The sequence below is a fragment of the Ochotona princeps genome, chromosome 6, assembly GCF_030435755.1.
Source record: "Ochotona princeps isolate mOchPri1 chromosome 6, mOchPri1.hap1, whole genome shotgun sequence".
Taxonomy (NCBI): domain Eukaryota; kingdom Metazoa; phylum Chordata; class Mammalia; order Lagomorpha; family Ochotonidae; genus Ochotona; species Ochotona princeps.
Window position 1 is genome coordinate 73859929 of NC_080837.1, and position 273225 is coordinate 74133153.

Below are 273225 nucleotides of genomic sequence, written 5' to 3' on the forward strand. Positions count from 1 at the left end.
GGTGGCTGCGGCGGTGCGGCTGCCCTCCCCTCCCACACCCCGTCCCGGCCGCCTCCCCTCCTCCTCCCACTCTCCTCCTCCTCTCCCCGCGCCCCCGGCCCGCCGCCCCCCGCGCGCAGGTCTCCCCGCCGGCGCCCGCGGCTCCCGGGCTCAAGGCCGCGGCCCCTGCCCCTGCCCCTCGCGCTGGACCAGGGCTTCTCCCTGCTGACATGGTGCAGAGCGAAGGGAGGAGAGCAATGGCGCCGTGACACTCGGCGGCCGCCACCGCGGGCCCGGGGCGGGCGGAGGGGAGGCGGGGCGCGGGCCGGACTCGGGGTGTCCCAGGGGCGGTCGGGCCGACCGAGGCTCGCTGGCCCTGCGCTGCGGGGTGACGGGGCGGGAGGGCAGCCCGGGCGGCGCCCTGCCCTTTTCCCCCTCCCCCGAGCGCTCCGTCCTGGGCTCCGAGTTGAGCATTCCGGTCCAAGTGGCCAGCGGCGGGCGGGGGCGCGGTGGGCCTCGGGCGGGCTCCGGGGCGTAGCGGGTGTGGGGTGCCAGCTGCACCCCGGCTGTCCTGCCCGGGTCCGAGCTCGGCCTGCCGCTTGCCCCTCCCCGCTGCCGTTTGTTTACTTTGCTCCGACTGTGGACTGATCCGGTGCCCATCTCTCCTCTCTTTCTCTCTCTTCCCTCCGTCTTTGGCTGTAGCGACCGCGGGAGAGCTCGCTGAGCTGGAACCCCACAGATCACCCGTTAAAATGAAGGTGAGTGGGGACGCTGCGGGCCCGGGGCCGGTCACGGCTTTCTCTCGGCCCCGAGCCGCACTTTGCAGAGCTAGGGACGTGTTGAATGGGCGAACTGCCGTGCGTGCGCCCCGCTGCATGCCTGCCGCCTGTCCACACAGCCTGTCCGTGGTGGTTCAGCACTTTGCAAAAGCGGCTGCAGCCTTCTGATCGCTGCCCATTCAGCTTCGTATTTTTAAACACTTCCTGTGTTGGCAGCCTCCTCTAGATAAGTCAAGCTTTTATCCTGTTTTGGTTCTTTTTTTATTTTGATTGTCTGCTTCCCTAAGGTCAGTGTGAATTTTCAGAAAGAGAATGCGTGGGGTGTTTCTGGGGATTAAGCAGACTTCTGAGGCCAAAGTATTTGAAGTTTATAATAAATGTTTATAAGTGTACACTCATCCTGGTCTGTGTATACGCAGGCCCCCCAACACACAGACAGATATTCCTTCTGAAGCCCATTAATCTTGCACACATGAGTGTGTGAATGCTTCAAGAGAAAGAGGATCTTCCAGCGTTCTGGAGTATTCCAGTCTTGACTGGTGGTCAGGGGCCGGAAGTATTCCTCTTTGGAGTGTGCAGTTACATGTGTGTGCAGCCACTTTTGTGTGTGCCTGCTTCCAGCATAGCAAGTGCTTCCCCAAACTTTTTCTGCTGCGTTCGGATTTTCTCAAAGTGACACATGTATCTCAAATATGCCTGGGAAGAACTTAGTGGAAAAGGGAAGGCAAGTGCTCTAACTTAATAACACGTCTCTAAAGCACACACTGTGACCTCAGCGCTTAGCAAGGTGGCATTGAACTTGTATGGCAAAAGCAGGTGAGAGGACAGATTGAGATAGCCACCGTGCTTAGTGTCAGGGTTAAAATGAATGGCAGAAGGAAACTGCTGTGGTGTCTCCATGCGTCATTCTGATTGTGGCCATTGCTACAAGGCGACGTTTCTCAGTAAAGCTGTATATGGTAGATACCAGGAAGATCAGTGTGGTAAGCCAGGGTTGGCTGCAAGTTTCGGGCTGTCAGTTCCTATTTGCACTTGTCAAGTGAGCTCAGACCTGAAGCCCATAAATGCAGCTTTTAGCAATGAGTTTCCAAGAAGACTTGCCTTCTGCAGTGGGTTGGTTGCATTTCTTATCTGTGCAGCAAGATTGTGTCCAAAAGATGTTGCCTTTGTAGCTGTTGCCAGTGAACATTAATTATGTATTGTTAGCAATTTGCTTTTAATTGAAGAGTAATTATGAAGAGGTTATAAATAACTTAGAAGTTTAGGGGATGTTTAAGGTGAATATGCCTTCTCTGCCTTTTCTTCATTTTTTTTCATTTCTTATGTGAATTGTGCATTTTTTGGAGTGTTTTGTACCTGGAAAAAGAAAAAAAATCCATTTTTAGTCACAACTTTAAAAACACTTAATAGTGTCAGGGCCTTGGTATATAAAGTGAAAGGTTGCTGACAAAGTATTTGCTCCGGGAGTGTTTTTCATCATTTCATGCTTAATTGATCAGTTACATAATTGTAACGCTGTTCCTGAGCATAAGACAGAGAACCAGGGAGTGAAAGTGGAGGCCAGGGCGGGAGCCGTGTGATGCCTTTCACAGCGCCTTCCTCTCCGCAGGCGGCGGACGAGCCGGCCTACCTGACCGTGGGCACGGACGTCAGTGCCAAGTACCGCGGTGCCTTCTGTGAGGCCAAGATCAAAGCCGTGAAGAGGCTGGTCAAAGTCAAGGTAACTGATGGAGGTGGAAGACAGGTTGGGAAGGGGGAGAATGCAAGTCAGTCTTCATCTGTGGGATCCTCACTACGGAAAACACCGTTCTAGAAACTCAGAACAGCTTTTTGGGCTTCCGCCCCGAATGGACTGAATCAGAAACTCCGGCAGTAAGTCTGGTCCTGCGTGTGTTAGGGAGCCCCCAACCCATGGGAAGGAGAACCGTGGAGCCACGAGTGTGGTTTATCTGTGGTGATTGTGCCCTTCCTGTGTGTCGATTGGCTGATGAAACTTGCAGGTATTAGTGGCTGTCTGACATTAATCGCCGCTGCTGCTTCACACAGCTTGTTTTTTTTTGTTTTTTTTAATTCATTAATTACGTTGTATTATGTGACACAGTTTCATAGGCACTTGGATTCTCCCCACTCCTCCCCAAACCCTCCCACCATGGTGGATTCCTCCACCTTGTTGCATAACCACAGTTCAAGTTCAGTTGAGATTCCCCCATTGCAAGCATATACCAAACATGGAGTCCAGCATCTTATTGTCCAGTCAAGTTCAACGGCTTCTTAGGTATACCCTCTCTGGTCTGAAGACAGAGCCAGCAGAGTATCACCCCGATCAATTAAAAAAGCTCCAACATACCATCAGCAAAATTTACATCATTATGGAATTAATTGACATAGTAATGAGTAACCAATATGTTAAAAATAAATGCGAGTTCTTAACCACATTCTCACACAGCTTGTTCTTGAGTCAGCTGTCCGGAAGTTCATCTGTGCATCTATTTGGAGTCCTTTGCCAGTTTTAATATTTTTTAGTATTTTGGCTGTTTCATTGATGCCAGTACAGTGAGTGTTTTTATGGGGTCTTGGACGCCAGAGGATAATTCAAAAAGTTTGTGGAAAATGGATTTGCAAAGCAAGTCACGACCCCTGGCTTTGGCTCAGCTCTTCGTCCTGCGGTGCCTATGTCTGCGCCGGTTCTGCCTTCCTGTGGACAGGGCAGGGAAGGCCCAAATGGGCACTGCAGGCATCTGGGGAGTGTATCAGCCAAGGAGGGCGCACTCTCTATTTCTCAAGTCAGAGATGTATTTTGGGGCAATGCTTTGAGGCACTTTTTCATAAGGCTCATTTCCGTTTTTTGGTTAAATGAAGGGTTTTTTTTTTAATTTATTTGACAGGTAAAATGGCAGAGAGGGAGAGACAGGAAGAGGTGTGCCGTCTGCTGATGTGTTTCCCTGCTGGCCGCGGCAGCCAGGGCTGACCAGGCTGAGACCAGGAGTTGCATCTCGTTCTCCTGTGTGGGCAGCTGGGGCCCGGCTCTTGGCCAGCTGCCCCTTCCCGGACACATTAGCAGGAAAGTGGATCAGAAGAAGGCCAGGGGCTGACCACTCCGTTCAGGAGGCCATGTCATAGGCTGCAGTTTAACATGTTGTGCCACAGTGCCAACCTCCATGTATATAATCTCCAGAAAGGAGAGGACCCCTTACATATTATCTGGAATTTAAACTTACTTGAGTAATTGCTCCATTAAAGATGGTTACCTTGTATATGTATAAAGAAGTACTTACTGAGTTACTTATGGATAGCTGTTAAGATTTGATGCAAGACTAGAATCCTGACTTAAATTTGTTTACACTTCGTATAAGCAGTAGCATTTAACACCATTTTTTTAGTTTGCCTGAGGCAATCAACTTTTTATGACATGTTGGTAAAATGTGATAAAAGGCAGTTTGAGATTTTTTTACAGTAACCATTACAGATTGTAAGTCGGCTATATCCAGTGACTAGTTCCTTTACCTATGGCTGTGATACATAAAGACACTTGCTGGCTGCTGTGGAAATGGTAACAGAAGGGCTCTAGCCCTTAAGGAGTTCATGGTTAATGAGAAACAATACACATAAATGCGAGACAATGTAATAACTTGTATACCATAGGTAGCCACAGGGCGGTAAGGAAACATAAGTTAAAGATGTTGTTATCATGTTATGATAAATGCATTGTTAATGAAAGTAACACGCTAATGGCTGTGCAAAAATGTTTTCCAGGTACTCCTGAAACAGGACAACACTACACAGCTGGTGCAAGATGACCAAGTAAAAGGCCCTTTAAGAGTACGTATACAGTACAGTTTAAAATCTAGAACAATGGGGGCATAGATTCATATAATTCATACATAGTTATATATCACTTAAAAGGCTATTATGTTAATCAGACAACAAAAACCAAAAATATATTTGTATAGGTTATGTACATTACGGTATTGCAATAACTGCCTTAGGCTACTAAACATCTTACAAAAGGGTAATTCTGCATGGACAGGCTTTCACCCCCTCTGTGCGGAGTTGACTGGATTTCTGCCTTGTTGCCACATCTGCAACATGTTATACCCTTGTCAAGGGTCTTGCCTCTTCCGTTCTGATTTCCCAAGTAAACCTTGTTTGTTTCACAATTTAGTGAATACCTACTTTATATTTGAGTTTAAGATTTATTTCTCAACTTGAAAGGCAGAGTGAGAGTGGAGGGTGATCTTCATCCACTGGTTTACTCTCCAGCTGGTCTTCATGGCCGGTGCTGGCCAGACTGAAGACAAGCCTTCGCTCACTCCAGCTGTGTCTGGTCCTGCGTGGTAGGGACCGACGCCCTGGGGCTAGCTTCTGCTTTCCCCTGTGCAGTGTCGGGGAGCTGGATCAGAAGCTGAGAAGCCAGCGCGCAGTCCAGCACGCCCGGGTGGGATGCCAGTGTGGCATGCAGCAGCCTAACCCACGGGGCTCCAGCACTGCCTCCTTCCCCACAGCTTCACCTTGTGCATTCATTTCTGGACATGGGTTTATGTAATCGATCTTTCTAATGTCAGAGTACCACTTTGCTTAGTACTTGCTATACAAATGTCTAGAAGCTCAGTGAGCCACCGGGGCAGCCCTTTCCAGGGCAGCCCTTATCGAACAGATTGCTGAAAATACAAATGCTGAATTCACAATTCAGTGTTTATGTGGAAGAAAACCGAGGCTATTCTTATTGTCTTGATGGTTTGATGATTCTTGCAGATTTTTTTAGAAAAAGCTTTTTGAAGAAAAATTTACAAACTTGGATTCTTCTCTTGGAGTCTGCAAATTACTTCTTTCTGAGTCACAGTTTCTAATGTGTAAAACAGTAAATAAGAGTTCCTATCCTCACATATTTGGTGGATCGAATTGTATAATGTATGTCTATATGAACACTGTAAATCAATACCTAAGGCAGTAGAAGTGTAGAATATCCTAAGTGTTATTTTCCAAACCCAGATCAGAGAGTTGGTGGGCGTGATTTCTTTGTCCAAATTCGGTAAGGAAATCTGTATTTCATGTTGAAGGTTGGAGCTATTGTTGAAACAAGGACAGCCGATGGATCCTTTCAGGAAGCTATTATCAGCAAGTTGACAGATGCTAGTTGGTATACTGTGGGTAAGTAGTGGAGTCATTTAATACAGAGAGTTGATTTGGAATTTGCGTATGCTTCAGTTTCGTGGAAATACTCTGTGGTGTTGGCCGAGAAATTTGTGTTCTTTCTTGTTCAATACTGCATATAGCTAGCTAAAATCTTAATGATACCTAGCTAGTAACAAAAGTAATTATTTTCTTTCAGTAACATATGCCTCCATTCTAGCTTGCTTTGCCATTTCTCTTCAAGGAAGTTGGATTCTGTGCTTATTACATGAGGAAAGTCAGAGAAACTGTGTCACTAAATATCAAGCCTTTTCACTTTTTCTGTGGTCATAATCAACATTCTTTGTATTTGTACTCATCTTATACATAGGTTCCCACAGAATTTGCAGACTAAAAAAAAAATTCTGACTAGAATAAATTCAAGCCAAAGTGCCTATTAGCTTCATTTTTGGTGGAGTATGGGCTGTCTTACTAGCAGCTTCCTAGAAAGATAAATATCCTTTCACTATGAATGTGTCCTTAACATTTGGTGTACGAGTTGAGACTGACTTTTAAAACTTCACTGCAGTGAGAAGCAGCAAGTGGCAAAACACCTGTAGATGCAAACCTGTGAACGGTGCTTAAGGCAGTGTTGCCACTGTGTTGACAGGAGAAGCGGCAGTTAGCGTTTCCAAACCTCTCAGGACTTGGAGACTGCGCAGTCCCGCGGGTTACACCTGCTCCCTATTTCTGTGCTGGATTCCCATAGCCGTGGTGGTTTTTACAAGTTTAGTTTGGCATGGGTGATAAAATGACATGCTGTGGTTTGTTCTTCCGAGAAGAAATGTCCTCTTGGGTTTACTGTTAGTTTACATATTTGTTTGCTTTGACAAAAAATCTTTCATATCCAGTTGATACAGGTCTAGTGAAAATGCTTTGGATAAAATTTTATCTGTCTAATTCTGGCTTTTAGTGGTATTAGCAATTTACTGTGTGTAACTCCTTTTTTCTATTCTTTCTTTTTCTTTTGGACCTCCTATAACGTAGTTTGCCGTGACTGCTGTTTTGTGTACATAGGGAGCTTGGTGATGGTTGTGACAGTCATTAGAAATGCAAAAACTAAGCTTAATGTTAACTCTTGCAGATTAGAGAGTTTTTGCTGTGTTACACAGAGCATTTGTGAGGATTTTAGCAGTTGGTTGTACAGAATTATGGGAAATTACACGCTTTTTCAAATCCTGATCATTCATCCTGTCTGCCCTTGCTGTCATGATTGCGCTCTTGTACCGGGTACTGTGCTGCACTGATGGGATGCCGCCCTCTGCCGGACCAGTACCTTGAGGATTTCACAGTCTGGTCTGTGCATCCCAGAGTAATCATTCTGTCATGAATAGCAATCATGGTGACCCCATCATTGGAGTTTTAGCATTTCTAAGGCTGGTTGCTACTGAGCGTTCTTGGTGATTTTCTATGTTGGGTAATTATGGGAGAGGTTGTAGAATTCTCATTCCTAAAAGAGCTTAGAGTCCTAATTAAGCGTGGTTGAGGTATGAAGCAGTAGTGTACATAGGAGTCACTTGGTGCTTGCTTTAAAAAAAGTGAAGATTCGAGGACCGTGAACCTCTCGTATTGGCCGGCCTGGGGATGGCAGTGCAGCAGCCTTGCGTCTTAGACTCCCGTGATTGTGAGTCTGATTCAGATAGACTCCAGCCGTAGGTTAGAAACACCGGTCATAGATGCAGAAATACTGACTGAGTTGGGAGAAAAATATGAGCTTTTGTACTTAACACAGGTGAAACTATGAAACGTTGAGATTTGCAGCACTCTGCTATAAAAGAATGCTTAGACCTCTAAGAATATGGGTCATATAAAGAATGATCACAGAATTACCTTAATTACCAGCTGGTTTAAGAAGATAAAGTGTGCACTGGCTCACGTGGTATGAATTTTTCTTTTATTGAACACCTGCTATCAGTTGAACTTTTCCTTCATTTCTAATTCTTAGCACAGTGAGTAGCATCAGAGACTGGCCGGCTTGAACTTTGGCTGACTCGGTGATACATTAACGCTGTATCATCTGGTTTTTGAAATGTATTTATTTACATTTGAAAGCGTGAGAGAGGAAACATAGGAAGAGATTTTCTGTCTGCTGCTTCACTCTCCAGATGTCCTCAGCAGGAAGGGCCAGGCCGGGCTGGGATAAAACCAGGAGCCAGAAATTCCATCTGGGTCTCCCAAGTAGGTGGCAGGAGACCCAGTGGCTGAGCGGTTGTTTGCAGCTTCTGCAAGGCACCTCATCAGGAGCTGGATCCAAAGTGAACTCAAGCACTGCCGTGTAGGATGTAGGTACTCCGGCGGGAAGCTTAACCCACTGCACCGCAACTACTATGAATGTAACAAAAGCGGCTGTCATGTTGCTGGGATTCTTCAGAATATCTACCAGTTCCTTACTGTAATGTTCAACAATTAATAGCCCCAGCTCATAGTTTTGTGTTTGTGTTTTGAGAATTAGAAGCATTTTTTTTCTTCCTGTCATATAACAGTGATTCTAGCCTCTTATTACAGACAAGGAATCTGTAATGTATGGAACTATGTTATCTGTCTAGTCATTTAAAAGGCGTCAAAACAGACTACAGTATCTCCACTTGAATATTACCATTAACTTGCAGTAAATACAACTGTCAAGACATTTTGAAAATGTTCTTGTGCCTTTTTATATTTCTTCCTTTTTTTGTTTCTAAGATTTATTTATTTTGCTTGGAAAGTCAGAACTACAGAGAGAGGGAGGGAGAGAGGAAGCTAACGCAAAAGAGAGAGATCTTGCATGTGCTGCTTCACTGCCCAAATGACCACAACAGCCAGAGCTGGGCTGGGCTGGAGCCAGGAGCCAGGAGCTTCTTCTAGGTCTCCCACATGGGTAAAAGGGTCCTGGAACTTGAGCCATCCTCCTCTGCTTTCTCAGGCCGTAAGCCGAAAGCTGGAAGGGAAGTACAGCAGTGGGCGCACAATCTGAAGCCCAGATTGGATGCCAGTCTCTTCTCAGACCCCTTTTATGACATCCGTCATAAAACACCTGCCAAAGCTGAGAGGCTGTTACACCAACTAGAAAGATCACTAGGAAAAAAGTACGAAGCTATACAGAAATCTGTTCACTCTAATGATAGATAGTTAGCCTGCTTGGTTTCTTGCAAGATAGAGCCTTCTATGTTTTGTTTATGCAGTATAATTGAATGCTAATTTCCGAATTTTCTCAATTCCGGGAGTTTCTAACTTGTTTATTTTTTTTAACTGAAAGGCAACAAGATAGAGACAGAATCAGAGGTCTCATCTGCTGATTGATTTTCCAGTTGCTTTCAAGGGCCAGTGGACTGAGTTGGGAACTCAGCCTAGGTCTCCTTCGGAGTGACAGGCCCCAGTTGGCTGAGCTGTGACTGCCTCCTCCCAGGGTTCGCAGTCCCAGGAAGCTGGGATGTTCTGAAGTGAGGTGTCAGTGTCCTAACTGGCATAATCACTGCTAGCTCGAATGTTCCCTGCTGTGGAGTGTTTTGTTTTTTTTCTAACTCTAGCTGCCAACAGACCTGTGGTTATCGTAGCTGGTTATGTGAATAATGTGAGGGACCATGAAGTTCATGCAAAAATGGAATTGACAAGTTTTTTTGTACAAGACACAATTTTGGAGTTCTTGCAGTTTGCACATATATGCGTTTTTCATGAACTTTTTAAAAGACCTGCTGTATATATGAACTTCTGACCTATTTCGTGCTAAAATAAACTTACAGAACGAAGAAACAGGCAGTGGAGGAAAAATGTTTGCAGACAGTACATCTGACAAGTGGTTAATACCTAAAATACATAACGAACTAAATGACAAACAACTTGATTCAAAATGACTGAAGATGAGTTTGACATGTCACAGCATTCCACATTAGGTGAACTTGTTGTCCTCTTAGATCACTACTGTGTAGTAGAAATAAAATTGTTTACTATTTCCTTAATGGACAAAGACACTGAAGATTATCCATTTTTCAGAAGACGTGTGTCAATGGCCATTACATTGTTTCCGTGACAGGCCATGTTTAGTACAGCAGTCCTCTAAGGTGATCGTTGATGTAAACATTTCTGTCGCCTGGGCAGTGTCATAACCATTGGAATGCTGTGGCACAGTGTATTACTCACACGCTTGGGGTGATGCTGGCGTCAACGTGCCCGGGCTGCCAGGAGCGTAAGAGTAAAGCATGTGACAGTTGAGTCAGGTGCGGGAGAGCAGGCTATTCACCTGCGGTGCTTTGTCCTCCTTACCAGCATTAGTGAGCTGTCAAGCAGCGTCAGGTGGGTCCTGCAGGGAGTGGGGGGAGGAGGGCGCTGCCAGCACAGCCAGTGACCACTTCCTGAGTGTGAGTGTCCCTGACGGCTTGGAAGCCGCTGGTGCTGACGACCTGAGCCTGCGTGGCCTGGGCTCTGAAGCAGGAAAGCCAAAGTCAAAAGCCGTCTGATGAAGGCTATCGAGAAAAATACTCGTGTATAACTGTACTGTAGACTTAGGTTTTATGCTAGGGGTCAGTGTTAAAAATATTAAACGCTTTACAAACAAAAATGTTACAGTACGTTAAGATTGTTATGATTGAGATAATAAAAACTTGTTGGTACAGATGTAGGGTAGCCTGAGGGTACAGTGTTTACGAAGTTTATGGTAATAGAGATGTGCGAAGCCTGTGCACTCAATCAGTTACTGCTTAGTCACCCACTCATCCGTGAGCAGCTGCTACTTCTGCAAGCTGTGGTCATGGTCAGGGCCCTATCCAGTCGCTTTTGTTGAAGGGTGGAGTATGTCTATGTCTCAAGTTTTAGCTGTTTAAGTAGTTAAGAGACTGAGAACGGAAGGCAGGTAGAACTGCCACCTGTCTGTGGACTCCCCAGATGCTCAACCAACTTGGAGGACAGTCTGTATCCTTCTCCGGGGGACTGGGCACCCAATTCTTGCAGCTTCCTTTAGCAGGAAGCTAGAATTTACAGAGGAGAAAGAGTTGTAGCCCAGGCCCTGTGCAGGTGGCTGGTGTTCCAACCAGCTCTCAACCCCTAGACCAAATACTCTCCTCCATTTGTTAAATATAATTTGTATCATTTTTACTGTGCCTTTTCTACGTTTAGGTAGGTTTATATACACAGGTATAATTGTGTCACAGTTGCCTACAATATGCAGATAAGGAACATGCTGTGTGGGTGTAGTCCAGGTGCAGTAAGCTGTGCCATCTAGTCCAGGTGTGTCACAGGCCCTGAAATCAGCATTTATGTGTACTCCATGATGTGTGCACAGTGATGTAATTGATGGTGCCATTTTAAAATACTCAGTCTCACCAATCATCAGGTAAAGGCAAATTAAAGCAACATTATGACATCATCTCACATTTGATAGTGACTGTGATCAAAAAGGTAAAGGATGAACACCCTCAGTGTCCATTGGCAGATGAATGCATAAAGAAAGTATGTTACACTCACAATGCCACACCCTTCTGCCCCTTTAAAATTAAAGAAGAAAATCCTGTTGTTGGCATCAGCATGAATGAGCTAGAGGACCTTACACGAAATGAGACGAAATGAGACGAGCCAGGGACTGACAGACAAGTACGGAATGGTCCTACTTGCATGTATAATCTGGAAGACTCAACAGGCACTAGTGGAGTGGTGGGTTCCTGAACTCGAGAAGGCTGGAGGAGATGTTAAGCAAATGACGCAGAATGTTGGCAAGAAACTCTCCAATAAATGTTTGTTCCGTAGTAGTGCCTATAGTTAGTAACACATTTTAGACATCTAATCATCCACACACACACACAAAATGGCATGTTAAGTAATGTATTGTTTTTTTTTTTTTTTAAAGATTTATTCATTTCATTACAGCCAGATGTACAGAGAGGAGGAGAGACAGAGAGGAAGATCTTCCGTCCGATGATTCACTCCCCAAGTGAGCCACAACGGGCCGATGCGCGCCGATCTGAAGCCGGGAACCTGGAACCTCCTCCAGGTCTCCCACGCGGGTGCAGTGTCCCAATGCATTGGGCCGTCCTCGACTGCTTTCCCAGGCCACAATCAGGGAGCTGGATGGGAAGTGGAGCTGCCGGGATTAGAACTTTCGCCCATATGGGATCCTGGGGCTTCCAAGGCGAGGACTTTAGCCGCTAGGCCACGCCACCGGGCCCGAAGTAATATATTGTTAATTAACTTGACTAAGCTATTCTACAGTGCTTCAAAATATCTTGTACACTGTAATTATGAGTATATACTCTTTCTATCAGTTAAATATTTTTTAAGAGATTTAGTTGCAAGGCAGAGTTATAGAGAGAAGTTGAGACAAGAGCTCTTCCATGCTCTGGTTCACTCCCCAGATGGTCAGAGTAGCCAAGGTCTGGGCTGAGCCACAGCCGAGAACTTCATCCACTTGTGCCACATGCTTGGATGCTGCAAGCGCCTAAGTTCTTAGTCTGCCCTCTGCTTTCTCAGACATGTTAGCAAGCCGCCGAGTTGGAAGTAAAGCAGCCAGAGCTTGAGCCAGCACCCACACGGGATGTGGTCATCTTAAATGGTGGCTTACAGAGTCCACAATCATTTCTTTAAACTTGGTCCTACCTAGGGTTTACGTAGTTTTAGCTGTACCCCGCAGTGTGAAACATGCTGTTAATCCGAAGTACTGTACCTAGATAGGAAACACTTGCTTTTCAGAACTCTTTATCTTGTATGCTTGTTTTGCATTTCATATCTGTTGGTTCCATCTTTTGGTTCCCTCCCCTTAGGTAATGTAGCTCACTGGTTAATCTCAATGTCCTTATCTACAAAAGGAGCTAATGATACTTCCTCTACAGAGGAGGCTCTTGGAATGACTAGGCCATGGAGGGAACCTAGTAAGTAGTAAGGAATTCTATCTTTGGCTAGATTAAGTAATTCACTCATTATTTTGCTCTCCTCCACTTTCTAGTAGAGCTATGCTGACAGAACTTTTGTGCTCAGTAAATCACCAGATAGATCCCTATTGTTTCTGGTTTTGGATTCTAGCAGATTGGGGTTTGCATTCGCATTGTGTGAGGCTCAGCTTTGCCATTTCCCTCAATACGATTGAGTTTTTATATCTGATTATATTGGAGATACTACGTTTGGCTGCACACGTATTCTGATTCTCAATGAATAATCCATTCAAGTGCTGTTTTTGGCAAGTATAAGAGATTTCGTAGAATTACTAAATCCTTGTAGTCCTTTTGGCATGCTATGGTGTAAGTCTGAACTTTTGTTTTGTTCTTTCTTTAATTTTTGAACTTATTGAACAATCTAAAATTACTATAGGCAGTTAGTCATTTCACTCATTAAGAGTATAGTTCCTTCAATACCTACAGACTGCGTTCTTTTAGATGATATGTCTAATGTGGAAATTATAGAGGAAGCTTCTTGCAGATGGTGCCTCTGTGGTTTTGGCCATCAGGATGCCACGGTTAGTGAATCTAGGGAGTGAACAGGTAACCCAGTGATTGAGAAGCCTGGCTTCCAGCTCGGAGTGCCTGGAATCCATCAGCTCTCAGCTCCTGCTCCTTTAAATTCCCACTGTGGCAGTCTCTGGGTGGCAGCAGGGGTGACCAGGTCTCTGCCCCTGCTGTGGGAGTCAATCGAGTTTCCTAGTTCCTGGCTCAGGTCCCAGCCTCGGCTGGGCCTTTGCTGCTGTTTTGGAAGCTCTTTTTCTCTCCCTGTCTTTTTTTTTTTTCTCTCTCTCTCTCTCCCTCTCTCTCCCTCTCTCCCCCTCTCTATTGCCATCTCTGATTCTCTTTCTCAAAGAAAAAGAAAATGCATGTATGTTGTTGGGCTTTCAACTTAAAAAATAAAACTTTGGGCCTGGCGCAGTAACCTAACAGCTGAAGTCCTTGCCTTGCACATGTCAGTATCGCATATGGGCGATGGTTTGTGTCCCAGAGGCCCCACTTCCTATCCAGCTTGTGGCCTGGGAAAGCCTTGGGACCCTGCACTTGCGTGGGAGACCTAGAAGAGGCTCCAGGCTCCTGGGTTTAAATAGGCGCAGCTCTGGCCATTGCAGTCACTTGGGGAGTGGGGATCTTCCTCTCTGTCTTTCCTCCTCTCTGAATAAAGATAAATAGGGCCCGGCGGCTTGGCCTAGCAGCTAAAGTCCTCGCCTTGAACGCGCCGGGATCCCATATGGGCGCCGGTTCTAATCCCGGCAGCTACACTTCCGATCCAGATCCCTGCTTGTGGCCTGGGAAAACAGTTGAGGATGGCCCAAAGCTTTGGGACCCTGCACCCGCGTGGGAGACCCGGAAGAGGTTCCTGGTTCCCGGCTTTGGATCGGCGCAGCACCGGCCCATTGCGGCTCACTTGGGGAGTGAATCATCGGACGGAAGATCTTCCTCTCTGTCTCTCCTCTCTGTATATCTGGCTTTCCAATAATAATAAAATCTTTAAAAAAAAATAAAGATAAATAAATCTTTAAAAAAATAAAAATAAAACTTTAGGAATCACATGACTTACTTGTATTAAGTATTCGCGTTTATACATTCGTGTAGTTTATTCTAAACTGTTTGTCTTTGTTCACAAAATATTGGAAAAATTCCTCTGTGAGATTGTTCCTTATCCACAGTCCCTTTGGAGAAGTCCTTTGGGATTTTATATGCTTAGTAAAATGAAATTTTCTCTTCAAAAACCTGATATTACTTTACCAATATTTATTTAAGAAATAAGAGCTAAGGAAAATAAGTTGAAACTACTCATCAGAAAATTTTTACTTAGCGCTACCATTGATCTATAGGAAAGATTTTGTTACATAAATTTGATAATGCAACTTTGTCTTATATTTTTATCATCCATCGTGTGTGAGCGTGAGAGAGAGAGTCTGTGAGAGGAGAGACATGCCGTTTTCTTCAATTTTACAGGCATGTAACAGACTTGGAAATGTTCAGTTTTTATTTACAAAATGTTGTACTTCTGGGTGTCAATACACAAATGTTTATGTTAGTTAGTTAATGATCTTGAAGTTTTAAAAGCAGAACATTACACGTGGTGGCACTGCACACCTCCTGATTCTGATGTAAATCTGGACGCTGTCACCCGAGTGCCAGTCAGAGAGTTGTGCTTGCTGAGGGGCTCTGGCACTCCTGCCGGGTCTCCAGTGTATCGTCGGTTTCTGCATAAATTTGATAGCGCAGAGTGTATGGCCTGGTTGCTTCTGTGGACTTTAGATTCTTTGAATATGTGATTCAGATGTGTTTAATTTTCTCTATGCTTTTCTGCTGTAAGAGTCCAAATAATCATCCTCAGTGTTTGCCAATAGAAATTTCAATATTCTAGCTATGTGAATAATCACATAAAGGGCTGGAAGCTATTGTTACATCAAGGTGATATGCAATATGCCTTTATTAATACTAGCCACTTCTATTCGAATAGAAAGACATCAAGATTTATGAAAGAAAGGATTCTGTCTTAACTCACGCAATACTTTGTTATGAATATTCTTTTTGTAATATATACAAACATTGTTGAGTTAACATGTTTGAGTATCAAAGATAAGAATTCTGTCTTTTTATTTTATTAATAATCCTGGAGAATCAGGTGTCTTCTGAGAGCATTTTCTTTTTAATAATCTTTATAATGTTGAATGTGAAAATCAGTGCATTTTAGAAACTTAACCTATACAGGTGAATTTCCAAAATTATATAGCTACTTGTACAGATACGAAGACTTTTCATGCTAGATTGTTTAATTCCCTCGCCTCGCTCCTGGCAGTATTGGAGCACAGCCAGCTGGGTTGATTGGTTTGGGCATGCCATGAAGTCAAGGCTAGCGAGAAAATATTTCTGTTCCTTGACATTTCTCTTTAAAAATACTTGATGCCTTTCCGATCTCTTGTTGTTAAACCTTTATTCTTAAGCCACTTAGATCTGTTCCTTGAATCCATAATTTTGGAATGTGGCAGCCAGTACTCCTGTTTAGAAGGGGACCAGACGAGTGAGTAGAGGGAATAGAATCACTGCACACTGCAGTCAGATAGTTTGGGAGGCTGGCTTGGTGGCACAGTAGCCTGATCCAGTACCTGTTGCACTGGCGTCTCTTATGGGTGCTGGTTCCCATCCTGGCTGCTCCACTTCCCATCCAGCTCCCTGCTTGTAGCCTGGGAAAGCAGTGGAGGACGGCTGCTGTACTTGGGCCTCTGCACTCATGAGGGAGACCCAGAGGAAATTCCCGGCTTCAGATGCGCGCAGCCCCGGCCATGGCGGCTGTTTTGGGATTGAACCAGTTGATGGCAAAATCTCTCTCCTTTCTGTAAATCTGCCTTCCAAATAAGTCAATCCTAAAATAATAATAATTTGGTGAAGTTAGGGGATACTGCATAGGTTATAACTGCTTTTTTTAAAGCTAAGTATTTGCCTTTACTTCTAAAACTAACAACAACTTAATCTGTTGCTTTGATTCGACTCCTGGTACTTTAAGAAGTCGGTTCTGTAGCGATATGAAGAAAGATCAGGCGCAGTTGCTTCAGCAGTTTGCGCAGCCATTTAAGGTTTTGAAAAATAGCTTAAAAATATCATTTCTCACTGATATTAACTTTTCAATGAATGGCAGTGATCATGACTGTGCAGTCCCAGTTTTGCTCAGTGGGTGTGCATCAATCCTCCGTGTGTTGCTCTTGCAGTGTTTGATGACGGAGACGAGAGGACACTGAGACGAACTTCGCTGTGTCTGAAGGGGGAGAGGCATTTTGCAGAGAGTGAGGTGAGCTGGCGGAGCGGGACGTCCTGGCTTGTGCCTCAGACCAGTAAGGAAGGTGTGACTGCCGACTCATCTTTTCCCTTTGCAGACACTGGACCAGCTTCCATTAACAAATCCAGAGCATTTTGGAACTCCAGTAATTGCGAAAAAGACGAACAGAGGAAGGAGGTCTTCTCTCCCTGTGTAAGCTCTCTCACGTGTCCAGTCATCGCCTTTACAGATAGCACAGCGAGCACTCAAGTGAGGGCGGGCCTGAGCTGGGCGCGGTATCCTGAATCCTCACTTTGGATGCTTCACCCTGGTAGAGAGGCCTAGCTTTTTATTACTTCCACTATTTCTTCCTTTTTCCCTCTCTCTCTCTTTTTCAGATGTACTTATTTATATTTTGAATAAAGCGAAGTTACAGAGAGACAGAGTGAGAGAGATCTTTCATGAGCTAGTTCACTCCTCTAATGGCCACAGTGGCCGGAGCTGGACCAATCCAAAGCCTGGAATCAGCAGCTTCTTCCGGCCTCCCGTGTGGATGCAGGGGCCAAGCCTTGGACCATCCTCTGCTGTTTCCCAGTTGCATTGTCAGGGACCTGAATAGGAAGTACAGTAGCCACAATTTGCAGCTGTGTCCATCTGGGATGGTGGCACCAGAGACAGAGGCTCCACAGCTCACTGTGCGGCCCCCATCCCTCCACGTTCTGTAAGGCTTCTACACTGTCTTAGCCAAAGGGCCAGAAGCGATTCTATAAAGGGTTCTTTGGTTTTAAGTTACTGTGCCACAGCTTTCCTGTTTTAAGTGTGTATGTGTACCTTTGAAACTTCTTTATTTTAAAAACATTACAACAAAAACTACAAAAATAATGCCACGAGCTTCCATACATTGTTCATTTAGATTCACTAACTGGTGACATTTTTTGATACAGTACTTTATCATTCATATCTATATCTACTGTGTGTCTATCTATATATCCACACACATCCAATTATTTTAAACTTTATTATAGTTTCAGTTTTCTGAACCATTTGAGAGGAATTGGCAAGTTTTATGACCCTTTATCAAGGTGTAGATTTCAAATCCACAGAGGGTGATGTTGATAAAATACTTCCATCTGATAGTGTGTTTGTAATTCAGATTTTGTCAGTTACTGTGTTGCCAGAGCCAGTCCAAGATCGTGCACTCTAGTTCATTTTTCTTGGGTTTTTAAGTTTCCTTTCATCTGTTGAAGTTCTGCAGTCTACTCATGTTTCCATTCATTGACACTTTTGAAGAACCTTGAGTTATTTGTAGACTGTCCCTTGATAAGAAGTTTATAAACTGTCCCCTGACGTAGGTGTGTCTGACTGGTTTCTCATTATTAGAGTCAGATTATGCATTTTTTATGGTAATGTTATTCATGTGATGCTGTGTGCTTGTAAAGCAGATCAGTAAGTCCACATGTGATTGGTTTGTCCTGTATTACTGATGTCAATTTTCATCAATTGAATAGGTAGTATCTGCAAAATTTCTCATATTCAACATCAACTTGATATTTTCCTTTTGGTAATTTATCAATTATCTGTGCAGATAATATGAGGCCATTTAAATATCTTATTCTTTGACAAACTTTGTTCAGTGGCTTTTAATGTATCATTTGCCGTTATCATTTGGTATTATGATAGCAACATGGACTCCTTGTTTTCATTCCTGCTACATTTATTATTTGCCATTTAATTACAATGGAAATTTGCCTTGTTATCACTGTGGACTCATAGGTTCTAGTTTTATTTAATGCATAGAAGTTCATTGTTGAAATACTTATTTATGGTACTCGAATTCCCACAGATTTAGTCAGTGGGAGCTTCTCCAGGCTGGCTCCTTTGCCATCTGGGTATGTCTGAATCCTTTCTTGTTTTATTTTCTTCATTTCAAAGAAAGGAGACAGATCTTCTATCTGCTGATTCACTCCCCAAATGCCCTTAACAGCTAATGCTGCGCTAGGCTGAGGCCTGTGACTCAAATCTCAATCTAGGCCTCGCGTCATCTCCTGCTGCCTTCACAGGAAACCGATGTGAAGCTGACCCAGTACGCGTACCCGGGCACTGTGATACAGTTGGCAGGTTCCCCAGACAATGTCTTTTTCCTTTTTAAAAAGGTTTGTTTACTCTTACTGGAAAGACAGATTTATAGAGAGTAGAGACAGAAAAATCTTCCATCTGCTGGTTCACTCCCCAAATGGTGGCAATGGCTGGAGCTGAGCCAATCCAAAGCCAGGAGTCAGGAGCCTCTTCCAGATCTCCCATGTGGGTACAGGGTCCCAAAGCGTAATTAGAAAAGAAACTAAATGATTTTGAGCCAAGTAGTAGAGTTAACACTTCTAAATACTTGAGAGCATACCAGTGGTTTCAATATGTTGCAGGGTGTCTTTGAAGATATCAAGTGATTCGATGTATATTTATTAAGAAGCCAAATGGAGTGCATACAGTCTTCATTTTAAAAATTGCATGCTTAGGGGATGGCAAGGTATTGTAGCAGGCTTATCATTTGCAGTGATATCCCATATGGAGACCAGGTCATGTCCCAGCCACTGTACTTTCTGAGCCAGCTTCCTGCTTGTAACCTTGGAAATGAGTGATGGATGACCCAAGGTCTTGGGACCCTGCGCTTGTGTGAGTGACAAAGACGAACCTCCTGGCTCCTGGCCCCCGGCTTCAGGAGTGAACCCACAAATTGAATAAATCTTTACAGAAAATGTATGCTGGGAAAGCAGTAGAGGACAGGCCAAAGCCCTGGGACCCTGCACCCACATGGGAGACCCCAGGAGCCTCCTGGCTTCGGATCGGCTCTGGCTGTGTGATCACTTGGGGAGTGAACCACTGGACAGAAGAATTTTGTCTCTCCTCTCTGTAAATCTACCTTTCCAATTTAAAAATATATAAATCTTAAGAAAAAATTGTATGCTTAAAATTAATACATATTGTTATATTTGAGGGTAAATTATTTACAAGTAAGCTTCCTACATAAACTCTCATACACATATTTATGATCTATTTTTATAACCTCTTAGAAAATTTATTTCTTTAGCTAGCATCTGGCTAATAGGATTTTTTTTTAAGAAAAAAAAAAAAAGTTGGGGAGAGAAGTAGAGCAGTCATCATATGAACCAGCACCCATATGGGATCTCAGCATACGCAAGATGACAACTTTAGCCACTAGGCTACCACACTAGACCCTAATGGGAATTCTTAAAAATATATATATTTTTTGGCAGGGCCAGAATTGTGCCATCGCATAGCATCCCATGTCAGAGTGCTGGTTTGATACAGCTGCTCCTCTTGCAATCGAGGTTCTTCTAATGCACCTGGGAAGGCAGCAGTCAATGGCCCAGGTGCTCCCACCCGTGTGGGAGGGCAGGCTGCCGTTCTAGGCTCTGGGCCTCAGGCTGCTCCAACCCCAGCTGCTGCGACAATAGAGGAGTGGGAGCCATCTGCTGGAAGACCTTCCTCCCTGTGTGTATGTCGGCCTTTCTTTTGCCACTTAGTATCTCAAAGTAAATAAATCTTTTTTGAAAAATTCCATTTGGCACAGTTACTACTTTGGGGCTGTATAATTTGGCTCTCCTGCCCTGGCTGATTGTAGGCCAAAGTGACTAAGTTCAAGAACTCATTGATGAGTGACACAAACTGAGAGTTAGCATGGACACCTTGGGCCTCTAGCTGTGGGCTTGTGAGAGAGTGTCCAGGGATAAGGAAGCTGCTCCTGCAGGGAACGCATCAGGAACCGAAGGGCACATGTTACAATGATTCCTTCTGATTGTACCAAGTAATGATTTGTGTTAAGATGCTAATCAAGTTATCCTGACTTGTAGTACTGAGGATGAAAAGGAAGAAGAGAGTAGTGAGGAGGAAGATGAGGACAAGCGTCGTCTCAACGATGAATTACTGGGGAAAGTTGTGAGTGTGGTGTCCACGGCTGAGAAGACTGAATGGTATCCTGCTTTGGTAAGCAAGGCAGAGAATTGCTTCAAGTGGGGTTTTTAAAAGCCCTGGAGATATTTTGGAAGTTTTAATGCTAATTTGAACTTACTGAAAATTCAAAGTTTGGGTAGTCACACTGAAATCCAGAACACTTCCCTGTCGTCTTTTTTTATTCCCTCTCTAATTCTTGATATCCTTGTATCAAGATCCCCCCAAGCCTTGATTTAATCATAAGAGCCCGGCTTTCAGGGCTAAGGCATCGCTGAACCTGCGTAATCAATCTTAACTTTCATTAAATTCATTAAGTGGGTATTCGGGTGCATCCCTTGCGCTTAGTTTCTTTCCTGTTTTTACTGTAAACTCAAGTACATTCTTAACTGCCTCCTCTCTTCCTTTCTCTAAACTTTTTCACAAACCTCAAATAAATTGGTGTTTACTGAAGATCATCAGTGAGTTCAGTCTTGTCCTAAATTACTTAGAACGGAGAGAAGGGTGAGACTGACAGCACATCAACCTTAGTAAGGATTATGTAGAAATTTTAAATAATTTGGATCAGAGAATATTGGAAAGGAAGGATTCACACAGGTATTTCTGACAGCTTTAAAAATTGTGAGCCCAAGGTAGCTTGGTGAAGAAAACTAATTAATTAAACAAAGGAAATGAAAAGGTAGACAAGAGGATTGTGTCAGAAAGGAATGCAACAAACTCGGTAATGCCTGTCTCCACTGGCAATCCATTCTGGCTGAGTGTTAGGTATGAGTAGGGCAATAACATGTACTGTGCCTGGGCACATGTAGGCAGAAAAGTCTGTGAAGGAAGATCTGAAGAGTTTGGACGTAATTCCACAGGGAGCTGGGCGGCGGAATGAAATTGGAGCTGTGTGTAGGAATGTCACTGAGGCAGTGATCTGAGCTGTGTTGATGGGGAGGCTCTAGGTGGTGGCAGTCAACCCGGAGGCCAGTGGAGTAAGTCATAGGTGAGATCATTGGACCTCGAGTTGTGCCCACACATCCTGGAAGGCTCCCCATGAGACTTGGGTGCCACGCCTTTCTGATGCTTATGTGGGTTGAATCTTCTGCCTTGTGCCTGTTGGCACCACGGTATTTCTCCCTCATTGTGGCTTGTTTAGTGTATCTTTTTATAATTGCCCTTCCATTACCCTGCCCACTTTTCAGGATATGCAAAACGATAATATTAATCTAATGGTTATCAGCATCAAGTAAGCAAACAAGATGGTAACTTTCATCTGGTATGAACATAGCTGGTGTGAAGATATGAACATACATGTTCAGGACCATAGCCATGAGCCATCTGAAGTTATTTATATGTAAATGTAACTTACTTAAAGTAGAATAAAGCTTCGGTCTTTGGGTTATACCAGTCACTTTTTAGTTTAGCCCCACGTGGCTGCCTGCTGTGTGGAACCTATGGATAGGTCTGTGCGTGGTGATAGACTGAAGTAGGGAAACAGGGACACTTCAGGAATTCATTAGGGAACTTTAATTATATATAAAAAAGTAATACGTGTAAACTGTTTACTAGTGTCATTGTTAACACATTTGTTATTTTTAAAATTCAAGAAATTATAAAAAGTCCTTTATTCATATTTTCTTTGACTTGCTGTGATTACTACAAATTGTGTATGTCCTGCTAAGAAAAACTGCTTATGAATATTTTTAGTGAAGAAGCATATTTAAAAATAAGTGATGATTCAACTGTGGTTTAAAAAATTGTAAAATGTCAAGTTTTCACCACACATCATGCATTTTATTTTTTGGAAGGTAAATTTTTACCCAGTTTAGAATCAAAAGTGCTGATCACATTTTAATTTCTATTTCATTCATGATTTTATGATCCAATGACAACAAGTACTAGAAAACCAATGAATAAAGAATTTGGGGAGGTCTCATTAATAACGAGAGCTGCTTCTAATGGAAACATACCTTATAAAATATAATGTTTTTGAGAAATTCGGATGTCTAGAATTTTTCTTTTTAGCAAAAGATGCTTTTTGCTAAACAAAGGGAATTTCCTGTTTCCTGTTTCAGGTAGTGTCTCCCAGCTGTAATGATGACGTCACAGTAAAGAAGGATCAGTGTTTAGTCCGGTCATTTGTTGATTCTAAATTGTGAGTAAATGAATGCAATTACAGTGGGTAGTGCTTTCCCACCTTGTCGTTTTCTTCCCCTGAAGATGTGTGTGTGCTGGAAGGGGAGGCTGCAGTGAGGGAGGAGAGAAAGATCCCCTCCCTCTGCTGGTTCATTCTGCCCATGGCCAAGGTGAGCCACGCCAGTGCCAGGAGCACACAGTGCCTTCACAGTCTCCCACGTGGGTGCAGGGACCCAAGGGCACTGCCTTCCCAGGCACATCAACAGGGCCTGGAGCCGGCATTCTGGGTGCCAGTGCTGCAGTGCCACAGGACCAGCCACAGGTTTTTAAAAAATTTTTTATTTGATTTTATGGTTTTTCTTTTTAAAGATTTATTTTATTTTTATTGCAAAGCCAGATAAACAGAGAGGAGAGACAGAGAAGAAGATCCTCCATTTGTTGATTTGCTCCCCAAGCAGCCATAACGGCTGGAGCTGCGCCAATCCGAATCCAGGAGCCAGGAACTCTTCCGGGTGAGTCTCCCATGTGGGTGCAGGGTCCCAAGTCTTTGGGCCATCCCTGACTGCCCTCTCTGGCAACAAGCAAGGAGCTGGATGGGAAGCGGGGCCGCTGGGATTAGAACCGATGCCCCTTTGGGATCCCGGTGCATGCAAGACAAGGACTTTAACCGCTAGATTATAATGCTGGGCCCTGATTACTGTGTTCTTATTGCAAAAGCATGTTCTACTGACATATTCTGTTAATTATAATTTTACTTTATGAGCCCGGCGCAGTAGCCTTATGGCTAAAGTCCTTGCCTTGCATGCACCGGGATCCCATATGAGTTACAGTTCTAATCCCGGCAGCTCCACTTCCCATCAGCTCCCTGCTTGTGGCCTAGGAAAGCAGTTGAGGACGGCCCACAGCCTTAGAACCCTGTACCCACTTGGGAGACCTGGAGGAAGCTCCTGGCTCCTGGCTTTGGATCAGCTCAGCTCTGGCTATTGCGGTCACTCGGGAAGTGAATCAGCAGACAGAAGATCTTCCTCTCTGTTTCTCCTTCTCTCTGTAGATCTGACTTTGCAATAAAAATTTTTTTTAAAAAAAGTTTATTCACGAGTTTCTTTGACGTCTTTTATAATATGGTGTTTTCTTTAATGGTGAACTTTAGAGAGAAGCTTTATATAATATGTGAAAGCAATATTACCAGTAGGTGTTCTTTTTTTCTTTAATGGCAAATGTTGATTTTTCCTTACTTGTAAAAATCATCAAGTTTGTTATTTTTTATCATGTATATTATTTGGTATTATGAGCTTTGAATTTTTTAGTTTTACGATGTATTTATTTGAAACACATAGTTACAGAAACACAAATGGAAAGAGACTGTCAGACTGTCATGTGTCGGTTTCTTCCTCCATGGCCACAGGCTCAGTGGCTGGGGTGACGGGGACTGACAGCATGAGCCGGGCCTTCTCCCGAGCCTCCTGTGTGGGTGCTGGGGCCTGCTTTACCAAGCTGTTAGTCGGGTCTGGATCGGGAGTGGAGCAACCAGGACTCGAACCTGCACGTGGCATTTTTTTATTGCTGTGCTAAAATACCAGCCTCGAAACTTGGTTTGTAATAGGACTGACGGTACTGGAAAATTATTTTCTTTTTTGTTTTTTTCTAATTAAAAAGTAGATTTTTGGCCATTTCGCCCAAAATTTTAACTTCATCTCTGGTGTTGTTTCCTCAAAAGAAATAAGATTATCATGGGATATATGTATTTATTGAGTTTGAAATCTCTGTGAAAGACTTAAGGCCTAATGTATTTTACCGGGACCAACAATGTGGTGTAGTGGACTTTGAGACTGCCTATGGCGCTGTTTACCCTCGGGTCTCTAGGAGCCAGCTCTTCTACTTTTGATACAGCTGTCTACTTGCAGCCTGTGAGGATGGCGGAAGATGGCTTGGGTTTTGGGGCCCCTGTACACACAGGGCAGACCCAAAGGATGCTCCTGGCTTCTGTCTTCAGATCAGTTCAGCTCCAGCCATTGCAGCTATTTGTGGAAGTGAATTATCAAATGGAAGATTCTCTCTCTCTCTTACCTTTTCTCCTTGTAACTCTGTCTTTCAATTAAAAAAATTTTTATATCATCTTCCAGTGAGATTTTCATTACTGAAATCATAATAAATTTAAGAAATCATAAATAGATATTTATTGTTACCAACAAGTGCTGAAAATGTCACACTGGTACATATTACCCCTGATTTTGTTTACATATGAATTTGAGCACATTTTGTGTAAGTGGAATTTTTTAAGATACTACTAGCTTTGCAAATCTTTTTTTTTTTTTTTTTTAAATAACAATGTGTTTACTTGAAAGGCAGAGTTACCACAGAAAGAGAGAGAACGAGAGAGAGCTTCCGTCTGCTGATTCACTCCCCGGATCGCCACAAAGGCTGGGGCTTGGGTGATATGGAGCCAGAAGATTCTTCTGGCTCTCCCGTGCGGTGGCAGCCACCCAAAGCTATTGGGGTTACTTCCTGCTGCTTTCCCAGGCTTATTAGCAGGGAGCTAGTGTAGAAGTGGACCATCCACAACTTGAACCAGCACCAGGCATTGTCATACCACAGCACTGCCCCGACCCCTTCTGATTTAGTAAGGGTTAGGATATACATGGTCTTGGACTTGCACAGTATTTTATAGGCAAAGTAGTTTTGATTCTGAGGTTTGTATGTTTCCAGGTCTTTTTTATTATTATTATTTTATCTTAACTTCTTTTAAAATTATTAGCATATTTCCATGTCTTAATATGAACTATTTAAAGCATGCTTTGTATTTAATAAATTGTTTTCCTCTTCTGAATTTTTCTGTAGTTACTCAATAGCAAGAAAGGATATTAAGGAAGTAGACATTCTCAGTCTTGCAGAATCTGAGCTCTCCAGCAAACCAGGTAAAATGAATGAATCAGCTCATTATTTGATGATGTAACAGTCTGTGTGGTAGATTGAATACAGCCAGAATGTGCCCTGGTGCTGTGTATCTGCCTGAGAGCTGTTCCCCACCGCCCCCCGTTTTTTTAAAGATTTATTTGAGAGAGAGAGATAAAGAAAGAAACCCGTCTGCTGGTTCCTTCCCCAGGGCCTGCAGTAGCCAGGGCTTGGCCAGGTTAATGCCAACAGCTGGAAATTCAGTGCTTATCTGCCTTAGTGGTGGCCAGACCCCAGGGCCTCCGCTGTCAGGCAGAGCGTGTTTTAGCAGGAAAGTGGGTTTGGGAGTTGATGCACGACCTGAGCGGGCCTGGGCACTGCAGTACGAGATACAGGCATCCAAAGAACTGCTTCACCTCTGGCCCAAACGCCTGCCCTGCTGTTAGGGTTTCTACAGAATCCTGTGTAGAGGAAGAACAAGCGTTCATGTAACAGTTGATGACGCATGTGTAGGCTCACTGAGTCATTTCGTGAGTTAAGGCTGAATCTGAATCCAGGTCTTGGGGCTCTTCTCTGTCATTTTATGCTGTTGATGCCATAGCAACTGCTGAAGGACATTTTCACTCTTAGGGCTGCAGAAAGCAAGCATCTTCCTCAAAACCAGAGTGGTTCCTGATAATTGGAAAATGGATATAAGTGAGATCCTTGAGTCATCAAGTAGTGATGATGAAGATGGCCCAAGGGAAGAAAATGAAGAAGAGAAGGAAAAGGAAGCCAAAAAGGAAGAGGAAGAGGTGGTATGTGTAATTTCATATTTACAGCAAATAAAAACATTTGAATGCCCTGTAGTAAAAATGCCACCTTCCTGCATTAGTCCTGTTTAAATTCCTTGGCCTTTGTTTCTGTCTTTGTCTAGTTTTAATTCATTGCTGGGGCGGGTTGGGGGGATTGTGAAAGCATTCCGTCTTGTAGCTCAGTTTGTGTAAATCAGAGATAATTTTTAGTAAGAAGTTACAAATGCTTTTGGGTTACACAACACTTATACATTGATTTTCTTTGTATCTTTTCCACATAACCCAAGAGGACAGAGGTAGCTTTTAGGTGTTTTATCTTTTAATCCATTTAAACTGTCACTAACCTTAAGGACAAGAGATGTGAGGTTCAGAGAGGTCAGGTAACTCCCCCAAGGAGGCGGAAGTCAAATGTGGAAAGCTGGGATTGGATCCCACGTCTGGTGTGTCAGATTGAAAGCCCTCACTGCTGTGGGACATTTCACAGTCCCTCAAGGGTAACTGGGGTGAAAACTGCTGTCCAAACCCAAAGAAGACTTTATTTGTCAATTTTTGATAAATCATTTGTATCAGCGCTGATGGTTTTCTTCAACACTGGCATGTCATTTCAAGTGTCCGTGTAACTGAGGCAGGGTGACCATAGAGTTCTGTGTAATTGCTTTCGTGTGTGTTGTCTGTTTGCTTGGCAGTGTTTAGTTACGTGCAATAAATTGTCTAGGGTATCCGTGTTTTTGGTTATTATGGGATGAAGGGGCTTAGGGGACAAGACAACGAGAATGAATTTATTGGAGGACCTATTTGAGCTGAAAAATATTTCGCTGGGAAAAATGAACGTTCTTTGTTCCTGCCTTAGGAACGCCAGTGTGATGAGTTTGTGAAATGCTGCGTGTGTCCCAGTACTTGATGAAGGGGATGCGCCGTTTCTTTTCTTTTGACTTCCCCTGCAGTATGTGGTGTTTCACACTCTGAAATCAGAATGGCGGTTCAGACTTGGAGGCTGCCTACAGAGTTGCCATGGTAACCTGCTGTTGGTTTTAAGTGAGCATGCTCGGAAAGACAGGAAGGTTTAGCAGAGGCTTGGCAGGTTGCCAATGGAGGTTTGCCAGCTGCTTTGAAATGGGCTGTCTTTCTTTTCCTTTCATGTAATGTCTGATTTTTGTGTGGAAGAGAATATAAGTAGTGCTGTATAACCCTGCGGATGTTATGCCCTAAGAGGGAGAGCAAATATTTGCAAGTCAGACTGAGAAATGACCAGACCCTGTACTGATTAAGTAGAAGGGGAACCTAACCATTTTGCATTTGAAAGAAAATGCAGCACCTAGGTAAGATACATTCTCTCTCTCTCTCTCTCTCTCTCCTTTTTTTTTTTTTTTGTATGTTTAGTTACCATGTTGGTTGCCAAAATGGGAATAACTAAGAATTTTAGATATTAGTGGTGTGCTAGGACTCACAATCAGGCGAGACTTGCCTGTGAAAGGCAGGGGGAGTCTATTTTTAGAAAATCAGAGGATGAAGCCTATTTTTCAGAAGCAGAAGATGGATTTTGGAATGAAAAGGCTAATGGCACAGTTTGGCAAAATTCAGGGCTGGAAGTCTGAGTATTAAACGTGAATTTTGTGTTTTATCTGTCTTTATTTGTAGATTCTGTGTTTTCAGGGAAAATAGGCCACATTTTCAGGGTGTGAACTGTTGCAGGCTGTGGCTTTTTGATTGTTTGTTTAACATTAGTTAGAATCTCCCATTGGCAAATAGTAAAAGAAAATTCTTGTCTTTATTTTTGCTAATACTTTTAATTGGTGTCCCTTCTTGAATGCATTTTCTCTATCCCCACACCCTCTTCAGGAAAAAAAACAACTGACCTTTTAAACAAAGAGGGTAACGAGCTTTGTGGAGAGTGGCTGAGGGTGTTTGTAACATAGTAAATCTCACTGTATTGCAATGATTAATTTCATCAACACTGTAACGCTTTATTCGAGGTGTGAGTAAATGTGGAAACAAGGAGCTGAGGCCAGGCTCTGTTACCTATTGTTTGCAGGTCAGAGGAAAGAAGTGTTGAAAGGTAAGGTAGGGGCTCTTAGAAGGATAGTGTCTTCTGTAATTGTGTTCTCTTAAATTGCGAACTTGTTAAATTTAAGGGAACCAGAATGCTTTTCATCTGAAAACGAATAGCAGAAATTGCAAAATGTAGACATTGGTGTATGTGATGATTATTTTTACATTATTTTTTAGATGATCAGTAATCCAGCATATGCTTAATTGAATGACTTAATGTAAACTAATTCATCCTTGGTAATATAAGTAGATTTCTTGGAGTGAGATTTTTGTTTGTTTATTTATTAATGCTGTAGAAGAAAATAAGCTGAACATTCTTGCTCCTGGATTTAAGACTGAGTTGCTGAATCATCCTGACTTGTCTTCAGCAGTAATTTTTAAAAAGTCAACATATTAATGAACCAAAACACCTTAATCTACACAATGCAAAGAAGGGGGGGGGGGGAAGGAAGTATGGTATAAAATGAGTAAAAATCTGGGAAGCCAGGGCCTGCCTGGCTTAGTCATCAGGGGCCTTTACCACGGCCGTGAACCGAAGCTGCTGTATTACTCACACATTACAAGTCGCAGTCTCTCCATACTGTAGTGATGGTGCACTTTTCCTCAAGACTGAATGTCAGTTTTCAGTGATCAAAAAGGAAAAAATCTTTTATCATATTCTGTAAAATGTTACAATAATATTACAGTCTGTCATCTCATGTTTGTGGTGCAGCAAACAGATTTTATGCAGTAGGATCACACACGTGGTAGGGACTTGTGCTGTGATAATGGCCTGTGGACGTTCTGTCTGATGCTTTGAGTGCTCGGCCCTAGCCTTGCAGGGGGATGTAAGAATCTGTGACTTTAACTGCAGAGAAGTACGCTTTCCATTTGATGTTGCTTTGGAACCCCTAAGCATGGCTAGGACAGGACTCGTGTCTAGGTGGTCTGTCTCTGCTGCTGCCAGGGATGAAGGATTGGAAATCTGGGGTGAGGTAGGCCCTAGCTACTGATGACTTCAAATTTCAGCTCATGAATGATTATATTGAATAATCCTAGAAAATATTTTTTGTTAATCTGACTGAGATATCTTTTGTTAAGAAAATGATATATTAAAAAAAAGATTCTTGAATTTTCTTTTTTTTTTTTTAAAGATTTATTTTTATTTTTATTACAAAGTCAGATATACTGAGAGGAGGAGAGACAGGAAGTGGAGCTGCCGGGATTAGAACCAGCAGCCATATGGGATCAAGGCAAGGACCTTAGCCACTAGGCCACGCTGCCGAGCCCTCTTGAATTTTCTTTTGAGCTTTGAGATTGAGAAGTTCATGGAAACTTCTCAATGTAATGATATCCATTGTTCCTTTAGTCCTGACTTGTATTTAATTTGGATAAACTTTCTAAAGGAGAACATAAACAGATTGTTGCTTATACACCTAAATATCAAGGGGAATTTAGTCCTAGTTTTTATTAATTTTAAGATTCATTTGAAAGGCAGAATGACAATACATGTGAGAGAGTGTTTCTGTGTGTCTTCCACCCAATTGGTCACTCTCCAAATGGCCATAGTGACTGGGGCTGAGCCATGCCAAAGCCAAGGGTCTGGAACTCCATCCAGGCTTCCCATGTGTGTAACAGGGGACCACACGGGGCACACACGGAACATCTTATGCTCTTGTCCAAGAACGTTAGCAAAATGCTTGATCAAGAGCAAAGCAGCCAGGACGGGCCATGTGAGGTGCCACTGTTGCTACCAGGACTTTTAGCTGCTGTGCCACAATGTGAGGTTCTTCGTGTTAGCTATGTCATTCGTAGCAGCATGAATATTGTTGATTGCTGTTTAAATCAAGGATTGTTGTTATCTATTAATCTGTGCTTTTTGTAGATTGAATCAAAAGCCATTTGTGGATCATTCAAGATTACCCTGGATATAAATGCTATAGAATAAATGCTTAGAAACTCAGGAAAAACGCACATTTAAAGACTTCAATCTAATGTAACTTTTAGGTATATCAGCTACTATTAACTCGAACTGCCAATCAGGTGTTTCTAAACAAATCCTAAAACGCAAACCTTCAACGAGCAGTTGACATTAGCTTGTACTCAGAAAGGACAGGTTACTTGCTGAAATCTTTAAGCTTAACCTGTAAAGCAAGCTAACAAAAATGCTCTAATGTCTTCAGCAAAATCCTTCTTCACAAAGCTAACATAAGGGTTCTAGCCAAACCAGGATCACGTACCTAATCAAATGAACGAAGACTGCGTGTTTTTACACACAGATGCGGCTACATCCTTAAGTGTTATAACAGCTTTTCTGATGTGTGTTTTCGAGTTATGCTTGGGGCGGGGTGGCGGGGGGCGGAGCTTTACTAAAAGCAAGATCTGAGCACTTGATCTCATCTAAACCTCATCTTGTTGTTTCCAACATGTGGACGTTTTCCATCAAAGAAAATAATTCCTAGGCTAAGTTAACAATAGTGAGATAATCATTATTTTAGGCTGGCTGTTGTTAGATCATAAAAATATTATCATACCATGAATATGCAAGTTTCTGTTCTCTGTAAATATATAACAGGAAAGAGAGGTACCACTCTAGCTGTAGGATTTCATGAGGTCTTCAGCAGCACTGGTTGGTTCTCAACTTTTTAAACAAATACTGCAGTTTATTATGTTGACCTTATTCCTTTTTTTTTAAAGATTTATTTCTTTTGATTGGAAGATAGATTGACAGAGAAAAGGAGACAGAAAGATTTTTCATCCCTAAGTGGCTAGGCTACAGTGGCTGGAATTGAGCCGATCCAAAGCCAAGAGCTAGGAGCTTCCTCCACATTTCCCACACAGGTGCAGGGTCCCAAGGCTTTGGGCTGTCCTCAACTGCTTTCCCAGGCCACAAGCAGGAAGCTGGATGGGAAGTGGAGCTGCCAGGACTAGAACCAGTGTCCATACGGGATCCCGGTGCATGTAAGGCGAGGAATTTGCCACTAGGCTATTGCACTGGGCCTGATTCTCGGTTTCTATTATCAAACCATTATTTCCTCCCTTAGATCAACAGCCCTACTCTACTCCAAAGTCAGCAGGAAACCAGGAGTTTGCAGTGGGAGCTGACTCAACACCACCTGGCTGCTCTCCCTCCTGCTGGGTACAGCTGGCACTGTTTGTCCTAGGAGAGTCCTCAGTGTTTGCCTCTGTCCTGCATGTGCTAGCGCTTCCTGGCCCAGGCCCTGGCGCCGGGGCGCTCAGAGGTGAGGCTTTTCCTGACCTCCCAGCCATACATTTGCTGTTGCATGTCTTGTCCTCCCAGCACAACCAGAGCCGCTTCACTTCCGCTACCTCCAACAAACTTCCATGTGAAACCAGGCACATTTTCCTCTTATTTCCCTGTCCTGGCTCAGACCCACCCATTGTGGTCATTTTGGGAGTGAACAGCAGAAGAAAGATCCTCTCTATTTCTCCCTTAATATATGGTAACTCTGCCTTCCAAATAAATAAATCTTGAAAAAAAAATTTGGAGTTATTTAGGTTAGGAAGCTAAAAAATAGGCAAAGCTTAGCCCGCTATACCCATGGGGTCGGCCTTACCCTCATACTTACTTTACATTAAAAAGCTCATGAGGCTAGCACCAGAGTTGTATTAAAGCGAGTAAAGCTTCTACCAGCAACCTGCAGATGTGCCTGGGAAGGCAGCAGAAGCTGGCCCAAGTACACCCTGACACCCGCAAGGGAGACCTGGGTGGAGTTCCTGGCTGCCCGCCTGACCAATCCTGGCCACTGTGGCCATCTACTGGGTGAACCACTAGATATTACATGTCTCTCTGTCTCTTCCTCTCTGTAAAATTTTGACTCGCAAACAAATGGCTTTTATAAAAAATTAGACTGTACAATATGTTTCAAATATAAAACTCTATACAAGAAAATGTAAGCAGCTACTGGTAACACTGCTTCCTTGGGGTTAGTGCCTAGGCCCAGGGCGGCTGCCAGCTCCATCATATTTTCTGAGATCTGCCTTTATACATGCCCTTCCCTTGTGGGGTCTGCCCACTGCAGAGGGCTCCTTTAGGTGGGGGAAAGGGATGGGAGATCTGTGAATCCTAAGAGTAGACAGGGGTGAGGAAGATTTGTGATGGGGTTTTTGGCACAGAGTGAGAATGGAAGCCAATGGAGAAACCAGAAAGAGGATTCAGGCAACCTCATGAAAGAGCGACGAAGCTGTGTGTGTCCAGACTAACGTGTCACAAAGAAATCACTCTTTCGGTGTTGGTAAATAAGCACGAAATGCTGGAGTGAAAAGGTTTTGAAAGTTGAGATGCCCATTAGCAAATGATGTGTACCATCACGTACAGTCTACACAGGACAAGCTCAGTTACATCTTCCTGCACTCTCGAAAGTGTAGCCTTTGCAGCTCTAACCTCTCAGGTCCTAAGAAGCTACCCCACTGATTCATTAGAAACATGTGCAAGTTACATGGGTTTGAAGGGCTTTGTAAACACTGATGCATGTTTGAAAAATTTGAATGACTCTGTTTATAGTCTGGAAAGTAGAGTTGCCAATTCAGAGAACAGTAGCTCAGCACAGGGAACATATTATCTTGTTTTGTAAAAATTGCATTCATCTCCCTAGTCTAATAAAATGGTAGAAAGGTCATTCTGTTATAGAGTCTGCCATTTCTGAGTAATTATCCGTTTTCACGTTAATGTGTTTGGGGGGCAGACGGGTGGATACCAGCCGAGTGATTGTGACAACCACCTGTATCTTCATCATGGTCCTTTCTCTTACCCTCCGACTCCTGTTGTATGGATTTTTGCTAACATTCACCCACAAACTCAATGAATGTGAAACAATGAAGACAATTGTAACCCCAGTTGCTTTTCACAGATGTTACATAACAAGAGTGTCTCAGTAAAAACTAATCCAGGTTGGCATGTGCCTGGTGCCCTCATGGACCTTACCAAGCGTCTATGTGTGATGTGTGGGGAGATTCTGAGAACTACAAATGTGCATAAGAATTAAGCTATAGGGGGCCCGGCGGCGTGGCCTAGCAGCTAAAGTCCTTGCCCCGGGATCCCATATGGGTGCCGGTTCTAATCCCGGCAGCTCCACTTCCCATCCAGCTCCCTGCTTGTGGCCTGGGAAAGCAGTTGAGGATGGCCCAAAGCCTTGGGTTCCTGCACCCTTGTGGGAGACCTGGAAGAGGTTCCAGGTTCCTGGCTTCGGATCGGTGCAGCACTGGCCTTTGCTGGGGAGTGAATCATCGGATGGAAGATCTTCCTCTCTGTCTCTCCTCCTCTATATATATCCACCTTTCCAATAAATATAATAAATCGTAAAAAAAAAAAAGAATTAAGCTATAGCACAATCCTCCCCCCACCTCGCCTCTCTGTCCTCTTGAGGGAGGGAGGGCAATCTTTGTTACCAGGTGGGAAGACTTATTATTAACCTCTTCCCAAGGACCTGTTCAGAGCAGAGACAGGCTTTCATTCTGTTTGCAGATCGTCGTGGTAGAGCCCTGTCTTCATGCCAACCCGCCTTCCCTGGTTTCTGCCATTGCTGCTTGTGCCCCTCTAGGACCGTCTGTCATTTAGATCCGAGGCATTCCCTGATGCTGTCGCCTGCGCTCCCTGTCTCACAGGACCATGTTGGTTCCCTCCCTCGCTCCAGTACTACACATATCACAGTGTTGTGTTGGCTTGCGTTACCTTTTTACACAGCACCCCCCGCCCGCCCGCCAGACTTAGAGCAGCAAAAAATAGGAGCTGCCATGCGTTCTTCGTTCTTATTTAATCCACAATTCCTGACTCATGGTAGCCATTAGTAAATGTTTGAACTTCATTTGAAGACATCATAACATGACTGAAAAGATTCACGACCTAATATTGGAGCCTGTAATACTAGGTAGTAAAAGTGAACATTTCTTGACATGGCCATCCTGTGTGTGCCTCTCCTGTCTCTCACCCCGTCCTGGCTGGCGCCTCCCCGATGCCTACTCCGTCTTCATGTGCTTAGCTGAGGGGAAGAAAGAAGACTTGGCAGCAAGTTCCACTGACCCCTGAGCCCAGTTCCTGCACACCTTTTCTAGTCCTAAGCCTTCCGTTTGCAATTGACATGTCTAAAAATGGAATTCTTTAGTCTGAGAAATACACCTAAACCTAAAATTTGATGACCACAATGCCTCAGGGAGTCTAAAACAGTCTTGGTTTTACGCCAATTTTAATCTGAACTATGCCATTTTTTAAACATTAGAAAAGAATTTTTATGTGAAAGGTACAGACAGATGGAAATAAATCTTCCATTTACTGATTCATTCCGAAGATGCTGAAAACAGTGGGGATAGAACTGGCTGGGTCTCAGTCTAGGTGTCCCCCCTGGGTGACTGACACCCAGTACTCGAGGCCCTTAATGCCTCCTTCGGGGACACACACCAGCAGAAGTGAGCTGGAAGCATACTAGCCTGCACCCAGCTGGGCACTTTGACGTGGATGCAGCTGTCCAAGTGGCCCAAACTGTAGAAAGGCCGACCCCGAAAATGATATCATTTATGAGTTTTAAAACTTTCCTCGAAAGGCAGAGAAAGAGAAGAGATGGATCTCCCATCCACTTGTTCTGTGCCCTTTATGATGCCAGTGTCGGTGTAGCTGAGCCTGGATGCTAGGATCAGCTAACTCCACCTGCGAGATCTGTGTGGGTAACAGGGACCCAGTACTTGAGCCATCGCCTACTACCCTCAGTGATCACATCAGCAAGAAGCTAGAATCTGAACATTGGTTTGGACTCAAACCCAGGCAGTTGGGTACAGAATGTGGGCATCATGAGAATTTAAAAAAAAAAACTATTTTTATTGCAAAGTCAGATATACAGAGAAAAGGCAGGAAGATCTTCCGTCCACTGATTTATTCTACAAGTGACCACAATGACTGGAGCTGAGCTGAGCCGAAGCCAGGAGCTTCTTCTGGGTCTCCCACATGGGTGCAGGGTCCCAAGGCTTTGGGCTGTCTTCTACTGCCTCTCGAGGCCACAAGCAGAGAGCTGGATGGGAAGTGGAGCAGCCAGGACTAGAACCAGCACCCATAGGCGATCCAGGCACATTCAAAGCGAGGACTTCAGCCACTTGGTCACCACATTGGTCTCCTCATGAGATGTTTTAATTGCTGTACCAAATGCCCATGATGTATATTGGCAGTGTGTGCGTATGCATTTATTTATTTGACTTGAAAGGCAGAGTTAGCTTCCATCCTTGACTCACTCTCCAAATAACTACAATAGCCAAAGCTGCTTCCTAATCTCCAGTGTGGGTACAGGGGTCCCAAGACCTTGGGTCCTCCTCCATGGTTTTCCCAGTTACACTGGCAGGGAGCTGGATGAGAAGTGGAGCAGCTAGGACTCGACTGGCTTTAGCTGCTACGCCACAGCCCTGGGCTCATATAAATATATAAATATATATATTTAATATATATATGAGTAATATATATATTTAATTTGGAAAGACTGATTTACAGAGAAAGCTCTTCCGTGGTTCACTCCGCAGATAAGCGCAATGGCTCGAGTTGAGCCAATCAGGAGCCAGGAGTTTCTTCCGCGTCTCCCATGTGGGTGCAGGGTGCCAAGGCTTTGGACCGTCCTCTACTGCTTTCTGAATGTGCAATCAGCTGGATGGGAAGTGGAACAGCCCGGGAATGTGCCGCCGTCAAGGCAAGGACTTCAGCCACTAGGCTACCATGTCGGACCCAAAAACATGTTCTTAATAACTGATTTTTTCAGGGTTCAGTGTGGTGGTTTGGTGGATTAGGCTGCCACTTGCCATTTCAGCCTTCCTTATCCGAGCACCGGTTCTGGCCCCAGCTGCTTGGCTTCCCATATAGCTTCTGCTTTTGTGCCTGGGAAGCCATGGAGGATGGCCCAAGTATTCAGACTTATTTTGCGCTGCTCCCCGCAGCTGCCCACGGGTCAGGTTGAGTGCTGGTGATGGAACATTTCCCGAGCCGCCTCTCTGCAGCCTTGCACTTCCCCGCATACCATTGTCAAGCCAGAGAAGGAATATCTAGGGCATGCCTACCCTGTGGAGCCCCAGGACAGCTGGACTCCACAGTCCGCCCAGCTCTGGAATCATCACTTGGGCACATCCGGGGCTGCTTGTGCGTTCTCTTAGGCAAGGTGTTCAGAACACTTGGATGCTGCGGTCCCCACGTCCCCCAAAATTCGGTAAGAGAAGCTGAGGATAAGGAGAACCTTCCAGAGATCTGCAAAGCAGAGACCCTGGGGCAGGCAGAAAGAAAACAGTGGAAGACGCTCTTCGGGGAACAGGTTCCTGCAGAGGAATGCATGAGCCGTGTGGGCCTGCAACAGGAGGGCACTGGCGCCCGCCAGTGAGGGAGTGTAGAGGCACCACGTCTTCCTCGTCGGCTTGACCTGCACCTTCTTCCTCTGGCACCAAAGCCCCGTTCCCACACCCAGGATGCCGCCGTCCTCTCTGCTTCACTGTGCCCCCTCAGTCCCTTTCAGGCAACTCTAACCTGGGTGTCCGGCCCCACTCTGCTCCCCCATGCGTTCAGAAGTGCCTGGCATTCTCAGGAATGGGGAACAGGTTGGGGAGACCCAAGGGAAGGAAAGAGGCTGGGATTGGATTCTTCCTTCAGTAGGAACAGTGTTGAAAACAGGCTGTGTGGGCTGAGGAGTTTCGGGAGAACTGGTAGAAGCGATGGTGACGCTCAATTGGCGCTCTTGGCTATAATCTGAGATACGGTGGGAAAATAAATCCTGCTGAACGAAAGTATTACTAGAAAGACTCATATGTAAGGAACTTACTCTCTTGCCTTCACTGCCTCTTTGCTTTATTTCCTCCCTCCCTCCCTCCCTTCCTTCTCTTTCTTTTCTTTCTTTTCCTAAACCCAAGAGCACATGAGGTGGAGGGGGGCGGGCGTTTCGGAGGAGAAAGCTTCCATTGGCTGGTTTAATCCCAGCTGCTCTCAACACCTGGGGGTGTTGCCACAGCCAGAAGCCTGGGATCCCTTGCAGGTCTCCCGTTTGGGAAGCGGGGCCGTAGTCTTGAGCCTTCATCTGGCTGTGGCTTTCCCAAGATGCATCAGCAGCAAGCAGGGTGCTGCTACTCCAGCCAGCACTCCACGGTGGGTGGGGAGTGCCCTGGGCAGAGGTTCAGCTGGTGGAGCCACCACGCTCCCCTTCTTGATTATTTTATTATATATCTTGATTGCTTGTTTATTGATCCTGCCTATGCTGTTAGCTATTGTTAAAGCTATCGTAATTTTTAAATGCCTGAGAGTTGCCTTTGTTTGGAATTTGGCTTTGAAAAGACAATCAGAATTCTTCTAGAACTTAGAAAAATAGGAAAATTAAGTTGCGGTTACTTATATGCAAGAAACCTCTCAGCATTTTGTTTGTTTCCTCCTAGTATTGCTAAACGTTAAGAAAGAATTTTCCCAGGTAAGGACTTAGAAATAGCCTCTGAAGAAAGACATGTATCATTAAAAGCCTTAACTAGTTTTTTTAACCAGATAATGACAGGATTAGTAAGTTTCAATAATTAGTAAAAAGTAACACTTAAAAGGTATAATTTTAGAAGCACTTGCTTTTATAGGAATGTTTCCATTATCTTTTTTTTGTAAGAAACTACATTTGTAGTTGTGTGACAAATGTGCTTCCCTAACAAATGATTCTCACTTAGGCTTTTTTTGTTTGTTTGTTTGTTTTTATTACATTGCATTATGTGACACAGTTTTATAGGCACTGGGATTCTCCCCACCCCTCCCCAAACCCTCCCCCCATGGTGGATCCCTCCACCTTGTTGCATTACCACAGTTCAAGTTCAGTTGAGATTCTTTCATTGCAAGCATATACCAAGCATAGAGTCCTCGCTGACTTAGTTTTACGGGCTGAAAAGTCAACTGTAGAGGCCATAAAGAATGGCAGATGAACAAACAGGTTAGCTTGAGTGCAGATGAGGTAATGGAGTTTAGGCGGAAAATTGAATTCATAGAACTCACTCAATATATTTAAATTTCTTCGAAACATTGTTCATACTAAACAGAAAAGCTTTATCTCCTGTTTGTAACCCCTGGTTTATATCCAAAGCAAAAAACCCTCTGTTTATATGTAACTGATAGACATGTGTGTTATGATTCTGCAGGTAAGGGACTTGTTGTATTTTGATGGTTTTTCTTTACTGAACCCTTAGGACATTCTGTTCCCGACTCTGAGTCCTCCGAGGGCCTCTCAGAGGCAGGCTCTGTCAAAGTGATCAATGGGTGAGGGTTAGAGGTTGTGCAGACTCACAGTTGCATCCAATTGGCCGCAACAAAATAGGAGTTAGGATCTGACACCGTAAGATTTTGAGAAAATTTACATTTTCTAGTTTCGTGAAAATTTATATCCCCTTGCCTTAGGGCTCACAAAACCAAAATAAAAGAAAGACAACATTGTCTCTCTTGCTATGCCCTGTGCTAAACACTGACTTATTCTGTCTTGACAGCCCGAGGAAGAACTTGACCCTGAAGAGAGGGACAGCTTCCTCCAACAGCTTTATAAGTTTATGGAAGACAGAGGTATTGTCATGCTCATTATTGACACATCATTTTCTGATACAATTTTATATTTTAGTTGTATGCATTGCTTTTGTGAATATTGTGGGTGATGGGATTAGGTTTCCAGTAAAGTCAGTTTAGTTGCACCTGTTACAGTAAAATATTAGCATAAAACAAACTTTTTATCCTATTTGAGTAGGAAAAAATAGGAATATAGTTTTGATATAATTGAACTTAATGGACCTCTAACTTCTAAACCCAAAAATAATCATAGTGTTTCAAGAGTAGAAAGTGGCCAGAGATACTGTTAATCTACTCCACCATTAATTACAGTTTTTAAAAAAAATTTGTTTTTCTTTGAAAGGAAGCATTACAAAGAGAGGAAGAGATGTTCTCTCCACTGGGTCACTCCCCAAATGGCCACAGCAGCTAGGACTGGACCAACCAAAGCCAGGAGCTTTTTCCATGTCTCCTACGTTGGTGCAGGGGTCCAAGCACGTGAGCTGTCTTATGCATCATGCCACTGATGTTGGCTAGTTCATAAGGAGGTTGGCTTTAGACATTCTCCTTCAGGCTATTGCTAGCAATCTGAATGTTTACAGAAAAGCAATGGAAATGCAAGCACAGCCTATACCTCCCCTTTCCCCCTGCGTATGTGTGTGAGCTTCTTGGACCATTGGACCTTGTGAAGTTTCGAGGTTTAATTTAGTTTTAAAGTTCTTTAAATATGTGCCTCCAGCTAATGAAATTTGGGGTAATAGAACTTGAAAGCTTTGTTTTCAAATTGGTATTTTTCATTCAATAAAAATTTATTTTACTCTCTGGTATTCAAAAGGTACTCCAATCAACAAACCACCTGTTTTGGGCTATAAAGATCTCAATCTGTTCAAACTCTTCAGACTGGTTTATCATCAGGGTGGATGTGACAATGTAAGCATAACATTGTTCCTTCAAGTAGATACTGATTTGCTAAAGCCTTAACTCTTCTAATGTTGCCTTGTTAAATGTACCTTAGGTAATTAACATATTTTCTTAGTGTACATAGATTATCAGTTTATGTATAGATCATTTCCCTTTGCAAATATTAATAAACCAAAACTTAATTTTCCAGATTGATAGTGGTGCTGTATGGAAGCAAATTTATATGGACCTTGGCATTCCTATTTTGAATTCAGCTGCTTCCTACAATGTAAAAACTGCTTATAGAAAGTAAGTAGTATAGTTCATTCATCACAGAAAACACTTACAGAAAATATTTTCCATGTAAACATCATTGCATCAATCAGGGGAACATCAAAGTTAGAGAAAGTATCTATAAAGATTACTAGATTATTAATATTAATTATTAGTATCAGTAATTCTTGATTCAGGGCATCAAGTCTGCTTTAGTACATTTCTTACATTGTCCTAATTTCCTTTTCCAAGTCATGAATACAGGTAGGTAGTGGTTGTAGTCTGAACTCAGGTTGTGGGCTGTAGACAAGTCTTGGGGTGACAGCGGTGTTAAGCTATGACAGGGTCAGATGTGTTAGTAGAGCCTTTTAGAAACAGTGTTTCTGGTTCCAGTCCTATCTAAAACACCAGAAAATTAGTAGCATAGAAAAAGTACTTAATAAAAAATGGACTTGAGTGGTAGTTTTGTGAAAGTGGTGCGTGTCTAACAATGTTCGCGTGAAATGGAAAGGCATATGTCTGAAAGTAAAATACTATTTGTTCAGGTATCTCTATGGTTTTGAGGAATACTGCCGTTCTGCAAATATTCAGTTTAGAACTATTCACCACCATGAACCGAAAGTAAAGCAAGAAAAAAAAGACTTGGAAGAATCGATGGAAGAGGCTCTAAAGGTAGACCGAGAGATGCCTTCGGTGGCGGTGAAGAGTGAACCCGAGGAAAACGTTGATCCAAACAGCGAGAGTGAAAGGGAAGAGGTAGAATTAAAATCTCCAAGGGTAAGCACTGAATTGTCGCTTTATCTGGTCAGTTTAAAAACATTTTTAATGGATATATTCAGACATACAAGAGAATACTACAGCCCTTGTTTGTTGTTTTGATTGTTTTGAAGACTTACTTATTCCATTTATTGGAAAGTCAGATTTACAGAGAGAAGGAGAGAGACAGAAAGATCTCCCATCTGCTGGCTCACCCCCCAGTTGGCCACTGCAGCTGGAGCTGAGCTGATCTGAAGCCAGGAGCTTCTTCCAGGTCTCCTGCACAGGGCAGGGTCCCAGGGCTTTGAACTATCTTCGAGTGCTTTTTCATGTCACAAACAGCAAGTTGGATGGGAAATGGAGTAGCCGGGATTATAAACCGGCAGCCATGTGGGATCCTGGCACATGTAAGGGGAGGATTTATCCACTAGGCTACTGTGCCAGACCTACAGTCTTTGTTTTATTTGCGACATGGTGATGCTGTTTTGTAGACGAGCCTTGCCACTTTTTTTCATCTTCCTGAAGATTGCTCCCTCCTGTAATTTTCTGTTTATTTCTGCTGAAGTCCTTCTCATCTGGAATTGGTCTCAAACAAGCCCTTCCTTGTTGTCTTTAACTGAATCGTCACCTCACCAGGGCCCATCCTTATCAGCTTATGTCAAATTGTAACTTCTCTGGCATTCTCTAATGTTGCTCTTATCTATAATTTACTTATTTATTCTGTTGTTTTCTTTTCTTTCTGACCCTGTTCTGCACTTGTATCAGTGCCCAAGTGTGCAGATCAGTGTTCGGTTTGTGGGTTGACAAGTCTTGGGCATCTAGACTACCTGGCATATGGCAAGCATTACTAACTAGTTGTTAGTAATACCTGCACTCCTAACCAGACATTAGCGTGCCTTTCACCGACACTATCAGCAGTAATGTCCAACTCTGGTCGTGGGTATCCCTGGTTTTTGTCTTCTCTACTGTCGCCATTGTCCAATAATGTTTGTGTGGTATGATTTGTCAAATGTGGGTAGTGGGGACAGTGAGTGCTTGATACAGCAGTGAGGTTGCTGTTCAGAAGACCTGGCCCTCTTCTTCCAATTCAGCTTCCTGCTGGGCCACATCCTGGCAAGCAGCAAAGGTTGACTCAAGTCCTTGGGTCCCTGCCACCTGCAAGGGAGACCTAGGTAGAACTCGCTGTAGGCTCTGACGGAGCCTAGTCCTAGCTGTTGCAGTCACTGGGTGAGCAAACCTGCATATAGAAGATCTCTATGTCTCTGCCCTTCAAAGAAAGTAAAAACGCTTTAAATTTTTTTAAATATTAGGAGAAAGAAATTAACACCTGTGACAGAAGTTCAGTTGCTGGATTATTATCTTATTTTTCAATAAATTCATAGTTTTTGAAAGATAAGATAAAATTGCCTCATTTTAGTTTGCTCTCTATTTTCTAGTAAATATAATCTAGTGAATTGAGTTTTTCTGTTTTTAAATTTTAAAACAATTATAAAATTCACATAAAGTACAATTTGCCCTCTTAACCATTTTTATGTACAATATGGACTGACATTTAGTCTTCGCATTGTCACATAAACATCACCAGCAACCTGTCCAAGAATTATTCTACAAAACTTAACTTTCTGTTCCTATTAAGTACTAAAGTCCCATTCATCCCTTTCCCAACCCCTACTGTGATTTTTTTCTTTCTATATATTTGAATTAATATTCTGCCCTTCTTATTATGGGATTGCATAGTTTTGATACTATGTGACTGGCTTATTTTACTCAGTGTAAGATCTGCACAGTTCATCCATGTTGTAGCATGTGAGTATATTTCACTGTATGTGTCTGGGACGTACTTTCCTAGTACCTGTAGTGTTCTGTATAGTATGGGTGAACCGTAAATTTATCATCACCAAGATTTTTCCCCCAGATTTTTTTTTTTTTGCTATTACAAAAAGTGCTGTAATACATATATATTTGTAAAGGAATCCTTATTTAACTAAATGTGAGTGTGTGTGTGTACATGTATGCACTAGACTTACACTACGTGAGATCTCTGAGACAAAGGCATGCAGACCTAAGCTCTCATGGGTCACATTTATGCATAGATTGTGTAGATATTTGCAGAGCTCCTGCTAGGTTCTGGGCCATGACTAGACCTGAGGCTACAGAATTAAATACTGTCAGGCTCCTCTCATCATGAAGGCACATCACAGTGCTAAGTAATAGAAGTTTTTCTTCTTCTGCTTTTGAAGTATAAATACCACTTAAAAGCTGGGAGAACACTGATTGGCTTAGAGGTGTGAAAAGTGCAGCATGCAGAGTGCCCAGTTGCTGGCTTTGTTTCCATCCCGCAGGTAGAGGAGCAGTCTCAGCATTTCACGGTTGACATGTGCAGGAATTGAGAAGAAGGGAAGGCAGCTGTCCAGCTTCACACTTGGTCTCCGGCAGCATCTCCCTCAGGGGAGTCCGCTTGCCTGTACTTCCTCTGTTGTGACTCTTGATGTGACTCAGTCTTTTTTTTTTTTAAAGTTGGATTTGCAGAGAGGAGAGACAAAGAGAAAGATCATCGGTCCTCTGGCTCACTCCCCAAGTGGCTGCAACAGCTAGAGCTTAGCCGATCCAAAGCCAGGAGCCAGGAGCTGCTTCTGGTCTTCCACGCACGTGCAGGTTCCTAAGGCCTTGAGCCATCCTAAACTGCTTTCCCAGGGAGGAGGGAGCTGGCTGGGAAGCGGGGCCACTGGGACACGAATCTATGCCCATATGGGATCCCAGAGCATATAAGGCGAAGGCTTTAGCCACCAGGCTTCCGTGCAGGACGTGTGCTTCAGTCTTTTCAAGGTGTATTCACACACAAATATGGCAATCATGTAAATTTCTTCTGGATAGTACGCAAAGTCAGTTTTTAAAGCAGCCATAATGGACTGAGTTGATTTTTTTTCTTACTAATTTTCATCATTAACATTTAGAATTCATGTAAAAGCCTTTTTAAAGACTTACTTTTATTGGAAAGTCAGATTTACAGATAGAAGGAGAGGCAGAATGAACTTTGGTCCATTGGTTCTCTCCCCACTTCCCAACGGCCAGAGCTGAACTGATCTTAAGCCAGGAGCTTCCTCCAGGTCTCCTACGCAGGTACAGAGTTCCAAGGCTTTGGGCCATCCCCTGCTACTTTCCCAAGCCACAAACAGGGAGCTGGAAAGGAAGTGGAGCAGCCACAACAGGAACCAACACGTGCAAGGCGAGGATTTTAGCCACTAGGCTATCACGCTGGGCCCAAAAACCTTTTTAATAGTCAAGAAATATGTAAGAGATAGATAATAGTCAATGAAGAAGAAATATTTTGTGTCTAATACAATATGTAGCCAAGGATTATACTTAAGTACTGTCATACAGGGACCCAAACTGAGAAATGCATCCCAGAGAATGCTTAATGCAGTCTAGGTGGTGTAGCCTAACATGCTCCAGGCTTGGTGGTATAGCCTGCTGTTCCCAGGCCCCAAATCTGAGCAGCATGCTCCAGTACTGAATACTGTAGGCAGCTGGAACACCATAGTTAGAATCTATGTTTCTAAACATAGAATAAAAAGGGACAATGAAAAGACTTGGTGGTAGGGATATTTCGATTCCATTGTAGTCTTACAGGAATGCCATTGATACTGTACATTTCATTAACCACATTGTTGCTATGTGGCACTTGGCTGTGGTTTATATTGGCTCTTCACTCTCAAGGAGAAAGTGGAAGGATGTGACTCAAGGCAGAGAAAGGACTGTGATGCCTATGCAAGGAGAAGGCAAAGCCGTCTTTCCCTGCCCCCCTTCGGAGTGGCAGTTATCTTTTTTTTTTTTAGGATTTTTTTTTTTATTATTGATTACATTGCATTATGTGACACAGTTTTATAGGCACTGGGATCCCCTCTCACCCCACCCCACCTCCCCATGGTGGATTCCTCCACCTTGTTGCATTACCACAGTTCAGTTGAGATTCTTTCATTGCAAGCATCTACCAAGCATAAAGTCCAGCATCTTATTGTCCAGATAAGTTCAATGGTTTCTTGGGGAGACCATCTCTGGTCTGAAGGTAGAGCTGGCAGAGTATCATCCCGATCAATTAAAAGCCCCAACATAACATCAGTAACCATTTATAACATCACGGAATTAGTTGACATGGTATGGAGTAACCAATATATTAAAAGAGAAAAAAAAAGAATGCAAGTTCTGAACCACATCCTGTGACTTCTACGTTGACATTTCAATTATTAGTTTATATACAACCGGCTGCTATACAACTTAAAATGGCTATAAATTAGTATTCAGCTGTCTCATGTCTATTTTAATTTTAGTATTTAGCAGTTCATAGTGCTGAAGCATGATTTTGCTGAACCTGGTTGTGTTTCGGGTAGTTTAACTCTATAACTCTAACAAGACATATGTCAACAGTTTAGGTGAACAGTTTTAGGAGGGATGTGCAGAGAAATCTTCAATACCCCAGTGAGGAGTAACTAATCTTTGTGTCCCACCCAGTGAGTTATAAGTGCATCCCCGCTGACCGTTTCCTGTCTGTTTCTAAGCTTTCCTTGTTGTTCTCTATCTATTCTGGTTTTTTGTTTGTTTGTTTGTTTGTTTGCTTGTTTGTTTTGAGGGGTTTCTGGAGCGCTCCTGATGGTCATTACGAGAGAGAGTGGGGACCCAAAGTCGGAACCAGGCAAGGACCAGAGAAAGCTCCTCTCCCTAGTCCCGAAGGAAGTTTACTGTTCTGTTTCTGCGGACCGCTCAGTGCTCCTGGTTGTCGTTCCGATGACCTCGGATCCTGCAAGGCAGGATTTGGGCTTCTTCCATCCCATGTGGTAGATCCAAATGGGGGTGGGTGACCTCAGAGTTCTTGGCCTCCGAAGGCACTCCATTTCCCTGTGGTCTCCTTGGCAGTTGGGATGTAGTCCTTGGTGCTCGTACTGAAAGTCCTTGGTGAGGAACTGGGAGTCTTCAGGGTTGGGATACAAGCCTCTTCTTGTCTGCCTGCTCCACTCTGGGGTCCCCCCCTGGAGTGGCAGTTATCTTAAGGCTTTTGTCTCCTCTACTAGGGCCGAAGGAGAATCACTCGAGATGTAAATTCAATTAAAAAGGAAATTGAGGAAGAGAAAGCAGAAGACAAATCAAAAGACAATGATACAGAAAGTAAGGATGTAGACGCTGACTCTGACACCATGGAGAAAAAAGAAGCTGAGCTGTTCCTGGGGAGAAAAACCACACCAAAGCCAAAGGAGAAGAAAATTAAAAAGCAAGAAGATTCCGACAAGGATTCGGAAGAAGAGGAAGAGAAAAACCCAGAGAGGTACATTGTCTTGTGTTTGTTCCGCAGAAGCTTCTGTCTGGGGTCCAGCAGTGCCTTGCTCCTGCCTAGAGATTCAGGTTCAAGGGAATGTTTTCTTATTTGGACTTCCATTCCTCTTGTCTAAGGAAGGGGAGACACATTGTGAAGATGATGTGTGTCGCCTTTCGGAAATGGAGAATGCACTGGTCGCACCATTTTAATAGCACTTGTGCCCTAAACAGTGGCCTCAAAGAGGGCTGCACCACCCAGTCCAAAGCAAGGTCCTGCAGTTGACAGCAGGGAAGGGAGCTGGAGAAAAATGGAGGAAGTGGACAAGAGGAAACAGCGACAGCAAAAAGTCCATTTTAAAAAAGGTACAATGTGGGAAGCTACCAGACACATGGGTGCACAGTGCTGGCAGATGTTTCTCTGTGTTAGCCTTAAAACTTTTTTTTCCAAGTTCTTGTATTAGAATAAGTGGCATGCACCCCTGATTCTAGTTTGGAAAATATGTTCTTGCCCCACATCATACCAATCAATTTCAGCTTTTTAATATCCATTCTGTTTGCTGTTGAATGAAAATTGTATTTTCATCTAGGCACTGGATGTACTATAGGGCCTGCACTGACCTAAAAATAGCCAGAGATTGAGTAGTCCAGCTAGACCAAGGTAATATCTGACCGTGTGATTTAGTTGGCCATTGCTTTAAATGTTGGGAAATGGGTTTACTGTTTTATTTTATTTATTTTTTAAAAGGTTTATTTATTTACTTGAAAGACTTATACAGAGTGTGAGGGAGACACAGAGAGAGATTTTCCATTATCTGGTTCACTCCCCAGGTGGCTGCAGCCAAGAGCCAGGAACTTCTTCCAGATTTCCCTCGTGGGGGCATGGTCCCAAACACTTGAGCCATCTTCCACTGCTTTCCCAGGCACATTAACAGGGAGCTGGATCGGAAGTGGAGCAGCCAGGACTCGACCTGCTTCCCATATGGGATGCCGGCGCTCCAGATGGCAGCTTAACCTGTTCCACAGTGCTGGCAGCCGGATTTACTAATTTTAGGTATTTCTAAAAGGAGTTTTAAATGAATGATAGCCTAACACAATTGCAGTATAAGCTGTCGTCCAAAGTTATTTTAAAATCGTGTTATGTGATGGTACATGTTATGAAAATCTTTGTTAAGACAAATGTAAGGAAATGTAGCCTGCTGTAGTCAGCTTGTGGCTAACCCCTATTAAAAAATTAATGTTTGTTATAATAAATATCTGATAAAAATAGGAATGCTTGAAGATAATTTGATTCAACATAAACATATAGAGGAACCATATGATATTGTATGAGCTTGGTTAGAGAATTTTGAAAAAATTTCCATAGTTGAATATAATTGGGATCAGGAGAAGTGGGAAGAAACAATAGCAATTGAGTAAAATGATATGTTATAATATTTTAAATATTTAGGAAAATAATTAAGCAGGGATGAACTGTTTTAAATGTAGGCCTGAATATCAGTTGAAATTTTGTGAAAAATAAACACCAGAAATATCTATTATATAAAGTATATAAACCATGGATGCATCTGTGTGTATAAAGTGGCTTAAAGGAACTTCCGATTAGGTGTACAGCTGGCCAACAGTCTGTGTTCTCGTCTGCCGGCTGTGGCCGTGGCCGTGGCCTGAGGGCTCTCATCAGTGAGCATTTGTGCTTTCAGTGTTTTTTCTCAGTGTTTGGCATTCGCCTCCTTGGGCTCTTACTGGAAGGTGTCCTAGAAGAGCATTCCTACGGCAAGTGGGTCCTCAGAGCTCCTTGTCACTCCGTCCCCTACGGGCCGTGAAACTGACACCCTGTTGCTGAACACAGGACTTCCTTGTTAGCTTTTGAAACCCCTCAAACACTGGAACCATCTTTGATGGTGTTCCGTTCCTGTTCCTTGCAGAGTTAGTACAGAATGGTTTAGCGTAATAATATTAAACATATTGTTGGAGCTCCTCGTGTGAACCTCCTTTCTACCCCAGCATCAAACATCGCCTGCTAGAGGAGGCGCAAGCAAGGGGCAGCCAACCCATATTAAGCTGAGCTTTAGTCCCCGTTTACTATCTTACAGCTTTAGGCTGAGAACCAAGCATCTAGCGTGGCTTTGGTAGGGTCAGGAAACCTTTAAAACACAACCAGTGAGAAAAGAAATGATCAGCATTTTGCCACTAAAAATTGCCAAGCCTACTAGGACCTACTCTGAATGGAGCAGAAATTAGTAATAAAGATTTAGGATAATTTAGTTGCAGAAAGATAGGAAATCCCTTTAGATCATTGTCACTTATGAATATGAATTGTCACACTTGAATGTCAATCCTAAAGACTTCTTTCAGAGTGCAGTGTTCTTGCTTTTATTTTGTCAAAAGTGATTTATTTGACCCCACGTCATTAACTGATTATTGATTGACCTTCAACAAGTCCAGGTTTCCCTCTATTCAGTGCACCATTCTATAGCAGATCCCATAAAGTCCTCCTCCTCCTCCTCCTCCACTGACATGGTATTCAGGTAACACTTAGGCTGTGAACATTCTACAGCTTGAATTTTTTTTTTGTAAATATTCTTTTGTTTTCCATTAAGATACTTGAGTTACTTGAAATGTTGTTATCAATATTATCACTTACTACAGGGAAGACACTGAAAGCAAATGCGACTCCGAACTGGAGGAAGATGAGGAAGACATGGAGCCCTGCTTAACAGGAACCAAAGTGAAAGTAAAATACGGACGCGGCAAAACTCAGAAGATCTATGAAGCCAGCATTAAAAGCACGGAAATCGATGATGGAGAAGTTTTATACTTGGTGCATTACTATGGATGGAATGTCAGGTAAGCAAGGGATTCCTATGGTGGAAGTTGTTTTCAGTGGTTCAGAAAGATACGTTTAGTGACTTACAGAACTAAAACAGTTGTGTGTGTGTTGATGTTCCGAACACATTTTGGTTTTTCATTTTCCCAGACTTTGACATTGTCTTACTAGCTGTGTCAATACTTCAGTCAAAGACCAGCTGGCTCCCATGGGTGCTGGAACACTTGGATGTATTATGCAGTTACACACTGCTTTTACACACTCACACATAGTGGGGGCCAGCCAGGAGGCTCCTCACTGACAAGACACTGGTTGAATCCCAGTATACTCAGGGCTTCCACTTTGAGGAATTTGGTGGCGTAGCATCCTGTGGATACCTGTTGCAGGCAACATGGACAGGCAACCAGGTCAGCACTTTGTTTCATTTAGGAATCAAGGCTGTGACATTCTAAGTAACTGATTTATTTTCATGATAGAAGAAACAGACGTGAGCTTCTGTTAAGTGATTTGAGGGAGGATTTAAGGAAGAAGACTGCCAAATTGGATACTGTCAGGATGCCAGGTTAGATTAGATTGTGGTTAGATCAGAATGCCAACCTAAGGTTGGTGCCAAAGTTGGAAGCAGCAAGAGTTACCTCTATTTGGAGATAAAGGGTATTTGGTCATTGCTGTGGCTTGATCCATGTTCCTGTTGTTTATGTGTTTAGATGTGCCCAGGCAGAGGTTTTGGTTTTGTTCAGTCCATTTGGTCACAGCAGCGGTGTCTGATGGTGCTCTGTGAAGCTGTTGGTGTTCCTAGGGGGGACGGACGGCTCCGCCCGTGGCCACATGGCCTTCCAGCTGATGTCAGCAGGCCCGTTCCATGATGCTGAGGCTGCTCATCTTTTCCCTTACAGGATCTTATAAGTTTGAAGTGTCCAGCTGTCCTGTACTTAATGGGAGCCAGACTACTCCAAAGAGTCCCTGTATCCTAGAAGTTCTCTGTTCCGATTCGGTTTCCTTACTTCTGAATTGGGGACGTGAAGTACTACTTTATAATGATACTATAAAACAGCAGTGATGCCCAAGTTAACATGCCAGAATTCTTGGAACAAGGCCTAGCATTTAGTGAGAAGTAACGGTATTCTTTTGTGTGAAGAGTTTGGCTTCTTTCATCTCAAATCATTTCAGAGTGTGGATTTGATAAATACCATATTAAAACCTTACATTTCTTTTCTTTCTATGATATACTGTTGAATTCTGGAGGGAAAAAAGAACTATGCTTACCAATTTTAAGTCACTATAAGAGTACATCAAAATGCTCATGGAAAATGGGATTAAAATATGTTTGCCTTGGTACAGAAAGGGTTTTTTTATTTTTGTTTTGTTTTAAATACTTTATTTAATGGAAATACAGATGGGAAGAGAGAGAGAAAGGTCGTCCATCCACTGGTTCACTCCCCAAGTGACCGCAATGGCCAGAACTGAGCCAACTCAAAACCAGGAGCTTCCTCCAGGTCTCCCATGCAAGGGTCTCCCACACAGGTCTCAAGGCTTTGGGTCATTCTCTACTGCATTCCCAGGCCACAAGCAGGGGGCTGGTGGGCAGTGGACATGAGCCGCCACCCATTTGGGATCCTGGAGGATGAAAAGCCAGAATTTAACCATTAGGCTGTCGCGCCAGTCCGAGTACACAGTTCTGAATTGCATGTATATGGGAGATGCTCATGGAAAAGGCAATATATGTAAAAAGTATACATGGGTTCAAAAAATTTTATAGCAAATAATGTTAAAATTTTTTTTTAAGGATTTATTTTATTTATCTGAAACGCAGAGTTAGACTTGGATATCCCTGCTGGGTCAATCAGCAACTTTTTGATGTATCATCGTATTTGTACATGCAGCAACCTTAAAAGCTTCTTTTCTGCTCAGATTCTCTTCATAACACTCATCTGCTGTATGTTTTCCTGCTCTTTAGAATTTTCCCTTCCTTTTTGCTGTTTTGTTTTATTTACTTGAAAGGCAGGCAGAACGAGTCAGAGTGAGCCATTCTTTGGGGTTGAGAGATCCTGGTGTCTAGTTGGGAATCTGGGGCTGCCATGGGTTGAGGCATTAGTGCTGGAAGTACCTGTGTGTGGAACTGCTCTGTGAGGCGAGGGCCCAGTGCACTACTTCCAGTGTCTCTCTGATGGCTCCTTTGGAATTTGGGGCTTTGCAGGTTACCTATTGCTTTGTTTGCCCCGGATAAGCTCGATCACCCTCTTACTGTCCTCAAAAGCTATGCTGATTTTGACTGTATTCTGTGTTTCTTGCCAGTCTGTCTGTCATATGAGAGTAGCAGCCTGTCTTCCTATATTATCCTCTCTGTACTTCCTGGCATACTGGTAGGCGCTCAGTAAATGTGCAAATAAGTGAATATTTCTAAGTAAAATAATGAAGCACAGATACCTAAAGCCTGATACATTGTCTATTGCCAGTCTTATCTGTAAAGTTTACAAAGTCGGTTGATCCAGCAGGAGATAGTGTTCGGACCACAATGTGGGAAATATTGGTACTGTGTCAACTGAAATTCAGCCTCTTTACTCTGCACATCTCTGTGCAGGCTGATTCCCATAGCAAGGTCATGTCTTCCGTGGAGTTTCCATTAACAAGGAATACTCTGATACAACAACTACCTATAGTGTTGTGGGGTTTTTTTTGTGGGGGGATGGTTAGGTTTTGATTGGTGATAGATATTATTTAATTCTAAGAAGGTTTGTTTCTTTTCTACTTCTGCTTGGTAATTTGCACTGACTTTTGAAATCCAAAGGTACAAGGGAAATGAAAGCGCTTTCAACTTAAGCTACCAAAAATAAACTTAGGTAAAGGATATCAAATATAAGTGTTTCTAAAAAGAATTAAATTCCTAAAGGTGACATAGTGCAAACTGAAGTGTTATTAGTGATAGTAAAAGCTAGAGAGGGTTCTGGGAAGAAGAAAATTGAAATGAATTTAATAAAATAACCTGCAACTGAGCATATGGCACAGTTGCTGAGTCATCCTTGTAGGACTCATTCAGGAGAATGAAGTGCCGTGCAGAATGTGCTGGGCAGCCCAGATCTGGGGGAGTTCGCATAGCCTTGGATCTGTCTAGAGTGTGCTTACCCAGAGCTCCCTCGGAACCTGCTAACTCTAAAAATTTCTCTGAGCCTTTCCCGGTTGGTGGCAGGTATACACACAGTTGCTGGCACTTGTTAGCGGGAAAACACCACCTGTGCCCTTCATACTTTTGCCAACACTGGAAGCAAATTCTTGTGTCTGTCTTACTGTTGTTTCTACATTGCAGATAGAGCGTCATGCTGACATTTTTAATATGTTCTTCTATCCAAAGGTATGATGAATGGGTGAAGGCTGACAGGATAATCTGGCCTTTGGACAAAGGTGGACCAAAGAAAAAACAGAAGAAGAAAGCAAAAGTAGGTTCACGGGTTCCTGTACTGTATAACAAGGAAGATTCTAATGGCATTAGGGGACTAAAGCAACTGTTAGTTTAATTTTGGAGGTTTAAAATCTTTTTTTTTTTTTTTTAAACTTCCAAAAGTTACAAAGAGAATGAGACAGTGAGAGGGGTTTCCCTAAATGTCACAATGGCCGGAACATGGCTGATTGGATGATGGGAGCCTCGAACTTCTTCCAGGTCTCACATGGGTGCAGGGACCCAAGGATTTGAGCCATCATCCACTGCTTTCCAGGGCCATCAACAGTATCGGCAGGGAGCCGAGGCAGAGGTGGAGCAGCTGGTACTCAAACCGGCAGCCAGATGGGACGGCAGCGCCCTCTCACCGTATCCACCCTGTGGTTTTTAAGACTTTTTGTCACAACAGTTTTAGACTCAGCAAAGCTGAAGGAAACGTGTAAGATTTTGCTTGTACTGTGCCCCATACCAGGATATTACAATTACGGAACCTGAATTGACACCATTATCATGCAGAGTTCACAGCTGACATTAGAGTTTACTGTGGTTGTTGTACAGGACCATGGGTTTGGACAAATGTTTAATGTCATCTACTTACCCGTACCGAATCAAACAGCAGCTCCGCTGTCCTCAAAATCCTCATAGCAGGGTGGGATGTGGTGGTCTAGTGGCTAAATCCTCTCCTCGCAAGCACCAGGATCCCATATGGCTGCTGGTTCATGTCCGAGCTGCTCCACTTCACATCTAGCTCCCTGCTTGTGGCCTGGAGAAACAGTGGAGGATGACCCAAAGCTCCTGGCTTCTGATAAGCTCATGTCAGGCTATTGCAGCCACTTGCGGAGTAAACAGGCAAATGGAAGAGCCTTCTGACTCTCCTTCTGTCTGTAAAGTAGCCTTTCCAATAAAAATAAAAGAAATCTTAAGAAAATTCCTCATAGCACTGCCCATTGTACTTCCCGACCCTCGTCAGCCCTCGGCATTACAGTATTAGTCGTCTCATTAGTTTTCCTTTTTCCAAAGTATCACTTAGTTGGATTCATATGGTACATAATCTTTGGAAATTGGCTTGTTTGACTGAGTAATCCGCATTTAAGGCATTTTGGTTTTCTATAAATCTTTCTCACTACAGTAATTATCTTGAGTCTTTAAAGGTACTTGTGAATTTTTCTGTTTTAAATCAGGAGCTAAAAATGTGGAAATTTAAAGCATCATCACATTGTTTCAGGACAAATAACAACCAAGCCCCTAGAGCATGGGATTTAACTTAGATGCTCTGTGGGCTCCAGGGGAAAGGGAAAATATGGGTAAATGGTTACAAGCAAGAGGACATACTTATTTTCTGGAGTCTGCTCTGGGGATGGAGGCCCAGGGTTGCTACATTTTAGGATTTTTAAAGATTGCTATAATGGTTTATTAGGATAAAATCTGATTTTTAAAAAAACATTCTTCCGGGCCCGGCGGCGTGGCCTAGCGGCTAAAGTCCTCACCTTGAACGCCCCGGGATCCCATATGGGCGCCGGTTCTAATCCCGGCAGCTCCACTTCCCATCCAGCTCCCTGCCTGTGGCCTGGGAAAACAGTTGAGGACAGCCCAATGCCTTGGAACCCTGCACCCGCGTGGGAGACCCGGAAGAGGTTCCTGGTTCCCGGCTTCGGATCGGCGCAGCACCGGCCCGTTGCGGCTCACTTGGGGAGTGAATCATGGGATGGAAGATCTTCCTCTCTGTCTCTCCTCCTCTGTGTATATCTGGCTGTAATAAAATGAATAAATCTTTAAAAAAAAAAAATCTTCCAAATTTTTTTTTTTAAGTTTTATTTCAGTTGGGCCCAATGCGGAAGCCTAGCTAGCCTTGCACATGCCGGGATCCCATATGGGCAGCAGTTCATATCGCAGCCACTCGACTTCCTTTTCAGCTCCCTGCTTGTGGCCTGAGAGAGCAGTCAAGCATGGCCCAAAGTCTTGGCACCCTGCACCCATGTGGGAGACCTGGAGGAGTCTCTTGGCTCCTGGCTTTGGATCAGTTCACTCTGGCTACTTGGAGAGTGAACCAGCAGATGAAAGATCTTTCTGTCTCTCCATCACTCTGTAAATCTGACTTGCCAATAAAAATAAATAAATCTTTAAAAATATATAAATCTTATTTTTTTTTTTTTTTTAATTTGAAAGCTGAGTTACAGAGAGAAAGGGAAAGAGATCTTTGGTCTGCTGGCTCACTCCACACATGGCTGTAGCAGCCAGGGCTGGTGCAGGCCAAAGCCGGGACCCAGCATCTTCATCCATGTCTCCCAAGGGGTTGGACATCTTCAGCTGCTTTCCCAGGCTCATCAGGGAGCTGGAGCAGATGTGGAGCAGCTGGGACTTGAACCAGTGCCAACATAGGATGCTCGCGTTGTAGGTGACAGCTTGACCCATTAGGTCATAGCACTGGCCCCCTGATTTGATTTTGAAGAGTTATTTATTTGTTTGGAAGAGTTTTCAGAGAGAAAAGATCTTCCATGCACTGGTTCACTCCTCAGATGGCCACAACCACCTGTCTTCTGGGCCAGGCTAACGCTGAAGCCTCTTCCAGATTTCCCACAGTAGGTGGCAGCAGCCCAACACCTGGACCATTTTCCACCTGTCTTCCTAAGCCTGTACCAAGGCCTCGGTGGGAAGTGAAGCCACTGGAACACGAATCAGCGTTCATGCAGGATAGCAACATGGCAGGCCGCAGCTTTCCCTGTGATACTGCACCGTCAGCCTGCTGGCTGAAATCTGATTTTTTTATTCCTAGAAGCCAGTACTAAAACTGTTAAAACACTCACCTGCTGGCCAGTTGTGGGATGCTGCCCACATCCACACCCTCATGTTTCAACCTTTGCAGGAGAGCTTGGCCTCAGGTTTTTAGTTCAGTTCCTTGATTTGTTTGTTTTGCTTTGGTCTTGAAGCCAAGGAGAGTGCTGGAGGGCTGTGCCCCTGCCTGCTGTGCAGCCGTTTCGTTCCCAGAGTCAACACGGTGAATGTAGAGCATCAGACTCACGTGGATGCAGCATAGGTTACATGTCTCACCTTTCTGATTCATCATTTTCCTAGGATCGACGACTGTTGTTTCTCGTGAGGCAGTCCCCCTTCTCATGCATTTTGTAATTCTATACACAGAATAAAGAAGACGGTGAGAAGGACGAGAAGAGGGATGAGGACAGACAGAAATCAAAACGGGGGCGTCCGCCATTAAAATCAACACTGTCACCCAACCTGCCGTTTGGATTATCCAAGACGCCCAACAGTGATGGAAAGTCAGGTACCAGAGATGCTCAGAGCAGCGTGCCGGACAGCTTAGCTCTGTCCAGTGGGGTGGGAGGGCCTCTGTTTTCAGGGGTACTGATCCGTGATGGAAACACGATGTGCGTCACTTAGTACCAGCGATACCTTCTGAGAAACACATCACTAGGTCGGGCTGTGGCAGTGTGGACACCAGGTGACATTGCCTGCTGGGATCACTGTAGCAGATGGTCTGTCACCAACTGAAACATTGTCAGGCGGTACATGACTGTAGCACAACTACCATTGCAGCAGACATTCATGCAGAGTCGTCGGGTTTTAACCTCTTGTGACGGTAACTGCCAACTTTGGAGAGAATGTCTTTTTTTTTTTTTTGCTATATACTTTTATATGCTTTTTGAATTAAGGGACAATTGGCGAATCGTGCATTCTGCTGTTTGCTGCACTTTCATTCAAAGCAAGCATCAGTATCTCCGGTAAATGCAGTGTTTCTCACTGAAGCCGAGATGCTGCTGTGTAAGGAGAGCACAGCTAATGTTTTGTGACAAGCGTGGATGAGCACGTTTTCTTCTGCTTTTACTCCTTCCACTTTTCCTCCTATCAAGAAGAAAGCTGCCCTGTGTGGACCACAGACCTGCCTTAGGCCCCATGGCAATTGCGTGCAAGTCTGAAAAGGACTTCTCTGCTTTTGGCTGGGAGGTTGCCAATGTCCCAGACATGCCCTTGGCCCAGTATCGAACCTGCAAAACTATCCAGCCTTGTTAAACCACCATGTAAAAGATTTCCTAAAACATGAAAAAAATGAATTCCACATTTTGCTTATATTAAAGCCACAAGATAAAACTTCCTATGCCTTGTTACTTAGAAAAATGCATCCGTTCATCACTTGGCCTGTGAACTTTACGATACGAGCACCATCTGGGCAGATTGTACGTTTCAGTTTTACTGTTTAAAATACTCTCTGATTGTGGACCTGGCGGCGCGGCCTAGCGGCTAAAGTTCTCGCCTTGAACGCCCCGGGATCCCATATGGGTGCTGGTTCTAATCCTGGCAGCTCCACTTCCCATCCAGCTCCCTGCTTGTGGCCTAAGAAAGCAGCTGAGGATGGCCCAATGCCTTGGAACCCTGCACCCTTGTGGGAGACCTGGAAGAGGTTCCTGGTTCCCGGCTTCGGATAGGCACAGCACTGGCCGTTGCACTCATTTGGGGAGTGAATCATTAGATGAAAGATCTTCCTCTCTGTCTCTCCTCCTCTCTGTATATCTGACTTTGTAATAAAATAAATAAAATACTCTCTGATTGAAAGGGGATAATATCTGTCTCAAGAAGGTGACTTGCCTATACTTTCTTGCCTATTAATGCAAAGAATATTTAAAGTTTTGAAAATTCACTTTGCTCATTTTAACCATCTCTGCAGATTTCTCTTAAGGTGGGATGTCATGTTTCTTTCCTAGCACATAAAATGGCCAACACGTGATTTCATCACTGTCTGCCAGATCTTGGCTCAAAGTGCTTCACATATCAACTAAATATCTTAAAACCAGTCCTTTGACTTTTCTTAAAGGTTGTCGTAATCTGAATGTAATACTAGCAGAAATTACAAAATCACTTTTTCAGCATTGAGATGTCATGTATTTTTACATGGAGTTTAATTTGAACCCCTCCAAATTTTTCACAAAAATGTTATGCTTTATGGCTAAAGGAAGGCACACCGCTGTGAATGATTAAGGGTTCTGGTTATGTATTTTATAGGATTTTTTAATTATAAAGTTATATTTGTATAAAATCTGTATAATAATGTTCCTTTTTCAGACTCTTGTTCATCAGATAGTGAAGCCGAAGATTCTTTAGATAAGAGTTTGATAAATGAAGAACTTTCTCTTGATATTAAAGAAGAATTAGAGAAACAGGAACACCTGAATGATGATAAGCTCGATGAAGAAGCTCCAAAGATTGCCGCCCATATGTTGAAAGAGACTGACAGGACTCAATTGCGGCCTGTAGAATCCCTGAAGTTAGAAGTTGGAGAGAATGAACAAATTGTGCAGATTTTTGGAAACAAAGCAGAAGAAATTAAAAGAGAATCAGAAGAAATTAAGAAAGAAGCAGAAAAATCTCCCAAAGGAAAGGGAAGACGTAGCAAAACAAAAGATCTGTCTTTGGAAATTATAAAGATCTCCTCGTTCGGCCAGGATGATGCTGGAGGTGAGCCTCCTGTTGAAGCTCTTAGTCTGGAATTGTCCGCATTAGACAGTAAAAACTTGTCTTCCGCTGCAGAAGATGAAATTGATCAAAGTGGCAAAGACAAAAAGTTGAAACGAAAAACACTAGGACAGTCATCACCAGACAAGAAGATCAGGATGGAGAATGGAGTGGAAACCACGAACAGTGCGTCTCAGGACAGGACCTCAGATTGTATCGGTTCCGAGGGAGCAAGAAGCTTGAAATTTGAACAGCACTTTGAAACAGAAAATGAAGGAATGCCATCGCTAACAGCAGAGTCGAACCAGTGCCGGCAGGAACTGACGAGTGAGAAACCCCACAGCCCAGCCCCAGCAGCTCTTCCCACTCCCCTGAAGGAAGAAGAGGACACAATGCCCCTGATTGGGCCGGAAACCTTGGTGTGCCACGAGGTCGACCTGGACGATTTGGACGATAAGGATAAGACCAGTGGTGAGGACGTGGTTGTTGAGACCTCTGACTTGAACTCTCTTGTGTCTGTGCTACCTGCCCTACCTGCGGTCGCGCAGCATGCCTTCTCCGTGGCTTCCCCACTGACCCTCAGCCAAGATGAGTCCCGTAGCGTGAAAAGTGAGAGCGACATGACGATCGAGGTGGACAGCATCGCAGAAGAATCCCAAGAAGGTCTCTGTGATAGGGAGGCAGCCAATGGGTTTGAAGCCAGCAGTGCCTCTGGTCCTTGTAGTGTCATGGTTCAGGAGAGAGAGAACAGAGAGAAGGGTAAGAGTTTTCTCAAGGGGGGGAAATGTGAAACCAAAGATTAATGTTAAGCGTTTCAGGTACTGTTGATCATTCTTTCTTTTAAATGTATATATGGAAAAAATGTAGGCAAATCAATTCATTTTTACTTAGTGCTCTTTTTGGTTTCTGTTTTCAAATTCTCTCTTTCCTCTTGTTTCAGGCCAGAAAAGACCAAGCGATGGAAACAGTGGATTATTGGCAAAAAAGCAAAAGCGGACCCCAAAGCGAACCAATGCTGTAGCCAAAAGTGAGAAGAATGGGCCAGGTCAGTGCTTTGGCGGTGCTAGCTCCATACAGGCTTTGTGTTGTTGGCTGTGTGTCGGCCTGAGCATTTGTGCCAGTTTAAAAGTCAGTTCATTAATTATGTTCTGGAAAAGCCAGAGTCACATTAACTTTTAATCTGAAAGTGCTTGTCAGTGTTATTTAAAACTGGCATGATTGTGATTTGTTGATACTTTGTGTTTATTATGTAAAGCAGTTATGAGAACATATCTGGAACTCTTGAAAGACAAATGCTGTGTTGCTATTTAGAGGCAGATAACAGTTTATGCTTCTAAAGGGCCTATCTCCTTTATTCAGGAAGAGCTGACTCATAAATTGGCTAAGAAACTGGGAAACTCGGAGAAGGTGGCCCTCGGCCTGGCCATTACAGCACCTGTATCCGGCGTCAGTAGCTGGCTTCAGGAGCTGCTTCTGGCTCCTGCCCCCAGCTTCCGCCTAACACACACCCTGGGAGTTCAGCTGGGACAGTGCATGTAGTTCTTGCCCTCCAAGTGGACGACCTGCATTGCCCTGGGTTGGGGCCACGGCAGCGCATGAGGAGTAAATGAGCAGATGAGAACCTGTTTGTCTGCTCCTCAACAACAACAACAACACAAGCTGTTCTTCCAAGAAATGTGGGGAAGTAAAGGCAGTTTTTACCGAAACAAAGAAGAAACTAGTGAATGGAATAGATGACGTGAGAGAATATCTTCTGTACAATGAAGAATGAAATGAAGTAGTAGACTGTAGTGCAAAGGACTCTGGGTGATCTTAACAAAGGGAAGCTCTGGGTTGCATTAAACACAGATTCCAAGGAAAGGGGCATGTGATTTATAGTAAAATATGTTTCAAAGGAAAAGTTGGAGCCACAGGTCAGGTTTTGCATAGTCCAGGTGAGTAGCAGCCGAACAGTGGAAGCCTGCAGACCTGGAGGGCCAATGATAGGAGATGAAGCTAGAGAGGTAGCTGTAATTAGAGGGATCCTGAGTAGCCATCATCCAGTCAAGTGATCAAAGTGAACCCCACCAGTTAGGGCACAAATTGAAATTATGTCCCATGGGCCAGGAGCGCAACCACAACTATGACATCCCTGTCAACAATGCGGAACACAAATCCAATTACTAGGAATTTTAAGCTATGGTATATTCTGAAAAATAACCAGACTGTGCTTTTCATAACTCCCAAGGTTATGATCATTGAGTAAAAAAGAAATGTTCCAGATTGAAGGAGACTTACAACACACAACAACTAGATCCAGCACTTGAGTCTCACCTAGATCCTGTTGCTATATAGAATGTTATTGGATCACGTGAAGAAACCTATGTTAGATGATAGTAATATATCTGTGTTAATTTCCTGATGTTGATGATACAGTAGGAGTGTGATGGTTGTAAAAACATAATACACAGATCCATTGATTTCCCTCCCCCTGGGCGTGGGCTGAACCTAGCAATTCACCTGTACAGAGAACAGATCCTAGGAGGCCCTGCAAACACCTCCATGCCTTCCATTGAGTCACTTGCTCTGGGCAAGTTGGCTGCCATGCTGTAAGGACATCCAAGCCCTCCGCTGAGTGACACTTGTGGTAGGAGACAGGCATCTTGCCAACAGCCAGCCAGGAACTGAAGCGTCTGCCAGTAGCCCCTGGGCGAGCCACTGGAAAGCTGACCCCAGCTCTGTCATCTTCTCAGACCAGTGGCCCAGCCGAGAGTTTGAGGGCAACCTCACAAGATCCCCGAGCCAAGCTTTACAGTCAAGCTGCCCTCAAGATTCTGGCCCTCAGACGTCCTGTTAGATCATACAACATCTGTACTTTTGTTGTTTTTGTTTGTTTTTTTTGTTTGTTTGTTTGTTTAATTGATTAGTCAGATATACAAAGAGGAGGAGAGACATAGAGGAAGATCTTCCATCCAGTGATTTGCTCCCTAAGTGACTACAATAGCCGGAGCCAAGCTGATCCGAAGCCAGGAGCCAGGAGCCTCTTCCAGGACTCATGTATTGGGTCCCAAGGCTTTGGGCTGCCCTCGACTGCTTTCTCAGGCCACAAGCAGAGAGCTGGTTGGGAAGTGGGGCTGTCGGGATTAGAACTGGAGCCCATATGGGATCCCAGTGTGCACAAGGGGAGGACTTTAGCCACTAGGCTACCATGCCAGGGGAACATCTGTAGTTCTAAACGGTTGAGTATGAACTAACACCCATGGAGAAAGTTGCTCATAAGAAATTCACATGATAGCCCCTCCTCCCTCAATTATAGCAAATTAGCTTAACCTCAAATTAGAAAAAAAAATTATTTGAATTGTTCGTTGAAGGTTTTTTTTGGAAAATTTGCAGATTTTTTAAATTTTGTGGAATGTTTCAAAATAAAAAGATTTAAAGATTGAAAATGGGGCTCAGCAGTGTGGCCTAGTGGCTAAGGTCCTTGCCTTGATCCCATATGGCCGCTGGTTCTAATCCCGGCAGCTCCACTTCCTCTCTATCTCTCCTCCTCTCAGTATATCTGACTTTGTAATAAAAATAAAATAAATCTTTAAAAAAAAAAAAAGATTGAAAATGGAAGGAAACGAAGAATGTCACTTAATGAAGGCAATAAAAAAGAATGAGTTAGACATTTGGAAAGTAAACTGACTTGAATTCAGTTATGATTAGTGGCCTATGAGGAGTTAGATAACTGAAATGTGCAATATAGAAGCAATGACAGGTTGAAGGAAGCGCAACTTGAGAAATCAGAGTTTGGGGACTAGAAGAGACTAGAAGAATGGGGGTCTAGAGTTCAGAAGAAAGGTTTTTTTTTGTGTTTGTTTTTGTTTACAAAATAGTTTTCAGAAGACTAAACCAGATTGAGATTGCTATAACTTATAAAAAGAGAACCAAAAATAGAATTTGGTGGGGAAATTTCTCATATAGGTTTGAATAAGAAAGAATGTTTCAAGTTATATGGAATATTTGGGTAGATTTTGTTGTTTTTCTAATGATTGCATTTAACCAACAGTAAGTTTTGAAGACCCTACCGAGAGCTCAGAGGGGTGGTCAGAAGCTTCAGCATGCTGGATAACAGATTTTTTCTCTTCAGAGTTTGCCCCTGAAGACAAGGAAAGCGGTCTCAACTCAAGGAAGAGACCAAATTTGGTCTTTGAACTTCTCCAGCTCACTGTTTTTAATAGCGTTAGCAAAGAATTCAGTGGTATTTAATTTTTGACCTTTTCCCTATTGGCCTACCTTTGGGTTGTTTACTTAGTTTCTTTGTTTACTGAGTGTCTTTGTTTCTATTGCTATTATAAGCTTCATCCATTTGTGCAGCTGTTTCTGTAGGTTACCAAGAAGGATCATTTCTGGGTCTGTTGTATTCTGAATAATTGAAATTTTTATTGTTAATAGCCTGAATCAATTCTTTTTGTTACAGGACAAAGTAGTGACAGTGAAGATCTCCCCGTCCTAGACAGCTCCAGCAAATGTTCCCCAGTCAAGCACCTTCCTGGATCTAAGCCACAGAAGCCTGCTCGATCTCCTGCGAGAATATCCCCTCACATCAAAGACGGAGAGAAGGATAAACACAGAGAAAAACATGCCAACTCATCCCCGCGGACATATAAGTGGAGCTTTCAACTCAGTAAGCTCATAGAAAGCCAAACATACATTGCAAAGTGGAACATATCTTAAAACATCTAGACGAATTAATATTAACAGAATAAGGAGTGGTGATTAATTTTTTTAGGTATTCCAATAACTCTGTCTTTTCATAGCTCTAACTGGACAGATACGGCCTTGAGGAAGAGATCCAGCTAAGTTCAGATGTGTGTTTGTATGTTCCCGATTAGACTGAAGTGGCCATAGGATGGATCAGTTAGAGTAACTGGTCCCTACAATTATGAATCAAGTTGGATTTTTGTGGCAGTTTTCTTGTATTTTTCTGAATGATTAAGCAACAACCAGTTTAGAAAACAGATTGTACAAAAATTCTGGGATATTATAAGAACTTATAGTCATCGATTTAATTCACGTTATCATTTTAGAGAGCCTTACATAATTGATATAGTTGATTTTTAATAAACTAACACTTTTGTTGCTTTAGGAGTTACACTTTTGATAGAATATCACCTTTTTTTCTCAAAGGATCATTTAAAAATTCAGATTAACTGTATTTTTTTTCTCCTTTTAGATGAATTAGATAATATGAACAGTACAGAGAGGATCTCTTTTCTCCAAGAGAAACTACAGGAAATCAAAAAATATTATATGTCCTTGAAGTCAGAAGTTGCCACCATAGACAGGAGAAGAAAAAGGTTAAAAAAGAAAGACAGAGAAGGTAACTTTAATTTTTCTTCCACTATTTTTGCAGTATATGTTCTGTTACTTTAGGGTGCTTGAGTTAGCCGCTCTTTGAACGTAGTACACAGTCCTTAATTCCTGCCTTTAGATTTCCTGTGCTTTTTTCTGTGGTTAAGTGAATTAGCTGAATTGAGACCCTTGAAGAGCATATGACCTGTTTACCACAATGTGTGATTGAACTGAATGTGCTAAATTCTCAAGAAGAATTTATTCTCTCTTGAACTTGATTCTTTGCTCCACAAGCGCTAGCTGGCTGTCAGCAGGCCTTGTCTTTGTTGCTATGGGATCCACCCAAAGGAGTAAGCATAAGGCTTATGCTCAAGGAGGTTATCCTGCTAGAGTCTTAAGTCTTCCTGGGCAACTACAGTCTTAAGTTAGTGCAGCAGCAGTGTGAATGAGCACCTAACATTCAGTGAGGTAGTGTGTGCCCGCAGTGTGAGGTTAACCGGCATAGAAGTTAACAGCAGAAGAGAGTGTTGCTGTTATTCTGGAAACATGGAGCAGAGTACAAGCTAGACCTTTAAGAGATACAGAGTTCACTTGTAGGTAAACATGGACATGGTCATATCTGTCCTTTCCCTAATTCCTACAAAGACAATAGTAAATTAAAAGCATTATTACAACACAGATGTACAGAAACAGTACAAGAAAACAAGAAGGCCTTCAACAGTAGATGAGCCATGTCAGTGGAGTACCTGGGCTGGTGACTGCCAGCGGACAGGATAATGCTAATATCTAAGCTTGCCTGTCCCTACAGTTTGACAAAACGAGAAGCAAAACCAACTCCTGCCACTGAATTCCATTAAGCCTCTGAAGTGAGGGATATGCCAGGAGTCTGAAATCTAGAGAGACTGTGAAGCAAAGCAATCTTCCAGTTCTAGCAGAAAATAGGAGATGAGTTTAAAGAAGGATCAGGGGTTCCATAGGCTTGTACACTGCTACCGTCCGTAGCTGAGGTTGAAGCTGAGTGGCAGTTTGCATACTGAATGCTAGGACTCCTGTGGCTCTTCCAGTCCCGCTGCCATGCACCTAGCAGCCAAGCTTATCTGTTCATTCCTAGAAAAACATTACAAGGTATTTGAAGGAGTTGACTGCTCCATGGAAAATATTTCCCATAAATGATAACATCTGTGCACTCCTGTAGCACAGAACACGGTCCTCACGCATCACTGCAGGTGCTTTGTCCATATTGGAAAGCCCTGATGCGCATATACAAACTCTCCATCAGCTTTTGAAGGAGTTTCTTGAATGTAATGATAAATAACAGGCAGTGGGCTTGGCAGTGTGGCCTAGTGGCTAAGGTCCTTGCCTTGATCCCATATGGCTGCTGGTTCTAATCCCGGCAGCTCCACTTCCTCTCTGTCTCTCCTCCTCTCAGTATATCTGACTTTGTAATAAAAATAAAATAAATATTTAAAAAAAAAATAACAGGCAGTAAAGCTTGACTAGAACATAGCAGAAGGTCAAAAACAAAGAAAAAAGCAATAGGATAAAAGAAAGGAATAGTCTAGATCAACAAGGAAGTGCAACTTTGAATCGTATGAGTTTCTAGAAGGAGAGCACTGAGTTAACATAGGAGGAAGTTGTCAGCAAAGGCATACAAAAATTTTAAACAACTGAAAGACGTGAGTTGTAAGACTAGAAGGACTCACTGCCCTTCAGGGAGAATGATCGGGTCCAGGGGAGTCTGTGTGATGGGGAATGAAAACTGTAGGATGGCTCTGGCGTGGCAGGCATAGAACACAACTCCCTGTAAGATGTCTGGGTTTCACTCCTAGCACTAACTCTTGCTTCTGGTTTCCTGCTGATACGGGCCCCGGGAGGCAGCCAGCATCAGTCACTCAAGGGGTTCAGTTCCTGCCAGCCACATAGCTGACTTGCATTGAGCGCCCAGATCGCTGCTTGGGCTCCCCAGCCCTGACCATTGAGGGCATGTGGAGAGTGAGCCAGCAGATGGGAGCCTGACCACCCTGTCACTCAAACAAATAGAAGGTGCATTACTTGGTAAGCTTAACCATGTTGAGAAGTGTTCTGCTCCGGGCAAATGCAGGGCGAGTTATGATAGAAGCACTTGTGTTAAATATAGTCTTGAGTCCTGTAAGTCTTTAACGCCTGGAAATTGCATGGAGCAAATGTAAAATGGTCAGATTTTTTTTCTTTTCATGCTTGTTCTTAAAAAGGGTGGGGTGGGGCAAACAAACCTGTACACAGCTAGAAATCTCTCTAGGATTTTTTAACATAAAAAGGTAAAAAGAACAAATTGAAGTTTCTTCAGCGACCCCTACACTGTTTTGGAATTTATTTCTTAAAAGTGATCAAAGTTTTAGGTGACAAAAAAAAAAAAAACTTCTTTTTTTTCCCCCCAATTTATTTTAATTGGAATAGCAGATTGACAGAGAGAAAGATCTGGTTCGTTCCCCAAGTGACCACAATAGCCAGAGCTGAGCAAATCTGAAGCCAGGAGCCAGGATCTTAGTCCAGATCTCACACAGTGCAGGATGCCAGGGCCTTGGGCTTTCCTTGACTGCTTTCCCATGCCCAGCAGGGAGCGGGATGGGAAGTGGAGCAGCCAGGATACAAACTGGTGTCCATATGGGATCACTGAGCGAGGATTTAGCCACTGAACCATCAAACCGGGGCCAGAACGTTCTTTTTCTATAATGGTCTTCTTCTTCTATTTGTTTCCTTTTTCTGTAATGAATTATAAAGTTGAAACATTTCTAGCATACATGTAAGAATGCACATAGACATAGTTAAGAAACAAAAATGAAAACTTTAGGGGCCAACATTGTGACATAGTCGGTCAAGCTGCCGCCTACCATTCCTCTCCTAAGTGAGTGCTCACTTGTGTCCTGGCTGTCCCATGTCTGAGCTGCTGGCCTGCCCATGACCTGGTAAAAACACTGGAAGGAAGCTGGCCCAAACGTTTGGGCCTTTGCCACCCATGTGGAAAATCCAGCTGAGCTCCTGGCTTCACCTTTAGGACCACCTGGGGAAGAAGCCAGTGGCTGGAAGATCCCACATCTTCCCGGCTCGGGAGCTCTGACTTTCACATGGATGTTAACCTTAAAAGTAAAACTTTAGATACAGTGGAAGTGATTGTATAAAGACTGGCAAGGTTTTTGAGGAAAACCAAGGTGAAGGCGCAGCCTCCCAGTGGCAAGATACCTTAGACATAGCCAGTCTTGGGGCCTTTCTTTTTAGGCACACACACTGCTGTCCTGTTCCCCAAGGCTCCTGACAGAGAAGAAAGTGAACACTCCAGGTCTGACCTCAGGCTAACCTTGCTTCTGATTTGGGGCAAGCAAAGTTCCTTTGTGGGATTTGTCTACGTTTGGGGATGCCAAAGCTTAATTTCCCTTTCATCTTTACATTTTACAGTATTTGAGTTACCTAGTTACCTAAAAATTAATTCTACTCTATTGAGCCTGTCAACATTTTCCGTGAAAATTTCTTGATTCCTGGCTCAGCGTGATAGCCTAGTGGCTAAATCCTCACCTTGCAACCGCCAGGATCCCAGTGGGCACCAGCTCATCTCCCAGCTGCTCCACTTGCTTTCTAGCTCCCTGTCTGTGGCCTGGGAACCAAAGCCTTGGGACCCCTGCACATGCTGGGAGACCCAGCTGAGGCTCTTGGCTTCAGATCGGTTCAGTTCCAGCTGTTTTGGTTACTTGGGGAGTTAGCCAACAGACGGAGAATCTTTCTCTCTGTCTCTCCTTCTCTCTATAAATCTGACTTCCTAATAAAAATTAATAAATCTTTAAAAAAGAAAAAGAAAATTTCTGGATTCCTCATGCAGCATTAAGAGGCCCTTGGTTAAAGCGAGTGTTCAGAGTCTTCCTGCTTCCTTGCTGTCCGTGGGGCATCCTAGCATGAACGTTCTGGAATGTAACAGTGGTTTTGCTCCTGCAGTGTCTCATGCTGGCGCCTCCATGTCATCGGCTTCGTCAGACACTGGGATGAGTCCCTCAGCGTCGTCTCCCCCGCAAAACGTGCTTGCAGTGGAGTGCAGGTGATGACCGTCTGCACGCCCTGCCAGCGGTTTGCTGCCATGGACACGGTCCCCCAGATGCTGAAATCCAACCCCGAAAGCACTCAACTGCTCTCACACCGCTAAGTATACCGGCCACGCTTCTCCAGGCTGAATCCGACCTCTTCCCTTCTTGTTTTCTTTTTATCCTTTTTGCAAAGCCAATAAGCAGATTCATAATCGACCGTTAAGCAGCCTGTCTTACTTCTCCTGTGTGTGTGTGTGAGAGAGAGAGAGAGAGAAAGAGAGAGAGAGAGACAGAGAGAGAGAGCAAAGGGCACTTCGCAGATCTGAATTTGTACAGTACAGCTTTCAGACGTTAGAGAAATCACAGGCGAGCAAGTGCACATATAAACATCGAAAGCTTGTCGGATAAGTAGTTACTGCCGCACTTTCACTGAGGTGTGTCTGAACACTTGGTGAGTTAGGGGGTTTATGTTGTATTTTTGTTGTTGTTGTTGTTGTTGTTGTTTTTATTTTTTGTGGAAGCACTTGCTACTTAGAACTGCCAAAGTATTTGTTCTGCAGTGTGCCCAGATCTAAAGGTGTAAATGGGACAAAATAAATTGTGAAAGGAATGTAGTTGACTGAAAACTACAGTTGTAATAAGTCTTCCACTTTTTATAGGATTTTTGAGCACACAATTATGCAAATATTTTAATGTTTATTAATGTTTACAGTGGAATTGTGAATAAGTTTTCAGTGGACTATCTTATCCCTTGACAAAAATATTTTGTCTTTTTTCTATGTAATTTCAGAGTTTTTATTTTGTTACAAAAAGACAAAAATGAAATATATAACAACAATGAAGTTATTTAACAAGATTTCTAAAGCTGAAATTTTTGTGTAAAATAAGGTATTATCTTGCAACTTGTTAAATATATTTATTCAGACATTGGATGTTGTATTTTTATGTATTTTTTAAAATATGAATAAAATTAAAAAAAAGAACCTACTAGGTTAATTCACTCTTTGGGTGGCAATAGCTCTCAGCTGTCGCTCTCCCGGGAGCCTGTCGCAGTCCTTCGCCCAGGCCAGAGCTCCAAGTGGCACCTGGATCCGTGCAGTCCGTCCCTGTGTGGAAGCTTTGGCAGTCCAGGTATTTCAGCCGTTTCAAGATTCAGCTTTTCCGTTGCCCTTCAGATACTTTGTCACAGTCTTTGTGTTTGCTCCACTGCCCAGTGAATTGATCCTGTATCTCCCCAGGTTGAGATGCAACAACTGAGTAAAGCAACTATGTCTGCTTTGTCTGTGAATGGTTCCACAGACTGATACATTTTTGTAAATAATTCTTCCAAAATCATGTATTTAAGCAGTTTTGCAAATATATTATGTAAAAAAAAAAGTGATTTTTTAAAAGGCAATTTTTAAATTCATGTTTGTATATTGAAGGGACTTTTTTGGGAGCCTCCTTTTCTGTGTTTCATATGATGTAGAGTAACGGTCTAGCCGCTCTTGACTGTATATCAGGATCTGGCGAGAACCAAGCCAGAGCTGAACACTAGTGAAGACACGCCATGACGCTCACTGTTTCTGAATTTCATTTTACCGCCTTGTGAATTTGTGACTCAGAATCCTTCCATTTTCTCAGAGAATTAAATACAAAAAGTACTCTTGCCAAATGCACTTTGCTGTCTTTTCTTTGCCAAGCAGAAGTATTTCAGTGTAAAGTAAAACATGGAGCAGTATCAATAAAGGCCATGTTTTAAAGATAGGCTTTATATTTTAGTTTTCATTGAAACAATTGTTCTTGTTCCTAAGTGCCACTGACTTAAAACTGGAAAACCAAATTTCAGAAAATAAAACATTTTAGTATATTCTTCAGAGTTACAATAAAGCATTTCTAGTACTTAATTCTAAAAACACAATATGTATGTTATTCAAATCCAGTTGGAACCAGCAAACGTATTTATATGTCAGATACTTTAATGATTTCCTTCAGTAGTGGTTCAGTTAATCTGAGGTTGCCGAGTTACCGGCTTCAGGGTTGTCCCTTCGAGTTTCCATAAATGTGATGATGAAGTATTGGAGTGTTGATGCAGTGAAAAATATGTGTGCATTGAGTAGGTACACAGACACAGTGAAAATTGTTGTTTTGGGAGGCTGGAGAGGATTATGAAATTAGATGAATATTGACTTCATTGAAATTAACAGTTCAAATATTGGGCTTCTTTTAAAGTTAACTTTGAAAAGATAGCTCTCTTGCTTGTGACTGAATCAAAAAAGTATAAAAGGGGCCCGGTGCAATAGCATAGTGGTTAAAGTCCTTGCCTTGCAAGCTCCTGGATCCCATAGGGGCACCGGTTCTATTCCTGGTGGCTCCACTTCCCATCCAGCTCCCTGCCTGTGGCCTGGGAATGCAGTCGAGGACGGCCCAAAGCCTTGGGACCCTGCACCCGCGTGGAAGACCCAGAAAAGGCTCCTGGCTTCAGACTGGCTCAGCTCTAGCCATTGCAGTCACTTGGGGAGTGAACCATCGTACGGAAGATCTTCCTCTCTATCTCTCCTCTCTGTATATCTGCCTTTCCAATAAAAATAGATAAATCTTTAAAAAAAGGTATAAAAGATACTCCAATATCTAAAATAGAAAGTGTTTTTATACAATGTAGTTCCTTAAATATTCTCCTTTTTATTTTAGTATTCCAGGCCTATCTAATTTGTATTTGTTGTTTTTTTGTTTGTTTTTAAGATTTATTTTTATTGCAAAGTCAGATATACAGAGAGGAGGAGACAGAGAGGAAGATCTTCCGTCTGATGATTCACTCCCCAAGTGACCGCAACGGCTAGTGCTGCGCCGATCATATCCAGGAGCCAGATCCTCTTCCAGGTCTCCCACGTGGGTGCAGGATCCCAAGGCATTGGGCCGTCCTCGACTGCTTTCCAGGTCACAAGTATGGAGTTGGATGGGAAGTGGAGCTGCTGGGATTAGAACTGGCGTCCATATGGGATCCCGGGGCGTTCAAGGCGAGGACTTTAGCTGCTAGGCCACCATGCTGGCCCCAGCCTTTCTAATTTGTTTTACAGATTCATTTATTTGAAAGGCAGAGTTACAGATAGAGAGATCTTCCATCTGCCAGTTTACTCCCCAAATAGCCAAGGCTGGGCTCGTCCAAAGCCAGGATTCCAGCAGTTTCTTCTGGGTCTCCCATGTGGTTGCAGGCATCCAAGCTGTTGGGCTATCCTCGGCTGCTTAGGCAAGGAGCTGGATTAGAAAAGGAGCGGGGCCCAGCACAATAGTGTAGTGACTAAAGTCCTCTCTGAATGAGCTGGGATCCCACATGGGTGCCGGTTCTAATACCAGCATCCCCGCTTCCCATCCAGCTCCCTGCTTATGGTCTGGGAATGCAGTCGAGAACGGCCCAAAGCCTTGGGACCCTGCACCCACGTGGGAGACCCGGAGGAGCTCCTGGCTCCTGGTTTCAGATTGACGCAACCAGCCATTGCAGTCAATTGGGGAGTGAATCATAGGACAGAAGATCTTCCTCTCTGTATATCTGACTTTTCAATAAAAATAAATAATTCTTTAAAAAAAAAAAAAAGGCAGAAGAAAGAAAGAAATAGAGCATCCAGGACTCGTACCAGCCCCCTCTAAGGGATGCAGGGTGAGCAAGTATGAATATCGGTAGAACTAAGTGACTGACTATCAGTGAATCAGTGTCTGTTTGTTTTATCTCAACCCACTGAGAGAGGCATTCCTGTTGCTCCTTTGTTTTCACGTAGAGAAGACAGATTGCCAGTGGCCAGACTCGTTAAGATATGGCCCATCCTTCCAGTTCTCAAGCCTGGTGCTCACTCCAGGATGCATCTCAGTAGGTCCCAAGAGGCTTCAGCCCCACAGGCACTGTCTGCATCCTCCCCTGGGCTGAGTTTGCATCTGCAGCCCTTTTTGCATCAGAGCGTTGGCACCTGCCAGGCTTGAGGAGCAGGGAAAACCTGTTCCACCTTCTAGTTGTTTGTGCCCTCCCATTTCTGAGTTGCCATTTCAGAATCTGTCACAAAGTTTGTGGATGCCAAACTGCTCATCTGGAGACTGGCTGTGGTACAGTGAGTTAAGCTGCTGCTCAGGACACCTCCAGCTCATCCTGGAATACTGAGCCCTGACTGCTCTGGTTCTGATCCAGCTTCCCACTAATGATTCCTGGCAGGGCAACAGATGACGGCTCAAGAGCTCAGGCAATGGCAGCCGTCGGGACTGGACGCAGTCCCTGGCCCCCTGCTCCGGCCTCGCCCAGTCCCACCTATCTGACAAGTGAAACCGCATATGGAAGATCTTTCTCTGTGTACCTGCTTTCTGAGTAGTTAACAAATCAAACATTTTTTAAAAATGTTGTATAAGGGTCTCTTGATTTTTAAAATAGTATTCCAGGTAACACAGAGAACTAGTTCCCGTCTAGCCAAGACCCTTATTTTTTAAAAGTATCACATTTGTTTTCTTAAGTTTCTTAGTTGTTTTACCTGCTGTTTCATTCCCCACATGCCTGTGAGCTGGTGTGTCAGTCTGAGTCTCCCCCATGGGTGGTAGGGACCCAACCACTTGGGTGACCAACGACTGAATTTTGCTGGGTACACACCATCATTCAGCTGGAGTTGAGAACAGAGTCAAGGCGCTCATATTGGGGCATGGCGGTCCTGGCGACATCCTCACTACTAGGCCAAACACACACTTGCAAAATCTAATTTGAAATTACAGAGTATCTGGCATTTTAAATGACTTTTGTAGCTTTTAAGTATTATGTTTGAATTCTAGAAAACTAGGAATTATAAAAGTTAAAATCACGAATACTCGGAAGTAACGACTGTTGACATTTTGCTTTGTGTGCTTTGTCTTTTCCTATGTAGATTAAAATATCAGATTTCTGGGGCATCCGCTCAGTGTGGTGATTGTATGTTTCACATTGCCTGACTTGGATTCCCAGCTCCCATTCCTAACTGTAGCTTTCTTTGAATGGAAGCTTGGGAAGCAGTACAGTGGTCAATAGCTCTAATAGATGGGTCCATGCCCATGACGTGAGAAACCTGGATGGAGTTCCCAGTTCCTGGCTCCAGCCCTGGGCCCACACTTTCATGTCTCTGGACATTTGAGGAGTGAACCCAGCAGACGATAGCCATCTGTATCTGCCTTTTGTTGGTTGGTTGGTTGGTTGGTTGGTTGGTTGGTTTTTGGTGTCAAACAAGTGTTATGCACTGAGTATATATTATCAACATTAAACTCTGAAAGTGGAACTCATTTACAGTTTCCCACTCACAACAAAGGGAGATCACAAATTGCATCTTAATTGTAGCAACATTTAGCCTGTGTTCTGAAATACAGTGACACTCGTCATAGCTATGATTTCATTCTTGCTGAGACTTTCAAAGTGTTTTTTCCATATCCATTGTACTTTTACAGTGTTTTCTATTTGTAATCTTGCTAATACTCATTTCGTTTACTTCATAAGGTCTGATAGACCATAAAAACAGGTCTAAACTAGCTGCATTTTTTCATGATTTTGCATTTCTGAGCTCCACCCACGGCTCTGCGGAAGATTGACTTCAGAAAAATGATTTTTCAGTCAATGCAGTGATGTTTTATTCATTGCTGTGGATGTGCTAATTATTGAAGTGTTTATGCTTTCTACTGCACTCTGTATTTACCTTTTGAAATAAACTTACATGGATACATTATATGGGAGACCTGGAAGAAGCTCCTGGCTCCTGGCTTTGGATTGGTTCAGCCCTGGGCGTTGTGGTCACTTGGGGAGTGAGTCATCGGATAGAAGATCTTCCTCTCTGTCTCCTCTCTGTATATCTGACTTTCCAATAAAAAAATAAAATAAATCTTTAATAAATAAATAAATATATCTTTTAAAATAAATGAAAAAATAATAATGCATTGATGCTTCAATGCAGTAATTCTACTTCTAGGAATTTATCTGATATGTAGTCTCACCCATGTGTAGAAGAATATATGAACAAGGATACTAGTTTCAGCACTTTTTTTTTAAGATTTATTTTATCTTTATTGGAAAGTGAGATTCACAGACACAGAAGGAAAGACAGAAAGATCCTCCATCCGCTGGTTCACTCCCCAGGCAGCTGCAATGCCAGAAGCTGAGCCAGTTAGGAGCCAGGAGCCTCCTCTGGGTCTGCCACACAGGTGCAGGGTCCTAAGGCTTTGGGCCATCCTCGATTGCCTACCCAGGCCACAAGCAGGGAGCTGGATGGAAAGCAGACCGGGACACAAACCAGCACCCACATGGGATCCTGGTGTATGCAAGGCGAGGATTTAGGCACTAGACACTGGGCCTTTCAGCACCATTTTCAGTAAAAAAAATTACAGTTATTATGGAACTAGCTAAATAAAATGGTGGTACGCAGAACCCGAGGAAGCCTTGAAAAGAATAAGGAAGAAAATAATATCTGTGGAAGGGCACCTGCTCCCATTGGCTGCTTCGGGAAGGGGGAGTTCCACTCTGAGAGCTGCCGCGGTGTTCTCATTGCCGTCCTTTGCTGTGCTGGACACCATATTGAGTGTCCTGCCCACTCCAACACTGGATTCAAATTCTGTAAGTCTCTGATACTAAACCAGTCACTAAAATAACGTTATGATCCACACCTTTTACTTAAAGAAACTGACACAGGGATCACATGTTTTGCCCATGTTCCACTCATTAAGATTTTAAGTGATTTTTGTTGCAAATCGTATTAAAGAGAATGTCCGATCCTGTAAACTCTCCTTGACACACCAAGTGTTGAGAACAGTGTGGAAGACCTACTGGAACTCTATCTTGTTAGTGAGAATGCAAAATAAGGGATTCACTCTGGAAAATTAAACAGTTTCTCAAGAAGTTAAATGTAGGGCCGTTCCACCACTATGTAGTGCTTGCAGAGAAATGAAAGCCTACACCAACAGCTTAGATCATCATAGCCACAAGTGGAACTAACCCAAAGGTCCGACAGCAGGTGAATGGATAAACTGTCACATGTTCAAGTTCGTGGAAGGGAACACAAAGGAATCCAGCTTCACCATGAAAAAGAACAAGCTGAGGACATTTGGAGCAGAATAGATGAAGCTATAACAGATTAGAAAATACGCATTGTACAGCTGGAAGGCAAACCAGTGGTCCCCTGGGAGTGTTGTGAGGCGTGTGTGCAGAGGCAGATATTAGAGGGACCCAAGACAACAGGAGTGGTAGACGCATCTGTTCCTTATGGTGGTGGTAGTGATGGTTTTCTGGGTGTATACATGTGTGAAAATGAATAAGCATTTACATTCAGTGCCTACAGTTTGAACATGTTAAAAACCTTCCAAAACAAAACAACCATAGGAACGCAAAGCTAAGATTACTGTGGTTAGCTACCATTTTGTTAGTCTCTGAAAGTAGGTTGTCTAGAACTTGAGTTAATAAGGTTGGCAATTTTTCTTTTTACCTAGTGGACACAATGAGAAATGTCGCCTTTTTGTCTGCTAGATGTGTCAGGAACTTTTTTGTACTTCAGTCACCTGAGAAGAAATCTTCCTGCTAACATATTACATAGTATATTAATTGGGGGGATCACATATAAATAGAAATTCTAGTTTCCATAATTCACCAAACCTAACTTGTGTGTTCCTTCTCCTTTATAATCAGAATGTATCAAATACCTACTTTAAAAAAATCAAGTACCTTGTTGAAACATTAATGAAACTGAGTAGACAATGTTGCCTTGGGGACTACCATTGTGCAGTGTGTTAAGCATTGGCCTCCTCTGTGGGTGCTGGTTTGAGTGGTGCTCCAGTACCGTCCAGCTCCCTGCTGAAGCAATGCAGCACAGTACTTTATGTCTGTCCAGTAGGGGTTAAGAATGCGTTTAGCTGGGACAGTCATAGATGTGAAGAACTGTGGTGGGTGTTTGCTTCAGGGACGAAGGGCCCACAACCCAGGGCAGTGTTCCTCGGTTGACTGCTGACGCCAGCTTCCTGCCGCTGCCCGTGCAAGGGAGCAGTGATGGTTCAAGTTGCTGGGCTCCTGCATTGTGTTCCTGGCTTCAGCCCCAGCCTCGCTTGGCTGCTGGGGGCATTTCGGGAGTGAGCCAGCAGATGGCAACTCTCTTCCTGCCCCCTAAAAAACTATTTTAAAGGAATAAACTATGTGAAAAATCAAAACATTAACAAAAAGAAAAACAAAACTTTTTTAAGGGAATACAGAGCTAAACAGCACTTTTTTTAAAGACTTATTTTTATTGCAAAGTCAGAAATACAGAGAGGAGGAGAGCCAGAGAGGAAGATCTTTTGTCTGATGATTCATTCCCCAAGTGAGCACAATGGCCAGTGCTGCGCTGATCTGAAGCCAGGAGCCAGGAGCGCTTCCGGCTGGGTCTCCCACGCGGGTGCAGGGTCCCAGGCTTTGGGCCGTCCTCGACTGAAAGATTGTAGAGGAAAGAAAGCTTCTGACTGATTTTCCAAAGCCAGCGGTACTGCCCAAACCAAAAAAAGGCGCTGTAACAAAATTAAAAAACAACCAAACAAAAAAAGAAAACCAATATCCTTTAGGAACATATCTGCACTAATTCTAAACAAAATTTGAACTAACATAATCCAGCACATCAAAAAGACAGTACAGTGCCCGGCACTATAGCCTAGCGGCTAAAGTCCTTGCCTTGTACGTGCCACCGGGATTCCATATGGGCACCCGGTTCTAATCCCAGCAGTTCCACTTCCCATCCAGCTCCCTGCTTGTGGCCTGGGAAAGCAGTCGAGGATGACCCAAAGCCTTGGGACCCTGCACCTGTGAGAGACCCAGAAGAAGCTCCTGGATCCTGGCTTCAGATCAGCTCAGCTCCAGTCACTGCGGCCACTTGGGGAGTGAATCATTGGATGAAAGATCTTCCTCTTTGTCTCTCCTCTCTGTATATCTGCCTTTCCAATAAAAATAAAATTCTAAAAAAAAAGATAGTACTACATGAGCCAAGTGGAATTTTCTCCTGAAACAATAGAATTGGCTTATTATTTTCAAAAAGAACATCAAGGGCTGGTTCTGTGACGTAGCTGGAAAGCCATCAGTTCAAGTCCCAGCTCTGCATTCCCCATGTAGCTCCTTTCTAATGCACCTGGAAAAGTAGTAGAGTATGTCCCAGGTCCTGAGGCTTCTGCACTGATGTGGGAGACCTGGAGGAAGCTCCTGGCTCCTGGCTTCAGATTGGCTCAGCTCTGGTGCTCATGGCCATTTGAAGAGCAAATGGATGAGGATTTCTCTGTTTTTCATTTTCGTTGTAAATCTGCCTTTCAAATAAACATAAATGCACCTTTAAAAAGCCACGTAAGAAAGCTGTTGGTAATGGGAAAGAAGCATGAAGAACCGTCTGTGCTTCCCTTCCCATCTTGTTGTGAATCCAAAGCCGCTGTAAACAATAGTGTGTCAAAGTCCCTGGGCATAACCAGGCATTAGACAAATGCAAAGTAAGTGTGCTCCACATACCTGTTAGAACACAAGGAAAAAGTGGATTACCCCCTGCACGGACCTGGTACACAGGGACTGGAAGGCTCGTACACCTTCGGTGGCAGTGCAACATGGCATTGTCATTTTAGGGGGGAAAATGGCCTTTTTTGTTGTGAAGGTTTACTTATCTGAAAGTGAAAGTAAGCAAGGTCGTTTATATTGCCCTGGTTGGCTTCCCAGTGCCTGCAACCGTCAGTTCTGGGCCAGGACAAAACCAAGAACCCCAAGCTGGTTTACTCCATGGGTGGCAGGGAGCCAAGATCTGGGGCCAAACATCAGCAGAAAGCTGGTTCAGATGTGGAGTTGTAGGGACTCGAACCCGTAGTTAGACATGAGATGCCAGTGTGGCAAGCAACAGCTTAACTCATTGCACTTGCTTGTTAAAAACATGCTAGGGCAGGTGCTGTGGCTCAAGATGCTAATCCTCTACCACCAAGAGCCAGCATCCTATATGGGCACCACTTCATGTCCCGGCTGCGCTACCTCCTATCTGACTCACTTCTTGTGGCCTGGGAAAGCAGTCGACCCTGTGCCCATGTGGGGGACCCTGAAGAGGCTCCTGACTCCTGGCTTCCTATCAGCTCAGCTCTGGCCGTTGCAGCCATTTGGAAAGTGAACCAGCGGATAGGACATCTTTGTCTCTCCTTCTCTCTGTAAATCTGCCTTTCCAATAAAAACAAATGAATCTTAAAAACAAAACAAAAAAACCACTCATGCCCACTGGGCAAACCTGTGTCTTCGCAGACCTCGCGGCCGCCACCTACCCTACTGCTAGCCCGCGCCCAACGCTCGGCTCGCGGGACGCTGGAGGCCTGATGTCCTGCGTCCGCTCCCGGCTGGGCCTCCTGGCTGCCCTGGCGGCCTTGGGCGCCGTGGCCTTCCTGGGCTACTGTGTTTACTTCGACAGGAAGCGGCGCGGCGACCCCGGGTTCAAGCGTCGCCTGCGGGACAGTGAGTGCGACGGCCTGCGGGCCGCCGGGCGGGATGGGCGACCGGGGACGTGCGCCCGGGGCCCTGGGCGGCCTGGGCTGCAGCCCTCCTGCCGGTGCGTTGTGTTTGCAGAGAGAAGAGCCGAACAGCAGAGGGCGGAGGCGCGGGGCGCACAGGTGAAGAGCTTTAGACACGCCCGGGTGGCTTCCCAGCGGTGCGGGCGCAGGCCGGTCTCCGGACGGACATGCCTGTCCTCGGCCAGCGTGCCAGTTCTCACTCTAGCTTTTACAGTTAGCTCATAGGAGCAGACGCCCTGCGAACACCTAGCGCCGCACGGTGGCGGTGACACCCACACTGCCCAGAAATGGGTGCACCTGCATTTTCTGCCAGAATGGTATTTGAGTCGTCGTTTTAGAACAGTTGTAACGCATCCTGGCACCCGACCCCGGTTTAACTGAGGCAACATCTACTGCAGAGCAATTCCTGGTTTCTAACCTGAAAGTTGAGGAGGAATTCAGTCCTAATTCGGGTAGGCAGTGCCAACCTGGAAGCGTCCTAGGCGAGTAGGAGTAAGGCCATCAGGGCGGCTCCGAAGACCAGCAAATGTAACAAGAATTGAAGACAAAAAGCCAGGTCATGTTTGCAGGTTTGAACTGTTAAGGTGGGTGCTCAGTTTATCTGTTGTCATTACCCGCTGCGTGGCTCAGAATCCGCAGTCCAATTTGTGCAGAACTAGGCGGACAAAAAGCTGCAGGCAAGGTTTGGAATCCCTTCACGTTAGGGAGTGAGTGAGCCGGGGCCCTCGTGCTAGCCACCATTTCTTGTTACATATGTTGGAATTCACAGTTGAGCACCACTTCTGCTCTGGCTATTGTACTAGTGTCCTAATTTATCTCCCTGTCCCAGTTCTTACTCTATATCCAATTCCTTCCCAACTGCAGCTCTGAATAGGAGAGGGCTTTTAAATAAACTTAATGGAAGATGCATGTTAGAAAAAATTATGCATGAAATACCTATATATAGGCTTACATATATTTGCACTAAAAAACACCTTTCTATTCCATTGTCCACTCTGTGGCTTAAGGACCAGCCTTTGACAATAAAGCCTTCCATGGATGCCTTCTACATTAGCTCCCTCATTTTGCTAAGGATTGGGAATGATGTGTATATATGAACCTCCTACTCCATAACTGGCCTTGGATAACTGCTCATTGTTGCTGTTGCCACAGTCCACCTTACTGTGGTCCAGATAAATGATTTACATCACGTGGAATGCGCCCTACGTTTGGGCTTTGCCGGTCCTTTGTTTGTGGAACGTTCACCGTGCCTCTCCACATCTCACATGCTGCTTGTCCCAGGAGCTGTCCTTCCAGCTTCTGCCAGATGTGTTTGTGTTCTGAGGACCTGCTGACGTACTGTGGCTGAGCCTTGGGGCCAAGCACAGCGGTCACCGTCTGCGCCTCGGTCCAGCTCTTCTGTCCCTAGCTAATGCCGAGACCGAAGTGACCCTGTGCTGGCTCTGAATTCTCCGCTCATCTGTTGACAGGCGTTTGAAAGATAGAACTGTTAGCCACTCGCCTGTCCCCAAGCTCATCCCATTTTGAAAAGAAAATTCTTGGCAGAAAAGCAACACAAAGACTCTCCCTAAAAGACCGGAACTGAAGTGACTACTAGTGGAGTTGTTAGTTTGGCTAGTTTGGGCTTCTCCCAGGCCTAGGCGCACTACCGGTAAAGAGCCCATCTTGTGGCCATGGTCATCTTCATGAACTGGGCAAAGCTTCCTCCCTGCATTTACCAGCTGCCCTCCTACGTCCTCGTGCGTGCGGGGGACAGAAGCCAACATTGCTTCTTTGCAGGCACAGGATAGTAACCGGATGACCAGGCAGGCAGAGAAACCGCTGCAACCACATGACAGGCACTGCTAATATCCCAGGCAGGAGAAGAGCCTGGCTGGCTTTGTTACACTAAACATAGCAGGACTTCTCCTTTGCATCCTTAGTGAGCCCGGCCAAGTGCCTATGAATGAGAGCTACTACAAACATCTCAACCTACTTTGAGTGGACCATACATTTTTTTAAAAAAGATTTTTCTTATTTTTATTAGAAAGTCAGCTATACAGAGAAGAGGAGAGACAGGAAGATCTTCAGTCCAATAATTCACTCCCCAAGTGGCTGCAACAGCTGCAGCTGAGCTAGTCCGAAACCAGGAACCAGGAGCTTCTTCCTGGTCTTCCACGTGGGTGCAGGGTCCCAAGACTTTGGGCTGTCCTCGACTGCTTTCCCAGGCCACAGCAAGGAACTAGATAGGAAGTAGGGCTGCAGAGATTAGAACCGGCACCCATATGGGATCCTGGTGCACGCAAGGTGAGGAGTTTAGCCTCTAGCCTACAGTGCCGGGCCCAACCATACATTTTTTTAAAGTCATTCGTTCATTCTAAAACTGTAACTCCATTTTAGAAAATTATCTTAAATATTGATAAAGAACAATGATATCTGTCATATTTTGGATTTAGAGACCAGGTTCAAGATGTGCTTTTTAAATGAAAATAATTTTACTCAGTAATCATATACAAACGTTCATTACTCATTGTTAAATATTTTATGAATCTTTAGTTATGGGATCCAGCAAGGAATGCAAAATTGCAGGAAGTTTTCTTGCGTGAGATCCAGATGGGAGAACTTTGGCTATCTAGAGGTAAGTTTCTAGATGTTCTTTAGTAAGTTACTGTCATGTATGTTCATGAAATATTTGTTGATAAGAATTCATGGCTGCAGGTGTCAACCAGCGTGCTTCAGTTAAAGAGAAACTTTTCTAGCATTTTCCCTCATCACTGTCTCCCTCTAGTGTCTGAGAGATAGCGTGCATGTCTGTGTGGTGTGTGGTGTTAGAAGAAGGCAGATGGGGCGACTAAGGGGAAAACCTCACTACTGCCAAGTAGAATTGCAATACATGTTCCAAATGAGTGTTGAGAATCAAAACCTTGAAAGTCTTAACTGCTTTTAAAATGTCTTCCTGCTTTCTTAGGATTGTTATTTTTTTTTTTAATCTTCTTAGGATATTTTTAAAAGCCTTAAAAGAAAAAAAAATTCCTTATTTGAAAGAGTTATGGAGAGAGGGGGAAGAGGGTGGCCCATTGGCTGGCTCGCTGCCCAGATGTCCGAAGGCGGTGTTGGCTTAGGACAAGCCTGAAGCTTCATTCGGATCTCCATCTAGGTGGTAGAGCTATTTTTCACTGCTTTTCCTATGCTGTTAGCAGACAACTGGATTGGGAAGTGGAGCAATTGGGAACATTCCAGCTCAATGTGGGATGCCAGCAGCACAGGAGGCAGCTTTATGCTATGCCACAATGCCAGCTCTCCTGTGGATATTCTTAATTACTTTTGATCACATAATCATTATGAATGTCCATTATGTCCTACATTTAATATGAGGCCTGGAGGGGGCTATTTTAGTACAATGGCCATGAAGTGGACTTGGATTTGTTATTTCGGATGGATTTGATAATTTTCCACAATGTTGTGAATTAAAATGATGGTAATTAATTACAGTATTGTATGAATACTGTATACAGCAACCATATAACCATAATGTCCTTATTCTGGTACTAACACCCTGAAAAGGAATTTAGAGGCTGTATGTGTGGGATAACTCATTTTAACGGGTAAATACACATTACACCCGTAAGCACACATAATGTTGCCGATTTCCCCGCCTATCACACACAGTGCTGTTTCGCCCTCCTTCTGATGCACGTTTTCAGGATACGTTTCGATCCGTAAGTGGCTGGTATCCTCCCAGATTTCAAAAAACAAAGAGGAAGCCAATATCGCAGACAACTGCTAGCAGAGCCACGACTTTGCGCTTACTCGGCAGCTTACAATCATGAGAGTCTTAAGAAGTGAAAAACAGTTGCATTCATTTAAGGTCTTTGTACTTTCAATCACAACTGGAAGTTTGGGTACTTCGTTGCATTCTGATTTTTGTTTTTAGGTGAAGTATTTTTTGAATGGACTAAAAATACTTAGTAAATATTAACGAGAAGACTATTAGAATGTGATACAAGCAGGAACAAGTTGTCACAACCCAGTGAAACTTGAAATTGACTTCATCTGCACAGTTCACTTCTGAGGTCCTCTAGCAATTTTGTATTTATAATTTTATATTCTTTTATGAAACCTTCAAATCATATTATGTGAGGGGTCTCATAAAATATGAATTTATATTTAGATAAGAACGTTTCCTGGATAAAGAGATAGATTAAGACAAGCAAAACTTTTTTAACGTAAAATTTTATTGAATTGGACTAGGATGAATATGAGGAAGTAAATTTTAAATTGTAAATCAGGGCCTGGTGCGGTAGCCTAGTGCCTAAATCCTCACCTTGCACGCGCTGGCATCCCTGTGTGGGAGACCGGGAAGAAGCTCTTAGCTGTGGATTGGCTCGCTTTGGCTGTTGAGGCTGCTGGAGGAGTTAACCAGCAAGGAGGATCTTTCTCTCTGCATCTCCTTCTCTCTGTGATCTGACTTTCCAATAAAAATTAAAAATCTTAAAAAATTTTTTTCTGATTTATAAATCAAGTTATTCCTACTTAACATTAGGAACAATCATGTACCGTTATATTTAGAAGAGGATAAATTACAAACATTAAGATTAGAACAAAAATTATAAAGTTTGGACCCTTTATTTTCTAAAAGGGATAATATTTTTCTATGAACCCTTTAGTAGGTTTTAAGATTTATTATTCCGGGCCCAGTGTGGTAGCCTAGCAGCTAAGGTCCTCACCTTGCACATGCCAGGATCCCATACGGGCACTGGTTCTAATATCAGCAGTCCTGTTTCCCATGCAGCTCCCTGCTTGTGGCCTGGGACAGCAGTGGAGGACAGTCCAAGGCCTTGGGACCCTGCACCCGTGTGGGAGACCTGGAAGAGGCTCCTGGCTCCTGGCTTCAGATTGGGTTCACTCCAGCCATTGCGGCTGCTTGGGGAGTGAATCATCAGACAGAATATCTGTCTCTCCTCCTCTCTGTACATGACTTTTCAATAAGAATAAGTAAATTTTAAAACAAAAAAGAAAACAGTTTTAAAAAGATTTATTCCTATTCAAAAGGCAGACTTTACAGAGGACAAAGAGAAGGTCCTCTGTCCACTGACTCAGTCCCCAAACAGCCACGACGACCAGACCTGAACTGATCTGAAGCCAGGAACCTCATCTGGGCCTCCCGCCTGGGTGCAAGGGCCCAAGGACTTGAGCCATCTTCTGCTGCTTTCCCAGGCCACAAGCAGAGGATTAGCCTGGTGAGCCACTTCACAAGCCCTCCCAAGCTGATTGACTTTCTAAGGGCTATATATACTTCCAGACTTTATGATGCAGTCCTCAATGCTGGCTGCTTTTTTCTTTTCTGAAAGATTTATTTGAAGTCTTGATTTACAGAGAAGGGGAGACAGATATTCCATACTGGTTCACTCCCTAGATGGCCACAGTGCCTTGGGCTGCGCCAGGAGCCTCATCTGGATCTCCCACATGGGTGACAGGGACTAAGCACTTGGGCCTTACTCAGGCCAGTAGCAGGCAGCTGAATGGGAAATGGAACAGCTTGTGCATGAATGAACTGGTATCCACATTGGAAGCCAGCGGTGCAGGCGGTGGCTGCCTGTATTGAAATCTCCAGCGGTAGGACTCAGTAAGATTTTTAAAGTCTCCCTAGGTTTCTGAGATACAAATCCAACCCTTGAGATCTGTGTTGTACTTTTCTGTCATCTCAACCCGCCCCACTCTCCTCCACCATGACTTCTGTTAGTACTTTGCTGTAGGTAGAATGTAGTTCTGTACCCACCTCAACTATGGTCCTGTAGTTATAGGTTCATAGGGCCAATTTTGACTGAAATTTGAGAAGTTGGTGTGAATGTGTCGACTGACTTAACTGACCAAATTGAATGTATCTGATTGTTGGCACTGCCAGTCCTGGCAGCTGGCATTTTTTTCTCCCTTTAAAAAGTTCAGTCTAATCAAAAGTATTTTGACTTACTGTATTACCTAAGTCTGTCAAGATTGCTACAGTAAGTAGGTCAGAATTCACCTCCCGTGTTAATGCATGACGCAAGACACTCAAGCTTAAAGATCCCACAGTGTAGCATTCCAGATCCTGTTCCTGAAGCTTATCTTCCATTTCACTGATCTTGATGACTCCCAAAAGTGAAAGGAAGGAAGTGAAACCAAGTCATTGCATTTTATAACTTAAGACAGTAATTTCCATTGTTACTGTATAGTCAGCCATCCTAAAACTTATATAAAAGCTCTACTTAGAAATCAAAGTTCATTATGATCATTTTCCTGTGGGCACGTAATTCATGCTACACTAAATTTGTTCAAACTCTTTGATAAAGGAACTTATTTTCAGGAAAGATTTATTTTTATTTGATAGGCAGATTTATAGAGACAATGAAAGATCTTCCGTGTGCTGGCTCACTTACTACACGGTCTCAGCGGCCAGAGCTGAGCCGATCTGAAGACAGGAGCTTCGTCTAGTCTGTTATGCAGGTGTAAGATGTAGGCCCGAGGCTTTTGAGCCACCTTCTACTGCTTTCTCAGGCCACTGGCAGACAGCTGGGTGGGAAGCAGAGCAGCAGGGACATGATCTGGTGCACATTTGTAATGTCAGCATTTGCAAGAGGAGGACTAGCCAACTGAGCTATTGTGCCAGGCCTAGGGGATTTTTAAAAAGTTTAATGCAGCTGGAACATCAAACATTTAATCCATATTTCACAAAGCATACAAACGACTTCAAAAATACTAAAATCACACTAATCATACTGAAATAAAAAGTACAAAGGAACCCCCAGGACCCGTCCCCTGCCAGACTCGGTGCAGAGGAATGTGGCAAGGCGCAGCAGTGCTGAGCAGCACTAACATGCACAGCACTTCCCCAGACACGAGTGATCTTGTTCCTGACGCCACCAGATTCATCCAAACAGTGCTTCTTTAGTGTTATCTTTTTAATGCTTATTGTTTCTTGGTAATTTGCAGTGTGTATTTTAAAGAACTCTAAAATTTTGGTTTAAACCCACCTGTCTGTTTCAGGACAGCACGGAATGGGGGTTGAACATCTCACTAATGCCCTTTTACTGTGTGGCCAACCACGCGAACTCCTCAGGGTTTACAGATACACACTCCCTTCCAAGGTATTTGAGATGTTGCTGCAGAGAATTCCCCTTATTTTCCAGGTAAGTACAGATTTAATTTCCATTGTGAAATTCCCAGTAAATGGAATAGCAATGTGTTTGAACTGCCCAAAATTTTAAGTAAAATCTTTGAAACTTTTGGAGCTCTTCTTGCCTCATAATGAAACAACTATCTTTTCACTTTTCTTTTAATATAATGAGTTGTATATTTGTTAAATACTGCATATACATGCTGCAACATTTCAGCATTAGGGAGACTGATAATTTTACTCCCACTAACATGACCAAGCAAAGCAGTTTGATATCAGATGAAATCCATGTATTAGTCAATTCAGTACGTTTATTATATTTGCATTTATTGATACGCTTAATGTATCAACTAGAATTTCCTACAAATGTTTGAATTCTTCTCAAAATTCATTAGCCACAGATAGTGCCTTCCCTTTGGCTCACTGGTCACGTGTTCTGGCCGAGGCTGAACTGCATGTGTATCACTGGTCAATCCTGCAGTCATTCATGTTGGACCTTGGCCTTCTGAACCACCCTCAACGCCACAGATGCCATCAGAGCACAAACGGCCAGTTCTTAAACCCCTGCCAGCTAGCACAGGGCAGGGTGTGTGCTGAAGACGTGAAACGCAGCTAGACGAGAATGTGTGATGTCTACTCTGACCCAAGAAGTGTACATTGGAATGATCCACAAACGTTTTGTGTATTTACCAGCAATTTGAGGCAGACATGAATGCTCAGGAGTAATTGGAGGATGGTCGTGCGTGAGAAACGTTCAGCGTACCCACGGTCCAGTCAGAATGCTATGGTATTCTAGAGTATAAACAACTGCTCAGTGATATTTCCATTTATTTTACTTTTGTAATAAACTTTTTCATATCTTTTACATGATTGAACACATATTTTGCTTGAAAATTAACAGTCACAATCGAATAAATGATGGTTTATTTTTCTAATCAAGTGACCAAACTGCTGCATTATAAGGCCTCAACAAAATGTGGCATCCTATCATTTTTATTCAAGAGTAAAACCTTCTATTTCAGTTACTTCTGATGAACAGCAATTTTTGTTTCTCCAGTGGTCTCCTTTGTTGGTCAGCCATGACAGATGGTTTCTCATGGTACCTACTGCTTTCAGGGGCTCTTGGCAGAGGAATCCTCATTTTCAGGGCAACCCCTGGTTGGCAATCTCTCACCCAAAGTCCACCCGTCAGGACTTGTCTATCGGGGCTGGCTGAGCAGGCCTGCTTTGGCTGCCAGTGCTTCATTCTGCTGGATATGATATTCCTGAAATCTCATGGATATTCTCTGTGTCATTTTTAAATATTTCTGTAAACAATGTTCTGAACAGGTAGTCTAAAAATGAGAAGGAAAAATTCAAGAGACAATAGAAAAATGTAAGTTTTTACAAATTCATGTACTCTAAAAGAACAGCCAGGGGTGTTTTGCTTTTCTTTGTATATATCTGAGAGTTAAGTAGTATTAACTGGTTGCAACTGACTGTCACTTTCATTTGTTGACATCTTTACTGACAGAAAAGAATTAATATATACTAAATGCACTAGTTTCCCAGGCATTAAGGACAATGGGAAGTTCCTGCCTTCAAAAACCTTCTGGACTAGACTCTCAAGCCTGTGTCAATACAAACTGAAATCTGACCCTCCTATCCCTTTATTTACAGTTAAAATAGAATCATATGTATATATATATAAAATCACAGTAGTGAGTTCCTGTTAATAAAAAACTCCATTCTCAACATTTTTAACTTCTCAACCTTCTACTTTTTAGCAGTTTTACACTTATTATCTCTCCTAAACTTTGTTAGTTATTTACCAGTACTTACTAATTATTGGTTATGTTAGGTTTTTGGCATGAATGTTTATCAACATCTCTCTACGGAGGAATTTTAAATAATTTTGATTAAATCATGACCGTTCAGGTAGGAACACTGAAAGCTAAGATTTGCAATTTTCCAAAGTGAACCCAGGTTTTCTGGGCTTTCTCAATTTTCTCTCACTAGGGCAGCATGACCCAAGGTGACTTATTTAGAATGTTTGCTAGCGAGCAGTAACCCGGCAGCCCCAGGCATCTTCCCCAGAAATGTTACCTTGGTACAAAGTGACTGTCAAGTGTGGCCTGGTTAAAGCCCAAGCCCGTGGGAGCTTGGTTCTTTGGGCTCTACCAAGCAGCCACATTTCTGTAACTAGTGGGATACACGAACTAGTTAAGGGACTGTTGTTCAGGCCAGTCAGAGTTTGCAGTGAGCAGCACTTCCGTACCTCTTCAGGCTTTACGTCTCTAGTTGTGAAATCTTTAACGCAGTCCATAAAACAGGTTTCTGTAAGTTTATTGTAGGTTCCAAGAAATTCCTTAAACTACAAGCAGATCAGAAAAGTCTTTTTGATATTTGGCTTTTAAAACAAAAAATTTTTGAAACTTTAAATATTGATAAAATATCTGATGACATTCTTTTGCTAACTTGAAAAGGTATATATCATCCACAGATACAGCTTTTAACTGAATATTTATTTTCCCGATTACTAGTCAGATGAATAACATATATGCTTCATATCACTTAACGTCCACTAGAGTACAAAAGTTTACTTTGCAAGCTCACCAACCGACATGGTTAGCAGTGAAAGCCTTTCCCTGTATTAGAATACCTTACCTGCTTTATTTGATCAGATTCTGGTATTTGTCCAGCCATACTCTTTTCGTATGTGTATCAGTCACCTGATTAAAAAAAAAGTTTGTCGACTTGTAAATGTTTATAGCTAAAGAGTGAGATAATCATTATTCATATTTATACATTATACTTTATGGAATTAGAGGGCATCCAAATTTTTTTTTAAAGATTTATTTATTTTTATTGGAAAAGCAGATATATAGAGAGGAGGAGAAACAGAGAGGAAGATCTTCCGTCCGATGGTTCACTCCCCAAGTGAGCCGCAACGGCCGGAGCTGAGCCAATCCGAAGCTAGGAGCCAGGAGCTCTTCCAGGTCTCCCACGTGGGTGCAGTGTCCCAAGGCTTTGGGCCGTCCTCATCTGCTGTCCCAGGCCACAAGCAGGGAGCTGGATGGGAAGTGGAGCTGCCGGGATTAGAACCGGCACCCATATGGGATCCCGGCGTGTTAAAGGCAAGGACTTTAACCACTGCGCTATTGTGCCGGGCCCGAGGGCATCCAAATCTTACAGATCATTAATGATAACAGAACCTTATCCTTTAGAATTAATTTCCTAATTCTTTTTTTTTTTTTTTTTTATAAACATTTTTTTTTTTTTTTTTTTTTTTTTTATTACAAAGTCAGATATACTGAGAGGAGGAGAGATAGAGAGGAAGTGGAGCTGCCGGGATTAGAACCAGCGGCCATATGGGATCAAGGCAAGGACCTTAGCCACTAGGCCACGCTGCCAAGCCCAATTTCCTAATTCTAAGGAGGAGATTTAAAGGCCTTGTACCTAAACTTCTAGTTTCAAGAAATTTTACTCTACCATCTTGCAACGACATTTGTTAAAGCTCCAGGCCTTGTAAAGTTATAAAAGAAAGCAAACAATTTCTAGTATCTCCTAAACTCACTTCAGTTAATTTGATTGTTACTAATGATCTTTTTTCATTTTTTTTTTTTTTTTTTTTAAAAGATTTATTCATTTTATTACAGCCAGATATACACAGAGGAGGAGAGACAGAGAGGAAGATCTTCCGTCCGATGATTCACTCCCCAAGTGAGCCGCAACGGCCGGTGCTGCGCCGATCCGATGCCGGGAACCTGGAACCTCTGCCGGGTCTCCCACACGGGTGCAGTGTCCCAAAGCATTGGGCCGTCCTCAACTGCTTTCCCATGCCACAAGCAGGGAGCTGGATGGGAAGTGGAGCTGCCGGGATTAGAACCGGCGCCCATATGGGATCCCGGGGCTTTCAAGGCAAGGACTTTAGGCGCTAGACCACGCCACCGGGCCCATCTTTTTTCATTTTAATGACCTAAGAAGTGCAAAGGTTCTACTGTTAACACCATCAATTACCAATGAACAACCCATATGGAAGATAGCTACAGATCCCAAAAAACTCTAAAGTTATGGCAGTTATATATAGCGTACAATTCCAGTAGGACAATCAGAAATTCCTCAGATACTTATGATCTATCGAACCTGGGTTGACAGAAGAGGGAAGACAAGAAAAAATATCTTTGTGGATTACTGAAGTTTGCACATATGCTAAACGTAAGACAGGTGTACATGTGTGCCAGCCCATCACTGTTTACACTATCCTAGATAGAATATCTTATGAGAAATAATGTTATTTTTAAAAAAGCTGCTTCACATGGAAATTAAACAGAAAGTAAAAGGAAACAGAAATGAAGGGCAGGGTAGGCTAACGTGTTATGGTGTTTCATATTTAGCTTTGAGTTCCCTGATAACACACATGAAAATAAACTGAGTGTGACTTTTTAGTGTCTTTAGATGCTGTGAAAAGCAGGAAATTTCTATGAAGCTTCCAAGGAGCTGAAAATAAGTAGGAAGCTCAATTTTAGCATACAACTGTATGGCACCATCATGGAGTAAGTAGCATCCTTTCTCGAAGAACAAGCATGCAATCCATGGTGATTCCATCCTGTCACTCCCATCAGGCGGACACCCCGCCTGTGTGCATATATCCTGCCCTCCTTTCTGTTTCTTTACATGATTTTATGGTAATTAGATAGTTTTAAAAGGCACTTCCTCTGTTTCGCACAGGAGAGTACCAGCTCTTCCCTCCATGAAGGCTAGTTCTCACTCCGATGGCACAGCCGTAGTGTTGAGTGATGATGAATACAAATGTCATTACCTGTACGTTAGCCAATACTTTGGTTAGTACTCACAGGGTTTCAACTGCCTTTTGTACCACAACTCCCTTATGTACGCCACTGGACTGTAACACGGAACAAACGACCCAGCAAAGATCCCAGTGCACTCCAACATTCACACTAGTGTTCTCCGGACAACGAAGTGACTAAGAATGCTCTTACAACCATTTAGCTTCAGAGCTTTATAAACGGCGTCTTGTTTTGTTTTAGTATGTAAGCTCCCTGTAACCCACTCAATTAACTCACAGTCCCAGTGTTTCAGCTATTGCTGTGACAAGCAGCACTCGCACGTTCCAGTAAGAGACTATCCACTGCAGACCCCTCAGCTCATCCAAGTCAGGGAATACTCACCTCAACCGCTTCACTTCACATTAGAATCTGGAACCTTAGCAGTTACAATTGAAATTAATTAGCAGGTGTTAATTCTATTCATAAGCATTTAAATGCCCAGGGGGCTGTGTGCTGCTTTAGGACCATGGGGACACCAGGCACTGTGTGTCCACAAGGTGGGGCAGACCTGTTTTTCTTTTCCTGGGATGGTCTATGAAACACACGTAAGAAAACAAGGTGGAGAGAAGGGGCTACATGGACACAGGGTCCCAGGACTTGAGAAGCACGTTTTCTAGTGTTTTCTGTCTGCTACAGAACCTGGAGCTGAAGTACCTGGCAAGCTGCCAATGCCAGCGGGGAGCTGGGGAGTCAGAAACTGTCCCCCAAAGCCTGGCAGTGCCAGTCAGAGAACCAGGACAAAAGCAGCCTGCAAGGCACAACATTTTTGACAGGGAAACACACACACAGTGGGCTTCATCCCTGTCCATCAGCTGTTCCACCGTCCATAAATGGTGTGCTCCAACACAGCTCCCAGAGTCTGGCCAGCAGACCCCGCAGGAGCCCATCTCTGCTCCCACACTGAGTGCTGGTGGAAACCGGAGCCACTATACTCCCTTCCCTGTAAGCACTGAAGGAAGCCCCGCTGAAATCCAGATGGCACTGCCCTGTGGCATCTGGAGGCCACGTGAGCAGCAGCGAGGAGCCTCTCCATCCCCCCCAGCCCCTTGGAGGGACCAGGGGCTCACTGTGGAGGGAGAAGTGAGAGGCCGCTCTAGTGTCCCCCCACCCCGACTGCTGATGGAGCACACTCAGGTGGTTTCACTAAATCTCACAAAATGTGCAAAATAGCCAGATTACAACAAACAAACAAAACCCACAAAACACCCTCACAATATGAACTAGGAATATTTCAAACTGAATGACAAAAGGCAATTAACAGGTACTGACTACCCTGGGCCATGAGAGTGATGTAGAAGAGCTAATAGTTGTCTCGGAAAGTAAAGGAAAATGGAGACTGGAGAAATACCAGGTGCTCTTCAGTGGCTGCATGGTTTAATCCAGAGTACTAATCGGCAGTAATAAGGATGGAGTATCAATATATACAACAGCCTGAAAATAATGGTGCATGAAAAAAGCCACTACCAAAAGCCTGCCTACTGCAGTGTGCCATCCAGCTCCCGACAGTGCCTGTACCGCGTTCTCATCTGCCACAGCGGGCACATGCAGAGACTGGCACTGAGGCACGGCAAGCTCAGCTGCTGCTGACCAGGCTGGTGTCCCACACTCGGGTGCTGGGCCCAGTCCCAGCTGCGCCGCCGGCTCCAGCCTTTCCTCAGCAGCCTGGGAAGGAAGCAGAAGACGGGGCATGTGCCTGGGTCCATCCACCCATGTGGGAGACAAGGATGCACTTCCTGGCTCTGGCTTCACCTGGAGCAGCCCTGGTTGCTGCAGCAATTGGAGAAGTGAACCAGAAAAATGGAAGAGCTCTCTTACTCGGGCTTTTTTTGGCAGGAAAAAAGTGCATGATGCAGCATGGCAACTGTTGTTAGCAGAACTCCTACATGGAGATCTTTTGGAATCCCAAGCAATTATTGTTCTGCACAAAGGCCCAGCAATGTGGCTCAACGGCTAAATCCTCACCTTCCTTGTGCCAAGATCCCATATGGGCACTGGTTCACATCCCAGCTGTTCCACTTCCCATCAGCTCCCTGCTTGTGACCTGGGAAAGCAGTCCAAGACGGCCCAAAGCCTTGGGACCCTGCACCCATACAACCACGAGGGATACCAGGAGGAGGCTCCTGGCTCTGGATTGGCTCAGCTCCAGCCAATGTGGAGTAGGTAAGATCTTTCTGTCTCTCCTTCCTCTGTAAATCTGATCTGCCTTTCCAAAAACAAAAACCCAAATAGGACGTGGTACAGTAGCCTAGTGGACAAATCCTTGCCTTGCAAGCACTGGACATGCCATATGGGTGCTGGTTTGTGTCCCAACTGCTGCAATCTCTATTTATTTCTTTTTAAAAGATTTATTTATTTAATATTGGAAAGGTAAATAAACAGAGGAGGAGAGATAAAGAGGAAGATCTGTCCGCCGATTCACTCCCCAAGTGGACACAATGGCTGGAGCTGAGCTGATTTGAAGTCCGGAGGAGCCTCTTCCGGGTCTCCCACGTGGGTACAGAGTCCCAGGGCTTTGGGTCGTCCTCAACCTGCTTCCCAGGCCACTAGCAGGGAGCTGGATGGGAACCGGCGCCCATATGGGATCCTGGGGTATGCAAGGCAAGACTTTAGCCACTAGGCTGCTGTGTTGGTCTCCGACTGCTTCATTTTCCATCCAGGTCCCTGCCTGTGGCCTGGGAAAGCAGTGGAGGTTGGCCCAAAGCCTTGGGACCCTGCACACATGTCGGAGACCCAGAAGTAGCTCCTGGCTTTGGACTGTTGCAACTACTTGGGTAGTGAACCAATAGATGGAAGATCTTTCTTTCTGTAAATCTGCCTTTCCAATAAAAATAAACAAATCTTAGGGCCCAACACAGTAGCCTACTGACTGAAGTCCTTGCCTTGCACACGCCGGGATCCCTTATGGGCACTGGTTCACATCCCGGCTGTTCCACTTCCCATCCAGCTCCCTGCTTGTGGCCTGGGAAAGCAGTCGAGGACAGCCCAAAGCCTTGGGACCCTGCACCCGCGTGGGAGACCCGGAGGAACTCCTGGCTCCTGGCTTCGGATTGGCTCAGCTCTGGCTGTTGTGGCATTTGGGGGAGTGGATCTTCAGACAGAAGATCTTCCTCTCTGTCTTCCCTACTCTCTGTATATTGACTTTCTAATAAAAATAAGTAACTAAACAAATCTTAAAACAAACAAAAACCCTTGAAGGAGCCAGGCTAGCAGTCTTCCCCGAGGCCCGCGGGCCCTTCACTAGATCGTGGACCAGCACAACCTACTCCCTCAACTTTAGGACATCCAGCAAACCAAACTTCCTACATTTCACCCTAAAAATGCACGCACACCTGACTTTCTTATTACACCTTGGGAATTTACATAGTGCTAATCATAATGCCAAAATCTGGTTGTCTTTTTTTGTTTTTATTTTTCTATTTCTTTACGTTAAAATGATGGCTTTTACTGACTTTTTCAACCTAGGGTAACTAGAGGTCAGAGGCAGAAAGTTACACTATTGTTCAGGTTGTCTAAGGGTCAGAGGCTGGTCCCCTGCGCTGGCCTCCTCCCGCCTCCCCTCCGAGGAGTTCATGATGACTGATGAAGGCCGCCTCTGGGGTAGATGAGCAGCACCCAGAGTGGTGTTGACCGGGATTGCCTTTCCTTAAATGAGCTCCATCCGGGTCACCAGCAGGTCATTAGCTAGTAGCTAACTTAGAAGCAGAACAGCAGGGCATGGAATGGTACCCATACAGCTTGCTAACACTGCAGGTAGTGTCTGTACCCACTATACCAGAATGCTGGTATTGTCTTCTAATATAAATTCCTTAAAACTGTATTATGGGAACTAGCACGATGGCTTAACTGGCTAACCCTGTGCCTGCACAGAGCAGCATTCCATATTGGTGCCGTTCATGTCCTGGCTGCTCCACTTGCCATCCAACTCCCCACTTACGGCCTAGGAAAGTAACTGAGGATGGCCCAGGCCTTGGGACTGTGCGCCCATGTGGGAGAAGCAGCAGCAGCAGCTCTCGGCTCCTGGCTTCGGACTGGCTCAGCTCAGGCCACTGTGGCCCTTGTGGCCATTTGGGCAGTGAGCCAAAAGATGGAACATGTTTCTGTCTCCTCATCTCTCTGCAAATCTGCGTTTCCAATAAAAATAAATCTTTAATAACAAAGAAAAAATAAAGTTTATTGTATTGTTCGAGTAATATGTCCTTTATTGGGAGTTTAGAAAAGGAGATTAATAATTGTTCTACTCAAATACCAGTGCTGTGATATGTTTCGTGTTCTCTACAATAATCTCATTATATATTTCTACAAATACCATTCAGTACTACACTTGAACACAAGAACTAATATCAATTTTCTAAGTCTGCCTAAATCTGCACAGCTACTTTCTCTAGTCATCAACATTCAGAATGTGCACTACATCCAGCGTTGTCAGAAAACACTGCAGATGACAGAGGACAAATGATTTCTACATTTCCTGGCTCGTTTGAGGTTGTCTATAGCGCCATTCTTGTGTAATGAATTAATCCTAAATTTAGTTGACAAAAATCCAACAGGCACGCAAACACCTATTGGAGAGAAAAGTGGTTGTACAACGTGGCTTTCCTTGGTTTGATCCCAGTTTCCAGATACTACAGCAAACATGTGCTAGTGTAGAGGCAAATACCCAATCAGAACTACCCTCTGGTGAAGTCTGAAACACGGGGACTGATGGGATAGGAAAATCCTACCACACCCGGTTTAGCAACACCAAGGGATTTCTGGGCCAAACAAGTGTTGTAGAACCAGAGAGCTTAATACTAAAGGGAGGGGCCTGGTGCAATAGCCTAGTGGTTAAAGTGCTTGCCCTTGCACCCTGTGGGAAAACCTTGCAAACCTGTGGGATCCCATATGTGCACCGATTTGTGTCCTGGCTGCTCTGGCTCCTATCCAGCTCCCTGCTTGAGGCCTGGGAAAGTGGTAGAGGACGGCCCAAGGCCTGGGACTGTGCATCCACATGGGAGACGGGGAAGCAGCTCCTGGCTTAGCCCTGGCCGTTGTGGCCACTCGGGGAGTGACCCAGCGGACGGAAGATCTTTATACATCTCCTCCTCTCTGTATATCTGCCTTTCCAATGAAGAAAAAATAAATCTTAAAAGTAGTCAAGGGAGATCTTATCATAAGGCTCCGACCTTTTTTGATGCATGAGTTTCTTCTCTGTTCTGGAAAAGCGGTTGTCCGACCTTGACTTGAATGTCTCCGGAGAGCTCTGATTTTACATCTGAAAGTCAGGGGAGTAAAATGACATGATGGGGGTGCATTCTTTACACAAAAACTTAACTTCTGTTGCCAAAATCATGAAAAGCTTTCCTTTCTAGTAATTGAAACTAATTCCCTCTATTGTGAAGTTATAATTTAGCACTTTTTTTTTTACATGTCATGCTATCCTTGCCTTTTCCATGTGAGAAGTACATATTACACTTACAGCTCTTCTGCTACTCCAGGAAAGCAGGCTCAGAAATACAACTAAACATGCTTTCCTGACTTTACTCAGTAAGTGGGACAGCTAGGGCTTACCTTCCGGATCCGTTTTCATTACGTCACTATCTGGGATCGTGACGACTACCATCCCCTTACGTAATGCATGGCATGTCTCATCCTTTTTCCGCTAACTCCAAAAAACATTTTTTTTCTTTTGGTGTGCTACAGTTATATCTTCTTCATTTTAACTACATTTCCCTTCTTCAGTACACTTGGTTCCTTCCCTAAATCACTTTTCTTGTCAGACTGAAAATTCAGTTACTAGAAGAGCAAACTAGATTAGGTTCCTGAAAACAATGAATTCCAGACTGGCACTGTGGCGCACGGAGCGAAGCTGCTGCATGTGTCAGCAGCAGCCCATGCCGGCCACCGTGAGTCAGTGCAGCTCCCTGCTAACGTGCCTGGAAAAACATCGCAAGATGGCCCACGTGTGGACCTTTGCAGCCATGTGGGAGACCTGAACAGGGTCCCAAGCTGCTGGCTCCCTCCTGGCCCAGTCCTCACCACTCCGACCACTCGGGGAGTGAACCAGTGGGTACAAGAGTCTATCTTTTCCTCTGTTCACTGCAGTTCTTTCAAATAAATACATAAATAAGTCAATCTTAAAAAAAGAAAATTCAGGCAAACATCATTACATCAGGAAAACCCACAGACATTTTCCAGTGACTTGCAGATCTGCAGGAATTCTGCAGCCACAGGCTGACTGCTGACTCGGCTCCCCCTCGCTGAGTGTCCTCACGTCCTCGGACATGGCCACTGGGGTTCTCCTGGTCCCTGGGGCACTGGTACTGGCAGCTGGCACTTGTTGCCATGCAAGCAAAGATCATTCAGTGGGTCAAGAAACGACTGAGTGACAGACACACCACACTGAGGATGCGCGGTACCTGTGGGCTCAGCGCACCTCCAAGGCGGGTTAGCACTGACAGATCCGGTAGTCACCACCAGACGGAACTCCCGTCGCTCCCTCTCTTACAGCTCTGATTTTCAAATCAATGAATGATAAAAAAAAAAAAAGGCATAATTGGGGCTTGTACTGTAGTATAGTGGTAATGTCACCGTGCCTGGGAAGGCAGTGGAAGAGAACCCCACTGTGTAGGCCCCTGCGCCCTCGTGGGAGACCTGCAAGCGCTCCTGGCTTCGGCCTGGCCCAGGGTGAACCCGGGCATGGAAAATCCCAGTGTGTGTCTTTCCTGTCTGTAATTCTGCCTTTGAAATAAATATTTTTTTTTTCTTTTTAAAGGTATCTCCTGAAGAATTTAGGATTAAAGCTCCTGGAGGCTCCAAATATTGCCAAGAGTTGGGCAGATAAAGTGTACGTGTATGTAGAAAGAATGGAAAAGAAAAAGCAAATATAGTCTTAAAAACTGTTAACACAAAGGTGAAAAGAATAAACCTGTTGTGAGCCAGCGTTTTGATTCCCGGGCCGCCAGGGTCATTGGCCTAAAGTCTGAATGAGTCCAGCCCGCTGTGGGACCTGAGATCCTAAGGGCAGACAAGGTCTCTGCTTTTCCATCTAAGCCTCATCCCCAAGGTTGCTCGCAGCTCCGACAACATCGCCCTCCTAACAATGCTCATAGACAGAGCCCAAAGAGTCCCGCCACGGCGGAGAAAATACTGCGAGAGCTAAAAAAGGATGAGTCCAAGCCGTCAAGGTTGGGCCCTTGAGGTCCCTTTGCACGTTTTTAAGCTTACATTCGCTTCCACTTGAAGGACTCAGGAGCCGCCTTCCCGAAAACGAGGAGAGGGACGGGGTGTCGGGGTGGGTCCTCTCCCCGCCCGACAGCTCGAGTCTCCTGCGTGCTATCCTCAAACAAGCCCTGGCCTCCCGCAGCCCGCTCGGTCCGAGGGAGAAGGCTCGCGGGGAGCCAGCCGCAGCCCCGGGACGCGCGGCCCGGCCCAAGCCCCGCACGGGAGCCCCCCGCACAGCCCCGCACCTCGCCGGGCCGCAGCCCGCAGCCCTCCCGCAGCCCGCGAACCCCCGACTCCGAGGACAGAGAAAGCGAGACCATACTCGAGCTCCGACGGTTGCGGCCGACGCCGGGAACAGGACGGGGGCCGAGGGTCGGGGTCACGACGGGCGCCGCGGCCGCGGGAGAGCCGAGAACACGTGGGGGCGGGAGGCCAAGCAGCCCTTCGACCCGGAGGCGCCGATTCGTGCCACCGCGGGGGTTCAATCCAAACAAAAAAGCCAGTACCGTCGTCGGATCCTAAAATCCCCTGAACACTAACGCTGTGATTGTTCACACGCTCCCCCGCGTCCCTGAAGGCCTCTGCGAGGGAGACCGGAATCGGTCGACACGCGTTGCAAGCCTGAATTTACTCTAGCCCTTGTCCCTAACGGTCTGCAGGAGCCACAGCATAAACAGTCCCCGGGAAACACAAGGCGGTCGGCCAGTTAGAGCGGAGACGCTTCAGGTCTTTAACGAGTCGCTTGGGTTTTATCGACCTTCGAAATCCTGTGCGGACGATGTACTAGTGTGAACAAAACAGCCACAACAACAACAGCAACAACAAAAAACCCGAAAAGTAAAAGCTTCTCAGCCCGTCCAGACCTTTCCAATCGGGAGTTGGTTTCCACCCGGAGAGCGAGGGAGCGCACCAGAGAGTTTTGGTTGGAGTGTTTTGTTGGCGCGCATGCGTGCCACGCCTCCGAGGGGTGGGGTGACCGGCCGTGGGTGGGCAGCCCGGGCTCTCCTCAGGAGTGACCAGGGGGCTCTCTTCGGGGGTGACCGGGCAGTGGGTGGGCACCCGGGGGCAGCTCGGGCTCTCCTCAGGGGTGACCAGGCAGTAGGTGGGCAGCCCGGGCTCTCCTCGGGGGCGGCGCCAGACCTGGGCATCCTTTCCTATTCGTTTCCATGGTGCTTTCATCAAAAGGGAGGAGTAGGTAAACACGACCTCGGAGTCGTTTTAAATCCAAGGTTAGATGCCCAAGTTTAAATTTCCAGCGTCGAGGATAGTCTTTGTAGACTTCGTTTTTCACCGCGAGTTTCGAAAGCTTTGGACATTGACGCGTTCTTTAGCACCTGTTGCACCTGCTGCGTTCTGAAAGAGGTGGACGTCGTGTGTTAGCGGAGGGCAGCGGTGGGACTAGCAATGCTATCCAGCCAGATGAAAGGCTCCGAATTGAGCCCGGAAAAGAAGAAGCCGGCCCGGAGGCCAGCGAGGGGACTCGGCGAGGCGGGGAATGGCCGGGCCCTGCCCGGGGCTGAGGCGCCCCGACGGCTCCCGGGCAGAAGCGGGACCCGCTGCGGTGGACCAGCCCCCGGTATGTGAGCCCAGGGACCGCGGCTTCCCGGGCACTTGGCGTGGCTGTGCAGCTCGCGTCCTCAACGCCCTTTTCTTTCCATGTTGGAAATACGAATATATTAACTAAACCGACAAAAACGCCTTAACAATACTGCTTTTAAAAATGTTTATTTGTTTTTATTGGAAAGGCACATTTACAGAGAGACAGAGATCTTTCAGAGGCTGGTTCACGCCCACATGGCCACCACAGCTAGAGCTGAGCCTATTTGAAGTTAGGCGCCAGGAGCTTCTTCCAGATCTCCCATGCAGGTGCAGGGTCCCAAGACTTTGGGCCATCCTCTAAGGCTTTCCCAGGCCACAATCAGGGAGCTGGATGGGAAGTGGGGCTGCTGGGATTAGAACCGGCTCCCATATGTAATGCCTCACTTGAAGGTGGAGGGTTAGCCATTGAGCCATCACACTGCCCTGTGCTATTTTATTTTTGTTTTATTTAAACACAGCAGTGAGACTGAGATGGGCCTTCTGTTAAGTCAGGCTTTTACATCAAATACAAATTTTATTCCTGGCAAATGATTCCATTTGTGCTTTATCCACACTCAACAGTAATGCACTTTAGAGCAGTTGAACTTAACCTCACTTGATCGTCAAGATGACCTTCTTTCCCCAGTTGTGTGCTGTGAAAGCCTTCATTTGGAATTCCTTAAATCCGTTTATCTTGCATGTAAAGTGCCTTCCAGTTCGGATCTTATGTTAACATGGAGTTTATAGTTCTTGATTCCTGCCTACCAGTTTCTAAGGAAAAGGTTTTTACTAGAGTTGCTTGCTTTTTTCTGTAGGTTCATCAGACTTCACATGTGCTAGCAATCACCAGCAGGCTGCATTGGAGAATCCCACCGTGTCAGGCAACGTAAGCTCAAGGCCCCGTGATTACGTGCCTAACAAACGTCCAGGAGCAGACAGCTTGTTTGTTTCTGTCATGTTTGATTCATAGCCTACTCTTTACGTATTTTAGTACTACCTAGCGAGAAAAATAATTTATATGCAAATGTGTCTTATTTAGTATCTGAGATATTAAACAAAGGCATTTTTCTTTTTTATTCACCTGAAAGACAGAGAGAGAGAGGGAGAGACAGAGATCTTCCATCTGGTGTTTTGCTCCTGAAGTGGCCATTGAATATCATTACCTTGTTGTATTTGTATGCATGTCATTGACATGAATAATTTTTTTCCTGACTTGAAAAAAAAACTTTTATTGTTTAGGAACTTATTTTAAAGGCAGAGTTACAAAGCAGGAGAGCAAGCAAGAATCAGAGACAGTGCGAGAAGCTCGTGTCTGCTGGGTCTCTCCCCAGGTGGCTGCTGCGGCTGGGCCACATGGAAGCCAGAAGCTTCTTTTCAGGCTCCAGCGTGGGCCCAGGGGCACAGCACTTGGGCCATCTTCTAATGTGCTTCCCGAGGCACATCAGCAGGAATATGGACTGGAAATGGAGCAGCCAGGTGTCAAGCTGGCATTGTAGGGGTGGCTTATCTGCCATGCCCCAATGCCAGCCTACCCTACCATGTTTGGTAATATAAGCACCTGTGTGGTAAACATTCTGGCACATATTCCAGAATTAATATTATAATTAATTTCTAGATGTATAATTGTTAGAATATGCACAGGTTTTGAAATATTTCTAAATTTCCTTTTCAACAAGGTCAACTTCATTTCTTCCATTTTTATTAGTAAGTCTGGACAAAACAATGACATTTAGTTTTTTTTTTTTTTAAGATTTATTCAGTTTATTACGAAGTCAGACATACAGAGAGGAGGAGAGACAGAGAGGAAGATCCCCGTCCGACGATTCACTCCCCAAGTGAGCCACAACGGGCCAGTGTGCGCCGATCCAAAGCCGGGAACCAGGAACCTCTTCCAGGTCTCCCACACGGGTGCAGGGTCCCAAAGCATTGAGCCATCCTCGACTGCCTTCCCAGGCCACAAGCAGGGAGCTGGATGGGAAGTGGAGCTGCCAGGACCAGAACGGGTGCCCACATGGGATCCTGGGCGCTCAAGGCGAGGACTTCAGCCGCTAGGCCACGCCACCGGGCCGACATTTAGTTTTATTGTGTGTTGATTAGTAATAAAGGCTAATGGAAAAGAATTGCGTCCTTACTAATTAGCAGGAAACATTCTGCTGTATTGTATTGTTAATTTTTTTAGATTTGGCTTTTTAAAAGAAGCAATTAACATCTATGATCAAGAGATAGCCTTATTCAGTTACCTTTATGAAAATTTTTTTTTCTGTTTCTTTTTCTGATGTAGTAGACAATAAAGATGTGCTTTAAGGCAATGTTTAAGTCACAGTGTTGGGGCGGCGCTGTTGCCTAGCAGGTGAAGCCGCAGCGTGCAGTTTCAGCATCCTATTTGTTTCCTGGTTCGTCCGCTTGTGACCCAGCTTCCTGCTAGTCGTAGAGCAGCTGCAGATGACCCAAGGGTCTGGGCCTCTGCAGGTACATGGGAGACCCCAAGGAACTCCTGGCTCCTGGCTTCAGGCTAGTCCAGCTCTGACCATTGCGGCCATTTGGGGAGTGAACTAGTGGATAGAAGAACTCAGTTTCTCCTCTTCCCCTACAACTCTACCTTTTAAATACAGTAAATATTTTGAAGAGCCACAGTGTTGTCACACTGAGTAGACTCTTAGAGCCGTAGCCCAGGATTGCACGTGTAAGCAGAGAGCTGTCAGTAGGTACACCCTGGTAGACTCCTGTGCGCTCAGTGACTGTGATGATGAATTTGTGATGTTGTGCTGCGGGTGTCTGTCCTGTCTGCTCCCTTCAGTTCCTAGCCAGTCAGTGTTTCATGCTTAACTGACCAAGTGAGCTCCCACCTGCTCTGCTAGAGCTGCCGGGTCAGTGTTAGACTCGGAGTGCATGTCCTCCAGCCAGCCGACTGCCAGCACAGAGCGCGTGGTACGCTATCACCAAGCTGGTTCAACTTCTCACCCTGTCTTTCACGTCCTGCAGGATTTTCCTACAGATGTTGCAGCACGAAGGTTGTCTTTGGATAATGTGGAAGAGGGCAGCAGACAAAAAGGTGAAAAAATAGAATTGATTTTTTTAGTGTGGTGAAATATACATTATATAAATGTACAATTTTAAAAATGTAAATGTCGGTGTTGTTGATTACATTCACTTTGTTAGGCAGCCACCATCACCTTGTCCAGAAATTTTTCTTTTCCCTAAATGGACTGTGTCTGTTAAACATCCCTCTCCTCTTCTTCTTCTTCTTCTTCTTTTAGGATTTATTTCTTTTTATTGGAAAGGCAGGCTTACAGAAAGCAGGAGAGATGGAGAAAGATCTTCCATCTGCTGTTTCATGCAGCGTTTGGAGGTGGAGGACTGGCCAGTTGAGCCATCCTGCCGGCCCTGGACTCTCCTTTCTTCTGCCCCTGGGCTCCTGGCAGCTGCCATCCTGTTTTCTGTCGCTCTGAATGTGCTCGCTCTAGAGATCCCAGAATGGAATCATAGATTTGACTGTGTCTCTGGCTGATTTCACTTAGCAGCAGTGAATCAACTGTCTTCCGAACCGTAACATGCGTTAGAATTTTCTTTGTAAGATCAAAATTGATTCTTTTGATATTCTTTCAACCACCTTACTATACTTTGTAGTATTTCCGTTTTTAACTGGCTTTTTTGTTGTTGGGAAATCCTGTCATTTTTATTTATTTACTTATTTATATTGGAAAGGCTGATATACAAAGAGGAGGAGAGACAGAGAGGAAGGTCTTTCATCCGATGGTTCACTCCCCAAGCAGCTGCATTGGCTGGAGCTGAGTCTATCCGAAGCTAGGAGCCAGGAGCTCTTCTGGGTCTCCCACGCGGGTGCGGGGTCCCAAGGCCTTGGGCCGTCCTGGACTGCTTTCCCAGGCCACAAGCAGGGTGCCGTATGGGATCCTGGTGCATCCAAGGCTAGGACTTTAACCACTATGCTATTGCGCTGGGCCCAGGAAATCCTGTTATTAAATGCCTAAAACTTCTTTTAGTTTATTAAGTTGTTTTTTGAGTACAAAAAATGAAGTCAGTTTTTGTTTTGACTTTGCAGATGACATTTGCATTTCCCAGCATGCCACGGGGCAGAAAGACGCCGTGAGAACAGTTTTAAAGCAAAAGTAAGTTTCACTTAACAGAAAATGGCTGGAAAATGTTTGAATAAAATAAGCTTCAGTCGTGCTTCAGACAAAGGCAGTACTTTTCTTTTCCCCACGTGTGAAATAGTGTTGTTCTCGTGCTTCTGGGTGGCTGTGAGTTCCTCAGTGTGTTAGAAATCAGTAGGATTGAACTGGGGCTGTTCTAAGCGCTGTGGCACATTAGCTTGTAATATCCTTGAGGCCCTGTGAAATAGATGCCCTTCCCATCCTGGTTTACAGCATCCCCTGTAGTCGGTGAGGAAGTGGGTCAGCCAGTGTCCGTTCCTGTGCTGGAGTTCAGTCAGGCCTTTTGCCTTTGGGCGCACGCCCTTCCCACGTGGTCAGGCAGTACTTTAGACATGGTGTTTATTGTTTACCATTGAAGGCTGCTGACGCCCCTGCAGCTTAAGATCTGAGTGAGGAGGACGCTGGCTGTCTGGGTGTCAGGAGGAGACCAGAGATTCTCCTCCCGCACGTTCCTTCTGTCTTAATCTGCAATATCACTGAAATACAACACGAAGCAAAAAGTGTGCACTAGTCTGGAGGCAGTGCTGGTTGCTGTTAGTGGAACAGAATGAGGTGATTTTCCTGGGTGAAACGCACTCTGCTGCTGATCCAGAGCGACATGGAGGACATCTCAGAGAGCGGGAAAGGACTTGCCTGTGAATGCTCATTTTATTTTCCATTTTACACATATTCTGTGGATTTCTGTTTAATTCAAAGGCTTTACTTTAGAATTAAAATAAGCATTCAGCTATCGACCTAGGATGGTTATTTTTTTGCTTGCAATTATCCATGACACACATTCTACTCTGGGAAGCACTGGAGTGTCATGTGTATATACCATGAAACCACAATGCGATCTGAGTTAGCTGGTACTCTGACCTGTCAGGAGTTTCCTTTTTGTGTTTGTTCAGTCTGTAATTCCTAGTATGTGACGTGATAGTCGGTAGAGACCTCTGCATGGGAGATTGGATCCCAGGTGTGTTTAACAGTAAAATACAGGCGTGTGGGTGTGCTGGCTAATGTAATCGATCCTGTTTTCTGCCTGAGCTCTAAGTTGTACATTACTTGTGACTTGGGGGAACAGGAAATTCTCATTGCCTCCGCCTCTGAACTGAGGTGTCTAGATTTGTTAGACTGAGAGAGAGAAGTTAGGAGTAAGTGGACACGGAGAGGTCGTTGTGGACTCCACCCCCTTACGTGTCGACAGTCGATCTTTGTTACTTAAGGAGTCATGACTGGATGGCTTTGGAGTGATCTTCAGGCACGTGTTGGGACGCTCTGGGTTCAAGGCCTGGCTCTGCTGCTGATTCCAGCTTTGTGCTGCTGCCCCCTGTTAGGGTCTGAAATAGCCCCTCCGTTGGATAGCAAAGAACCAGACGTGGATGCAATCAGCAAGCAGGGTTTATTGAGCTGGCTAGCCAGGGTCGAGCTCCTCACACGGACACGCAGGACCGGTGGATGAAGCCAGACCCCGAGCCAGGGACAAGTCAGGTTCTTATAGGCCAGTTTGGCCATTACAGCAAAGCCCGTGCCCACGAAAAACACTTCAATCATTTTAAAGAAAATACAAAATACTCCACTCAAATACAGGCAAGACTAAAGGCCCGCGAAATGCCTCAAGTCCCTATTCATCGTGACAAGACATAACTATTCAAAGCTAAGGGGTTACAGATGCAAAGCAATAGGTAGCATATCTGAAATACAGACCATGGGGCTATTTATTTTTATCCTTGTCAGGGCACTGACCCTTACATCCTGAGCCTGAGTGTGGGGGCAATGGGCTCTTGCTCTTACTCGTCAGTGCCTGCAAAAGACCCACTGACCCTTACATCCTGAGCCTGGGTGAAGGGTCCTAATTAGCCTGAGTTACTATGAAACTTCTCTTTTTACATTAAGCTGCTTCTGGCTTATTCAAACTACTTCTAGTAATTAGGCCTTTTAACATTTTGGTTGCCTTTAACACCCCCCAAGGACTTGGGTTCCTTCCCTCTGCATGGGAAACTCAGATGGAGTTCTCAGTTTCTGGCTTCAGGCTGCCACAGCCCCCGTGCAGTGGATTTCCTTCCCAGATGGCTGCAAGGCTAGGGCTGGGCCAGGTGGAAGCTGGGAGCCTGGAGCTGTCCAGGCTTCCTACATAGGTGTCAAGGGCCTAAGCACATGAGTCAACCTCCCCTGCTTTTCTTTCTTCTTCTTTGGTTTTTAAAGATTTATTTTAAAATTTTTATTGCAAAGTCAGATATGCAGAGAGGAAGATCTTCTGTCCGATGTTTCACTCTCCAAGTGGCCACAACGGCCAGTGTTGCGCCAATCCAAAGCCAGGAGCCAAGAACCTCCTCCAGGTCTGCCATGTGGGTGCAGGGTCCCAAAGCTTTGGGTCGTCCTCGACTGCTTTCCCAGGCCACAAGCAGGGAGCTGGATGGGAAGTGGAGCTGCCAGGATATGAACTGGTACCCATATGGGATCCTGGTGTGTTCAAGGCGAGAACTTTAGCCACTAGGCTGCTGTGCTGGACCCTCTTTCTGTGACTCTTGCCAGGGAAGGCTTGTTAGCTCTGTGAGGCTCAGTCAGGATGGTTGACCTGAAAGGAGCTTCACCTCTGTAATTCCATGACACTGTTCATGCGATTGTGTTGACATAATTGACAAGATTGATGACGTAATTGGGTATGAGCAGGTAATCAGAAAGTCAAGAAGATTCTAAATTTTGAGAGTGATTGGAAGATGGCAGTGGGAATGGGGAGTCCCAGGGGGTGGGGCAGGGGTGAGATCCAGGGGGTGGGGCGGGGGCGGGATCCAGGGGTGGGGCGGGTGCGGGATCCAGGGGGTGGGGCGGGGGAGAGATCCAGGGGTGGGGCGGGGGCGGGATCCAGGAGTGGGGCGGGGGCGGGATCCAGGGGTGGGGCGGGGGCGGGATCCAGGGGTGGGGCGGGGGCGGGATCAAGGAGTGGGGCTGGGGCGGGATCCAGGGGTTGGGGCGGTAAGGATGTCTTCTGATTTTGATTAGACTTACCTGATTTTTGTTAAAGATTCTGTTATTTATTATTGGAAAGCTAGATTTACAGAGAGAAGGAGAGACAGATAGAAAGCTCTTCCATTCTCTGGTTCACTCCGCAAGTGGTCACAGTGTCCGCAACAGCCAGAGCTGAGCTGAGCTGATCCGAAGCCAGGAGCCAGGAGCTTCTTCCAGGTCTCCCATGTGGGTGCAGGGTCCCAAGGCTTTCCCAGGTCACAAGCAGGAAGCTGGAAGGGAAGTGGACCATCTGGGACATGAACCAGCATCCATATGGGATCCTGGTGGTTGCAAGGCAAGGATTTTAGCCACTAGGCTAGCGCACCGGGCCCCAGCTTCCCTGATTTGGATGCTCAGTTTTGTCAGTAGTTCCTCTCATGGTTTTCTTTGACATAGAGTAGAATTGGGTAGCCTGTTCTCATTGTTCCTGATACTTACAGGTATGTTTTACTAGGCTCATTTTTAAAAAAGATATATTTATTTACTTGAAAGATTAACTTCTAGAGAGCGAGCTGAGGAGAAAGAGAGAGAGAGAGATTTCCTGTCTACCTGGCTCACTCCCCAAATGACAGCAGCAGGTGGACCGGCCAGGCTGAAGTCCGGAGGTGGGAGCATCCCGTTCTCTCCTGCGGATGCAGGGCCCCAGCACTTGGCTCAGCGTTTGCAACTTTTCCCAGGTACATTAGCAGGGAACTGGATGGAAAGTGGAGCACCTGGGCCTTGAAGAAGCACTCATGCTGGTGCACCAGGTGATGTCTTAACCCACTGCACCACAGTCCTGGCGTCAGCTTTTTTAATTTATTTATTGGTAACTAAAAAGAAAATCAACATTATTACTTATGGGCTTTTGCTAAATCTTCCCATTGCAAGTGCCAGGATCCCATAGAGCGTGGGGTAGTGTCCCAACTGCTGCTCTTCCCATCCAGCTCCCTGTTTATGGCCAGGGAAAGCGGAAGAGGATGGTCCAAGTCATTGGGACCTTGCACCTTCATGGAAGACCTGGAAGAAACTGCTGGCTCCTGGCTTCGGGTTAGGGCAGCTCTGGCTGTTGCAGCCATTTGAGCAGTAAATCAGCGGGCAGAAGATTTTTCTCTCTGTTTCTCTTTCTCTGTATAAATCTGGTCTCTTTTCCAATAAAAATAAAATGAAATCTTTTTTTTTTTTTTAAATGCCAGTCATGTGCAGGTATCTGGTGAAATGGTTGACTGTAGCTTACTGAATGTTTGTATTTCTTTTTTATTTACAGAGCTCAAAGCAGGCCTATCTTTAAAGAAGTAAAAGTTCATCTTTTGGAAGACGCGGGCACAGAAAAGGCTGCCGCTGCTCCGGAGGCCAGAGTTTCACCCAGCGGCGGTGATTCAGCCACGACCGTGGCCGCAGCGACTGCTGCTGCTATCGCAGCGGCAGCTCCGCTCATCAAGGTAGATTTTTCTGCCCAACTACTTTGTGAAATTCTGTAAATTATTGTATTCAACTGTAAATTCGGACTGTTCTACTTTGTTTCAGTCTGGAAGAATTTTTTTCTGTTGTGGTTGTGTGTTACTATTCAAAGGCTGTGAAATTACCCGTATCACTTTTTTTTAAAAGAAAAGTTATTTTATTTTGATGAATAAAAGCAGTATTTGGTGATTGAAAAAGTTACTTCTTCAGTAAGTACATATAATAACATGGGTCTCTTATACATGAAAACAAGTCCTATAGATATATACTAGGGCCCGGCACGGTAGCCTAGTGGCTAAAGTCCTTGCCTTGTATTATCCAGGGTCCCATTTGGGCACCAGTTTGTATCCCAGTGGCTCTGCTTCCCATCCAGCTTTCTGCCTGTGGCCTGGGAAAGCAGTTGAGGACGGCCCAAAGTCTTGGGATCCTGTATCTGTGTGGGAGACCTGGAAGAAGCTCCTGGCTCCTGGATTCAGATTGGCTCAACTTTGGCTCTTGTAGCCACTTGGGAAGTGAATCATCAGATGGAAGATCTTCCTCTGTCTCTCCTCCTCTCTGTATATCTGAGTTTCAAATAAAAGTAAATGAATCTTTAAAAAAAAAAAAGAAATGATACATTATTGAATTCCAGTTCTGTTAGGACAGGCAGCACACTGAAGGACATGCTGGAGCCTCTCATTGGTATCAAAGCTCAACAGAATTGTGACGCACACAGGGCCTTCGGTTCTTAGTTCTCAGAGAACGCTGCAGCATCTCTCCCTGGCAGGGCTGTCCAGGCTTCAGGCCTGGTGCTTTCCCATCTCCGGTCAGGAACTATCCATCTGTGTCTCGGAGCAAGTGGTTGGGATTCACCACCAAGTACAGGCCTTCTTCACAGCTCTCACTTCCTTGTGCAGCTTTTCGGTCCGGCTTGGGTAAGCTCAGTTAGAACGTGATTACAGTGCGTGAGTAGATGAATAAGTTTCTCAGTGATTCCCTTTTCATTTATAAGTTCCTCTTCAGAATCTAGATTCAGTTTCCTTCAAGGGTTTTCCTGTTTGTAGCACTGAAAGTCTCACTGTTTAGGAAGCCCGTTGCTCCCTGGCCACCCGCAAGGTTCAGCATCTGAGATCTGAGCTCTGGGAGGAGCCGGAGACATCTCTGTGCCTGGGCCATCGGTCTGTAATGGCGAGACGCACGGGTCTGAGCGAGCAAGGTTCCAGAGCTGGTGGGTGGAGCTCGGCCTTGTGTTAGCGGACTGTCAGAAACTACTCTGTCTTGTAGTACCTTTCTTTTAAATTTCCATGTAAGTATCCTAGTTCTTATAAATGTGGCATGTTTGTTTTTTTTTCATGCGAGTAAATGCTGTCCTAAGTTAGCTCTCTTCTGCTCTTTATTTCTAAAAATAAAGTGGTTGGCAGCTTTTATTGGATCCTTTCTCACTGACAGTTGCCATAACTTTCTTGTAAATGACATAGTTTTGGTGTCTCTGTAATGAAATAATTTTCCATGACCTTTTCAGGTGCAGAGTGATTTGGAAGCAAAAGTCAATTCTGTCACAGAACTACTTAATAAGTTGCAGGAGACGGATAAACACCTACAGCGGGTTACAGAGCAGCAGACGAGCGTTCAGAAGAGACACGAGGCACTGCACTGTCACGACCATGACAAGCAGATGAGTGTGTTTATGGAGCACCACATTAGGCACCTTGAAAAGCTACAGCAGCAGCAGATGGATATTCAGGTGTTTATAACGAAGCCGCTGCGCCTGCCATGGTGTTATTGCTTGGATCTCTAAGCCAATGTCCATTAACACTCACTGTAGCTCATTGGATGGTAACGGTGACATTCTGAAGCTGAGCTTTGCTTGCTCCTCCCTCTTGCCCTCTCTGGAGAACATCACGCGTTCTAGCTCAGTGTCACTGGTTCTGTGAGCACTGTCCCTGTCATTGTACATACTCGGCGGTCTTTTAATGCATACCCTTTTAAAAGCACTATCACCCAGCAGCGATTTATTTACTTTGGGGGTTCTTGGACCAGGAATGTGCATCAGAATCATTTGGAGGGCTTTATAAAAATCCGTGTGTTTGGGCCTGGCCGAGTCGGAGGTGGTGAGTGTGAGGTGGTGCCTGGGGAAGCTGTCTAATGATTCTCATGATGGACTCTTGGGGGAGAACCACCTGATGTTATGCTTTTACATTCACATTTAGTTAATTAAAAGCATGAACTTTAAAAAAATTATTATTTAGTTTACATCAAGATTGAGGCAATGGTGGAAGGACAGAGAGAGGTCTTCCGTCACTGGCTTTCTCCTCAGTTGGCTGCACAGACAGGGACGCCGGGAGGCAGGAGCTTTGCTCTGGATCTCCCACAAGAATGTGGCGGCCCTAGCACTTAGGCCGTCCTTCACTGCCTTTGCCTAGGCCGTTACCAGGGAGAAGGATGGTAAGGAGAGCAGCTGGGGCTTGAACCAGCACCCATGTGGGATGCCAGTGTTGGAGGTGGCAGCTTTACCTACTAGGCCACAATGCTGGCCAAGAATGAACTTTTTTTTTTTTTTTTTCAAATCAACAATCAAGATTTATTTTGGTCAGATTTAGGAGCACAGAACAGCAGAGGCCTCACGAGTGGAGAGCTCGCCACTTGTCCAAGGGACCACGGTTCGGGATGTATTTGACCCCACAGCCATCAGGGATGAGCCGCTTCTCGGCCACCATGTCTTCAAATTCATCTGCATTGAACTTAGTAAAGCCCCACTTCTTGGAGATGTGGATCTTCTGGCGACCAGGAAACTTGAACTTGGCCCTGCGTAGGGCCTCAACCACATGTTCCTTGTTCTGCAGCTTGGTGCGGATGGACATGATGACTTGGCCAATGTGAACCCTGGCAACTGTGCCCTGGGGCTTTCCAAAAGCACCCCGCATACCTGTCTGCAGCCTAGATGAGGAACAGCATGAGGTCAGAAGCAGGCTTGGCCACTGTGAAGGACTGTCTCCGAGGTCCCTTAGCAACCCGTACAAGGAACAGGCTGCATACACTACCAAGGAGAATGCTGTCTGCAGCCGCTGCACACAGTGCCCATGGCCTAGGGGAGCTGGTCGGCTTAATTAGCTGCAGGGAGAATGAACTTTTTATTGGGCCCAGCGCCGTGGCCTAGTGGCTAAAAGTCCTCACCTTGAATGCGCCGGGATCCCATATGGGCGCTGGTTCTAGTCCCAACAGCTCCACTTCCCATCCAGCTCCCTGTTTGTGGCCTAGGAAAGCAGTCGAGGACAGCCCAATGTTTTGGGACCCTGAACCTGTGTGGGAGACCCGGAGGAGGTTCCTGGCTCCTGGCTCTGGATCGGTGCAGCACCGGCTGTCGCAGTCACTTGGGGAATGAATCAGTGGACAGAGGATCTTCCTCTCTGTCTCTCCTCCTCGTTGTATATTTGATTTTGCAATAAAAATAAGTAAATCTTTTAAAAGAAAAAAAATGAACTTTTTTTCTCTGTTTTTCCTCCTTTTTGCATATCAGACATTTTTTTTAAGTACAATCTCTGCCCTCAGGCAGGTGAAGTGTAATTCTCGACTTCTTTTGATTTGTTTTGTTTTAAAGGTTTATTTTACTTTATAATTGGAAAGGCAGATATATAGAAAGAAGGAGAGATGGAGAGAAAGATCATCCACCCACTGACCCATTCCCCTAGTGGCTGCGATGCCTGGAGCCGAGCCAATCTGAAGCCAGGAGCCAGGAGCTTCTTCCGGGTCTCTCACGCGGGGTTCCAAGGCTTTGGGCCATCCTTGTTTGCTTTCCCAGGCCACAAGCAAGGCACTGGATGGGTAGTGGAGCAGCCAGGACATGAACCAATGCTCAAAATGGATTCTGGCAGACCAGGTGAGGGTTTGGGCTATTGTACTGAGCCCAAGAATGATCATTTTTATCAGGCTGATTTATTTACTTATTTGAGATAGAGAGAGCGAGGGGTCCTACCGAGTCTATGTCTGCTGTCTAGTGTCTAGCCATTCTCTTATAACTGACTTCCTGTTGATGGACTTTCTGATTTTGGAAAAATGGCATCTGTTAATTCAGATGTCTTATTTACAAAGCTTATAATTAAAGGAAAATTAGGAGTTGCAGTAACATATTAGTTACTACTTTTTAAATACCCAATGAGTTAAAAGTTGAGCCTGTCTCATCTGTTATATATAGAAGGATACTGGGCTTTTAAACTTATGTATAATTCCAAAATTTCTTAGGTGTTTTTGCCCTGTCATATCATTCTTTAATTTATTATTATTATTAGTAGTAGTAGTATTTATTGAAAGAGTAAGATAGAGATCTTCGATCTGCTTGTTCATGTCCCAAACACCGACTTTAGCCAAGACTTGGCCAAACCAAACCAGGGTCCTGCAATTGAATATGGGTCTTCAGTTGGGTATTAGGGACTCATGTTCTTGACCGACACCTGCCACTTCCTGAGCTAGCTGTGAGAAGAAGCTGAAATTAAAGCTGAGCCAGGACTTGAACTGGGTTGTGCAGTAGAAAATGCAGGAATCTCAAGCGATATGTATATTGGGCCCTCAAGTGATACATTAACTGTTGTGCCAAATGCCTACCCTGGAACTCTCTTTTGAAATCATTTTAATTAGTTAAGATACTTAACATGGGGGGCTGAGTGTGATAGCCTAGTGGCTAAATCCTCACCTTCCCTCCACCAGGATTTCATATGGGTGCCGGTTCTAATCCCAGCAGCCCCGCTTCCCATCCAGCTTCCTGCTTGTAACCTGGGAAAATAGTCAAGGACGGCCCAAAGCCTTAGGACCCTGAACCCGCAAAGGAGTCCCGGAGGAGATACCTGGCTCCTGGCCTTGGATCGGTGCAGCTCTGGCCATTGAGGCCACTTGGAGAATAAATCATTGGACAGAAGATCTTCCTCTCTGTCTCTCCTCTGTGTATCTGAGTTTCTTATAAAAATTAAATCTTAAAAAAAAAAGAAAATTTTAATGTATAAAAAATAAGAGATGTTTTGGTTTAAATTCTCTGAAGCAGCGGTTCAGGGCTCATTGGTGTGGTTCCTGGGCCATCTCCGAAGATAGGAAGCAGGGTTTACAATGGTTGCACCACAAAGCAGTCAGGCTTAAGCTAGGTCTTTGTGATACCTCTCCTTTCCAATGGCATCTCTGCTGTTACTAGTACAGTGTGTAGTTAGAAAATGTAATGTATACATGGGTGCTTCCAAAAGTTTGTGGAGAATGGAATTAGAAGTTTATTCTGATGCAAAAGGGGTTTTGCAATCTGGGGCTGCCGTAGTGGCATAGAAGGTTCAGCTCCCACCTGTGCTGCTGACCTGTTCCAGAGTGTTGTTTCAGTCCCTGCTGCCCCACTTCCGGCCATCCCTTCACTAGTGTGTCTGGGAAAGCCCCAGGACAGGAGACACATTTGGCTTCACCCTGGATCAGTCCTTTCTGTAGCAGCCATTTGGGGAATGTATCTGCGTATGCAAGATTTTTTTGTCTCTCTACCACTCTACCTTTAAAAAGAAATAACTAATTAAATTTTAAAAGGTTTTGAAAATAGGTTTTTTTTTTTATAACACGCATTTCCTTTTTGAGGACTCCTCCTCATATGTTTTAGTTTTTTATAATTTATAATAAATTGTTTTCAAGCCTGCTTACAGATCTCTGCATTTTGTTATCTCTTACAAATGGGGTTTGAGAGTATTCAGGACTTTTTGTATTTTCTAGACTCACTTTATGAGTGCTGCGCTCAGGACCAGCAGTTTTCAGCCTGTTGGTCTGCCCTGTTGCCCTGCAGTGGGAGAAGGCCCTGGGAGAGCAGCCCCTTCTGACCTGGGGAGCAGGTGGCTGTCCTCACACAACGCACTCACTTCTAAACCAGGTAAACAAATGTCAGCTGCAAAGTATCTTGGTGCTCTGTAAGCCAGCCGTTTATTTGCTAAGTGGATGGAGTCTTGGTTTTATAAAATATTTGAGAGTCTCTTAAAAATAAAATTAGCTCTTTTTTTAGAATCCAATAATTTTTAAGGTGTGTTGAAACTTGTTCATGTTAGAGATCATATCCCATTCTGTGATTTTTTAAAAAAACCTTCATAAATTATCTACCTGGTGTCGGGGTACTTACAATAAATCGCTTCTCCACTTGTCTGAAAAACTGGGTATTCGTTGTTTTTCTTGATTCTCTTAGAAGAACACCACAATACTGTAGTAGATTACAATAGTTCTTTCCCTGTGGATTCACTTTCTTAGGTTTCAGTTGCCCATGGTCATCCATGGGTGGGAAGTAGGCAATGCAAACTAAGCGGTTCATGAGGTCAAAGCTGTGTGCTGTCATGATAACATGACAGAGCCACGAGCCGTGCTGCTCAGTCATGCCTGGCACAAGAGTCCTCCGTGTGCTCAGTGAATCCCTGCTGGACTGTGCCAGGCACTTCAAAAAGTTTGTGCAATTTGGAAATTAAAAGATGTTTGTTTTGTTGGAGAAAAAAATCATGTATAGTTTCTTTAAAATATGCAGTTTCCGTAAATTTTAAAAATATCCCTTGTCTGTTGAGGGAAGAAAATGTGGTTCTGTAGGGTTTGGCACTGTCCATGGCTTCAGGTGTCCCCAGGGGCCTTGGATGTGGCCTCTGTGGAGAAGAGGAGACTACTGTTGTTCTTAGTATTTTCAGAATTAGTAATCCAAGCTGTTTATCTTAATACCATTAAAAACTATTTTTAGAAAAAGGAATATGTAGCTTGTTTGTTTTAAGATTCATTTTAAATTTTTGTTCGTTTATTGAAAAGTTAGAGAAACAGAGAGAATTTTTGTCCACTGGTTCACTCCCCAAATGGCCATGACAGCCTGGGGTGGGTTAGGGCACAGCCAGGAGCCAGGAGCTGCTGGGTCTCCCACTTGGTGGCAGAGGCGCGTGTAACTGGGCCAGTGTGTACTGCCTTCCCAGCTGTAAGGACAGCGAGCTTGATCACAGGTGGAACAGTTAGGACTTGAACTGGTGCCCATATAGATGCCAGTTCTACAGGCAGTGGCTTAATGCACTGCACCTCAGCTGTGTTTCCTGTAACTTACTGATTAAACCTTTAGAATTTAAAATAAATGAATAAATGTTTCCCAATTGCTGATGTTTGAATAATGAACTAAAAATTCACATAGAACAGTATTTGTTATAACACGTGATTTGTTATAACATGGTTGTATTACAGTCATCAAAGACTCCTTTTACTAAAATCATTCAAAAGGCAAAGAGAGGGATTATAGAAGGAGATGATAGAGAGAGGGATGAAAGAGAGAAGGGATAATAGAGGAGAGAGAGACAGAGAGAGACAGAGAGAGAGAGATTGGTTCCATTTACTGTTTCAGACTTCACATGACTACAACAACCAGTATTGGGCCAGGCTGAAGGCAGGAACCGAAAATCCATCTAGATCTCCCTCATGGCCATTCTCCACTGCTTTTTTCAGACACATTAACAGGAAACTTGACCAGTACCCATATCCCTGTGTACAAAGTAGGCGTTGTAAGTGGCAGCTTGGTCTGCAGTGCTGGCCCCTATAGACTGTACACTTGTAAGGCACTGGATCTTCTGCAGTGAATGTGCAGTCTTACAAAAACATTGTGATGTAATCCAAGTCCATTTTTCTTGAAGTTGTGGAAAGAGGAAAATGAAGCACAGCTTTTTAGTTTCATTGCCATGTGTCTGGCTCTGCTTTTTTTTGCAACTTCACAGTACTTTTCTCATATTGTGTTACTAGGTATAAGTATACTGTGTTTATAACCTGCATTTCTTTAGACTTCTAGTGAGGATGAAGTCATTTGCATATGCCTGTTAACAATTTGTTATTATAGAATTTTGGTTTCATGTTTTCGAATACAAGGAAGAGGACTGTGTGCAATGTAAAAAACTTTAAATAAAGAATTAAATGTATTTTCTGTTTGTGTTTAAAGCACCTCTAAGGGAAGTTGAAGATTTGGATTTTGATAAGCAGAGATCTCCTTTAGAGACACCGACACCTCGCAGGTTTGCTCCTGTGCCTGTTTCAAGGGATGATGAAATATCCAAGAGGGAGAATCCTATGGAAGAGAAAGAAAATATGGACATGTTGGGTCAAAGAAGTAAGAGAAAAATTATAACTGGCCTCCACCTTTTGCCAGACCTGTTGAGTTAGTAAATTGTATTCTGTTTGTGCCCAATAGAAACTAAAATGGAATGTCTATTTTTAGTATTTTCTTTTGAGTGGCAGTTAACTGGACCAATCAAGCTTTTTCATATTCTTTGTAGAAAGAGCAAATTTTTACCTTTATAGTGATCCTGGCCATTTACTGCAGGTTGTTTAAGCCTTTACTGTGCATGTTACGTTTTTAATAATTAAAAGAGGAGACCTTACTCAAGGTAAGCTAATATTTTTTAAATATTTACTTTATGTATTTGAAAGTTTGAATTAGAGTGGGAGAGAGAGATCTTCCATCCACTGGGTCACTTCCTAAATGAGCAGAATGGCCAGAGCAAACCTTAAACTGTAGCCATCCTGGTCAAAGTAAGTGAAAATAAAACTTTAGGTTTATAATCTTGGAATCATTGAAATGCATTCAAGGTTTGTCTTTGACACACGGAGTTCAGAGTTCTGAGAAACTTAGAAGTTAATGCCATCTTTAATAAAGAAATGAATCTCAGAAAGAATTATTGTCTCACCAAAAACCAAGTTATACAGGGAAGATCCAGCAGTTGTTGTGAAGAAATAGATAAAACTCCTTTTGACCCATTTATAGAAGCAGTCCAGTTTGCTGGGTTTTGTCATGATGGAACCTCTCATTCAAAATCTCATTTCTGTGATGAAGATAAATTCAGGTTTTATAATTCAGAGTGTTACCAAAATAGTGTTTATGAGCTGTAAATATTTAGTTTTATTTGCTAAGCATATTTATAGCTTACATTGTTTCAGTGTGTTTTCTGTTACTATGGCATAATGCTACAAATTGGGATTGTTTACAAAGAAAAAGTGTTCATCTCATGGCCCTGGAAGTTCCAGAACATGGTGCTGGTGTCCGCTTGGTTTCTGGTGAGGGTCTTCTGGCTGGGTCACATGAGGTGAAGGCGTGAAATGACACAGAGCAAGCTAGCCAGAGAACTCACTTTGGTAACAAAACCTCTCCTTCCGTAACCCACTGATTCGTGAGTGGGTTATCCCATCGGTGAGGCTAGAGCCTCCATGCCCCAGTTCCCTCCCAAGGGGCCCATGTCTCTAATACCATAAACATACAACTCTGAGGGCTGAATTTCTAACACTCAGCATTTGGGGAACACATTTAAATCATTGCATTTGTAGAGTGAGTTGAGAGTATCATCAAAATACTGAATCCAGATGTCAAATTTATGTTAGATACTATATGAATTCACCTGAGTTGGTATTTGATATTATATTTGTTTATTGTAGATAAAGTAAGACTGTTGGAACAAATTTTGAATAATAATGATTCTTTGACAAGGAAAAGTGGATCAGATATAACCTCACTAACTCAGTCAAAAATGGAATGGAATCCTGAGAAAACAAACAGGTAAAAACAAAAAATGAGAGTAAAAATTAAATTGAAGAAGCTTTGTTCAGATTTTGAAAATTTGTTTAGGAATTTTAATAAATTATAGCACTGATTTTTAATAAAATTGTCTTAAATTTATTAGATGATGCTAATATGTCTTCCCCCTTTTCTATAATAGTCATGAAGTATCTAAATTTATCAAGATTCTGATAAAATAATGTCCGGAATTTGCTTCCAGAATAGTTCAGTGCAGGGTAAGGGAAAGTAGATTAAGAATACAGAAGAAGGGAGGACAGCCATGAGATAATTGTCATGGTTAAATATTAGGTATATGATGGTTCATTGCTTCATTTTCTCTACTTTTCTGAATGTTTGAAATATTACATAATGAAAAGCTTTTTAAAGTTGTATTTATTTGAAAGAGGGAGAGAGAGGTTGATATCCCCATTTACTGGCTCACTTTTACATACCCACCATAGCTGGGGGTGGACAGACCACAGCCAGGAGCAGGGACTCCATCCTGACTGGCCTGTGTCGTGGACATTCGCTGCCTCTGGGCGCATGGTCAAGAAGCTGGGTCACAGGCAGAGGTGGGACTTGATCCTGGGCCCTCCATTCTGGGCTGGCTTAAAATGCTGCCTAACAGCACCTGCCCCCACAGTACAGCATTGTTGAAAACTTAGATAGATGTGGTTATAGTAATCATATTATAATCTTTAATAAAATCTGAAAGACTAGCATTTTTAGTAATTTTACATGGAGACATTATACAGTTTTGCCATTATTCTGTATGTTTTGTGTATGTGTGGCCATTTTATTTTACTAATCTTCCATTAGTGTCTTCTTCCAAACAAAATAGATATTTTCTAGTACTTATCATTGTAATTCCTTTACTGTGTATTTTCCAGTTATTTTTTAGTGGCTGCCCTAGGGATTACAGTTAATATATTATTTAAATAGCCTACTTCAGATAAATACCAATTCCATTTCAGTAGTATTCAAAATCTTTTTTTTATAAAGATTTATTTATTTTTATTACAAAGATATACAGAGAGGAGAAGAGACAAAGAGGAAGATCTTTGTCCAATGATTCACTCCCGAAGTGAGCCGCAATGGCCGGTTCTGTGCTGATCTGAAGCTGGGAACCAGGAACCTCTTCTGGGTCTCCCACGTGGGTGCAGGGTCCCAAAGCATTGGGCTGTCCTCGACTGCTTTCCCAGGCCACAAGCAGGGAGCTGGATGGGAAGTGGAGCTACTGGGATTAGAACCGGCGCCCATGTGGGATCCTGGTGCGTTCAAGGCGAGGACTTTAGCTACTAGACCACGCCGCCAAGCCCAGTATTCAAAATCTTATTCCACTATAGCTCCATACCCCCACCCCTTTCTTTCTACTTTTGTCACATGGATAAATCTTTATATATTTAGGCGTATCTATGTTTGATAGTTATTAGTTCATGCAGCTATCTTTTAAAGCAAACAGGAGAAGAATTCCATCAAATTTATGTATCTTGTTTTTTATACTTACCAAATACTTACCTTTTACCAGTACCACTTGTGTCTTCACATAGATTTAAGTTGAAGTTTGATGCCCTTATTCTACTTTGGAAGACTGCCTTTAGAATTTCTTGTATGGTACATCTGCTACCAATGAATTCTCTCAGTTTCTGTTTTTCTGAGAATAGATTACTGTCTCTTTCATATTTTTTTTAAAGATTTATTCATTTTATTACAGCCAGATATACACAGAGGAGGAGAGACAGAGAGGAAGATCTTCCGTCCTATGATTCACTCCCCAAGTGAGCCACAACGGGCCGGTTCTGTGCTGATCTGAAGCTGGGAACCAGGAACCTCTTCCGGGTCTCCCATGCGGGTGCAGGGTCCCAAAGCATTGGGCCGTCCTCGACTACTTTCCCAGGCCACAAGCAGGGAGCTGGATGGGAAGTGGAGCTGCTGGGATTAGAACCGGCGCCCATATGGGATCCCGGGGCGTTCAAGGCGAGGACTTTAGGCGCTAGGCCACGCCGCCGGGCCCCTCTTTCACATTTTTAGCTTTAGTGGAAACTTGTGGAGGCTGAAGTTCCTGATGCAGGTGTAACTAGGGTTGTTCCTTGCTGAGGCCTCTCGGTGCTTTGCAGCTGGGCCTCCAGATGTGATGTTCCCATTATGTGTGCCTGCCTCTTTCACTTTCCTACAAAATACGTATTTTTTATTTTAAAGAGTTAGAGAGACATAGAAACAGAGGCAGATCTTCTGTCTATTCGTTCACTCCCAGATGGAGTAGTGCTGGGCCAGGTCTAATCCAGGAGCTGCCTGGGGTCTCCCAGGTGGTGGCAGGCTCTCAGGCACTTGGACGTCTGCTGCTTCCCAGGCCGGTAGCAGGGAGCTGGATCAGAGGGAACAGTTGGACTCGAACGAGACCCCCTGCTGGATGCTGCTGTTGTAGGCAGGAGCTTCACCTGCTACGTCATAACACAGGCCCCGCTACTGAACTTTTAAAGGAAGGACAGTTTTGCTAGACAGAACTTTTAGTTGGCATTCTTATTCACTCAACACTCTGAATGTATCATCTCACACTGTCTGCTGGACTCAATGGTTATACTTAGCCAGCTGTCATCAAAGATCCCTTACCTGACTGTGGGTCAGTTTTCTATGCTTTTGACAATTTAACCATGATGTGTTCAGATGTTCATATGAGTCTGTCTTATTTGGAGTTTGTTGGGCTTCTGGATGTGAAGGTTAGTTTCATTAATTTTGGGAAATTTAAACTACTTTTTAAAATTTCTTTTGTTTTTATTTATTTAATTTCTTTTTTTCTATTTCTTTTTCTCACTTTTTAAATAAGATTTATTTTTATTATTGGAAAATCAGAATTCCAAAAAGGAGTGTCAGAGAGAAAGATCTTCCATCCAGTGGTTCTCTCCCCAAGTGGCTGCAAAGGCTGAGACTGAGCCAATTAGGAGCCAGGAGCTTCTTCCAGGTCTACCACACTGATGGAGGCAGCATAGGCTGGGCAAAGCCAAAGCTAGGAGCCAGAGGCCAGGGACCAGCGACCCGGAGACTGGGGCCAGGGCCAGGGGCCAGAAGCTTCTTCTGGGCTTCCAGGTATATACAAGGACCCAAGCAAGTGGGCTATCTTCTGCTGCTTTCGTCCCCAGGCACTAGTAGGGATTAGTAGGGAGTTGGAGTGGAATTAGAGTAGCTGAGACTTCAACCAGCACCTGTAAGGGATTCCAGCATTTATCAGATATTCTAGAAAGCTGGATCTTTACTCTCACTATTGTATGGCAGAGTGGATTTGTTCCACTGATCTGGAGGTAAGTCTGAATGTTAGCATGTACAAGGCAAACCTTTTTTTTTTCTCTTTTCCTGCTGGGCCTAAACATTCCTGGTCATTTAAATTTTGTCTTGTAATTTTCTGCCTAATATGCTCATTACATAACTGATTAATGGTAGCATATAACTGCCTTTCAAATAAGAATGGTGCAAAATTTTATGTAATCAAATGTTTGCTGCACTTTTTTCTTACTCTTTTATAGCATTGGAACTCATTCTTTTCAAAGATTTCCTTCGTATGAAGAGCAAGGAACAGCTGAAAGAACTGGGCAGAAGTCTAACAATATTCTTCATGATCTCAGCCAAAAGAAGAAAGAAACAAATGGCATGATGCCGGTGAGGTGTTAAAAACTGATGATTTAAAGAAGGGCCCAACCATGGTGGCCTTGTGGCAGAGTCCTTGCCTTGAGTATGCCGGGATCCCATATGGGAACCAGTTCTAATCCCAGTAGCTCCACTTCCCATCCAGCTCCCTGCTTGTGGCCTGGGAAAGCTTGGGACCCTGCCCCCTGTGAGAGACCTGGAAGAAGTTCCTGGCTCCTGGTTTAAGATCAGCGCAGCACTGGTTGTTGCGGTCACTTTGGGTGTCTCTCTTCCTCTCTGTATATCTGACTTTGCAATAAAAATAGATAAACCTTTAAAAAAACTAACAAAAATGATGGTCTGTAAAGGTGACAGTTATGAAAGAAATGCCAGTGTAATGACACAGTGCGTTTTTTATTGTTGTTTGTGTGTGTGTGTGTGTTTAGGTAATTGTATTTTTATCTTAAAGACAAAGTCACAGAATGTAGGAGAGACACAGAGAGATCTTCCATCCTGGTCCAAGGCCAGGGGGTTCTTGGACGTCTCCCATGTGACTCCTGGGGCCCAAGTAGTTGAGGCATCCTCTGTTTCTTTCCCAGGCCATAAACAGGAAGCTGGAATGAAAGCAGGGTAACTGAGGGTTGAATTAGTGCCTATATGGGAGAATGCTGGCCTTACAGGAAGAGGTTTAGTGTGTTATGCCATGGCACCAGCCCCTAGCTGCTTCACTTCCAATACAGCTACCTGCTAAAGTACCTGGGAAAACAGCATGGGGTAGTTTGAATGCTTGGGCCCCTGCACCCATGTTGGAGTGGAGAAGAAGGTCCGGCTCCAGGCAGGGGCCTCACTTGCCTTAGCCATTGTAGCCATCTGGGGAGTGAACCAGAAAATGGAAAACTTATCTCTCTCTCTTTGAACTCTGGCTTTCAAATACAATAAAGCTTTGAAAGAATTATGAAGGAATTAAGTTATACAGACAGAAATCAAGAGGAAGGATGAAGATAAAGCAGTGAAAATATAGTTGAGTAAAAAATTTTCCAGAAATCCTCACCAAGTGATCTGTTTAATCTTCATTGGCATAGATGGGGTCACATGGCCCTCTGTGGCTTCTAGCTATGTTTGGAAAGGAAGCCATAAAAAACCTTAGCTTGTAAATGGTCCTTGTTTTTCTGAAGAGGCAACCTGCCCTTCTTGGTTTTAGCTTTGTCTTTTTTTGTTTGTTTTTGTTTTTTAAGATTTCTTTATTTTGATTTGAAAGGTAGATTTAAAAAGACAAGGAGAGACAGAAACATCTTTCTGTCTGCTGGTTCACTCTCCAAGTGGCTACAGTGGCCAGAGCTGAGCAGATCCAAAGCCAGGAACCCGTAATCTCTTCTGGGTCTCTCACGTGGGTGCGGAGTCCCAAGGTTTTACGCCGTCCTCCGCTGCTTTCCCAGGTCACAATCAGGGAGCTGGATGGGAAGTGGGGCTACCAGGTTTGTTACTCCTGGACCTGGCGGCGTGGCCTAGCGACTAAAGTCCTTGCCTTGAACGCGCCGGCATCCCATTTGGGCGCCAGTTCTAATCCTGGCAGCTCCACTTTCCATTCAGCTCCCTGCTTGTGGCCTGGGAGGGCAGTCGAGGACGGCGTGGGAGAGACCTGGAGAAAGTGCCTGGCTCCTGGCTTTGGATCGGCGAAGCTCTGGCCGTTGCGGTCACTTGGGAAGTGAATCGGCGGACGGAAGATTTTCCTCTCTCTCCTCCACTCTGTATATCTGACTTTGTAATAAAAATAAATAAATCTTGGGCCCGGCGGCGTGGCCTAGTGGCTAAAGTCCTCGCCTTGAAAGCCCCGGGATCCCATATGGGTGCCGGTTCTAATCCCGGCGGATCCACTTCCCATCCAGCTCCCTGCTTGTGGCCCGGGAAAGCAGTTGAGGATGGCCCAATGCATTGGGACACTGCACCTGCGTGGGAAACCCGGAAGAGGTTCCAGGTTCCCGGCTTCGGATTGGCGCATCGGCCCTTTGCGGCTCACTTGGGGAGTGAATCATCGGACGGAAGATCTTCCTCTCTGTCTCTCCTCCTCTGTGTATATGTGGATGTAATAAAATGAATAAATCTTTAAAAAAAAAAAAGTAAATAAATCTTAAAAAAAAAAAAGAATCTGAATCCTTAGAATATTTTTGAACTAGAATGAGGCCTCAGTGATACTAATAGCAGTATTAATTCTTATTTGGATTAAAGTAATCAATGTTAACTTTAGATTATAACTATTTGCTTTTTTCTTTTTTTAAGTCAAAAGAATCTCAGGTTATGTTGAGGCTTGCTGATCTTCCACAAAATTCAGCTAAATGTCAAGCAGATAATCCAAGATCCATTTTGAAAGATGCTGAGAAGATTTTAAGAGGAGTCCAAAACAATAAAAAATTACTTGAAGAAAACTTGGAAGCTATTATTCGTGCGAAGGATGGAGCCGCCGTTTACTCATTTCTCAATGCGTTATCCACGGATAGGTAAGCAGAACGGTGGCGTCCTGAGGTGATTTATGCGGCTCCAAATTGTGCTTTAGAATTTTTTTTTTACCAACCATTTTAATTGGCTTAGTGTGCTTCAATATTTAGAAGCTGTTATTTATTGCTTTTGAAGATATGGAACCTATTATAAAGTTGGAATTTGATCTATGTGATACCAATTTTCCTGATGGAAATTTTTAGTTTTTTTTTTACTTTTTGGTAAGCATCTTCTGTTGTTCTTTTCAAGCATTTATCCGTCTAACAGTTGCTGAAAATGAATGACACTGGTTTTTCCTTTACAGATGAAACATATTGCTGCACAGTAGTTCACGAATAAGTAAGAGTTAAAGCTGGTCCAGGCCTGGCTGTCAGGGCGTTACATAACAATTTAATTCCTTTTTTTTGTTTTGTTTTGCAGAGAGATGTCAGAGAAGATTAGGATTAGGAAAACAGTAGATGAGTGGATTAAGGCTATTTCTGCAGAAATTCAGGTAAGTGAAAGAAAAATCTGAACAATAAGCGAGTTCTTGGTTGTTAGCATTTATTCCAATACGGAGTATCAGCCTTGTGCTCCAAATATTCTTATGTTTCAATCTACTTATATTTCATTTTTTTTAAGGTTTATTTACTTTTGTTTGAAAGGCAGATATTTATAGGGAGTTGTTTCATGCCTCAAATGGCTGTAGCAGTTGGAGCTGGGCTGATCCAAAGCTGGGAGCCAGGAACTTCTTCCCAGCCTCCCACTTGGGTGCGGGAGGTGAACTGGCACCTGTTTCGGGTGCTAGCACTTTCAGGTGGAGGATTAGCGTTCTGCACCACCCTCCCAGGCCCCACTTTTAACTCTCCCATCCAGGTACTAACCAGGCCTGACTTTGCTTAGCTTCCACAGAGTGGTTGTGTTCAGGGTGGTATGGTTGTAGATCCCCACTTATAATTCTAAATTTCACTCTGTTACTTACATTTAATTAGGATGAGCTTGATTTTATTCATGCAGTAACTTTACCTGATAAATTATGTTATGGGTCTTATCTGGCAAATTACTGAATAATAGGTAAAATATATGTGAATAATTTTAAAGGAAGTTGAATACAAATATTAGAAAACAATTGTAGAAGACAGGATGTTTTAAAGGGTTTCAGGGGCCAGCATCTTAGCATAGTGGATCATGCTACTGACCTTAATGGTAGCATTCTCTATGAACACTGATCTGTGTCCTGGCCGTCCCTGAGAGTGATCTGGGACAAATAGCAGAGGGCCAAACATTTGAGACCCTGCACCCAAGTGGTAAACCGAGACGGGGTTCCTGGCTCCTGGTTCCTGGCTCCTGACTCCTGACTTGGCCGATCCCTGGCAATTGCAGCCATCTGTGAAGAAACAGGAGATCTTTCTATGTAAGTCAGATTTTTCAAAATAAAATGTAAATAAGTTCATCTTTAAGAAAAAAAAAAACAGGATATTGAGACACATTGGTTTGCCGAAATAAAAACACAAATAAAAATTATCTATGGGAGAGTCGGAGGGGGAAGCCCTCGTGGATTTCCATGGTTCCTGAGTTTGCAGGTGTCAGTCCTTGGTGGAAAAACAGGCTCCTTCCTACATTGACAGAGGACCTGGTGTGTCTCTGAACATCAGCAGCACAGAATTCTGGGAGTTAAGTTATTCAAAGGTTCAACCATTTAAAGTTCTTAAAAATTACATATTTGGGGGTTTGGCATGGTAGCCTAGTAGCTAAAGTTCTCACTGTGCGTGTGCCAGGATCCTATAACGGCAACAGTTTGTGTACCAGCAGCCCCGCTTCCCATCCAGCTTCCTGCTTGTGGCCTGGGAAAGTGGTAGAGGACGGCCCAAAGCCTTGAGATCTTGCACCCGCATGGGAGTCCTAGAAGAAGCTCCTGGCTCCTGGCTTTGTATTGACTCAGTTCCAGCCGTTGTGGCCACTTGGGGAGTGAACCAGCAGACAGAAGATCTTTATGTCTTTCCTCCTCTCTGTGTATCTGATTTTCCAATAAAAATAAATAATTCTAATAAAGTTATATATTTGGAAGAGCAGAACTAAATAGGAAGTTTGTTATTTTTATATAATGTGTTTTTTTCTTATGCCGAACTTGAAGATGTGCTTGTATGCTTACTTATAGTGATATCAAGATAGGTACAGAAATAATTCTTCATGCTTGATTGCTTAAGAGTATGTCTGTAATGCTGCTCTGGAAGACCCAGAAGGCAGGCCGATGTCAGGGTCATTGGACTCACCTGGCCTCTGCAGCCCACCGCTGGCAGTGTGTCCCGGTTACTCTCAAGTCCATGTGAAGCCTGTGTCTTTACATCTTCATATAATCTTTTTTTTTTTTTTTTTTTTTTTAGCATTTTTTTTTTAAAGATTTATTCATTTTATTACAGCCAGATATATACAGAGGAGAGACAGAGAGGAAGATCTTCCGTCCGATGATTCACTCCCCAAGTGAGCCGCAACGGGCCGATGCGCGCCGATCCGAAGCCGGGAACCTGGAACCTCCCCCGGGTCTCCCACGCGGGTGCAGGGTCCCAATGCATTGGGCCGTCCTCCACTGCTTTCCCAGGCCACAAGCAGGGAGCTGGATGGGAAGTGGAGCTGCCGGGATCAGAACCGGCACCCATATGGGATCCCGGGGCTTTCAAGGCGAGGAGTTTAGCCGCTAGGCCACGCCGCCGGGCCCACATCTTCATATAATCTTAACTTATAAATGTTTACACTACAGTTTTATTACAAAGTTTTTTTTTTTTTTTTTTTTTTTTTTTTTTATTGGAAAGGCAGATTTACAGAGAGAAGCAGACAAAGATCTTTTGTTTGCTGTTTAATTCCCCAAATGGCTGTAATGGCTGGAGCTGAGCCAATCTGAAGCTGCGAGCCAGGAGCTTCTTCTGGGCGTCCCATGTGGGTGCAGGATACCAAAGACTTGAGCTGTTCTCTGCTGCTTTCCCCGTCCACAAGCAGGAAGCCTGATGGGAGGCGAAACAGCTGGGACACAAACCGGCACCCATGTGAGATCCAACACTTGCAAGGGAAGATCAGCCACTAGGTCATCATGCTGGGCTCTTGCTCTTTTTCAATTTTTTGACACTTATTCACATGGTTTAAACATGAAAAAAAAGTACAAAAGTTTGTTATTGCAAGAAGTGTGACTCTTACCCTGTTCCTCTTTCATCCAGAAAACTTTTATTCATATCTAGTTAGTATTCCTTAAAATATTTAAAAGTGCTAAACTATGTTTATAAAAGAGCAAAAACTAAATTATAATACTTTGTGGTATGACATCATTACTATTTTCATGGATTATTAAGTAATTTTAATTTTATGTGTGTTAAGGATGAACTGGCAAGAAAAGATTATGAACAAAAGAGATTTGATCAGAAGACTCAGAGGAACAAGAAAGTTCAGAATACGAGTAAAGATATGAAAATCAACACACAAGTCAAAACTGTAAACAAACCTGTAATTCCAAGAAGACATCCTCACAGACAAATGGAGGAGCAATGTGGAACTCTACCCATGAGGAGCAGCCCTGCCCCCAATCCACAGAAAAAAGAAAGAAAGGAAGTAAGATCCTGATCTTGTTTTATGACATGAAAGTTACCTTGTAATTGATCATTTTCTTCAAGATACAAATGAAGTGAGCATAAAGATGTTTTAACATTCTGAAGGACTATGCAAAGGTCAGCTGTGTTTACTGATGTTTACAGTTCTGGATCTATAACATGTAAGACATTTTCCAGAATCCATTTTTCTTCCTTCTGAGAGGTCATGTTTACAAACCTAGAATTATAGTTGCAGCAGGTTTATCTAGAGCTCATCTAGTCTAGAACTGTATTTTCTTGTTCATGGGACTGAGTAGTGTGTGTGTGTGTGTGTGTAATAGAAAAATATGCATGTTTGTTTTTAGTATTACTTTTTAGTGTGATAAATGCATATCTGATTCCTAGTGCATGCAAGGAGTGCTATTGGATGGCACGGAGGGAATTTTGTTGGATGCTCTAATTGAGCTAACTTTCTTAATTGTGAACATTGATCAGATTAGTAAAGCGTCTCTTGTAGTGCTTAGCACTTAATTGATGCTCAGTAAATGCTGCTTTTTTGGTGGCATTTTGATTATTATATGCCAGGAATATGTAAAGTCATATTAAGACCAGGTTTGTTCATTTTTATTTCACATGAGTTTAAGAAATAGGTTAAATTTTTTTTTAAGATTTTGTTTATTTTTATTGGGAAGTCAGATTTACAGAGGGAAGGAGAGACGAAGATCTTCCATCCGCTGATTCACTCCCTAAATGACTGCAGTGGCCGGAGCTGAGCCATTCATTCTAAAGCCAGGAGCCAGGAGCTTCTTCCGGGTCTCCCATGTGACTGCAGGATGCCAAGGCTTTGGGTCATCCCCTACTGTTTTCCCAGGCCACAAGCAGGGAGCAGAATGGGAAGTGGAGCAGTAGGGACATGAGCTGGCGCCCAAATGGGATTCTGACCCGTTCAAGTGAGAACTTTAGCTACTAGGCTACCGTGCTGGGCCTGGTTAAATGTTTTTAAATCTTACCTTTTTAGTGTTGAAAGTTTATAAGAACATACACTACAGTATTGCCAGCTTAAAACTTAGCCTGCTGTTGATTTATTGAATTTTGAGTTCTTCTGGGTGGCTGCTTTAGCTGGGCTGGACCAAGAGATTTTCCTTGTTCTTGGATGTTTTTTATATTTAAGTTTGATAATATGTTGTTCAAGATTATCTCCAGAATTTAAAGACCGTATAAAGCAAAGGATTTTTTGTGACCTGATAAATTGTTTTTTTGGTATTTATCCTAGCAACAAGAGACTTTAGAAAAATGAAATAAATGATAGTGATTGAATAAACTTCCTATGTATAGGGGATTTTGAAAGCAGCCACAGTGACACGAGATGAAGATTATACGCTACAAATTTATGGGAAACCCATTTATCAGGGCCATCGCAGCACTCTTAAGAAAGGACCCTATCTCAGATTTAATTCTCCATCTCCTAAATCCAGGCCACAACGACCAAAAGTAATAGAACGAGTTAAAGGTAAGGCATTTCATTTTTGTATTCAGCCTAATTTTTATGGTATCAGTTTCATATGAAAATTCTGTTTACTTTTTATCTATTACTTAGAAAAACAGTTCAAATTATACAATGCTTAGGGCTGAAAGAGTGATTTCTTCTTAGGACGGTAAGAAATTGACCACATTTTTTTTTTTTAAAGATTTATTTTATTTTTATTACAAAGTCAGACACACCGAGAGGAGGAGAGATAGAGAGGAAGTGGAGCTGCCGGGACTAGAACCAGCGGCCATATGGGATCAAGGTGAGGACCTTAGCCACTAGGCCACGCCGCCGAGCCCCACATTTTTTTTTTTAAATAAAAATTACCTTATTTTTGATGTTTACATAGTTGAGAAGGATGTTGTGTCCATGTGGACGACTGATTTGGGTGGGAACGGTTGAGGTCTGGGGAAACGTGGATGAGACAATTGCTTCCAAGTTTTTTTCTCCTTTGTCTGAGTGGGGATGGAGAGAAGGGAAGGGCGCCACTCCTGACAGCCAAACCACATCAGTACCTAGGGATGGAGGACAGCCACTTGATGGTATGCTGGGATCACCAACATAGAAGAACGTTTGTTCCAAGGATGTTGCTTAAGTAGTTCAGTAGTTCTGAGACACTGTTGGTTTCATGGCTCCAAGGCTGAGGAAATGCCTCCCAGGTCCTTCGGCTGACATAGACCACCATAGAGTATCCACTTGCCCAGGTACTTGCAGTCAGAGGTTGGCCAGGGGAGTTGTCCAAACTCTTCTGCCCTCCATCCTCTTACGTGATTCTTGATGTCCTCCCCAGGACTCAATGAGCTGGCTGTCATGTCCTCCATGTGAATTTGGGCATGCTGTCCACTGCATGTTGCTGTATCAGCAACTTAGGAGGCCCAGCCCTGATATATGCTTTCCAAGGTTAGACCATAATCTTGTGATTTTCCCTGTGGTTGAAATTTTGAGTCCAGTGGAGGGGGGGTCTCCCAAGAAAACTTACTTGAGGTACCCCAAGACCTAACTCCTATGTGTGTCAGCTGGTTCAGTCCAGTAGAGCAGAATGTCAAGATCAAGTCACAAGATAGGAATAAATTGGAGTTTTGGATCTAATAGTATCTGCAGGTAACACAGCATAAAATTATTTCTCAGCAGACAATGAATCCTGAATAATCTAAATTATTCTCCAGGGGGAATAATCATTTCTTTGAAGACCTTGGTCTGTTACGTTGTTAAGAACAGGGAGACCAGGTAAATGCGGTGTCCTGTTGTAGCAAGGTTTGGGAACCTTTTGCCAGGCAAATATCATTTGGATATTTGTTTATTTTGTACTTGAAAGTCAGAGTTATAGATTGAAAGAGGAAAATACAGGGAGAGAGGCATTCCATCCACTGGCTCACTCCCCAGATGGCCACAATGGCTTGTTCTGGGGCAGACAGAAGCCAGGTGCCCAGAGTTTCATCCAGGTCTCCCATATGGGTGCAGTGGTCCAGGTACTTGGATCATCTGGTCCTGCCTTCCCAGGCATTAGCAGGGAGCTAGATTGGAAGTGAAGCAGGCAGGACTAGAGCCAGCGCCCATAAGGAATGCAGATGCTACAGGCGGAGAATTAGCATGCTGTGCCACTGTGCCAGCCCGCATTTGAATATTTATAACATCATTCACAGGCCATACAAAATTGTCAACTTAAAAATTAGCCTACTGGGGGCTGGTGCTATGACTGAATTGACCAATCCTCTGCCTGCAAGTGCTCTTATCTCTGTCTCTCCTCTTTATAAATCTGCCACTCCAATAAAAATAAATAAGTCTTTTTTAAAAAAAAAATTAGCTTGGTGGGCCCGGCAGCGTGGCCTAGCGGCTAAAGTCCTTGCCTTCAACGCCCCGGGATCCCATATGGGCGCCGTTTCTAATCCTGGCTCCACTTCCCATCCAGCTCCCTGCTTGTGGCCTGAGAAGCAGTTGAGGACGGCCCAAAGCCTTGGGATCCTGCACCCGTGTGGGAGACCTGGAGGAAGTTCCTGGCTCCTGGCTTCGGATCGGTGCAGCACTGCCGTTGCTGTTGTACTCACTTGGAGAGTGAATCATCGGATGGAAGATCTTCCTCACTGTCTCTCCTCCTCTCTCTATATCTGACTTTCCAATAAATAAAAAATAAATCTTAAAAAAAATTAGCTTGGTAAAGATGTATTGAATTTTGAGTTTCCTTCTGTGGCTGTTTTTGCAGGGTCAGACCACATCATTTCTTTGGCATTATATGGCACAGTCTTATGTTCCCCACCCTTGCTTACTTTAACATTTTAAACAAAGATTTATTTATTGTTGGAAAATCAGATCAGATTTACAGAGAGAAGATGAGAGACAGGGAGAAAAATCTTCTGTCTGTTGGTTCACTGCTGATTCACTCCTCAAATGGCTCCAGTGGCTGGAGCTGAACCAATCTGAGGCCAGGTCCCTGGAGCTCCTTCTGGGTCTCCCATGTGGGTACAGGGTCCCAAGGCTCTGGGCCATCCTTTTCTGCTTTCCCAGGCCCAGGCAGGGAGCTGGATGGGAAATGGAGCAGCCTAGATACAAACTGGTGCCCATATGGGATCCTGGCATGCAAGGCGAGGATGTAGCCCCTGAGTCTTCTTTCTGCCTCCCCCCCGCCTTTTTTTTTTTCTTTCAAAGAGCCTTAGAGAGCTAAGACAAGCAATGTTTTTTGGTTGCTTCTGTACACATCTAAACACGTCTTCAGTGGCAGGTGTTTGCCACAGATGTTCAGTCACTACTTGAGATGCCCATGTTCCAGCAGAAATGCCTGGTTGCAGTTCCAGGTCCAGCTACTCTGCTTACAATATAATTTCGGGCAGGTGTGTGGTTCTCTTTTTCTCTCTAAAACAAATAAAAAAAATTCAATCTTTACAAATGAATGCATGTTTTATCTAACACCTATCACTAATGTGCTTTGCTATATTTCAATTAAAAATTTTAGTCTCTTGACTGGTTATTTTGAAATTTCTCAACTTATACTTTAGCAGTCAATAAATCCTTTGACAGTGTACAATAACTGGTGGATTCCATAGAAATATATCCTCTTTCTGCAAAGACACATAACTCCAATTTTAATTTTCTAAAAATTTATAATATATTATCTATATGGAATAGAATGAAAAGTGGATAGTGACTGCTTTACATTGATATAAAGTAATACTATATACTGCTTCAAAGAATAAACACTGGCTCTTCAGAATTAAGTTCTGAGTAAAGTGTAATGAGAGAATAAAAAATAAAATTCCAATTCCAAAACTATTCCCTTGGAGGCATAAGAATTCAGTAGTTCTGTCTAGGTATTCTCAGAAGCTTTCTCAACTCTTTTGTTCTAGTGTTATTTTGTTATGGTGTTTGTACATCGGTTGTGATTCTATTCAGAGGCTGGCAGACTTTGGCCTGCATATCAGCTGCCTGTTCCTGTAACTGAAGTTGTATTTTGGTCCTTCATTTATATATTGTCCCTGGCTGTGCTCATGAAACTACAGTGGACCTGAGTCGTTGGAGATGAGACCATGTGACCTACTAGACTGAGACACTTACTCTCTGGGCTTTGAGACAAAGTTTGCCAGGCTCTAGTCTGTGTCTTACTTCTGTTGTAACTTTATTATGGAAGGAGCTCTTTAAGCAGAACAGCTGCTGTTCTGGAGGGCTGGCCAGTGGTGGGTATGTAAGCAGTATTTCTAAACATCTGCATTGATGATGATCACAGGCACTAAAGTCAAGTCAATAAGAACGCAGACTGACTTCTATGCAACAAAACCTGCGAAGATGGATGCTAAAGTGCAGCGTTCCCTTGCCACACTGCCTCAGCTGGAGCAGCAATATGTGTTCAGCCCAAGCAGAGAAATGCCTACTTTTTCAGGTGCACTGGAAGGTCATCTGATTCCCATGGCAATTCTTTTAGGTAAGAACCACAAAACAGGTGAGGTGGGTTTTAAATTTTTTTCAGAGCAGTAGCAAAACATAAAAAATGGTGCTGGCATAGCAGTCCCCTCCATTTGCCGTGTGTGTTGTGCGTGTTTGTGGAGAGGGCCTCAGGATGTGTCTAAGGCTTTGTGATAGCTAGATCTCAGACAGTGGGTACTTGCTGTGTGTGGCTCCTAGGGAAAATTCTACTGGTATTGCTGTGGATGAAATGGAGTCTAAAGAAATGTTTACACATGTCATGGACATTCATTAGAATTCAAGAAGTGTGATCAGCTTGTTAATACTGTTATGATTTAGAAGAATTATTTAAAGTATTTTATGTACTTTTGAATTAGGATATGATAAATATGTGTGGTTGTGTGTTGTAAGCCAATTATTGATTTATTTGAGCCGCCTTCAGTCATCATCTTCAAAATTGAACAAGTAAGTTTTGTCTCACATCAGCTGTCCTCTTTAGTGTGATTGTGATTCTTCTTACTCTTCCTTCTTTTTCATATATGATTTAAGTAGGAATTTTTAAACTTAAGTAAATTGTTAATTTTTGATGCTACAAGTCAATGGCATATCGTCTGGATCATAAATATGTGTTCAAATTAATTGATAATAAAATAGCTGGCACTGTTAAAATCCTTCTGTGTGCCAGGTACCCTGCTAAGCGCTCTGTGAAGTAGAGGGAGCATAGCAATTTTACAGGGAAGAAAACTGAGGCCGAAGAGGTGACGTAATTCTGGAAAGGGTTCACTATCGCAGAGACCCCGGCAGTCTGGCTTTAGAGAGTGCGTTGAACTGCTGCAATGCGCTGTCCTTCTTTACTTTGAAAGATGGAAACCAATGAATTTTTAAAAATGAAAGCTAAAAATTTGAGACATTTTGAAAAAGTGTATTTTTGATGATGTTTCTATAATTGAGAAGGATGTATGCCCATGTGGACTACTGTTTAAGGTGGGGAAGGTTGAGTATTAGGTGAAAGTGGATGAGACCATTGTTTCCAAGTTTTTTTTTTTAAAGATTTATTTATTTTTATTGCAAAGTTAAATATATATATATAGAGAGGATGAGAGACAGAGAGAAGTATCTTCCTTCTGATGATTCACTCCCTGAGTGACTGCAACGGCCGGTGTTGCACGAATCCGAAGCCGGGAGCCAGGAGTTCTTCCGTGTCTCCCATGCAGATGCAGGGTCCCAAGGCTTTCCTCCACTGCTTTCCCAGGCCACAAGCAGGGATCTAGATGGGAAGTGGGGTTGCTGGGATTAGAACCGGCGCCCATATGGGATACTGGCGCATTCAAGGTGAGGACTTTAGCTGCTAGGCCACAGTGCCTTCTTCCTATATCTGGGAGAAGCGGACAGAGAAGGGGAGAAACCACACCTAGCATCCTAACTGCATCAGTACCTGAGAATGGGGGATGGTCACCTGATGTCATCCCAGGCTCCCCAATGTGGAGCATGCTCCAAGGGTTCTGCCCAAGTGGTTCGGATAGTTCTGAAATGCTGTTGATTTAGTTCCTCCAATGATGAGGAAATCCTTCCAAGGTCCATGGGCTGACATAGACCACCTTAGAGTCATCATTCACCCAGATTATTTGCTGTCAGCACTTGACTGGGTAGTTGACTAATTTGTTCTGATTTCCATCCTCTGCTATGATACTTGATGTCCTCTACAGGCCCCAGCGGACTGCCGTATCCTCCATGTGTATCTGGGCATCTGTCCACTGCTCCAGCTAAGTCACTGAGGAGGCCCAGTTCTGACACTTGCACTCCATTGTCAGACCACAGATCCTGTGATTCTCACCATAGTTGGAGTTCTAAGTCCAGTGTTTTGGTTGGGGAGATCCCTAAAGAAACCTCATCTGAGATGGCCCCAGACCTGACTCTTGTGTGAGCTTGCTAGTATGGGGTCGGCTCAGTCTGTCACCCACATCAACCTGTGCACACAGGGGTGGTTGCAGTTGCTGGGTCAGTTCTGTCTCCAACCCCATATCTTATGCAAACCAGTCGATGCTGTGGCCCAGACCAACCCAGCCCACCACACACTCAGCCCTCACGTACACCAGTGGGAACTGTAGCCTAGTTGGAGTGACCCCAAATGATGCTCCCCATGCTGCCCCCAGCTTTGGTTCCTGTATCTGCTGGTAACTGCAGCAGACTGATCCAGTCTGTCCCATATCCCATTCAGCTCTTGTGTACGTCAATGGGTGCTGCAGCCTAGCTCACCCCAACTGACCCCACTATCCAGCCAGGTCCACCCCCAGCCCTGGTTCTTATGTTTTCCAATGGAAGCTGCAGCCCATCAGAGAGATGCCCACAATTTCCCTATAAGACCCACTGCTAGTTCCAGATCTTGCACTTTCCCTGTGATTCTGCAGTCTAGTGTGACAGGACTTGTTTCCATTTCCAGCACTTCTGGCTGATGCTGCGGCAAAACCTGACCAGCTTACACTTACTCTGGCTCATGCATGTACCAGTGTATACAGTCAGTTAACCCACCTTGGCTCTCCCCCTAAACTTGCTCTCATGCAGGCCAACAGCTATTACAGCCCTACCTAGCCTGGTATGCCTCTGATCCTAGTTGTCACGCTCTGCAGTGGGAGCAGTGGCCCAGCAGGGGGAGTCCTTGTTGTCCCCTACCAAGTTGGGCACCTCTCCTCTGTCCCCACTGCCCCCGGTCTTATGCGTGTTGGTGGGAGATGTGGGCTAGTCTGCCTCACCTCAGCATTTGCTGGTGGTGCTGTTTCCTGGCCCAGCCTGGTCTGCCCCAAGTTCCTGCTCATGCTGGTGGGTGTTGCAGCCTACCCAGCCCAGCCCAGCCTTCCCCAGTCCCAAAAGAGCCCATCCCTCATCTTGGCCTTTGCCATGGGATGCTGCAGCCTGTCTTGGCCCAGCCTATACCCATTCCCAACTCTTACTGGTGATGCTGCAGCCTAGCCCTGCCTGGTTGGCCTCATCCCTGGCTCATGCAAACTGGTAGGAGTGTTAACCTAGCCCAGCATGACTCACACTCCATCCTGGGTCCTGTGTATGCCAGTGTCCTAAGGTTTAGCCTGGCCCTGCCCGTTCTTCCCACCTCCTACCCTCCACTGCCAAAACCAACCCGTACACTTGCCAACAAGTGGAGCTACCTTGCCCAGCCTTAACCAACACCCAGACATGAATCATATGCTCACCAGTGGGAGCTATGACCCATCAGGGGAGTTTCCCAAGTTCTCCCACTAGGCCCACCCCCAGACAAAGAACTTACATGTGCTAGCGTGTTCTAGGCTCTTATCTGGCATAGTCTGTGCCCCCTGTCTTGGTGTTTGTATGAGCTGGTGGATGTTGCACCCCAGCTCACCCCACACCCTATTCTTGGGTGCACCTGTAGGTGCTGCAGCCTGGACCTGCCTGGCCTGTTTCCAACCCCAGTATCTGTGAGTGTCAGAGGGTTCCATAGTCATGCCTAGCTTAGCCCTTCACTATCACCTGCTTTTGAGCAAACCAGCAGGTAACTAGTTTCACAAGGGTGAGCTCACACATCTCCCACAGAATTTGTCCCCAGATCTGGGCTGGTTACTGCCTTGGCCCAGCATAGCATTACCCCTGTTCCAACTCCCACTGACAGGTACTAAGAGCTAGCCCTGTCAGGTAGGCTCCCAGTGCAAGCTTCAGTGTGTGCTGGTATGTGGTGGTTGGCAGTGTTCGGGGCTAACTAGCCCAGCTTAGTTCTCCCACTTGGAAAGGTACATTGGTCTGACCCAAATAGGTCTTATGGCTTCTGCTCTCCAAGCCACTCAGTTTCAGCCTCCTCTCTTATCTGCAAGTACAGTGATCTTATCTTGTTGGTGGAAGTCATTTCTCACCTGCAACACACTCCTCCAGCAGTCCTCCCACCCACACATCCTCTTACCCCCTTTCCTGAGCAGTCTGTAGTCCCTGTGCCCAGGGACTACAGCCCAGTCTTCCAAAGCCCAGTCTTCAGGTGGGGTGGTGTGCTGGCCTGGAGCTCTGCCTGCCTACTATTGTCCCATGCTCCTGGACTCCACCTCTCCATCCACCAAGAGCTAAGCACATTCAAAGTTCCCCAAGCCCAGCCTGCCATTGCACCATGCCATCATGCTGACCTAGGGGTCTCCCCAGCCATTCCTGGACCAAGCATGTGGGAAATTTCCTAGACTCACTCTGCCTTCCTGGGCGTGAGCCTCCAGGTCCCCACCTATACCCACTGGTGCCATCCACCATTCCCCCATACCCCCTTAGAAATATTTTTAAATCTATTTTTTTAAAGATTTGGTTATTTTTATTGGAAAGGTATATTTACAAAGAGAACCATCCACTGGTTCACTCTCCCAAGTGGCTGCAATGGCCAGAGCTGAGCTGAGCTAAAGCCAGGAGCCAGGAGCTTCTTCTGGGTGTCTCATGTGGGTGCAGGTTCCAAATCTTTGGGCCGTCCTTGACTGCTTTCCCAGGCCACAAGCAGGGAGCTGGTTGGGCAGTGGAGCAGCAGGGACAGCAAGGTGAGGACTTTAGGTACTAGGCTACCATGCTAGGCCCTACATGTTTTAAAAGGTGTATGGTGATAGTGCCTCAGAGCCTTCGTTGTCAAGATGACTAGGTACTGAAGTGCCTAACAAGTACTGCTGCTGAAAGGATGGCCTAGTGAGTGCTGACAGATGCTGCTGGGAGCAGAGGTGGTTGCCAGACTGGTGCTGTCCTTCATCCTGAGAAAAATGCACAAAGATCCAGGTAGGGTGTTAGACTTTTTCCTTTTATTTCTGACATAGCTGACTCATTTTCTTTTGTAAATTCCTTAGGACAAACGCAAAGTAATAGTGATTCCGTTCCACCTGCTGGAGTAATTGTAAACAAGCCACACCCTGTCACTGTGGTTACGTCTATTCCCCCATCAACTCAAAGAAACGAAGCTGCAGTAAAGAAACCTAACATAGCAGTTGTAGAAATGAAATCAGAAAGAAAGGACCCTCCTCATCTTGCTGTGCAGGTATGCGGGATGCAAGAGCAAGACATCTTAATGGAAAAAAAAAAAACCCTCTTGGCTTATCATTCCTGCTCTGTATCCATTATGTTGTTTTGTGAACACTGGTCTTTCATCCTAGCTACTTATTTTAGACTGTGATATTAGTATGATAGCTCTGTTCTTGTCTGTGTGATTTGAGCTGCTCTTCCGGCCAGTGACTCATTTTCAGTAAGTTTGATGTTTTTAAAGGGAACTACTGGAAAGTATAGTATAATCAATATGTGATTCATACTTCAGGCATTATACCTACATAAAAAATGAAATTAAGTTTCCATAAACTTTTAAAGCATTCTGGTATAAGACTTGAATATAGAGAGAACCAATACTGAAAAGCATTAAATACTCAAATTCCCATTTTCTCCCAAGTTAAAATATAATTTTTATTTTAAACAATGAGACTTTTAAAACACTTTTGAACTTTATTATTATTTTGATACATGAAAAAAAACAACATAAGAAAAGTGAAAGAATTTGGGATTTTGATATGGTGTACAATGTTTCAGAGGTAGCCATGGTGATTTAAAAAGAAAGTAGTATTGATTGAGACTTCATAAATCAGTGGCAAAAGGATTCTTTTAAAGAAATAGTGTATATGTAAGTCATGTGGGAAGAAAGGTCAATTTTAGACTCAATTCCTACTGTGTAGCAAATGTACCAACTGGACTAAAGGCAGAAGCATGAGAAGAAAAATTAGAAAATAATTGTATTGAATTTTTCTTATCAAAACTGAATCTAAGTCTAGATATGAGAAAAAAATTAAATATGATAGAATAATAGATTTCATTTTATACAGCATAAAGTTTATATATGTAAAAAACAAAATCCTAAATTCAAAGGAGAACAGCAGAAGGCAGCGAGGCTCAGCTGTTGAGCTGCCGTTGAAAAACCAGCATCCAGGGGAGCACTGGTGTGGAGTCCCAGGTGCTCCCTTCTGACCCCGCCCCGCTCATGTGCCTAGGACGGCATCAGAAGATGGCCTCTACTACCATGTGCGCAAGCAAAGTGGGATTCCAGCCTCCTGACTTTGGCCTGGCCAAACCCTGGCCATTGCAGGAGAGAATCAGCTAATGGAAGATCTCTCTCTTTCTGTCTCTAATCCTGCCTTTAAATTAATTAATTTGAAAAAGTTAAAAAAAAAAAAAAAGAAATAATATACAGTGAGTAAGAGTAAATGGAATGAAGATGGTGGAAAAGATTAAGTTTTAATTGTTACCTCAATTTGGGAGGCGTAGAGAGAATGCTGCCGCCCATGGTTTAGTCTTCACATGTCTGCAAAGGCCAGGGTGGGCCAAGGCTGTAACTGGGAGCTCAGATGGGGTCTCCCCTGTGGATGGTGGGAGCCCCATTGCCTGAGCCCTGGCTGACTGCCTCCAGGGGACTGCCTTGGCAGGGGGCTGAGATCAGGAGCTAGGGCTGTGCCTTGAAACGAGGCAGCCTAACCAGGTCAAAACCCGTTCTGAATTAACTTTTTTTTTTTTTAAGATTTATTTATTTTATTACAAAGTCAGATATACAGAGAGGAGGAGAGACAGAGAGGAAGATCTTCCATCCGATAATTCACTCCCCAAGTGAGCCGCAACGGCCGGTGCTGCACCTATCTGAAGCCGGGAACCTGGAACCTCTTCCGGGTCTCCCACGCAGGTACAGGAACCCAAAGCATTGGGCCGTCCTCGACTGCTTTCCCAGGCCACAAGCAGGGAGCTGGATGGGAAGTGGAGCTGCCGGGATTAGAACCGGCGCCCATATGGGATCCGGGGGCGTTGAAGGCGAGGACTTTAGCCGCTAGGCCACGCCGCCGGGCCCCTGAATTAACTTTTAAATATAAAGGTGTTTATAAGTTAGTAAGGAACATTGTAGACCCAACTCTAGAAATCTTCAAAGGAAATGAATAAAAGAAGAAAGTTATCAGAAGAAGAATTTGCCAGGAAGCAAATTGAATAAGTAGTTTTGCAAGTAAGCAAGATAGTATCAATTAAGATAACAGTGTATTTCCATTTTGAACCTTTTTTGCTGAATCATCTTACCCAATTTTAATGAGAGTTGCATAAAACTTAGTATTTGTTCTGTTTTTGATGTTTAAATACAGTTTTTTTTGGGTTGTGCTTCAACAGTTGTTAATAAGAATCTTAAATTTCATCTCCTATCCAGGAAATTCATCTCATACCTAACACAAGGAACTCACTCAAATTTGAGAAGGAAACCCGATGTATATAAAAACTTTTTTTTTTGTTTTGTATGGTGATAGACATATATAAGAGTAGAAAATTTGGAAATATTCTAAATGTTTACCAAGGTACATAATTTATCAAGGCCTTTATATTAGTTGAATCATTATGTAGTTACTTAAAAATAAAAAGGCTAAATGGAGGCATAATTAGGTGTTTTGACCTAATAAATTCTTGAAAAATCAAGAATGAAAACTGTTAAATTTACCCATGTATAGATGGTAAAATGACAAATGAAATTAACTTGAAATTGAAGGGTTTTGCATGTTCTTCCCTTCCATATTCTGTATAATATGCTTTCATAATCTGAGCTTGTTCCCCAGCGGCTCTACAGTCAGACCTAGAAGGCATGCTTGGTATCTTTCTGCTGGTCTTTCCAGAGTGCCAAACAGCATGTGATGTTGTGTTCCGTCCTAGGTGTTGCCCAGTGTGGATATTGACAGCATCGCCAACAGCAGCGTGGGGCTGAGTCCCCCTGGGCCTAGTCCTGAAGAACAGTCTCCCCCACCGCAAGCCTGGATGCAGGTATGTGTCAGAATCTTACCACACATGTCATTTTGAGTCCCTTATAACTGTCATTTCAACTTGAGTTATCCCATGCAAAACCTTTGATCATAATTGTTATCTAATTTTGAAAGGCAGAGTTACAGAAAAAAAGGCTGCAAGACATCTTCCATTCACTAGTTCACTCCTCAAATGGCCACAGTGGCCGTGGCTGGGCTGGGGCAAAGCCAGGATCCTCCGTGTAGGTGCAGGAGCTGAGGGCCTGGAGCCCTCTCCCACTGCCTGGCTGGCACAGCAGCGAGGGGGCTAGATCCGTGAGTGAGAGCTGACTTTGACCGACACTCACATGGGGTGCCAGCATCGCAGGTGGCAGCTTGATCCACTGTGTCACAATGCTGGCTCCAGGAATAATCTGTTGTAATAATATCTGCTTTGAGGAAGGATTCAAGATGAATTCCAAACTGTTTATGAATAGGAAAAAAATTTGTTTCCGATTCTTGCATTTATAAATATTTAAGAAGTTAGACATTCTTAAATGTAAAGAATGACTTTCTCTCTTTGCTGACAGGATCTTCAGTTTTCTTGGGGATTATAGATTTCCCTGAATGTGAACTGAGTTGTGATGATTGGAGTTAGTATTTTGGGGTATTACTTTGTTGTCATATTTTTGACATGAAGCAGAAATATGCATTCCCTCCTGCTCTTTGTTTATTTCTGAATAATGAAGTTATGGTTCTGCTACATGGAAGAGTAGAACTGTGACTTATTCCCAAGTCTGGTCTGTTGTAAGCAAATTTGGTCAGTGAGGATATAGTTTTTATTTTTTTCCTTTTTTTTTTTTTAAAGGTTTATTTATTTTTGGACCCAGCACGATAGCATAATGGGTAAGGTCCTCACCTTGAACGCACCAGGATCCCTTTTGGGAGCCAGTTCTAATTCTGGCAGCCCCACTTCCCATCCAGCTCCCTGCTTGTGGTCTGGGAAAGCAGTTGAGGACGGCCCAAAGCCTTGGGACCCTGCACCCACAAGGGAGACCTGGAAAGAAGTTCCTCACTCCCGGCTTCAGATAGGTGCAGCACCACCTTTTGCGGTCACTTGGGGAGTGAATCATCGGATGAAAGATCTTCCTCTCTGTCTCTTCTCCTCTGTGTACATTGTCCATCATCCATCCGATGATTCACTCCTCAAGCGACTTCAACGGCTAGAGCTGAGCCAATCTGAAGCCAGGATTCTCTTCTGGCTGTCCTCGACTGTTTTCCCAGGCCACAAGCAGGGAGCTGGATGGGCAGTGGAGCAGCCGGGATTAGAACCAGCGCCCATATGGGATCCCGGCGTGTTCAAGGCGAGGACTTGAACCACTGCGCTATTGCGCTGGTCCCTGAGGATGTAGCTTTAAAGAGAGAAAATATCAATAATCTAAATAAAATAGAATTAATTCTAAGTAGCATTTGTGTCTAATTTAGTTTATTCATCTTTAATTTTTTCACAATTTTATATGTAAATGTATATGATAATGAATAATATATTTTTGGACTGCTGATTATTTCATCTCAGTAGGAGACAATTTTTTTTAATCGAAATGTCAGATCTTCCATCCACTAGTTCACTCCCCAAGTGGCCCCAACGGCCAGGGCTGAGATGATCCAAAGCCAGGAGCCAGGAGCTCCTTCCGGGTCTCCCACACGGGTGCAGGGTCCCAAAGCATTGGGCCGTCCTCGGCTGCTTTCCCAGGCCACAAGCAGGGAGCTAGATGGGAAGTGGAGCTGCCGGGATTAGAACCAGTACCCATATAGGATCCCGGTGCGTTCAAGGCGAGGACTTAAGCCACTAGGACACGGCGCTGGGCCCCTGATTATGGTTTCTAACGACTAGATTTTAAATAGGAAGTTCTAAATGTTAATTTTGCAAAATGGATTGTTTTGTTTAATCTGTATTTTGTGAGTTTGTGTATATATATGTCATATAAATATGTATATAGGCACTTTTCAGTTACTTTTTTAGGCCAAGGGTAAATCCTGTCAACCTGCTGGTTAATCAGTTTAAGTTGCATGATTGATACAGTCCTTGGCAGAACAACTCATCTATTTTTAAACATTGACTTGATGCATAATAATTGTACGTATTTCTGGGATACAGTGTGATATTTCTATACTTGTATACCATTTGTAATGAGCAAATCAGGATTATAAGCATACCCATCATTTCAAATATTTATCATTTCTTTTTTAAAAGATTATTTTTTATTGGAAAGTCAGATATATAGAGGGAAGTTTCTTTTATTTTTAAAATATTTTATTTATTTATTTGAAAGGTAGAGTTAAAGAGATAGAAGAGAGAGAGAAGAGGAATATGGTGGGGTGGATTAAATCTTTTCTTTGCTGTTTCACTCCCCCAAAATTGCTGCAGTGGTCAGGGTTGGCCCGGTAGCCAGGAGCCTGCAGTTTTATCCAAGTATCCCGGATGGGTACAAGGGCCAAGGACTTTGACTGTCTCCTGCTGCTTTTTCAAGTGTGTTAGCAGGGAGCTGGATTAGAAGTGGAGCAGTTGGGACTTGAACTAGTGCCCATATGGGATCCTGGTGCTTCAGACAGCAGCTTATTCCACTACACCATATGCTGGCCCCAATATTTAATTTCTGGCATTTATCAGAATGTGGTGACCTAATGACAAGGATTAGCTTGAATTTCATGTTCTAATTCTTACCAGGATATTACAAAAAATTGGATCCATGTAGTTCTTTTTTTTTTTTTTTAAGATTTATTTTATTTTATTGGAAAGGCAGATATACAGAGAGGAAGAGAGGCAGAGAGGAAGATCTTCTGTCCGATGATTCACTCCCCAAGTGAGCGCAACGGCCGGTGCTGCGCTGATCCGAAGCCAGGAGTCAGGAACTTCTTTCCGGGTCTCCCACGCGGGTGCAGGGTCCCAGAGCTTTGGGCCGTCCTCAACTGCTTTCCCAGGCCACAAGCAGGGAGCTGGATGGGAAGTGGAGCTGCCCGGATTAGAACTGGCTCCCATAAGGGATCCTGGTGCGTTCAAGGTGAGGACCTTACCCATTACGCTATTGTGCTGGGCCCGATCCATGTAATTCTAAGCTTTCCCTCTAAGTGTAGTTAGGTTAGGATTAAATGCATATAAAATTTTTAAAAAGCACAATAAAATTTTTCTGAAAATCCTTTCTTAGACTCCAGAATTAATGAAGGTAGACGAAGAAGAGGTGACGTTTCCAGGAACTAACTTTGAAGAAGTAATTGATGTGATACAGGTAACACACTTAGAAACCATGAAAAAATATTTTTCTGTAAATATTTTTCCAAGTGGTCAGATATCTTTTGACTGTCAGTATGATTATTATGTCATAGCACTTTGAGAAACTTGATTTAAGTTTTGAGTTAAATATATACATTTACTGTAGAGTTATTTTGGTGTAGCTGTTAGCTGTCTGCGTGAAGCTTGGTGACTGTGTGCCAGTTCTCACCTAGAACTTTCCTTCTGTCTGCTTTGGCTTTCCTCCCTCCAGTCTGCTTTTCTCGGATTTATTCCGTTAATCTCTCTTGCGTTCTGGAGTAGGGCAAGGTCATCTGTGACTGTGAAAGCTAAGATCAGTTTGATTAATCATAAAACGAAGTTCTGTCTTAGTGTAGGAAGAGGTGTGCAATATAATAGTGGTCAGAATGGTTCTCATGGGGGGCCTTTTGAAATTTTGAAGAATTCTTTATATTCCTTAAGTTTAGCAAAAATATTTGGCAAAGCTACTTATTCATTATACAGGTGAGAGAAATAGTTATGGAAGAAGCAAATGATTTAGAGTTCAAGGACAAGTGGTCCTGTCCCAGCTCTGCCACTTACTAGCTGTGAACTTCATTTCGTTGATTGGAAAATATAATTGAATTATACCATTTGAGACATTGAACATTTTTGAGAGATGTATTATTTGTAAATAAAGTGGTATGTCCATGATTTGCTTTAAAAATAATATGTAAATGGAGGAGTGGACTTGGGACTGCATAGTTGAGATGACATACAGCTAGTAATTGTTGGAACTGGGCAACTGGAAATGTGGCTTGTATTACTTATACACAACAGATGCAGAATAGGGACATTATTTAGTCTTAAACATTATAGCATTTATTGTAGGGAAAGGTTTTTGAATTTCATAATCCTTTTGATCACAATGTCATTTTTACAAATAACTGCATGTTTAAGTCTAAATTATAGTTCCTGTAAAAACAGTGACACTTGGAAGCAATCAATTTTTTTTTAAAAGATTTGGACTCTATGTTTGGTATCTGCTTGCAATGGGGGAATCTCAACTGAACTTGAGCTGTGGTTATGCAACAAGGTGGAGGAATCCACCATGGTGGGAGGGTTTGGGGAGGGGTGGGGAGAATCCAAGTACCTATGAAACTGTGTCACATAATACAATGTAATTAATGAATTAAAAATAATAAATAAAAAAAAGATTTATTCATTTTATTACAAAGTCAGATATACAGAGAGGAAGAGAGACAGAGAGGAAGATCTTCCGTCCGATGATTCACTCCCCAAGTGAGCCGCGACGGGCCGATGCGCGCTGATCCGAAGCCGAGAACCTGGAACCTCTTCCGGGTCTCCCTCGCGGGTGCAGTGTCCCAGTGCATTGGGCCGTCCTCGACTGCTTTCCCAGGCCACAGGCAGGGAGCTGGATGGGAAGTGGAGCCACCGGGATTAGAACCGGTACCCATATGGGATCCCGGGGTGTTCAAGGCGAGGACTTTAGCCGCTAGGCCACGCTGCCGCGCCTGGAAGCAATCAATTTTTAACAGTAATAAATTCATACGTTTCTACAGAGAGATATTAATAATGTTTTAAGCAGGAATATTAAGTTTTCTAGTTAATTTTAACTATGTAAAATGAATTAAATTTTAAAAAGATAAAATAATTGTATAATTAGAATTTCTTCAGGGTGATATTTATGAGTAATGTATGTTTTAATTAATGAGCAGAAATGCTGTTGAATAATTTAGAAAGTGTTGTTTAATTATAGCTAAGATTCCTGAGAATAGTTGTTACTCAGTAAATGTTGACAAATGTAATTGTTTTCTTTTTCATCTTTATTAGGAAGAGGAAAAATGTGATGAAATTCCAGAATGCTCTGAACCAATACTTGAGTTTAACAGGAGTTCTAAAGTTATTTCTACAAAATACAATGGTCCTCCGTTTCCACCAGTTCCTTCTTCTATTCAGCCTACTGCTGATATTCTGGATAAAGTAATTGAAAGAAAGGAAACATTGGAAAATAGCTTAATTCAGTGGTGAGTTTATGGTGATAAAGCTGGTATGAGTAGAATTATGGTAACATATGTGAAGTACTTAAGTGATTTGTGGGGAAATATAGTTGAAAGAGAAGTTTATTTTGCTGCAAAAAAATTTTAAAATCTGTGCGTGTGAAAGGTCTTCAAAACATTCCTGGAGGGTCCAGCACAATAGGCTAGTGGCTAAATATTTGCTTTGCATCCACTGGGATACCATAGTGGTGCTGTTTCGAATCCTAGCTGATCCACTTCTCATCCAGCTTCCTGCTGGTGGTCTGGAAAATCACTAGAGAATGTCCCAATGCCTTGGAACTCTGCACCCACGTGGGACACTCAGAAGAAACTCCTGGCTCCTGGCTTTGGATCAGCTCAGTTCCAGCCATTGCAGCCACTAGGGGAGTGAACCAGTGGATGGAAGATCTTTCTCTCTATTTCTCCTTCTTTCTGTAAATCTGACTTTCTTAAAAAAAAAAAAAATTAAATTAAAAAATAAATCTCTTTTTTAAGCATTCATGGGAAATATGTACTGTTAAAAATGGTGCATGGGACTGGCATGATGTGTTAATTGGCTAATCTGGCTGCTCTGTTTCCCATCCAGCTGCCTGCATGTGGCCTGGGAAAACAAAGCCTTTGAGCCCGTGTGGGAGACCTGGAAGGAGCTCCTGGCTCCTGGCTTCGGATCAGCTCAGCTCCGGCCATTGTGGCCACTTGGGGAGTGAATCAGCGGAGGTATCTGTATCTCCTTCTCTACATAAATTTGAACTGCCTTTCCAATAAAAACAAATCTTTTTAAATTTTAAATACTTTTTACTATTTTACAAAGTCTCAGATTTGAGTATTTATTTGAAAAGTCAAATAGAGAGACGGAGATAGAGGAGAGAGACAGATGGACAGAGAGACGCTTCTGTCTGCTGGTTGTCCTACTGAGTGTCCACAGTAGCCACCACCACACCAAAACCAGCCAGGAGCCAGGAACTCCAACTACACTCAGACTGGCACTCCAATGAGATTCACTTGCTGTACCACAATGCTGACCCTGGATACTTTTTTTTTCTAAGATTTATTTTATTTTTTTAAAATTTTTTTAAAGATTTATTCATTTTATTACAGCCAAATATACACAGAGGAGGAGAGACAGAGAGGAAGATCTTCCGTCCGATGATTCACTCCCCAAGTGAGCCGCAACGGGCTGATGCACGCTGATCCGAAGCTGGGAACCTGGAACCTCTTCTGGGTTTCCCACGCAGGTGCAGGGTCCCAATGCATTGGGCCATCCTTAACTGCTTTCCCAGGCCACAAGCAGGGAGCTGGATGGGAAGTGGAGCTGCCGGGATTAGAACCGGCGCCCATATGGGATCCCGGGGCTTTCAAGGCGAGGACTTTAGCCGCTAGGCCACGCCGCCGGGCCCGATTTATTTTCTTTTTATTGGAAATTTGGATTTACAGAGAGAAAGATCTTCTACCCACTGATTCACGCCTCATGTGGCCGCAATGGCAGAGCTGAGCTGAACCGAAACCAGAAGCCTGGAGCCTCTTCCACGTCTTCCACACGGGTGCAGGGTCCCAAGGCTTTGGGCCATTCTCAACTGCTTTCTCAGACCACAAGCAGGGAGCTGGATGGGAAGCAGGGCCAGTGGGACCAGAACTGGTGGCCACATGGGATCCAGCATCTGCAAGGTTAGGACTTTAGCCATTAGGCTACTGTACCTGCTCCTGGAAACTTTTAAATTTAATGTGCATTGGATCAGTAGGAATGACCTAATTTTCATTTCTAACGTAGGTAATTTGTGTCACTCCCTAAGTGAGCTGCAACGGCTGGTGCTGCGCCGTCCCAAAGCCGGGAACCTGGAACCTCTTCCAGGTCTCCCACGCTGGTGCAGGGTCCCAAGGCTTTGGGCTGTCCTCGACAGCTTTCCCAGGCCACAAGCAGGGAGCTGGATGGGAAGCAGGGCTGCCGGGATTAGAACTGGCGCCCATATGGGATCCCAGTGCGTTAAAGGCGAGGACTTTAGGTGCTAGGCCACGCCGCCGGGCCCAAGATCTTCCTTATTTTCTAATGCTAAAAAGTTTTCTCTAAGCTCTGGTTTTGCTGCGTTTCCAGCAATTTCAGTAGTTGAATTTCCTTTTTAGAAAAGCAAATGTGTTGGAGCTTTCAATTGACTGGGATGATACTCTGCTGGCTCTGTCTTCAGACCAGAGAGGGTATACCTAAGAAGCCGTTGAACTTGACTGGACAATAAGATGCTGGACTCTATGTTTGGTATACATTTGCAATGGGGGAATCTCAACTGAACTTGAGCTGTGGTTATGCAACAAGGTGGAGGAATCCACCATGGTGGGAGGGTTTGGGGAGGGGTGGGGAGAACCCAAGTATCTATGTAACTGTGTCACATAATACAATGTAATTAATGAAGTTAAATAATAAATAATTAAAAAAAAATAAAACAAAACAAACAAAAAAAAGCAAATGTTTTTTTTAAAAAATCTTAAAAAATAATAAACACTCTGCATGAATTTAAGGATATTTTTTAGTAGAATAAATGTATCTCTCTCTTTTTTAAAGATTTATTTATTTTTATTGGGAAATCAGATTTGCAGAGAGGAGGAAAGACAGAGAGGAAGATCTTCCATCCACTGGTTCACTCCCCAAGTGGCTGCACCGGCTGGAGATGAGCTTTTTCAAAGCCAGCAGCCAGAAGATTCTTCCAGGTCTCCCACGTGTGTGCAGGATCCCAAGGCTTTGGACCATCCTGTACTGTTTTTCCAGGCCACAAGCAGGGACTGGGAAGGAAGTGGAACAGCTGGGATGCGAACTGGTACCCATATGGCATTCTGGTGGTTCCAAAGCAAGGAGATTAGCCGTTAGGCCATAGCACCAGGCCTAAACTATCTCTTAATTCCACGAGTCCATAAGCTTTTAAAAAATATGTATTTATTTTTATTGGAAAGTCAGATTTGCAGAGAGAATGAGACATAGAAAGGTCTTCCATTCGCCGGTTTACTCTCCACATAGCCACAACTGCTAGAGCTCAGCTGAGCTGAACCAGGAGCCAGGAGCTTTTTCACGTCTCCCACGTGGGTACAGAGTCCCAAGGCTTTGGGCCGTCCTCAACTGCTTTCCTAGCCCACAAGCAGGGAGCTGGATGGGAAATGGAGCAACTGGAGTATGAACACCCATATGGGATTCCTGTGTGTGCAAGGCGAGGATTTAGTCACTAGGCTACCGCGCTGGACCTGAGTCCAAAAACTTTTTTAAAGTACTTGTATATAATACTTAGCACTTCAAAAAGACACTTTTCTCAAAGTTTGTTATATAGCTGCAATATTAAACCCTATTATGTAATTATTGCAATTTGCATGTGACTATAAGATAAATTCTTCTCTACTTTCACTTGTGAAAAATCTTAATGAACTTAGAAAGTAAACCAAAGAGTTGAATATGGTTTAAAATTAGGTTTAGAAAACTATTTAGTGATATTGCAGCACATTAAAATGTGCTAGTGTATAAATGAAGCAAGTTACTAACAATATAGCTTCAGTGACAAAACCTTATTGAAAAAAATGTTGATAGAACACAAGTTTCAGAAACGCACATCAGAATGTGCACTCAGGTTATCTCTGAATTTGTGGTTGTGAGCCTCAAGAACAAAAACTAACCTTTTATATATTTCTTAAATTTTCTACAGTGACCTTGCAACATTTATATATAACAGTTTTTAAGAAGTCAGTTAATTCTCTAAAGAAATTACCAGAAAAAGTCTGCTGTTCTGTTTTTTCTCCTCTTCTGAGAATAATGTTGGAATCTGGTGTTTAAGAGGAAGGCTGAGTTCCTTCACAGCTTGTGTGTTTCCTTGGCGAGGGGCCAGCTGGCCTTTTCCGGCTCGTACCTAACGTGGATTCATATGTGTTATCATACATGTTGATGGACTGACATTCAGAGGCTCTGAATTGAGTTCCATGAAGCTTTTCATGACATTGCAGACCACTGCGTGATTTTGACTTGATCTTGTGGACTTCCCACAGTGAGATTCTGTCCCCCGTGGCTTGTTTTGTCAGGAGACACTTTTTGGCCTTTTCTTTCCGGATTTCACTTGCACACCAACTGCTTTTCACATGTAAATGTTTGTGTCTGTCAGCAACGGTGTCTTTTGATACAGGGAATATGCCAACATTTTATATATTTCTATCAGATGTAGTAATCCTTAACTTTTATTCCTTCCTCCTCAAGGGTGGAGCAAGAAATAATGTCAAGAATGATCTCTGGGCTCTGTCGAGTCCACCAGCAGGCCAGACTTGATGTCAGTGGCTCGGTCAGTGAGGCCAGTGAGCCTCTGTCCTCAGGTGCTGGTAAGTGGAGGCGAGTTATCTTTGTATCTTTGCAATTGAAAAGCAAAACTTTTGGTTTGATATAATTTAAGAATCACAGAAGTAAGTCATTCCTTGGCTGACAAAATATTAGCTCTTCCTTCCAGACTCCTTCTCAGAAATGGTCAGTAAAGCCCTTCTCCCTCGTGCCCTGATTGCACGCTGTGCTGTCCAGTTGATTTAGCCTCTCCATCCCTGCCAGCCCTACCGTCTCTGCGCTCCCATCCTGTCTTTGTTATCATTTTCCAGATTGCATGCCTGTCCCAGTAGACTGTCACTGCTCAGGCCTGGGGCTGTTTCTCCATAGTGCCTAGGCCTTCATTGGCACCTGGTGGAGATTGAAGTCTTCAGCGTGGGTGAGGTCCCTAGCCCTGGCTTCTCACTCCGACTGCCTCCCGATGCAGACTCTGGAGCAGCGGTGAGGACTCAGTACCTAGATTCCTGCCACCGCTGTGAAGACTTGGAGCTCCTGCTGCTGGCTTCCCAAGTTGGCATCCTGCCTGTTGCAGGCGTCTGGGGAGCGAACCAAATGGCTAGGAGCTCTGTCTCTCTGCCCGCCTCTATGTTCTCTCCCACCCTGCAGCTCTCAAGTGGATTTCTTCTTCTTTTTTAAAGATTTACTTCTTTTTATTGGAAAGTCAGATTTATAGACAAAAGGAGAAAACAAAGCCAATTCAAAGCCAGCAGCCAGGAGCTTCTTCTGGGTCTCTCATGGGGGTGTATGGATCCCAAAGTTTTGGGCAGTACTCCACTGCCTTCACAGGCCACAGACAGGGAAATAGGTGGAAGGTAAGTGGAGCAGCCAGGATACAAACTGGCAATCAAATGGAATCCTGGCGCATACAAAGCGAAGACTTTAGCCATTAAGCTATCACGCTGGCCTCTTTTTTTTTTTTTTAAGATTTATTTATTTTTATTGAAAAGTTAGATTTACAAAGAGAAGGAGAGACAGAGAGAAAGATCTTCTGTCCGCTGATTCACTTTGAAAGTGGCCGCAGTGGCTGCAGCTGAGCTGATCCGGAGCCAAGAATCAGGAGCTTCTTCCAGGTCTCCCACGTGAGTGCAGAGTCCCAGGGCTTTTGGGCCGTCCTCCACTGCTTTCCCAGGTCACAAGCAGGGAGCTGGATGGGAAGTGGAGCTGCCGGGACATGAACCCATACCCACATGGGATCCTGGTTTGTACACGGCAAGGATTTAGCCACTAGTTACTGCACTGGGCCCATCAAATAGATTTCAAAAAGAATTTAAGTGCTCATTGAATGGTCAAATTGAGCTTTCTTTACAGAGCCGTGCCTGGCTAATTCGCCCTTCCTCTCCTCATCCTCCCTTTTTTCTTCTTTGTTTTGTTCTTTAGCTTCCACTTTGATCAGCTTTTTAAAGATGTAACGAACTTTCCATAAAAGTCCCCAGTTCTAAATGCACAGTTGGACAAATTTTGGTGACTGTACATGGCTGTTCAATAGCCACAGAGTTGTGCTATAGAGCATTGTGTGGGACAGGCGTTGTGAACGCTGGCCTCCAGCAGGGACACTGGCTCCCTTGCTGGCTGCTCCGCTTCTGCTCCCTGGTGATGTGCTGAGAAAGCAGAAGGAAGATGACCCACGCTTCACAGTATGGGAGACCCGATGGAGACCTGAATGATCCAGTCCTGCCTGTTGCCAGCCGTTTGCAGAGTGACCCAATGGATGGAAGAGTTCTCTGTTTCTCCCTCTTTTTGTATCCATCTCTACCTGTCCCTCTCTGTGTCTTTCAAGTGGATATTAAATACATAAATCTTTAAGAAAAACAGTTATATCATCCCCACAAGTTCCGTTTTGCCATTCTTTAGACAATTGCTGATGCCCATCCATGCTCATCGACCCCCAACAAACACTGCCCTGCTTTCTTGCTGCTTTCTGTCACTGTATTTTTTTCTAGGATTTCATATATGTGTAATCATATAATATGTGTCTTTTGCTGGCTGGCTTCCTGTGGTTTATCATAAAACTTCAGTACTGTTGGATATAGTATTAGAGTATATGGAAATACTAAAGCTTGTTTAACTATTTATCAATGCGTTGAGTATTTACTAGTGCTGAATAAATCTGTGAGCATTTGCAAGCATACCTTTGGTTAGACACACCTTTTAATTAATGTTGGACATATGAGAATTAAGTGTTTAACTTTGTAAGAAATTAAACTAAATATTTTTCCAAAAGTACGTTTGCCACTTTACATTCCGGTCAGGGGTGAATTCAAGTCCATTTGCTCCACATCCTCACCAGTTCTTTGTGTTACAGTGTCTTTATGCTAGCCATTTGTATATATGTGGTGATCTCTCACAACTGTTTTTATTTATATTCCCTTGTTTCCTATTTATGTATTATTTTGGTAAAGTATCCTTTTAGATCTTTTGCTTATTTTCAAGTTGAGGTTTGTATCCTCATTGAATTATAACATTCTTTATTTTGCATGTTAAGTCTAATGTGTATGGGTTTTTTGCTTTAAGTGGTTGTCCATTTTAAAAATAAATTTATTTTGTATTTGAAAGTCCGAGTTACATAGAGAGAAGGCAAGACACAAATCGAGACCTTCCATTCTGTGGTTCACTTTCTGAATGTCGGAAACAGCCAGAGCTGGGCTGGTCTGAAGCCAGGAGTCACTTTCTGGTCTCCCAGGTGATTGCAGGGCCCAAGAATGTGGGTCATCTTCCCTGCTTTTCCAGGCCGCTTAGCCGAGAGTTGGATTGGAAGTGAAGCAGCTGTGACTTGAACCAGAGCTCGTGTGGGATGCTCAAACAGCAGGCAGAGGCCTTACTTGTTGTGCCACAACGCTGGTTCTAAGGATGTCATCGTCATTATTCTAGCTTTTTGTTATAAGTTGAGATGTTTTTATCCTCTTGTTATCCCTGTATGTATACATATTGACATTTCAAAAATTTTAAGACTTAAAGGTTTGACTTGCAATCAATTCTTTATTTTTTAGTGGAAAGAACAGGCAGCGGTGTCCTCCAGCTGTTTGTCGATGCTGGGGTTCCTGTGAGCTCGGATATGGTTACCCGTTTAGTGCATGAAGCTCTGGCCGAGACCATCGCTGTCATGCTGGGTGACAGGGAGACGAAGGACGCGCATCCCGCTGCTGCAGGTGTTTCCTGCGATGCTTCACCCAGCGAAGGCCACTTGCCGGTAGGAATGGTCCTCCTTCCTGTCTTTGAATTCTGGGGGTTTGGTGCACTTATTAAGAGCAGTAGAATGGAAAATTTTTTTTTTTTTTTTAAATTACAAAGTCAGATATACTGAGAGGAGGAGAGATAGAGAGGGGTTGGAGCTGCCGGGATTAGAACCAGCGGCCATATGGGATCAAGGCGAGGACCTTAGCCACTAGGCCACGCTGCCGAGCCCTGAATGGAAAAATCTTAGTTGCATAATGTGAGATCATGATTTATAGTAGAGTTTATTCCGTGTTGGTATGAATTATAACAGTTCCCCAACATTTTATTTAAAATTTGTTTAAATCTGTAGGGAAGTTGAAAGTATGAACATCTTTATACCTTGTAGCTATGCTTAATGATTGATAGAATTTTGACACTTTTTCAATCTATCTTTGTATCTGTCTGCTGTATGTTATAAACTCTTTGAAAATTGCAGACAGCATGATACCTTGCTTTAAAAGCATCCGAATTCTTTCCTAAGAACAAAATTTCTCCAACTACCATGATCATACTCACCAAAGTGAACATTAGTATGTTAATAATGTAGGATATAAGCTCATAGTCAGTGTTCCTAATTGGTACAGAGATGTCCTTTGCAGCTTTTTATTTGTATTTCAAAATATGACCAAGGATCATGTTATTTTTTAAGTGTATAAACTTATGTTTTTAATCTTTAAAAATATATTTCAGATACTTCTTTGTTTTTTAAAGATTTATTTATTTTTTTTAATGCAAAGTCAGATATACAGAGAGAGGAGGAGAGACAGAGAGGAAGATCTTCCATCCGATGATTCACTCCCCAAGTGAGCCGCAATGGCCGGTGCGCGCCGATCTGATGCTGGGAACCAGGAACCTCTTCCGGGTCTCCCACGCGGGTGCAGGGTCCCAATGCTTTGGGCCGTCCTCGACTGCTTTCCCAGGCCACAAGCAGGGAGCTGGATGGGAAGTGGAGCTGCCGGGATTAGAACCGGCGCCCATATAGGATCCCAGGCATTCAAGGTGAGGACTTTTAGCCGCTAGGCCATGCCGCCGGGCCCCAGATACTTCTATTAGTTTAATTAGCCTCCCTGTTGTCAGATTTTTCTAGCCTACTGTGGCAGTGTGAGATTATATAAATCCAAAGTTTACTTGACATTATCAGCTGTTTACAAGTCCACAGTCATTTCTGCTACTGCACGTATACCACAAAATAACCATTTTATGTAGGCGAATGCTTTAACTGACCCCTTCTTATATTTGGCAATTTTATATGTATATGATGTCTGCAGAGCTTGGGAATGTGATTATAGTACCAAGATTTGATCATGGCATATGTGTGTGTTTTAATGATTTTTTTTATTTGATAGGCAAAGTGAAAGGAGACACATGCACACACATACATGTGGAAAGGGAGCGCTAGAGAAGGGAGGAGAGAGGAGTCTTCTGTGTACTCGTTCACGTCTCACATGTTTGCAACAGCCTAGTGTGAGCCAGAGCAGAACCAGGAACCAGACACTCCGTCCTGGTCTCCCACAGGAATGGCTGGGGCTCAGGTCCTGGGACCATCATCTGCTGTCTTCCAGGCACATAAACAGGAAACTGCGTTGGAACTGGAGTAGCCAGGACTCTGCTGGCACTCTAATTTGGAGTGCTGTTACAAGCAGTGGCTTCACCCCATCGCACTGGCCCTGGTGCATGGTTTTGAATTGTGTTTTGTTAGTGTGTCTAGAACAGTGTTTTCTGATGGTCAGCTTATGCAGTCAATAAGACACAGTGAACTTCCTTCATTTTAAAATGAAGGCTAAAGTATACTGATTATTAAATAATGCTGCGGAATTCATGCTGTGATTCATGGGTTTAAGTGGTATATTAGTTTGCTACTGATTAAACAGAATGAAGGCTAATCTGATATATGAAGACTTTCTTGAATGAGAGAAGCAAAAGCAAATTTATTTAAAAAAATGGCCATTGGCTGTGGTCAGCCAATTTATAGATGTAAAAGAAATACCAGTTGTCTATACATAGAAAAACATGATAAGCCTCAATAATTATTATGGAAAAATTCAGAGTAGAGGAAATATTCAAAAAGTTTGTTAATCCTGTTTTTCAAACCTTAGGGAAATGGGCCTCTGCATATCTTCTGGTGGTAATATAAAATAGTCTGATCCTCTAAAGGGATTAGCAAAATCCAAATTAAAAACACCATTAGCCCTTTAAGCAACCCATCTCACTTCTGGGAATTTATTCCATAGGTAGATCTTCATATGTCTGAACTGAATTAGTTAAGATTATTGATAACTCTGAGAACGGGAGCCAAAATAGGAAAAACTTAAGTAAGAGAGGAGACTAGGTTTTCTGTCATCGTTTTGTGCGTTTTGGATTTGGAACCATTTGAATTATTACTTCAAGAAATTAATATGCAAATATTCATTTTTTCTTTTCTTGCTAGTTTTCATTTCTCTGTTATCTTTATCTCTCTGCTCCCCCCCTTTTTCTTGTTATTTCATTACTTCTGATGTGTTCTGTTCTTTGATGCTAGAAGGCTGGTTTTTCTGTTGCAGGAGCATCAGGTTGGTAGTTGGGTTTAATCTTCAGCTGTATCTGTTGAATCTGGTTTTAAAAAGGATGCCTTAGGTTTCTTTGAGTTTACATCGGTTGCCAGAAGCTTCCTCCAGCTCAGTCTCAGCCTGACAGCCATCTGTTTAGAGTCTCATTACGTTGGTTTTGTTTTTTCTCACCTGTTTTGAGTCTGTGTAGTCTAAGAAAAGCTCATATTATTTCAGATGATTTTCATTTGAATGATTTAAGAATAATCTTGCTTCATTAATTTATAATAGGCAAGGGTATGTACCCCAGTGGTCACTCCACAGCCCACTCCTCCTGGTCCCCTGTCACCTGCAAGAGAGTGTGTGTTGGTCAAAACGCCGGTTTCTTCTCCCTGTGACTCGGATCATGACGTGGCTCTCCCGGTGAAAGAGATATTTGCTGAAAAAGGTAGGAACTATTTTCTCTAAGGTAGATTTAGCAACTATTAAGTAGAATTTCATGATTTTTTTTTAAATAAAGTGCTTTATAAATGTATCCTTGTTACTAGGTCATAGTGAATTATTTTTAGTAAATTATTTTTTGTTGCAAGAAAACTAAGGAATTGGTTCCCACTGCTTAAAGTTTATTATTAGGAAGATGCTTAGACTACTCTAAGTCTGTTATGGTGTTAAAAATAATGTCTTTTCAGGATGTTTTTGTGCTTTGCTAAATTAATCTAGAAATTATATCATTGGTCACCATTATTATTGTTATTGCTGTTTTTTGTGTGCTAGATACTAAAGAATGTCAGAAACAAAATGTCTTACTTTCCTATGGAGTTGTCTACTTTTTTTTTTTTTCTCTTTTAAAAAAATCCATAGGGAATGATATGCCTGCTATCACCCTTGTTAACACTCCAACAGTCACCCCCACTACCACGCCTCCTCCAGCACCAGCTGTTACTCCAAGTTTGTCAGAGATTTCCATTGATAAGGTGAAGATGCCAAGCCCAGAGCTTCCTAAGCCATGGGGTGACGGAGACCTGCCGTTGGAAGAAGAGAATCCTAACTTTCATCAAGAAGAAAGTCTTCACCCGAGAGCTATGTAAATGAGAACGTGGGATGTTGCTGTGTTATCCACGGGGGAATGCGTCCAGAACCATCCCCCTCCCCCGCCCCACCGTGCCGTGGGCAGTGCCTGCAGAGGCTCAAGGGCCTTAGGAAGGCTGGCGCTGTCTTTGCATAGAATCCACTCATGTCTTCCCAGATACTTGAAACCATCCCTGCATTATTTACAATAGCTGTTACAATGTAAAGACTCCATAAATAATTGTATTGTTTAGGAAGTGGGAACATAGAAATTATATGTATGCTAAGTATGGGTGGACGTTTTTTTGAATATTTTTGCCTGTGGTTGGTTGAATATGTGTTGTAGAACCTCAAACTGTGGATGGCCAAATGTGTTCCCTTTTGGTAACTAGATGTTCCAAGTATCATTTATCATACAAACGATAAAGGTTTTATAAACCAGAAATTGTGTTTGAGAAAAAAATAATTCATAAATACTAAGTTCTTCAAAATTAAGTTATTTAGGGGCCCGGCAGCGTGGCCTAGCGGCTAAAGTACTCGCCTTGAATGCTCCGGGATCCCATATGGGCGCCGGTTCTAATCCTGGCAGCTCCACTTCCCGTCCAGCTCCCTGCTTGTGGCCTGGGAAAGCAGTTGAGGACGGCCCGGAGCTTTGGGACACTGCACCCGCGTGGGAGACCTGGAGGAGGTTCCAGGTTCCCAGCATCGGATCGGCGCAGCACCGGCCCGTTGTGGCTCACTTGGGGAGTGAATCATCGGATGGAAGATCTTCCTCTCTGTCTCTCCTCTTCTCTGTATATCTGACTTTCAAATAAAAAATAAATAAATCTTTAAAAAAAATTATTTATATTTTCATTTCTATTAAATTTTTTCAAAGATTTATTTTATTGCAAAGTCAGATATATATATACAGAGAGGAGGAGGATAGACAGAGGGGAAGATCCTCTGTCTAATGGTTCACCCTCCAAGTGGCTGCAATGGCCAGTGTTGTGCCAATCCGAAGCCAGAAATCTCCTCCAGGTCTCCCACGTGGGTGCAGTGTCCCAAGGCTTTGGACTGTCCTCGACTGCTTTCCCAGGCCACAAGCAGGGAGCTGGATGGGAAGTGGAGCTGCCGGGATTAGAACCAGCGCCCATATGGGCTCCCGGCGTGTTCAAGGCGAGGACTTTAGTCACTAGACCCCTGCGTCGGGCCCTAAAAAAACTTTTTAAAGAATTTTATTTGGAAGGTGGAGTTATGGAGAAAGGACAAGCGGAAAGAGATGTTTTCTGTGTGCCTGGGTCACTGCCTGAGTGGCCACAATGGTCAGGGGTGGACTCCAACTAGTGCCCATATGGGGTGCTGGTGTTGCAGGCCGCAGCTCTAATTACAATTTAAAGCAAAAAAGCACTTATAGAAAAATACACTTCCTTAATTACAGTAGTGTAAATGATAGGAATACTTTTTAAAAAATAATAAATTCATTTTATTTTCATTCATTTTTTTTTTTTTTGGTGATGTTTAACATAGTTGAGAGGTATGCATGCCCATGTGGACCACAGGAATATTTTTTAAAGGAAATATGTATATTTTTAATCAGCCTTTAGGAGTCTGATGTGTTTAAATCTGTCTTTGTTTTCTTAGTGTCATGTCTGTTGCTAAAGATGAAGAGCCTCGGAGCGTCGACGTCCCTGCTCAGCCTGCAGCGCCCGCGCCCCTCGCAGCACTTCCTTCCAACGCCAGAGCTCCTTCCTCGTCCCAGCTGCTCAGTGCGGACTCGTCAACGCTGGCGAGCACTTGGAGCCCAACCGCCACTGACACTGAAACCCTGGACCGACCCATCTCGGAAGGAGAGATTTTATTTAACTGTGGTCAAATGTTGGCTGCCCAAGGTGAGTTAATTTGTGTAGATTGGCTTCACGGTTCGATTGTGATAGTTCCCTATGGAATACTTATGTCAAAAAGTTTTTCACTCAATTCTCAAGGCTTAACATGACATAATTGAAACAGCACTAGTAACTACAATGCTGGATCAGGCTGAAGTCTGATCAGGCTGAAGCCAGGAGCCCAGGACTGGATCAGGCTGAAGCCAGGAGCCCAGGACTCCAGCTGGGTCCCCTTTAGGGGGGATGATCTGCTTTCTTGCAGGCAGCTGGATAGGAAGCAGGATGGTTGGGACTCAGACCAGCACTGTGCTGTGGGGTGCGGGCATCTCAGGTAGCAGGCTCACCCCAACACATCACCTTAGCTGATTTTGTTTAATAGCTGAGTTGTCTGTTTTTAAAATTCTATAACTGGGGTGTTTTAGATGGTTTTTAATATTCTTACATATGTAATTGCTGAGTGTGTACCCTTAAAATACTGATTCCTTGATAAATTGCTCTCTGGAATGTTTAATCAGCTTTTAACTGTAATTTTTTTTTTTTAAAGAAGGCATTCCTTTTTTCAAAGATCATTTTTTTATTTGAAAGATAAAAGTTGTAGAGACATGGAGTATAGAGAAAGTGAGAGAGAGAGATATATGTTTCGCTTGCTGGTTTACTCCCCAAATGACTGCAGTGGCTGGGTCTCGGCAAGGCAGAAACCAGGGCCTAGCAGCTTTATCCTGGTCTTCCACATGGACCAGGGGCCTCAGCACTGGGGTCATTTTCTGCTGACCAAATTGATGCCCATCCACGGATGCCAGCATTGCAGGGGATGGTTTAACCCATTGGGTCAAAAATGCCAGACCCATTTATAAATTTTAATTTTGTTAATATTATATAAAAATACCCATTTCTCAATTTCTTTTTTTTAAAGATTATTTATTTATTGGAAAGTCAGATATACAGAGAAGAGGAGAGACAGAGAGGAAGATCCGAGCCAATCCAGAGCCAGGAGTCCAGAGCCTCTTCCAACTATCCCATACGGAGAGGGTCCCAAGGTTTTAGGCCATCCTCGACTGCTTTCCCAGGCCACAAACAGGGAGCTGGATGGGAAATGGGAAAAAAAAAAAAAAAAAAAAAAAAAAAAATCCTCGCATGCCAGGCGAGGATTTAGCCACTAGGCTACTGTGCTGGGCCCTATTTCTCAGTTTCATAGTTATAGTTGCAATCTATGGTCCCTTTCGTTTCTGCCAAGCTGACTGATAGAGCATCTCTCCTGCGTTGTTAGAAACTCTGCTTTTGAAAATACTGCTGAGATTGAATAATTTGTTCATGATTTGGTTTTTGCTTTCCCACTATTTTATTGCAGTGTCAGCTTAATGTGGCATTCTGTGCCTTATGCTCAGGGTGTTTACTAAATTTGTGTTTTTTTTCTGTTTTTCTAAATTTCTAGTTTTAGGAGAAGCAGGGCTGTATCTGACAAATCTGAATGATAGCTTATCCAGCACTCTGCAAGACGCCCTTGAAATGGTGAGCACATTGTATCCTAATGGGCGCTTGTCGCCGTGGATGGTGAGGGCACTGTATTCTAGTGGGCGCTTGTCGCCATGGATGGTGAGGGCACTGTATTCTAGTGGGCACTTGTTTCTGTGGATGGTGAGGGCACTGTATTCTAGTGGGCACTTGTCGCCGTGGATGGTGAGGGCACTGTATTCTAGTGGGCACTTGTTTCTGTGGATGGTGAGGGCACTGTATTCTAGTGGGTACTTGTCGCCGTGGATGGTGAGGGCACTGTATTCTAGTGGGCACTTGTTTCTGTGGATGGTGAGGGCACTGTATTCTAGTGGGCACTTGTTTCTGTGGATGGTGAGGGCACTGTATTCTAGTGGGCACTTGTTTCTGTGGATGGTGAGGGCACTGTATTCTAGTGGGCACTTGTTTCTGTGGATGGTGAGGGCACTGTATTCTAGTGGGCACTTGTCGCCGTGGATGGTGAGGGCACTGTATTCTAGTGGGCACTTGTTTCTGTGGATGGTGAGGGCACTGTATTCTAGTGGGCACTTGTTTCTGTGGATGGTGAGGGCACTGTATTCTAAAGGGCACTTGTCGCCGTGGATGGTGAGGGCACTGTATTCTAGTGGGCGCTTGTCGCCGTGGATGGTGAGGGCACTGTATTCTAGTGGGCGCTTGTCGCCGTGGATGGTGAGGGCACTGTATTCTAGTGGGCACTTGTTGCCATGAATGGGTTTCTCAGTTATTTGAGTTATAGACACGAATTTTAGTAAAATATCTATGAAGGAACTTAAAGTTTCTTTTTTCATTTTATTGTATGATCTTACCATAATTGTGAAAAAGGGAAGACAATTGTTAATTTATCTAGCTACAGTAGCTGGGGAGAAATAAAAGGGAACACACTTGTAGAATAATTAGATAATAAAATCTGGCTCCATACAAACTGTTCCCCGGGGATGCTGGCTTTATAATGTTTGAACAGGAACGTAACTATTTGAAGCAGGTCTCTTCCGTTGCTTTTGTTATGTGTCCCTAACCACAATTATAATTCTTAATGCTAATAAATATTAAAATTTAGTGGCAAAAAAAAACTGAGGACTACTGTATAGAAGAAAAACTTGGCATTAAGAATATCATATATATCTGCATATATATAATTCAGAGTGATAATAGAAATTTTCTTTTGAAAAAGAATTACTAAGAAATAAAAATCTTATGCTTTTTATGTAATTTCAAACAGCCTAAGTAATGAAAGGTAATTATATTCAACTGTCATCTATGGTTATTCATATCTTTTGTTAGACATCGTTGTTACTGCTGTTTCTTTAAACATTTGCACAGGAATATAAAATGCTTCATCAAAGAGTTCTTTATAAATAGTGTTCCTTTTTTGTTTATTTATATATTTATATTTGAAAGGCAGAGAGGCAGATACGCAACACACACACACACAACACACATCACACACAGTCACACAAAGGCGAAGATCTTTCGTTTCCCTGGAATGTTTACAACAGCTTGGACCTAGCCATGCTGAAGCCTGGAGCTTGGAACTCAAAGCTGATGTGCCACGTGCGTGGTGGGGACTCGAATACTTAAGCCATCATCTGCTACCTCCCTGGGTCGCAGGAGCAGGAAGTTGGACTACAAGTCGAAGTGTGATTTGGTCCCAGGCTTTCTGATATGGGATGCATTCTAAGCATTGGCTTAGGCCCATTGCATCACAATGCCTGCTATGTTAAGGAGGCTTTAAAATAAGGTGTTAATAGAACCATTGATTTCTTTCATTTTTTTTTTCTTTAAAGACTTCTTTTTGTATTTGAAAGGCAGAGTTACCAAGAGAGGGGGAGACAGATCTTCCATCTGCTTGATCACTCCCCATATGTCCACATTGACCAGGGATGGGTCAGTGCTGAGTAGGGGGCCAGGAGCTTCATCAGGTCTTCCAAGTACCTGGTCAGGTTCTACTGCTTTACCTAGGTACATAACAGAAAGCAAATCAGCCGCTGTATATGTCAGTGTTGTAGGCAGAGACTTAACTTGCTGTGACACAGTACGCTGCTGAACACTTCATTTTTTAATAGTGATTACTTATTGCAAGTGATTGGTTGAATATATCATGAAGAGGGTACAATAAATTTTAAGAAAAATATGGGACGAAGGAATACGTAAAATATCTTTATTCTCATTGAAATATTTTACTAACATGTGGCGTATTTTATATGTCATTATATCATTTTTACCTAAGAACTTTATCAGGTGCCACTGAATGTTTAAATCTCTTTAAATAAATAGCTGCATTGAACTAGTACTAAATTATGACTACTTTTTCTGTATTTGAAACTGAATTCTAATTTTATATTTTAAAATGTTAACAGTAAATATGCAATACACAATATACAATACAAATAACAGTAAATACACACATTTATAAAGTCAAGTGCAGAAGAACAATCTGGAAAAACCCAGAATGATTTGCCTGTCCTGGCAGGTGTGTGCTTGCATACAGCTAAAGGATATATGGGTTTTTTTAATCCAGAGCTGACAAACTTCATTTCTCTAAAGAAAATAGTGGAGAGTGGTCGAGTTTGGGCTTCCTCCTGAAGTGGCTTGAGGCTTGGGCAGCTGGTTCCCTGCCGCTCAGGCTGAGTTTTGGGCTTCTGATTTCATCCTGACTCCACTCTGGCTGTTGTGGGCTCTTAAAGACTGAACGAGCAGGTGGAAGGCTTGCCTCTTTTTTTTTTTTTTTTTTTTTTTTTTATTACAAAGTCAGATATACTGAGAGGAGGAGAGATAGAGAGGAAGTGGAGCTGCCGGGATTAGAACCAGCAGCCATATGGGATCAAGGCGAGGACCTTAGCCACTAGGCCACGCTGCCGAGCCCAAGGCTTGCCTCTTGTTTCTTCTCTGCTTTTCAGATAAAAAATATGGAAATTAAAAAGAAATGTAAATTTTAATGAACTTAAAAGCACTTCAATATTGTGTGAACAAAGGATCTGGTTTATCTAAAGTTGTTAGATAGCATTACCTTTTGGCTCTGTGTATAGGATGCATGGGACTCTTTCCATCAGTGCAGGTATCCCACTATCCAGAGTCTGAAAGCACTTCTGGATTCAAGTACTTTAGATGAGGACTCTCCATCTGTGTTGACATGGAATGACTACTGAGCTTTTATTCGTTGACATGAGAGACAAATGTCGTTTTCTGGTAAAGGTTGTTGTGTTGTCTGTTTGTTTCTTTCAGGAAGATGATTGTCCTAGCGAAGGACAAGTGATTAGGAAATCCCATAAAAAATGTCATGCCGAGGCAGTTCTTTCTCTTCTTACTAAGCAACACCAGGAGCCAGCGGTGTCACAGGAAGCAGTCGGTCATCCAGAGGTATCCCCTGGGAGAAAGGCTTTATTGAACATGATTGAAGCATTCTTTAGTCTTTATACAAATAAGATGCAGAATTATTTTATAGATGTAATTGCTTTTAATTTTTTGGGGTGTGGGGAAAGGCAGAGTGGAGGGGGAGAGATCTTCTATCCACTGGTTCACTCCCCAAATGACAACAGGCAGGAAGCTGGAGTTCCAGCTGGCCCCCATGTTGGTGCAGGAGCCCAGATGCTTGGGCCATCTTCTGTTGCCTTCCCAGGAACATTCACAGGGAACTGCATTGGAAGCAGAGCAGCTGGGAGTCAAACTCTACTTACTTGGAATGCTGGTAACAAAGGTAGCAGCTTAGCTTGCTGTGCCACATTGCTAGTTAAAGTATGTTATTCTCTCCATCAACTGTATAGTTATAAAGTGCACAGTAACAATGTTGGACAGTATTTATTTATGATGAGAGTTATGCAAGTATTTTCCCTTACTCTGCTCTTAAGCATTTTGAACTACATGTAAGAGGTGCAGGGATTTAGGGTTATAATTTGGGCCTGGTGCTGTAGCCTAGTGGCGAAAAGTCCTTGCCTTGCACACCCAGGATCTCATATGGGCACCAGTTTGTATCCTGGCTGTTCTACTTCCCTTTCAGCTCCCTGCTTGTGGTCTGGAAAGCAGTTGAGGATGGCTCAAAAGCCTTGGGACTCTGCATCCACGTGGGAGACCTAGAAGAGGCTCCTGGCTTCTGATCAGCCCAGCTCCAGCTGTTGTGACTACTTGGGTAGTGAACCAGCAGATGGAAGATCTTTCTGACTCTTCTTCACTCTCTAAATCTGAGCTTCCAACAAAAATAAATAAATCTTTTTTTTAAAGGCAGGGGGGAATAAATTATAACTTTATTGCTATTGAATAGGGGGTTGAAAAACAGGTAGTAATTAGACAAGCTTTATTTGTGATGTTTTATCTTTTATGGATGCCATGTTAATCTAACAGCCAGAACTTGTCTTTCACGTCATGTGTTTGTGGCATTATAAGCACTTTCTAGATCCTTTCAAATGTCAGGTGGTGTGGATCATATTTGTGTATGGTCTGAAGGTGTGACACTTGTTTGTGCTCTGTGCAGGACTTGGACAGCGTGGGTGAGCTCAGTGAAGGCCAGCGGCCCGGGCTGACCGCAGTGGCAGGGAGCGTCCTGCTGGGGCGCCCTGTCCGTGCCCAGCAGCCTGTTCCTGGTGTGGAGTCCCTGGAACAGCAGTGGGATCCTAAGCTGTTCCCTCAGGAGTTTGGCACAGTTTCAGGTACACACTGAAAGGCCCCTTTTTGATGTTTCTTTTCTCAGACTGTTCCCATCACATTTTTCTTTGAACTGTTTCCATGCTGAGTGCTACATTGTGTTTTGGATTATGATCTGTAGTATGTTCCTTGTCTGATTTGAGAAGTTTATTATTTTCAGTTGAGGCTTGCAAATTTTTTTTAAATTAAAGAGATATAAATGAAAAAATATGTAATAACTTGTCCTGTGGTAGAGTTTAGTAGTGCTTTTTGAAGTGTGGTTTCTGTGTCAGTTCTGGTTTGGGCACCATTGGGTGGGACACGAGAATTTCAGTAATAGAGACATAGACTAAAATGTTTTCCAATAGTGACAGATTTATTTTAATGCCTACTACAAAAATGCATCTAGCCCAAACACGGACATGAAAGGCTTTGTTTCGGCTAATGTTCAATTAGGTAATACTGTAGGAGTTCGCGCTCTCAACTTTAGACATAGTGTTCAGTGCATGAGGACTCTTGGAACATAGCTAGCTAAGCTTTCTGCTGTTACGCCTTAGAAGTAAAGAGACAGTAGAGGGGGCTGGTCACCAGCATGTCCGGATTCTCATTATCAGGCTCAGTTATATTCTGTGAAGTCACCACAAAGACATGCCAAGTACTGAACCTCTGCTTCTGGGGGAACACAGGGCCAGGTTGGCAGTTCTGTGATAAGGAACGTTTTTGTTGATTGGATTCGTAACCTGGTGTGTGTTTCAATTCTTTTTAAGCAGCTTACATGAATTTTGAAAAAAATTCATGTATTTGAAAGTCAGAGAGAGATATGTCCCAGCCACTGGTTAATCTCCTGAATGTCCCCCAACAATCAGGACTGGGCCAGATGGAAGCCTGGAGTTTGGGAGATAATCCGCTCGCACATGGTATCAGGGCCTCTGCTTGAGCCGTCAGCTGCTGACGACTAGGGTGTGCTTTAGCATGGAGCACTGTGCTGAGGGTTGCAGGCTTCCAGGGGCGTCTCAACTGCAGCCCCAGCCACCTGCTCCTGCTTATTATTGAACATGTGTTGTTATCCATTGGTCTTGAACGCACAGCACTGTAGCTCATGCCTGAAGGAAGCTGATTTAGCACAGGTGTTTTCCCTGTTAGGCACATCATAGTTGTCTTGTGCTCAGGAGCACTACACTGTATTCCAACATGACATCTGGGAGCCGCTTTAGACAGTGAAATTATCAGAAATAGAAGCTTTAAGCATGGCATTATACATACCAAGGAAATGTTGCTTGCTTACAGTGTAAGAGCTGAAATAAGAAAGCAGAGAGGCTTTGTTTAGGCACAGCGGAGAAATCGCAGGTCAGGTAATTGAGGTTTTTCAGCACTCTGCCCAAGAATGAGGCACTTCGAATATTAATTTTGGGGTCACAAATCAAATTAACAACTAGATGCTGAGAATTGACTCTCTTTCCATTACTGGCTTTTCCATGTGGTTGTATGCTCTTGTGTAAAAAGAAACTTGTGTAGCTGTGAGGATTTGCCAGAAATCAGGAGTTGCCTACATTTAGAAAAACTAGTACATGTAGAGGGTTAGTACTAATATAATTCAAAATTGGGAAATATCCATGACTGAATTATCTGTTAAAATAAATGTAAGTTTTAGCATTATTTTTTATTTTTCATACATGGGAGAGTGTTAAGCATTTTACATTCTTTCAAATTAGTAAGATTTAAATGGCATAAAATGTTTCAACTACCTGTGCAGATTGCAATGAGAGGAACTGCCACTAGATGGCGCCGACGGACCACTTGGGAGTAAGTAGTTGACTGCAACTAGGTACGCGCTGAATGGAGTAGAACAAAATCCTTGGGGTCTGGTCTACCCTGTCCATTTCAGTGCCTCTCAGACTGTTGTGATACAGGGTATGTTAAATAATAAGTACAGAGTAGATACTTGTTTAATTTAATGTAGGATGAGACAAAGTTAATTTGGTAGTACAATAGACTGACAAGTTTGGTCTTTTAGGGTTTGGAAAATGGGTTTTAATTTCAGCTTTGTATATCATTGGTCAAGTTACTAGTTGTCTAATCATCTCAAAATTTAGCAGCTGGAGGCAACCAACATTTATTATCTCACACATCTATAGAAGTCAGGAATCCAGTAGCAGCTCAGCTGGACCAGCGTCAGGCTCTCCTCCTGAGGTGTTAATGCCATAGAAGGGAAAACCGTGAATAAAATCTTTTTTTTTTAAAGATTTATTTATTATTGTTGGAAAGCCGGATATACAGAGAGGAGGAGAGACAGAGAGGAAGATCTTCCATCCGATGATTCGCTCCCCAAGTGAGCTGCAACGGCCGGTGCTGCGCCGATCCGAAGCCGGGAACCAGGAACCTCTTCCGGGTCTCCCACACAGGTGCAGGGTCCCAAGGCTTTGGGCCGTCCTCAACTGCTTTCCCAGGCCACAAGCAGGGAGCTGGATGGGAAGTGGAGCTGCCGGGATTAGAACCGGTGCCCATATGGGATCCTGGGGCGTTCAAGGCGAGGACTTTAGCTACTAGGCTACGCTGCCGGGCCCCCGTGGATAAATTCTTGTGGTTGTGAACAAGGCCTGTAGGATGGGGCGACCCACCAGTTGTAGCTGGGGAGGCACTCGGGAAAGACTTCACAGGTCAGGGTGTCTTCCTTGAAGTGGACCTGACAGATGGGAAGGGGTTTGCAGGACAGAATGCAGTGAGATCGGTTAGAGTCAAGAAACAGGTTAGAGTCAGGAAACAGTGCAGCTAACTGGGGAAGTCCAAGAACTCAGGCAGTGAATCACCTGAAGATGATTGCCTGCCCATCAGAGATTGTGCGGGGAGCAGACCCAGGTCATGTGAAGCTCTGCGCAGTGAGTGAGAGGGCCCTTGCATACGCAGCACAGGAAGCAGTGCCAACCTCACCGTCCTCACAGGAAAGCTTCAGTCTTGGATTTCTGTCAGTCCTGAGTATTGTGTGATACTGAATCGGTTGTGGACTCTAAGCAAATGACTGAGTTGATTATATTCACCATGCATTTATTAAAGATCATCTGAGCTACAGCGTGATCGATCAGTTAGGAAGGGTGCGACTAGAGACACGGGGGCTGACGAAATACCTGCTGTGGTAGACATCTATTCAGTAGGGAAGAGAGGAAGAGACAGCTCAGCGACACCTGAGGAGAGTGGACAAGACTTTGATAGTGAGAGGTACAGAAAAAGAAATGGTTGGAGGCGTGGCCTGGTTCTGGAGGCAAAGGTCGGATGGCCGTTCCATTTACCGAGGGAGAGTGCGGAGGAAGGACAGAATCGGGGAAACAGGATGAGCATGGTTTCATAAAGCATGTTGAATTTGAGGTGGCTTGACGCTCCTAGAGGTGGAATCCTCTGTTGGACATGCGAGAAAACCCACCGCGTCAACACCGTCCTCGCTCAGTCTGCCCGGTCGCCCCTTACTGCTGTAAGATCCTGCACAAGTGAAATTAGAAGTTTCAAACTTGGGACTAATTGAATTTCTTAAGGAGCCAGGATTGGGGCAGAGTGGGAAGAGCTGTAGCCTGGGATGCTAGTCTCCCATATGAGTGCTGGTTTGCATCCACATGCTGCACTTCCAAACCAGCTCGTGGCTCATGTGCCTGGGAAAGCAGAAGCAGATGGCCCAAGTGCCTGGCCCCTGCCCCATGTGGGAAACCTGGATGACACTCCGGGCTCCTGGCTTCTGCCTGCCCCAGCACTGGCTGATGTGACCATCTGGGAAGTGAACCAGTGGATGGAATCTCTCTGTCTCTCTCTTTCTCTCCCTCTCTGTCTCTGACTTTCAAGTAAAGAAATCTTTAAAAAAAAATGACTTTAATGAAATAGCATTATAGATACCCTTCTTGTAAAGGTGTAACAAGCGTATAAGCAAGATATCCACTCTGAATGAATGCAGTTTTTAGAACTGACACAGCAAATGTCACATTGTTGTGACTGCTGTTCTGGCCGTCTGACCCCTTTTCACTGTGTGAAATGCCTGTCGTGACCCACAGTTCTCTGGGGTTGCCCACCTGCTGTTCTGATCACACTGGCTTGTAATCCAGATGAGGTTAGGGACTTTATTCACTGTCAGGGATCTGTCATCCAGCCTAGTACAGCAAGTATCTATTAAATGGTAGGCTATTGTATGATTTGAAACTATTGTGAGCTTTTTGTTGTTTCTTGTTTTTTTTTTTTATTATGCAATTTTTGGGTTGTCTCCAAACATTCCCCTTCCTCACATTTTCTCTTGTCCCATGTTATGCTTTTATCCTAAGTGTATTTTATTTCTTACACATATGCATGTATGCAGTGTGATTTACAGCTTCAGATCAGGGCATGTGCACTTGCTGCAGTGTGTTTTTACCTAGTAACCTCTGTAGATTACATAATGCCTGCTGACAGCCCTGTGGCTTAGTCCCTGTTGGTGGGTACTGACATTGTTGCCATTTTCTCCTGTTGCCATCTACCCTGACATTGTGCTGCTTACGGAATGGCTTTTCAGGAGTAGTTAAGAGATCCAAGGGCAAATTTGTTTCTCATTTAAAAGCAGATCGTGGGGTCAATGCCAGTTTTAGTGAATAAACTTGAGCTTGCAGGACCAGCATCTCATGTGGGCCCCAGTTCATATCCCAACTGCTTCACTTCTGATCTATCTCCCTGCTTATGTCCTGGGGGAACAGCAAAGGGTAGCTCAAGTGCTTGGGACCCTGCATCCGTGTGGGAGACCTGGAGGAAGCTCCTGGTTCCTGGCTTCAGACCAGCTCAGCTCTTGCCATTGCAGCCACTTGGGGAGTGAGCCAGCTGATGGAAGATCTCTCTCCCCCTCTCTCTTGCTCCTTCTCTGTAACTTTGCCTTTCAAATAAAAATAAAAAATATTTTAAAAAATGTTTATTTGTTATTATTGGAAAGTGAGATATACAGAGAATAGGCGACGCAGAGGAAGACCATTTCCAAATTTATATTTATATTCCAAATTTATATTTTTCCACTGTAATTCTTTATAATCATTTTTTTGCCCTATGGTTAAAGTAGTTTTTATATGGTTAGATATTTACATCTTTTATATAGGTTGAATTCCCTTCTCTGAAATGCTTGAGACCAGAAGTGGATTATTTTGTTTTGTTTTACAGGCAGAATTACAGGTGGAGAGAGGGAGAGACAGATTAAGAGAGAGAACGTGATCTTCCATGCTTTGGTTCACTCCCCAGATGGCCATGATGGCCAGAGCAGGGCTGGTCTGACGCCAGGAATCTGGAACTTCTTCTGGGATTCCCACATTGGTGCGCAAGCCCAAGTGCTTGGGCCATCTTCTGCTGTTTGCCCAGCCCTGTTAGCAGAGAGCTTGCTGGGAGGTGGAACAGCCAGGACTCAAACTAGTGCCCATACAGGGTGCCAGTTCTGCAAATAGCAACTTTACCTGTTATTTCACAGTGCGGGTCCCCAGATGTATTTTGGGGTTCTCAAATACTTGAATTTTGGCATTTACATAATGAGATACATTTTGGATAGAACCGAAAGTCAAAACAATAAATTCATTGATATTTCACATACACCATATGAAACTAGGCTAAAGTTATTTTTAAATATACATATATATTGTCCACTTTTTAAAAAAGATTTATTTATTTTTTATTACAAAGTCAGATGTACAGAGAGGAGGAGAGACAGAGAGGAAGATCTTCCGTCCGATGATTCACACCCTAAGTGAGCCGCAATGGCCGGTGCTGCGCCGATCCGAAGCCAGGAACCAGGAACCTCTTCCGGGTCTCCCACACGGGTGCAGGGTCCCAGGGCTTTGGACCGTCCTCGACTGCTTTCCTAGGCCACAAGCAGGGAGCTGGATGGGAAGTGGGGCTGCTGGAATTAGAACCGGCACCCGTATGGGATCCCGGGGCGTTCAAGGCAAGGACTTTAGTTGCTAGGCCACGGCTCCGGGCCCTCCACTTTTGTGTTAACTGATTGTCACATGAGATGAGATGTGGACTGTTCTATTTGTGGTGTAATGCTGGCACTTTTAAAGCCTCAGGTTTTGGAACGTTGTGCAGTTCAGATTTTTGGATTAGGGATAAGATGTCCTTTTTTTTTTTTTTTAAGATTTATTTATTTTGGGCCTGGTGGCATGGCCTAGTGGCTAAAGTCCTCGCCTTGAAAGCCCCGGGATCCCATATGGGCGCCGGTTCTAATCCCGGCAGCTCCACTTCCCATCCAGCTCTCTGCTTGTGGCCTGGGAAAGCAGTTGAGGACGGCCCAGTGCATTGGGACCCTGCACCCGCGTGGGAGACCCGGAAGAGGTTCCAGGTTCCTGGCTTTGGATCGGCGCAGCACCGGCCGTTGTGGTTCACTTGGGGAGTGAAACATCAGATGGAAGATCTTCCTCTCTGTCTCTCCTCCTCTCTGTATATCCGGCTTTCCAACAATAATAATAATAAAAAAATCTAAAAAAAAAAAGATTTATTTATTTTATTACAGTCAGATATACAGAGAGAAGGAGAGACAGAGAGGAAGATCTTCCATCCAATGATTCACTCCCCAAGTGAGCCGCAACAGGCCGATGCGCGCCAATGCGAAGCCGGGAACCAGGAACCTCTTCCGGGTCTCCCACGCGGGTGCAGGGTCCCAATGCATTGGGACGTCCTCGACTGCTTTCCCAGGCCACAAGCAGGGAGCTGGATGGGAAGTGGAGCTGCCGGGATTAGAACTGGCACCCATATGGGATCCCGGGGCGTTCAAGGTGAGAACTTTAGCTGCTAGGCCACGCCGCCGGGCCCTATTTGTAGCATTTATTTGCACTGGTAAGGCAAAACTACAGAGAGTAGCAACAGAGAGAAAGAGCTTCAATTCTTTTCCTACTGATGAAAGTTAGATGTATAAACTATGCTGTTTTAAAAAGCAGTTACTAATAATGAAAAACAATTTCTCTCAGAAATATTTGAGTAAGAATGTGAAATAAAGACCAATGACTAGGAATTGCGAGATACAAATTTTAATCTTGCTTTGCTCACTGAAAAGAAGAATGAGATCCTGAAAAAAATGTGTGGCAAAGTGTTTAAAGTTTCTATTGGGCATTTAGGGCCCTGGGTAAGGCGCGTTGGGACACTTGCATCCCACGTCAGAATGTCTCCGTTACGCCCTGGCTCTGCTTCCAGTTCCCTCTCCTGCGGATGCGCGCTCTGGGAGGCAACACCTGTGCTCAGGTGGGGTCCCTGCCACCCACGCTGCAGATCTTGTTTGAGTCCTGTCCAGCCTGGTGTTTGGGGATTGAAGCAGCCGGTGGGAGATCTCTTTTGCTGCCTTCCAAATTCTAAATAATAATAATAATAATAATAATAATAATAATAATAATAATTTAAAAATTAAAGAAATAGAATATGAAATGTAATACAAATGAGTAGTGGTATTACTAAATGTGTAAATGTTACTGCTGTGTTATTTTTATTTTTATTGAGGTGCAATTTAAATGAACACAAAAAGAAAGTTGTTCATTCAAAGAAAAATATCCACAGAACAGATTTAATAATACTAACAGTTCTGACCCAGGAAATCAACCTGTACTTTTTAAGAAAAGTTATTTTCATTTTTATTGGAGAGAAAGTGCTTCTACTCATGAATTCCCTCCCCAAAGGACCCCAAGGAATGGGACATGCAGATGTCCCAGGCTGTACCACTCCTCCAGACAGGGGCCCTGCCCTTGTGTCAAGGTTATGTTTTAGAGAGGAATTCTGTGAAGTCCTAGTGATTGGAAAAGTAAGACAGATGTTAAGAGTGGTGTGTGAGAAGGGGCAGGGGCAACTTGTTGACTGTGGACCTTGCTGAGAATGATCTGTGCGTGTGTTTGAATGTAGGTACTTTTCCATTCTCTCTGAGCTTTTGTTTGAACCATAGTGATGCCCTGGTACAAGTGTTTCACTAGGTTTGTGGTTGAGGTACATTGGTAATTCTGATGCAATAGATGATAAATATTTATACTTTTAGCTCAACTAATGATTCTTTCCTAGAATAAATTTAAGTTTTGACTTTTTGTCTACATCTTGCTAACAGGTGGTGTTTATGGAGATTCCTGTGCAAGTCATGGTCCTATGAGTTTGGGAGAATTGGAGCTGCAACCAATCTCAAACCTTGTGCTTCCCGCAACACTCTTCACTGCTCAGGAAAATGATGCTGATTTACCAAAAATAGCTGAAGATTTTTCTCAGGTACCAAATAAACTGCATTTACACTTTCCAATGAAAAGCCTAACTGTCCTACCTTAGGATGGTAGATTGTCAGGAACACTCCTTGGAGTCATAGAACTTTGAACCAAACCTTGTTTGTTAACTAAGCCTTGATGTCAGTCTTAGCTCACTGTGATCTAACCATTTTCTTGAACACATTACTTAGCTTCTTAGTTTCCTTTTATTAAAATTAATGATAAAAATAATGTCTTTAAAAAATACTGAACATATCACTTACACCTCTTTATTTCTCTGCAGTGCATAGTAGATTCATAGTACTCAGTAATTGTTTATTATATGGGTCGTACAGTTGGGTCCTTGCCTCGCATGCGGAGTCCGAGATCCAGTTTCCAGCCCTTGTCATCAGCTTGGCTCAGCTATGATTGCAAACCAGCAAATGGAAGTTCTATATTTTGGTCTGTCTCTTTCTGTTTCTCAGATTTTCAAAATAAATAAATAATTTTAAGAAATGAAAACTGATATGGACAGGAGAATAAGAAGAGATACCATGAGCTGGGAGAAAATATTTTCAAATCACGTATTTGGGGCTCAGTGCGGTAGCTTAACAGCTGAAGTTCTTGCCTTGCACACACCAGGATCCCATATGGGCTCCAGTTCTAATCCTGGCAGCCCCACTTCCCATCCAGCTCCCTGCTGGTAGCCTGAGACAGCTGAAGAGGACAGCTCAAAGCCTTGGGACCCTGCACTCCATGTGGGAGACCTGGAGGAGGCTCCTGACTATGGATTGGCGCAGCTGAAGCTGTTGTGGCTACTTAGGGAATGAATCATTGGATGGAAGCTCTTCCTCTCTCTGTATATAACTTTCCAATAAAAATAATTGCATTTTTTAAAAATCACATATCTGATCAAATATTTATATCTGGAGTATATAAAAAACTCACCAAAAACAAAGTTAAGAAAACAAACAGCCCAATTAAAAGATGAACAAAAGATTTGGGCAGACACTTTGCCCAAAGTCCATATGTGAAAGGCAGATTAGCATAGAGGAAGAGCAGTTCTCAGCGTCACTAGTCAGGGCGCTAGGGCACACTCAGCAGGGCAGCCCCGGGTGCCCGCCTAGGGTTAGAAAGACTAGCGTGCTAACTGTTGGCAGGCTTGTGCAGCAACTGAACGCTCCTGCTGCTGCTGGGGGCGTAAAACCATCGAGCTACTGTGGGGAGAGAACCAGCAATGAGGCCACTTCATAGAAATTGACACCTGTCTGCATCAAAGCCATGCCATTTTATACCTTGTTTCTCAAGAGAGACTAATACATGCTGATATTCAAATATGAATGTTAATGGCAAGTTTACATTTATAGTGACCTCCAACTGGAAACAGTGTCCATCAATAGGCAAGTTATAGTGTGACCTGTACAATATCTACTGTACAACAGTAAGACAGGCCAACTGTTTATATGTATGATTGCCTGGAACAGTCAGAAAAATGTTGAGGGAAGGAGACCAAAAAAAAAAGTGAATGATTGAACAATCCCAGTGTTTTTTTGGTATTTTTTTTTTTAAAGATTTATTCATTTTATTACAGCCAGATATACACAGAGGAGGAGAGACAGGGAGGAAGATCTTCCGTCCGATGATTCACTCCCCAAGTGAGCCGCAATGGGCCGATGCTGCGCCAATGCGAAGCCGGGAACCAGGAACCTCTTCCTGGTCTCCCACGCGGGTGCAGGGTCCCAATGCATTGGGCCGTCCTCAACTGCTTTCCCAGGCCACAAGCAGGGAGCTGGATGGGAAGTGGAGCTGCCGGGATTAGAACTGGCGCCCATATGGGATCCCGGGGCTTTCAAGGCGAGGACTTTAGCTGCTAGACCACGCCGCCGGGCCCTTTTTTTGGTATTTTTTTGCATAATCCCAACTTTATAAAATTCTAGAAAATACAAACTAGTCTATAATAAAGGATTTCAGTCCTTTCTTGTGGCGGGGGAGAGAGGGAGTTGAGGCCAAAAGTGAGTAAATGCAAAAGGCTAAAGACAGCGTGAGATTGATGAGTTTATTCTCGGCATTGTGCTGAGTGTAGCTGTGGTTCGTGAACATGTACCTATGTCAAAGCTAGCAAGTTGTATACTTTTAAAAATGTCAGATTGGTTAGTGGGAGCTTCTTCTGGGTCTCGCATATTAGTGCAAGGTCCCTAGATTTGGGCCATGCTCTACTACTTTCCCAAGCCACAAGCAGGGAGCTGAATGGGAAACGGAGAATCCGGGACCCAAACCAGTGCCCAGATGACATCCCAGTGCTTACAGAGGGGTTATTAGCTAGCTGAGCCGTCACGCCCCTGTTGTCCTGTTTTAAAATAAAACTATGAAGCTTTACTGGAAAAATAGACCTTAAAATTTTCCTTTGATTCCTTTAACTAAGATTTCTGTGTTGATCCTGCGTGATAGCCCAGTGGTCCTCACCTTGAACGCCTGCTTTCTGTGCTTCCCGTTGTTGATAAGAGGTTTCATAACAAGTGTTTTGAATTCTGCATCTCCCATTTTTTCAGTGTCTTCCTCAGTTAACTCTGAGGTTGGCAAAGGGTTTTGCTCCTTTGCAGGGGAGTTTTCAGTAATATTCATTGTGCCTTTGTCTCCTCTTTTGCTCTTGATCATTGTACTTCTGGTTAGCAAAGTCTTCTCCTTGGGGCAGGTTTCTAAGTTGTGTCACCCACAGGGTTACAGTTTGATTTTACTTATTGCAGTTGGCACACGGCTCTTTGTTTGCAGTCAGTTGTGCCACTCCCTGCAGCAAGTTCCAGGTCTGGTTCTTATGTTAGATTTCCATCTCCGTAGCCGCAGTAGGACGGGCAGTTCTTTGTCTGGGTTCACCTCCCGAGTTCCTAGTGAAAAGTCCCTTCCCACCTGGTTGCTGGTGAAGTTCTGGCTGCTGGTGGAGTTCAGATTGCCACTTGCTGAGTGCTGCTGGGGTATCAGTCACTGCAACACCACACCATTGTGTCCACTGCTTTCCTGTGTCTGTCAGTCTCCAGGTACCCCTCTGCTGTTGTTCTGTCTTCTTCTATTTCCTGGAATGTGCCCTCTCTGCTTAATTCTGATGAAATGTTTCTCAGTCCGTTTAAATGTGTCCTTATCCTATTCTGCCTTCTTGATTTTCTAGTGGTCCTCACCTTGCATTTACTAGCATCCCACATGGTCACCGGTTCAGGTCCTGGTCATTCCCTACTTCCGATCCAGCTCCCTACTTGTGGCCTGGGAAAGCAGTCGAGGACGGCCCAAAGCTTTGGGACCCTGCACCTGCATGGGACACCCACATGAGATTCCTGGCTTCCTGTCGGCTCTGCTCTGGCCATGTGGTCACTTGGGGAGTGAATCAATAGATGGAAGACCTTTCTGTATTTCCTTTCTGTAAATCTGCCTTTCCAATAAAAATAAATAAATCTTTAAAAAAAAAAGGTTTCTATATGAATTTATTTTAAAGGTTCATAATAATAATAGCACACAATTATTTATCATATTTATTCTGCTGGATACTATTCTGTGTACTTTACTGCTTTAATATTATTTAATACTGATTTAATACTTTCCCGACAGAAAGCTACACAGCCAGTGATTCTAAATTCAAAAGGCAGAGTTAAAGCTAATTGTCTAAAACTATACTTTTTACTTTTCAGGAAAGAAAGTGGCGTGTTTACATGCATGTGAACACATGTGGGATTCTTCCTGGTTCTGTTTATTGATATGGCCCGGAGTCCCTGTGAAATGACGTCTCATGGCCTCTGCAGGGCTCGTTTGGAAGAGGAGAGGAAGGATGAGAATGGCCAGTCACCCAGGTCATGGTGTGTGATCAGGAAATGGTTCTGTGCCTGCTGTGGAGGCCGAATCTGGACAGTCGGGTCACAGATAAGGAGGAGCTGTGGTATCTTGAATGGCAAATAGAGAATTAAATGATATTACTGCTATAAAAGCTCCTTGAATATTGGAGTACATTATGCAAATTTTCATTTTTATGCCAAAATGGCATGTGGAAGAACTTACAGCTGAATTAAGTTCTGATTCTTTCTAAATCTATCATATAAATCTAGAATATTTTCATTTATATATTTTCATTTATAAGAGGCCTAGAATCTAATAAAATGGAAAGAAATGAGTTGAATATTCAAAATCTATATATATTATCCAAATATCTAAGTTTTTGTTTTAACAGTATCTTTTGTAATATGTGCATCCTCACTGATTTGGTAGAAATACTCATAAATAGCTAAATGACAGAAAAGGCAGTTAGAAAACTAGCATACTAATATAATTCCCTTTTTTTTTAAACAGTCTCCACTTGTAATCATTTTCTTTTTGTTGTTGTTGGTTTTTGTTTTTCTTAAAGCTTTATTCTTCTATTGGAAAGGCAGATATACAGAGAGGAGGACAGAGCAGGTCTTCCTTTTGTTAATTTACTCCCCGAGTGGCCACAATGGCCAGAGCTGCACTGTTCCAAAGCCCAGAGCTGCCTCCGGGTCTCCACGCAGGTGCAGGTCCCAAGGTCTGGGCCTTCCTCGGCTGCTTTCCCAGGCCACAAGCAGGGAGCTGGATCGAAGTGGGGTTGCGAGGTTTAGAACTGGCACCTATATGGGATCCTGGAGCATGCAAGGCGAGGGCTTTAGCCGCTATGCTACCGCGCCGTTCAATTTTTCATGTGAACATTTTGACTATTCAGATTTTTTTCAAGTAACTTAAAAATAACCCTATGATTTTATGTCTTAAATTCTATAGTACCAACAAAAGCAAGAACAGGATGGTAAGCAAGTTGAACACAAGCCAGCACAAAGTCATTTAATATGTGTAAGAAGTAGATCTGATACTACACTTTCACAGAAACAAGGTAAGACTTTTTTTTTTTTTCAAAAACACTGATACGGTAGTTTGATCTTCATCTTAATATTGAATAAATATATAATAAGGATTCTGTGCTTTTATATACATTCTACTCTTGTGTCTAGTGTTTTGTTTATTTTTATCTCATAAGGTACATTTGGATGAAGAATATGATATTGTATATGATTATAAATTTATTCTGTCCACCAAATCCAGTATTTCTAATGACTACTAAAAATTCTTAGTCGATGTTTTTCTTTAGTTCTGCCATTTGAATCTTATACAATTGAGTATCAGGGTCTTTTTACCTATGCTTAGATGGGAATCTGTATCCAAGTTGATAAACAGGAATTATGGCTGTTAATGTGCCTTTGAAAGGTTATTTAGTATTAATTATGGTTATGTTGACTGTAAGTATAACTTACAAATCAAGTGATTCTCATGTAACATGTTATCATATGAATAAATACTCTGTACTGTTGAACTTTAATTCCCCAATCAACATTAAAGCATTTTGATGCTGACTTTTTGTTCCTACAAGGCTGTTGGCTTTCTTGCTTCTTAGTCATCTGTGTTTTGTATGAGCTAACTTCTGAGATGTGGCAGTGCAAACTAATATTTCTTCTGCTAAAGCTGTCTGTCCATAATCTGTGAAGAAGTAGTGGGAATATTTTGAGCAATGGAATGTTTTTCTTTGCTTTTATCACTGTGGTTTTTATTTCATGTTCAAATAATATTTAATTGAGTAAGTTCCCATTGTTGAGTGCCAGTGTGATTGCACATGTAACTGTGAATTTGAAATTCTGGGAAGGTCCTCAATACAGAAAGTGTTCAAGAGAGTTATTAGGGTTGTTCTGTATGAGTTGCGGTTTGAGTTTTAACTTTAATTTGCTTTCTGTTGCCTTCTTCTTGGAACTCTCAGAAACTTGCCTTCCTTTTTTAAAAAAACCTAGCCCTAGTAACGGTAATATTACAGTTTGATATCCTAAACAAAATCGCTTCTAGTGCTTTTTATGGTGATTTGAAAGTTAATCATGGCAGATAGAGAGATGACCAAAAATCATGTCAAGACTTAATGTCCTTCTACCGAATGATGCCAACGTTAGTGATCAGTGATAGTTCACTTAATTTAATTTTTATAAAAGATAGTAATTTCTTGGAATTATATATGAATACTGAATGCTGATTTTTGGGGATATGTTATATTAATAAAAGAGTTGATCTCAACTAACAAAAACATACCTTTTATATAAGATTAGAAGACTAAGAATCTGTTTAGAAAAATGGCATCATTTTCAGTTTGACATATATGACTGACCACAAGGTGGCAGTAGTTACCTCTTTGTTGACTTGGCATAGCCGTCAAATAATATCCAGCTGATATTTAGTAAGTAAGTAAAAGCCATAAGATTATGTAGATTAGTAGAAAGTCAAGATATTAGTTTTAGGAGGAAGTTTTATTTAGCAAGGATTTGTAACAGTTGTACTTAATATGTTTAAAATTCTTTGCATTAATTTTGTACGTAATACTAAAGTTAGGAAAGCAGACCTGTGTCAACCTAAGACAAATAAATAGTCAATGCGATAGAAACAGAGCACCTTAAACAGGAGCGTGTCTCTCACTCTGTGATAGATGTACACCAACCACTGCGAATGTCTCTTGAATGTGTATGATTATCTCGGCAAATATTCGCGTTGTCGGTTATGGTTTTTTTCCCTTATAAATTGTGTAGATTTTTTTTTTTTTTTTTTGGTCTGTGATCCTCTGAGAGATTGCCAGAAGTTTTAGAGAATAGAAAGAGTCAATGCCGAAATACCTCTCCGGGACTCTTCAGGCCTTTGGGCGACCTGCGGAGAGTCTGGTCCTGTCTTTTCATACACACAGGACTTACAGATGAGGAAATTCACCTTATCACAAGGGAATCAAAGCTGTGTCTTTTCTGGCACATAAATGCTTCTCCGAGTGCTTAAACCCCAATTTATGGCTATTTCAGGGGGAAGTATCATGTATCTTACTTTGAAATGCATAGAAGTTTAACACGTGTGTATTAGGAAATCTAGCAGCTTGTTGGCAGCACCGCTGTCCCAGCGATCGCCCGTTCAGAATGAGCTGAAGCTGTGACTCCAGGAGGAGTGCACGTTCTAGTACTATGTCAGCAGGAAGTCCATAAACCCTTTGTTCTCTTTTGCCTTTGATTTTTACCTGCGTATTCTAAAATATTTTAAAATAAAAGAGGAAATTGTATTGAATGTTCTGACAGATGATATCTTTGGAGTCTTAAGAAAAAATCCTTTCAATGTTTACTGAACTGATTGAATATACTCTTGTCCACATAGTGCTACACTTTACCTAATTGCACGTACTAATTAGTGTGTCTAACAGTTGAATAGTGAAAGTACTTCTTTAAGAAGTTCTATTAGTGAGGCCAACATGGTGGGCTGGCACACTGCTGGAGGACCAGGCTTTGGGGCCTATGCCTGGTATGGGGCTGTGGATTGCTCAGGGAAGGGGGTGAGGATGTGGGAGTGGGGGCCTGTGAGGGAGTACTTGACAGTTGTGGAAGGACTTTGGGGAGTTCCCTGGACCAGGCCACTGCACTTGCAGTTGAGGAGTGATTTCGGGGGCTTTCACAGACCAGGTCACTATATTCACAGGTAGATGAAAGGGCTGAGACTGGGTAGTTTGGAGAGGGGAACTCAGAGGGCATGTCTGGGTCAGGCCAGTGCACCTACCCACATGGGAGACCTGAGCTGGGGTATGTGGGCATTACCTGTATATGCTGGCACACACAAAAGCTAGGACTGGAGGGCCTGCCTGGCAGGGCTAGGTCACAGTACCTGCCAGTGAGGTTCGAGGCAGTGGGTAGGGCATACGGGGCTGGACCATGTCACCATCCTGTTTGTAAGGGAACTGGGTCTGGTGGCTAATTCTGTAGGGGATTGTGGGTTCACCCCTGTGGGACTGCAGTACCCTTGGTTTACACGCAAGCCAGAGTGGTGACAGGCTGACTCAGGTACAGCCACTGAGTGACAGTCACAGGAACTGGACTGAGAGCAGGTGAGGCTGGCCCAGGGTGCAGCACCTGTGCGCATGCCTGAGAATTGGGTCCAGGGCTGAGCCAGGCCATAGCACCCTCTAGCGCACACAAAGGCCAGAACTGGGAATAGATTATGCTGGGCAGGGGCCTACCACCTGTCACCACACGTGTGTCTTGCTGGGGAACTTGAGGATCGCCCCTTCTAGGCCATAGCTCCCACTGGTGAGCAGGAGAGCTGAGTCTTGGCATGGGCCTGGCCAGGCAAGACTGTCCCACTGATGGGCATGTATATGGGCTGGCTTGGGGAGCAGGTGGGCAGGGTCAGTCTGAGCAGAGCCGAGGAGGACGGGATGTGGGCCGAGGTGGGATGGGGTCAGGCTAGGCCAGGGTAGGCCACAGCATCTGATGGTAAGTGCCAAGACTGGGAGCAGGCCATGCCAGACCGGGCTAGAGCAACCACCAGCAAGATCTGGGGCTGGGAATGTGCTTGGTAGCGGATTTCAGGGGACTCCCCTGCTAGGTGCATTTTCCACTTGTGAGGATGAGGGCTGAAGGTGGGACAGGCTGAACATGGCTGCAACACCCCTCAGCATGCACACGGGCTGGTTCTGTGGATGTGCCAGACTGGGCTAGACCAGAATGGGTGTGGGACAAGCTGGGCCTAGTCACGGCACTTGCTGGCCCACATGAGAGCTTCAGAGTGGACCAGGTGGGACTGAGCCGTAGGTGAGAGCTAGGATGGGTATGGGCCCACAAGGCAGGGCCATAGTACCCATTGATGAATGATGGGACTAGAAGCAGGCCATGTGAGGCTGGGCTAAGCACCTGCCAGTGTGCGCAAATCCACAGCTGGGAGCTGTTTTGATAGGGAACTTGAGAACTCTCCTGTAAAAATGCAGTTTCCACTGGTGAGTGTGAAAACCAAGGCTGGGGGCAGCCCAGGCCAGATTGAGCTACAGTACCTTTTGGGCTGCAGTAGCCATTGGCATGCACGTGGGTCAAGTCTGGGGGTAGGCCAAACTGGGTCAGTCTGCACACCTGCTGGCAGGTGTGAGAGCCAAAAGCATGCAGGCCAGGCTGGGTTGGACTACAATACTCACCAGTTCACATGAGGGCCAGGGATGGGGACTGGCCAGGTCGGGCTAGGCTGCAAACCTACCAGCCTGAGCTGGGACTTGGGACAGGCTTCACAGAGCAGGTTTTAGCACCCACTGGCAAATGTAGAGGCAATGTAGGCCATGCCAGATTATTCTGCGTCCTCCACCAGCACATGCAAGACCTCAGGCTAGGAAAGAGCCTGATAGGTGAGCCTCAGGGACTCCCATGCTAGGCTACTGATCCCGTTGGTGAGTGTGAGAGTTGGGACTAGGGTGGAACTAGGCTAGCCAGGATTGCAGAACCGGGTGCTTACATGTGAGTTGGGTTGGAGGGGAGGGCTGAACTAGGCTAAGCTACTGCATCTGCTGGCACATTAGTGTTGGCTGGCTGGGCTTTGGTGCTCCATCTCCTGGCAAGTACCAGGACTGGGTACAAGTCAGGTCACACTGGACTGCAATACCCCTGGCAAGCACACGTTCCAGGGCTCTGAGTGGGCCTAGTAGGGAAACTGGGCACTCCTCTGCTGGGCTGCAGCTCCCACTGGTGAGCACGAGAACCAGGAATGGGGTCAGACCAGGTTGGACAAGGTGGCAGTACCCATCAACATACGTTGTGTCGGGCTCGGCAGCGTGGCCTAGTGGCTAAGGTCCTCGCCTTGATCCCATATGGCCGCTGGTTCTAATCCCGGCAGCTCCACTTCCTCTCTATCTCTCCTCCTCTCAGTATATCTGACTTTGTAATAAAAATAAAAAAATAAATCTTTAAAAAAAAAAAAAAAAACATACGTTGTGTCTAGTTTGGGGGTAGGTCAGGCTGACCTAAGCCACAGCACCTATGGGCTTATATACAAGAGCTGATGGGCTATGGGAGAGGCTGGACTAGTAGTCTTCTGCACATGCCGGCGTATTCAGGAACTGGGGCTGGGGATGGGCCTGGTGGGGTTTTGGGGGTCACTCTAACTAAGCTGCAGTTCTCTCTAGTGTGCTTAAGGGCCAGATTTGTGTCAGACAAACTAGATTAGGCTAAGCTATAGCAGCCATAGGTTTGTTTGTGTAGGAGATGGGGCTGGCGTGGAAGTGACCACACAGCTGCATTCACTGGTGTGTGCATAGGCTGATGCAGGTGTCAGATTGAACCAGGTACTAGCTGGCACACAGAAGAGTATTGATGTCACCCCAGGCAAGGTTGTTTGAGGGACTCCCCAACTGGACCGCTAGACTCAAACTCTGGCTACAGGGAAAAATCACAAAATATGTGGTCCTACCTAGGAGTGCATGTGTTGGAACTAGGCCCCCTCAGTTGCTGATGCCTGTGCGTGCCCAGAAGCCTGTTGGGAACATAACTTCCAGTTCGTCTAGGCCAGAGGAAGACATTGAATGCCTTGTCACAGGATGGAAAGCAGAATGGGTTGGACCACTCTCCTGGCTTAGCTTTGGCAGTAGGTGTCTGGGCGTGTGGATGCTTTAAGGTGGACTTTGTCAACTAGTGGACTTTGAATTTTCTCAACTCTGAAGCAGCAAAATCAGTAGCATCTCAGAACTTTCAAAAGCACTCAAGTAACACCCTTGAAACATTCTTCCCCCACATCGGAGTCTCTAAGATGACATCATGTGGCAGTCCCCCCCTCTCAGGATACTGATGTAGTTTGGCAGCAAAGAGCAGCCCCCTTTGCTACACCTCCACCCCTGGAAATAGAAGAAAAAGAAAAAATTGGAAACTGTTGTCCCACCCACCTTTCTTCATGCCTGAATCCTTCCCACCTTAGTTGGTGGCCCACATGGACAAACATCCTTCACAATGATGTAAACAGCCCCACACAATGGCCCAGTAGACTTGCATCTGCTGGGATCCCGTAGGGGCACTGGTTGGTATCCCAGCTGCTGCACTTCCCATCCAACTCCCTGCTTGTGGCATGGGTAGTCCAGGATGGCCCAAAGCCTTGGGACCCTGCATCCGCGTGGGAGAAAGAAGCTCCTGGCCCCTGGCTTCAGATTGGCTCAGCTCCATCTATTGTGGCCACCTGGGGAGTGAAGCAGTGGATGGAAGATCTTTCTCTGTCTCTCCTTCTCTAACTCTGACTTTCCAATAAAAATTGAAAAATTTTTTAACTAAAAAAAATATTACTTTAGTGAATCATTTCGGTTTTTCTGTTTTTACTGTGTAGGTTAACTCTTTAGTGAAAACAAAGGACTGGTTTTATCCATTGATTTGTGAAGAACCCAGGAACAGTTAAATTCTATGAAGTGGTATATTGATGTAGTTCTCCTTAAAAATATTTTCCTTCTGATTATTTCTCTTAAAATTCTGAGACTGTCACAGTAAAAAGTAGTTAGAGATTCGATCAGTAGGGAGAAAGTTAGGTCATATGATTTGTAGTTAAGTGATAGGATAGGGCTGACCTCTGGCCTGCTGGTAAAAATGCCTCCTCCCCTGTCAGAAGGCAGGGTTGAGATCCAGGCTCCGTTGGCACTTCGCAGCTGGGAGTCCTCTGTGTAGGCCCCCTGGGTCCGTTTCTTTGTCTCTCTGCATTTCAGATAAATTGTGCATATAGAGAGAGTGGAAGCAGGGGGTGGGCAGTTCCAACAGAGAGGGTCATGACTGAGATAGCTTCTCTGGAGAATTCCACCAGTCAAGGGAGCAGTACTCCATCAGAGACAAAAGAGGAGAAAATTTTTCTCAATATTGTCCTGAGTTCAAAGGTAGACAAAGGCTGTGCCAGAAAAGATTTTAAATTTATAGCCGTATGAACAAAAATGAAAAAAATTCCTCCATAAAATATTAGCAAATTGAATCCAACCATTCATTAAACAGACAGTAAATCAGGACCAAGTAGGGGGCTTTTTTTTTTTCTACAAATGCAGGTTTGGTTCAATATTTCAAAAATCAATGTCATTAATCATGCCAACAATAAAAAGGAAAAGCCCATGAGACATTCTCAGTAGATGCAGAAAAGTTATTGACAATATTCAGCATCTATTCATTAAATTCTCACAAAAACCAGGAGTTAAAGGAATCTTTCTCAACACAGTGAAAGACTTCTACAGCAAATCTACAAATACCATTTATAGTTAAATAGTGAAAGACCAAAGTTTTCTCAGTAAAATTGAGTAAGGTCATGGTGTCTACTCTTACTGTTCCAGTACACTGGCAGTTGTAGCCATTGCAATAGTAAAGAGATAAAAAGTCTTACACACCGGAAAGAGCTTCAGAGACATAGTTTGTACTAACAATGACAAATTGGAAATTATCAGTTAAAATTATTTTTCTAAGAGTAACAAAAAGTATGAAACACCAAGGTAGAAATCTGTAAACTATTCGTGAGATCCATATCTTACTAGGTAGGACATGAAAATAAGTTACTCCTCACTAAGGTATTGAAGATTTCTCTGCACACCCCTCCTAAAACTGTTCTGTGCCTCAACTGTTGACATATGCCTTGTTAGGGTTATAAGCCAGTTTGGACTATCCTAAAATCTGCCAAGTTCAGTAAAAATTAGATTCAATACAATAAACTGCTAAATACAAAAATGATAATAGACACGAGACAGCTGAATAGTACCCCATAGCCATTTTAAGGTGTATAGGAGCCTGTTGTATATAAACTAAAATTGAAATGTCAATGAAGTAGTCACAGGATGTGGTTAAGAACTTGCATTTTCTAACATATCAGTCACTCAATACCATGCCAATTAACTCCATAATGTTGTAAACTGTTATCGATGTTATGTTATGGCTTCTAATTGGTCAGGACGATATTCTGCCAGCTCTGCTTTTAGACCAGAGATGGTCTCCTCAAGAAACTGTTGAATTTATCTGGAGAATGAATTGCTGGACTCTATGCACGATACATGCTTGCAATGAAAGAGGCATGACTGGATTTGAACTGTAACACTGCAATAAGGTGGAGGAATCCACCATGGGGGAGGGTACGGGGAGGGGTTGGGGGAACCTCAGAGCCTATGAAACGATGTCATAAAATGAAATGCAATTAAAAGAGTATTTGTGAGAGCTGTGTGCTGCAAACTGCTACGTCACCTAAGGCAGGATAGTGAAGAAGGCTTAAATGGAAAGAGAGTTGAATATTTGTAGATTAGAAGGTTCCAAAAAAATGTGTTAACTTTCCCAAAATTAATCTGTAGATTCAATGCAGTCTCAATGAAACTTCTGGCATGAAATTGGCAAGCTCACTCTAAAATTAATAAAGAAATTCAGAGGTTCTAAAATAGCCAAAATACTTCTAAAAAGAAAATTAGATGGTTTATAATTCAAGTTTACATCAGATTGGGACTGATATAAAGATTAACAAATCAATGAAGTAGTCATGTGTCAATAATATTTCACTAAAACTAATGTATTTCTGAATTTATGACACTTTTTCGTTATGCATTTTCTTAATTTGTACTAAAAGTATATTTGGGAAAGTGTAGAATGTTTTGTTGCACGGTATATTAATGTGACTTGAAGTGTATCATGGTTATTTACTGAAACATTTTTTCCCCTAAATTTAGGACTCCTGGAGTGATGGAGATTTGTACATTTTTATGATGCATTATGCTTTTAATATATGTAACAGATTGAATTTTAGGAATTTATTTAAAAATACATTGCATTCCAAGTGAAAGTTGGGACATTTGGGATTTGTAATTGCTAGTAGCTAGCTAGAAACAAAGAAAAATGGTATTATGTATGCTAATAAATTGCAGATGCTTCGTAAAAATACTCTTGTTTTTGAAAACAGTATATTCACAAAAAGAAACAACTGTTTGCTCAGAATTGTGTGGCTCTTACTGGAGTCCAGTAGAACGTGTACCCAACGTCGTTCATTCTTTATTAATTGGGCCCTCTGTCTTGTCTGTGCTGCTAAGACTCAATGCTCGTACCCATGATCCTGCTATCTGGAGTTCCCTTTGCTTCAGAAATGGCTGAGAAATACTTATTCTCCAAAAGAGTTCTCCAATTGAAAATGTCCTGTTCACTTTCATGACCTTCTCTCCTCCTTCTTTTTCTGCCCTGAATGTCACCAAACTTTTGCTGTTCCACTGACCAACAGACAGCTTGTTAGGCAGATATTGTATTTTATTCATTACATCCCATCCCATCCCAGTATTTGCCATTTGTTGAATAATCATTGACCAGATATCATGTGGCTTAACACACTGTGGCAAGAGTTACTTTATCATTTCTGTATTTATTAGACTGATTATTTGAAATTTCAGAAAAAGTGTTGTATAGTTTTGTGATTTGTTTGTTACTTAAGAAAGCTTGTTTGCCAGTATAGCACTGTGGTTGGTACACAGTTGGTTGTCAGTAAGTGTTCATTGAGTTGAGTTTAGCGATGAAAGATAGAAATAAAAGTTTTCATATAATCATTTTTTAATTATTGAAACTTTTGATTGTAGCAGAGGTACAACAGTCACAGTAGAATTGAACTTGCTTTTTCAAAGATTAAACAACTTCTTTTGCAGTCCCAGGGGACTTTTCAGGCTTGGTGTCAGCACTGTGGTGGAGTGGGTTATGTTACTGCCTGTGACACTGGCATCTCCATATCAGAATGCCAGGCAAGTCCTGTCTACTTCCTGCCCGGCTCCCTGCTGATGCACTTGGGTAGGGAGTGAAAGGGGCCAATTACTGATCCCCTGCCATTCATACAGGAAACCCAGGTGGAGCTCCAGGCACCTACCTCTCTCCCTGCCCTCTGCCACCCCCCTCTGCCTTTCAAGGATTTTTTAAAAATCGAAGATTTTTTCATTCTTTAAAAAAAGAGTTTATTTTTATTGGAAAGGCAGAGCTACAGAGAGGAGACAAAGATCTTCCATTGGGTGTTTCACTTCTCAAATGATTGCAATGGCTGATCCAAAGCCAGGAGTCAGGAGCTTCTTCCGGATCCCCCCACACAGGTGCAAGGTCCCAAGACTTTTGGTACATCCTCTGCTGCTTTCCCAGGTCATTCATAGGAAGCTGAATTACAAGTGGAGCAGCTGGGATTCGAACTAGCGGCCGTATGGGATCCCGACACTTATAAGATTAGCCATTTGAGCTATCATGTCAGCCTTGATTTTTTTTTTTTCAGTCTTTAAAGATGTACTGTTTCAGAAAAGAGTAGGCTAGGTAACCAAAACTATTTCCAAACATTTGTAAAGTTAAATTAGATTAAATACTAGTCTTTTCTTAGACATTTTAATTTATTTGAAAAGCAAAAAGAGAGAGAGAGATCGCTCAACTGTTGCTTCACTCCCCAATGTCCACAACAAGCATGGGGAGCAAAAGGGTCCAGGCCAAAGCCAGGAGCCCAGGACTCAACCTGGGTCTCTGCGTGGGAGCCAGGATCCAGCTACCACAGCCGTTTTCTGCTGTCTTCTAGGGTGTTCATTGGCAGGAAGCTTGACAGCCAGGGCAGAGTTGGGGTTTGAATCCAGGCAAACATTTCTTCACTCTAAACAGAAACCCCAGTAGTAGTTCGCTTCCCTGTCTCTCCGCCCCCTAGTCCCTGCAACCACTCATCTACTGTCTGTCTATATAGCTAGACATTTCATGTACATGTCATAATATAAGATCTGGGCTCTTATGTTTGGGTTCTTTTACTGTAATGTTTTCAGGGTTGATTTATATTATAGCAGAAAACATTACTCTTTATATGGGTGAATCATATTCCATTATATCTGTTGTGCAAACTTGTGGAAGGTACTGAGGACCTAGAGGGAGGGGTGGGACGAAAGCAGCCTGTCCCAGGGGAGGAAAAGAAGACGGGGTAGTTGAGAAGAATCATTTTTTTAAAAAAAACTCTGCATCTTAAAACTGGTTTATTAGATCACTGTTAACACATAAAGGCAAACATCTTTATAGAAACATATTGTCGGTTGGCACTTTGGCAACAAGTGTGTTAGGTCACCTTGCAGGTTGTCTGTGTGTTTACATTTCTTGCATTTTACATTAAGTTATTTGAATGGAAGTTGGGGCGTAAGCCATATGAGGGAAGAAATTTCTCTGGCACATGAAGAAGTTTGAAACAAAGGAGTGTATACAGTTGTATACACACACACACGGAGACCAGTATGTACAGTTAAAGATGTTCCCTCAGAGTGAGCAGAATGCCTTGGAGATTGACCTGGAAAAATCTATTCAGTAAGACACTGCTATTCACAAACTTCAGTAATATTTTCTCTTGTTGGTATTAAAAGTAATTTCTCTTTCTGTGTAGAAACAGTGTGGAAATGACTTTATTTTATTTTTGTAGAATTAATTATATGCCATATGTGGGAAGCTTAGATTTTGCATTCTGCCTGACATTAAACACATCTCATCAAAAACATAACACCAGAATTATTTTTAAAAACTTGTCAACATTCCAAAAATTTCAGTAACCCTTTTCTCATTCGTAGCCAGACTTTCTCAAAAGTTGCTTTATAGTTTTTAATTATGATTTTAATAAAAATCAAATGATGTAAAATACTATTACATCAGCTTGTTACATCCATTAGTAACCATTTTATTCAATAGCCATTAAAATAATTTAATTTCACTAAATAATGATGAGGTAAGTATTTTATTTTGATATTAATGAAACAAATACTGAAATCTTGGGAGCAAAGGGACCATTTCCTGTGCAGCAAAATCAAATGTCATAGTTTTCGCTAGTGGTAGTAACTGATCTTCTAGGTCAGTAATATTTTTATTATCCAACACTGCCCTTCTCCAAATAAAATTAACTACAATCACCAGTTTATTACATGTGCTTTTCTACCAACATAAAAATTACTCATTCAACTTTTTACTGATTTTGGTTTTATATAAATAAAATTAAGTACACTGTTTCAACTGGAATAGCAGTGGATAAATTTAGCAACACCGTTCTCCCCTTTTTGTTCATATACTGGAAACGAAAGAGAAGCTTGACAGTTTTCAATTTAGAATGAATTAGAAGAAGGAAAATGTTGATATTATTGTACTCGTGGAATAAATCTTGAGTCTTCTGACTTGCTTGTTAGTCTCTATTAGGGTGTTTTTTAAGCTCTAGCAGGCATAAAGATGTCCTGGAATGCTTAGTTCGGTGCTGCTCTGCCGTCTCCCTGAGACTCTGCGTGTCGCCCCCTGGCGGGGTGGGAATGTGTTAACTACTAGTCTGGTGTTGATGACGTGGCAGCTTCTGTTCCAGGATAGTTACAGTGTTGGAGGCCCCACAGCAGAGCATGCAGTCTAGAGTTGGATTGCCTGCGATCAAATCAGCTCTGCTGTTCACCGGCTGGGGACATTAGATGAGACATTTTAACTCTCTGTAGTTTTCTTTCTTTTTTGGAGGGGATTTATTTATCTGTCTGGAAGGCAGTGTTACACGGAGAGAAGAAGAGACAAAGAGAGACGGAGATCTTCCATCTTGTGGAGCTTGTACCCTCCTCAAATGGGTGCAACAGCTGAAGCTGGGCCAGTCTGAAACCAGGAGCTGAGGGCTTCCTCCGGATCCCCCACATCGATGCGAGAGGCACCTGAGTCATCTCTCATTGCTTTCCCAGGCACGTTAGCAGATAGCTGGAGCAGAAGTGGAGCAGCTGGGACTTGAACCAGTGCCCATAAGGAATACTGACACTGCAGACAGTGGCTTTACCTATTATACCAATGTGTTTATCCTGTCTGTACTTTCCTGTATCTGTAATACGAGACTTGTTTCACTAGGTTGATAATGGTAATTCAAGACATGAAATGCATTTATAAAAGGGACTGTTACATATATTAACTGTTCTTAGCATGGTTGTCTGTAAAAAAAAATCTGTCATTTTAAATACTAATGTTGTAATCAGCTGTTCTTTGACAAATAGGAATTGAACATATGTGATTCCTGAACTGTAAGGGGGTGAGAAAATGCCAGACATGGTATATACTCTGAATAGTGTTAAGAATAACTGACTTTTTAAAAATGATGTCTCAACATTTATTCCCACATACAATAGAATTCCCTTCCTTTAAGTGCCACTGTAGCCTATAAATACTTTGCTACTACTGTTAATGCTTCTAACAACATCTTTCCCTCTTTGGTGAGTATATTTAAGGTTATATATAGAAAACAAAGTATGCCCCTTGGGTTATTAGTATATTTTCGGGTTTTTTTTTTTTTTGCATGTTAGCTAAATACAATGAAGTTACTAACCAAGGTGATTTCCCAATCATAATCCTCTCTGTTGGCAAGTGAGAATTTTAGTTGCATTCTGTCAACGTTTCTCATCTCTGTGAGACAGAAGCTGACGCAGCTCAAGAGTCCCACAGTCATGAATAAACCGTGACATTCCACTTCAAAGTTTGGAGTAAGACTAGGGCAGTAGGGGACACATGAAGGTGTTTTAAAAATTATGATTTTTAACATATTTATAGAAAAAAAGAAAATATTTATTTTATTGCAAAGTCAGACATACAGAGAGAAAGAGAGTCAGAGAGATCTTCTTCCAGTGGCTTATTCCCCAAATGGCTGCAGTAGCCAGAGCTGAGCCAATCCAAAACCAGAAGCCAGGAACTTTTTCCAGTTTCCCACAGAGGTGCAGGGTCCTAAGGCCTTGGGCCATCCTTGACTGCTTTCCCAGGGCGTAGGTGGGGAGCTGGATGGGAACTGAAGCAGCCAGGACATGAACCAGTGCCCATATGGGATCTTGGCGCTCTCAGTGTGAGAATTTAGCCATTAAGCCATTGTGCCAGGCCCGAAAAAATTAATGAGGGGCAGGTGTGGTGGTATGATGAATTAAACTGCACCTTGGGGCATTTCTGTCCTGTGAACGAGTCCCAGTTTGAGTCCTTACAACCACTCTTAGGCTCCAGCTCCCTGCTAGCATACCTGGAGAAGTAATTGAGGTAATGGTTGGTGATCTAAGTCTTTGGGTCTCTACCAGTTGTGAGGGAGACCTGGATGGTGTTCTGGGCATCTTACTCCGGCTTGGCCCAGCCTCGGCAGTTATGGGCATCTGAGTAGTGAATAAACTGAGGAAGATCTCTGCCATCCATGCCATTGGTGTATGCACGTTTTTATTCTTTCCTCCATACCCTGCATGGTTGTTTTGTTTTGTTTTCTTACAGTTTACCTTCTCTAGAGAAGTAAACTCCTTAGAGACACCTGCAGCATCTGCTTCCTACCACACTACCTTAAAATGGTAGGTTTTCAGTAAATGTGTACTGAGTCAAGTGTGTTCTATTTCCTCGTTCCTCCATGTATTGCAGGTGGCTTGTTTACACTTTTGTTCCTCTTCATTCATTCATTCTTGAGTAATTACTGTGTCTCAAGTGTTGTTCAAAGCTTTAGACAGAGTGATAAGTAGAACAGGTTAAATCTCTACTCTGGCAGAGCTTGACACTTATTACTATAACATAATAAAAACAAATTTTTACCAATTCCAGATAATGAGTGCTGTGAGGAAAAACAGAGTTTACAGATGCAAGCTGAGTGTTTACTGACAAATGTGGAGGAGGAACTAATATTGGAGAGCTGGCATTTTGCAATCATCATGGTAAAGATTAAGTCAGGCAAGAACCGCCAGTGAATGCTGAAATGTATTATATTGAGTAGGATTCTTAGATGGTGTTAAAGTCTCTCCTCAAAAATTAGCTTGTTGAAATGGAAGACAAAAGACAGTACTTTGGGTGATCAAAATCAGCATCATCACAGAGGGGCAGGTGAACATAATGTCTGGGCAACACACAGCATCCACGAGGTGACCGTAGATGCTACTCTAAGCTGAGTATGGCCAATAGGAAAGAGAAGCATCACGATTTTACTGCATGGAGACACCCAAAGGAGAGTCAGTGACAGGGCCATTAGATGCAGCAGTTATCTTATCACTTCTGCATTAGACAGGATCATGCTTTTGTGTAATATCAATTCCTTCTGTTCTACTATCACCCTCACCAGAGTCTTTCAACAATGGATTCCAATGTGAACTTAACTACTTCATACAAAATCATGGGTTAGGGGAACAAAAAGAATAGGAAAACTAGTTGAAATGTATAAATATATATTCATGAGACCAAATTAAAGTCTTTATTAAAGGGACTAACTTATCTTTTCAAGTTGAGGTTCAAGTCCCAGGTGTTCCACTTCCCATCCAGCTCCTTGCTAATGTGCCTGGGAGAGTAGCAGAAGATGGCTCAAGTGATCGCACATCTGAACCTGCATGAGAAACCTGTATGAAGTTCCTGACTCCTGGCTTCAGGCTGCCTGAGCCCTGGCCATTGCTGTCATTTGGAGAGTGAACCAGTGAATGGAAGAGCTCTCCCCTTCTCTTTAGTAACTGCCTTGCAAATAAATAAAACAATCTTAAAAAATCATTAAAAAAAAAAAGAAAGAAATGAAACCAATTCTAGTTTTTTATGATTTTACCCAAGATCATTTATCAGTAAAGGAAATTATCTTTGTAAATAATTTTGTAAGAGTTGATTTCATGTGCTGAGAAAAGCTTTTTTTTTTTTTTTTAAAGATTCATTTTTATTACAAAGTCAGATATACAGAGAGGAGGAGAGACAGAGAGGAAGATCTTCCGTCCCATGATTCACTCCCCAAGTGAGCCACAACGGGCAGGTGCGCGCCGATCCGATGCCAGGAACCAGGAACCTCTTCCGGGTCTCCCACACGGGTGCAGGGTCCCAAAGCCTTGGGCTGTCCTTGACTGCTTTCCCAGGCCACAAGCAGAGAGCTGGATGGGAAGTGGAGCTGCTGGGATTAGAACCAGCGCCCATATGGGATCCCAGCGCTTTCAAGGCGAGGACTTTAGCCGCTAGGCCACGCCGCCGGGCCCCAAGAAAAGCTTTTAACAAATGTTTAAATGAATTGGTTCATTGATGAATGATTTATTTATTCTTTTTTTAAATTTTTTTTTAGATTTATTTTAATTACAAAGTTAGATATACAGAGAGGAGGAGAGACAGAGAGAAAGTGGAGCTGCCAGGATTAGAACCGGCGACCATATGGGATCCTGGCACGTTCAAGGCGAGGACTTTAGCCACTAGGCCACGCCGCCAGGCCCGATTTATTTATTCTTAATTCCTCTAAGACTTAAACATATAACATGTTTGCCTGCTTCCTGCTTTCCACGTGGGAATTCAGTTTAATGATAATACAAGCACAAAGCAGATTCTTATATTTGATGATTGCATGTAGTCAGAATGGCTGGCCATTCGTTCAGCACTGGTGTGAAAGCCAGGTTTGACTTCCGAAGGAGGTCTAGGAGGATGTGTGCATGTGTGACAGTTCAGGGGACATGCACACGGCAGGGAGCACTCAGGACGGCATCAGCCTGCTCAGGGAACTGCTACTCGATTTCGGTTTCTCTGCTTTACCTCGGAACCACCCTTCATGGGTGTAGGAACGCGTGGAGCAGGGAAGGCATCTTCAGGTTCCCAGCCCTGCCTTCTGGGCAGGGAGGGGCCGTGGCAGTGGTCCAGGCAATTCAGCAGTGACACCTAGCTGAGTCCGGTTTGTGTCTCCCGTACCAGTCATTTTCACAGTTCTGCAGGTGAAGGTCTTGTCTTTCAAGGAACGCTATTGCTTCTCTTTTTTTTTATAGAGGTACAAAATAGGCTCACCTAATTATTACATTTTCAAATATGTAAGTGACAGATGGGTGTGTAAATATATCTTATTCTCAGAGTTTTCCTGATGGACACCTTATCTATTGCCTAAAAATGATTATTACAAGTTTAAGCTTTCCTTGGGCATATTTTTACATAAGTAATAAATGCAGGGGACCAAGCTGTGCTTGGATTTCCAGTAGAAGAAATACAGTTACTTGTGAGTTATCCTAAGCTAGAATGCTGTCTACTCTGTTCAAGTAGGAAAGCAAATTACTATATTGTAGAGTACAGACCTACAAAGCCTGTAAGTGAAGTGTAGTTTCCAGGGAATCTTAAGATCTTCAGTGTTCGTGTGTGTTATACTTGCTGAAACCCATGGCACAGGGACCTTCTTCTGTGATGAGGTTTGTACAGCCAGCTTAGGTAGAATGTGGTCCATGAATATAGTTACAGTGTTACTGTGACTTCTGGTGAAGTCCGAATGAGAAAAGGGCTTGAGGTAGAGATGGGTTTCTGCTTTGCTTGTCATTCTGACAACAATAACACGAATCAAGACTTAGGAAATACTGTGTTGGATAGTTTCTAATTACTGTGTCAGCATGATCAGTCATACCTAAATTTTCCAATTTCCTCAAACAACTTAGCCTGTGTTCATAGTACGTTACAGGAAAAAGCACAAAATTAGTTTCTGTATCTTCATATATTTTCTCTGGTTGCCAAAAAGGTATATTTTGTATAAATGAAATATTTGCCTTTGGCAAAAAGGCCTCTACACCAAAGTCCAATTAATGAATGCAAGAATTAGAAATCATAACTTGGTTTAGTCTGAGGAAAAACAATTCTCTAAACTGTAACCGCGTAGCTGTTTCTTGTTTGCATCAACTTGGGGTGACTGTTATTGTCTCCTGTGAATTCTCTGGGGCAGGGGCCTAACTTTGTTGAATGAGCCAATTGTTTTCCTTTGTGTTGCTCATCTAGTAAGTCCCCATCTGGTTTGTATCAGATTGTTTTCACAGCCAGCACTGCTGCCTTCTCTACATCCTGACACTTGGAGGCCCCGTGCTATCAAAGCACGGCTGCTGCGATGGCCTTGCTGGCAGGGCCCGTCCAGCTGGGCCTCACAGCTTGGAGCTATTACCCCAGTAATGGGAATGGAGAACTGGACTGGCGCTTGTTCCCATTGGTGTTGTGTGTACAGTGAGCAGACACCCCCTCTCCCTCGCTTTCCTCCTCACCTCTCCTCCTTTCTCCCTCACCCTGAAACTTAGCTCAACAGAAAACATTTAAAGCTTTGACTTTAGGATACGGAATGTGCTGTTCTTATTTTCTAGTGGCTTCCTGTATTTGAAAGCTCATTTTTCATTCTTTCACTCTTTCCAAAGTTACTGGGTCTGGCCTTGGGGAAGTGAACTGGTCGCTATGTCACAGTTAATTTTTGTTCCCAAATTTAGTTAAGAATGGTTAGATATGACAAAACTCCTTGTAAAGGCTGCACAGATAAGACAGTGTAGTTTTGGTGATGGTCACAAGCCATGACTGGAGAGGCATTTTCATCTCAGAGAGAGGATTTTCTGTGGATTAGTTTTTGAGGCTCTTCGTTTCAAATTGCTCAGCAATAGTAAGGAGATGCCTCACCTTTGGTGGTCATCGAATGTCATTTCTAGGCATATTATAATAATACTTTCTTGAACAGTCTGTGCCTGCTGTTAGTGTGTTCAGGTTAGAGCCGCAGGCATCGTTGTTGAGTGAGAGTTACAGTTGAGTGTGTGTGCAGTTATGATGCCTTTGCTTTGTAGGCATAAACCAGAATAGCGAACTTTTCTTAGACCAAAACCAGACTCAAATATGCATTTATACAACATGTTGAATTTCAAAATGCTTTCAAGACGAGTTAAGAGCAGAGCTGGTGCTTTCACTCAAGCAAGTGACTCTGACTGAGCATCAAGTATCTTAGCTAGTGAACTGTTTTGAGAAGCAAATTAGAACCCAAGATTCATCCTCTCCTGAATTTTTCAATTTACTGGTATTTCCAGCTTTTAAAAAAAATCATCATGTTTTAATTATATTTTCCATGAATTTTCTTAAGATCTATTTTTATTGGGCAGCAGAGTTACACAGAGAGAGAGAAATGAATCTTCCATCTACTGGTTCACTCCCCAAGCCAGGAGCCAGGAGCTTCTTCTGTGTCGCCCATGTGGGTGCAGGAGCACAGGACTTGGGCCGTGCTTTGCTGTTTTCCCAGGCCACAAGCAGGGAGCTGGGTCAGAACTGGAGCAGCCAGGATGGGAAGCTGGTACTTGCAGGCAGAGGCTTAGCCTGTTGTGTCACTGTGTGCACCCCGTAATTCCAGGTTTCAGGAAAAGAGGGGAATTTATTTTTGTAGTTGGTAGTATAGTCCATGACTTAGCAGTAAGTATTTATTAGATGTTAAAGGCTACCTAGTAATCTAGTAATTTGACTGTTTCATCATTGGAAAACACTACAATGATTTAATTGCAAAACCTATTAATTTTTTTTTTTATTGTTAATTATTTTGCATTATGTGACAGTTTCATAGGCTCTGGGAATCCTCCCCTCCCTCCCCCTCCCCTCCCCCCGGTGGATTCCTCCACCTTGATGCAGTATTACAGTTCAAATTCAATCAAGATTCTTTCATTGCAAACATACCAAGCATAGAGTCCAGCTACTTATTGTCCAGATTGGTTGAACAGTTTCTTGGGGAGACCTTTTCTGGTCTGAAGTTTGAGCTGGCAGAATATCATCACAGTCAATTAAGAGTCCCAATATAACATCAATAGCAATTTGCAATGTTATGGAGTTGACATGGTTTTGAATAACCAGTGTATTAAAAAGAAAAAAAAAAAAAAAAAGGAAAACAAGTCCTAGCCACAACCTATGATTAGCTCATTGACATTTCAATTTAGTTCATATACAGGACCGGCTGCTCTATACCTTAAAATGGCCATAAGGCACCATTCAGCTGTTTCGTGTCCATTTCATCTTAGTATTTAGCCAGTTGTTGTGTTGAAGTAAAATTTTGCTGATCTTGGCAGATTTTAGGATAATCCAGACTGGCTTGTAACTCTAACAAGATATATGTCAACATTTTAGGTGCAGAACATTTTTTTTTTTTGGGGGGGGGTGTGCAGGAAAATCCCCAACACCATGGTGAGGAGTAAAACTAATCTTTGTGACCCACCCAGTGAGGCATGAGCCAATCCATGCCAGCTCTTTCCTGTCAGATTTCAAGTTCTACTTTCTGTTGTTTATTTATTTTAGTTTTTTTTTGTTTTTTTTGTTTTTTTTTTTTTTTAGTTTGTATGATTGTTTGTTTGCTGTGAGGGGTTTTCGAAGCGATCCCGATGGTCATTGCGAGGGAGGGGGGGTCTAGAGGTGGAGCCAGGCTCGGACCAGAGAAAGCTCTCCTCCCTGGTCCCGAAGGACGTTTATTGTTCTTCTGTTTCTGCAGACCACTCAGGGCTTCTGGTTGTCTTTCCGATGACGTTGGTTTCTGCACGGTAGTGTTTGGACTTCTTCCATCCCCTGTGGAAGCTCCGGTTGGGGGTGGGTGACCTCAGAGTACTCGGCCTCCGAGGGCATCCAATTCCCTGTGGCCTCCTTGGCAGTTGGGATATAGTCCTTGTTGCTCGTATTAATAGTTTGTGGTGAAGGTCTGGGAGTCTTCATGGTTGGGATCCAAGCTTCCTCCTTACCACCTGCTCCACTCTGGAGTGCTCCCCTGCTCCACGCACATGACCTCCTGTTAAGAGGTTGTCAGGATCGCACCCGATTCCCCCCTCATGCATTGGTCAAAGCGGCACTAAAAAACCTATTAATTTTTAGAGATTTATTTATCTTTTTTGGAAAGTCAGATATACAGGGAGGAGGAGAGAAAGAGAGGAAGATCTTCCATCTGCTGATTAATTCCCCAAGCGGCCGCAATGGCTGGTGCTGCACCAATCTAAAGGTAGGAACCAGGAGCTTCTTCCCAGTCTCCCATGTGGGTGCAGAGTCCCAATGCCTTGGGCTGTCCTCCACTGCTTTCCCAGGCCACAAGCAGGCAGCTGGATGGGAAAGTGGGGCTGCTGGGATTAGAACCGGTGCCCATATGGCATCCCAGCACGTGCAAGGCGAGGACTTTAGCTGCTAGCCTACTGTACCGGGTCCAGAAAACCTATTATTTTTTTAAATTTTAAACTTTTTGTGGAAAAAAATCTGTATACAGAAAGTGCATCCAGGTATAGAGCTCACATCATGGAATATCCACAAACAGAGCACACTTGAGAACAGTATGCAGGACATCGCAGAGCCCCTCAGAGGCTCCCTGAGGCCTCCAGGGGGAGAAAAGCGCCGTTCTGACGTGTGGTATTTGGACTTCACACACATGGATTCCTACTGTTTGTGCTGCCGCTGGAGGAGATAAAGCTATTGTAGTGGTAAAGCCTCCTTAGTTTCCGAATTGCCACGCACCCTTTATGAAGAGCCATCTGAGAGGAATTTGCTCCAGCGGCAGCCTCCCTCGCTGCTCGCCTGCAGGAAGTGCCTCGTAGATAAAGCTGTCTGCCGAAGCACAGCCTCACTCAACCGTGTTCTCCTGCAGGAATGTCCCAGCAGACATTTTTGCCCCTAAAAGGCAAGACTTGGTCATCACATTGCTCAGCAAAAGTTAAAAATGTCTTGTATTGCACTTTAATAATTAAATGCACAGTAACTAAATCGTATCTACATGGAAGACCTGTCAGTCTCCTGTTTTCTGAAGTAACAGTCCACTTCTTGGTAGTTGGATGGAAGCTTCTGTGCCAAGATCTACCTCTGGAAATACTGCTATCTGATAGAGTTGATGTGCCTGTAGATGTGTAGCTAAGAAGTCATTTAATTTGCAAGATCTGACCAGATCATTTGTTTTTAAAAGTTCTAACACTTTTTATATATTCTTAAAAAACATATTTCTGTATGTTTTTCTGTGAACTCCAATGAGTGTAAAATGGCAACTATCATGAATGTAACTAATTTTACATGAATATTAGATTTGCTTTAGGTGTTGATTTAGATTTATTAGATTTGTTCTAAACTCAGCATCTTCCATTTAACATTCTGTTCTCCAATGTTTATTTTCCTGTATTTTGAAGTCAGTCTTGGCTAGGCCAAAACGAGGAGCCAGAAGTCCGTCAGATCTGCTGTGGGAATAGGGGACCCAAATGCTTGAGCCCTCATCTGTTGCCTCTTGGGATGCAGAAGCATTAGTAGAAATTTGTAGATTAAATAATTAGAAATGTCAGTGAGCACCGCATTTCTTTGATTTTGGAGTATAAAGTTCTACAAGCTTGACAGCGATATTCAGAAGATGTTGACCTGGTTATAGTTTTATGCACCGCTTCATTTTTTAAATTTTCTATTGATTGGAAAGGCAGAGGCACAGAGACATTGTCCATCTGACTGGTTCACTCCACAAATCCCCGCAGCAGCTGGGGCTGGGTCGGGCTGAAGCTGAGAGGCAGGGGCTCCCCCCAGGTCTCCCACGTGAGTGGCTGGTACTAAGGCAGCCGTTCCTTGCTGCTCCCCAGGCGTGTGTGAGCAGGACGCTGGGATGGAGAGCACAAGTAGGACTTGAACCTGGGCACTGCAGTGTGGGATCCAGATGTGGGAAGCAGCGGCTTAGCCACTGTGCCAAGCACCTGCCTGTGTTTGCCACTTGAATCTGCAGCTGTAGGCTACAGTACTTCCCCTTCCAGGAATCTCCATTATTCCACCAGTGAGAATAATGCAACCACTACTTACACTAATAGTAAATTACAAATAATAACTCTGATATTGAGTGTTGAGTTTGTTTTTTAGAATTTCATTTTTAGGAGATGCCATTGCAGGAATCAAGCTTTTCCTCCAGATTCAGTTGAAGAAATTTTCATTTATGTATTATAACTATTACATGTTGCTGCTGTTATCATTTTTGTACACTTTCTGTGTATTACATACTCAGAAAATTTTTCAACTCAGTTCTGTCATATTCACATTTTACATTTGAGGAACATGAGACTCAGCATCACTACTTCATTGTACTTGTCCCAGACTAAGGGGTCTTCATAGCAGAAGAGTACTGTAAGGTGGCCCCGATCCCAAAGAGGCAGCGCTGGGAAAAGCAGGAACTCTTCCTTCTCTTAGAGGCAGAGTGGAAGTCGGTTTATTTATTTATTTATTTATTTATTTTTGAGAGAGAGGGACAGAGATCTTCTGTCTGCTGGTTCTCTCTAAATGGCCAGGGTCACACACAAGGATGTCCACGGCCGAGCCTCTAAGTCATCATCTCTTGCTTTGGCAGGCATATTAGCAGAGAGCTAGATTGGAAGCTGAGCAGCTGGGACTTGACCATGCTAGAATTACAGTGGCTTAACCCACTGGACCCCGGCAGCAGGCCTGCACAGCAGTCAGGCGATAATGCTCAGCGTCCTGAATCCAGTTGTGTTCATTTGTTGTGTAATCCACTGGGAATTTTTCTGAAATAAAAGCAACTTGAGAGATGACTGATTTTTCTCTAAAAAAAAAAAAAAGAGAGAGAGAGAGAGAGTACTGATTATGCCATATTATAAATTTTTTCCCACATCACTCAGCCTTAAGAATCTGAAGCAGCAGTTACTGATGGTCACGGCTGCCTGAGTCAGGGTGGGCCTATGGCCTTGGTACCCAGGCTGCTGTCTTGGCACCACGGCTGTGTGTGTGTGTGTGTGTGTGTGTGTGTGTGTGTGTGTGCGCGCACGCGCACGCTGCGGCCTCTCTGCCTCTTGATTCTCTGGACTTCAAAGAGTTCTTCCTTTAGACTATTTCATTTAATGTTTGGGTTTTGTTTTGGCTTATTGGTGTTTTTCTACGTTGTGCCAACTGACAGTCTCTTTGGATTTTCTATACAGTTGTGTTGAGCAGTATGCCCAGGCTGGCATGAGGGACAGAGATCCTAGGCTCCTAGGCTTTTTTTTTTTTTTGTAATGATTAAATGCTTTGGTAAGAGATTCTGTGAAAACTGTTAACCATGGAAGAAATTCATTTAATATGAATCAAAAATTCTCTCTTGACCCTTTGCTCCCTCTTTCTCTCATCTTTGATGCCTGGAGGTATTCATCAACAGCCATTAAAATGTAACTAACTTCCTTCTGTACATTGTGGGCACTAGATCAGCCTTCTGGCTTTATGAAAATAACCGTAGTGGTATATTTGGCTTGTGTTAGTAAGGAGTAAAAGTGAATCATGATTCTGTCTGTGCTCAACTGGTTGACTTTTAAAGTATTTTTAAAATATGTACTTCCACCAGGTGATATGGATCGAACACTGATTGAACCCAGTCTGTACCTTTCATCTGTATTTACAGGTGAAGTTTTTATTTTAAAGGTTGTTAAAGTAGATGCTTGGGTTTTTCTCATTTTCTTATGATTTCTTTTTCTCAATATTAGTTTAGAAATACCTATAAATTCACCCCAGAACTCTCTTTGTACGCTATACTCAACTCTCCAAAAGGCACAAGTTAGGGTACTAAAAAAATCCATCATTTCCCTTTGGAAAGTGTCAGCAGTGTTGGACTAAAAGGCTGCAGGTGCGGTATTCAGAGCACGCAGGATAGTACTGGAGATAATTCCGTCTGGGGGAGGTTATTTGTTGCGACAGGGCAGTGTTTAAACTTTGAAGTCAGTTTTAAACAAAGTAAAGCAGCTGGAACCTGGCATAAGAAGAAACAAATCTTTCACATTAACCATTGCTTTACAGAGAAGGAAGAATTGGAGTTGTTTTTACAGGTGCCGGTACATTTATTCTTCCTATAGGAACTGCTTTATTTTTATCTTAAATTATAAACTTTAAAATAAGCATGTGTCAGTTCATTTCAAAAGCAAAAGTAATTGTAAGCTCAAAAAATGTAATAGGATTTATATGTCTAAAATGTATTTTGAGATAAAACTGTTGTAACAGTTTCAATCACCCTTTTAAACATGAAAGTAAGAACTGTTTGCTAATGACTAATTCTGGAAAGCAGAGGCCAATAAGGTATTACATATGAAGCTTAACATCGGATGACAAGGCCCTTCATCAGACTTCTGTTTGTTCTGGAGCACTGGAGCTGCGAGGTTGCGAAATCCACAGGGCTGGGTGCTGAGTAGGTGAGGAGGAGCTGAGTGCAGCATCACGATCGGTTAGCAGCTGCTTACTCCGGACCAGCCCAGGGCGGGATGGGAAAAATGCTGCAAGAAGTCAGCAAAACCCAGCTGAAATTATGTAACACCTCAGAGACAGCTGGGAGGCACCTGCACTGCTGGAACTCATGGCAGATTTTTTAAGACAAGATCTGGTAAAGGTGATTCTAAGTTTAAGTCTAAGTAGCCAAGAGGAACCACAGACTTCCTAGGTAGAAACCAGTGTGTTTGGTTCAGCAGTCATTTCAAGGCCAGAGTTGTGCTGTACCTTCATAGCATGCAGTGGTCAACATGCAGCCCAGTCCCAGCTGGAGCGCCTGGTTAACAGGAGCGACAGGCTCACAAACCAGCAACAATCCAGGAGGAGAGCTCCCAGCTCCTTCCTGCACTAGTCCTGCAGAGGCTGCGAGTCTCTGGCTCTGAAGGTACCCATTGTCCAGTGGAAGTGACAGACACACAAAGAAGCAATTACAGTGCAGCTTGCTAAGCATTGCAATCAACTTGCCTTCAGAGAACAAGGCATCTACGATTAACAGGCGAGGAACTCCTGGCATTTCGCTACTGCTGCTGTGCAAACAGCACAGACAGTGGGATCCATTTGCACGGGGGCCAGGCTCTCCTGTAAGTAAAGCTCACCTAAATGTTTGAGAACCACAGACTCTTTAAGACACTGACAACTGTGACCACTTATCTCCCTCCAAAATTCTTCTTGTATGAAAATAATTTTCCTGAAGTTGGTATTCACAGAGCTGTAGTCACCTGCTCATGACGCTGGGATAAGATCTCCTGTGTACTTGGATGGGAGGTTGTTACATTTGTTTTCTTCTGACTTTTGTTATTAAACACACCCTTATAAGGAACCAAGCTCTGTCTATAGAAAAACCCAGTACTGAGCAATTGAATGTCATTCCACAGCACTAGTGTTGTAGCTCCTCAGGTTAAGCTGCCGCCTGTGAAGCCAGCATCCTGTATCCTACACGGAGCTTCTGGTCCAGCTACCACTACGCTTGGGAAAGTGATGAAAGGTGGCATAAATATTTGGGCCCCTAATCACCCGCATGGGAGATCCAATTGGAGCTCCAGGCTTAGGCCTTGCCCAGCCCTCGTCATAGTGTCCATTTGGGAAGTGAATCAATAGATGGAAGATCTTTCTCTCTGTTTCTAATTCTCATTCTCTCACATTCTGTCTCTCAAAAAAACAAAGAATCTTACCCAAAATAAAGTCATTCCACTGTCTGATCTGATAGAACACCATACAGTCTAGTGCAAGTCACTGGCCTGTGCTCCAAGTCACTGCTTGGTCAGCATGAGGAATTTGGAGAGCTGTAGCCCTCTAAGGAACTACTGAGATCATCGCTCCTTCTCTCTGCTCGTCTTGTGTTGTGTTAGGAGACAGTGCTGTGGGTTCCTCTCAGTTTGCAAATAGCAAGGTATAATAAGTGAGGAGTGAGTCATAGGTTAAAACCTACTGCTGAAATGGATTATCTAAACCTTAAAGGCCTTTACAAAACTATGTTGTGTGTATTAAAAACACATATACAATGTAGAGGCAACATTTTATTTTTTTATTTTTTTTAAAGATTTATTTTATTTTCATTACGAAGTCAGATATACAGAGAGGAGGAGAGACAGAGGAAGATCTTCGTCCCATGATTCACTCCCCAAGTGAGCCACAACGGGCCGGTGCTGCGCCAATCCGAAGCCAGGAGCCAGGAGTTCCTCCGGGTCTCCCACACGGGTGCAGGGTCCCAAGGCTTTGGGCTGTCCTTGACTGCTTTCCCAGGCTACAAGCAGGGAGCTGGATGGGAAGTGGAGCTGCTGGGATTAGAACTGGTGCCCATATGGGATCCCGGGGCGTTCAAGGCGAGAACTTTAGCCACTAGGCCATGCCGCCGGGCCCTGAGAGGCAACATCTTAAATGAATATTAAAGATGCCATATCATTAGCAGTTTTACATAGAAAAAATTACTTTTGGGTTTTCTTCTCCTTAGTCTTCCAAATTCAATGTCAAACAACAGAAAACATGAAAAAATTTATTTTTCAGGGTCTGGCATGATAGCCTGGTGACTAAATCCTTGTCTTACATCCACTGGGATCCCATTTGGGCACCAAATTGTATCCTGGCTGCTCCACTTCCCATCTAGCTCCATGCTTGTAGTCTGGGAAGGCAGTAGAGGGTGGCCTGAAGCCTTGAGACCCTGCACCCACATGGGAGACCGAGAAGAGTTTCCTGACTCCTGGCTTTGGATCAGCTCAGCTCCGGCTGTTGTGGTCACTTGGGGAGTGAACCAGTGAATGAAAGATCTTTGTCTCCTTATATCTTTCTCTCTATATATCTGCCTTTCCAATAAAAATAGATCTTTAAAAAATTACTTTTCAGGGCCTAGTGTGGTGGCCTAGCAGCTAAAGTCCTCGCCTTGAATGCGCCAGAATCCCATATGGGTGCTGGTTCTAAACCCAGCGGCTCCACTTCCCATCCAGCTCCCTGCTTGTGGCCCGGGAAAGCAGTCGAGGACGGCAAAGCCTTGGGACCCTGCACCTGCATGGGAGACCTGGAAGAGGCTCCTGGCTCCTGGCTTTGGATTGGCGCAGCACCAGCTGTTGTGGCTCACTTGGGGAGTGAATCATTAAACAGAAGAACTTCCTCTCTGTCTCTCCTCTCTGTATATCTGACTTTCCAATAAGAATAAAATAAATCTTTAAAAATTACTCTTCAGCTCCAGGTATGTCTTTAAATTATTAATTTGTGTATATATTTGAGGAACAGAGAGAGGGGAAAAGAGAAAACACATTCATTGCATCACTCTACAAGTGCCCTCAACAGCCAGGGCTGAACCAGGGAGCTGGGAACTCAGTTCAGATTTCCCATGTGGGTAGCAAGAGGCCAACTACCTATCATCATTGCTTCCCAGGGCCTGCATTAGCAGGAGCCAAAAGTCAGGAGCCAGAGCTGAGAGTGGAACACAAGTAGTCTGATGTGGGATGGTGGATATATATATATTTTTAAATTTGATATGTGGATATCTTAACTGTTAAGATACACTAAAAAGGAATTTTGAATGTTTTTAAAATGTACTGTTATATCCTAGAACTTGTCAACACATGGTGTGACCTTGTGACTTTCCCAGTTTAACTTCGTGCCAGGTTAAATGACACAGTGTAAGCCTATGCAATCAAGGGAATAGTCTTACTTTCTTTTGAAGACCTGAGAACAGCTGTTGCAACAATTACATCATAGAGTAATGACTGAGAAGACCTTGAAACATCAAACTGTGTTAAATAGAGATTGAAGATTTATATTTATTGTAGTGTTAATTTACCAAGGTATTATGTCTTTTCTTTAAAAGAAATGTAAGTTCTTTGAGGACTTTAAAATTGAGCATTACCATTTTCGCTTGTTAACACTGGCCAAAGTGATATATTTTTGAGTGTTCCCAATCAAAAAAAGTTATCTTGCAAAGTTTTAAACTGTGATTGTTTAAGTGAACTTTAAAATATCTTTCCGCTGCGTGGCCTAGCAACTAAAGTCCTCGCCTTGAACGCCCCCGGATCCCATATGGGCGCCGGTTCTAATCCCGGCAGCTCCACTTCCCATCCATCCCTGCTTGTGGCCTGGGAAAGCAGTTGAGGACGGCCCAATGCATTGGGACACTGCACCCGCGTGGGAGACCCGGAAGAGGTTCCAGGTTCCTGGCTTCGGATCGGCGCGTACCGGCCCGTTGCGGCTCACTTGGGGAGTGAATCATGGGACGGAAGATCTTCCTCTCTGTCTCTCCTCTGTGTATATCTGGCTGTAATAAAAAAATCAATAAATCTTTAAAAAAAAAATATCTTTCTAAGGGCTCGGCAGCGTGGCCTAGTGGCTAAGGTCCTCGCCTTGATCCCATATGGCCGCTGGTTCTAATCCCGGCAGCTCCACTTCCTCTCTGTCTCTCCTCCTCTCAGTATATCTGACTTTGTAATAAAAATAAAATAAATTAAAAAAAAAAAATCTTTCCAAAATATACACCCAAATGTAATTTTAATAAGGTGGTACGTAAGCCGGCACAGCTATTGCGTTTGCCTGCCTTCCCATGGCTCTGTTTCTCTCCCCCCCCCTTGTTGTGTCTCAGGGAGGCATTCTTTTCTTTCTCCTAATCTGAGTACCTTTTACATCCCACTCTCTCTTCTGACAGACCCGATGTTGACCTGTCATGAAGTGACTTGTGCTGGAAACCTCCTCACTACTGCCTCTCTCTTTAACTGTCTCCGCAATTACACACCACTGCTTAAATGGAATTTCGTTCAGCCACCTTTAAACATCATTGCTTTTTTTATTGCGGATAATTAGTTCATTTAGTACAAAGGACAATTGAGTTATAGTCTTAAGCTCTGTTAGCTATGAATTAGACTAATTCTCTTGAATTCCGTCCTAACCTTATATGACTCTTGGCTCTTCCAGGTCTTTCCCTACTTAGCTGACACTTCCCTTTTGTTTTTCCTTTATTCATTTTTCTTCGTGCTTGTCCAGATTTTTGTCATTTCTGTTCTCAGTTTGTCTCTCTCCCTATTATGGTTCTCCTTATTATGTCTGTGTGGATGATTGCTAATTGTATCTCTCAAACTACCTTGCAGTCTTTGAAATCTTTGACTATTGTTGCCTACTGGAAAATTCCATTTATACATCTTGCAGGCATTCAGATTCATCCATGATATAACTAGTCCCAGTATCTCTCCATCTGTCTGTACTTCCATAGCCTGCAAGTTTGTTTATATTTTCATTATCGCCTACTTGACTAACCAGATCTGTCATTTCAGAAGCCAACTGGATTCTTTGTACCTGCCGAGTCTCTCTAAAGGATCTTTGCTTCATTTTCACTGCAAGAGCCTTCGCTTCTTCCATAGATTATTTTCATGGAGCCTTTCTCTTGCTCCTGTTTTCCACCTAGCTATTAATATTCTCTTTTCCAAAATATTTCTGTTCATATGGATCCTCTGTTGAGGGTGTTCTTGATTCCTCATTGGCTACAGGATTCAGTCCTGGCCTTCTTAACAGCTCATCTCTCACTGTTGGTCCTGCCCACGGCCCACACTTTGCCCTCAGCACATTAGAGTTCCCAGAATATACTGACTTTATGTTGACTTTGTTTCATTATTGTCTTTGCCTTCATTGTTTTCCTCTGTCTTTCCTCTATCAACTCAAGTACTACTTTAACTAATTTTTTTAGTTTATCTCTACTAATAAAATAATGAGCATGTTAGGATGAGGGTTCAGTCTTTTTCATCTTGTGTCCTCTTGGCCCTGTCTTGGCCCCATCTGTACAGTGGATCAATAGTATGTGCCTTTGGAAAAGCTCCCTCTATGTCTCTGAGCCTCAGCTACCTTGTCCGTCTCCCAGAACTACTGTTGGGATCAGATAAGATGATAGGGGAAAAGATGTTCACAAAACTCTATAAATGCAAGGCAGTAGGGCAAGGAGTGACTTTTCAGTTATTGAATTTACTGTTTCCTTGAGGCTTTGCAACTCTTTGAGATGAAGTTACACTTGTAGGGACTGGTGTTATGGCTCATTTTGCTAATCCTCCACCTGTATGCACCGACATTCCATATTGGCTCAAGTTCATATGCTGCCTCGTCCACCTCTCATCCAGTTCCCTGCTTATGTCCCAGGAAAGCAGCGGAGAATGTTCCAAAGCCTTGGGACCCTGCAGACACGTAGGAGACCTGGAGGAGATTCCTGACTCCTGACTTTGGATCAGCTCAGCATTGGCCTTTGTGGCCATTTGGGCAGTGATCCAGCAGATGGAAGATCAAGCGTTCTCTCTCTCTCTTTGTAAATCTGCTTTTCAAATAAAAATAGTTTTCTGGAAAGTTACAGTTGTTGCTCTGTCATTGAGCAGATTAGCATTTTTGCACACAGAAAATGAAGGTACATATAAAGTGGTTTTGTGAAATTATGTAACAGAAAGAGATTTGGCATTGGTTTAGTTTTTGGCAGGTGTGATTCAAGAATGGAGTTTTTCTTAAGAATAATTGAGGGATTATGTTGTTAAATTGACTGCATGGGTAGGAAATTAACTTACCCAAGAGCTTACGTAAGGGACTCTGTCAATGTTTGTTTTTACTTCAGTGACAAGATCATCTTTGGTAGTGAATAATTCCCTTGATTATTTTGTATACACTGCATTCTTTGCTTTGTCCAGTGTAAAAATAATGCTTGTGTCCTATAAAGGCTTTTATAAACCTGGGCTTTACTGTGTCTTAGTTTTAGTTTTCTTCATATCCTGACAGAGCTAAATTTCATAATAGATACTTTCCACGAACTTCACGAAGATCCTGCGTACTATCATCCTACTTGACATATCAGGACGCTGAACTTTTGAGTGATAAAATAACTTCCTCCAGGTCGCGCAGCCAGGAAGAGATCACATCTGCATTTCAGAGGCCCTTTAGTCCAGCCTGTCTTCCCCGACATTAACACCCGGGCCACATGCCAAAATGCTCGCAGACTTTCCACAGCTGTGTCTGTGAGGGTGGGAGTGACAGTGGGCAGAAGGAGGGCTGTATGTTATCTCTGCCGGGTTGGGAGCCGCTGGAGAGGTTCCCTGGTGCAGTGGTGGTCTTGGTCTCCTCGCTGAGCTGAATGCGTCTCTCCTTTGCACAGGTGGTGAAGCAGCTGAGCAGGCGTGCCGCGCCAGGATGTCGGTGACGCTGCCCTCGGTGAAGCTGGAGGAGTGCTCCCAGTCGCCGAGCGCCAGCACGCTGCAGGGCGACTCAGAATCCTCAGGGACAGATACCTTCTAGGCGGAAAGCAAATTGCATGGTGACAGTCACACACTGATCTTAAAGCCATTTTACTTTGACTTAAAATTGTCTGTCAAACTGTTTGGGTCTTTGAGTATGTCCTGCAACATTATTTCTATCTTGTTTTAAACAAAATGCAAACTATCATTGGATAATTCAGGTGAAATTTTTAAATAAAACAAGCCTTTGTGAGTCTGGCTGTGAGTTTCTTCAAAGCCTGAAGTAGCATAAGCTAGTGAGATACGCATGCCTTTGAGCAACTAAGAATTTCTTCAACATGAACAGCTACTTGTCTGTGCATATGAAATTCTGTAGCTCAAGGTTATTCATTACAACTTTAAAAAATAGCAAAAAACTTGGAAACAATCTAATGCCTATTAATGAAGGACTGGTTAAAAAAGTGAGGTTTGGAGATGGCGTTATGGCACAGCCACCTCCATCCCATATGGGCACAGGTTCAAGTTCCGGCTGCTCCATCTCCAGTCCAGCTCCCTGCTAGTGCACCTGGGAAAGCCGCAGGAGATGGCCCAAGTGCTTGTGGCCCAGTGATCCACGTGGAGACGTGGATGGAGGCAGATGGCGTTCCCACCCCAGCTGTTTGTGACCATTTCAGTAATGAACCAGTGGATGGAAGATGTCTTTCTCTTTTCACCTCTCCCTTTCTGTATTTCTGCCTTTCAAATAAATAAGGTCTTTAGAGGGGTATTAAAGATGAGGTTCTATTGATCTAATGGCATAAGAAAAACTATTTGTGTGGAGTGATCTCTGGATACACTGTGAGAGTGAAAAATTTTACCATGTGCAAAATAGTGTGTGAAATCTGCTGCCATTACTTAAAATGAGGTAAGGAGCAGCCCAAATACACAACCCCTGTAGACACATATGCTTGCATGTGTGTGTGTGTGTGTGTGTGTAAATATGTTTGGAGGGATAAACAAACTGTTCACTGGCCAGGCAAGAATTGATGTCTGAGTGGTGAGAGAGGGTTATGGATAGGAGTCAAAGATGACTGTGGTTACCATGTTTTTGAACTTCACTTGTAACAGGAAAAATGACAAGTGAGGCAGATTTTTAAATTTTATAAAGACCTGTGAAACATGTAGCTATGTTACCTTTCAAAATATATATAAAATTAAAAGAAAGGAAAAAGCAGAGCTTGTATAATATAATCAAACAGTGTAGGTTCTAGTTGTACTTTGTATTGCTGTTTGCTCCATGGTAGGGGACAAAGTAGCCCATTGTGTGGGCTGTGTTGTGTTAATGGACCTAACACTTGTTTAGCATAACACTGAGAGTTAGTTATAGTGTATGTGTGTGCAGGGGGTGTGTGTGTTTGAATTTGAGTATGAGGACAAGGGCTCGGGGTGGGCATGACTAGACAGGCAGTGGTATCCAGCAGCGTAAGTGGGGCTGGATAGTGGGGTCAGTTGGGCTGAGCTAGGCTGCAGCACCCATCCATGTGTACAACGGCTGAATGGGATACAGGACCAACTGGACCAGTCTGTTGCGTGAAAGAGTATGCTTAGGATCCAGGGCTGGGGCAGGTCTACTGGGGGTTATTCAGGGTTGCTCCAGCTGGGCTACAGTTCCTGTTTAGTGTGTGTGAGGGCTGAGTGTGTGATGAGCAGAGTTAGGCTGGGCTGCAGCATCTATTGGTTTGCATATGAGATGGGGCTGGAGACAGAACTTATCCAGCACCAGTGCAACCACCAGTGTATGTAGGCTGAGGCAGGGGACAGACTGAGCTGGACCCCACGTTGGCTGGCACACAAAAGTGACAGGTCTGGGATCACCTCTGGCAAGGTTTCTTTGGTTCTCACACTCACCAGTAGGAGTTGTAACCCATCAGAGAGGTGCCCACACCTCTCTCCCAGCCATGGCTCTTGCATTTTCCAGGTGGTTCTGCAGTCTAGCTTGACAGGCTTTGCCCCCAGTCTTAGCACTTGCTACCTTATGCTGCAGCATAGCCCAACCATCCTGCACTTACTCTGGCTCATGCATGCACCAATGGGTACAGTCTGTTAGCCCAGCCTGGCTTTCCCCCAACCCTGTTCACATGCAGGCCAACAGGTGTAGCCCTGCCTGGCCTATTCTGTCCCCAGTCTCAGCTCTCAGGCTCACCAGTGGGGCAGTGACCCAGCAGGAGAGCCTCCTGCAGCCTCACCACTGGACTTCCATCCCACGGGTCTCACATGCACTGGTACTGCAGCCTAGTCTGGCATGGCCCACCTCACCTTAGCATTTGCCAGCAGGTGCTGTATTCTGCCCTGGCCTGCTCCCCCAGTTCCAGCTCGCATGTGTGCTAGTCTGGGCTACTTCGAGCCTTGGTTCTTGTGCTCACCTACAGGGACTGCATTCTGACAAAGGAGTTCTTCTATCAGGTCTCCTCCATGAAAGATCTTGTGCACACTGGTGGGTACTTTGGCCCAGACTGACTTAGCCCATCTCCTGTCCTGGCATGAACAGTGGCCTTCCCCAACCAGCCCACACCCATTCTGGTTCTTACTGTTGGGTGTTACAACCTAGCCACACCTGGTCCACACCCTAACTTAGCTCTCACATGGTTTAGCGGGTGCCAAGACCTAGCCTAGCCTTTCCTATGCCTACCCTTGCTCTCAAGAGCAGCAGTGAGTTCTGGAGTCTAGCCCAGTCTGGCCTTCCGTAGACCCAGTCTACATCCATGCTGAGGTGCTACAGTCATGTCCATCCCAGAACACTGACCCCATTCCTGCTGTCATACTCACCAATAGGAACCGCAACCCAGCCAGGGCATCCCCTTAGCTCCCCAGCCACACCTATTTCCTCCACAGATCTTGCAAAAGCCAGCAGCTGCTCTGAACCAGCTCAGCATAGCCCGTCTCCCATCTTGTTTTTTTGCGATTGGATGCTGCAGCCTGATCTGTCCCAGCCTGACCCCGTTCCCAACCCTCATTGTCGGATGCTATATCCTAGCCCTGCCCAGACTACTCTCATCCCTGGCTCATGCAAACCAGTAGGTGTAGCCTAGCCTAGCATGACCTGTACTCCAGCATGGCTCCTGCACTTGCCAGAGAATTAAGGTTGGTCTGGTCCTGCCTGGCCCACCCCTTTCTAGTACCAACCCAAACAGTTGCCAACAGGTGGAGCTACCTTGCCCCCTCCATCCTGTCTTTTGTATGAGCTGATGGATATTGCACTCCAGAACGCCCCACACCCTAGTTATTCTTGGGTGCACCTGTGGGGGCTGGGGCCTGGACCTGCCCAGCCTGTTCTCAACCCCAGTACCTATGAATGTCAGAGGGTTCCATGGTTATGCCTGGCTCAGCCCGTCACCAGCCCCAGCTCTTAAGCAAACCAGCAGAAATTGCAGTTCCTCACGGGTGGGCCTACAAATCCCCCACAGAGGGCCTGGCACGGTGGCCTAGTGGCTATAGTCCTCGCCTTGAACGCGCCGGGATCCCATATGGGCACTAGTTCTAATCCCGGGAGTCCTACTTCCCATCCAGCTCCCTGCTTGTGGCCTGGGAAAGCAGACTGCTTTCCATCAGATAGAAGAACTTCTTCTCTGTCTCTCCTCGTCTCTCTTTCTATATATGTCTGACTTTGCAATAAAAATAAAATAAATCTTTTTTTAAAAGAAAGAAAGATCTTCCATCCGATGATTCACTCCCCAGGTGAGTGCAACGGCCGGTGCTGCGCCAATCCAAAGCCAGGAGCCAGGAACCTCCTCCGGGTCTCCCACGCGGGCGCAGGGTCCCAGGGATTTGGGCCGTCCTTGACTGCATTCCCAGGCCACAAGCAGGGAGCTGGATGGGAAGTGGAGCTGCTGTGATTAGCACCAGCCCCCATATGGGATCCCGGCACGTTCAAGGTGAGGACTTTAGCCGCTAGGCCATGCCGCCGGGCCCAAAATAAATAAATCTTAACAAAAACAAAAACAAAAAAAAACAAGTCCCCCACAGAATCTTCCCCTAGACCTGCTTCTCATGCTGGTTGGTGTCATGGCCCAGCCTAACATTACTTGTCCTCTGTTCCAACTCTCGCTGGTGGTTACTGAGATCTAGCCTTGCCAGTTTCCCAGCCTAGCTTTAGTGTGTGCCTGTGGTCAGCTATGGTCCATGCTAACTAGTCCAGCTGTGATTTCCCATGTGGGCTGATTCATCTGTCTGACCCAAAGAAGTCCTGCTACTTCCCTGCTGGAAACCACTCCATCTCAGCCCCCTCGCTTACCTGCAAGTACAATGGCTTATCAATTGGAGTCTCTCAGAAGTCAATCCTCACCTGCAACATATTCCCTCAGCGATTTTCCCTCGCACACATCTCCTTATCCCCTTTCCTGATCAATCCACGGATCACGCTAGTGGGGAAATCCCCAGATTCGCTTCGCCTGCCTGGACACAAGGCCCCAGGTTTCCCCACACCACCCCCCTACCAGCCTGGCAGCATCCCACGGACTCCCAACAAGCCTGCATCTTGACTCCCATAAATGTGGGGCTGGGCCAGTAGTAAGCCACATGGCGGCTGCTGAAGCCCGGGGGCGTATTGCCTTATTGTTTTTCTATGAAAACTCACGACGGGGGCAGACTCGTGGTACAGCAGTTGAGTCACTGCTTGGGCTGCCCATAGTGTGTCAGAGTGCCTGGTGTGAGTCCTGGCTAGTCTTCCTCCAATCTAGCTCCCTGCTAAGATGCACCCTGGGAAGCAGAAGGAGATGGCCCAAGTACCATCTACCTTCTGTGTGGAGGATATCCATGAAGTTCTGAGCTCCCAGCTTTGGGCTGGCTGTTTTAGGCATTTGGGAAGTAAATCAGTATGTGGAGGCTCTCGTAATTCATCTGTGCTTTTCAAATAAAATGAGATATAATTGAGATATAGTTACCATGCCATAAAAACCCACCCTTGGAAATAAACCTTAAAACGTTTCTCTAAAAAGAAATAGCATTTTTTAGTTGGTGGTAAATTACTACCCCTAATCCAAAAATAATTATGTTGAAAATCTTCTATAAATAAAAAGTGTCCTGGGGCTGCCCTTGTGGCACAGCTGATGAAGCTGCTCATTGAGATGCTGGCATTCCATATCGGAGTGCTCGTTTGAGACCTGGATACTCTGCTTCCAGTTCAACTACCTATTAATGTGCCTTGGAAAGCAGCAGAAAATGGCCCAGGTAACTCGGTCCCTGTCACCCACATGGAAGATTAGGGTGAAGCTCTTGGCTCCTAGCTCTGACATGGCCCAGAGTTGACCACTGCAGTTCTTGGAAGAGTGAACCAGCAGATGAAATATTCTCTGTTGCTCTGTCAAATAAGTAATACATCTTTAAAAAGCTTCCTAGATACCATGGCATTTCACATATGGGTGAATAATTCGAAGAGTGATGGAGAGTAGAATCTTTAAAAGTTCTGTGATTTTACTGAAGATAAATTCATTGAAACAGTTTCTGCTGTACAGCCACATGGATATGTTTAACAAAGATTAAGTATGGGGCCGATGGGCATACAGCATGGCATGGATTCTCAGGGCCCAGGCTGGGCAGCCACAGCAGGATTTGTCCTCCTTGCTTTTGGTCATCTGCATCTTCTGGGGGACGGTCATTGAGGACAAGGAATTGTGTCTCTTTTTTCCTAGGACGGAGTCCCCACTGGATCAACAAACATCAGTTGCACTGCAATTTTTATGACATTGTTAAAAATGTATTAGAGAAAAATAAACAGTTATTTCAGTGAGAAATCTCAATATTGTTGAGAAAATTTCATGAAGTCAGTGTTTAATTTGAATTAGCCAGGAGGATGATAGATTCCAAGTTTTAGACCTTCCACAGTATTATCAGAAATCAGCCTGAACATACGTATTTTAAAGATATGTTTTTTCTTTTGTCTTGTTTACCTAGGCACAACAGAACATATTAGAGTACAGATGCCCCTTTGTGAGGCCAATAGATAGTGGGAAGCTATATGATGATCTGCTCATTAAATCCAAACTCTCTTTCTGGGTCTTTACAATGTGACTGATCAAACAATTTCAGTCATATTGAGTAATAAGTTACAAATACATCTCTTGAGTGCAGGGATTCCCAGCCAAGGTTAAAAACCCCAGAGCCAATCAGTGGGCTTCTCCTGGGAGGTCGTTCTCTGAAGAGACCCAGATGGTGAGCAGAGGTCTTTAAATCATCAAAGAAGCCAGGAAGGAGAGCCAGGAATAGTTCTCACTGCACATGGAGGTCACAGATAAAAGAGTGGGCCTGGCATAGATCAACTGATAGGATCTACACGTGAAAAATGGATAGTATATATTGTTTTCCCTGAGTTATTATGGGTAACAGTGTTAGTTGCAAGAGGACTTCCAAAAGTCTATAGAAAAATGTAGTGAAAACAAAGACAGTGCTTATTTTCCATGAATCTTTTGAAGACCTCCCGCTTCTAACCAACATTTTGTGTCCTGATTTTCTGGAACCTGGACACTTTCTCTAATTCAACAGCATTATTTTTATGAATATGCAAGTGATGTTCCTGCTATGAGAATAATTATTTCATGGTAAGCTTGATAGGCATTTTGGTTTCCTTTGGCCATTTTTTCCTTAAGATGGGTGAGTTATGGAAGTACCATAGACCATAGGATAATTTTTAAAAAGGTGATTAAGTTGTTTTTTCTCTCTGGATAAAACATTGTGAAATTTTAAGTTGTGATAACAAACAACCTGAATATGTGAATCTAGGGATGTTTGTTGTATGTTGTAGAATATGTAGGGAGGTATTCGGGTCATTTACTTGATGGAGTTGTCTGCCTGCACTAAGGATTCATGATGGAAGTGATGCCTGGAGTTGAAAGTGGGTAACAGGTTCAACAAGAAGTCAGCTCAGCAGATGAAGCCTACGGGTGCTGGAGGGATTACCAATTTTTTTTTTTTTATTTGAAGGAATGGTACAAACTAAAGTAGCTAAGTGGATTTTTGGTAAAACACAGAGAAAAGTAAAGGTAGCCCCAAACACATGCACTACATTGGTGCATAGTCAGGAATTCGCACCCTGGCTTGCGGGGAAGTTGGCCTAAGACTTGGGCTCTGGCTGTCTTCGGTTTGGTTGCCGAAGAGCCAGCTTCTTAGGCTTGCCTGTTCACACAAGTGGACTTCACCCGCTCCACCCGTCAGTAAATGGCAACGAAGTCACACAAGGAAGCGGGTGGGAGGGGGAAGAGACACAACATTTTTGTCAAGGGCTAGTTTGTGCAGCTGCAGTCGTGGTTGACTCTGGCTACAACAACACTAAAAACCCCAAATCATACTCTTGGAGGTCCGGGGAAAACTGGCAAAAGCGGCTGCGCTTAAAACCTTCTCTCCGCTGCGCCTGCACCGTTTGTCTAAGCTTTCCTACCCGCTTCTTCGACACCCTTCCTCCCGTTTTTCACCACCCTTCTTCCCAATTTTTCCTGTTTCTGTATTCCCCCATTCTCCCCACCAGAACTGCAAGAGCCAAAAGAGAGAGCGAACCAAAAAAGGGGGAGGGTGAACCAAAAGGAGTTTGTTGCCGAACACGGACTGCTTATATCTAGTTCTTCCACCAATCACTTCTGCACGTGGTCCACGGGGCGCTATCTGATAGGCCAGCAATCGCAGCGAGGGAGAATTGGCCTATCCTTGTGACTTCCTGCCTGCCTCCTGGCGGGAACAAGTCCCGCCTCCTGGCACTCGGCCAGCCGCCATCTTGAAGCCCCTCATCCCTGTGGGGTCGGCCGCTCCCCACATGATTCTCTGAAGAGACGCAGATGGTGAGACCGAGCAGGTCTTTAAAACATCAGAGTGGCAGTAAGTGGGTGTCATGAAGTGCCCACTCTCCTAGTCACCCGGGTCGGTCTCTGGACGTCCTGAAGCAAGGCTCAGCGCTCTCACAGGTTCCGCAGCAGCATCTTCAGTTTCTCAGCAGTTCCCTCTCCTCAAGAGACTGGTGGAGAAAGTGTTTTGTCAAAGTTCCTCCAAGGTACATTGTAACGTCAAAAGAGTGAGATAGTGGGTCTCTGAGGTTCTGGTGTAGCTGTGAGGGGCTGCGGTCATCATGGCGCTGGCTCAGGGCCTTGGAGCAGCCCCCCAGCACACACGGGAAGATGCTAAGAGGCTCAAGCACCCACACCTGCTTCCGTCCAAGCCCGTGGAAGCCAGACGCGTCGGCGACTGTAGTGGGAAGAACGCCTCTCCCTTATTCTCGCTTCTGTTGCTTTATTTTGGGGGAACCAGCACTTCTGAAGTTTCCTGCTCACATCTGACGGTTTCAGGTAAGCCATTTGTGCCTTAAAACGGCAGCTTCTGGACACTTCTTGGTTGACCTCAACCTGTGGTTGCTCATGGGAGCAGCGGCTCCATTAGTCTGAGTTGGAAACTCATTTTTATTCTGACACATGAAACTGTGGATTGACTGTAGCTGTTGTTAGGTGCGCAATTTACTTCTAATGACATTCTGAAACGGTCTAGTATCTGGTTAAGTTAGTGCTTTCCATCCAACTAAGTTTCTTAACCAGTTCTTGACTCATGGTTCTGTGAATGAGCGATTTGGGACTGGGCTCAGCTGGGATGGCTTGGCTTTGCCCGGCCTGACATGCACATCGAAAATCAATGGACAGCCTCACTCAAATAGCTGGCAGGTGCTGCCTGCCTGGGTAGAGGACGTGCTTGCCTCTTATTATCCAGCAGGTTCTGTTGATCTGAGGGCTCCTGCAAGCAGTGCGAAAAGACAAGCTCCAACTTGAAGCAGTTTTCAAGACCCTGCCCTGTCGTGGTGTTGATGTCTTATTGACCAAACCCAGATTTGAAGGCTGGAGTAGTAGACCCTGTCTGTGGTGGGATGATCTGTAAAGTCACATGTCAGGGAGCATGCCTATCGGATGGGGATTTAACTTAATACTGGTTTGTAACAGATGGGGTCATCACTGAGCTAGAAGCCACATAAAGACATCTGGATGTCTTCTTTGTAATGGTGGTTTGTACAGGTTGGACATAAAACTGCATGCTTGTACCTCATTAGCATCTGACTCTATTAAGCTGGACTTGTATTGACAAAATATGGTTGTTGGTGGAGTTATTCCTCACCACATAGGACATCCTGTAAATGATCTACATGGAAAGTCTGTGTGGGCTTGGAGGAGGGAATCACATGGCCATGAACTCTAGTTGCAAAATTATTAGGCTAAAGCAGACCAAGAGCATTTGATAGCTTAGAGCTGGAGCCAGCGTATCTTCTCGGTAAAGGGTCAGATAGTGTTTATGGCTTAGTAGGCCACTGTTTTGTCTTGTCACATATTCCTTGGCCTTTGTTGTTTCTACGAATCTGAAGAAACACTTCACAGCTTGTGGATGATATGAAAGTGGGGTGTAATTTGCCGGCTTATGATTGAAAATTCAGTGTTCCCAAATATTTTTTTCTTTGCTTTCTAAATGGAGAGTCACGTTTTTGTGTGAGGATAGAAACTGCAAAACACCTGTTGTTATAGAGAAATGAGTGAGCAATCATTGGATGGAAAAATAGCAACTCCCTCTGTTAAGAGCCCAGAGTTTGTTGGGAATGGAGTCTGTTCACCCTGATGCCTTCAAGATATCACTAATAAATATATATAGCCTAAAGACCTGGGTGTCTGTCCAAAATTATTGTAACAATTAGAAGGGTCTTGAGAAAGTTCTGTATTTTATTTTAGCTTTTTAGATAACCCAGGTGGTAGATGAGTTTTGATTGTACCACTTTCTGATCAAATCTTAAGGCCCTCCCCGATTACTTATTTACTGTAAAACTTTATTTAATGCTTTTATGATGCAAAACAATCATGGGTCTATTTATCACCCATTGGATGATTGTAGTACTCTTGGGCAGATGTACCAGAATCCAGTGCCAATAATGTTTTTCAAAGGGCTGAATTGGTTGTTATTAGACGATTATAGCTCATCTAAATTAAGCCGATTTCCCTTCCAAATTTGGTGGTGAGGGATGTCGGTTTGTTGGAATTCTTTGTACTTGGTGCAATGAAAGCTGCTTGGGTAGCATCAAGTTGGCAGTAGCATGTCCACTGGTTTCCAAAGCAACAATTTGTCCATGACCTTCTGCTTTAACGGATATTTCCTTTTCAGTATTAAATAGCTTCTAATGAGTCATTCATGTTTTTACCATTTTTGATCAGGTTACCGTAAGTGAAAAATCCTCTGTTTCCATAGCATCCCCAAATCATGAATGGTTCCAACTGTATGTTTCTCCTGTACGTTTTATGTTTAGCATTTTTTTTTCTCCAGCCAGGGCTATTAGCTCATTCACTCAGGCAGATTGGGACACTTGACAATTGAGAAGCATGTTCATGGAAGACAGTGTGTCCTGCACAGGAAACGCCTTTGTCATTTTAGTAAGAACTATCTTAAACTAGCAGTAAGTTGGATTGATTAAGATTTGACCTGGGCATTCACGTGTGTGTACTCTTAATTTCTTTCTTTCCTTTTTCTTTCTTCCTTTCCTTTCCTTTCCATTCCTCTTCCCCTTCTCTCTTCTTCCCTCTTTCCTTCCTTCCTTCCTTCCTTTAAATATTTGAATGTTGTTATACTTTTTTGGTTCTCTATGTAGAGAATCATGTCATCTGCAAATAGAGATAATTTCAGCTCTTCATTTCCAATTTGGATTCCTTTAATTCCTTTTTCTTGCCTAAAAGCTCTGGCAAGGACTTCTAATACTATATTAAAGAGTAGTGGTGACAGTGGTCATCCCTGTCTAATTCCAGATTTTAGTGGAAAGGTTTCCAATCTTTCTCCATCTAGAATGATGCTGGCATTGGGTTTTTCACAAATTGCTTTGATTGTGTTTTAGAATGTTCCTTTTATGCCTATCATGTTTCTAGCATGAAGTGGCATTGGATTTTATCAAATGCCTTCTCTGCATCTGTTGAGATGATCATATGGTTTAAAATTTTCATTTTATTGATGTGATGTAGCACATTTATTGATTTGTGAATGCTGAAACATCCCTGCATGCCTGGGATGAATATCACCTGGTCCGGGTGAATGATCTGCCTCATGTGCTGTTGGATCCTGATGCCTCGTATTTTGTTGAGGATCTTTGTGTCTATCTTCATCAAGGATATTGGTCTGTAGTTCTCTTTTTCTGTTATGTCTCTATCTGGCTTTGGTATTAAGGTGATATTAGCTTCATAGAAAGAGTTTGGAAGGATTGCCTTTCTTTCTGTTGTTTGGAAAAGCTTGTGGAGGATTGGGGTAAGTTCCTCTTGAAATGTTTGGTAGAATTCAGCAGTGAAGCCATCTAATTCAGAACTTTTCTTGGTTGGGAGGACTTAAATTACTAATTCAATCTCAGTCCATGTTATAGGTCTATTTAGATTGTTAATTGCTTCTTGATTCAATTTTGGATGATTGTATGTGTCCAAAAATCTATCCATCTCTTCTAGGTCTTCTTATTTGTTCGCTTGTAAAAGAAGTTCCTTGCTTGTAATAGTTCCTGATAATTCTCTGTATATCTGAGGTATCTGTTGTTGTTTGCTTTCTCATCTCTGATACTATTGATGCATATTTTCTCCCTCCTGTTTAGATTAGTTTGGCTAGTGGGGAATCTATTTTGTTGATTTTCTCAAAGAACCAGCTCTTTGATTCATTGATTTTATGTACAGTTCTCTTGGTCTCCATTTGGTTTATTTCCTCCCTTATTTTGATGATTTCTTTTTTCCTACTAATCTTGGGATTGCTTTGCTGTTATTTTTCTAGTTCCTTCAACTGTAAGGTTAGCTGATGTACATGATGCTTTTCTAGTTTCTTAATATAAGCATTGATTGAGATGAAATTTCCTCCTAACACTGCCTTGATTGTGTCCCATAAATTTTGATTTGTTGTGTCGATGCCTTCATTTGTTTCAAGCAGTTTTTTTAAATTTTCCCTTTGATTTCCTCTCTAATCCATTGCTCATTTAGTAACATGTTATGCCGTCTATATGTGTTTGCAAGGCTTCCTGGGTGTTTTGACTTCTTAGTCTCTAGCTTCACTCCATGATGGTCTGAGAAGATGCATGGTATAGTTTTGATTTTTAAAAATTTGCTTGACAGTACCTATAAAGCTGTGTCACATAATGCAATGTAATAAAAAATAAAGTAATAAAAAAGTTAATAAGAAATGAAAAAAAATTTACTGAGGCTTGTTTTGTCGCCTATAACATGGTCAATTCTGGAGAAGGTTCCATGTACTGATGAAAAAAAGTGTTCTCTATAGGATGAAAGATTAGGTAGATATCAACCAAGTCCATTTGCTCTAGAGTTTGGGTAAGTTCTGTTGTTTCTTTGCTGAGTTTCTGTCTTTTCTGTCTGTCTACTGATGCTAATGGGGTATTAAAGTCCCCCACTGTGATCGTATTGGAGTCTATTTCTTGCTTTAAATCCATTAATGTTTGTTTCATGTAGCTAGATACCTTGGCATTTGTTGCATATACGTTTATTATGGTGATCTCTTCTTGTTGAATGGATCCTTTGATCATTATATGGTGTCCTTCTTCATTTCTTTTAATGTGTTTCTTTTTTTGTTATATTATTTTTTATTGATTACATTGCATTATGTGACACTGTCTTATAGGCTCTGGGATTCCCCCAACCCCTCCCAATACCCTCCCCAGTGGTGGATTCCTCCACCTTGTTACAGTATTACAGTTCAAATTCAGTCAAGATTCTTTCATTGCAAGCATAGAGTCCAGCATCTTATTGTCCAGATAAATTCAATGGTTTCTTGGGGAGACCATCTCTGGTCTGAAAGCAGAACTGGCAGAATATCATCCTGATCAATTAAAAGCCACAACATAACATCAACATCAATTCACAACATTATGGAATTAATTGACATGGTATTGAGTAACAAATATGTTGAAAAATGCAAGTTATTAACCACATCCTGTGACTACTTTAATGTTTTTCACATCAATGTTTATATCTTCTGATATAAGAATGGCTATTCCCGCATGTTTTTCCTTACCATTCGCTTGGAATATGTTTTTCCATCCTTTCACTTTCAGTTTCCTCTGGTCTTTGTTGGTGAGCTGTGTCTCCTGTAAGCAGCAGATAGATGGGCTTTGTTTTTTGATCCAGACCTCTAATCTAGGGTGTTTGATTGATGAGTTTAAACCATTTACATTCAATGTTAATATGGATAGGTGCAGTTTTGTCCTGTCGTCTTAGCAATGGGTCATTCTTTTTTTTTTAAAAAAAGATTTATTATTATTGGAAAGCCGGATATACAGAGAGGAGGAGAGACAGAGAGGAAGATCTTGCATCCGATGTTTCACTTCCCAAGTGAGCCACAACGGGCTGGTGCTGCGCCGATCCGATGCCAGGAACCAGGAACCTCTTCCAGGTCTCCCACACGGGTGCAGGGTCCCAAAGCTTTGGGCCATCCTCAACTGCTTTCCCAGGCCACAGGCAGGGAGCTGGATGGGAAGTGGAGCTGCTGGGATTAGAACCGGTGCCCATATGGGATCCTGGGGTGTTCAAGGCGAGGACTTTAGCTGCTAGGCCACGCCGCCGGGCCCAGCAATGGGTCATTCTTTGAGTCTTCTGTTAGCTTTTTAGTGGAATGTTCTCCACATTTGCCTTTGGTTTTGGTAGCTGCTATTTCTTTTCTCTTTTATGAGAACATCTTTGAGTATTAGCTGTAGGACAGGTTTGGAGGAGGCAAATTCTTGGAGATTTTCTTTATTGTGGAAAAAATTTTATTTCATTTTCAAAGATAAAGGATAGCTTTGCAGGATGCCTTGTTCTGGGTTGAAAATTTTTCCCTTTTAGAATCTGGAATATGTCACTCCATTCTCTCCTGACCTGTAGTGTTTCCTCTGAGAGGTCAGCTCTGAGTTTGATTGGGGTTCCTCTGTAGGTCACTTTATTTTTCTCATGTGCACATTTAAGGATTTTTTTTTTCACTTGGGTTCAACTGAAGAGAGCTTGATTATCATGTGTTGTGAGTTTCACTTTTGATCAAATCTGTTGGGAGTTCTGTGACCCTCCTATACATTGTTTTTGTTCTGTATATTCTTTTTCCAGATTAGGGAAGTTTTCATTTATTATTTCATTGAATATATCTTTAATCCCGTTTTCTCTTTCTGTGCCTTCTGGAACTCCCATAATTCTTATGTTGGGCATTTTAATCATATCTTTTAATTCTTGGATACTTTTTTTAGCTTGGCCTAGCTCTGCTTTTAGCTTTTTGTTTGTTTATCTCTGGTGACAGAAAATATCTTCCAATTCTGACATTCTTTCTTCTGCTCTATTCATTCTATTTTGAGACTCTCCACTGTACTTTTAATTTGCTCCACTGTATTCTTAGCTTCTGAAATGTCAGCTTTCATTTGATTCATTTCCTGTGTGACAAATTCTTTAAATTCTTTGAACTCCTGTATTATGTGCTTCTCATTATTGGTCAGAAGCTTTATAATGAATTTTTTGAATTTTGTGTCCCCCATTTTCTCAATGTCTGCCTCAATTAACTGAGGGTGGTAGAGGCTTTTGCTCCTTTGCCTAGGAGTCTTCAATAACATTCATTGTGCCTCTGTCTCTTCTTTTTAACTTTTTTTTTTTTTAAGATTTATTTTATTTTTTATTACAAAGTCAGATGTACAGAGAGGAGGAGAGACAGAGAGGAAGATCTTCCGTCCGATGATTCACTCCGCAAGTGACCGCAATGGCCAGAGCTTCGCCGACCCAAAGCCAGGAACTAGGAACCTCCTCTAGGTCTCCCACGCGGGTACAGGGTCCCAAATCTTTGGGCCGTCCTCGACTGCTTTCCCAGGCCACAAGCAGGGAGCTGGATGGGAAGTGGAGCTGCTGGGATTAGAACTGGCGCCCATATGGGATCCAGGGGCTTTCAAGGTGAGAACTTTAGCCGCTAGTCCATTCCACCGGGCCCATCTTCTTTTTAACTTTCGACATTGCAATTCTGTTTGGCAGATTTTTCTCCTTAGTGCAGATTTCCAATATGTATTATTACAGGTGTACAAGTCAATTTTTATGTTCAATCAGTGTCCTGGATTAGGAAGATGCCAACTGTCCCAGATAATCGGTTTGTTGGTGGCACTGATGTCGTCTAGACACACAAGATGGAACCCAGCAGGGCACTAGTGGAAAGCTGGGGCTGTTGGCATTTCAATCCTGGGACCACACAGATCCTGTAGGATGTGAAGCTGGTGCTGTCTTCCCTGTGGGATCAGCCCCGCATGACTAGCCAGAAATGCGCCCACTCTGGTGTTTGATCCCTGTGCTTTGAACTCCTACCCACCAACCATCTGCCCTGCGGAGTCCACAGCTCCCTTTCCATTTGTTGTTGGGCCAAAATATTTGGCAGGACTGGCCAGTCTCAGCCTGTCTTCACCTCCCTAGCTCCCATTGCAAACTCGAGCTCCCACCTGGCTGCAGCGAGGGCTGATCTGTGGTCGCTGCTAGATCCCTGGTTGTTGCTGGAGTCCGGATTGCTGCTCAGCAGTGGCTAGTGGGTTTTTTGTTCTCTATAACACTGCTGTGCCATCATCACCTCTTCCCTGTGTCCGGGGGTGTCTGCAGGTACCTCCCCCCTATTGACTGCCCAACCCCTTTTTCTGTAATCTGCTGTCTGTGCTTTACCCTGTCTGATTTTTCCATCATCTAGAACATGTCTACATCCTATGCTGCCATCTTGATTCTTTCTTTATTTAATGTATTTTAAGCTTTATTTTCCATTTTTTTTAGTTTTTGAGAGTTGATATAGTCCATAGATACAGTTCTAAGAATATAATATTCCCTTTCTCTCCCCTCACTTTCCTTTCTTCTTCCTTTCTTTCTTTTGTAGTTTCTGTATTTTAAATTTACCTTACATTAAAAGGCTTAACGCTTCCTCAAATACATTTAACTAGTGAAAAGCAAAAAGGCCCTAGTTTTTAGTGAGAATCTAGGCAGTGACTGTCAACAATAGTTAAATGGGAAGATGACCATTTTACTGCTATAGAGTAAATTTTAAAGTAATCACAAATCTCTAAAACTATAGTGTCCATTCTTTTGTTTTAGTTTTAAAATTTATTTTAATAGTTGACAGGGATACATGCCCATGTGGACCCCCAATTCAGGTGGGGAGGATCGAGGTATGGAGGTGGGACAGATGTTTCGGTTCTTTTTTTTAAGCTTGACTGGGTTTAGTATTCTTGGTTGGACATTTTATTTCCTCTTAATACCTTGAATGCATCATCCCCTTCTCTTGTGGCCTGTTGAATTTCCACTAAAAATCTGATGGTAATCTAATTGGTTTTCTTTTATATGTAAGTTGACGTTTTTCTGCTACTGCCTTTAGTATTCTCTTGTCTTTGACTTGGAGAAGATGTCTTTCAGTTGAGTTTGTTTGAGTTCTGTGAGCTTTCTGTATCTGTATGTCCATATCTCTTTCAAGACCTGGAGAATTTTCACCTGTTACTGAGCAGGTTTGCGATGCCTTTTTTTTCTTTTCTTTCAGGAATTCCTTTTAATATGAATATGTAGTCACTTAATGGTATCCTGTGTTTCATAAGGAGTTTCTTCATTCTTTTACATTTTTCTGTCTTGATTGTTGTATGATTGGGTTATTTAAGTTTTGTTGTTAGGGTCCTAAACTTTTTCCTCTACTACTTCTGTTCTAAGTTTTCAATTGTATTTTTTTTAATTTCACTGATTAAAATTGATTTGGTTCCTCTTAATGATTTCTCTCTCCTTTGTAATGTATTCATTCAGGTCATTCGTTAGTTTCCTCATGTTTTTAATCTATCTGTATTCTGTTGCATTACACTGAGTTTCCTTACAGGTGTTACTTTGGATTCTACTTCTGGCATTTGATAGATGTCCCTCCATTCAGGATCTCATTCTGGAGGATTTTCATGTTGTTTTGCAGGTGACATGCTACCTTGTACCTTCAGGTGTTCTGTATCTTCTTATGTTGATAGCTGTACATGTGGTGTAATCATTCCTTTTTTTTCTTTATTTTTGACAATCTTTACATAGTTGATTAGGGCACAAAGGGTCAAGAACTATAGGAAAGTGGGTAAGACTATTGTTTCCACATTAATATTACTATTTTTTTTCTGTATCTGAGATAAAAGGGGAGGTAAAGGGAGAAGCCCCACCTAGCCTCCCATCCATCCCAGGTCCCTGATGTGGGACATGCTCCGAGGGTCCTGCTCAAGTGGCTTTGATAATTCAACAGTTCTGAATTGCTGCCAATCTCGCTATTCCAAGTACGATGAAATCTCTCCAGAATCCACTGGTTGACACTGTCTACCTTAGAGTCTCCATTTGCCCAGATTTTCACTGCCAACACATGACAGGGGTGGTTGATTGATTTATTCTGTCCTCTGTCCTCTGTCCTCTGTCCTCTGTTGTGATACCAGGTGTCCTCTCCAGCTTCCGATAGACTGCCGTTTCATTTCTTCTTTATAGAGTAGGTTTGATTGGAAAAGAGTCTGTGGCTTAGCTGTAATGCAGGTATTGGCTTGTTGGTTTGTGTTTGGGTCCAATGGACCCATGAGTGGAGCCTCAGTGATTTCTTTGGTCTTAACATCAGCTGTGTTTATAAGTGACTGCTGCAGCTCACAAAGTTGGGAGTGTGGCTTTAAGTAGAAAATGGGTCTATTCTTGTGAGTGCAACCCTGAAAATACTGAGTTTGGAACCTTGAGTGTAATAGGATAGCTTTTATTCTAGAGTACTACAAAAGCTGTCTGCCTACTGACCAATCGTGACCATAATCGTATGGTTTTTAATTTTGTAGTTATTTTTGATTTGTATAACTCTACATTTTCAATTAAGCATGCTGAAAGTATACTTTTGGTGAGTGATACCTTTTCTCTAAGCACTTTATGTCCCTTTCCTGCCAATTTTATGGAGATCTTTGAAGTCTTGGAGCAGAACACAACAATAAATTATCTGGTTGTTGTGTAAGGGTGGCTTCTTATGGGGAAAAAGTGATTCCTTAAGAGTGTGTGTTCAGGGCTCGGCAGTGTGGCCTAGTGGCTAAGGTCCTTGTCTTGATCCCATATGGCTGCTGGTTCTAATCCTGGCAGCTCCACTTCCTCTCTATCTCTCCTCCTCTCAGTATATCTGACTTTGTAATGAAAATAAAATAAATCTTAAAAAAAAAAAAAAGAGTGTGTGTTCAGATGTTGAGAAAAATGTGAGTGATTCCTTAAGTCTTCACATCCTGTGGTTTTCTTGTGTGAAGTAGGCAGCACCAGTTCTCCTTAAGTAGTGGTTACTAACAAAGCCTGTGTGCATCTCAGCTGCCATAAAACATTGACAGATTGAGGGAGGCAGACAGTGTCATCCCTCATTACCAATTACATTCCCAGTGGCTCCAGTTCCAATCCAGCTCCGTATTACTGTGCCTAGGAGAGCGGTAGAAGGTGGTTCAAGTGCATTGACCCATAGCTTCTGGCATTGGCCTGATTCTGCCTCCGCCAATGTAGCCATTTTGAGGAATGAACTGGTGTGTGGGAGATCTCTCTCTCATAGCTGCCTTTCTTAGGAAAAAAAGATCTGGATAGGAAGCCCTAGGAATCCAAGAACTGTGATTCTATTGATGGCTTTGCATTTATAAACAAATCTGTAACCTTGGGTTTATTAATGACTGATGTAATAATGTCTTTCAGAGACTGACACAAGTGGAGGTAGTCCTTGTTCCTAAGAAACAACAGCAAACGGGGCCTGGTTCCTGAAATCTCTGCAGGTCTGTGCAAACCTTGGCTAATGTAACAGGACCAGCATTACTAAGCCCAGTTCTTAGCCTTGGAATATTCAGTCTTACTTTAAAGCTCTAGCTTTTCCAGGGCATTTGTGGAGTCCTCAAATTGTTCCTCAGCTCTTTCAAACTAGATGGACATGAGTCCTTAACTGTCTTCGCACCTAGTATCTACCAGGCACTGTCTACCAGGCACCTAATATCTCCTTTGTTACTCAGCTCTTGCAGGCATCCAGCGGTTGCAGTCTGCCGATATCCTTGGATTTCTGTCCAACACACATGTGGTTCAGCCAAGGATTCAGGGTCTGTATGCAGATACTGGGGATGTCCCCAGTCTCTGCTTCCATTTATTGAGGAAATTCACTACTCCATTTCCAGTCTGTGTGAGACCCTGGAATATTACTCTGACTTTGAACAAAACATTCCCCTTTGCTGGATGGTATCTTCCATGCGTGTGGGCTTTACAAGATGTCTCTGATACTGGGAGCTTTCCCCAAGAATGTACCACTCCTTTTCATTTCTTCTTCCTTCTCTTTCCTCTCTCCACCATCAGTCTTTCCTCTATTGACTGCAGCCTGAAAAGACCTGAAAACTCAGAAGGAAGGAAGGAACAGAGCAGGATGCTGGGATGCAAGGGTAGCTCAGGAATTTGGAACAGGAATATGGTCCCCTGCTGCCTGTAAGGCTCCTCCTATCAACAAGCTCCTGAGATTGTAAAGGCACAGCCCCTGGTGTGGTTGGAGATCCTTTAAATCTAACATGCACATATCTTACTCTGAATGGCTGTGGGAGGGCCTTGTGATTCTGCTGGTTAGCCGGGAATGGAAGCCATTACTAGAGGACAGGAGGTCTCAAACGTTTCTTACATGAATAAAAGAATGAACGCATGTGCACAACCAGCCATGGTGAGATCGTTCCCACAAGGTAACATTGCCAGCTCTCTCACAGGCTGGTTCTCCTGCACTCTGAGTTGTTGAAAACTTGTCCCAGTGCTATGGAGAGTATCAAGCCGAGTGCGTTTTGACACTGATATATGGTGCCTGGCTTCAGGGGAAATAGTTCAGGAATGGCCAGGAAGTCTGAAGTCCATTGAGAATGTGTTAAATGTGAGGTGTCCTGTTAGGTTTCTCAGTCTCTTAGCAGTCCTGAAATTTTGTTTGTCGTTGTTGTTCCGGTTTATACGCTCCTGAAAAAGGCCTTTTATTGTCCCTCGTCTGTCACTTCAAGATATCCTTAACTCAGGAAACAAACCTCCCTTATCTGTAGAAGTGTTTTACTTGGACCGAAAAGCAACCAAACTTAAATGCTTTATGATGTCTGAAAAATAACACCCCGAGGTACAGTTCTGAGGCCACTTTGAAATCCTCCCCTTTTAATAAGAATCTTTCACTTGGGGAGGCCAGGTTTTTAGATGTAGTTACCCGGATCTTGGCAATAATATAAATCTCCTTTACCATTAAATATTGTTAACAAAGCTCTTGCTTGTACTGGGATTGTACGTCAGATTCCAGTGACTAAAATGCCCCAGTTGGGGAGGGGACACGAGCCTTAGTCTGTGACTGGAGCGGCAACTGTTGCTGTGGGGCCAGGAGCCCAATTGGCAGATTTCCATGGGACTGATAAGAGGTGGCTCCCATTCTCCCCGTGCTAAAGGGGACAAGTCCTCCCCTCCTAGATTTCCAGAAAGTTCATCATTATAACTTCTCTTTCACTGAGGGTTGACTGTAGTAACACTCATCAGTAAGGAAAGTGTGTGTGTGTCTGTGTAGGCGAGTGTGGCAATTGTCTGAAGCACAATCAGTAACACTGTGGTTTTGTCTTTGCGTGCTTTTCCTTTTTGTTATTACACATTCACATCTGGATATTCTCTTTTAAAATATGGTTTTCAAGAAGCCTATGAAGCAGTAACGATGGTTTTGGCGGGGGGGAACAGAGTGTAACACTCAACACATAGCAATTCTTTCCTACACATAAGCTTTCGGATGTTAAGTAATGACAACCATATGCATCCGTATGAAGACTTGGGAAATCACAGCTTCTGTCCATAAGGCTGCACCTGACACTTCTTGCCACCTTTGTCTCTAATAGAAGAACATTTAGCAAAGAGACTATTTGGAAACTCTGTTAACACACTTTCCTTTTTCATGTGAGAGTTTTCTAACCTTTTTTGCTTAGCCTCCTTGCTGTGTTTTACTTAACGCCCCCGCGGATGGAGACTTGTTTAAGAAATGGAGAAGCAGAGTAGGGTTGAAATGTGCTGAAAAATTGAAGAATTTTACATGTTGATTTTCAGCGCAGCTCCTATTGCTGTCTCCCACATCTGCCCAAACAGCAGGCCTCACAAAGGAGCCCCTAAAATCCACGATTTTGGGGAGGAAGATTCTTCCCTGATCCTGCTTTTTTTCTTTCTCCATTTGAATGCTAAATATCCTCTTTCTCTAGAGATTACATTACGTGTATCTTGAATGTATTTCTTAGAGCATAAGAAATCTTTCTCTTCCCTATAAGCTGTCAGTACCATTTATATTTTAAATGACAGGCAAGCCTTTTCCTGAAGGAGGGACTCCGAGTTTCTTGGGGGATTATCTAAACAATGTTATGTGTCCCTTTTTCGCTGTCCCATCTTCACGTGAGAAAGCATAAATCATGTAATCCAACAAATAAACACAATTGACATGTTATTTCTCTTTCTTTAGAAACCTCGGTTCTTTAATCTATTGCTTGCTATGCAGGCCTACTTTGGAGGACTGAAATCCTAATGTATACACAATGGTATTCTGTAAGTAAGAAAGCAAAAGTCCAATGGAACTGCAAGTTAGAGAAACATAATGTAACCTGAGGACCTGAATCCCTCTTGCTGTTCTGCTTCTCTCTTCCCGTTTGGCTGTAAAAACCAGAAAGCATTCCTGCTGAAAGGGAAAGAACAGCCAGCTCAGAGGGAAAAAACCTGACTGTGAAGAGCTGCCAATGCTGCATGCCAAGAACCCAGCTCTCGTTCAAGCATGATGTTTTATTGTTCAGGTTTTATAAGAAGTTAGCATTGACCTGGTAGGAAAAGGGTGATTTAGAACCAGAGGAGAGGGAACAATTTTGCCTCATTCATTCTTCTCTAGTATAAACATGGTATGAGGCTAATGCCTTCTTGGCAGGACATGAAGCTCAACCCTAACAAAGGGGGTGCAATTAAAACTCACCTGGCCTCAGAGGTCTTCTTTCCAGAAAAGTTAAACTGTAATGGCTGGCATGCTGTGGCCAAGACTGGCCCGGGATATTGGCCCAGACTTTTAATTGCAACAGAGTTGTTGTATCAAAATAAAAGTGGTTCAGTCAAGTGGCAGGAGCTACCTACAAGAGGAGCAGCTTTGAGGGAGAAACTTCGAGTGTCCAGTTCTGGGGTGTCTACCCTGTGGATGTTTGATTTGTGAGCTTCTAAGTTCTGGTTGAGATAGGCCAAGAAAGTGAATCATGTTCCTCAAGAAAAGAGGTTTTGCTGTGATTGGTTTTTTTTCTTGTTTCCTTAGGTTCAAGTGAATTTGCAACATTCAGCCTGCAGGGTACAGGCTGTGGAGCAAGGCATTCTGGGACTTGGGTTTGGTTTGGCAGCTGCCCTGATGACGCCTGGAAGGAGGGTGCTGACAGTGGAATCAGTGCCTCTTCTCCACACAGGAAGGCAAATGAACTCTTTTTCCTAGTCCAAGGGACAGTAGGTGGTAAAGAAGCCTCGCCTCCCATTGTGAGGTGCTGGGCCACTAGGAAAGGCCCTGTAGCAGTCCAGCACCCACCTTAGGATGGTAGAGAGCTGCAGGGAGAGGGTGGTTGGCGGGGTGATGGGCCCGTGTGAGGAACGCGGGGAGAGCCCCTGGGCAGCCAGCGGCCCCAGAGTCTGAAACGTCAGGAGTGTGGTCTCGCCTTGGCAAGGAGAGAAGCACACGCTGTCTCCTGGGCGTCCGTGGGGACGGGCGGGAGAGCGGTTGTACCGCTCAGGAACGCTCCCTGCGCCTCCTGCGAAGGGTCGGCAAGTGGCAGGGCTGCATGAGTGTCGCTTTCTGGACCACAAAGTTTTAAATCTTGTCCAGGACGACTGCCTAGAGGGTGACATGACCTCAGCTGGGAATTGAATTCCCTGGAGCTGAGGCAAGAAATGCAAACAACCAGCCAGAGGGAAAGGCATGACGCACATCAAGAGAATTACAATCCATGATCTCAGAAGAAACCCGGAGGAAAATGGTCAGCTTCAACCCTTCAACTCCACTGAGGGAGCTTCGGCTTCCAGTGCCCATCCAGAGAGGAACGCAGCCCCCGGTGCCCCTGGGGTCAGTCAAGGAAAGGAGTTCATGGCCCTAACCCTTCATATCCCTCCCCCAACCCACCCCCAAAAGCAGGAGGAAGCAACACAGAGAGCTTTCTGCCACCTTCCCAGCCGCAGGTCTTCCTGCAGCTGCCCGGGGAAGGGTTGAACTTTGCAGTGTCATTCAGAATTCTCACCGTTAAATGAACCTATGCATTTCAGCTTTCACGATTTGTATCTGTGTGAGAGTGATGATAAGTGGTCTGAAGACTGTGTGCTTTATTAATGAGTGATGCTGGACTGTATTGGTTGCTATGACTCATCGTCTTAGGGCTAGTCATATCATAATTAATCATCTGATTCAATTACTTAGCATCTAATCTTAGGAACGGTTAGCCTTGGACCATGAGCTTAAATAAGTGCTGGAGTGAATAAGAATAAACCTGATTTAAGTTTTGTTTACTTGCTTGTAAAGCAGAGAGACAAAAAGGCAGAAAAACAGAGATCTCCTGTCTGTTGGTTCACTCCCAAATCCTCCATCACAAGCCAAGGCTGGCCCAGGCCAAACCTGGGTCTCCTGTGAGCATCCCAGGAACCTGTCTACTTGACCAATCACCTGCTACCACGCATGATGTACATTGGTGGGAAGCCGGCATTGGCAGCAGAGCTGAGACGCCAGGCAGACATCTCTAATGGGACATAGGCATCCCAAGTCCAAGTGATGTGTTAGCTGCTACACCAAATACTTACCCCTAAAGATGTTTTCAGACTGCACCACTCATAGTTTTGCTTAATGGACCACGGAGAATCGAATTACTTTGTAAAAGAAGACGTGTAACATCTCCTGTAATATCTGCCATTGATATTTTCTGTCCCCAAAGTGCATTTGAGTAAATGCATGGTCAAATAGGTGATTTCTGGGACAGCTGAAAATGTTATTAGAGAATGTAATACACGTGAAAATGAGGGGGAAACAGGGTGACTCTTTCAGATTCATGGTCTTATTTCTTTGTCCAGAAGGAGGTATGTTCTTTTGTGATGAGCCTACCAGTGGGTAGGAATACAGAAATAAAAATTAATGTGATTGGGCCTGGTGGCGTGGCCTAGTGGCTAAAGTCCTCGCCTTGAAAGCCCCGGATCCCATATGGGCGCCGGTTCTAATCCCGGCAGCTCCACTTCCCATCCAGCTCTCTGCTTGTGGCCTGGGAAAGCAGTTGAGGACGGCCCAAAGCCTTGGGACCCTGCACCCACAAGGGAGACCTGGAAAGAAGTTCCTCACTCCCGGCTTCAGATAGGTGCAGCACCGCCCTTTGCGGTCACTTGGGGAGTGAATCATCGGACGGAAGATCTTCCTCTCTGTCTTTCCTCCTCTCTGTATATCCGGCTTTCCAATAATAATAAAATCTTAAAAAAAAATTAATGTGATTGTTATGCACTAGGAGCGACATTAGCGTAGGCACACTGCTGCTTTAATAAAGCCTCCTGTGAAGCATTCCCCGGCACTTGGTGAGCTCACTCGTCCTGTTTTTTTTTTTTTTTTTAAATGATGTGTTAAGTTCTAAAATAACCTGTTAGTAACCCGTTTCTGAAGTAGGTTTTCTTACAACATGACAAGGTCGTAGGCTCAGATCTGTGCTGCTGAGCACCGCCTTCTGAGGTCAGGTGGACCATCTGTCCTGGAAGAATGTAAACTGGTAAAATAAATTATAAATAAAGCTACAGTTATTCCCACAGGAGGAGGAAAGGGACCAAGAACATTCTGCAGAAAAAGTCCTAAAGACTTTCATTGCCCAGTATGGTCTGGGAAGTCCCCTGAGGACCCAGGGGAAGCAGCAAAGCTTTGGCGTATTTTAGTATATGTACTGCTGAAGTGAGCACAAGGATACTGGATAACTGCTAACATTTTGTGTGTGTTTTTATTTAATGTCTACACATCCAGTCAGCTTTGTAAGAGCAAGAACCCCTGATCTGATGGATTTAAAATGCCGCCCAGGCCCATGATCACTTGATCTGCTTTCTGTCTTTGTTCTGTTTTCATTACCAAAGATATTTCCCTGAAAAGAATACTGTCTGCTGCCTTTCTAGTCTCTCTCATCAACTCCCTGCATTTGGCTGCCACGTGCTCCAGGCGGCCAGCTTCTACTCTCAGAGTGGGATCGCTTCTCAGACAGGCATGGGATTGGCAAGGGTCAGGAGAACTGTGTCTGGTACCTCTTACTGGATAGCAGGGACCCCAAGTGTTTGAAACATCCCCTGGTGGCCCCGGCGGCGTGGCCTAGCGGCTAAAGTCCTCGCCTTGAAAGCCCCGGGATCCCATATGGGCGCCGGTTCTAATCCCGGCAGCTCCACTTCCCATCCAGCTCCCTGCTTGTGGCCTGGGAAAGCAGTGGAGGACAGCCCAATGCATTGGGACCCTGCACCCACGTGGGAGACCCGGAAGAGGTTCCAGGTTCCCGGCTTCGGATCAGCGCACATCGGCCCGTTGTGGCTCACTTGGGGAGTGAATCATCGGACGGAAGATCTTCCTCTGTCTCTCCTCGTCTGTGTGTATCTGGCTGTAATAAAATGAATAAATCTTTAAAAAAAAAAAAAAAGAAACATCCCCTGGTGCCTCCCAGGGTCTGTGTGCCTTAGAAGGAAGCTGGAATCAAAAGTGGAGTGAGCTCAAACCAAGTATTTCATGGCCTGGGATGTGGGTATCCCAAGCTACAGTTTAACATCTGCGTCAAATGCGCCCACTCCCCATTTTGAACGGTGAGGGGTTATGTCTTCAATAGCACAGATCCTGTGAACAAGTCCAAGGGTGATCACCAAGCTCTGATGAGCAGCCCTTGAGTTTTGTGCGATATGTTTGTCTTGGTAAGAGCATTTTTTCAGACTATAAAAAAATATAAGCCTACTTATATAGTGGGAGGATTGCTTAAGCATATTTTTTAAAAATACAGAAATGAGCACCAGCATTTGGTCTTTCTCTGGGGACCCCTTTTGTTGTCAGCCCTAACCACCCCACCAAGCTATGCTGTGTTTAAGAAAAAGTGAACAGACTTGCTTTGTTGTTACGAGCAGTAGGGAGTAGGGAGGCAGTATCTACAAGGGAAAACTGGAGTGTGTACTTGTAGACCCTGTGTGGTGTCTAGACTCCTCTTTGGTAGCTTCCTTCATTGGTTTGCTTTTTCAGAAATGGTGTGTTCATTGATGATCCTTCCAACCAGTCATTTCAAACTAGTTATGAAAAGCCAATTACGTCTGGTTTTGTTGTCTTGTTGGCAGTCAAAATGGAAGCTGGACAGAATTTCTTCCTTCGAATGCCCAAGGGAATGTAAAGATGTTTATGGAAAATGGAATTAAAAGGTCAAAAAAATTAAAACTGTAAATATCAATTCTTTGTATAAGCTCCATAAAGTTCAGGAACTTTTATAATCCATGATATCTGCCATATAGGACATCCTTAAGGAACCAAGTCCTGGGAATTTAACCACATGGATGCAGTCTTTGTTTGCATTGTTAACTTTAAAGATGTTTTTAAGGTTAGGAAGCAAAAAGTGATCGAATCAAATCTATAAGGTGGATGCCTTGTGATTTCCCATCAAAACTCCCCATACTGCCCTTCCTTACTGGGAGGAATACACAAGAGCATTGTCATGCAGGAGAAAGACTCTCTGGTGAAGTTGCCTGGTCATTTTTCTGCTACTGCTTTGGCTAAGTCTCTCTAAACACTCTCCCAACGAGCAGATGTTATTGTTTGGCCCTCTAAATAGTCAACAAGCACATGCCTTGAGTATCTCCAGAGACTGCTGCTTCAACTTGCTCTTTTTTTTTTTTTAAGATTTATTTATTTTATTACAAAGTCGGATATACAGAAAGGAGGAGAGACAGAGAGGAAGATCTTCCGTCCGATGATTCACTCCCCAAGTGAGCTGCAACGGTCGGTGCACGCTGATCCAAAGCCAGGAACCTGGAACCTCCTCCAGGTCTCCCACGCGGGTGCAGGGTCCCAAAGCCTTGGGCCGTCCTCAACTGCTTTCCCGGCGCCCATATGGGATCCCGGCGCATTCAGGGCGAGGACTTTAGCTGCTAGGCCACGCCACCGGGCCCTCAACTTGCTCTTGATCAGTCTGTGCTGGACTTAGCTGGATCACCTCTGCCTCTCTGTAGCCATGGCTTTGATGGTGCTTTTTTGCTTAGGGTCACACTGGTGAAGCTGTGTTTTGTCTCCTGTTGCCATCCCTTGAAGAAATGCTTCCACATCTTGATCTCCCATTTGTTTAAGATTTCCCTTGGAAGCTCTGGTCTTGGTCTTTAGCTGGTCTAGGCACAGTAGTTGTGGAACCTGTTAAGAAGAAAGCTTGCTCCATTTTAATTATGTAGTCAGAACAGAACCAGTACAGATGCCTGTGGCATTAGCTCTTGTTTCTGCTGTTAGTCATCAGCCCTCTTCAGTGAAGGCATTAACAGAGTTGAGCTCTTTGTGGCAAATTGCTGTGGATGGTCTGTCACTGCAGGCATCAGCTTCAGCTTCATCCCATTTTAACATAAATTATCCATGAGGCCAGCATGGTGGTTCAAAAGTCTAATCCTACCACTTCTCATCCAGTTCCCTGCTTACCTGAGAAAGCAGCAGAGGATGGCTCACGTCCTTGGGCACTGTACCCACATGGGAGACTTGGAAGAAGTTCCAAATTGCTGGCTTTGGATTGGCTCAGCTCTGGTTGTTGTAGATGCTTGGGGAGTGAAGCAACAGACGGAAGATCTTTCTCTTTCTGTTCTCCTTTTTCTGTAAATCTACCTTTCCAATAAAAGAAAACAAATATTTAAAAAATAAAACTATAGGGCCCTGTCTTTATTGGAAAGGCAGATTTATAGAGAAAAGGAAGTAAAGAGAAAAAGATCTTCTATCCGCTGGCTTCATTGGCTGAAACTGAGCTGATCTGAAGCCAAGAGCCAAGAGTTTCTTCTGGGTCTCCCACATAGGTACTGGATCCCAAGTCATTGGGCCATCCTCGACTGCTTTCCCAGGCCACAGACAGGGAGCTGGATGGGAAGTGAAGCAACAGGGTAAAGAACCAGTGCTCATGTAGGATCCCTGTGTGTTCGAGGCAAGGATTTAGCCACTGAGCCATTGTGCTGGGCCCTAGCCATAAACTTTTATTAACAAGTCAGTGATTTTCAGGATTGACACAATGGCTCAACTGCAAGTGCCAGCATCTCATATGGCTACTCTACTCTGCTTTCCATCCTGCTTCCTGCTTGTGGCCTGGGAGAGCCATGGAGGTTGGCCCTAAGTTGGGACCTTGTAGCTACATGGGAGACCAGAAGAGGCTCCTAGCTCCTGTGTTTGGATTGACTCACCTCTGGCTGTTGCTGCCATTTGGAGAGTGAACCAGTGGAGGGAAGGTCTTTCTCCCTTTCTCTCTGTAAATCTGCCTTTCAAATGGAGAAAAATCTTAAGAGAAAATCAGTGATTTTACCTTCCTTTGTCTAAGCTTTACCACCAATTTACTGTTTGCTGTTGCTTCAATTTTTATATAAATCATTCTGAAAGTCTGTTTTCAAACTCATGTCTTACCCTTCTTATTGCCTCAAACTAGATACTGTTGAGAGATGTTCTAATAAGTTGGTATAATTTTATATTGGCACCAAAAAACATTTGAAATACATGTGTTTTTTTCATAATATGCACTTTTCATAAAGTTTTGAATACCCTGCCTATAACTAGGGGCTGAACTTTCTTCATCCATAGAGACACCCGATGAAGAGACCTTTTAACCATTGTTCATCACAACACACTGTAGACGTCTTAAGTAATTTTGCGTACATACACACACACACACACACACACACACACACACACACTGGCTTTGCTAATAGGAAGGTAGTTTTAGAGCAGAGGCACTGAGTCCTTTTCATTCCTTCCAGACTGTGGTCCAAGGAGAATACATTAAATATAGAGCTTCGGATTTACCTAATGGTTTTCAGAAGCCAACCCCATAGCTTTGATTAATGTTGCCTCATAATGCCAATGAGGTATACCCCAGTAAATCATTAGGACATTTTCTCTTACTAATATATTAAAGCCATACATTATAGGCTACTGTGGCTTAGTTGATATATATTACTTGGGGTGTGGGGAGAGGGGAAGCACCCTCGACTGCCCAGGCCATGTTGTGTACACTGGGGGCAGAATTTAGCCTGGCTACTTTTCTGTGCCAGCTCTTTGCAGCCTTGTTGGGTGTTCAGTGAATTTTTCTCTTCTTCTAAACACCGGTGAAATGCCCTTTAAATTTGTGTGACTTTATTTTTTTTTTGCTCCAAAGGAGCAGGCTTCTGCTCAAGTGCAAGTTTATGCGAAAAATGTTGAACACTGGTTAAAAGAATGGATTTTAGAGTCACAACTGGATTGACTCCAGGCTGTCCCATTTGATGGACTGTTTGGCTTGAGCAAGCAGATCATTTAGACTTTACATAAACTGGGAGTGACTGTGTGTGTGCGCGCGTGCAAAATGTCTGCCTTTTAGGAGCACAGAAACGATGAGCTGAGATTATCCATTGAAAGTACGTAGCCTCCTCCTTGGTATCTAACAACTTAGTAAATGGTAATTAGTAATAAACTGTCAAAAAAAAAAAAAGACTCTGCAGAAGGGACCTCCACCATGCCCAACTTTGAAATCTTCCCATAACAACTACTTTACTTTGATCCATTTCGACTGACTAGATTTATGTAGGAATCAAGGCTGCTGATCCCGATAACGCCCTCCCATTTGGAGATCATAAAGCAGAGTTGCAGGGCAGTGCAGAGTAGCTGGCCCAAGAGGCTCTGTCCTGTTTGAGTCTGCTTTCCTGCCTCTCACTGATGGCCAGCTTAGCCGTGTGATTCAAAATGGATCAGCCTAGTTTCTGTTCTTGTGATTTTAGCTATTGGTGCTAAAGGTAGTAGAAAAACATGAAAGTGGAAAGACAGCCCACTCCACCAAGGCTAGATAAACTCATTTGGATTCCAAGGTCATTTCTATTGAACTCTAATCCCACTTGCAGCTCCATTGACTAGAACTCTTAGTTAGCAAAGTCCATGGTTATTGATTGAATTCACATTGCATTGCAATAACAGAATGCTATACACTGGGTAAATGGGAAGGAAAACAAAATGATTTATCTGGAACCTGGGAACTCCAAAATCAAGGTGTTAGCATCTGATGAGGGCGTTTTTGCTATTGTCGATAGAAAGTGAGAGGGTCAGAATGGAGAGTTGGAGAGCAAGAGAGCCAAACTCTAAGTCTTTCCAGTAGTATGGCACTAGCCCATTCTTCAGGCAGAGGCCTCCTCACCCAGTCCCCTCTTAAAGGCACCAGACTTCAATGCTGGCAGTAAGGTTCCAAGACAGGCACTTTAGGCAATACACTCAAACCAGTTTTCTTCCTTCCAGTCTTCTTCTTATCTTTTCTTATCTTTTCAAAATCCCACTTGGTACTACAGTTTGGAAACTCATTATGATGCTCCCCAAAGACCCATGTGGGACAGTCCTGACCCTAGAGCAGTGGTGTTGGGAGAGCTTGGAGATTTGATCCTTGTCATGGTGCTGAGGAGGAAAGCTTAGCAAGAAGGTCCTTGGCAGATGTGTCCCCTGCAGGTCATTCCCAGGGGACAGTTGGCCATGTAAACCTGAGGTGGATCCAGTTGCTGTCTCCACTCTCTGGCTGACAAGCAGCCCTTACTCTGTGCCGTGCCCTCACACTGCCAGCCTCCAACCCCAGCAGGTGCAAGATCCCTACAGAGAATCCATCTCGGTCTGTGAACTACTAGCCAGAACACCTCTCCTTCTTTCCTAAGTAACGTCTCTCATTTTTGTAATGATGAAAAGTTGATGAAGCACTTGGGTTGTTTTAGAAATTTACCTGTGCCCTGTGTGAACAACTTGTAAAGGAAAAAATGTTATTGCCATGCAATAGTAATAACAAAATCATGACTTTTTCTATAATTTTACATCTTGATCTACCCATTGGTTCACTTTCTTAGAATGCCCTGTAAGATTTCTCTTTATTCCTTTGTTTTTTTTTTCTTTGAAAATCTTTTTTTTTTAATTTTTTTTTAATATTCATTTATTCATTAGTAACATTGCATTACATGACACAATTTCATAGGTACTGGGATTCCCTCCCCTTCACCCCAAACCCTTCCCTCATCATGAATTCCTTCACCTTGATGCATAACCACAGCTCAAGTTCCGTTGAGATTCCCTAATTAAAAGTTTACACCATACAGAGTCCAGCATCCCACTTGTCCAGTTCAAGTTCAACGGCCTCTTAGGGAGGCCCTCTCAGGTTTGTAGGCAGAGCCAGCAGAGCGTCACCTCGATCAATTAGAAGCTCCAACATATCATCAGCAACAGTCCAGGTATGATGAGGCTGGTGCAGAGTCCACTGATTGACATAGTCCATCTTAGGGTTTCCCCTTGTCCAGTTTTCCGCTGGAAGCATAAAGCTGAGGTGGTTGATTGATCTACTCCATTTTCCATCTTATCTTGGTTAATGCTTTGATTCCTCCATTTTGTTCAGGGAAATCCCCCTAAAAAAAAACTTTGAGGCATTCCCAGTCCAGGCTCCTACATGTACTACTAGTAAGCACAGTACTCGCCACCGTCCATCACTCCGATCAGCTGATGGTTTTAACCCTTGGGTTGGTTCTCTTCTGAGCCCCGACCTCTATTGGAACCAATGAGTATCGCATCTCTCCCCGGCTCTGCCCATCACACTCTCGTCCCTCACCTAAACCAGTGGGAGGAGTGCTGGTCGGGTGTTGCATTCCCTACTGGCACAGGCCATTTCACCTTGGCATTTTGTGTTTTGTACTGGTTTTTTTTTTTTTTTTATCGCAACCAAACCTGGCCAGGCCCCCACACAGTTTCAGCACTTGGGCTTGCCAGTGGATGACGTGAACCGACTCAGCCTGGTCTGCCCCAACCCGAGCCAAGTGTATGCCAGTGGGTCACATTCCAGAGCCTCTTCTGGGTTATTTACCTCCATGCTTCCTGCATTTATTTGTAGAGTCAGTGTCCTGTCAGAGGAACTGTTCAGGTTCCTCCCTCCGACTCCTTCCTGGTGTCGGGCTTCACGCATTCCAGCAGGTCCTTCGGCCAGCTCCGCTCTTCAATCCATTCTGGTTCCTGCTGTTGAGAGTTTCAGCCCAGCCACGGCTCGTCCATACCCACGTATATCTCATATATGGCTCAGATGGGGTTGAGGCCTAGCCGAGCCCGTCCAACATCTATCCTGGTCCTCCGGAGCACCAAACTGTGCTGTGGTCTAATCCGGCATGGTGTGTCAAATCCGAATTGATATTTGTGCCAAGGGATTACAACTGTGACCCGACCAGAACTCAGCCTCCCTCCACTTCCTGTGCCCAGTAGTGGTAGGCTCCACGCAGCCAAGGCCTCCCCCACGCTCTCCAACCAGGCCTGTTGCCAGCCAATGTTAAGTATGCCAGAGGTTGTTCTGGTCAGCCCAGAGCGCCCTATAGACTGTCATGCCTCCTGCATAGACTCCACCGGCCCTTCTAAACCGTCCAATGGGGTCAGAGTTTCAGGGGATTGGTCCACGCATGCCTCACACATTCTAGCCCCGAGTATGGTTCTTGAATGCCAGTCAATGTCATAGTCCTGCCTTCTGTGACCCCTCTGCTGATCCCTCATCCTATCAGGTAATGGGGCATCCTGCTGGACAAGCCTGGAATTTTGCCTTTTAAGTGAGCTGATGTTGGCGATCGGCACTATAAAGTGACTACAGGTTCTTCAGAGGAAGATTAAATGCCTATGAAAAGCTTAAGGACTAATACATATTCTCAGAGTACTGTGGGTTCAGCACGGAGTGTCTCATGCAGCATATCAGAGAAACCAAATTCCAGAACTTCCTGGCTGGGCGGCCAGCAGGCGCAGCCTGGCGCCAAATGGCACACTGGCCGCCCGAGAGCCTCTCACCCCATGTACGCACGTACGTGGTGGAAAGCTTGGCTGTGTTAGGCTGGAATCGTGGCAGGGACCCGAGCACCCGGGCCGCATGGCGGCCCGGGGCCAAGCCGCTTGGGCCCCCCTATTCCTTTGTTTTATAAAGTTACATTATTATATAGGTGTAATATAAATCTAGATCAATTTTATTAGCAGTATATGAACATATGAATACCACAAAACTTTCAATCAATAAGAGTTTACAGAGCTAAAAGTAAAAGTCTACATTGTCTTACCCAAAAGCAGCTTTTGTTTTGTTACAACCTTATTTTATTCAAAAGTGAGATCATCTCTTTTTTCCTGTGTCCACACCTAGACCCAGTGCAGCAGTCTGCTTTTCTTCCCTCACTATTTCTATAAACATTTCTTTATGTGCCAAGTGTTTTTATAATCATCCTTTTTTGAACAGTGGGTGTGGGTAGGATTAATTCCAAGTGGCTTCATTATGGGCCATGAGACAATAACACAAGTGAGTTATCCAAATGAACAGCATGTAGTTGATACTGAGTTGATCGGTGCATCGTTGAATGGTGTGATGAACAGAGAACCAGTAGGGGACTGCTGCTGGGGCACCGCAATCTAATCCTCCACCTGTGACGCCAGCAGCCCATCTGGGTGCTGGTTCCTGTCCTTGCTGCTCCACTTCTGATCCAACTCCCTGCTAATGCACCTGAGAAAGCAGCCAATGATGGTGCAAGGTCTTATGCCCTGTGCCCACGTGGGAGATCTGAAGAAGCTCCTGGCCTCCAACTTTGTACTGGCCCAGCTCTGTCAGATTGGTGAATGAACCAGCGGGTGGAGCATCTCTCTGACTCTGCCTCTCTGTAACTCTTACTTTCTCTCTTTCTTTTTAAAAGATTTATTTATTTTTATTGGAAAGTCAGTTACACAGCGAGGGGGAGAGACAGGAAGATCTTCCATCCGATGAGTCATTCCCCAATTGGCCACAATGGCTGGAGCTGAGCCAATCTGAAGCTAGGAGCTCTTCTTGGTCTCCCATGCGGGTGCAGGGTTGCAAGGCTTTGGGCCGTCCTCAACTGTTTTCCCAGGCCACAAGCAGGGAGCTGGATGGGAAGCAGTGCCTGTTGAGATTACAACAGGCACCCATATGGGATCCCAGTACATTCAATGTGAAGACTTTAGTTGCTAGGCTATTGTGCTGGGTCCTGTAACTCTTTCACGTAAAATGAATAAATCTTTTTTAAAAAAAAATAAGGAGGGGGTGAAATCAGGCCTGTTTTACAGATGAGGTAGCTGAAGTCTTTTCCACTTTCTCCTTCACAGAAGGAGAAATGTGACGCTGAGGACAAGTGCGAAGAAGGGTGCTATGATTTGATGACTTGCTCACACACCTGTCCCCTAAGTGAAAACAGCATCTTTTGGTGTAGTCACTATAGCAGAGTTTCTGTTGTGCGCAGCCAAATGCATTCCTAACTGCCACAGCTGTGTCCGCTCCTTCAGCCACCCACCAAACATTCATTTAGTTCACATCATGGGTCTGCAGCACGCAGGTTCTATCCAAAGCAATAAGAGCTTGTATAGGACACGAGCCACATACGGCACTTGCACCATAAACATCACATATCTTCTCATTCAGTGTCCACAACCTCTAAAGCAGATGCCGTTGTTCTAACTTTACAGACACTAAAACTTAGATGAACTAACCTACTCAACAGTGCCCAGATGATAAGCCCCAAAATCTCTCTGACACTGAACTACAGGAAATTGTGTCCCATTTATCCTCTAGGGAATACAAACTCAGAAGACTTTTTTTTCTCTTTGAGAAGTGAAACAATGTGATGAAAGCGCATTCAGGCTTTTACAGCTACACTGTGAGTGAAAATGGGTTTCCACCTTTCAGAGAGATTCAGTGACGTCAAGCAGTCAGTTCCATTTGCCACACATTTGGGGGGTATGTGTTTAGGATGCCTGGGTAGGTGCTGAGGCTACACAGCCAAAGCCCTCCTATCGTCACTGTCAGGAAGGCAAAACTTTCTGGAATTAAAGCAGGAACGGTGCTTTCTGCAGCTGGTATCAATTACTGCCTTTCTGTCAGCTGAATGTTCTGCACAGGCTGGTTTCTATGCAATCCCTAGGGAGCATCCCAAGGTTAGGTTTGGGGGAGGGGAGGGGAGGAAATTGGCAAGAGACTCCTGGCAAAGGCCGTTTTCACCATCCCAAACCAGGTACACAATGTCCGACTGTCACAGAGCCCTTTCTGTGAATTGTTCTCTTCCCGCAAGCAGAGGGGGAGAGCGAGAAACACAGCCCTAGCCTCAGGACCAGAGGCAGATCTGCTTACCAGATCAAAGCTGCAGGAGGTGGAGGGGGTGGGACCACGGGGCGCCCCCGGTGTCTGCTGGCACTCCGCCCCTGGACAGCCCTGGAGACTGGTATTGCTCTGGGACTGATATTGCCCTGGAGGCCGGCTACTGCCTCTGGATGGGGCGCCTCTCGCACACAGCTCCTGCTTCGTGAGGAAGTGACGTGTTCTTCCTTCTCCCAACGTGTGTGAGCTAACTTTGAAATGATTCCCATTCCTGGTGAGACGCTTTCTCCAGGGCTCTCTGTGGATCTAGTGCTATCTAGTGCAATGATGACTTCACTGAGAGTCAAAAGAAGCACTCACTTCAAAACGTTGTTTTGGAAGTACTGCTGAATAATCTGTGTTCCACCAGAGGAGGGAAGCTAGGCCAGCAAGACGCTCACTTTAAATGCATTGCTTGAGTTTTTCTTTATAATGAGCCTATTCAAATGTGCTGCTTCTATGATTATTTTTGCACTAAGGAAAAACTGTACTCTCTATATATATACATATATATGTATATATATCTATATATATATCTATATATATATATATAGACACACACACACCTGAGTATCATGCTTTCAAAATCTAGGATTCTCATTCACCACAGAACTCAGCATAATGGCAGGTATTAGAAAGGAAATACTGAAATGACAAGATAGTTTGAGCCTGGGGCCCAGTGCAGTGGCCTAGCAGCCAAAGTCCTCACCTTGAACGTGCCGGGATCCCATCTGGTCACCAGTTTTTTTTTTTTTTTTTAAGATTTTATTCATTTTATTACAGCCAGATATACAAAGAGGAGAAGAGACAGAGAGGAAGATCTTCCGTCCGATGAGTCACTCCCCAAGTGAGCCTCAACGGGCAGATGCGCGCTGATCTGAAGCCAGGAACCTGGAACCTCCTCCAGGTCTCCCACGCGGGTGCAGGGTCCCAAAGCTTTGGGCTGTCCTCAACTGCCTTCCCAGGCCACAAGCAGGGAGCTGGATGGGAAGTGGAGCCGCCGGGATTAGAACCGGCATCCATATGGGATACTGGGGCTTTCAAGGCGAGGACTTTAGCACCTAGGCCATGCCGCCGGGCCCATGGTCACCAGTTTTAATCCCGGCAGCCCCACTTCCCATCCAGCTCCCTGCTTGTGGCCTGGGAAAGCAGTCAAGGACGGCCCAAAGCCTTGGAACCCTGCACCCGTGTGGGAGACCTGGGAGAGCTCCTGGCTTCAGATCGGCACAGTACCGGCCGTTGCGTTCACTTGGGGAGTGAATCATCGGACGGAAGATCTTCCTCTCTGTCTCTCCTTCTCTCTGTATATCTGACTTTGCAATAAAAATAAATAAATCTTAAAAAAAAAAAAAAGATAGCTTGAGACTAAACTCTCACAGGGTGCAAAGTGTTTGCCCTGGGCTTGGACTGCTAATGTCATGCAAACAGTGCTTGAATGGTTTGTGAATGCTGGGTGCCCAGTGCAGGAGCAGCTCCTAGGCATGCTGGGAACTCTTACTACTAGAACATTCATTTTTTTTTGTTTTGTTTTTTGCCTGTTCTGCTAATGAGAACTGGTTTACCCTCAGGAGTAGCCTGAGTTCCTGATGCAGTGAGAGAACTTGAGGTAGATGGATTGGTTAAGGGGATTTTTTTTTTTCCTACTGTAAGTTATGTGGGAGTCCAGGTTGAAGCTGATGGGCTCATGAGTAACTGGAAGAAAGGAATTCTCTTTCATCAGTGGCAGCATGCCCCTTCTGCATTGTGATGGGGTCTCGCTTCTCGGCATTGTTTGGGGTACAGGTGTCTTATATGAGGCTGTGGGTCTTGAAGAGGTGGCGGAAGGATTACACAAAACCCTTCTCCATGTACAGGAGAGTTTTACCTTCAATTTACTGTCCCTTTCCCCCCTGCTGCAGCCCACAACCCTGCTAAGTGCCAACTGTGTAACTGGGTATGGGAACTTGTGGAAAAGTGACCCTTTGCTGGCAGGTTGCCTGTGGACTGGGAAAACCAAATGCCAGAGAGGAGGTCACCAGCTAAACTTCCCTGGGAGCAGTGATTCTTGCAAAGGCCCATCCTTAGAGAACTGAGACAGCTGGGCCGGGAATTTTCTTTAAGAGATAGGGGGTCCTGCAGGACACCAAGACCCCCAGGCAGACAGGTTCCCACACATACTTGATATGGTCTCATTTTCTTACATTGGAACCTTGGAAAAGTAGAAGAGAAGAGATTGTAAGGATAACTCTGTGGGTCCCTGTGTGGACAACCGGACACACGGGAAATCAATGCTCAGAACTCTCCTCAGTTGAACAGGATTTGGCCTGCATCTGAGACCAGGTGTCCTGGAGATAAATCTTGTGCGGCTCAATAATAAATGGATTCTGGAGTGTTCTGCAAATCTCGGCAGCCATTTCCTGGAAAATGTGCTTTCCAGGGAGCTGTTGGGGAGTGAGCATGCGCCCCTTTGGCTTCTCCTATGAGTCAATAAACCTTTCGCTCTTGCCCCTACCTGGTGTGGAAGAATCCCTAACTCAATCTTCCCTTGAAACCTGTTTGGAGATTATCATTCACCTTGTGCTACTAATACCATCTCTTTGGTAAGTGCAGTCTTTTAATAAAAATCAAGCCTCTTCATAAAAACTGCCAAGGGAATATTAAAGTTGCTTATTGGAGATAGTAGGCAATGGGAAGCAGAAAGTAAAATCCAGTGAATCTATGAAACATTCATGCTGACACTCTTGTTCGTGTTAAGGACAATCATTTCCTGTCTTTATACAAAGCTTTGTGTACATGGTGGCTCGAGTACTTGAGCCTTTGCCACTCCTGTGATGGACAGGGATGGGATTCCTGTCTTCAGCCTCCTCTACCCTGGCTGCTATGGATATCTGCGCAGTGAACCAGCAGGTGGAAGAGCCCCCCCTCCCCGTTCTCGCTCTTTCTCTTTCTTTCCTCCCCCCCGCCCCGTGTGTATGTCTGTGTGTGTGTATGTAACTCTGCCTTTCAAATTAAAAATCACTAAAGAGTTTTAAAAACCTAGAGTAAGATGACAAAATGACAATAAAATCCAGATCACCTTAAAAAAAAAAAAAAAGGTCTGCAATTCTATGATGATTTGCAAAAGTTTTTCACGGCATCTCTTTTCTCCCTGGCAGGACCTTGTGAAGGAAACAGGCAATGGTGTGGTCATCACTGGGAGTGGTATATGTGTTATTAGCCTACGTCTGTGGTGTACAGGCTCGACCACCGCCTGTGTCAAATTAGCAATGTTTTAACAATGCATCTGGGCCCTCCTTGTAGCCAAGTGATATTCAGTCTGCTCTAGCTTATCTTTTGCACTCAACATGACTGATGTCATTCTTTCCAGAATGGATTTCTTGCTTGGTTTTCCCACTTCATCAGACTCCACCACTTCTTGTCATGCCTTTCTTAGTGATCCAGCTTGTAGGAAACGGACCCCCATGAATACCGTACAGCACCTGCGTTAATGTTTCTCTCTTCCATTTCTTCTGGTGGCATCAAACCTGGCACTTGGCAGAACTGACCTGGTTGCTTCAGAAACACTGTCATCATGTTTGTGTTCCTTTCTCTGCCCTGGGACTCAAGGAATAAGCTGCTCCACTTTGCAGTGTGTGCCAGCTGCCGTGTGCAAGAGACACAGCAGGAGTTAGCCCTGCTGGCTCAGAGAAATCCACAACAGACAGACCTGACCAACCTGGCAGCTTGCCTCACCCCACTGAATCTACTGGCCCCAACTTAACTATTCTCATAAATTTTTGTTGACTCCCTCAGCTTCTCACAGTGTGGCATGCTGGAAGGAGCACCGGTGAATGAATTGGCTTGGATTTCTGGTTCTATTACTCCCCGACCTTGTGGCTTTGAGCATCCCAATGCAACTCTTCTATATCTATACTATCATCTAAAAGACCTATCAGAGCCTGCTTGCTAGGCAACAGTGGGCGATCAGTGAGATGCTATGTGAAAAAGATCTAGCATGACTTTCACTTAACAAATGGCAGCCATTGTGACTTGCGTCAGCCTTCTGGCCTTCTCTCCATGTCTTTGGTATCCTCCACAGTGACTCTAATTCTCCACCACACTGTTCACATTGCAAATAACCTGGCTAACCCTGCTGGCTTGGTCTAGGGTATTACCACCTAGAGCACCATCCCATGGAGGGCATTTCTATCCAGACCCCACCCTTTTGCTCTTTGCCTCATACTTTATTACCAAAGCGAAGACTTAAGAAAGCATTTTCAGTCTGTTCAGCCTTATGTTCAGCTCCTCCTCTGACGGATTTAGGAAACGGTTGGGTCTTCTTTTGCTTTGGAAGTTAAAAAAAAAATTAATGTCAGTCTGGAATGCTTGCCTTTTAAGTGATATTTCTGTCTGTGTGTATTTATTTAAGTTAGTGGTGTTTTTTTTCCAGATTGTTTATTGACCTTTTGAGATCAGTGAAAGATGATCACTTGTTGGTTTGGAAGGAATTACCTATTTCTTTTGTGTTTTATCCAATAAGCTTCTAGAAGCTAAATTATGTTTAGTTCAAAGTCTATTTCTGTATTGTTTTGTTTAAAAACACACTTCCCCATGCTGAGTATTGAAAAGATAGTTTCACAATAACTTCTGTTTGGGTAACAAATGAACAAGTGTAGTTCTGTCTTTATGCTATCTGAGGTTTTATTTATTCATTTTTTTATACTCACACCATACTGAGGACTGTACAACTTGTGATAGTAATTTAAATCTGATCTTTATAATGCATTTCTGAAAGGACTCGAGGGGTTGAAGTCTTTTGATTTTTTTTTTTTTGAAAATAGTGTACACTCCCCTTCAAGCAGTACAGAATCTTCAAGATACAGCACTATTAGCTGTTATGTAGACTTCCAGATGGTTGTATATATATTAACAAGTGCATGTGAAAAGCTCACATGTTTGTGTGAGTTCATGCGTTGCTTCACATATCCACTGTTCTGCAACCAGCCTTCCTTACTGAGTGAGCTGTCATTGCGGTGGACGTAAAAATTGCATTCGCTGCATGACAATGCCACTGAACAGAGGGGCAAGTCAGCTTGCTCCTGCTCATTCCTTCCAACCACAGAAGTTCTCATTTTTCTAGGATTTGCCTGAGTGGTACATAGTCATTTAAATCAATAGTATTTCCTGCCCGAGAGTTCGTCAATGAATGATTCATTAGCCACTAGAAGTCACCACAAGCCTAGTGTCTCTAGGAAAAAAGGGCAACTTAACCAGTATTGTATTCTGAAGTGGAAGCAGCATGAGATAAGGAGGAAGGCAACACACTATAATGGAGAGATCTTGGTGTCTAGATTATTCCAGATACAGACATACATATTACATACATACATACTTACATATTATTCTAGATACATACCAGTATCTCTGGGTTTCAGTAATTCCTATACATTGGGGATATGCCTGCCTGCCTAAGTCAATGGTTCTTGTGATGGTTACAAAGCTAAGATACATGCGATTGTTTGGAAATCTATCAGTTCTGCCTGTGTTATTTAATGACACTTGCAGTGATGTAGACAGCTCTAATTATACCAGGTGTTACAAATTCAGTGGCCAAAAAACTTTATTACATTCATTGTGGACAATTGATTTCTAATTCCCTTCATCTTAAATGTTCTTGAGCTCCCAAAGCTAGGTGGTTTTTGCCTTGGTCTCCTAGCAAACTTGCTCTAAATGAATTCTACTACAATGTGAAAAGACCAAACCATTGGCAATGAAGAAGTCATGGAGAGAGAGAGAGAGAGAGAGAGAGAGAGAGAGAGAGATTGATTTACTTATCTACTTTTGCCTCTTCTAGCCTTCCAAGGTTGGATTCAAAACATGTGAGTAATAAAACAGTTTTGGGCAGTCCAGTTTTAGCAGTTCTGATGCTGCAAAGAATCATCTTGAATATGGCAACATACTCATGACAAAGTATTTGCACACAGTGCATGTATAAATACTACTTAATGTAGACAATATCCAACTAAAATGGCAAAAAAGTTGTACAGTTCACAAATGAAAATATATGAAAGGGCAATAAGCGCATTAAAAACCTGTAACATCTTTAGTCCTGAGAAGAGTGCAAATTAAAAGCATGAAAATATACCACTTCACATTCATTTGTTAAGTAAAATGATGGAAACTGTTCATACCAGTGCTGACAAAGACATAGATTTGATGAGAATGTTAATGATACATTGACTATAGCAGTTTGTTTAAAAAATTATATGTATGTTTAACACAGAAATCAGCCATTGCACTCCTATATAGTTACTCAAGAGAACTGAAAATGTATGTCCATATGGAAACTTGCACATCAGTGTTCATAGCAGCTTTGCTTGTAATATCCCCAAACAGGAAACAACCCAGGTGTCCATCAACAGATGAATGGATAAACAACTGTGATGTATCCATACAGTGGATTGCTGCTCAGCATGGAAAGGATGATACACTGATGCAGCAGTATGGCTGGACTGAGAAGTAATCACGTGGAGTGAAATGTAAATTTCTAGAGAATGCAAACTAATCTACCATAATAGAAAACGGGTCGGTGTTTGTGGAGGAGGAATGGATGACCAAGGGTTGTAAGAAGTTCCCTTTTTTTGTCTTTAATGGCTTTTTGTCTTTTTTTGGAGTGATGGTTTTATAGGTATTTGTGTGTGGCAGACAAAATCCAAGTTGGCCTGAATGTCTGCCTGCTTTGTGTAATTCTCTTTCCTTGGGAATGGCTGGCAGCTGTGTCTAACTTCTAACCAGTATAATACAGCAGTGAGCATCAGTCACTCTTGCAACCACATCCCTTTATTTAACATGCCATCTTAGTAGCCAGTCTTCATTTAAGGATTTTCTTAGTGTATTTGTTGATGTGGTCACATTGGAGAAGCCCAGCAGGGACGAAACAGTGGGCAGCCTCCTAGGACCTGAACACGGCTGTGGCCAACAGGCAGAAGTCGGTTCCTTCACTCATTCATCTACAGGAAATTGTGACAACAGTTTGAATGGAGGTGTATTCCTCTTGAGTCACTCTACCAGCTGGGAATGCAGCCCATCTTGATGGCAACCATGTGAGGCTCTGAACAGAAGCCCTGGTCAAGCCATGCCTGAGTTCCTGACCCATAGAAACTGTGGGGTAAAGCATGTTGTTTTCTCTTGCTAAGACTGCTGTTGGTTGGATTGCAGCCCATTACAGCAATATGTGCAGATTGTTGTATTTCAATTATGCATTGATAAAATTGTACAGGCAGACAATAAGGAAGAAACAGAAAGAATAGGATGGATGTACTAGAGGTTGGAAGGGGTAAATGGAATGTGTTCTATTAAGCTGGTTGACTCCTCAACAATTTTTTAAAGAGTTGGCAGTGTGCTTGTTAAGGCATGGTAAGCAAGAGTTAAAGGCATCCATGCTGCGGCCGCGTTTGCATCACCAGTAGTGAGATTGTGAGCTGTACAAAAAGACTGCTGTGCAGGTGGCTGTGTTTGTGGGTTCACCCCCCTAGCAGCATTGTATCCAACTCTGCCTACAGGCTCTGCCCTTGATGCTACAGAGCGATTATGGAGAGACCAGAGGCAGGAAGGGAAGCCCAGAGGCCCAGGAGAGACCAGCAGGAAGCCAAGGAAGGACAGAACATCTCAGCGTTTCAAGGAACCTGACAAGGAACAAGGTGTGGTGGTGATGCAGCAATGGCCACGGAGTGGTAAAGCTCTTATTTTATTTTATTGATTCATTTTTATCTAAAAGGCAGGTTTACAAAGAACAAAGGTGTGTGAGATAAAAGAGAGACAGAAAGAGATCTTCCATCTGCTTGTTCATTCTCCAAATGGACACAATGGTCAGAGTTGAGCCATTCTAAAGCCAAGAGCCAGGAGCTTCTTCCAAGTCTCCCACATGGGTACACGGTTCCAAGGACTTTAGTCATCCTCTGTTGCTTTCCAAGACCATATCATAAGCAGAGAGTTGGATGGGAAGTGGAGCTGGATGGGATGATGGCACTGCAGACGAAGAGTTAACCTAATGAGCCTCTGTACCAGCCCCACGTATCAGTAAAAACTCTAAGAACCCAAAGAGGTTTATGTGGCAAAATGATGCACAATAACTGTTTAACCACTTCTAGTTTGAGCAGAGCCTGTGGAAATGTTGATAACATACTGAAGATACTGCAGTGTGAATACTTCCAACCCTCCAAATTCCTCCCCTCCCAATAGTCGAATTTCCACACATCCAGAAGTATGTCTACTTGATAATGGTGCTGGAGGAAAGTAGAATGGAGACAGAGTCAAAAGGTTACAGATAAGAGAAACTGGAAATCGTTTTCAGGAGTAGAAGGGCCTCTGATGGGGAAGCAGCTTGTAGTTGGCATGATTCTCCTCCAGAGTGTGTTCCACTTGGTGCCTTGGTGCGTGCGCAGCAGCAAGACTTCAGTGCCATTGGGCAAACTCACCCCACTTCTCACGACGGAAGCTTGAAAGGGCACCGGAAGCTACAGTTCGGGCGGGCGGTCGAGGCTTAGCACTCGGATGCTCTTTCTAAGGACTTTGAATCCTGAGATGATGAGGAAAGGGCTGTTCCCAAAGGGGGCTTTCAGCACTGGCGGGCAGCGGGGACTGAGGCTCGGGCAGCAAGCACGCCTTCCCGGCTGCCCCCATGATGACGTCAGCTTGGCTGTGGATCCCACTGAACAGCTGTGGCTCCTGGCCCTTTGTCCAGCTGCTTGTCCAGCCTTCCAGATTGCGCTCTTAGTCACCTGATACCTTTTCAATAAGTTCCTGCTCTGGAATTAGGTTTTGTCATTTGCAAGGACCATTACTCACCCAACACAGAGTCTTCTGTAGTGTTAGGGTGAGAGGGTCCGTGTGCATCTTTCTCCAGTCTCAGGATCCTTCGTTTTCATAGGATCTCTCTATCTTTCTCATTGCTTTCTCTTTCCTTCCTTCCTTCCTTCCTTCCTTCCTTCCTTCCTTCCTTCCTTCCTTCCTTCCTTCCTCTTTTTCCTCTTTCCTTTTTTCTTTCTTTCCTTCCTTCCTTGCTGCCTTCCTTCCTTCTCTCTTTTTCTTTCTTTCTTTTTTAAGATTGCTTTTTTTTTATTGGAAAGGCAGATTACAGAGAGAAGGAAAGACAAAGATTTTCATCTTCTGCTTCATTCCCCAACTGGTCACAACAGCCAGAGCTGATCTGAAGCCAGGAGTCAGTAGCTTCTTCCAGGTCTCCCATGCAGGTGCAGGGTCCCAAGGCTTTGGCCCATCCTCAACTGCTTTCCTAGGCCACAAGCAGGGGGCTGGATGGGGAGCAGAGCTGCGGGGATTAGAATCGGCGCCCATATGACATTCCCTGCATGTGCAAGGTGAGAACTTCAGCCACTGGGCTGCCGCACTGGCCCCTGTCCACATTTTCTGATCAAAGTCTATTTACAGCAGGTGGCAGTGAAGAATCCCTCACAGCTCTGTCTAAATCTCTGAAGGGAATCGGTCCATGAGACTCAAATGGGACATCTCAGAGAGGAACTGAGGAGCTTTCCATGGCCAGGGAGGAGAGGCGTTGGGGGCCCCACTGTAGATACGGGGTGCCTGTGTCACCATCACATACACATTGTCTGGATGCTGGCCCGAAAACTGCCTCCACTGCTCCTCCTATCTCCCCGAGTCAACTGGCCTAGGTGCTAGCTCGATTAGTCAGGATCCTGGAGTTGTCACAGAGGGGCTGTCATCAACTCACCCAGCAGGAGGCCTGTCAGACCAGCTTCAGCCCAGAGTGGCTGCTGCTTCCTCTGTTGGCATCATCTGAGCAAACTTGCCTCCTCAGCTTTTCTCCAATAGTTATTGCAGGATATCTACTATGCACAGAAAACCAGGTGGCACACACCTCCTTATCTGTCAGTGGTGAAGCGTGTTGACAAAATGTTCACCTGCAATCCCACTACCCAGGAAAAGAACTCAGATGTTACCAGTATCTCCAAACCTACCCTCTCCCTTTCTTGTTGCAGTTGGTAGTGCTGAGTGCTCAGTTCCATGTAAATGCTTTAATAGACTTAAATAAGTTGAAACAGATTGTAAATAAGCCATCAACCTGCAATGAGTGGCTATGTAACCTTTAATTAAACACTTCTACACCACAAGATACTCACTACCTCATGATGCTGGCGATGCCATTACTGGACAGCCCCCCATCATGAAAAGGAGCCTTCTATTTTGAATGGAATTCTCATCCAGTTACTTCTGTTCATTGTTCCTAACATTATCTTTGGGTGGCACGGAGGTTGAAAGTGCACACTCAAGACTTGCACTGACCTCAGGTTCACTGACTGACTATGTGACTTGGAGTAAGTCACTTGACTTTGCACTTCAGTTGTATCTTCTGTGAAAAGGGAATTATCATGGTATCCATTACACGGAGCAAGCTAGACCAGGCTGCAGGTGCTGGTCCAGATTTAAAGACTGGTGTGGATGAACATTTGTGTTTAGTTGAAATTAATTTATTTTTATATCTTGTCTGAATCAGTTTGGAATTAGAGTTCATTGTAGTTTCCAAAAATTGGAAATTGCAATGGCTTTTAGAAACTCAGAGGTTTAGGAACGGGCATTTATCTAAGTGGTTAAGATGGTCACATTCCACACTGAAGTGTCTAGATCTGAGTCCCAACTCTAGCTTCTGAATCCAGATCCCTGCTAATGCATAATGTAGGAGGCAGCAGGCAATGTCTCAAATAGTTGGATTTCCCCTGCCATCCACTGGGAGACCAGGACTGAGACTCTGACGTAGCCTGTGTTGGCCTGGCCCAAGCCCAGCTGCTGCAGGCATTCGAGGGAGTGAACCACCAGACAGAAGCTCTCGCTCAGCTTCAAAGTCTTTGTCTTTCTGCTTCTCCCAAAAAAGCCAGAGGTTTAGTTTTCTTTCTAGAAAAAGTGAAGTGAAGGGGTAGCAGTTAAGACATCAGGAAGGATGCTTGTGTATCATATTGAAGTGCCTGGTTCAAGGGCTGGCTCCTCCACTTTTGACGCAACTTCCTGCTAAGATGCAGTATGGGAAGCGGTAGATGCTGGCTTGAGTAGCCAGGTCTCTAGCACCCACCTGGGAGCCTTAGATGGAGCTCTGGGCTCCTGGTTTTAGTATTTGAGGAGGGACTCAGAGGATGGAAAGCCTTTCTCTTTTCTCTCTCAATATGTGTTTCAATTAAAATGAAGATCAACTTTATTTAAAATTGGGAGTGGATTGTGCATAGCCCTTGCTTTTCTATTCTGCCGCTTTAGGCCCTGGCTTCTGTCTTGCAGTTCAGATGGGTGCTGAGCTCCAGCCACCATTTCAGAATTCTGGATAGGAAAGTACAAAAGGGAAGAGACCCTTTCTCTGGGTCTCCCATGTGGTTGCAGGGTCTCTAGGCTTTGGGCTGTACTCGACTGCCTTCCCATGCTATAAGCAGGGAGCTGCATGGGAAGTAGAGCAGCCAGAATATGAACCAGCTCCCATATGAGATGCTGGTAGTTGCAAGGTGAAATTTCAGCCACTAGGCTATCGTGTTGGGCCCCTATCCTCTTTTTAAGTAGCATTCCTACCAATTCCATCTGATAACATCCATTCCTCTGTCATTGAACACAGAGTCACACAGCCAACCTTGGCTCTCAGACAGGCTGGGAGAGGTAGTCTTTTAGCTAAACTTTACCACCGCAGGTAAGATTAAAAATCTGATACCAAGAAGGAAGAAAGGGGTGGCTACTGGACAGAAAACATGGAGACCCACTGCATGATGGGATCAGCAAGAGGGCTGTGAGGAGTGCCCAGACTTGGGGTGCAGCCAGAGATCCCACAGAAACCAACTTCTTTGAAGGAATTGCCCCCTGTTGTTGTGGGGTGACTGGTCCTCCTTTTCAGGGAAGAAGTGACCTGGCAACGTGGTGTGAGGAGGTCGACTCCTTCCTTGGAAGACCCTGGGCTTGCTCTTACAGCCTTCCACTGCTGGGATGAGGCCCCAGTGTGGAGGTACCAGCTTGATGCAGTGTCTGCAGTTGTCATTGCTCCCATGTCCCCTGGAACGCCTTCCCAGGATCTTCTGTCGGGCACTGTGGCCCCAACCACTGAGTCACCACTTGGTTACCAAGGCAGGCCTACTTGCTGCCTGGTGACTCTGTTTCTAACAGATTCCATGGCCACGAGTAGCAGTGGGCTGCTCAGCCCAAGCCAAGGGGGCTTCAGCCAGGTAAGGATGACCTGGAGGGAGCTCTGGCTTGCATCTTTTATGTCCCCTTAGTCAGGATCGATGTGACGGGGGGAGTCTGGGGCCACCTTGTCACTGTGGTCACAGGCAAGATTCTGGCTGCTTCACTAGTTCCTCCCTTACTGATGCCTGTGGCCAACACACAGCAGTTTTTAATATCATTATGATCATTTACATATAAATAAATACATTTCATGTTTTTCCGCCATAGATCTAGAAGCAGAGTTTCCTCCCTCCCTACATCCCCCTCCAATTAGTTTTTCCAAATTATTACAATAGCATCATCATTCATTTCCTAGTCACAAACTTCACTTTCTGATACGTAACTGTATCATGATACAGCAAATGGAGAAAAGGGGAAAAAAGTAACAGTGTGAAAGAGTAAAAAATAGAAATGAAAATCCTACTGTTATTGAGGGGTAAAGACACATGCTGTACACAGCCGTGAACGCCAGGCCACGGGCCCAGCCAGGCCTGCTGTGGGGAGCGGTGGTGTGGATTTCAGTCAGCCCCCACCTCCTGAACCCTGAGTTGGCCACAGGCACCGACTCTGAAGGCCCGCTGTCTTAGAAATGTCTGCCAGCTGAGCTCGGTCCTTCCAAGAAGTGCTGCTTCTTCTGACCGCACTTGGTGTGAGCCCCAGCTCACCATGACTGGGCATCCTGACGTGGATGGGAGGTGGCACGGAGGTGTGGAGAACTGGGCCTGTGTTGGCTGCTTCCGGTTGTAACGGCTGTCAGTGGGCAGTGCAGCTAAACACACCCTTGGAACAGGGCTCTCTGTGTTTACACTGGGTAGAAACAGGCTTTGTTTCTCTGCACCCCAGCAGCTGGCTCTTGGGAGGAACGGAGTTGGGCTTTCCTTTGCGAGTGTGTAGCTCTCTCCCCCTCCTCCTGGGCCTGATGTGACAGCTCCTTTCACAGACCACCCACCCATGCAATACCAGGTGGCAGGAAAGCCAATGCAAGAGAGGTGGGGGGACTCGGACTGAAGTCCAGACAAAGCTCAGGGGATGAGATTATAAAGAGAAGACTGGAAGGCTCTAGGAATGACCTATGGTGATTGCTTCTCATGCTGGCTTTTCTTCTCAGGCCACGTCAGTCAGTCCTACATGAATGAGAGGAGGAGGGAAGAGAGTGGGGATGGGATGGAATAGATTTCAAAACTTAAAAGAAAAAGTATAAATGTATCACATGTATCTTCAATTTGAGACTTCGCTTGGTTTCATAGCCCAGCTGTTGAAGGCCACCCAATTAGTTAAGAAGAAAAGAGGTTTGAGACCACAGCTATTATTTCGTGGTGGGCACTAAAACAGAGGAAATGGCTACAATTGCTCTGCCAGGGTTGTCCAAATCCCCCATTAGACTTAAAAAAAAAGGCATCTTGCAGCATCAGAGAACTGAAAAAGATATAAGAAGAAAAGTGCCTTTTTACACATCTGTTAGAACATCTGGCTCTGGCCTGAGCCCTGGTGATGCTGACAGTTGGTGCCTCACAAGTTGGCAAGCTTGATCTCTGGTGTTTCCTGGTGGCATAACCACCAAGGGCAGGAAGCACCTGGTGCATTTGGCTGCTGCCTGCATGGCCCGTGCTGAGCTCTCTCCCTGGGCACAGACTTAACGGGGAGGCCTTGGAGAGTGAGGAGGTGGCTTCTGGAAGCAGTGCATCTGAAACCCTTCTAGGTGGCCTGAGAGTCACAGACTTGCTCACGCCACTCCCTTCCTCAGATGCTGCTTTGGCCCTGTGGTGGCTCAGAAAGTTGCACTTGATGACAGAGTGTGTTTTCCAGTGCAGTGAGTCTCTTGCTGTTCTTATCCATGTGCCCTCGACCTCCCCAACCGAATAGTAGCCTCGAGTCCCTCCCCTTGGATCCAGACTGGCTCCTGTGACCTGCTTGCAGCCCTAAAGCACTGCAGAAGCAATGTGGACAGCCACTTGAGGCCCACCATGGCCGTGCACCTGGCCCTTCCAAGCAGAAGGACAGCTTTCAGGCAGGGCCTTCTCCCATATGCAATCGGCCACCTGCCCTAGGTGTCACCTGTCACCAGCGGAGTTCACAGGCAGGAGCCCCTGTCTGCTGGTCCTTGTGGAAGGTGGCCATGGAGTCACTGCAGGCAACACACCTGACACTTGTGGATAGAAGCCTCCAGATGATTCCAGCTGCCAGAGAAGTTTCCTCGCTGGGTTCCCAAATATCACAGGACAAATACTTCATCCCAGCTGCGCCCTGTCCAAATTTCCGACAGTCTGTGTGCGCAGTGATTGACAAGTGCTTTATATAGACTGAGTATCCCTTAACCAAAATGCTGGAGACCAGTGTTTCACATGTTGGAGATTTTTGAGAATATAGTGTATTTGCATTTACATAAGGGTATATCTTGGGGACAGGAAAGTTTGAACACAAAATTCATTTATGTTTTTTATGCATCTGATATACATTGAGACAATTTTATGCAATTTGTTAAAATTTTGAGCATGAAACCAAGTTTTATGGTATGAAGTTATTCTTTTTGGTGTTTTATGGTGATCAAAAAGTTTTAGCTTGTGCAGTATTTTAGATTTTAGAGTTTTGTGTGAGGGCTACTTAACCTGCGAAAGTTTGGAGTGGTTTGCTCTATAGCAGTGGGTAGTCCACACATGTCTATATGAGATACTTTTGGAGGACTCTGAATGCAGGCTGTTAATCAGAGTGTCCCATTCCCCCTAACGCCCCCCTCCTAGTCCAGGACCCTGTACTGTGTGTCTAGCACTGTATTACTTGCTGTACAATTTATGAGAAAAGTACAAAGCTACTCCCAGCCTCTACTTCATAGGTACTGGGAAAAGAAGCTAATTTCTTTGGGAAAATACAACTCTGTCTCATAGCACACAACCTGGCAGGTCAGTATGGACTCCTAGTTAGCTCCCTCCCCAGCCCAACCCAGGTATCCTACACAGTATACATACTGTGTAATTAAACATAACAGTGGTACAGGAGAAAAGCTCCTGTGTTCAAGGACTTAACCACCTCATGATGGTATAAAACCTTTGTAGGTTAGGACAGGGAAGTTTCCAATGCTGAATCATGTGGTATCAGTGACTTCAAAGGGATTTTGCAACAACAAGATGAAAAGACATGGGACTGTAGAGAAAGCACTGAATTTTGAAGTAAGGCGATTTGGGTCAAAGAGTTGAGTTGAAGCCATGGTCTGTTGCCAACCATCATGGTCTTGCTTGACACCTGGGAATATGCACTCGAGGTCGTCCTTCACTTGCTGCACTTAGTGGTCTAACTGGGGCTTCTTAGCCTCTTTTCCCTTCATGGTATCCTTAAGGTAGAGCAGAGCACAGTCAGAGAGCTTCATCAAAGTTGGCTGCCAAGAAGAGCTGGACTCAGAAACTACATATGTATTCAGTTGTTTCACCCAACTCACCTCTCACTGCTTTTAGTTTTTAGTGGGCAAGGAGAAGCATGACCTCAATAGAAAAGTCTTCTCCAACCACTGTATTTCAGATAGCATGGGCCCTTCACCACTTGTATTTCTCTGTATTGAACTAGAAGTGGCCACCAGCTCTTCGCTATTTCTCCTATTTATATCCACCTATTTAGAGGTGGATCTTATGTCCAGTCAGGTGGGATCAGCAGTTGCTCTGAGCTACCGGGTATAGCCAGGGTAGTGCTGGGCCAGTATTCAGGCCCAGACCTTAGGCAACTTCCACTTCCTGGTGCTTGGTACAGTTTTTCTGGGAATTGTGAGCTTGCCTTATTGAAGTGAGGGGCTTCAGTGGACCTGCCAACAGAGCTTAGGTTTTGAGTCATTTTCTCTAGGGGAGCAAAACCATCTTGGGCTCTCAAGAAAAGTCCTTCTGCCAGCTGGTGTGCTGAATAGAAAGACCATCCAGCTGAGCCCCACCTGCTCACCTAACCCACCCAACTGTGAGTCCTGATGGAACAGGCCGTGATTCAGACAGTAAGGTGATTTGTCTTGCAGCAACAGAGAGCTCCAGTGCTCACCTGCAACCTGTTATATTTTCCTTACCACTAGGGCTGTTTTGGATTCAGCTCCTCTCAGCTCAAGGCAGCTGATTATTAAATTTTCAGGAATTTTATGTGCCAGTTATTAAAGAAAGCCATAATTAACAATTAGTTAACATATAATTGAGTCAATTATGTCAGTAATGGTTTCCCGCAGCTCAGACGTGCTACCGAGATGTGAATGTGGTGTCTGTGTGGTAGAGATCCCACTGTACAACATATCTCTTCCTGCCTGGTGGCACTGTGTTGGTGGCTTGGAATTGATCATGGTCGGGATATTAACATGACAGAAATTGTCAAATGCCTCAGAACGCTGTTAAACTTTTGTCAGCACACCGTTGCGTGCTGTACTTGTTAACTCCTGATGCATTGGACATACACTGATTGTGCAGGCAGAGTATCCGAATCTGAAAATCTGAAGTCCCAAATGCTCCAAAGCTCGACACATTTTGAGTGCTCCCACGATGCCACAAGTGCAAAGTTTCACACTTGTCTTCGCATGATGAGTTACAACCACGCTAAAACTACTGTGCAGAATGAACTTCAGCTTATGTTAAAAAAGAAACATAACTGAATTCCATTCTTTGTACTGGAGATTGATGTACAGAATATCTCATTATATGCAAGCATGCCTGAATCCCAAATCCGGAAAACTCTTGACAGTGGAGGCTTTCCTGGTCTCAAGCATTTGAAATAAGGAATTGTTGATCTTTGTGTGGATTGTTTCCCCAGAGGAAAGTGAACTTCCTGAAGGGAGGTGGGGAGCAGCAGGCTTTGTGTTTGCTCTCCCCAGACCTGGGCAGAGTGCCAGCCACCGAGGAGGGGTTCAATGCATGCTTGTGAGCAAGGCATTGGACGCCACAACGCTTGTGTGCTGAAATGTGTGTGTATGTTGTCTGCCCCTTGTCTCTTCCCTGGGACTGCTGCCTCCCATCTCTGTGGCCATGTCACTCTGCCCTGCTGGCCACAGACAGTGAATTCAAGCTGGGTCCTTGGGTACCTTCCTGACCATGCACTTGGGATTGGATGAGCTCAGCCAGGATAACAGGGAGGGGGCACGAGCCAAGTGATTGGAGTGATGGGGTACTTTAGGATCATAAAGCCGGAAGCTGTTGTCCATGTGTCCAGTCCCCTCTGGGTTTTAAAGAGCTGAGAAAGCCCCTCTCACAAGAAGGTTAAACCTTTTCTCAACACAGAGATGAGAACAAACCCATCCTGCCATCTCACGTCGTCTTTGATTGAGGTGGACTCCTGCTCTCCTTGGAACACAGCCTCCCTGTGGTTTTTGCTACTCCACATCCCAAAGCATCCTAATCAACACAACCTTCCTATCTGCTTCCACATAGTCTTTCACATTTACCATCATCAGGAAAAAAAAAATTAAAAGGAAAAGTAGAATGTTTTCCTCCATAAGTCTGGAAGAACATGTCGCTTTGAGTAGCAGAACACAGAACACAGTCTGAAAGCGTGTACATCAGCTCTGGCATCCAGCCATTTCTCGTCTCTTCCTCAGAGTCACAGCATGTTGGCAATGAGGATGAAATACAGCTGTGGGTTCCAATGGCAGCCATTTCTGGCTTGCCTCTGTATCGTCTGTGTTAGGGCAACAACTGGCCAAAGGATACATCTGAAGAACTCTTGCCCAGCTGGGTGGATCACAGCATCAGTTGTGGGGCAGGCTAGGCTCACAAGTCTGATTGGAGATTTTGATGGTCTCTTTTATCAGGTCAAAGGAGAATTGGTTGGAGGACTGTTTTGTGAATGAAGATGACACCTGATTGCCTGGTGCTGTTCATCTTTTTTTTTTTTTTTTAAAGATTTATTCAGTTTATTACAAAGTCGGATATAGAGAGGAGGAGAGACCGAGAGGAAGATCTTCCGTCCGATGATTCACTCTCCAAGTGAGCCGCAACGGGCCGGTGCTGCGCCAATCCAAAGCCAGGAGCCAGGAGTTCCTCCGGGTCTCCCACGCGGGTGCTGGGTCCCAATGCATTGGGCCGTCCCCGACTACTTTCCCAGGCTACAAGCAGGGAGCTGGATGGGAAGTGGAGCTGCCGGGATTAGAACCGGCACCCATATAGGATCCCGGGGCGTTCAAGGCGAGGACTTCAGCCGCTAGGCCATGCCGCCGGGCCCTGGTGCTGTTCATCTTGCCACTTACCTTGAAGTTCTTTTTTTTTTTGCCCCACAAATAAGTGAACTTAAGTTCTCAAAGCCAGTACTGTCTGGAGCATTCCTGCCTTATGGCTCTGCAGGTTCCGTTTGCCTCCATTCTGTATGGGGGGAACAGGTGCAGTCTGGCGTGTGGCCTTGGACTTGGTGAAGAGAATCCCCTGCCTTCCAGCTTTTGCTCAGTGGGCAGGCTTTGAGAGACATGCCCATTCCAGGCTGAACACTGAATTCATCCTCCCAATTCTGGATTTCTTTGTTTTGATGTCTCTCCACCCACTCCCCTTACCATCCGTTCATATTCTGATGGTATCTTTGCTTGACTATATGATATGTTCTCTGTGAAAACCGAATTTTAAAGTTACTTTCTTATTCACCACCCATTTTGTCTAAACCATGTGGTATCTAAACCCTTGCTTTGTTGCCATTGCATATTTGGTTCGAGAATTTAGGCAGGAACTCCATGTTGAGCAATGGCTGGTGCATTCGGAGTAAGTAACCCTTTACTCGCAGTACTTCATCTCCTGAGAATTCAGACACGTTTGGCTGTGTCAAAGGGAGGGGCTTTTTCTTCCCAGCATCTTTCCTTCCAGGCCACCTGTACCTCACCTCAAAGGGAGCTTTGAGCTCCTGTTCATTCATTGTGTTTGCTCTTCATCGCACTGTTCTAGCCAAGACTTCTCCCAATTTTGTTGTTAAGACTTCAAGATATATATAATTATTCTAAAATACTTTTGGAACACTTTCCAGCATACAGCCAAGGGCAGAATTACAGACTATAGGTGTGACTCATCACCCAGATTCAACAAATATTTGCCTTTTCCCATCCCTGCTCTAGATCCTTATTCTTAAAGAAGCTCACCATGACAAACAAGCTAGGAAGCCCCCCATGTGGGTCCCTTGTCCTATCCCCCTTCCTGCCTTGTGAGTTGTTTTAAAATGTCACTGTAAGAGTGACAGCTTTGTGTTGTTATTCCTTGGGGTTTGCTCACATCAGAGGAACTCTGATGAGAGCCTATTTGCATTTGTGTAATAATAAAGCGCACACTTGGAAGGAGCATCCGGAGACGCAGCCCGTGCTGTGCGGAGTGATGCCTGCAGCTTCCTCCCAGAGGGCTGTCCGTGATGCTGTTCTCTTCTTTGTTTACAGCGTGTCCTGGGGGGTCCAAAGGCCTCTCATCTCTGCTGGGGTCTTCCACAGTTTCATTTGGCTGTGGATTTCCCACATATTCTGTCATCTTGCCTGTGTCCACTCCATGCCTCAAGCTTCCCCCAACCCATATTTCTGCTTGTACAGAATCACACTTTGAGACAAGATAAATGAAGGGTGGCACTGAAGTGACAAGCCCAAGTACTCCCCCCCACCTTTGTGCCCTTGGAAGTGTGATTCTCCATAGAACTGACAAGTTCCAATCATAGAGACTGACTGTTCCAATCACAGATTAGAGCTGATGGAGGGCAGCTTCCAGCTCAGGGCCCAGAAGCTGGTGAGAAGTGAGAAAATGGAGGAAAATTGCGGATAATCTGCCTCCAGGGAACAGTGCATCTCTGAGGTGCAGCCCAGCCTCTCTGTGCTGCTCAAGCTACAAATCAGGGCATGAGGGTAGGGAACAGAGAGGGGGACCTGGCCAGTTGGCACAGCGTCCAGGTATCCAATGTCTGCAGAAGGAACTCCACTTCTCTGGGGTGGAAAGTTGGACTTGACTTTGAGAGGCCTTTGTGCCAATGGACATGTTTCCCTTCCCCACAGAGCGAGTGGCTTCCAAGGTCAAGCGCACTACCGGAGGCTCTTAGATTTGTCATCTGAGTGATTCTGGCTCACGCATGGAGACAGGGTGCCAGCACTGGTGTGGTGGCCAGTTGGAGGAAGCCTCAATTCTATTAGCTAGCTAGCGTACTTAGCACGTGCCTGGCATTACCCAGGGTCATTTGGACATTATTTCTTGTCACGCTTGTAACAGACTCTGTGAGGCAGGTATCCTGGGGTCAGGCACCAAGAAGGGAGAACTGAGGCCCAGTGACCCACAGGCAAGGAACTGAGGGGCAGAATGACTGTGTTCATTTCCACCCACCCCTGCTCCAATTACCATAAAACCACCTCACAGCCAGACGCTCCTAATAGCTAACTGTCTAGCAAAGGCGGCATTGTCTTTGGAGCCTTCAACACAGCCCTTTTAATTGGAATTGCTTCCTAATTCAGCTTCATATATCTTCTCTCCCCTCGCACAAAAGAATCCATTGTGTGGGTCTCAGGAACCAACTGGATGCTTCTTCGATACACTCCGCATGTAAATGTAAGGAACAAGACTCATGTGACTCCATTATATCTTTTATTGATGCGCCTGCAGCATTTTATTGTAGGTTTTTTTGTGACTAGAATTCCTAACAAAAGAGGGTGCAGGCTCCCGGGCTGGCAGCCCAGCGGAGAGGGGATTTACCACACGGGGCTCTAAAGGGATGCTCTAAAGGCGTCGTTATTGTCATTCCCCGACTTTGCAAAGGGAACAGTGTTTGCAGGAGCTGATGCTGACCAGTGATGGTCCGAGCCTTAGCAGGGCCCAACATGAATGCAAGATGTCATCCTTGCCACCGCGCATTGTGTGGGGAATTCACTAAAGTGACCCGAAGGAAAGAATGTGGCTGAGGGGAGAAGAAGGGTGCCTCACCAGGGTAGACAAAAATCTCCTGTACCGACTTGGTGGAGAGGCACAGAGGGGATACCCAGTATCTCTACCTGCAGCGGTAGTCTCTTGGAACTATTGATTGAGGTTCAGTGTCTCCAACATTCTTTTTTATACCGCTGTCCCTTGATTTAAGGTGGGCTTTTATACACCCATCAGAAATTCAAAGCATAAGGCAAAAGTGGGTTAAACACATTGGACTTATTGAAAGTCGCAGCCCAGTACACTATTGGAGGGTCTTTAGTTTTCCTTTGTGACTGCCCAGCATCAGGACAGTCTCTCTCACGTATCAGTAGCCACGGGAAAAAACAAAATTCAAAATCCCCAGTCCAAGGGCCACTGAATTCATCATCACTTCTGCCCCCTCATAGATTGGAAAAATCAGCACGTGGAGCCAATGTGAAGCCCTACCTGTAAGTGTAAAGGAGATAAGGGTTAGGGACGGGTAGTTACTCACTCCGCCGTTGGAGGAGCCAGCACTTCTCCCTGTGGCTCACTTGCTATGGGTTTTGCTTTCTTTTTCTCTCCCTGACTTGGTCATGCGTCTTAAGAACTGGAGCCTCTGTCTTTTTGTGCTCAAGAACAATAATTAAATACTTAGCAATGGGTGCGTTTTTCTGATTCTTGCGTTTGCTCTGCACAGCAATCCTACAAAAATGGCAGCTTTATGATTCTCGGTGACACAGAGCGCTCATGAGCATTCCCTGGAGACAGTGCACTGATGGGACTTCAGCTCGTGGAGTCTGACTGCAAAATGTTAGCCCCTGTCTCCCAAGACCTTGAACTCTAAAATCCTGGTTTGCAGTCTGTTCCTATTTGACTCAGAAGCCTCTGGAGCCAATAGTCCTTCTGGCAGACATTAGCTTGCTGTGGCCCATGACTGTCTTCTTTTCAGTCTGTTCTTCATATTGCTGTCTTTAGCAGGCCAGCTTGGAACTACTCCCACACCGGCCAAGGTTTCTACAGACATCGTCTTTCTGTTACTCAAAGCTCACCCCTTCTCTGGTGCCAAATTTAACTAATGAGGACCAAGTTTGGGGATGAAGGAAAAGTAACATTTGGTTTGTTGATAGATCAGACCTCGGGTCTTAAGAACTATTGCTCTTCTGGAAGAGGGTGTGTGAGGGTTTTTACAAGCCAGGCTACAGGGGGAGTCAGGCATACGAGCAGAAAAGCACAGTAGCTTCTGGCTGGGTGCCAAGGCATGCATGTTCCTTTTCTGTTCCAGGCTCTGGCTGCTTGCAGAAGGTAGGGAACGAGGCAGGGTGTGCCTTAGGGGGTGCGAGCAGGAAGCTTGAAGCATCCATAGAATGCGCTGCTGGCTTGATGGCCAAGTGGGCTTCCGTCAGCCTGCAGATTACAAGTAGGCATGTGTATCTTCTCCCCCAAACCTGGGAGCTGCACTGCTCAGACCCGGGATTCACCCAAACTGCGCCCCTCCTGACTGTCCTGGCCACCAGCACCCCATTCATTGGAGGAGTGAGTGAGCCCGTGTGTCCAGTGGGTAGAATGCCACGCCCTCTGTTCAACAAGTTAAGCCCAGGCGGCTTGGCTAGGAGACTTGGGGCCCAATGGCATCTGGTATTTACATTCTAGACACTGTTTAGGGATTTGATTCCAGTTAATGAAAATGAATTAAGTGTGTAGTTTTTGGCTACCAGTTCTCTTAAAAAAAAAAAAAAACAACAACTGCAATGTAAAAAATCACTGTCTATGTAACAGAAGCCTTAGGTTTGCCTAAGTACATCCACTACAAAAAGCTAATTTGTCCCTGATTTACTACACAGTTCCTGAAAGTGCTGAGCTCCTTGTGCGTTTAAAATGAGGTTTAATAGATGTCGAAATTGATTTACAGCTTTTCAAGAACTAAGCATTTGCAGCCTGCTGTGAATAAGTCCTTCCACATGCAATGCTGCTCTGTGTCTCCTACACCCTAGCGGCTCTGGTGCTGAAGATGGCGGAGCAGTGTTGAAGGCATCCAGACACCAGTGGAGCCCAATTCTTCCCTTACTCTTTCATCCCATGTTTAAATGGACTAGCAGGCCATCAGTGCTGGGATAATGCTTTTCCCTGAGCCCAGGACTTACTGATTTTCCTTTGGTTCTCCAAGAGATGCGCTTCTGTTTCCTGGCTGACTGCAGAGTCGTACTGGAACAGGGTCATCAGCTCTAAATCCTGTTGCCTCTCGGAGATGGTGGAGGGGCCAGAGTTGCTGGTCAATGGACGTGGGTACTTTGGCAGAAAATCAGCGACCTTGAGCTTGTGTTTCTGACTTCTCTGCACAGAGAAGGGTGGCCTCCATGGCAAGCCAGCCTTGTTAGCAACGTGCTGCAGATGATGGTGGTTTTTAGTTCAGATTTGCACAGGCACTGGCTTCCCTGTTGTCAACTTTGACCCTTGGTGCATTCTCTTGGAGAGTGAACCAATAGACAGAAGGTCTCTCTCTCCCTGCCCCTGCACCATGAATAAATCAATGGCATTTTTTTAAAGTGAAATTATCTTAAGGATTAAAGTATCTGAATACATTAATAAAAAATTTAAAACTATCTCGATTATTTGAACTCTCAAAATGGTATAGGAGTAATTATCTTCGTATATTAATGTGATTTGGTTAGTTTTATAGTACTCTGTCTAATACAGTATCATTGGTATTTTTTGATGAAGATTTTTTCAGTATGATCTTATTAGCTTAAAGTTTTATATGTAACTACTTGAAATAATCTCAAATAGTATATTTTAAGGTTAATACATTTTTAAAAGATTTATTATTTATTTTTGTTTGAAAGACAGATTTTAAAGAGGGAGAAGGAGAGACAGAGAGAGACAGAGAGAGATCTTCCATTCACCAGTTCATTCCCCAAGTGACCACGATGGCCAGAGCTGGGTTGGTCCAAAACTAGGGCCTAGAAGCTGCATCTGGATTTCCTACATGGATGCAGGGCCCCAAGGACTTAGGTCATCCTCCATTGCTCTCCCAGGCACATTAGTAGGTACCAGGATCAGAAACTGAACAGCCGGAGCTTGAAAGGGAATTTGTATGGGATGCCAACACTACAAGCTGAGGAGGCATACCATGCTATGCCACTGCACTAGTCCCAGCTTCTTCATGGTTAGAAAAGAGTGTGTTGGCTTGTTTGGATGCAAATTAAATAGTGACCACAACAACTGCTAGTACATATCTGTCATACAACTAGAGAATACTGTGTTTATCATATTTCACTACATCAAAACTTACAATATTAATTTCCAACGAAGCTCATAATATTAATGTTATTGTTGAAAGATTTATTGGTTTAATCTGAAAAGCAGATTTACAGAGAGAAGGAGACATAGACAAAGTTTTCCATCTGCATTTTACTTCCCATAATGGCTGCAACAGCTGGAGTTGAGCCTATCCAAAGCCAGGAGTCAGGAGCTTCTTCTGCATCTCCCATGTGGTTGCAGTGCCCCAAAGCTTCAGGCTGTCCTCTGCTGCTTTCCCAGGCCATTGGAGAGCTGGGTGGGAAGTAGAGCAGCCAGGACATGCACTAGAGCCCATATGGGATGCTGCTGCCACAGGGTCAGGGCTAGCCTGTTAAGCCATAGCGTGGGGGGAGGAGAACAATAATATTGTTAACATCTGGAAACTACTTCCATTCCACAAATTGGGTGAAAATTACTGAACTGACACTGTAATTCAAATGTTTTCTAATTGAAGTTTGTGATGACACTGGGGAAAAAAACCCTGCAGATGTTTGGTTCTTGACTGACTTTGCATAGTCAAAAAGAGTTGAGATTGAAAGAGATAAATAAATAAATAAATATATATATAAAAGAATCATGTGATTCAGCAAAAATAACCAAGTGACACAGTGAAGTGCAAATGCACCTGCTGAAGCTTCAGTGCTTCCCTTCCTGCCAGCACAGTGGCAGGTGACTGTTGGCCGTGACCCTGAGTGCTGCTCAGCTGGTCGTTGCGTTCTCCTCGAGCCAGGGGTACCACCATGGTCCCTCAGGGACAATGGCAGATGTCAACAAACTTTGTCAAGACCCATGTTCGTCGGGAACTTTTTAAACACAGACATCCAATACTTGATTTTACATTAAATATTCATTTCTATTGATTTCTATGTCACTGCTATTGATCTCATTGCTATAAAAAGGATCTATTGTAATAAAAACACAAGTTAAGGTTGTGGGGTTGTTTGGCCCAGTGATTAAGACGGCAGCTGGGACATCCAGGTCCCATGTGGGAGTGTCCGGGGTTTCTATCCCGGCTCTGCCCCTGATTCTGGCTTCTTAGGAACGCAGTCCCTGAGAGGCAGCCGGGGATGGCTCAGGCGGATGGACCCTGTCCGCACTACGGAGATCTGGGCTGAGTTCCCAGCTCTTGATCAAGGCCATTGCAGGGATTTTATTAAACAGCAGGTGGGAGTACATACCTCCCTCCCTCCCTCCCCTGCTCCTGACACACACACATTTACTGCCCTGCCTTTCAAATAAACTAGCAAGTAAATAATTAATAAACCTTGAACATCTTATCCATAAAACAGAGTTGTAGATGTACAATATAGGGCAAAACTCCCAGGCAATAACTTCAATGCAAGACTTGCTCATGTACATTGCACTGCGTTCCATGTCCCATGTTTCTGATTGACCCCAGCGTTTCTCAGGCTCCAGGCCTGGCTACTACCCCAAGTGGCCAGCAGGCAGCAGGATGCTTCGTTATTTCTCCAGCCAAACCCTGAAAAGGAAGGAGTTGGCAGCCCGTGGGTGCCTAAGTCCCACTGCTCTGTGTTGTATCAGAGAGTGCTCTGCACGCATCCGTGGAAGGGAACTGCTGCTGTGTCTCCTGGAAAGGGTGAAAGAAAGACAGTGCTTATGGTGATCTTTCACAGTTAACCGCAGGTTAAAGGGAGATCACTTTGTCTCATAAACCTCTCACTTCCTATAAGATGTGACACGACTGAGCGAGAAAAACAGTAATTCATCTTGGAAACTCACAGCACTTGGTACAGTGGGGAAGTTGGCCCTTGGGATGCCTGTATCCCTCTCAGAGTGCCAAGGTTTGAATGCCAGCTTTCCTTCCAATTCCAGCTCCCTGCTAATGCAGCCCTAGGTGGCAGGAGATGATGGCACAGGTGCTTGGGTCCCTACCACCCGCCATGGAGACCCAGATAAAGTTCCCAACTTCTGGCTTCTGCTGGACCCAGCCCCAGCTGTTGCTGGCTTCTGGGGAGTTAAGCAGCATATTGAATGACCCCTATCTGTCTGTCTTTCAAATAAAATAAATAATGTAAAAACAGACAAAACTTATTCTAATACATTAATTGCTAATGTACTTATATACGTAATTGATTTGAAAATGAAAAATCTAGAACAAATGCTAAAGTAGACGGGACACTGGACAATAGAACAGAAGCCAGGAATTGTCTCAAGCAAAATGAACAGACAACTTACGTTAGAGAACCTGGGCTCTGGGGTAGACATTTGGCGTAACATGTAGGACACCCACCTCCCTCAGCAGAATGCCCGAGTTTGAGTCCCAGGCTCTGCCCCTAATTTCAGCTTCCTGGTGAAGCACAGCCTAGAAGACAAGAGGGTTTGAATCCTTGCCCATCTACACATGAGACAGTCTGAGGTCACCGCTCCTGGCTTGGGCGTGGCCAAGGAGGGCATTTAGAGAGTGAACGAGTAGATAGGGTATCTCTCTATCTCTGCATCCCTTTCTCTCTGACTTTCAAAGAAATAAAACAATTGAACAAAACTTTTTTTAAGTTAATGAAACCTGGACTAGGCTTATGGCTTGTATCAATATCAATTTCCAGTTTTGATATCATACTGTGGTTAGATATGAAAATTATTGGGGGAAACTCAATCAAGGGCAGACAAGACTTTCTATACCATTTTTTGCAGCTTCCTATGAGTTTCTAATTGTATGTAAATAAAGTGTTAAACAAGAATATCTGTGCCCCTTTCATAATGTATCCTGTAATACGATCTCTGCTTGTCTGAAGGAAAAAAATAATCTAATGATTTCAAATTTCACTTGCCTTTTCCCTTTGTTCCTATCTGTTTCTTATTTATTCTTCAAAGAGTCAGCATTATCAATGAGGTCATAATCAAGGTTGGACCAACTGCATCCAAGTTGATTGAGGGATGGCAGTGGCTGCAGAAATAGCAGCCACCAGAAGGCGGTCACGGGCTGCATTTCTCTGTGCCTTGTGCAGCCAGGAGCCAGGCCCCATAGTTGATGCGTTGTGCTTGTTTATTAAACAAAACTGGCAAAAAGGTGCTAGGCAGAATGCAGGACACAAGGAAGAGAGGTGGCAAGAGGCTGGCAGCAGGATGGCTTTCCCTCAAGCCAGGGCACGGATCTGGAGCCTGGCAAACATGGTCTGATAGTCACCACATGTGGGTGCAACTGACTAGGGACCCAACATGCTGAAGCCCGTGGTGCATAGATGGTCTCAACAGGTGGAAGTTGCCAGTCTTGTCAAGGGAAATTTCCCGTCCTTCAACACTGAGCCAGGAAAGGGTCGACAGTGAGTCAGGGGAGAATCACTACCTTCCAGGTAAAGGCAAACTCAGCCATGACCAGGGGGGAATGGAGGTTGAATTCCATGCTGGGTTTCACTGTCGTGAGACTGTCCTTGAAGGAATTCACTGGGCCCTGTGTTCACCAACACCTGTCTTCCCACTGGGCAGCACTCCGTGCTACTCCTGGGTACCCTTGTGGTGCCAGATAAAAGATTCATGCGCATGTGCCAAGCACTGCATGAGCTTCTCTATCATTCACGGATGTGAGTGGCACAAGCACTTTGGAATGCTCATCTCCCCTCTTGTAGTAATTGCTATTATGCCAACAATTAGGCAGAGTGCAGAGCTGTGTAATTCCAGCTGCACTCGTGTGGATGATCTGCTCTACAGACGTACTGGCTCCCCAGGCGAGGGCCAGCCGGCGATCATGGTGGCTGGAGGGAGCCCTGGGCCTTAGGGGTTCTCAGAGGCACTTCCTTTGCAAGAGCATCTAAATGTCCAGGTCAGTGCTGCTTTTCTGCAGGGAGCTTGCAGCGACACTCCTGAAATATTTAATCAGTTGTCATGGAAAATAAGCACAGTGTAACTGAAGAGAATTACAGATCCAAGACCACGTTTTAATGGCTCTTTGGGACTTTGTGTGTGTTTGAACATTTCACAGCTGGGAGCACAGCTTGGCAAGTCTACCTCCACCTGCCGCCTGGGCTATCCAGCTTCACCCCTGCACTGGGCAACTTCCTCTGTCAGTCATCTGTGTGAGTCACACACTTGCATCTTTGATCCTAGCCATGCATTTTACAGTGAGGGAAAACTCGAGACATAGACATTATAGGGACTGACTGGGTCCCAGAAATTGTCTCAGTGTTCTTTCTTCCAGACACCTCCTAAATTGGCTGCAGGACACCAAGGGCCACGGGATACTTGTTAAGAGAAAGGAGAGGGGACAGACATTGTGACGTAGCGGGTATAGCTACTGCCTGTGATGCCACCTACTTCCAACTTCCTGTTGCTCCATTGCTCCAGTGGCCGCCACATTGTGCCCTGCTCTGCATAAAGCTGAAAGTGAAGGCATGGGAGGCTGGAAAACCAAGTGTCATTGCTAGGGAGGAGGGTTGAGTTCTACAGGGTGGCTCAGAGGTTTTTCAAGCTATACCCCCAGAGTGTATGTTTTGGGGCAATACCCATATCTTTGGAAAATGACAGATGCGGTGACAATCTTGTGAGACTGACAAGACGAGTTTTAATGGAGAAGAGGGTCGGGGAGATAGATGGTCTGTTGAGAACACGAGGGTGCGTTTCCTCCTCCTTCCGCCTGCCTCAACCATCCCAGCATGTACTGTTGAGCCACAAAAGGAGCCAGAAAAAGGCCTCCCAACTCTCGAGTTGGAATCCATTTAGACCAGGGCTATAGACTTCTGCTGACTACTCCAATAGCATTGGATAAATTACCTTCTAGTGGCCAGAGTCAGAGTGGCCTCCTGTGCAATGCAAAGGAGGTTTTGTTTCGAAAAATTCTGGAACAGAGCAGTGAACAAGTCTTTTTGCTAAGCCTGCATCTTATGGCCTTCAGTCAGCTGAAAGTTTGAAGATCCCTGGCCCAAGACCACACTAGAGGTGGTCCTTCCCAGCTGCACCCCCACATCCCTTTCCAAGGGTGTCTGCTTTGAACTGCTAATTTTCTCTCTGAAGGATGCCAATAACTTTGTTAGCAGGTCTGACACTGGCTGCTTGAACAAAGCAGCAAGTCCTGAGTGCCAGCT

The 273225-nt window shown here is 44.0% G+C and overlaps 5 protein-coding genes and 1 non-coding gene across 11 annotated transcripts; 3 read left to right on the forward strand and 3 right to left on the reverse strand.

Annotated features, from left to right (window-relative positions):
- Nucleotides 1–606: 606 nt before the first annotated feature.
- Nucleotides 607–67517, forward strand: ARID4A (AT-rich interaction domain 4A). 4 transcript variants are annotated; one of them, XM_058666498.1, is made up of 23 exons: nt 607–737; nt 2368–2478; nt 4512–4577; nt 5816–5906; nt 16543–16622; nt 16708–16802; nt 20456–20588; nt 22613–22692; nt 25512–25588; nt 26196–26362; nt 38864–38936; nt 39751–39845; nt 40027–40124; nt 40634–40865; nt 45911–46161; nt 48798–48995; nt 52325–52409; nt 55547–55688; nt 57482–58534; nt 58812–58916; nt 62313–62519; nt 63069–63215; nt 67151–67517. In XM_058666498.1, the coding sequence occupies exons 1-23, from the start codon at nt 732–734 to the stop codon at nt 67252–67254; spliced, it is 3696 nt and encodes a 1231-aa protein (XP_058522481.1). In that variant the 5' UTR covers nt 607–731; the 3' UTR covers nt 67255–67517. The 4 variants fall into 4 exon arrangements, with proteins under 4 accessions (XP_058522481.1, XP_058522480.1, XP_058522478.1 ...); XM_058666497.1 differs by having other exon boundaries at nt 40634–40844; nt 57482–58630; XM_058666495.1 differs by having other exon boundaries at nt 26196–26359; nt 57482–58630.
- A 9971-nt stretch (nt 67518–77488) lies between these two features.
- TOMM20L (translocase of outer mitochondrial membrane 20 like) lies at nt 77489–96613 on the forward strand. Of its 3 annotated transcripts, none has more exons than XM_058666499.1 (5): nt 77489–77677; nt 77789–77832; nt 80269–80350; nt 84736–84878; nt 85347–85629. In XM_058666499.1, the coding sequence occupies exons 1-5, from the start codon at nt 77542–77544 to the stop codon at nt 85479–85481; spliced, it is 540 nt and encodes a 179-aa protein (XP_058522482.1). In that variant the 5' UTR covers nt 77489–77541; the 3' UTR covers nt 85482–85629. The 3 variants fall into 3 exon arrangements, with proteins under 3 accessions (XP_058522482.1, XP_012785932.2, XP_004597679.3); XM_012930478.2 differs by lacking the exon at nt 85347–85629 and adding an exon at nt 96446–96613 and having other exon boundaries at nt 77490–77677; XM_004597622.3 differs by having other exon boundaries at nt 77490–77677; nt 85559–85695.
- TIMM9 (translocase of inner mitochondrial membrane 9) lies at nt 85775–94934 on the reverse strand. Its single transcript, XM_004597614.3, has 4 exons — nt 94857–94934; nt 87512–87576; nt 87123–87218; nt 85775–86199 (listed from the first exon to the last, which is right to left on the reverse strand). Exons 2-4 carry the CDS (start codon nt 87548–87550, stop codon nt 86065–86067), a joined length of 270 nt encoding a protein of 89 aa, XP_004597671.1. The 5' UTR covers nt 87551–87576; nt 94857–94934; the 3' UTR covers nt 85775–86064.
- Nucleotides 96614–98298: 1685 nt separating the features above from the next.
- On the forward strand, nt 98299–208787 carry KIAA0586 (KIAA0586 ortholog). Its single transcript, XM_058665415.1, has 31 exons — nt 98299–98470; nt 99288–99414; nt 101331–101524; nt 102533–102599; nt 106879–107053; nt 108574–108795; nt 112779–112932; nt 114997–115164; nt 116484–116604; nt 120123–120255; nt 122500–122717; nt 123136–123208; nt 126061–126291; nt 127605–127779; nt 131513–131707; nt 136518–136705; nt 139384–139491; nt 142655–142735; nt 144571–144764; nt 148993–149111; nt 152094–152293; nt 155136–155292; nt 155706–155928; nt 157536–157783; nt 159210–159286; nt 162512–162646; nt 163755–163929; nt 171963–172117; nt 176857–176965; nt 200935–200991; nt 208450–208787. Exons 1-31 carry the CDS (start codon nt 98299–98301, stop codon nt 208587–208589), a joined length of 4791 nt encoding a protein of 1596 aa, XP_058521398.1. The 3' UTR covers nt 208590–208787.
- LOC131480428 (large ribosomal subunit protein uL16-like) lies at nt 109619–110732 on the reverse strand. The gene is made up of 2 exons (XM_058665260.1): nt 110729–110732; nt 109619–110088 (listed from the first exon to the last, which is right to left on the reverse strand). Exons 1-2 carry the CDS (start codon nt 110730–110732, stop codon nt 109673–109675), a joined length of 420 nt encoding a protein of 139 aa, XP_058521243.1. The 3' UTR covers nt 109619–109672.
- On the reverse strand, nt 110038–110168 carry LOC118759353 (small nucleolar RNA SNORA70). Its single transcript, XR_004996145.2, has one exon. It is a non-coding gene; the product is annotated as a small nucleolar RNA SNORA70 (small nucleolar RNA).
- Nucleotides 208788–273225: the final 64438 nt, after the last annotated feature.

Bases quoted from the DNA above. Each gene is read 5' to 3' on its own strand.
- ARID4A (XM_004597623.2), top strand. The intron at 38,937-39,750 runs GTATTGTCATGC...GGTATTCAAAAG, and splicing joins TAAGTTTATGGAAGACAGAG to GTACTCCAATCAACAAACCA. The intron at 55,689-57,481 runs GTACCAGAGATG...TTCCTTTTTCAG, and splicing joins CAACAGTGATGGAAAGTCAG to ACTCTTGTTCATCAGATAGT.
- TOMM20L (XM_058666499.1), top strand. From the start codon at position 77,542: ATGTCCTGCGTCCGCTCCCGGCTGGGCCTCCTGGCTGCCCTGGCGGCC. The intron at 77,833-80,268 runs GTGAAGAGCTTT...ATGAATCTTTAG, and splicing joins CGGAGGCGCGGGGCGCACAG to TTATGGGATCCAGCAAGGAA. The intron at 80,351-84,735 runs GTAAGTTTCTAG...TGTCTGTTTCAG, and splicing joins AGAACTTTGGCTATCTAGAG to GACAGCACGGAATGGGGGTT.
- TIMM9 (XM_004597614.3), bottom strand. From the start codon at position 87,550: ATGGCTGGACAAATACCAGAATCTGATCAAATAAAGCAG. The intron at 87,219-87,511 runs GTAAGGTATTCT...ATCTGCTTGTAG, and splicing joins AATCTGATCAAATAAAGCAG to TTTAAGGAATTTCTTGGAAC. The intron at 86,200-87,122 runs GTACGGAAGTGC...TCTCATTTTTAG, and splicing joins GAGACGTAAAGCCTGAAGAG to ACTACCTGTTCAGAACATTG.
- KIAA0586 (XM_058665415.1), top strand. From the start codon at position 98,299: ATGCTATCCAGCCAGATGAAAGGCTCCGAATTGAGCCCGGAAAAGAAG. The intron at 155,293-155,705 runs GTAGGAACTATT...AAAAATCCATAG, and splicing joins AGAGATATTTGCTGAAAAAG to GGAATGATATGCCTGCTATC. The intron at 162,647-163,754 runs GTATCCCCTGGG...TGCTCTGTGCAG, and splicing joins AAGCAGTCGGTCATCCAGAG to GACTTGGACAGCGTGGGTGA.